The sequence below is a fragment of the Melanotaenia boesemani genome, chromosome 2, assembly GCF_017639745.1.
Source record: "Melanotaenia boesemani isolate fMelBoe1 chromosome 2, fMelBoe1.pri, whole genome shotgun sequence".
Classification (NCBI taxonomy): Eukaryota; Metazoa; Chordata; class Actinopteri; order Atheriniformes; family Melanotaeniidae; genus Melanotaenia; species Melanotaenia boesemani.
The window spans coordinates 31,938,986-32,225,082 of NC_055683.1; the positions used below are offsets into that span (position 1 = coordinate 31,938,986).

At 39.4% G+C, this 286,097-nt stretch overlaps 14 protein-coding genes, 1 long non-coding RNA gene and 3 other non-coding genes across 39 annotated transcripts; 11 read left to right on the forward strand and 7 right to left on the reverse strand.

The window, feature by feature from the left end:
* Positions 1-11,487: 11,487 nt before the first annotated feature.
* Positions 11,488-19,045, reverse strand: st8sia6 (ST8 alpha-N-acetyl-neuraminide alpha-2,8-sialyltransferase 6). Of its 2 annotated transcripts, none has more exons than XM_042011631.1 (8): positions 18,408-19,045; positions 17,359-17,442; positions 17,163-17,234; positions 16,546-16,690; positions 13,764-13,876; positions 13,588-13,680; positions 13,043-13,507; positions 11,488-12,538 (listed from the first exon to the last, which is right to left on the reverse strand). In XM_042011631.1, exons 1-8 carry the CDS (start codon positions 18,503-18,505, stop codon positions 12,469-12,471), a joined length of 1,140 nt encoding a protein of 379 aa, XP_041867565.1. In that variant the 5' UTR covers positions 18,506-19,045; the 3' UTR covers positions 11,488-12,468. The 2 variants fall into 2 exon arrangements, 1 of the variants encoding a protein (XP_041867565.1); XR_006013421.1 differs by having other exon boundaries at positions 12,455-12,538; positions 12,849-13,507.
* A 7,879-nt stretch (positions 19,046-26,924) lies between these two features.
* LOC121656580 (60S ribosomal protein L19) lies at positions 26,925-29,154 on the reverse strand. The gene is made up of 6 exons (XM_042011648.1): positions 29,024-29,154; positions 28,559-28,665; positions 27,932-28,054; positions 27,724-27,844; positions 27,417-27,527; positions 26,925-27,118 (listed from the first exon to the last, which is right to left on the reverse strand). Exons 1-6 carry the CDS (start codon positions 29,137-29,139, stop codon positions 26,995-26,997), a joined length of 702 nt encoding a protein of 233 aa, XP_041867582.1. The 5' UTR covers positions 29,140-29,154; the 3' UTR covers positions 26,925-26,994.
* A 5,858-nt stretch (positions 29,155-35,012) lies between these two features.
* Positions 35,013-69,591, forward strand: cacnb1 (calcium channel, voltage-dependent, beta 1 subunit). Of its 5 annotated transcripts, none has more exons than XM_041971713.1 (15): positions 35,013-35,289; positions 40,121-40,207; positions 55,689-55,808; positions 55,939-56,061; positions 56,691-56,827; positions 57,112-57,179; positions 58,327-58,487; positions 62,029-62,109; positions 62,186-62,244; positions 62,333-62,442; positions 63,382-63,390; positions 64,789-64,940; positions 65,103-65,198; positions 65,293-65,478; positions 66,807-69,591. In XM_041971713.1, the coding sequence occupies exons 1-15, from the start codon at positions 35,200-35,202 to the stop codon at positions 67,344-67,346; spliced, it is 2,019 nt and encodes a 672-aa protein (XP_041827647.1). In that variant the 5' UTR covers positions 35,013-35,199; the 3' UTR covers positions 67,347-69,591. The 5 variants fall into 5 exon arrangements, with proteins under 5 accessions (XP_041827647.1, XP_041827657.1, XP_041827665.1 ...); XM_041971731.1 differs by lacking the exon at positions 58,327-58,487 and adding an exon at positions 58,935-58,963 and having other exon boundaries at positions 35,015-35,289; XM_041971723.1 differs by lacking the exon at positions 63,382-63,390 and having other exon boundaries at positions 35,014-35,289.
* On the reverse strand, positions 39,499-39,570 carry trnac-gca. The gene has a single exon. It is a non-coding gene; the product is annotated as a tRNA-Cys (tRNA).
* A 390-nt stretch (positions 69,592-69,981) lies between the features above and the next one.
* Positions 69,982-88,730, forward strand: LOC121632018 (plexin domain-containing protein 1-like). 3 transcript variants are annotated; one of them, XM_041973178.1, is made up of 15 exons: positions 69,982-70,165; positions 77,190-77,222; positions 82,300-82,454; positions 82,717-82,860; positions 84,619-84,688; positions 84,801-84,923; positions 85,007-85,125; positions 85,226-85,325; positions 85,407-85,502; positions 85,622-85,703; positions 85,782-85,842; positions 85,939-86,050; positions 86,168-86,203; positions 87,681-87,838; positions 87,930-88,730. In XM_041973178.1, the coding sequence occupies exons 3-15, from the start codon at positions 82,440-82,442 to the stop codon at positions 88,041-88,043; spliced, it is 1,230 nt and encodes a 409-aa protein (XP_041829112.1). In that variant the 5' UTR covers positions 69,982-70,165; positions 77,190-77,222; positions 82,300-82,439; the 3' UTR covers positions 88,044-88,730. The 3 variants fall into 3 exon arrangements, with proteins under 3 accessions (XP_041829112.1, XP_041829094.1, XP_041829103.1); XM_041973160.1 differs by lacking the exon at positions 69,982-70,165 and having other exon boundaries at positions 77,102-77,222; XM_041973169.1 differs by lacking the exon at positions 69,982-70,165 and having other exon boundaries at positions 77,132-77,222; positions 82,720-82,860.
* On the forward strand, positions 70,888-73,648 carry arl5c (ADP-ribosylation factor-like 5C). The gene is made up of 6 exons (XM_041973186.1): positions 70,888-71,104; positions 71,484-71,544; positions 71,636-71,783; positions 72,126-72,209; positions 72,692-72,843; positions 72,983-73,648. The coding sequence occupies exons 1-6, from the start codon at positions 71,059-71,061 to the stop codon at positions 73,029-73,031; spliced, it is 540 nt and encodes a 179-aa protein (XP_041829120.1). The 5' UTR covers positions 70,888-71,058; the 3' UTR covers positions 73,032-73,648.
* trnac-gca lies at positions 74,745-74,816 on the reverse strand. The gene has a single exon. It is a non-coding gene; the product is annotated as a tRNA-Cys (tRNA).
* trnac-gca lies at positions 83,861-83,932 on the reverse strand. Its single transcript has one exon. It is a non-coding gene; the product is annotated as a tRNA-Cys (tRNA).
* A 775-nt stretch (positions 88,731-89,505) lies between the features above and the next one.
* On the forward strand, positions 89,506-118,245 carry lasp1 (LIM and SH3 protein 1). Its single transcript, XM_042011542.1, has 7 exons — positions 89,506-89,808; positions 99,219-99,313; positions 105,291-105,375; positions 109,608-109,715; positions 111,838-111,907; positions 114,482-114,579; positions 114,918-118,245. The coding sequence occupies exons 1-7, from the start codon at positions 89,740-89,742 to the stop codon at positions 115,089-115,091; spliced, it is 699 nt and encodes a 232-aa protein (XP_041867476.1). The 5' UTR covers positions 89,506-89,739; the 3' UTR covers positions 115,092-118,245.
* A 1,379-nt stretch (positions 118,246-119,624) lies between these two features.
* LOC121649291 lies at positions 119,625-121,254 on the forward strand. Its single transcript, XR_006012092.1, has 2 exons — positions 119,625-120,227; positions 120,434-121,254. It is a non-coding gene; the product is annotated as an uncharacterized LOC121649291 (long non-coding RNA).
* A 3,442-nt stretch (positions 121,255-124,696) lies between these two features.
* On the forward strand, positions 124,697-190,082 carry arhgap23a (Rho GTPase activating protein 23a). 10 transcript variants are annotated; one of them, XM_041999962.1, is made up of 24 exons: positions 124,697-125,117; positions 164,457-164,660; positions 166,946-166,970; positions 168,026-168,118; positions 168,983-169,061; positions 169,716-169,770; positions 171,306-172,938; positions 176,143-176,298; positions 177,092-177,200; positions 177,321-177,360; positions 178,067-178,204; positions 178,288-178,596; positions 178,716-178,777; positions 179,104-179,213; positions 179,441-179,559; positions 179,650-179,802; positions 179,932-180,010; positions 180,113-180,186; positions 180,305-180,394; positions 180,481-180,606; positions 180,694-180,735; positions 182,469-182,562; positions 186,206-186,237; positions 186,325-190,082. In XM_041999962.1, exons 1-24 carry the CDS (start codon positions 125,109-125,111, stop codon positions 187,720-187,722), a joined length of 5,229 nt encoding a protein of 1,742 aa, XP_041855896.1. In that variant the 5' UTR covers positions 124,697-125,108; the 3' UTR covers positions 187,723-190,082. The 10 variants fall into 10 exon arrangements, with proteins under 10 accessions (XP_041855896.1, XP_041855869.1, XP_041855888.1 ...); XM_041999935.1 differs by lacking the exon at positions 124,697-125,117 and adding an exon at positions 137,504-137,740; XM_041999954.1 differs by lacking the exon at positions 124,697-125,117 and adding an exon at positions 155,403-155,458.
* On the reverse strand, positions 189,234-192,547 carry hexim1 (HEXIM P-TEFb complex subunit 1). Its single transcript, XM_041999989.1, has one exon. It carries the CDS (start codon positions 192,203-192,205, stop codon positions 191,105-191,107), a length of 1,101 nt encoding a protein of 366 aa, XP_041855923.1. The 5' UTR covers positions 192,206-192,547; the 3' UTR covers positions 189,234-191,104.
* A 3,498-nt stretch (positions 192,548-196,045) lies between these two features.
* Positions 196,046-216,821, forward strand: LOC121656775 (1-phosphatidylinositol 4,5-bisphosphate phosphodiesterase delta-3-A-like). The gene is made up of 15 exons (XM_042011900.1): positions 196,046-196,401; positions 205,081-205,248; positions 209,996-210,224; positions 210,760-210,889; positions 211,413-211,638; positions 211,942-212,143; positions 212,244-212,388; positions 212,513-212,665; positions 212,768-212,920; positions 213,012-213,162; positions 213,318-213,434; positions 213,697-213,875; positions 214,924-215,059; positions 215,337-215,486; positions 215,582-216,821. Exons 1-15 carry the CDS (start codon positions 196,311-196,313, stop codon positions 215,722-215,724), a joined length of 2,373 nt encoding a protein of 790 aa, XP_041867834.1. The 5' UTR covers positions 196,046-196,310; the 3' UTR covers positions 215,725-216,821.
* Positions 216,822-217,772: 951 nt separating this feature from the next.
* LOC121656783 (glycylpeptide N-tetradecanoyltransferase 1-like) lies at positions 217,773-224,536 on the forward strand. Its single transcript, XM_042011913.1, has 12 exons — positions 217,773-217,906; positions 219,829-219,934; positions 220,196-220,340; positions 220,455-220,573; positions 220,992-221,083; positions 221,177-221,293; positions 221,439-221,609; positions 221,689-221,797; positions 221,892-222,062; positions 222,162-222,326; positions 222,456-222,593; positions 223,056-224,536. Exons 1-12 carry the CDS (start codon positions 217,803-217,805, stop codon positions 223,074-223,076), a joined length of 1,458 nt encoding a protein of 485 aa, XP_041867847.1. The 5' UTR covers positions 217,773-217,802; the 3' UTR covers positions 223,077-224,536.
* Positions 224,537-226,479: 1,943 nt separating this feature from the next.
* On the forward strand, positions 226,480-233,873 carry retsat.2 (retinol saturase, tandem duplicate 2). The gene is made up of 11 exons (XM_042011432.1): positions 226,480-226,670; positions 227,074-227,256; positions 227,402-227,643; positions 229,622-229,823; positions 229,911-230,108; positions 230,185-230,304; positions 230,713-230,851; positions 230,991-231,100; positions 231,176-231,345; positions 233,175-233,334; positions 233,412-233,873. The coding sequence occupies exons 1-11, from the start codon at positions 226,511-226,513 to the stop codon at positions 233,558-233,560; spliced, it is 1,833 nt and encodes a 610-aa protein (XP_041867366.1). The 5' UTR covers positions 226,480-226,510; the 3' UTR covers positions 233,561-233,873.
* A 147-nt stretch (positions 233,874-234,020) lies between these two features.
* Positions 234,021-239,619, forward strand: cdk21 (cyclin-dependent kinase 21). 2 transcript variants are annotated; one of them, XM_042011443.1, is made up of 8 exons: positions 234,021-234,355; positions 234,589-234,850; positions 236,227-236,359; positions 236,439-236,606; positions 236,704-236,813; positions 236,914-236,964; positions 237,197-237,329; positions 238,958-239,619. In XM_042011443.1, exons 2-8 carry the CDS (start codon positions 234,621-234,623, stop codon positions 239,033-239,035), a joined length of 903 nt encoding a protein of 300 aa, XP_041867377.1. In that variant the 5' UTR covers positions 234,021-234,355; positions 234,589-234,620; the 3' UTR covers positions 239,036-239,619. The 2 variants fall into 2 exon arrangements, with proteins under 2 accessions (XP_041867377.1, XP_041867370.1); XM_042011436.1 differs by having other exon boundaries at positions 234,594-234,850.
* A 1,777-nt stretch (positions 239,620-241,396) lies between these two features.
* Positions 241,397-269,756, forward strand: svilc (supervillin c). 5 transcript variants are annotated; one of them, XM_041969237.1, is made up of 33 exons: positions 241,397-241,565; positions 244,698-245,223; positions 247,984-248,139; positions 248,249-248,428; positions 248,948-248,982; positions 249,877-249,938; positions 250,831-250,976; positions 253,684-253,903; positions 254,052-254,611; positions 254,773-254,896; positions 255,750-255,797; positions 255,901-255,963; positions 256,421-256,495; positions 256,573-256,672; positions 256,750-256,833; positions 257,000-257,198; positions 261,847-262,013; positions 262,114-262,215; positions 262,298-262,434; positions 262,772-262,919; positions 263,085-263,230; positions 263,331-263,506; positions 265,604-265,748; positions 265,978-266,296; positions 266,371-266,522; positions 266,609-266,711; positions 266,791-266,998; positions 267,088-267,221; positions 267,311-267,466; positions 267,985-268,128; positions 268,221-268,333; positions 269,096-269,251; positions 269,428-269,756. In XM_041969237.1, exons 2-33 carry the CDS (start codon positions 244,943-244,945, stop codon positions 269,515-269,517), a joined length of 4,929 nt encoding a protein of 1,642 aa, XP_041825171.1. In that variant the 5' UTR covers positions 241,397-241,565; positions 244,698-244,942; the 3' UTR covers positions 269,518-269,756. The 5 variants fall into 5 exon arrangements, with proteins under 5 accessions (XP_041825171.1, XP_041825180.1, XP_041825188.1 ...); XM_041969246.1 differs by lacking the exon at positions 241,397-241,565 and having other exon boundaries at positions 244,617-245,223; positions 266,794-266,998; XM_041969254.1 differs by lacking the exon at positions 241,397-241,565 and having other exon boundaries at positions 244,618-245,223; positions 253,684-253,894.
* Positions 269,688-277,417, reverse strand: tmem98 (transmembrane protein 98). Its single transcript, XM_041969281.1, has 7 exons — positions 277,219-277,417; positions 275,502-275,742; positions 272,934-273,065; positions 272,802-272,835; positions 272,370-272,485; positions 272,223-272,282; positions 269,688-271,878 (listed from the first exon to the last, which is right to left on the reverse strand). The coding sequence occupies exons 2-7, from the start codon at positions 275,630-275,632 to the stop codon at positions 271,677-271,679; spliced, it is 675 nt and encodes a 224-aa protein (XP_041825215.1). The 5' UTR covers positions 275,633-275,742; positions 277,219-277,417; the 3' UTR covers positions 269,688-271,676.
* Positions 277,418-286,097: the final 8,680 nt, after the last annotated feature.

Below are 286,097 nucleotides of genomic sequence, written 5' to 3' on the forward strand. Positions count from 1 at the left end.
CCAGTTCCTCCCCCTCCTCCCACTGATCACGATCCATCCCTGGTGGGAGCTGCTGCCCCTGAACTGATACCGCCCAAGGCCGAACCACAGCCCGATCCGCAGGCCACAGAGGAAAAGAAAAAGTCCAAAGCCCCTCACAAAAGCAGCAGAACCTCCATTGTGACCCTGAGGAAAGATGGCCTGAACTCTGATTCCACCACTCACTCATGCCCCATGGTCGAAGTGGCTGGTCCGACTGGGACCCATTCTGGTCTTCCGAACATGGACGGAGACCGGGGTCATGAGAACGCGACCCAATTGCCCCTTTGACCTCTGGGCCAAAGTTTGCTGATGAGTTTCCTTTTTTCTGCTGCTGGAGCTGCTGAGGGGGGACAAAGAGCTGCACCTGGCTGCTATGACAATGTATAGCAATGTAATGATAGCATTTAGTATGTGTTCTTCTGGGGAGCGTTGGTAAGCATCCTCTAAGGATTTAATTCTAACTCTGAAACTCTGAAATTCTCAAAGTTTCCTTCTTTTTCTTGTGAGAAGAAAAGGAAATTATTTTCCCTCTCATTACTGCTTTTCCTGCTTCCCAAAGAACACACGCTGAAGTTTCTGGCAAGTCGTTATTTTCTAGATATAAGGACCATTCTCTTTTAAAGTAGCTGATAAACTCAGGATCTTTAAGTAATGACGTATTAAATCTCCAGTTTCTAGTTGCTTGTTTATTGCTCTTACTTCTCAGAGTGAATGATACTGGTGCGTGATCACTAATGCTAATAGTAAATAATCTAATCTAGAATAGGAATGGTGAACTGAAGAGAAGAAGGTGTATTCTCTTAGTGTGGGATGGTGAGAGCGCCAAGCATCACAAAGATCAAAATCCTTCATGTACTGTTTTACAGTTTCTGAGGATTTCCAGACTCGGTGAGCTCCTGTGGTACTATGTTTGTCCAGTATAATGTTAAAATCACCTCCTATAATTAGTGTGTTATCTGATTGATCATAGAGTGAGGCGAAGAGGGAGTGAAAGAAGGAGGGATCATCAACACTTGGACCATATGTTATATATATTTGCAATACATAACTTAGCATTTTTAATAGATAATGTAACTATTATAAATTTGCCTTCTGGATCTATGGTTGTATTATCTATGTCAAAATTTAACCTTCTATTAATGAGAGTTGCTACTCCTCTCAGCTTAGAATTATAAAAAGCTAAATACACGTGTGGAAACTGGGTTGTTGAGAGAAGATCTATTGTTGAATTTGATAAATGAGTCTCTTGGAGTAATATTATATCTGCTTTCATTTCTTGCAAACGGTTAAAAATTTTTAACCTCTTTTGCCTTGTGCCAGCTCCACGCACATTCCAAGTGACAAATGTGAATTCGTTCATGAACCAACCACAGAAATGAGGGCTATATGCATATTACTGAAGCCTGTGTGCGTGCATCCCACTGCTTCTCCACGTGCATGTGTATCTGCCAGCTGGTTGTGACAGGGATGTATGTGCGCTTGTGCTGTTCTGTGTGCATTTCTATGAATCATGAAAAGTGCTGATGTAAATATAATATATTGACAAGTGTTACCGTTAACCATTAAAGGGTTGGAGAGAAGAAGTGTAAAGAGTGAAAAGAGAGACAGTGCCAAAGGAAAAAAGTAATTTAAAAAACGCATCTGTGTTGAGAACAGTGTAGTGGAGACGGGCAGTGGATTTACTGTTAACTAAATGATCTTTTATGGCAGTTTTATGGATATAACATGATCTAGTGAGAAAACAGGAAAATTAAAGCACATACCAAGTCAGTAGAGCCACGGAGTGATGTCCGGGTCTAGGTACAGCTGTCCATTAATAAATAATTTATCCACTGCGATGACAGCTCGAGCGCTTTCAGCCATAGATTTCCTCCTGATGGGAAACAGGACTCTCCGTTACACTTTCAACATAATATTATATACCTTCACTTCTGTACATACATTACGTGTACATATTTTACAATTACTGTTTATGCACTTCTCATTAGATGCTATCTACATTTCATTTCCTTGTAACTATGACATGTACAATGACAAAGTTTGATCTAATCTGTAATGCAGCGATTCCCAATTGTCTTTCATGCAACTACTAAAAAGCTGTGTGTTCAAAAGTTTGCAGGTTCCTAAAACACTATTTCCATGTTTAAAGATTTTAAAAAAAACATATTTCAACTAGTTTTTGCATGGACATGGCCTTGATTTTAACTAGAATCACTTAGAGAGCACAGACCTCCACCAAGTCATTGAATTTGGCTTTTTTCCCCCCAATGATTGTGGGCATTATTTTTAAAAAGAAGCTCTAATAACAAAATTATCAAAATTCTAACCAGGGGGGATATCCTAGCAGACAGCAGTGGTTCCCAGTGGTACTTTCTGATTACTTTTTATAGACTTTTTGAATGTGTTCTCCAGTTGTGATAGTTGTTTTTCTTTTTATTCTACTTTATTAATCCCAACTGGGAAATTTTTTCTCTGCATTTAACCCATCCTAGTTGCTTGGAGCAGTGAGTTTCCAAATTCCAGTGCCTGGGGAGCAGTTTGGGGTTAAGGGCCTTGCTCAGGAGCCCTGCAAAGGCCTTTAAATGGTCCCTCAGTCTAGTTCTGTTGGCTACACAATCATGAGGAAGACTTCTGATCTGGCAATTGTCCAAAAGACGACCACTGACACCTTGTACAAGGAGGGCAAGACACAAACAGTCATTGCTAAAGAGGCTGGCTTTTCACAGAGCTCTGTGTCCAAGCACATTAACAGAGAGGGGAAGGGAAGGAAAAGATGTTGTAGAAAAAAGTGTACAAGCAGTAGGGGTAACCACACCCTGGAGAGGATTGTGAAATGAAACCCATTCAAAAATGTGGGGGAGATTCACAAAGAGTGGACTGCAGCTGGAGTTAATGCTTCAGGAACCACCACGCACAGACATATGCAAGACATGGGTTTCAGCTGGGGCATTCTTTGTGTTAAGCCACTCTTGAACAAGAGACAGCGTCAGAAGCATCTCGCCTGGACTAAAGACAAATAGGACTGAACTGCTGCTGAGTGGTCCAAGCTTAAGCTCTCTGATGAAAGTAAATTTTGCATGTCCTTTGGAAATCAAGGTCCCAGAGTCTGGAGGATAAGAGGAGAGGCACAGAATCCACGTTGCTTGAGGTCGAGTGTAAAGTTTCCACAGTCAGTGATGGTTTGGGGTGCCAGGTCATCTGCTGGTGTTGGTCCACTGTGTTTTCTTAGGTCCATGGTCAATGCAGCCGTCTACCAGGAAGTTTTAGAAAACTTCATGCTTCCTGCCTCTGACCAACTTTATGGAGAGGCAGATTTCATTTTCCAACAGGACTTGGCACCTGCACACAGTGCCAAAGCTACCTGTACCTGGTTTAAGGACCATGGTATCCCTGTTCTTAATTGGCCAGCAATCTCGCCTGATCCTGGATGGTGGGATCCTGCCCACAGCAGCTGTGAAAATTATAGATTCAGCTCAGTTATTAGTGTCATTTTTGTGGTCTGTGTGTTGTAATTTGGTTTTGCTGTCCTTTGGGTTTATTGTCTTGTTGGTTTCCTGTTTTATTTTGTAGGTTAATTTCCCTGGTGTCATATCCTTGTCATGTTTTCCTGTCCCTGAGTTTTTTGGTTCATTCACAATAAATTTTGTTCCTGCATCCATCTACCTCCTGTCTCCGAGTCCTGCTATTGGGTCCTCATCTCCGGCACACAGTGACAAACTAAATCATAACTACAGTCTCTGGGAAGTGCATCCAATGAAACACTATTACTATGTTGCAATATACATTTACATCATAGAAACCATGTTTACATTTACAAAACAAAAGTACAATGCCGAAACACTTTTACTAAGGGCTGAACAACTTTACATTTCAGGAAAAAAAAAATTCAAAACGTGAAACACATTTACCATTCTTGATGCAAACTACATGTGCAACTCCAGAACATTTTTACTATGTTCTGAATACATTGCTGAAACACTTTTACCATGAACAAAGCAAATTTACATTGACATGAAACACTTTTACAATCTTCAGGACGGTTTTACATCTTTAAGATTCAAGATTCGAGATATTTATTGTCATATACAAGGAAAGCGAAATTTTGAGCAGTCTCTCGGCTTAAGCACACATGACTCATGATGCATACTTGTCCCTATCACATAAATAAATTTTGATTTGATTTGAAGTACATCCTAGTGCAAGGACAGAGGTCTGTGTATGTTTGTGAATCTTCAATGTGTGTGTCTGTGGAGGGTTGGGTGCATGTGTGCGAGTACTGTTGGAGGGTAGAGGTATAAGTGTTGAACTACAGAGGTGCTATTGCTTTCACAGCTCTAGAGAAGAAGCTGTCTCTGATTGACTTGACTGACTTTGTGGATTTTCTGACCATCTCGCCTGCACTTCTAAGGACTATCTCCAGATTTATGACAGTGTTTAGTTCAGGGACCACTGAGGTTTGTGGGAAACCTTCGGCTTGAACTTTTGAGTTATTTCATTGTGGATTTTGTGTGTCTAGGTTCACTATACAGTTTCTTTTCAATTTTAAGCTGATACCAGAGGCGTCTTAAGAATTCAGTCTAACAAGATTTTGGTTTTGGTTTTATAATGATTTATCCTTTCTAAACTATAGGAACAAGCATATGATGTGATGACAAAGGGCTGTTATGTTTCTGTTGATATTTGTGTTAATCATATACAGTACGTTAAATGGTTTTGCTTCAATAAAAGTTAATAATCTGCTATAAAATGCAAATGTTTTTCCACAACTTTCTTTCCTGTATCTGGTTGCCTGTGGACTTGAGTATGAGGCATGTATGCATTCCCTTCATGATAACTAACATGAATTTAAGGTGAACATTGTGACCACTGCTTAAGGAAGAACCCATGCAACCACTGAATCTCTTCTTCTGATGTGTTCATCCTGTAGGATGTTAATTTTTCAATGATAAAATTATTTAAATAATGATTGATTTATATCAAATGAGTTTTATTTTGATTTAAAAGGGGAGTTGTGAAATAAATCTTTATTATTTATTAGTGTCTTTATTCCCATTTATCAATTATACATTTTCATATTCTTATATTCTTTCTGTGTACAAGTGTTAAAATGAAAATTTGACCTCTGGCCTGAAAACAATGTTTGGTGAAAGACATTGAGTTGCACAGAGACATGACACCTGCAAGATAAGAAGAGACTGTTTGAGATAAGAGTGGGGGGAGTGAACAATCTTATCTGTCCCCTACCAGACAGTGTAAGGGGTTCTGGTCATAGCAAAAGTAGTAAAAACATTCTTCTTTTGTCTTTGTTCTTCAGAGCCTCGGATTCCCTGAGGGTCTGTGTGCTGTTCTCGCTTGTACAAGTTACAGCCCAGCACTTGATAATCTTTTTCTCTACAACAAATCAACTACAAGCAATTGATGAACAATAAAATGAACAAATTTCAGTTCAAAAGCTGTGTTATGCATACTTTAATTTTAAAAGTACTGCTATATATATACATATATATATATATATATATATATATATACATATATATATATATATATATATATATATATATATATAAGTAATTATACTTGGTTTTAGGATATTTTGAGAGTTGAAACAATCAGTGATCATAGGTACTTAAATTAAAAGGTGTTCTGCAAGAATCAGTTTTCCCTCTACTTCTCTTTACACCAATAACCCTGTATCCTCTTTTAGTAAGTGATGCATTCACCTAATCTGCGCTCAGATTATACAAATTCTTACATTCTTACAACATTGCTGAATCTATCAGGAGAGCAATAAAAATGATTACAAGAATACTACTACTTGAATGCCAACAAAACTAAGTGATGATGAATGTTACCATTTTAACTTAAGGATTTTCTATTAGAGGTGCTGCAGAATTTACAAGACTTACTATCTCACGTTTGCATATCATGAGACAAAAACTGTTGAGCGTATAGAAAAATTGTCCACTTTTCTTTGTTTTGTGGGAAGAGAATTGTGTCAGTTTTTGATTAAGGTGCTGCCATCTTTAGGCTTGCTTCTGCCACCACTCTCAACCTCTCTCTTGGATTCTGTTCATCATTGTGTCCTCATTTTTATAACTGGACATGCCAAAAACACACATCGCTGACATTTTATGGAAATGTGAGTTAATTTTTGCTGGCTGACAAATACAATAAACATTCACAACTGTTCACCTATAAACACATAATAGTAAAACATAATGATAATATACATGATTTTTTTTTACATGGATTTTCCAGAAAGAGTTCAGAGCAAAAAATTACATCAAAATATAAATGTAGGCAATACAGACAACAGATCATGTTTTCTGCAGAAACAGGAAACTTATATGAACACTGACGGAAAGACAAAGGTGCTACTTTATATAGTTTACACTTGAAAAAAGGATCTTACCTAGACAGCAAAACTTGTAAAACAGGATCTTGAAAGAAAAACTCTCAACGGTCACAGAAATAATTTGAATCTGACAAAAGTAATAATAAATAAAAATTCTATGAAATTTAACCAATGAAAGTCAGACATTGCTTTTCAACCATGCTTCAACAGAATTATTTAAAAAAATAAAATTCTTGAAACAGGTCTGGACAAAAATGATGGTACCCCTAGAACAGACTGAAAATAATCCGGCCAAAGGGACATGTTAATTCAAGGTGTGTCCACTAATTAGCATCACAGGTGTCTACAAGCTTGTAATCAGTCAGTGGGCCTATATATAGGACTACAGGTAGTCACTGTGCTGTTTGGTAACATGGTGTGTACCACACTCAACATGGACCAGAGGAAGCAAAAGAAAGAGTTGTCTAAGGAGATTAGAAAGAAAATTATAGACAAGCATGTTAAAGGTACAGGCTATAAGACCATCTCCAAGCAGCTTGATGTTCCTGTGACTACAGTTGCACATATTATTCAGAAATTTAAGATCCATGGGACTGTAGCCAACCTCCCTGGACGTGGCCGCAGGAGGAAAATTGATGACAAATCAAATAGACGGATAATACGAACGGTAACAAAAGAGCCCAGAAAAACTTCTAAATAGGTGAAGGTGTGCTTGTTGAACTTAAGTTTTTCTGGTGTAATATACAGTTTCATTAGCCAATTGAAGTGCAGCATTTTTAGACACGTAATACCCATCTGTGTTTGGGCTTCCCAACAGGCTTCCCTCCATTGTTTCATAGCTATCACTTCTTGTAAATTACTTTTTCAATTAGGTTTAGAAACAGAGGATTCGGAAGAAAATGACATCAGAAAATCATACAATTTGGAAATTGTACATTTTCCATAGTAATTTTTTAGTAGACAAAGAGGAAATTTGTGTAAAATTGCTTTGAGACCTGATAAAATTCCTTAGTTGAAAATATTTGTAAAAATATTTATGGGGGATATTAAATTTAGAAACCCCTTGTTCAAATGTGAAGTCTTCCATCCCCTCTATAGACACCTCACAGGTCTCACTTCCCTGTCTGCCCCAATTTTAAAGCCCCATCATTTCTACCTGGAACAACGTTATTGCCCCCCTGTGTCCTTAAAAATGACAGTCATAAACTTTACCCCAAAACTCTTATGTTTTCGAATGCTTTCTTTTAAATGTATGACATAAAAAAAGTCTACCCAGGTGGACTTGTACAGCTCATATTCTATACAGTTATTATAAGCTGCACACATGGATAGATCTCTTCCCAGACCATCAACTTATTTAATGATGTTTTGTCTGTTTTGCCTCTACTCTGACTTAACAGATTTCAGCATGTGTGCATACCTATTTCACTAGACTTAGTACTACAGTGGTTCAGTGGTACAGTGGCAGTGGTTCTCAAACTGGGGGGCGTGGCAACATGGGAAAACACAGCAGACAAACTAATGTTTTGACAACTTGGGCTCTTGGAAACACTCTGGTCCACACTCCAGACCACTTAGTGGTAATAATGCAGTGGTAATTTGGTTTTGTCAACCATCAAAAAATATGAAGAAGAACTGCAGCCCAGAGATCAGGGTTCATTGAATGCATCGAAAAGAGAAAAGAAAGAGAGAGACAAGGAGAGACAGGTTACTGGGATGAAAGAGGGCAGATATCTTGCTCTTGGCTTAACAGGAAATGTGTTTCCTTTTACATCATTTTACATCCTTTTACATACACACACACACACACACACACACACACACACACACACACACACACACACACATACATATATATATATATATATATATATATATATATATATGAGAACCTAAGTTGTGTTTGTGTTCTGTAGATACAAAAGGATCTGACTTGTTGATGGATGTGATTCAGATGAGAGGTCAACAGGCTCCTTAGAATGAGCCTGCATTTTTGGGTGCTTGTCATAAAGAACATTGGTCTCCTAAGACTACTATTTATACTACTATTCTAGGTTTGAAGCCATTTTTGACATGGTGTGGTTTAGGTAGCAGGGTAAAGATGTGTGGAAAGTGTTCAGGGGACCCCATCAGGTGTTGTGGCTCTGACAATTGTGTTGTATGCTATTGAACTGGATCGTGTGTCTGTAGTGAATGATATCCTCCCAAGTTAGAAACCATATCAGATGTTAAAACTAAGACATTGTACAATTTTAATGGAAAAGATTAGCTGATCTTGAATTTGATTGCAGCAACACATTTTTAAAAAAAAGTTGGAACAGGGCTACAAAAGGCTGGGAAAGCAACTGACACAAATAAACAACTGGAGGACCATTTGACAATTAATTATGTTGAATGACAACAGGTCAGTAACATGACTTGGTATAAAAGGAGCATTTCAGATTGAAAGAGCCTCTCAGATGTAAAAAATTGGGAAGAGGTTCACCAGTCTACAAACTGTGTCGAAAAATTGTGGAGCAATTAAAAAAATGTTTCTGTTTCTGTGTTTTGACACTTAATTTTACACAAAAAGAAACATACAAATTCCAAAGTAAAAGTTCTGGGCCCATAAAAGAGGTCAACTAAACAGAGCTTCAGCATAAGGAACTGAAAACTAACTGACCTAACAAACTGACACACAAAGGAAACTATATACTGATCAGATCATTTTGACACAAGAGGGAAAAAACACAACATAACTATCTTCAACTAACTCAATAAACTTAACTAAGTCACAACAGAACTTAACCAATTTAGACTCTTAACTCATTAGGGAAACAGAAATCTAAATAATCCTAAATCTGCGTAAACAATAAACAAAGTAATACAAAACAATAGAAAATTTAAACCCCTCTTCCACTATCTTGTTGAGAGATGGATGAGTCCAATTAGGCTGGGAGATCCACCTCAGCTGGGACTCTCTTAGCAGGCTTGGGCCTCCCACACAGCAACTTCTCCAGGAACTGGTAACTCAAAGAAAATATATTTTAACTGAAAGTAAACCAAATTAACAAGGTGACAAAAATGAGTCAACTAAAAGTGTGCACCCAATTAGTTAACCGCCCCAGCCAAACCTGCTAATACAAATGTGAAATATAAAAGAAATGGTAAGTATTACAAATAAAGTGTGTATTGAATAAACTGAAATAAAGAAAAAAGGTTACCAGACCGGGCTCAATGTGTGTAGCTGCCTAGGCGGCCAACACAGTTTCTCAATGTAAAGCTGCAAAAACTCTCCATCTACTGTATAATATCTTTAAAAGATTCAGAGATTCTGGAGGAATCTTTGTGCACATGGGAAAAGGCCAAAGATAAAAACTGGATGTTTGTTAACTTTCATCGTGAAATCCACAAATGCAGGGTAAAGCTCTATTCTGCAAAGAAGAAGCAACATGTGGATATAATCCAGAAAAGCTGTCTTGTTACCTGAGCCAAAGTTAATGTAAAATGGTCTGAGACAAGGTGGAAAACAGTTCTGTCAGATTATTCAAAATTATAACTGGTGATACTGGGTTATAGTGTCTATGACTTGGAGAGTTTACTCATTTGTAAAGGTTCCATAAATGCTGAAAAGTACATAAAAGTTTTAGAGTGTTAGGGAAATTTACATTCTAAACATTTTCACATACACTTATATTCATATTAATACAATGTTACATATAAATGCTGAGGTTAGGTCTCATCTGAGGGTAGAGCCAGACAGATAGCACTCATTTTGTATGTTTATGAAGATTCTGCAGAACCCAAAGTCTGATTCCAGCGACAGTCTTATCGAGGTTAGTTAGTTTAGACTACTTTGAACTGTTTTCATGCTTGCACTGTCCACACACCCAACACCCGCTAGGATTGGCTGAGAGGAGTGTGGGCTGAGGCCTTGAGCAGTGTAATAATATTATTGGAGAAAGAATAAGTGGTAAACAACTTCTACAGACTCTTGTGCTCTGTAGAGCCTATTTTCCTGCAGCAGCATAATAAATTACATAAAAGATTATAACTAAAGCTGTATGAATTTATTTCTCACCAATGGCTTTATGAAGAATTTCTGTGCATATTTCAGTAAGACAATGTTAAAATACATACTGTCTGTATCAATAACAACAGCATGGCTTTACAGGAGAAGAGGCCAGGTGCTGAACTGTCCACCAACAGAAAACATTTAGAGAATGATGAAACAAAAATCCAGCAACTGAGGCTCAAGAGGGTTCAGCAGCTAAAATCCTGAACCAGACAAAAATGGGACAACATTCCTGTTCTAAATCTCCAGCAACTGATTTCCTCACTTCTTAGACATTTAAAATTGTTGTTAAAAGAGGAGAGGATGCTACACAATGGTAAACATCACTTTTTTAATTGTGTTGCTGCCATCTAATAAAAAAAGAAACTAACATTTTCCATGAGATGGTAAAAATGTCTGTTCCGACATCTGATTTGCTGCTTATGTTCTATTTGGAATAAAATCTGGGGTCATGCTATTCACAAATATTTGCACTCTATTTTAATGTATATTTTAAATACAACACCCCAACTTCATTGGAATTGAGGTAGTCAATAAAAAGAAGCAAATAAAACATATATGGAAAATATGTTTTTGTCATTTTTTTTTATTGGAACGGTTGGAGTGCTGCAGCTGGATGTACAGAGTTCACCGGGCTGTAAGTGCAGTGTGTGAGATGGCAGCTTGTGGAAATAGGATTTTATCTCTAAAAGTAGTAAAAAAAAAATCTTCTTGGCTTAACACACTGAACTAATAAAGATGGAATTTAAAAAAAAAAAACAGTACAAAGCCCACAACAAGGATGTGGGGTGGACTAAAAAGCTGTTCTTTTACTTTATGATTTTGTCTTACTGTGATTTCTCCAGATGTTTAGTTGGCTGGTCTGACTGTGAGATAGTTCACAGTAAGGCAAGTGGGAGAAGTGAAATAAAAAGGGCTTTGGGCCACTCATTTTCCAGCTTTAAGGGGTATAATCAAATATGTGGTCTGATAATGAACAGATAAATCACTACCAACTGTTACAATGTGTTACGGCTGGCTCAAGCACTGAACACAACAATGGACACCACACCAGGGATGAGATCGATAACAGTCGTGTTTATTGAAAACATAAAAGAAAATAAAAACAAAAAGAAACCAAAAAATTGTTTTACCAAGTGGTGGTGCTGCTGCTGGATGGAGAGAGAGATAGAAAGGTTAGTCAGGGGCCTTTATAGACTCAACCCACTTCTAACAGGTGCTTTTCATTCAGCTACTTGAATTGAAATTGGAGACAGGAAGTGCATTGATAAAACAGGAAGTAACAAAACAAGTGCAAACTGTTACACTAGCATGTACCTTGCTCCAGGTTATACAATTTCTATAAAAGGAGATAATTGAAAAATGTAAGCCTGTGAAAATATAAATAAATCATCATGTGATACTCCAGCACAAAAGAAACTTTGAGACCCCCCCCCTAAAAAAAACAAAAAAAAAAAAAAACTGTGGGACCAATCCTGGCAGGTTTTGTGGTATTTGAAAGCTCAGAAACACTAAATCAAGCAACTAAAGAAGTCTGGGAAATAGATTTAATATTTAATATTTATATTTACTTTAACTTCACTTTCCCTCTTAAACTGTGATGCTCAAAACATATTCACACGACTCTACAGCTGACTACCAAAGAGTTGTCAAGTTTGGTCATCTACTACATCTATGCTATTTTTCTTCATGGAAAAAAGAACATTAAGACTTTTGAAAATGTAAGGATTAAAGGCAATACTCATTCAACATTCAATGCTGGATGCAAAATATTTTAAGCAGCGCTTTCCACCTAAGCCGCATGCTTCATAATCACATTTTTACACAAGTAATTTTTACTTGTGTCCACATACCAATACGTGTGTGTCACCACTTTGTGGCAGTACTGTACTTTTACCAGATTGGTCACTGTGGTGGGCAGGGACTCCTTCTCTGTTATTTTGTCCTTGGCTCTAAGCCTCACTTTGGTTCCTCGGTTAAGCACACCCCAGGCAAATGTAATGGTTTGTATTTGAGGCAATGTTGTCTTTCCTTCAGATCATCCATAATGCAGAGATCTTCCACAACTATCACACTTTTGTGATTTTAGTGAGTACTGCACATTTACTCTAAACAAGACACATTTTTCAGTGGTTACACGTTATATGGTTTTGAACAAAAATGTCACAATATTTTTACATTCATTGTGCTGGTGTTCTCTTCAAAAACTTTTCAGCTAGACAAACGTTATGTAAAGGAGGTATCTGATTTCCTTTAAAATACATTCAATCTGATCTAAAGGCTATAATTAATAATTGATTAATATAAGGCACTATGTGTCTTCATAAGGCACACCAGGCAAATGAAAATAACTGTCCAGACTCCAGCTGGAACATTTGTGTTAATAAATAGACTTAGTGAGACAGTAAGGCTGCTTACAGACTTCTGATTGTTGCATTTTGATCTCAGTGCAAGTTTCCTGTCTGATGATCGGTTGGCCGAACAAAGGAATACTTGGTTATGCTCAGTCTATTCCATCAGGCAGCCCATTCATTTAAACGGATATTAAATGTCTAAGTGATTTGCTTAATCCTGAGGCTACAGAAAAGGCACTTTGTTTCTTGTACTTTCACCTGCTACAGTTTTCCAGATGAAGCCTGAGCACCCCCTGTGTGTGCAGCTCCAGCAAGAACTTGAATTCAGCTGGCATTGCGTGGAACTTCACTTTAGTCTGTCTGTTGTCATAATAGTGGTTTGTCAGGGCATGAAAGTCATCTGGATGGAAACTGAAAGGCCAGAAACCGTACAAATCCACGTTGGCACAAAGTTCAAGCGCCAGGCTAGCCATGATTATGCCAGTGCTGAGCCGCACTGACCTCAGGCCCTTCGAGCGCCAGAAGCGTTCTAGACTCTGAAGGTACTTTGGGTTGAAGAAGACAGGTTGGGTTGGACTTCCAAAGTCCTCAATGGTGTAGAAAGTTCGCAAAGACACAGGAGTGTTGTGGCCATAGGAGAAGGCAGGAATAAGCAGCAGGGAGTTACCATATTTACGCAGACTCTCCACAAATGAACGCCGGCGTCCCATTAGTGCCCCATACCTGTGAATAAACAGCAAATGTGAAGCATGATAGGTAAAGAAGTATCACATAAGATGACAAAGACTTGTTCCGTTTCTCACTTTTCTAAGAGGATGCTTGGGTTGGCTGTCACAAGATCAGTATGGTTGCCAACATGTTTCTCATATCCATCTGATAAAGGAGGTAGATTACACCTAAACAAGAGATTTTTTTTTATTTCAACAAGGACGAGTAGATTTTGTTCACTGATATTTTAAACAGTGGGCATTTTTCTCACCTGATAACAAACTGAGCGGCATCAATCATTTTTCCACAGCTGCTATTGGCCAGTATCCCACCATTCCCAACAACAGTGCAAGTTTGCAGCGTTTTATTTGAGAAGGGATGTCCCTGGAATAAACACAGTTAAATAATTACAATATCTACATATTATTCTAGCTCATTTGCAAGACTGGAATTAATTGATTCGGTGGTTGAGTTTCCTCAGGTTTTTGTCATGCACTGCGTTATCAGTGCAAAGTGTATTCTCATCCATGTATTTCATCAAATTTTAAACTCTGTCATGTAAAGTTTTATTTTAGTGACATTGTGTTTGTAAGAGTTATTGCAGGATTCAGGCAAAGAAAAGTAAAAAGGACTCAGAGGCTCGTGGCTACATTTGGCAAAGATTTTGAAAAAGAGCAGACATGAACAGTCTGTTCTGTTTCTTTCAAGAAATACAGACGTCAGCTGGAAGCTGTCATCTTGAGTTAGCACATGCCTAAAAATGAGATTTCTAAAATGAGATTTAGCCTTTTTACCTCATATGTCAGGCCATCTAAGAGTGGATTTGCCAGACCCACTGCAGGTCCTTGAAGACGGGCAAGAAAAACAAGAAATATGAAAGGCCAGTGTTTTTGCAAAGTGGGTGCATAGCTCAGTAGCAGAGCATTTAACTGTACATCAAGCGGTTCCCAGATGAAATCTGGGTGCACGTGGTCCAAAAAACAAGAAGAAAGATAGCAGCATTCACAATATGATTGTGGTATTGAGCAGATAGTGTAACTGCTTTGCTGCTAAACTATTCTGTACCAGTCCTGAACTTTTTCTTATTTTGTTTGTTTATTGTCTTTGTAGCAACTAAAGTGTCTAAACTTTTGCAAAAACTACCACCAAACATATTGAAATCCACCCAAAGTCTTAGGGTCAGTAGGATCTCAGTCAGACTTACCGCGAACTTGACTCCACACCTAAAAAAACAACTACATAAATGCAGTTTATCCCATGGGGAAGGCAATGAGCTCTACAGAATATTAAGGACACCAGTTCTTCTCCCTGCCACTGATTATATCAATTCATGTGGACACAACATTTTTAGTAGTAGAAATAATAATTGAGATTCAGCAAACACTGTGACCTATTTTGTTTTTCCATGAACACCAATTAAATGCCATTACAAAATCTGGCATGATGCTTATGTAACTGAGGTGAATGTTTGGGTTAAGAGCTCTTTCTATGCATCTGACCATTTAGGACTAGTATGGCCCAACTCACAGGAGGCCTGATAAGACTGACTTAAACAAACAAGACCCCTCCAAATGTCCTTTTAGGCATTAAACTCCAAGGCCTCAGTAGTGAAGTCATAATTTTATTTGTTGACGTTGACTCTATTCTTTGTTTATCGTGTTGCTGGAAAAATAAAGGGCTGTAACTGTGGAAGAGAACCTTTCTTAACTCTAATATTAAAACGAGACACATAAAAAAGTCACCTTTGAGCCTGTTGTAAAACAAATAATGATAATCATATTACAGAATCTGACCTCTAATGTTTACAGATGAAAAATTAGACAAATTGGTGCACACACAAAAAAAAAGAGACTGAGAAAGAAGATAAACTTATTCCTTTTTTGGCTCCATATAGCTGCTAATCACCATGAGAAATGTATGTCAGTTGCAGAAAAGAGGATGTGGTGAGAGGGGAGTTTCTTACCTAGATTCAATTACGGAACTCACTTCCTCCCGACCTCTGCATTATCAACTCAATTCCACTCTTCAGATCTAAACTTAAGACTCTTCAAACTCTGCTACTCTCTTTGATCCTCCCACGTCTCTTGATCCTGTTGTTAATTTTTAATGTTTTCTCTTTTTCTTTTAACTAACTTTTTGCATTTTATTTAATTTGATGTATCTTTGACTGTAAGGTGACCTTGAGTGTCATGAAAAGCGCTCAGAAATACAATTCATCATTATTATTATTATTATATTATTATTATTGGTGTACTCTTTATACATCTAAATAGTTTGTCCAAGTCAGGCACCACAGTACTGATTATTGAAAATTGTTTGGAAAATAGCAAGTTCACAAAAAAAAAAAAAATCTAAATTAAAAAACACTTTGCAAGTCAGAAATTAAACAACTACCATCAAATATAAATTAAAGAATGGATCCAAACGGTAAAATGAAACTGATATTGACGCCAATGAGGACTCTGGAATTATGCAATACTGTTTTCCGAAGTGAAATGCCTCTTTTGTTGGTCTTTGCTTTTTCTTTCAAACAGGAAACACTCTCCAGTTATGACATAACTGATTTTAAATTAGCATCAATCTAAATATTTTTCTGAGGAGCCTTTGTTGACACAAAACATGCCTGTAGATGTCAGTATAATATAGGTAAAGAACAACTGTGGAAGTTAAAATAGATCCCCATCCATCAAGCTAATACTCTTGGAGTCAGTACATTTCTCTAATTATTTCTAATGACGGGGAATGTAGCTTCATGGATGAGCCTCTGAGTGTCCATCAAGAGGTCCACAGGTCAAATAAGGGCACTCTCTATTTTTCATTTTTGCACACATAAAAAAAAGTACAAGCACTGGGTAACTCCAGAAAAGAAACCTCAGGGTGAAAACATAAACCACGCAGTGCAGTTTTGTTTGCTAAAGTATCAGCATGTGACTAAACACATGACTTCATTGTAAGCATGTAAGAACAGTTTAAATTACTGTAGTAACCATTTGATGAACAATCAAGCCACAATACCAGCTGATGATATAGCATCCCCCCATAAAAGTACATACTTTTGCAAAGGTGGAGAAAATCTCTGCGTTCACATGAAGGGTCCTTTTCTTTTCCCCATCATAAACAAGCTTTGTTCCCACTGGAGTGTTGGCCTGAGTAATGATGGCTTTGTCATATCCATGGCACTTGCTGCTTAGCAGAGACCTGGGGAACCACAAGTGTTTCAGGTGAAATCTCCAGACAAGAAGTTAAATAATTTTGTTTAGACCCTTAAAACAATGTTCCTCCACTATAATCCTTTTTTTCTATTTCAACCTCTCTTTCCCAGCCTGTGGTTGCTCTTTTTCCCTTCTGTAAAAAGCAAACTTAATAATTGTTCTGTGTTTTGTTTTGGACTGTGACACTCCTATGGTCACATTCATAATCACATATCATTCTCAGGGTAGCCCCAGAGTAAAACATCATGCAAAGAAAATGTTTATTCATTCAGTTTTATTACTGGGACTCGACCCCAGTGGCAATGTGAGACCCATGAGACTTTCGTGTTTTGTATGGAATGAACAAAAGGGGTTACTGAATGAGCAGTTTTAGGCACTGAAGATACACCAAGTCTCTGCATACATATAAAACTTATTCTTTAATCACATTTTTTCTAGAAAGAATAAAGCTTTGTTACCTATAGTGTTGGTAATTACCCTCCTGTTTCTTCCAGGGTTGAGAGTAAAGCTCCTTTAGTTTCTCGATCTCTCTACAGCACACATATACACACAAATCAAACAATCCAAATACACTAACAGGTCTTATATGCTCAATTTGATGATGAGAAAATGAAGTTGTCACCAAGTGAGAAGATGGGACATTTTTGTTCTTACTCTTGTTCTTTACAGTATTTACAGGAGTCAGAGGACTGAGGGGTGTCTTTCTTTGGAGGCTTCAGCCGGTGAAGTTCCTCATCACTGTGTTGCAAACAGAAAAAAATGGTAAGAAATCAGAAAAACGCAGATAAGAAAGATAATCGATGTGGCTCTTAGCAGGTCAGTTATGGATGTCATTTTTTTGTTATTGTTGTTTTTGTCAACATATGCAAAGAAATTGTCCATGAACCTAACACACTGTTATTTGAATCAGTACATACATTCATTACTTAAAATAATCTTAATTGCAGCTTATAAGGGAATCTTACCCCTAACCCTAACAGCTAACTGCTTCAACATGCAGGTTTTTAAGAATAAACAATAATGCAAAAAGTTGAACAGTGATTTATATGCAGGGAGATTCATTTAACAGAACTCATCAATCATAAATGAACAAGTGTGCAAAGTTGCATGAAGAGCCCTTTGCTATTTGCAGAACTTTTGCAGCACAACTTTCTGGTTCCTTCTTCTGTTTAAAAAGCATCACATTGTCTAATAATGTAAACCCAGTATTTTTCCACTTATGACAACTGATTACATTTCCAATTCTCTGCTAATATCTATTTGTGGCATTCTTCATATCAAAGCAGCAGTCAACTAGTTTGTCAATGATCTGAAAAATAATCAGCAACTGTTTTTAAAAGAAGTCAAGCAAAATCTGTTATTCTGTTTTTAATTGGAATAAAAACTGAAGATCTTGAGCTTTTATGATTGTGTCCTTAAAAAGTCAAAGTAAAATTTTAAGTACATCTCATAGACAAAATAATGACTAAACTGTCTGTTCTTTTTCCTTAAAACTAAGATTACATCTACAGCTTTTTTCTCATAGAAGATGACATAGAAGATACAAGGGCCCTCCCTCCGACTGGATCACCATCTTTCAGCACTGTTGTCAAACCCCATCAGCATTCCTCTGCCTATTTAGCTTTTCATGGACATTTTCAGTAACTAAAACAAACTATTCCCCAAGATGTGTTTGTGTTCCGGTTGGTGGAAAAAGAACTTACCTCTTGTCCAATATGTATGAGATGGTAAGGATCAGGAGGATCCCCAAAAAGAGGATGATCATCAAAAAGGAGAATGGTCTCGAGAGCTGTCCCCTCATACCTCTCTCCTCCTGCTAACCTCCCCCGTTAGCCCCCCTCACCTTCTGTCTCCCTCTTTCACAACCTTCGGTCTTTATCAGCTGTCTGTCACGTTGGCAATGATTTTAGTTTTTCTCCCCCTCTGCAGACCTCTCTCTCTCTTTCTCTCTCTCTGCGCACACACGTACACTCTCTCAAGAGTGTTAATCTTTTGCCTCTTTTTCCTTCTGTTTTCTTTGACCTTTCTTCCCGTTCTCACTCTCTTCCTGTCTGGTGTTACTCTCCCCCCTTGGAGGAGTGAGTAACAGTCTCAGTCATTTTTTCCTGCTTCTTGTTCAGGCAAGTCAGCCTCTCTGCACTTTTATTTTGTGCTTCCTGTCTTGCTACTCGAGTCCGGACCAGCTGAGTTGAAATGGCTTCCTTGTTGTTCCACATCGTGAATTAATCCTTGTCATGTCTCTTTAGCCCAGGCGCCTTCTTTCTTCTGTCTCTTTTTTCTCATGTGCTCACTCAGACAAACTCATAGCCCTACTTTCAGCCATAGCTAGAGCTCTTTCGGTTCTCCGCCCCCGTCCCAGAGCCCCAGCCTCCCTCCCCCAGCGGTCCCCCGCCCACATCTCCTAAACCCCTATCTGGTTTGCACAAAAAGGAGGCAGTAACATGAGTGCCCAGTACTGAATTAGCCCACAGTGTGTGCGCGTGTGTGTCAGAAAACATGTCGAAGCCAATGAGAAACTGAGGTTTTTTGTCAAGTAAGAAAGAGAGAAAGAAAGCGAGAGAGACTCTAAACACACCCCAATACAGCCTTTTTTAGACCAGCGTCTAACTGGTCTAAAAACTTTGCCAGCTGACTCCTGTAAAAATAATTGTGTCTTTGTGGAGGTGGGAGTTGACGGGGGGGGGGGGCTTTTTTACTGAGTGGATCAACTAACAAAACAGCTAACAGTAATGAGAAAAAAGTGCAAAGTCAGATTTGTTGCTGTTATTTGCTGTTATTTGAGGGTTCTGTACAACCAGCGCTCTGCTGGAAGTTGAAAAAAGTCTCAAAGGTCAAGCTGATGGAGGATTATGGGAAATTTCTACAGCATGTGGGTTGCATTTAACAATAAACTCCCACAAACTGACAGACGCTCCCACTCTGCCTCCATCCATCTCCACTGCCTTCAGCTTTAGGTGGAAAACTCCCTGCTGTGCTTTGTGCAATTAAGCAACAATGCCTAGTAACTACATGTTGAGTAAACTAAGTCCTAGCACAGCAACCTCAGCCCCCCATGCTTCCAAAACAACTTCCAAAACACAGGAGCCCATGGAAAGCTTTCTTGTGGGCAGACACTGGAGTGGTCCTGAAAAGTTATTGAGAATGTTTGAAACTGTGGCCAAATGGAGGAATGATCAATGAAAAGCAACCAATAAAATCAAGGTAGTGGTAACAAATAAATATTAGCGCTATTAGGCTACATTTAACCTGCTTTTTTTTTTTTTTTTTTTTTTTTTTACCTATCTTTTAACATTCACACAATGGCTCTTTTAAATAGGTTTGGTGATTCCAATGGATTTTTGTGAACGTTGTCAAAGCATTTCTTTTCCTATGGTTTATATTTTCATTTTTAAAATTTCGGTCTCTCCAAGACCCGAAAGAAGCTCATTCTGAGATGAAGACAAGGACAAATCCCTCAAGAGGTAATAAAATACCCCCGCCCTCCGACAGGAAGGCTTCTGGGAAAAATTACACTTTTGCGTTACCTTTCATGCATCATGAGACATCAGGAGGAATGTGGAAATAAACGGGGGAAAATTGTTTTTCTCCTGCGAAAGAAATTCCATGATAACAGCACAGTTGTGGGAAAAAGGAGCAAAATGATTCTTGTATCAAAGAAAAGGTGGAATAACAAACACCTTGCTTCTCTGACAGCTCTTTGACCAAATGTCCAGACCCAGCATCTGGATTCCCATCATTACAAGATGCACTGCTGCCTGCCACACACACACAGCAGGCATTAGCAGCTTGTTACACACAGTGCCATTTCCATCTGAAGACCCCATTAGCTATGTAACTACATTAAAGCCAAAGAAGTAATTTCTCAAGATGACATACATAATGTGGTACAACAGGAAACTTCTCAGAGAGCAGCTCTTGCGCCTGCAGAAAGCCTCTGTCTCTCAGCTTGAAGGAGACATTATCATGTGTGATAGATGGTTGTGTGATTAAGATTTCCGTAATTAATCTGTTATTGAAAAGATTCAGTGCAAAGTTAATAAAATGTCTATGTTTAGATAAGTTTAGCCTTCCCCCACCTCTTTGCTTTAACTCCTAAACGACTACTAGTTTGTTTGTGAAGCTGAGCTTTTAAGTTGGGTTTACATAAAGGAGCGTCAATGAGTGTTTTTACATGCACAATGGTGCACAGTTTTTGAGCTGTTTCCAGGATCTGGTTACATTCCAGTTTTATATGCCTCTGATATCCCGTTTACCAGTAAGTTTACCAGGAAAAATTTGAAACCCAGCTATAACTCTGATACTGCTGTGCATCGATACAAAGTCATGTAATGTCATCTGAAGCAATACAAATTGTCCATGTGTAAATGTGGGTGCTGCATGCAGCATGCTTCAGGGTGGCAGACAATAACAGGAGTGACTGGTTTTAGGCTGCTGTGGGAGAAAAGAATATCATCTAGAGAGCAACACTATGTGACATTAGAGGAACAAAAGTTTCCCTTTTTAAGTGATGAAAAAGCAGGTAATGATTTGCTTTCTTTTGTTATATACTATTATGTAATGGACATAAGATACAGGATATAAATCTGACTCATCTTCCCCGTGCACCTTAAAAAAACACGACAGTTGAAAGAGCAGCAAACTTCCTGTCAGGCTCGATTGTAATGGTTACATGCTGCAAATACCAACACAAATACACTGACACATCACTTCTGTGTATTTAACCATGTAATTAAAGCTGTGTAAACAGCATTTTCCTGCATGACCTTGCATGACACAGACAATCTATCACACACACACACACACACTATATATATATATATATATATATAGTATATGTTGTACCTTCTTTTAAACTGCTAGTTGTTTTAAATGTCCTTTAATTGATCTGTTAAACTGTTTCATCATTTTAGCTCTGTTATTAAAACACACACTTTTTAAAGTTGTTCTGAAACGCTACGCTACATTTTTAAATTCAGTTTCCCTCTTAAATCATACCCCCCTTCTCTTTCTGGAAACAAATCCTTTATTTAATTTGGCAGTGAATTATTTCTCGCTCTGAATATTACTTGTACTGTTTTAAAGTTAATCAAATCTGGACATTTTAGAGCTTGTATTTTTACAAATAGTTCAGCGTGTGAGCTCAATATCCTGCATAATTCATCAATGTAATGGCCATTTTTGTGCACTGTATTTATTGTTGGTATATTACTTTTGTATGTATTTCTCCAAATATGTAAGTAAATGGAAATATGGAAATATGGAAAAAGTAAATTAAATTAAATTCCTCTGTGGTATCTTGGGCTGCAAAATCTGTTGGAAACCACACATTTATCATGTTCGAAGCATTGCCGTTCTGGGGAAAACAAGGAAAATACTAAACCTAAAAGCTCTCTCAAACAACATAACACTAGTTCTATTTAAATTTAAAGATAATTTATTTATATCAAACCACTTTTTCAGTCTACATTTCCTCTGTGATCACCTCCAAAAGCTGCTGCAGTTCCGCACCTGAACAAAACACATTTGTGTCATCTACAACACCAGTTGGTATAGCTCTCACAGGGGCAACATAGTTTTTAATGATATTGAACTTGTCTCATAGCTTTAGTATGTAATGGACAAATAGATAAAATGGCTATGCTGAGACTACTCTCGCATTCAAGGCAAATGATGTGAACGTATCCTGGTGTTCATCCCCTCTTGAGGTAGGCTTTCAGCGGAAAAGGTCATCAGGATGACCCCCAGGGCCAAGTCCCAACATTACAGCTGGTACGTGACTGCACTTTCAAATGTATGACCTAAAAGCATATACCAAGCAAGCCATCTAAATATACCATAAAGATATGGGAAGTATGTGGTGCCAGGTTAAGCTATGTCTGGATTATTCAGGTTAAATACCAGGAAATGTATTAAGACGTTGATCTTGGAATATTGTGAAATTGTGAAGTGTCGTTTAGGCATAATTTCCTTTAGTACAAAATCCACCAGTTTACTTTTAACCAAGAACAGAACAGATGTTACTTTGTGTCACTGTAGAAACAATTAAATGTTTCAGTATGGTTCATGTTAACTTTGACCCAAAGTACAAACAGGATAATATGTTTAATCTGATTATCTCCTGTAGTAAAAAAAACTCACTCACATATACTAATAATAATCACATGTATATTCAGTTTTCTTTATTAATTTAATATTGTTAATCCATTCACTTTTACATTTTCATATTGTGTTCTCATTCTACAAAATACTGAAGTTACAGTTTTCATTGTGTATGCGTGTGTGAGGTCAGTTTGATCACTTTCTTCCCAGAGCTCTGAAATGGCAGAGTTGAGACTGGTTCTCGACCTGCTAGATAGCAATAGTTGTTTGGGATATCAGCTTGTTGTGGTATGTGGGCTTTGTCTGAAAACTGGAAGAAAGTGGCACCACTCAGTCTTCTATTCCTCATTTATTATTTTGCTGTTTGACCTTCAGCTGGGGACCAGCTGAATAAAAACAGTTTCTCTCTGATGAATCATCAGAGTCTCTGCCCGTCCATGCGAGTCGGGACAACAACTCTCTCTTACTTGCAAGTAATTCTTTTTTCAATACTCCTTCTGTAAATAAACCTTATATACCTTTACTCATTCCAGACTCTTGGTAATTTTTCTACAACAATGGGTTTCAATAGAATGTTTTTTTTTTACCAGGAACACAAAACAATGACACACAACATGATGACTAGAGCAACTAAAGGTGTCTGTATAATGAAATGTGCACATACACACAGTACTCCCATGTTTTTCTGATAAGCAGAAGTGACGTGTGGATGTATTTCAGAGTCAGATGAGGTGTACATACTTGGGATAGTGTTTGGTGAAATTTCACACACCAGGGTAAACATAACATCATTGAGAAATGTTATCAAATGATTGCACTTGTTCATATCTTCTTTAGTTTTGTCATTCTTGTCAATGGGAAGATATAACACTCACACTAAAATAGTGCTGCTTTATTTCTACAAGTGGATACCAGAATAGTTGCAGCAGCAAACACAACCACAAACCAGACATACTGGTTTTCATACTGTGTTTTGAATATTATAGCTACATCTGAAGAAGCCGACCTTGGTCCTAAACAAGACATGCAGCCATACAGAGTAAATGACGGGTTTTCACTTGGAGGTGGTCTAAAAATTATTATGCATATCCTTTTAATTGTGGTATTTTTGGTATGTATTATACAATGTTTTATGCTACATAACTGTAGCCAATCGGTGGGGGTTGTCTGGCTGTAAATTAGGATGTTACCAACAGGGTGTGCCCATCTCAAACTCAGAAAAGAAAGCAAAAGCACCCAGTGACTCAGTTGACTTTATCAGTGCAAAACCAGTAAGGAAATAACTTCATTGTCCTCTTGACACATAGTAAACTTTTATAGCTGGAGCCTCAAAAGCTTCCCATGTGCTCAGTTAATTAAAACATTATTATTAGAAGTATTATTATTATTATATTTATTAATAGGAATTACAAACATTATGCATTAAAATAAACCCATAAACAGCTAGTATGTAGTTATCAGCCTTAATATTTTGATATCAGATGCACTGATAAATAAAGCTGAGCAAGGATTCTGTGTGAAGAACTTTTTGTCAATTATGGCTATGACAGCATCTCTCACAAAGTTAAACGAAGGCAAGGCAAGTTTATTCATATAGCACATTTCATGCACAAGACAATTCAAAGTGCTTCACATAAAACATTAAAAGCATTACAGGTGGATCAAAGAAAGCATTAAAAAGGCAAGCAACAAGTAGCAAAAATCATAATAAAAACATTAGTTAAATTCAAATGATTAAAGGAAGATAAGTTAAAAGTTATCGTGCAGAAAGGAAGACTAGTTTGGTAAATGCTGATTCATTGAAGGGAAGTCCCAGAAAACTGGAAGTATTAAATGAGTAAGCCTCCAAAGCATAACAGCACTTCTTTAAAAAAAAATAAATAAATAAATACAAAAAAAAAATGATAAAACAATTACGTTTTGTACCTACAATTCAACTGCAGATATTTTTTCAGAATCTTGTGATAATGGAGGGATTTGCATGAAAATGACAAGAGTGGCTGATAAATCTCACTGAATCATCTGATTCTTCTAAAATGTATTTTCTTTGTGAAAATGTGTCCTCATTAAACCATATGGTAGTAATGTTCATTATGAGTTGGATGAGTTTTTGATTAACAGTACTGAACGTTACCTTCTTCAGTCCTCTAAAGCTGTGTTAGTGAGAACTAACAACAACTGACACGTGATGCTTTGAGGGACTTTGAACCAGCTGTATTTCTATCAGGCTGTATTTATTTGTCAAAATGAGCAGCTTGATCAATACGGGGGTCAAGCCGCAGCCTTATAAAGCTTTAAAGGTGCAACTTAACATTCAAATCTGTCAGTATGTTTTTTTTTCTCTCATTTGAGGAATCCAGTGGTGCAAAATCATGATCTCTAGAGCATCTGAATCAGTTTATAGAATAATTTTGTGATTTTCTCCAGCTGTGGGCTCATAAATTGTGAGGTCCCTCCACCTTGCTTATGACGACTGTGACGTGTGAACTGCTCCACAGAGGGATGTGATGAAGACAGGGGCCTAAGGGGGGCAGTAATGGGGTCATGTGGATGAGGAACAGCTGATCCCTGTGCATTCCACAGCTGCTTACCATGAGGCCTGGTACCCTCGTGCCTGTGTGAACTATTGCCATCCAGAATGTCTAAGAAGCACTCACAAGCACAAAATGGAACTGACAAAAGACTTTAGCAAACAAACACACACACACACGTTGTCCAAACCTGTAGCTCACACAGCATATATAGAACCCAAATAATCTTTTTAAAAGGGCTCATGAATTATTTATACTTCCTGCAATGGCAGTAATGGACACAAGGAAACATGTTAGAAGTTTGATAAGGCAAACAAAACAAACAAGTAGGACAATGTGCAAAAGCACCTCTTGCAGGCACACCTCACTAATTTCTTTTCTGAGATACCAAAGCTGAAACTAACACTGAGTTCTGCTGACCATGTGTCAAGAACAAACTGCGTCAGGAGTTGGATGAACTTTTAACATCATCTAAACAGCAGATGCTGCAGTTAAATTCTGTAAAAGAGGTCGATGTTTAGAAAAAGGTAAGGTAGATTTTTCACCAAAAGACCTTCAACTGACAGATTTGTCTCTTTTTTAAAATAGTTTTATCTTTTAACATTATCAGTTTTCCCAAACATCTTACAAATTGAATTTTTTTAAAGACTGATGAGTAACACAGACACTCAGGTCAGACTTCTCACAGCAGCTGCATCCACTAGATGGCAGAAAACATTTATAAGTTAAAACTTAGTCTAGCTTACAACATATCTAAATATATTTTTAAAATATTGACATTTCATTTACCGTTGGTTGTATGTTGTGCTTTGAGATGAGTTACTGGAGGAAACATTAGGGTCCTGATAAAAAGTTCACATGATTACCATTCCTCATTAGGCAGGAAATGGAATTATAGTTGGCATTTTAACAGGAGTCTGACAAATCACTGGTATGATGGAAAAAAGTTTGGTTAAAAAAAACAAAAAAAAAAAACTTGAACATTACTAGACTGTGGAAGCTGTGTTTAATTTAGTTTGCACTTATTTTAATCTGACAAACTACTAGAAAATCTTTTAATCAAATAAGATCATAAGCTATCTAAATAATTTTTAAGATGTCAAAATTCAATTTTATGCAAAGGTGTTTTTCTCATTGTATGAAAAACTGGAGAAATTTGGCCTGCAGTGTCTTTGAGTTGGGATTTGTTGGCAGTGTTATAAAATCAAACAAGTTAGCAGCCTTATAACGAAAGAGCTTTTAAAGTAAACTATTATTGGTTCATTGTGCAAACTTGACAACAGTTGGATCCAGTAGGTGTTAAAAGGAAGCATCTAGAAAGCTGCAGAACTGTGGCCCACAAGGACTGGAGTTAGAGATCCGTTTTAGCCACTTATATTTTCACTTTTTGCCTCTTACATGTTAAAAATATTCACAGCCCCCAGTATGCATGGTCCAAGATGTTAAGTCACCAATGCCTCTCATAAGCCAAGACTGTATACTAAAAAAAACAAAAAAGACACCATTACACAACAGTGATTAATTAATATTCTAATATAGAGTTTCTGCTAAAGTAGGTTCAACACAAATGAACATGAAGGAGACTTTCAGTGTGTTTATGTACACTTTTATTGTCAGCACTTGACAGGTGGCACAGTCAGTCAGGACACAAAGAGCCAAATTACTTCTTGGTCTCCTCCTCTTTGGACAAGTTCTTGATGACCTCCTCCTTCTTGGCCTGGAGACGCTCCTCTCTGCGCTTGCGGGCCTCCTTTGTCTTGGTGCGACGAGCCTCGGCCTGATCACTGGATGACAAGAAAAGAGAAGGTTGTGTACACACATCGTCAGAGAATCATGGATAACATGCCTGTTCCTGAAGTGTGAACATCCACATAAATATTAATACCAACTTTTTAAACAGCTCATCCAACACAACTATGCAGCTGAAACTTTGTAAATGTGACTGCTGCCAGACTGGAACCCTAAATGTTTCTACTGGCCAGCACAATTTATATTAAGAATACTGACATTATGTGATCTGAAAGAAGGTCCTATACGTCCAGACAAAAAATCTGATTCACAAACTTGGAGAGGAATACTTACGCCAGGAGCTTCTTGCGGGCCTTGTCAGCCTTCAGCTTGTGGATGTGCTCCATTAGGATGCGCTTATTCTTGAACACATTACCCTTGGCTCTCAGGTAGAGGCTGTGGTACCTGAAGAAGCAGAGAGGAAAATAAATTTAATAATAAAGTGATGTCTATTTAAAGGTACCAAGTCCATGGATGATAATGGAAGAATTTCACAGAGTTGAACTTCATTCCTATGTTATTTGTGCTTAGTTACAGAAAGAACTTGAACAAATAAACCCTGTGGTGAAATATTGAACTTTAAAGTTGATCAGTAACCTACATGTGCCTGTCAATCTTCTTGGACTCCCTGTAGCGACGCAGCAGCCGGCGCAGGATCCTCATGCGGCGCATCCAGGACAGTTTCTCTGGCATACGGGCATTGGCTGTACCCTTTCTCTTACCTAGATACACAGATCAGGTTAATTTTGTCATTCAACCTGTTTCTTGCGTATAACTCCCATCTTTCACAAGCTCGAGTCTCAGCATACCGACTCCCATGTGTCTTCCCTTGCGACGTGCAAGTGTGTTCTTGCGGCAGCGGGCCCTGGAGTGGACCGTAACAGGTTTGCGAATGATGAGACCATCCTTTACCAGTTTACGGATCTGCTGGCCTGAAAACATAAAAAGTGTTGAGTTATTAAACTAAGCATATTAAATACCACTGTTTGGTTCAATCAGCCAAAGAACGAAGACACCAAAGAATAGATAAGACAAACAACTAGTATGAATATGACAACAGAAAGAAAGTTCCTTCTACAGCATATCGAGGATTAAGTGTCAAATCAATGGTATACCAGTACACAAATCAAGATCTAGGCTTTTATGCAGGTTTGGTCCAGGACATCTCAGCCTAGGTTTTCAATGACAAATAACAGTGTGCTGCATTTCTGAATCCATCACTTATTGAAATTACAAGCAGAGCATAAAACGTATGCTCTGCTTGTATGCAGACGTTAGCAGTCCGCATATTGCTGGTCTTTAATCACATGCTTTTGGATGACAGTGATGAAGCCTTTACAGTTACACAAAGCCACCATATATATATATATATATATATATATATATATATATCATTGTGTTAAAAAGAATCAAGCAGAAGCTCGTGCAATGCTTACGGGAGTTGGCGTTCGCGATCTCATTGGTCTCGTTGGGGTCCAGCCAGACCTTTTTCTTTCCGCAGCGCAGGACGCTGGAGGCAAGCCTCTTCTGGAGCCTGAGCATGCTGCAGGACACAAGATAAACACCTTTTCCATAAATATGGCTGAAATTATGGACAGACAGCTGGTGAGGTTTTCTCAAAATGCTATTAACACTTTGACAACAGTTGTTTGGATGTTAGCCGCTTAGCTAATATCCAACTAACTGTCAGCCGGTGGACTGCCAACATGGCCTCCCTGTCGGCTACATCGTGTTACTCAAAATCACGCGAAAATGTAGCATTTGGGCTTCGGAGCAGTGAAGATATTGTAGAAAATAATCAAGAATGAATTTGGGCTTCCTAATAAATAATATAAAATCTTGGTGATTGTATTAAAACTGGTGAATTGTGACTTTTCTTGAGCCATCAACAGTCCTCCTACCTCATGGCTGCTACTTCAGTAGGGAAAAGGAAGGTTTGAGAGAAGGACTGGAACGTACCATTTTTCAGGAGAGTCCATCTGTGATCACGAAACAAGTCGGTAGTAAAACTTGCCATATTTAGTTTTTTTCTAGTACTTTTTGTTATCAGAAAATGTGCTGGATAAAAAGCGGGCTGAAAGAAAGCAAGTCTGAGCATGGTTTTAAAAGTTAATTTCGACAACCCCCCCTTAAAGAAATAATAGTAATAACCTATAACTTAACAATGCATTATGGGTAAAGTAGTGGCGCTATGTACTCTTCTGATTAACCACATGAAGGCAGTGTTGACCGCATAAATGTCAGACCACTGCCAAATAACACGATTATACGTGTTTTATGTTACATTCATGCTGTTGTAATACCAGTAAAATGACTGTACGATTTGTACAGTAATTTTTATTTGTATTTTTAGTTTGTTTCTATTTGTTTAATTAATTATAAGCCTTTAGTTTTAATTCTACCAGCTCTTGTGTAGAGCTTTTTGACCTGAAGCTTTCAAACTTACAAAGTAGCAGCTCTTAAAACATCCAATAAAACTGGCTCAACATGTTGTAAATTAGAGGATAAATGTGAATGAATAATAAATAATAAGGCACAGTGTTATATTAAAATGTTTAAACACTAACCATAATAATAAGATAAATTGATGTCTGTTTTCTTAAATCTGGTTAGAGTTGATAATAGTCTGTGTGATCTATAGTCTGCATTATTAGAAAAAAGTGCTTAATGAAAAATATCAAGCTAGACTATTCTCATTCAGTCTGGGCTTTAAGTGATGTAATGTGAAAAGTGATGTACCTTAAAAAGGTGTAAAGAACAAAATGTAGTAACTAATTATAATGCACAGTATCAAAACTAATGTCTAAAACATGCTTTTCTACAAGATAAAAAAGAAAACACTTTTCTGAACAGCTCAGAATATTTAAAGAGATCAGAAAACTCAGCATTTGCATCTTTGAGTGGCTACTAGTAAGAGAGAAAAAGTGGAAACAGTGTGTTGGTGTAGTGGGTGGATACGCATGAAGACTTATGTAAAAATAGCCAACTGGTATGTTACCATTTGACCAACTACTTGTTAGGGTTGGTGTTTTTGAACCCTTAACCCTCCAAAGCAGCAGTACATCACCATAGCAATATGGCGTGGGTGCATGAGGACCACTCGTGTGACTTCTTTGCGGCAGGAAATCAAGAATACCAAATGAAATCATCAAGACCTGGAAAAGCATTCAACAGCTTCAACTTTAGTCACTGCAGAAGAATACATTATCCATCAGGACAGGAGCACTGAATGGCTATAAAGAAGCTAAAATGTATGCAGACCTGTTGTCTTTTCCTGATGAATTTCTCATGATTCTGGAAATGCTTTTTGAAGCTCTTCCAAAATATGTAATATATTCCTATCACACCTCTGTGTTTTCAACAGCTGTCTAATACAAACTGATACAACACAAGCGAGAAAGTAAAGCATTACATGGAAAAGCAGCTAGAAAATGTATTTCAAGCTTTGACTGTGCAGCCAAAACAGAAATGTATTGCCTGAATGTCTTATTACTGCTGAGTCTACTTCTCGCTTGTTAAACTCATACCTGGCACACATGCTCTCATCTTCATTTTTATGCCGTATATTCTGACATTCTGAGTGTGATTCTTCTCCATTCAGTTTGTTTATAAATTGAATACAAGACCAAGAATGAATGCAAATATCAAAGTTGAGTCATGCCTTACCTATGATTAGATTTTCATCCATGTCTACCTGAAATATTTTTAGTGACTAGTGAACTAATTGATATATCAACCTAACCACCTTAGTAGAAGTGAAAAATTCCTTGTCCTTTCAAAAGATGTTTTCTGAATGTTCAAAAAATGATTGCAATGAAATGGCCTACATTATTTAATTGGTCAGAAGGCATTGCTCTTTCAATGTGAGTTTAATGGCTGAAAGCAGTGCCTTCTGAGTCTGAGGTTACTTCTTACCATCAGTTTCATGGAAGTATCAGTGAAGCCACTCAAAACTTCAAAGAAGACATAAATCAAATGGGTCAGAGGGTCTCTGTGGTTCTATTTTGCAGAGTGGTTTAATGCTGGAATTAACGTCTATCATGATAGGTCTGAAGTGATACCTAGCTATGCTATTTTCACTGTTCATGAAATATAAATAATTATTAACAACACCAATAAAGAAACAATACTAGTGTAAAAAACAGCCTTAAACTACATGAAGAAATAAAAAGGCACATTTACAGTATGGTGGGGATTTTATACTTATTCAGTGACTGCAGTTGTGAAGACAAGCATCAGTAAAAAACCAGGGTTATCATTGTACACTGAAGACAGACATCTCTGACTCATTACACTCACCTTGGGCAGAGAAATGAACAGTGAACAATCCTACTGAGAATAGCTGAAATGCTGTTCTCCTGCTACTGAGTATGTTGACCAGCTGCTGCTGCAGGAGAGTCGCATGGACTCACAGAAACACAACTACTATCAATACACACTATGACAATGAATCACTGCTTTACAAAAAATTAAATAAATAAATAAGAAGGGGAAAAACTTTTTATGATGCTTCCTCCCACTAGTTCACCGGAAGAATGAACTGCAGCAGCAGAGGAGGATCTTGTGGGTGCTCAGTCCAACGCCATCAACTCTGTTAGTGACGTCACACAGATTAGATGTCATTCTTTGTGATTTCTGTGAAGAGGTGGATGATTGTCCCTTTAGTTTAGGTATACATAATCCATATAATATCCCTGGTGCTGTGAGGGCTTTGTATTTATTTAGTTTTGTTTGCTGTTGTCATCAAAGAATTATGAACAATCGAGACCCTCTTTAATTATACTGTGGTTTTCTTGAGAATCAGACACTCAGATGTCTCAGTTTTCAGCCTGGCATGTGAACATGATAAATTCACATAACAGAAATAAAAAAAAATGTTTTTCATGTCACTCTGCACTTTTGCAAAATTATACACACTTTTCAGTGTTTTTCTACTTATTGGTTTGGCACCTCCTTTACATTACTGTTCTCATTGCTTTCTAAATCATCTTTTTCAGCCAGGTAGCACAAACTGATTTGACGAATCTCCAGATCTACAGTGATTTCTAAGTTGAGTTCTAAGCCTAAAATGTAGTTTTGGAGAAATATCTGGCTGGTGCACATTAATGCAACATCTTCAGTTAACTTAATTAGTGAGGTCACAACAAATTCCTGTCAAATGCACCAGCAAGCAAAGGAGATCAGCTGACCACAGCATGCAAATATTTAATCAAAACCAATGGAGCATTTCTGCCTGCATTAGACAATGATGTCTTGTAGTAGCTAACGGTGCAGCATAAATGCTGTCTAGTCCTTTCATTTAAAAAAACATTTTTCTAAATACAATATTTCAGTAATAAGGACTTGATCCCCCCCATCTATCTATTTATTTAGTTATTTTTATATATCAGTGGATGGGATGACTCACTCATGTCCACCAAAGTGGTCAATACCATCCTCGCCCATGCAGACATGTTAAAACAGCTTTTGAACAGGTGTTTGCTGCGACCACTATGCATGAAAGAGCTAGACAGACTTACATGTCGACATAGTCAGGTAAGATCTAAGTTTTTTGTTTTTTGACTGCATCCGTAAGATTTTTTTTTAAATAAACCTTTCTGTGATTGAGATGCAGAATTGTAAATTAAAGCAGTGAGTTTTAGTGTTTCTTTCATTTCATTGTTGCTTTTATCTAGAACGACATGCAAATGACAACAGCAGCAATGTAGATTCAGTGTCTTGTCCAAGCATACTTTGAAATGTGCACTCAGTAAGCTGGGGATCAAAACATCCTCCTTGGATTGATGGACAGCCACTCTATCTCCTGAATTGCCCTTGGGTATAACTCATTTATCTTTTGTCCAGTTATAATAAATCTTGGTAGATCTTGAAACAGATTTGAAACTCATAGCAGGGCACCACAAATCCTCAAACATAAAACACAGCCAAACTGGTTCATGTGATTTTGGTGGCAAATATTAACAATTATAAGGCCTGTTCGGTGCATGTGTGTATGATGTGTTCAACCTTGCCAACCATATGCTTCTTCTGGTTAGTTTACTGTGAGAGGAAATAACCAGGAAATATTCTATTTTGCAACATAGCTGGAAATGATGCAGAAATCCTTCAGAAACGACATTCCATTTTATCAAATGTCTGTACAAATAAAGAACTTCAGGTTAGCATTCTCCACAAAAATACAGAAATACTATAGGAAAAATGCAATAATGTAAATTACAGAAAGAATATGCAGTGTCTATTTTGCAACCATGATACATAAAAGGTTAATAAACTAGAAACACCCAGAGAGTACAGACCTCTGTACAGACCCAAGTTAATAAAGCAAAGAATCAAACCTAATTTGTGAGTTTTTACCATATTAACCCAGAATTTAATATTTGAGCTATACACACAAAAATTGTCCAGTGTCCAAAATATCTAACACCTTTTTAGACATCCTTTCTCCAACTTTTTAAGATTATTTTTTTCTTTTTTTGCCAATCTCCTGTTTCTATATACTGACATTTCTTCTTTTTATGAAGCTTGAAAGACAGAAGTACACATGTTGATGATCAAGGTCTTAATTTTGAGCAGAGGGGCTGGTTCTGTCTATTGAGCATACAATGAACCGGCAAACTGTTCTGGCAGCTATATCATTACATTTTGTTTTTAAACATCATACAACTTTTAATCTATCTTAATTGTTTCTCTACATACATTATGGCCACTGTTGGTACATTTAACTTTTATTCAGCATGATCATGACAGAAGTCTGGAAGCTGTGCAACAATCCACTCAGGGTCCTTTAAACTGTACATATTAATAATTTACAATATATTTCAGGACACCAGTAAAGCTCTGCCTCTGCTGGAACATTCAGTCAGCCCTTCTCCCATCCACAGTGGGGTCAGCCTTAGGTCAGTTGTGGACCTGGGTCCCTGGGGAGCTTCTGTGTTTTGCTCAAGGCGACATCAGCATAAGTCTCCTCTTCTTTAAATCACATTGGCTTTAGACACAGAATCTCCCTGCTGCTGCAAAAACCTAAAGATAAAACTGAGCTATTCTCACATCTCTGTCAACCCTGCAGGACCTTCAGGTTTTTTAATTTCGGTGTGGGGAGAGTAGTAGCTGAATGCCTCCAGCCTTCATCACTGGAGCTCTGCTGCTTCCAAATCACTCAATAAGCATAGGTGGGGTCTATTCAACGGGGCGTGGACCTCGGCTTCCAGCTGGAGTCTGTGGAGCGCACAGTGGAGACAGAAACGACGTCAAGACAGACAGAAATCTGCAGACACACACCGGAAGTCTAAAGACTGCTGCTTTCAGAATGAAATCACGCAAATTTCTCTTTCACGGGTGCTGCCCTCAAGAGCTTACTGGATCCGACAAGAAATCGATCTAGAAAAGAAAAGAGGAAAATAAAAATACGACTACTGTGCCTTTTTTCTTTTATTATTTATTTAAATAGTAGCTTTTTAATAGCTTGGTATGTAAATTTTGCTTTTTGCTGAATGTGTGTGGAGTGGGGATCGGGGTTTTATTGGACAACATAATAATTTTATTCCGGTTATTTTCTTCACTTCAGACTTTTTAATTGTTTTGTATTTTGTTTGTCTGTCTGTTGCACACTGTTCTGCCAAAGAAATCCATTTTGGATTGATCAAACACTTTCTCATTTAAACATACCGTACAGCTGAAAACTGTCTTGAGGTTAAAATAAATGAATACAATTATTATTTCATTTTATATTATCCTACAATTTGAATGTAAACATTAAACAATTGCCTTGTAAGTTGAAACTTAATCTGCAACTGGTGTAATTATGCTGGTTGTTAACTAGAAATAGTTACTTCCATGGCCGGATGCGTGTCCGCGTCATTCCGCTAACTTGACTGGTGGTAAAGCTCGGTGCGGTGTGTAAAGCTACAGGCAGGAGGGAGGCAGCTGTTGCCATTATTTTACCAGCCAGCTCAGATAGCTACATCAGCGGCTTCACCCTCCCTGGACAGAAGAAAAAAGAACATGAGACAGTCGGCACCATCATAAACACACAAGACTGACATAGATTTTTTTTCTCCAAAAAACAAAGTGAAATCAAATGGTACAGAAAAGTAGTATGTCCAGGACGCCTTCGACCTCAACCCAGGAGATCCAAATGGACATGTTCGACCATCATCCACACACGCAGGTAAGACCACTGACTATGCTTAAAAAAAAAGAAAGATATATTTTATGGGGAAATGAGAAATACTATATCTTTTATTTATGCAACAGATGGTTTTTAGGCTTTTTCACTTCTGGATTAACAGGTTGTTCGACTATCAAGTCGCCTAAAATGCTTGTGTACACTGATTATAACACTCATTTGGCCATATTAATTGTTTTAAAAGGAAGAAAATTTATATGTTGTAGTTTTCCTCTGATCAAATATAATTGCATCTCTGGTGTGTGTTGTCAGTACTTCTGTCGGTTTGGAGTCAGCGCTATGATGTAAGGATTGTGTTTATGCTGTCTGACCAACAGCTTCTTAGGAAAACCACACCTTTATTTAATTAAACTATGATTAAGCAGATAATCTGTTCTGAGCTGAACAGATCCAGAAGATTTAAGCTGCTTTCTGTTATCAATCACTGTTGGTTATGCTTTTTAAGCCTGTTAGGAAGAGTGATTGTAAAGTTGTTTATTTGAGGACATGAAATCTATTTTTCCAAATTGGGAACTAGAATGAAAATTTCTCTCGTGCCATTCCCACTTTTTCAAAAAGTTGACACAGTTATTCACAATTTAATTTCTCATCTCTTGATAGTGTCGGTCTTTTTATAGCCACGAGTAGGTTCTGGCTTTTTAGAAGTGACTTGGATGTTGCGGGCATGTTTAGTCATAAATCTGTAAATGGATGAAAAAAAAAAAAAGTAAGATGAGAAAATCTAGAACAAACACACCCACGCTGAGCTCAGTCATTGTCTCTCTGGAGAAAAAAATAAAAAAATAAAAAACATCTCATCACAGACAACCAGCGCTTCAAACCATGCCAAGTCCTGCTCTCTCCTCTTTACTCCCACTCTTCCCAGCTCCCTCTCATCTCTTTCTTCCCCCTCAGCTCTTATGATTCCTTCTCCATCCTTTTTGAGTTTGCCACTCTGTTCTTGCTGCTCTCACCATCTCACCTCGTCATATCTGTTTTTAGAAGTCAGATCTTCATCTGCTGAGAGGCTGCGGTGAGAAACAGATGGACAACCTCCTTGTGCCAGGCAGCAGGGGTTGTATGTGTGTGTTTTTATGTGTGTGCTTGCTTCAATCAAACAGAATGCTCATGTTGACATGCAGGAGGTCATGCTGTTGAATGCATTTGTAGAAAGAGCATCTGTAATATCCTGAAGGAGATGATCTGAGTTTTCTGCGTTCCCTCGGAAAAAGAAATGAACATTATTAGAGAACTCATCCTAATGCAGTGCTTGAAGGTATCTTAGATTAAAGAATCACAGTCAGATTGCAGATCAGTGTGGATTTCTGTGAGCAGAATAATGTTAGGAGGATCCCCATGAGCACCCTGTCACAACCACCCCTATTTTGAAGCCCCCCGTTCACTAACAACACCCTGTTTAATTATACTGTTAATCTGGGAGGATGTTTACCAACAGGAAGCCTCCCCGCCCTACTTCCCTTGGCATTTTTCTGCCCTTTCCCGACAGGAACCAGCACCATTCGGTTGCAGAGGGACCTCTAAACATGCACAGTTAGAGATCAACTGGTACCCAGATACCAAACTTCCAGCAGAGCATTAGTTTACTTCATCTTCTTTTTCCAGTGTCTTATTTGAGTTCCTTTGTTACGGTATCATTTTATTTGATCATTTTGTTTAACATCTCTGTTGGTGGCTTAAAACATCTCCAAAAACTGAATTACATTCATTATTGTTTTCACTTCCTTTTCGTTGCATATCACTTGAGCTATAAATTTGTTTACAAGCTATTTGACCATTTCTTTTAAAAAATTCACACCCTCAGATCTTAGAAAATGAAACGGTGAGTGAGCTGCAATTTTTTGCTGATAAAGGTGCAATTATTGTGATCAGAATAGAAGGATTTTGCACTAATGAGGAACAGCATTCGTGTTGGTTTGAGGAAAAAACACATAGCCTTAACAAAATGGCGTCAAAATGCCATCACCACCTAAAGCATGCTTTTATGTGTGTGTGATTTCTATGCTATTTAAGCTGTTTGAGTGTCAATCTTTGGATTCAAGGAAGAGTGTTTTTCTTGAATGTTTTTTCTTGAAACCAAAGATTTTTGGGAGCACAAACAGTACAAAATGTTGTGTTCTTATGTGGCAAGTTTCAGAGCAGCAAAGAATCGTTTATCATATAAGTGAGGAAGAGAAAAGGGAACCTTAATGTAGATGAGGGAAAAAATGCTGCTAAGGTTCAGGTAAAAGAATCGAAGACAGAAAAACAATCAACCTGATGAATTTAAAAGGAAAAAATACTCAAGGAACAGCGTGGAGACAAGCAGGAAGTGAGGCAGAAACTAGGGATGTAACAATACATAAATCTGCATTTATTCAATGATCAGCAAGCCAATAACTTTGATTGTAATTATAAATCTAATTAATAGCACTGATACAGTATTAAATGTAGTATTGATGAGAAAAATACTGACATCTGAAGGTGCGGTGAATAACTATAATATTTAAACTGTTCGACGTTGGTTATCATAATTATGATCTGAAAATATTTTGTTTAAGATTCTAGGAATAAGGTTTGCACTATATCCTGCTTTAATGTCTACAAATAAAACTGAATCTTTACATTTATGTGACAATCTGAAAGAAAAATATACAAAATAGTCTGTTTTTGTTAAAAGAACTGATTTTTTGTTCATTTAAATGTCTGATTGAGCTCAGAAATAAAACCTTATTTGATATATTTGTTGCTTTTTGTGATTTTATATGAATTGATTGTCTTAAATCAGCATGTGATGTCTCTGTTATCACAGGCAGAATTTGTGATATCAAACATTAAATTTTTATTTACTGACTCGATAAAACTTGTGATTTAAACCCCTAAAAATAACATGTAGGTGAACAGACAAAGTAGTACTTAAAGAAGAAGAAACAGGAGGATAAAAACACAAACTTAATTAAAAATAGAAAAATGGCAAGGATATAAAATGGCCCCAAGAAAGACTGGAATGCATATGAAAAAATTATTTATTTATCAGCTCCTCTGGTGAGCAATGATGGAAACATGAGACCATTTTCCCTTTTCTAGTTCTATAAACAAGAGCTACCACATAAGAAATCATCATCTTTGCCAAAGATTCAATTTGTATCCATAAAAGCAGAGATGCAACATTATTTAATCTGCACTGAGTGTGAAAAGAAAGGATAAAATAATTTAATCAGTGTAAAAGTTGTGAACTTTTCTCTGACACCATTGTCTCTCTAAATTTTGAACATACACAAACTGGGATGCATTTAATCTGTATGATGAAATGTTGCTGTCGATGCACAGCATTTTCAGAGATTTAACAGTGATGTCATGCTCTGCTGTTGCATCTGAACATAATCACTTTATATTCACTTCTCTTTGAAGTAGCTGTTGTTGGGTATATCACTGTTATTGTGCAGAAATGACATTATTGTGTTCATCTTTTCCTGTCAGAAAAACAGAAAAAGAAAATGTGCACAGCACACATGGAAAGGAGCTACAGGAGGTTTTGGACAAATTCAGTTGAATGAATGGACTTTGTTGTTGTCGAGCAGCAGTGTGTAACAGATGTGTTTCTCTTTTATCTGTTCTCACTGAAAACCTCTTGGCTGCAGTTTGTTTTTAACATTTGCAGCAGTTAGTGAAACAAGCAGTGTTTGTTTAAAGGCAGGCGCGATGGCCTCATCCATCTGAGGTCCTCACCGCGTTCCGTTCAACATTATGTGACAGTAATAACAAAAAATACTGAATAGAGAGCAATTATTATGGGTCGCTTGTTAATCTGTCACCGGATTTCTCCTGCAAGTCTGAAGAACCATAGATATAAGGGTATTTGAAATTTTTGAAGCAGTTTCTCATGCGTTTACCCATGTGTGCATGTGTGTGTAGGAGATTGTGGGTCTAACTAGTGTGTTATAAAAAGCATATGCGATCATTTGTGGACCAACTTAATTGCTTCTCATGGTGTGAGTGATAAACCAAATGCTGAACAGACTGTTGCTGTGAAGTGACTCATAAATACTTGAGGTCTTTCTCGTTTTTCAAGCGTAGCATAGATTTGTTTTAATCCACCAAATTCGATCATGAGTAACTTCAAGTGCCAGAGATGTGTGCAAACATGGTTTAGTGTGCTCTATTTTCAGACATGCGGCCAATAACCTGGCTCTGCTTGAAAACAAGCAATGTTCTAGGGGGCATCTGGATTTGAACCAGAGACCTCTTGATCTGCAGTCAAATGCTCTACCACTGAGCTATACCCCCCTTTTATCAATGGTTTCCAGGACTGTTAATATCTTGTGTTATTCAACACCTGCTTTCTTCTCATGGTTTAAACAGCCAGCCTTCTCATAGCCAGCAAAATGTGATTAGTTGGTATTGTGTATCCATGGCGATGTGGGCTGGATGGGCCCACATCGCCATGATGCAATGCATAGCCTCTGCCGAACCCAAACAGGCCATTTGCCTGTGCTCCAACGATCAGATTACAAGGTCCCAGTTTGCATCAGAACATGAAAAATGACAAGTAATGAACACTGTTCATGAACACAGTGGGTTCATTTTCTCTAGACGACTTCCTCTGTGGTCTGGGACTCTTGCCGCTTTATCTCTGGCTTGATCTGACTGCCTGATCATGTTCAGAAGCTTTTACAAATGCAATTGCAAATGTTAAGAGTGAGCAAGCTCCCTGGAAACAAGGTTTTTCTAAGAAATATGTCAGGTTAATTATTGGAAAACTACACAATTAAACAATTTCTTTTTTTTTCCTCTGTCTTTCCAACCCCCGTCTTTCTCCTGCTCTTTGACTTTTCAGGGAAAGTATGCCAAAAGGAAGAGCCGATTTAAGCGCTCAGATGGAAGCACCTCCTCTGACACCACCTCAAACAGCTTTGTTCGACAGGTAACATTTCACACTTAATCCTTCTGTTAGACTGCTAATCGGAGCACCAGACGTCAACTCTCCTCTCATCTCATTTAATGAAAAATAGTTTAATTCACTTTAATTAAAGTGGGGGCTTTCAGTGCCAGGTAGTCAGTGGTTTTCCATCACATCTGAATACTGTACATAACTTTTATGTCTTTGCATCTGTATGTTGAGAATGGTAACATCAGCTAAACTTTCTGGAAGGAAAACTTAGTATTTCTCACTAGGACATTTTCTGACCATTAAAAAGCTATAAAGAGGTAAACTCTACAGCTTTCAGTGTAAATTCACTTGACCTTTTTGTTTTTTTATGCTTTTAAAAATACACTTAAATCACATCATACCAAGCATATATTTCAGTAGTCATTGGTCAAGCAAAAATGCTGAATTTTTGAAAATCCTTGCTTTTCAGACATGACAACTTTCTGTTTTTCTCTGCTATGCATCATCGGAAGATTTGTACTATTGCTACAGACCAGGGCTACTCAATCCTGTCCTACGAGGGCTGCGGCACTGCAAGTTTTCATGTATCTCTCAAATTAATGAGCCATTGTGCAGAACTTCATAGATTTTGGGGTCTATTTAATTTGAGTCAGGTGTGTTGGAGCAGGGATACATTGAAAACCTGCAGGAATGCGGCCATCGTTGGACCCAATTGAGTAGCTCTGCAATAGACTAAAGATATGACCATTTCATGTATTAATCTAACAAAACAAGCAAATTGATGTCCATTTGAGTTTATATATATATATATATATATATATATATATATAGGTGATTAGCTAAAACTGTCATGATGTCCTTACAGTACAAGATGAGACAATAGAAGTAAATCTGATTCCTCATTGTGCTGCTGATGCTATTTGCAAGAATCTATCGTGCATTAATTAAAACCAGTTAGAGCCAAGAGGAGTGTCTAATTGATACTTTTACAGTTGCCATAGTTACAAGCTCTTGAGTGCAGAACAGCCTGCTCTATAGAGAGGGACTTTTGAGGAAGAGCTGAAGCACAGCAGAGAGGGAAAAAAGAGATCTGCAGATTTCTTCACACAGATTTTTTTTAGGTTTCTGCTTTAATGATTAAGATTCTGGGTTATTGTTGCAGTCATAATATCAAATATGTCAGAACATTTATTTATAAAAGGTGATGGATCCCTTTAGCACCCACACAGGTTTTCTCTTACAAGCTAAAAACCAAATTAGATGGTGATCATTTGTAGTAGCTTTGCCTGCAAAATTGCATTTGATTGATTAATTATTGAGTATTTCATAATACAGAATAGAACTAATCAGTCGAGGGCTCAAACATTTTAGTCACAGCAGAGTTAAACCAGCTTAGGGGTTAGTTTCTTACATTTGTTGTACTAGCAGCAAAATCTCAGAAACTCACAAGCTAGTCTTTAGGTGATAAACAGGCTCCGTCTCTGGCTACAAGATTCATATCTACAGAGGGATGAAAGGGTTTATTTAAGCTGCACTGGTGGCATCTTCTGTCCCCACTGTTATTTCTAAGTCACTTTTCATGCCAGATTGTCTATTTAGAGTGCCAAAAAAAAACTTTATTTTCTTGTCTTTAAACTAGAAGCATCTTTCTCTTTTCACCTGTTTGTGCAACAAGCAGCTCTGGGTCTATGGCTTTGATAACATCACTAATACAATAAGAGAATAATAACAATAAAATTAACAGTGAATCTCCTGCAGCTATGCAGCAGATTCAATTCAATATAGTTGTAACTGTACATCAGTAGAACTCCCCCCCCTACACACACACACACACACACACACACACACACAACTGGTGACAGAAACTATTCCTCAGGTTCCTCAGGTATTAGCCTCCCCCCATGTTGATCCCATCTGACCTCGACCTCTCTTGTGTGTGGATATATATTGGTTCTGTTGATCAATAAACCTGCAAATTGTCAAGCAGCAGAGATTAATTTTCCTGATAATCATGGACAAAAAGGAGGTTTGGTTCAGCCATTACACACACATGACCCAGGCAACAGTCCTTGTCTGGACATGACATTTCTCAAAGCCACACTGTGTTGCAGTTAAACGAGCTCCCCCTTTTCCGCCTGACCTCTTCATTTGCGAGAGGAAATGATGTGCCCCGTGCTGAATGACATTTACTTGTTCATTGCTGGTGTTGCTTTAGAAAAAAAATCCCATCACTGTTGGTGAACACAGAGACCTGAACTCTCCTGTGGTTTCTAAAGGTTAGCTGTATTCTCACCTGCATACATCCCCCTTCCCACTGCCTTGTGCTTTATTAACTCAGGGTGGAGAAGAACCCCATGCACTGGAGACTACAGGTTGGGAGGAGACATAATCTTTCCCACTGTGTGAGGGCCATGTTACTTGGTTGGAAGAATTAAATATGCTACAATGTCCAGTTTTATCATTTTACTCGTCTACGCTGGCAGTGAGACGGTCACTGCATGTAGGCTTTTTCCATGTGAACAGAAGCAATCCTGTAATGTAGGTTGTTGTACATATAGCTGATATTAGCGGAACAACAGAAAGCAGAGTCCTGTATAGGCTCTACAGTCTCACACACGCCTACGCAAGCGCACACTCATTCACCACACACACAAACACACGAGAGCCACAATCAACCAACGGTAGAGACGGCTGGTACACTCGGCCTGGTTTCCATAGCGACCAGGCTACTGAATCTCCCCGTGTGCAGGCACAGTGGGATGGAAAGACGAAGCAAAGGAGGTTTCTATGTGTGTGTGTGTGTGTGTGTGTGTGTGTGTGTGTGTGTGTGTGTATGTGTGTGTGTGTGAGAGAGAGAATGAGAGCATGTGTGGGTGCGGCCTACGTGTTTGTACCATGTTAGTTTGTGTCGAGTTCAATAAATACACACTCTGTCTCCAGGTGTGCAAAATCAGGCTGAATGCTGCTGGGTGAACTAGACAGCGGGTTTAGCAGGTGTCAACAGATCCTCTAAAAGATGAGGCACACAGAGATTCCCTCAGAAGACCTAAAAGCCAGACTCAGCTTGCTCCTCCTCTGAAAATCAGACCAAAAGAGAACACTGCTAATGAGTCGAAATCATTGATGATAAAACAATGGATAACGTTTGCAATATACATAAAAACATGGCGATCATCATCTATCCTAATTTTCTGTCATATCTCCAGTCTAATATTTTTCTAGTACAGGTTTCACTTCAGATATTGAATGAAAATGAAGAAATGTAATTTACATAGTGTAAAATGTTTACAGGCTAATGTAGAAAAACAAAATGTTTTGTATTAATAAAAAAAAAACATGTAGAAAAAACTAATTTTAGGACTTGGATGATGTTGTACAGTAAATAGATTGCTTCACATTAATATTATTATAGATAAGTCCCAGATGCCATATGAGATTTTAAGGGTTTATATTCTGAATTTATTCAGTCGCATTTGTTCCTTAATCCGGCAGGTTGAGGCACCAGCTGACTGATCTGTTAGCAGCTCTATTTTTTCACATTTAACAGCTGATTGTGTCGTCACCATCAACAAATACAAGAGAGGATGAGGTGGTTGGGGCCACTGTGTCAAATGTCGTCCTCTAGTGGTCACCCTCCCCCCGCCCCCATGGCCACATTACCTTTTCTACCACAGTTTTCTAGTTGTATACCACCCTCCTTTTTGTACTTTACGATTTCATTTAACACACTAATCTCCTAAGTACGTCTTACAATTAGTATTGAGGAAATCAAGTAATATACTAGAAATATTAGAGGTTCTGGAGAATAGATTTTGTGCTGCAGCATTTAACAGATACCTCAAAGACTCAAGCCGTCAAGCACCAGTTTCTTCAAAGTGTTCCACTCAGACTGTTGTGCTTCGTGTCCTCTGTTTACTACAGCAGTACAGAGCCACTGACCCCTCACTCCTGGTCTGATTCCCTTTTTCTAGTAAGTAGACAAAGAGACAGACAGATGTTAGGAAGAATGAGATTAGGACAGAGGCCAGGAAGAATGGCACAAAAAGAGTGTAGGTGGGTGGGTGTGTGTGTTGGGGGGGGGGAGTTCCCTGGGCACTGTCTAGTTCTCTCCCACATCAGCTGGGTCATCGAATGGCTGACGGCTGCATACCAAACCTCATTCTGGGTCTCACTGCGTTCACGTCCCTGTTTCTGCCCAGCAAGGGCTAAATATATTCCCCCAGTTTGCACATGTAGCACAAGTCCTGCAACCTGACCCCCAGCCAGCTCTAGCTCCTTTCCTCTCACAAGGTTCACGTTCCTCTGGGTGGTGGAGGTGGAGGGGGGTGGGCGTGTGTGTGTGTGAAGTGGTAGGAGGTTAAGAGAGCGGTCTCTTAGTTCCACACATACAGGGCTCTTTTCTGGATTGTTCCCTTATCATACACACCACACACACACATTCACAAACACAAACGCACTTGTTAAGCTGACAAGAAAATATTTCACACACATACATATACACACACGCGCGCAACACGGTAACTCTGTCCGTGGAGTCTGGCTTTGACCCCTTGGTTTGCCGTGGTGTGGCGAGTGTGGCAAACGAGGTATGGAGAGGACTGAGAGGATTCAAAGGCCCGTAATGGTAAGAAGACTCTGGATAAATCTACAAGCCGTGCATGTTTAGCTGCATGTGACTGAACTGGAAACATGTTATGAAACTATGTATATGGGTTTCTTGCCTGTGTGTATAAATTAGTTTAAAAGTTTGGTTAACACTTTTGCTTAGAAATATAACTGCCTGGTTGCGTTTTCCATCCCACTCTGCTACTGTCTGTACTTCCCCTCTTCCGAATGTACTGTGTGATTCCATTTTGGGCTGGACCACAGCTGCTGGAAAGGCGCTGTGTTTTTAATTAGACTTCCAGTCCCACTGGTTGGCTCTGCTGCTATGTGCACTGACAGTGGCCATTACAGGCGGCTTCTTTCTATGCTGCTGCCCCGTTTAGCCAGCTTATGCCCGGGTGATGGAGGAGACAAATTGATTGGGGGAGGGGTGTTTGTTTTTCCCTGACCAATCCCTAAAGACCCACGCATCCACCTGAATTGAACATAATCTTAATTTGATGAACATATGAAGCCTATTAGTGTATTCCTGTACTGTTACTTATCTTAAATCTTGCCTACTCCTTTACGAATAACTTGATATTGATACTAAATTTATTATTTAGCTGTAATTTGTTTTCTAAATATTTCTACTTTTATTACATTTTGTTCACAAAAAGTCATTTAGACTGATTGACCTGCCCCTGTTCTTGGATTCCCTCCTGTGCTATTGTGAAAATGGGGATCTCAACTCATGACTCATCTTTCTGGTTATTTCCACAATGTCCAGCTGGTTGCCATGACATTGCTGTGACAGAAAAAAGCAAATATGGCCATTTGCAGCCACCAGCCAAGAGCTTCAGACAGGAAACATGTCCTTTGAACATGTGGCTGTCCCGTGGGACAGATATTTCTTCCCCTTTTACTCCAGCTTCCCTTTTCTTAAGCTTGCTTGATGTGTGATGTGACAGCAGTGCTGAGGCTGGATTCCTTGTGCATCATAGTTTGTGCTCAGCAGCCGGAGATGTTGTGTTCCTCTTTTCTGAAGAGTGTGAAGACTGTGTGTCTGAGGAGACTTGAAGATAAACCCTCCAAAAAAATAATAATAATGTTCACACTTTTGCTTCTTTTTTTTCACATCATCTGATGTGATAAGTGTGAAGATATTTTTATCTGTTTTATTATCAGTGCAGAAGGTTGCAGTATGTGTTAGCGCTCTGATGGTAATCACTTCTTAGTCATACATTACAAAGTCTGACAACACCTCCAGTGATGTTCTTGCTGCTTGTGGCACTAACAGCTTCAAATCTTTCAACTTTGCCCTGTTACGTGGGACAAAGAAAGACACAATGGAAGTGATTTGCTGTACTTTCTAAATAATTGCAGTAGAGGAATGATTACAAAACTATCACAAGTCAATATTTTCATAGCCTTGTAAAAAAAATCTGCTTTACTTCATTCAGCTTTACTTTCATTACTGCATAAAAAAAACTGTTGAACTGGTTTCCTTGTTGAACGGTGACTCTTTTCAGCTCTCATTATTTAAAACATTTGTCTTTAGTTCAGTTCAGTTCCTTTATTGTCCATCAAGGGGAAATTTGGTTTGCAGTGCAGTACAACATACAAGGGACAATCAAGACAACCAAGACAATAAATCACAACCCCACCCCGCCCTCACTCCTTGTCCTATTACCCCACTCTGCTCACTTTTCCTGAATCCATTTATTCAGTATCAGTGTTAGAGGTGTAAATCTATCATGGTGGCAGCCTTTCTTCAGAAAATGGAGAAAAATCAGTTCATCACCTTTTATACTCTTTGCGTGTTTAAGCCTTTGTTTGACATTATATATATATAGTTTCGTGTTTGAAAATCAAACCAAATGCCATCATGTCTTAGATGGCAACCTACATGGCTTCACCTCTGTAGCTCTTTGTGAAGAAGTACCTCATTCATCCCCTGTTGGAAGGCTTTTATTCAGCTTCCCTGCTGTTTATGTTCTTTATTTTATATACTTTTAGTTTCTATATATTCTCTCCATCCCCTTCCTCATGCAGCTCATGCTGGGTCCCTGTAACAAGCTGCAGCAGTGGTTACTATGACACTGCTGGGGTCTCGTCTTTGGCCTGACCAATAGAAAAGCAGCTCTGCCATCAGGTGGCCTGGAGTTATTTTGAACAGGAGCTGTATGTGAGGTGAAGCAAGCAGCTAAATTAGAGACGCAACTTAATGACATCAGAGAATGAGAAGAGGACGACAAGGAGAGTTTCAGAAATGAAAATGTGGAGTTTGTTCTTGGATTAGTTCACTCTGTCGGCACATTCTTGTGGGTTTAAAGAAAGAAAGGAGCTGATGTTAATCAGTAGTTTCTATTCAATATTTACTCTCATTCTCTTCTTTCTGGTTGTGTGTGACGTGAATCAAATGGATGGGTGACTCAGAAGTATAACGATATATGCAATTGTTCATTCTTCCTACTCTATCTTGCTCTGTCTGCATCATCACCTGTGTTAGCAAGCGGGTTAGTTCAAGATTGTTTTTGATGTCATTTCATCGTTTTTTTTTTTTTTCTCGAAAAAAGCATTTCTGTGGGTTCCCCCATCAACCTTCTCTCAGTGCTCTGTGTAGGGATGTACCTGTATGGGTCACAACATGACTCAGTCACTAAGTGGGGGCTGCTGTTGTTGTCCTCATTAGATGCTACATGACACTCACAATATCAGTCCTCCTACTTGAGTGGGATGCTGGCCATAGCTTTAAGTGCTTGTGTAAATAAAACAGGAAGTGGGAATGGTTGTAAATGCTGGAGGATGCACCGAGTAGCCAGCCATCGTCTTGGTAACTGGGAGTGTCTACATTCAGTGCACCGTTGCCAAGTCACAGAGCGCCTTGATGCGACAGGTGGCAGAGCTAGAATCAACACTAGTGTTTGTCGTTTCATTTCGAATCATGCAGGGACACATGGATGGTAGTCAGAGGCATAGAAAAGGATTAATCTCATGTAAATGCATGTGCAAACACTCACACACACAAAGATGTTTCCACACATGACCAGTTTTTTCTCTGAATATATTTATACCCATGACTCAGTTTGAGTGTCTATTCTCTTTAAGATATATTTTTGACAAAGATTGGTTTATCCACTTTGGCATTTTGCTTTTATTTGAAAGTGTCAGTAGTAACACAAACAGAAAACACGGGAAGCCAGAGAAGATATATGGCCTGCAATAAAGACCTTCAGTTGAAATCAAACCCGGGGCACTGCTGTGACACAGTATGCGTCTTACCAAGAGGCCACCAGGACATCTTTAAAATAAGTCACAACAAAATTCATAGATCAGAGTAGGAATTAAATCACAGTGCTTGCAAGAACATTTATGCAATTTAAGCTCCTGTTTTAATATACTCAGAACATTTAGCGGAGGCTGCATTGTTGCCGATCTGAGGGGGAAAAAAACACAGTGAAAACATATATTCACAGAATACATCATTAACCGTGTGAGTGCAACAACAAAGCTCCAGACCTTTCCTGCTGTTCCTGGGAGTCATATTTTATTGGACCGTGCCCTGACTGTTTATAACTGAGCATCACATATTTCTGCTACTCAGAAGTATTGAAACCTAGTAAAACTTTACATGGAGCAGTATTGGTTTTTAGACATTACAGTAAATCCACAGCTCATGCATGTAGAAGAGGAAATAAAGTTGCTCTTTACTGGCTGAGAATGAAGAGAGTTACAGAGTTTGAAAGCTTCAGTTTGAGTATTTTTAGTCAGTAACAATGCAGTAACATTGACTTGCAGCATAAAAAAACTCATATTCTCGTATCATGTCTATTAGGGCTGGGCGATATGGCCTAAAAATAAAATCTCCGATTTTTTATAACCAAATCCGATTTCCGATTTTAATCGATTTTTTTTCCTTTTCTTTTACAAAACATAAATAAACTTATTAAAAAAATTCATTTGTTTATATAGATGAATGCTAGAAAAAATAAAGCATATAATGTCATAGCTCTTCCACCATATAAACGACTTCATATCTTACATTGAAATATGCGACACAATGCATCCGTGATCTCTTTCCATCTGGATCCTTATCATACAGGATCCACTGCAGAAATAATTCCCCTGATGAAGGTTGTCTCTTAACTAGGGTTTGTGGGTTAAGTTGATTTCTGCATCTCATAGAGAGCAGCATTTTCACTGCAGTTATACGCACAGCTAAATCCCAGGCGTGAGTGAAGGGTCACTTTAATGAAAATCTGTCAGACAAACACCGTTCTGGTGTGGAGGGAGGGCTAAGTCTGCTGCTAACTAACTATGGAAAAAAATCCCGATTTTCAAAAAGATTAATCTCCAGAAATGGAAAATTCGATTTATCGATTTTATCGATTAATCGCCCAGCCCTAATGTCTATTTTTATATAACTGAGCTCACTGAAATATTTGATAAATGATTTGCCAGTAAATGTGACTCAGGCAAATCTGAAACGTGAATGTTGGAGTTGTTGCAGAAAACTACTATGGATCGCTGAATTTAGTCACAATTTTATAGAGATATCAGTAGATCTAGAGATATAAAGATTTTTTCCTTAGCTATGATCCATGGAGAGAAGCATTTTAATGTCAGGAATGTTATATAAGAACTTGGATAGCTGTCCACTAATTAATCATACTATTATAAATATTATCTTCTGTTATAAAATAAACTCAAAAGGAGCCAACAGGGTGTAGGAAATGTACCTTTATTTTCTAAAGAAAATGGATTTATGTTTCCAGTTTTATCTGTCCATTTAAAACATGCATTTCTTTGTCACAACTGTGAGCTCATCTTGAGTATTTGTGGAGGTAAGTGTCTTGCTTAAAGATACTTAAACATGTAGACTAGAGAAGTGGATGATTAATACCAACCCTCCAGTTAGTACAAGACCCGCTCTGTTTCCTAAATCACAGCCACCTCTGTAACCAGAGAAAGTACATATCCAAAATAGTCCAAACACGTCACCAAGCAAGCCAATAAAATAAAACTGAAAAGGACAGCCGCCGTTTTTTCATTTTAAAAAACAAAAGAAAAAAAGTTTCTTAATGAGCTTTGACCAGGAAATACAGCTGTGCAACATTTCCTGGTAAGAAGAGAGTTTATTCCTCACCTATATTATTTTCCAGTTTCCAGCAAAAATAATTTTTTTGCATCTAAAAAAAAAAACAAAAAAAAAAGCCCTGGGTGCTGCCAAGCCAAGAGTAAATAGAGTTTAAAAGGTGGATTATGCTTTAGATTAGTTACAAAAGTAGCGACACTTCTGTGTCAACCTGTGGTGTCAAGTACTGGGGATAATTCTTTAAATCAGTGTCCAATGGGACACTGATCTCACACTGATGCATACAGTAGTAGCGGTTTAAAAGTTCCCCTGTTTCCATGATGGGTCCTTGACTGGTTCTTGACTGGTCCTTGACTGGTCCTTGACTGATCCTTGGCCGATCCTTCACAGGTCTGTGGGGGTAATGTAATCCCCCGCAATGACGTCGTCAGCGAGGCTCTGCCCCTAAGCAGCCCAAGTAAAAAAACAGCTGCAATCCCTCTTTTGTCCACGGGGAGGAGCAGTGATTTGATCTTGCTGCTCTCTAAACAGTTTATAATGAGCTGTGTCGCTCATTTGTTGCATTTTTGCCAACATTTAAAAAATGATTTGATTTGAAAATGGCGTCAAATAAATGTATCAAAAAAGCCGACATGTGTAGCTAATGGTGTTATGAGGCAAAGCACAACCTCCTCAAGTCGGCTAAGTGGTGAATGTCACTAGCAGCGAGCTTTCTAAACATCCCGAGGAGCGCTGCCAGCGGTCATTTGACTGCAACGTAAGTTATTCACAGTGGGGGTTGATACAGCTGCTGCATAACTGAATATTGACAAAATCATAACGTAATATCGGCAGGTAAAAATAACATAATACTGATAATGTGTAAAGCAGGGATCACAAAAGTCCGGACCCAGCCCAACCGATATTCTGAATTAGGCCTCAAAGTGCTATTATCCTAAGTAAATAAATGGTTTATACTGTGAAATGAAGTCTCCCTGGATTTTATTCATAGCGATCTAGTGATAAAACGGGATAAAACGTCATACAACTGTGTATCAGCGGTGGGACAGCTGCCTGCCCGCTGTCTGAAGCAGGCACATGCGCAAAGGCTGGTAGGAATGACAGGAACCAGCAGCCTATCATCACACAGGGTTTGTGATCTTACAGCCAATCAGAAGCAGAGTAGGGCGGCCATTTATTACAACTCCATAGCCGTGATATACGACAGTTTGGCTGAGAAAGAGTCTCCCTGAGCGGCTCTGTGGAAGTTTAGACGTGCTAAACTGCTCGTAAATATTGATGTGTTTACTTTTCCAAACAAGTAAGCAGGTAAAACTATAGACAACAACTATATAATAAAAGTCCTAAAATACCAGGTTCAGCCGTTTAGTTTTTAATACACTATAAGCATGGTAGCGTGACTGGCGGTCATCAAAAGACCGCTGGCGACGCTTCCAGTGTTTAACACTAGAAAACCCAGAGATTTCTTATCCCTCTACCATGCCCAGAGTACAACCAAAAGGCTGCCCGGTTTGAAATTAACAATTCAATGGCCAACAATTAGCACCTTTACATTTGTAAACACAGCCATTACCTGCCGTTAGCTGTTCAAGCATACTCCTTGGGGGGAGGAGTGTGCTTGAAAAGAGCTAGGGACTGTGCTGTATAGTTTCACTCACCACAAACGGTATTTGTGCTTTTGACCATTTCTCACATTTTCATGTACCCTTTGAGCATTGGTCATGTGAGTTTTCATCGTCATCACACTATTGTACGCCCAGCTTGCTTTCAAGTGAGAGATTATCACGTTTCTGTTTCCACAAAGGCAAGAAGGAAAGCATAATCAAGTATTTCAAATGAGAGATAATTACATTCCTTTTGACCTGGGAACAGAAAAGCAAAATCAATTTAATGTTCCTCACTTCCTAATATGGTGCAACAAGGTTCACAGTCCTCAATGTTTTTAGTAAAAAAAAAAAAAAATAAAAAACACCTTACTAACAGGGTGGAATGGAACATAACAGAGTGGAACAGAATATAACAGGGTGGAAAATATTTGTTCCCAATTCCAAATAAAAACGCTTCAATGGCCAGATGATCAGCAATGAATAAAGATATTTCTACAGTGATCCAGATTTTTTGTTTGTTGTTTTTTTTGTTTTACATTTTAGATTTTGTAAGAGATGGGTGTGTTTTAACAACAGCAGTTTTATCCGTGACTTTAATCGATAATTATTATCATTATCCAGTGTATGAAAATGTTGGTGTAAAAACGCCAAAGATAGATAAGCATGATGCTGAACTTCGTGGTCTTAGCTCCTGGTTTGGTGTGTCTTGTTCTGTTTATTATCATTCTGAAAGGTATACCAAGTTGTGGGCTGCATATATGCAGCCCACAACTTGAACAAAGGCTAAATTCCTCAACATTCGCACTTGCTCCATAAAATTACCATCTCCAAGGCTCCTCCACCACCACTTTGACTATGGATTGATAAGTAAATGAGCCGCAGTTTTGTAATTGTTGCATTGTCAAAACAGTTCTGTTAGTGTTGTCACACAAAATTCAGTAGACTAGTTGGTTCCTATAGTGAATTTACATGTTATTACAAAAATACACAATAATAAAATAGGCAAGTGGCAAGATTAGAATAATGTTATAAGTTCTGCGCAAAGACTCCTTTTTCATTTTCCAAAACAAAACTGACATAAACAATCTTGAAAAAAATGTGCACGTAGGCTATGAGGAAAGAATGAATGCAATGAAGTAGGGACTGGTTGAATAAACACGGTTTAACTGGACGCCTAAGCGAGCGCGTTGCAGGATGGCTCCAGATTTTATTGTCAAATGGTTCCAGGTCAACCAAGTCCGAACTGCTTAGAGCAGAGTCCTGCACGGTTCCGTTTTGCTACGCATACCTGCTCTAACCCGTTAGAATGACTCCCGAACCCGACTCGTCACCAATGTATTTATTCCATTTAAATCCGAACCAGACTGATGTTTAACCCGCGACCCGAGCCATTAACGCATCATTGCCATGCTGCACCGCTGCTCCTGCTTTCAAGTCTTCTTTTCCATTATAGCCTATTGTTGTTTTATCATTGTGTTAATCTAAAACACATAGATAGCCTATGAATGTTTATTTTAAGCTTGCTCAACATTTTTAAAACAGCTTTATATTCCTCTGACTGAACCATTTCAGAGTGAAGACTAAACCAGACCAGTGTGTTTTATTTTGCCACTGAGATTTATAATAGGCTACTCGGAGATTGCTGTGCTTTAACAAAATGTAATCCACCTTTCCTGGCAGCAGCTGTGTTCTCCGTTCCTGGACTACAAATCCGGCGGCAGAAAACTCTGCTGCGCAAATACCAGCGTAAAATAAACTTTCATATATTTTCTCTGTGTTGTTGTAGTATATTCAGATGATAAAACAACAATATAATAAAAAAGAAGACTTGGAAGGAGGAACAGCGGTGCAGTAGGCTATGGCACACGTTAACGTTAAAAAGCACACTGCTTGTTGTAAATACTTGGTTTATGCTTTAAGAGGTAAATATTTTGGTTAACATGTTGAAGAAATATCGTTGTTTCTTTTTTCATCTCTTGCTATGCTATTGAATTTGGCAACATTAACATGGAAATTCACTGCATTAGGACCGACTAGCCTACTGAATTTCTGGTAGCATGACAACACAAACTGGACTCGTTTGACCACTCTTACCCAATGTGCAACAATCACAAAACTGGGTCACTTGTTCAGCTGCCTCATTGCGGCTCATTTACGTATCAATCCACAGTCAAAGTGGTGGTGGAGGAGCCTAAGAGATGGTAATTTTCTGGAGCAAGTGCGAATGTTGAAGAAGGCGCATGTTCAAGTTGGGGGCTGCATACAGTACCTTTTGGAATGGTAATCAGAGCGTGTCGGGGAATAGCCCACCTGGAAGGGTGACGTAATCGGGATTCCCGGCGAGCAGGAAGTCGCAGCACAGCGAGTGTTGGATGTCCCCCCGCGATTAGACACATTGAAGTGGAAGAAATTATCTCCGATCCTGCGTGGGGCTTTTATCTGTCGCCCTGTCTTCTTATGGAGGTGAAATAAATAATATGAGAATAAAATAACCCTTCCTAGCTACCTCAAACAGATTCTGTGTTGCTTGATCCAAATCTGATTTGTCTATGTTAATAATGCTAATATTAAAAGATTAATCAGTATGATAAATACATCCTATTGAGAATAGAGCTAGGGGCTGTGATCCAGTATTTGAAAGGTTTTATTAACCTACTAGCATTCATTTCTGAATAAAACAATTGGCAGCGCACAAGCATGTTACAATTTCACATTCCACGTCAAACGATGATTATGTATTAAGTTTTATGCATTTTTATGAATTGTGACTGGCCATCAGAGGTGCTTTGAGTGGCGCCTCTGCCGGTCAGTGTAAATTCAGATAAAATCTGACAGACTACGGGCGATGAGAAGTCTGTGAGAGAAGCGCCATCTTCTGGGTCTACCCTATATTACAAGGAATGGGTGGAGTTTGATTAAAACATCGACACTCCCAGGAGAAGGAGGGGGCCTCTCTGGCGGCTGGAAGTTGGAAGGCAGCTGGCTGGAACTGGAATGGAACTGGGCTGGAAGCCGGCAGGTATTCGGCTGGCTTTCAGCTTGGATGGGAACTTTTAAACCGCTACTACTGTACATCTGTAGATAGAGATATTAAAGCTTGAGGGGTTGTTCTGTAATTCATAGAGATTTTTTCAATATCTTTGTCACCAAATTGATAAAAGTTTAGATTCTTGATTATATTTTTTCCCCAAGTTCCCCTGATAAACAATTTGAAAATGTATTAAACTTCAAATCATATTGAATTTTGGAACTTTTTCAACAGTGATGCGTTGAGCAAAACGGTCTTTAACATATTTCTGACACTGAATCGAAGTTCTGAAACAAACCTCCAAACAATGCGGGTCTGTTGTATTCACTGTGTGTGAGTTTTCAATCAACATTACCTATGGTTTATGTCATCGTCATGCATTCTCACCTCTATTTTAAAAACCTACACCTAATGACTCACTTCTGCCTAGCACATTCAGCTGTTCACATTCCTGTCAGTACCTCCTACAAAGTGCTGAACAGTCTGTCATTTAGAAGAAAAACAGCAACTGCAGAACAAGTGGGATTGTTATATAAATTGAACAGTCAAACTCTTCAGAAGCTGAACGGTACATTCAGCCAGCACTGCAAGCTCATAAGAAGTGCAGGGCTTTATTGTGGCATAGGAGTTTGGATCAGGGTCAGCAGAAGAGTGTCAAGTTACAGTGCATGGTGAGTGGTGGATGTGTTGGAAACTGTAGCCACTTCATGAGAAATTTATATCTTCACTGATATTATAAGCAGTCCTTAGACCATTTTTTTCCCTCTCTGTCCATGTTTCTGTACTTGACACACCCACACACTGAATCTATTGTCTCTTTGCATAAAGATTTAAGACCTGAACTACTCTGGTGCTGCAGTGAAAATGTTGGTCGGTTGTTATGCATCCTTTCCACCTCCGATTACACAGAGTCAGCTTGCATGCAATATGAAGGCCAGGGGCCCATTTTGTGTTTATGTAGGTTTCACTTGTTGAAGCAGCCTTGACAACCCAGGACCAGGGTGTGTGTGAGAATGTACGGTAAAGTGCAACCCAAGAGAACAGCAATCAAATAGGTAGAAAAGAACAATCCGGCCATCTGGTCAGACTTTCAGCACATATACAAAAAGAGTGGAGCTCCACATGTTGTTTAAGGCGATATACTCTTGTTCTTGTGTTCCTGTCTTAGCTACTCTTTTGATTCATTGTGTATTTCAGGGCTCTGCAGACTCCTACACTAGCAGGCCGTCGGACTCTGATGTGTCCCTGGAGGAGGATCCTGAAGCTCTGAGGAAGGAGGCTGACAGACAGGCTCTTGCCACCCTTGAGAAAGCAAAGGTCAGTGATCATCTGTGGCACATCGATCACATGCACTATCTGCTTATTGTTTATGTTAAAAACTTATACACTGCTGCATCTCTTCTGGACCCTGAATGCCACGTTTCTGTTTTTTCCATCATGGCTTCAGACCAAACCAGTGGCATTTGCTGTGCGCACAAATGTCGGTTACAACCCAGGCCCCAGTGATGATGTTCCTGTGCAGGGCATGGCTATTTCCTTTGAAGCCAAAGACTTCTTACACATTAAAGAGGTTTGAATATCCCACATAATCTTTTCAGCTCTTTTACCGTAATTTAAAAACAGAGCTCTCACTTCAGCACAGAATTTTATTAGATAGTAGTTTGTTTAGCTAAGAACTTAAATTTCGTCTGGAGCTAGCATATTGTCAGAAGACCCTGGATGGTGCAGGGTAGAGGATTTCAAGATCAGGGCTTCAGGTTTTTCTCCATTTAAACAACTGGCAGAGATAGTGGGTGGAAAGCCAATGAAGGTTCATGCTTCGCTGCATCTTACTGTACAGCCTCCTTCAGTATAAACTAGCCAGGCTATGAGTGGGTGTTGGCAGCAACACAAGCTGCAGTGCAGCGACAGATAGGTGATCCAAATCTGTGAAAAGAAGAAAAAAATTATATTTAACAGCTAAATAAAAGTAGTTCTAAATGTATGTTTCATATGCAAATGTTGAATTTCTATGGTATTGCTGGCTTTGAATAGAGCCTTGCAAGCAAGGATAGAGCTCAAATAGCAGCCCTGCTAGGGCTAGGGTTTACCTTTGTGCTGTCATAGAGTTAAGTTTTAGCGTAAAAGTGCCAGTGATAAATTCTACTGCATATGTGGTGCAGAAACTAATTTGTTTACTGCTAACTGGTTATTGTGCAGAAATACAACAATGACTGGTGGATTGGGCGTCTGGTGAAAGAGGGCTGTGAGGTGGGCTTCATTCCCAGCCCAGTCAAACTGGAGAACACCCGTCTGCTGCAGGAGCAACGGATGAGACAAAACCGGCTCAGCTCTAGGTAAACATGAAAGGTGCTCTTTATCTAATGTGTCAGCAGTGCAAACATGAGTCACTCCTCATCTACCTGGCAATGTAAATCATCCTGAAATAGACAAAAGTGCTGCGTGAGTCACTTTATTTCTCTGTGAAACTACAGTATAGTATATACATGAGTCTCTTTAGCCTCTGTATATACACATTCAGTCCAGAGGTGTCTGTATTTATTTTGATGATTTCAATAGTATTCAGTAGGACCTGTATGGATATGTTTAATCATATTTCTATCTGCTTTTATCATTGCAGTAAGTCAGGAGGAAGTTCTAGTCTTGATGTTGCTACAGGAACCCGCAGGCCCACCCCACCTGGCACAGGTGAGATCACATGGTCTCCCTTTCAAGTCTAATATTTTCTTTGCAGTTTTAACAGTGAAAATGGGGGAGACTAGACTGTCGCCGGATATTTAAATCAAAATATTAATTGGTTAGTTATTCAGGCATGATGATAAATCACAGCGCGTCTCAGTGGATTGCTGTGTGAGAGGTCTTAGGAGGTTCATCATTAGCACACAGGATGGGACTGAAATAGAAATGTGAATGGTCCACACTGATTAAACTTGTTAAGCATGTCTGGCTTGTGTGAGTTTGCATCACTGGGATGACATAGAGCTGCCTCTCGGAAGTTAATATAGAGAAAAATAAACATCTGGGATAGACTATAATGGTGTGAACTATTCAAATAGAACCACTGAGCTGAAGTTCATAGTTGTAAAACAGAAACAACATCTGTCTGGTACATCTTAAAATCCTGACCTGACTTTGAGAAGTTGAAGAGTTAAAATTATGCGAAACGTATTTAAGTTCTGTCCATTAGATATGAAGCTACCTTCGGAAGTTGGATTATTGTAGCTTTACAGGTACTAGTATGTACTGTAGATTTTGTCATGGTTTGAAGCTTGAAGAGTTTTCTACTGTAGTCTTTGTGATGATGCTGACAAATTATTGGACAAGCATGTCATAACAATGTCCTTACATCAAGTCCCTAAAAGAACATTTAAAAAACAAGACTCCTGTTATCCCTGCCCATCAACAACAACAAAACCCCAAATTCCTTCTAAGCTTAATTCCTTTCTTTCCATCATCTACCTTATCTCTGATTCATTTCAGCTCGTTTTCCACACTTTTTTTCACATCAACACTTCAAGTTTAATTGCTTTCACACTGAATTTACTTTCTTTGCTGTTCTTATTACACGCTACATCTGTGCTTGAATTCATGATTATCCAATGTGTTCTTTCTTTAAAATGTTTAAATAATTTTATATCACACTTTTCAATCGCTGTCTTGCCATCTCTTTCCTCCATATGGATTCCTCTCACATCCTTCCTTTTATTCATTCTTTCTCCTTTTGCTTTTCCTCTCTTATTTCCTCGTCGCCCTTTCCCTTCACCTCATGCTGCTCTCTCCTCTTCCTCGTTTTCTGCTGTCTCTGTTCAACAACCCCCCCACCCCCCATCATTAGCTCACGTGGACATATCCACGGTGGCCTTTGACGCTGACCCTCTCGACCTGGATGCTGAGGAGCCCCCTGAGTCCCAGGGTGACCCTCGCTCCTCCAAGGGCATGTCAGGCAGCGTAATATCCCCCCAGGCCAACGCCCACCGACTGCCCTTCTTTAAGAAGGTAACATTAGGGGCCCAGTGCTTACCTTGCCAGTCTATCTCCTCCTCCATCCTGCACTCGTGCTCTAAGATGTCGTCAGCTGAAATCTTTCCCTTCCCAGTTTCTCACTAACAGCTCACAACTTAACTGACCCTGCCACTACTTTAGCTCCCAAATCTAACCCTGTTCGGCCTCCTCAAGTTTCGGTTTCAATGGTTTTGCCAAAATTTGTATGGATGTGTGTTTCTGTGCTTGATCAGCTGGGAGAGGCATTAAACTAACAGATACTCTCTGAAATGGCTGTTGCTTGATATCAATCGGAGGCAGCTAGTGTGAACTCTAATAAATAAACAGCTGCTCTCCCAATCTCCCCCCTAATCCTAACCTGTCAATAAATAAATGTGCTCTTGTGTTTTGTGCTTTTTTTCTTTTGTCTCCTCTTGCTTTTTTTGTGGAATGATAATGTAGGTGGCCCAGCTAAACAGAAACAGAAGTCGGTGAGTGTGGTAACCTCTAACATTTAATCTTGTTGCTCTTCATCCTTCATTGTTTCGTCTTGTCCCTCTTGTGGTGGCTTGTGGTGGTTACTCAGCTTTTCATGCTTCCAAATTTACCAAAATATCCAAATCATTTGTAAGTCATGGTGACACTTCTCTCATGTCCGTTGAGATTATATCACAGCTGCTGTTGTGGAGATGCAGGTGCAGATCTGTCCTACACCCTTTGAGTCAGAGTGAGGTTGAAATGCATCCTGACACACTCAAGTTTTAATTTATAATGACTGCTTTGAGTGCTCCAACACACATTCTGTTGTTTTTTTTAATGAATAATTCATACACAGTGTTTTAAGTAAGAGATGTAGACAGTAATTTCCCTGCAGGAGTAATCACAGCATCAGCTCAATGCTGGAGGGCATATTATATTTTTGGGGTTTTAACCTTTGAGATTCTCAGCAACTTGCATTCAGTTCACTGTTTTTTCCTGTTAAGACAGACACTAGATGCTAAGGACCAAAAAATCTCTTACTAATTGAATTGAATTAAGATTCAGCAGCCTGAGCACTGTTGCGCCATTCTTCATTTGCTTTGTGGATGTTTCTGTTTAAATTTATTGTCATGGGGGAGTGACATAAATAAGAAAACATGCCATTTATCCCAATATACACCAAAATCCAGGATAAGTTCAAATTTTTCATTTAGCTTTTGGGTTTAACATGTGTTAAAGAATGAGCATCTGTCCTGCTATTTTCAACCAGTCAGAGCAGACCAGGATGCTTGCAAGTGGCTCCTTAAAGCATTACTCCAGTTTCCGACCTTAACACGCTATGCTTCTGATTTGTTTTGATGGCACGCTGATAGTTATTATGCACGTTCTTGGAGCCGAAGTTGCCCTGTAGTGTCCTGAGGCTGAGAAAAACCACACTTTGCAACTTTTTATTTCCAGCCCGGAGTTACCAAGTGACAGCTGTGTTTTGAATTGCGGTACCACATCACATGCCAACACTTGGATATCAATACACTGGCCATTTTGGACATGCACCATGGCTGATTCAGCAGAGAAAGAGAGAAAGAGAGAGAGCAAAAGACTGACATCGGACTGACTAACTGGATGGAGAGAGTTCAGAGAAGAGACAGGATGCAATAACGGATGCAGAATTAACCTTTGTTAGAGGGTTCCAAAGTAAAAAAAAATCTACCGAAGTTCAGTAGTGTTGCTTTAAAGACGGAATACAGATTTTCTTCTGTTGAAGGCTAATTCGGCATCCATCTTGCTTCCTTCCTGTACCGTGAGCTCCCTCCAGCCAGTAAAAGAAGTCTCATCTTATTTCTTATTCTGTTTCTTTCGCTCATTCTTTTTCTCTCTTCCTTCAATAATGTCTTCTTGTGTTTCTTTGCTTAATCAGCCATGGTGTGTGTTCAACTGGTGTGTTTATATCCATTTGCTAGAGTGTGATGTGGTGTGTAAAGCAAAACTTGGCTGCAGCATCTCGCGGCACCCCGGAAGAAAAAGCTGTGTAGTGCATTTACTCAGCCTTGGGAAGCTGCTGGGTAGTGACAGCTCCAGAAATGTACATAATAGATGTCACAGTGTTATTGAATGAATATGGAACACAGTGGAGTTTTTAGATTGGAAAGTTACCTATTGCGTCTTTAAATAGGCAGCATCCAAAATTAAATATTTCCTAGCAGAATCCTGCAGTATGACATGATTATTGTGTTTTGTTTTTTTGTTATTTTTAGAATAAATTATGTAAACCTCTTCTAGTATTTGCCTTATACAAAAAATAAATAAAAGGAAAGTTTTATTTGGTTTATTTTTATTTATGCAGTATTTATCTCCAATAAACATGGCAACTTCTGACTCAGTTTGATGTACACTATCATCCCTGCCACGCATCACTCTGAACTGTCCTCTTGCTATTCAAAACGAATGAGTAGCATAGCTTTGTTAAGTACTCTGGCTTTGGCCTCTTTATTGACAAGAGCAATTTTGAAGCTTTTAAATTGCATATTTTTAGCTCCTGTGAATACAAATTAGGTGAAATGAGCTTCCGTTGTTCAGCTTTATGTAATGTAATGTAGTGGAAGAGGTCACTCCAGTGCTTTCTGCTGCCTGAAGTGCTGTACAGTACACACAGAGGAGTGGGCATGCCTGGAATACAAATCTGAAAAGAAAAAAAAGAAGAAAAAAAAAAATACACGCCCAATTTCATTGTTATCAGACTATATAACACACGTGATTGTTCACCTGAAGCGGGCAGTGCATATGGATCTTCTATAAATGAGTCATTTCTTTCATGATTCATAATGTACAAATAAGCCTTAAATTCATGTCCAGTATGGACTGTTTGTGTGTGTGGGTGTTCAGGAAAAAGTCTCTCTGTGGGTTAGTCAATTTTTTATTGTAAAGGGATCTTTATATTAAGTTCTGTAAAATTCAGAAGTATATTTGTTTAATTTGATCATTAAGAACTAGGAAGCAGGAAACGGGTCATTCAAAAATCCAATTTGGTATTCTTTTTTTTATTCAGTCTTAATCTAACTGGTTTTCAGTATATATTTGTGCACTGATAACAGTTATGAATGAATTATGTTATTGTGTTTCAGTGTATTTTTATTGTAAAAACCATAATTGACAGTTCCTATCCAGTGTTGATGCATAGCAAGAAAGAAAAAAAAAACAAAGGAAAAAAAAATGCGAAGTGTTAAGTATGATGCGTTTAGTTAGGAGCTGCAGCACAGTCACGAGAGCTCTCCTGACACCCTGGCGTCTGGTTTAATTATGGACTCTTTAATTATGCGAGACTGCAGAATTAGAAATAGAGGCCACTGCTCTCAATTTAAAATTGATCCCTTACACCGAACACTCAGAGACACTCAATAAAACAAATGGTCTACAGCATCCGTCAATCTAACCTCTCACATGAGAGGAGGAGGAAGGATTTATGCATGAGTGCAACTCTGTCACTGCAGATCTGTGTGAGCTTTGTGAAAGTGTACATGCAAACTCGTCATGACAACATGACTCAAACAAATTCTGGTGATGTCCTGTCCTGGTTTAGATGGAGCATATCCCTCCGTATGATGTGGTTCCTTCTATGAGACCCATCATTCTCGTCGGACCTTCGCTCAAAGGCTATGAGGTGAGGAAGAAAACCTGTGTTTCATACCAGATGCCACTTCCATAGTTCATTTCTAATGTGTGATGTTGTGCTACAGGTGACAGACATGATGCAGAAAGCACTTTTTGACTTTCTGAAACACAAATTTGAGGGCAGGTGAGAATGAAAGCTCCTTACCATCTTATGACTTACAAATGGATGGATGTTTGTATGAACCCAGTAACATGCTGGCTCTTTGTTCCAGGATATCCATCACACGGGTGACGGCAGACATTTCTCTGGCCAAACGTTCAGTTCTTAACAACCCCAGCAAGCACACTATCATTGAGCGCTCCAGTACTCGCTCAAGCCTGGGTGAGACAAGCTACTTTCATTACTACTGGACAGAAAGCTGAGAAAATGGCATTTAGACAAGACTTTACTGAAGTTAGGATCTCATTAAACAGGTGTACGGTAAATTTTAGAGAGAATAAAAGGAAAGTAAAAGACTTTTCTGTTCATCATGTTGTGTTGCTGAACATCTTCCACTATCTGTGTTTCATATCTATATTTTTTTAAGTGCTTTCTTTTATTTAAACTGGTAGATAGACTCAGACCCACTGCTGAAATAATAATAAAAAGAGTTTAACTGAAGCAAGGAAAGACAGATTATTTGAAAATGTAGGTTTACAGCATCAACATATTAAATCTTACATACATTAGACTTTGCACACACAGATAAGCTTTAAATTGACAATAGACATAGATAATATCACCAGATTTATTGTTTTGTCTTTATAGAGGCAGTTTAATTTTCAGTTTACCATGTAGCTCATTTGCAGTTTAACAAGAAAGAAATACAACATTTAGAATACATCTATAACTCAGTGTATTCAGTCTAAATGAAGTTGGAAGTTTGAAATTTGGTGAGCAGTGTTATTTGATGCACCTGTTACAACACCCAACAACACACTGCACAGTGCTTGAATGCATCTTTCAATCACTCCAGCAAGGTGGGAATAAAAAACATTTCTTTTACAATTTGACATGACAATCTGAGGACATTCTGGACACCGGTGTAGTGTCCGGTGTGAAAGTGTACATGCAAACATGCCATGACAACATGACTCATCTAGACGATACAGACGGACAGAGCATGCACCCGAGGCAACTATGTATCTCATCAATCCTACTCTGATTGAGTCTGATATGGCCTCCTCTTTCTTTTCATCCTGTCTTTTCTGCCCTTCACCCATCTTCCTTCTTGCTCTCCCACCACCCATCCTCCTTCTCCTCCTCTGTCTTTTGATTCAGACGTACTGGGTATGTATGCTTTCCTTGCAACAAAACAATGAAGCCTCTCTCCCTCCCCCTTTTTTTCTTCTAACTGTATTCATCATCTGCTCATACATTGTTTGTCTGCCTGTCTGCTTGCCTGTCAGTTTCTCTGTTCCTCATGCATCCGTGTGACAGCCTGTAGTTTTTAACATAAAGGAAAAAATAGCAAAAAAAAAAAAAAACCCAAGCAGGAAGAGGTCCGTGGGAGGGCAGAAGAGCCGCTCTACAAATGTAAACTGGAATGAGCAGAGGGATCTTTCAAATGCTGCCATCACCATTATGATGTGACCCTTGATGCTATCCCTGCTCTGTATGTCTGCAGTCCTATCTCAGGGTTGCTTCTATGGCAGCTGGACCTCTCCTCATGAACTCAGTCTTGTCATGGTGGGAAAGAAAGTTTATATCTGCAGTTTAATTCAAATTCCCTGAGATTTTGTTGACGTTAATGGAAACTGTGCCTGCTATTTCCATATATGAGTTAAAGTTTACATTTCTTATAAATCTGCAGAGGCCCTGTTTCGCCTCCATCTTTCATTCCTCCACCCTCTGGAGGCTGCTGAAATGTGTGCAGGTGGTGTATCTGTGGAGATTGCCTTGTCCCTGTTATCTCTCTCTCTCTCTCTCTCTCTCTCTCTCTCCTGCTGCTGGGTTAGCAGCACACGCTCCATGGAGGCGATTATGTTTGACCATACAGACAATTCATATTCTGGTTTTCACTTCTTAATCTCTGTCCTCACATGTCCCTCGGCTGATAAGATGAGTAACTGTGTTTGAAATGCAAAGTGACAAGCTCTTATAGGCTGATTTTGAGGAACAATGAAAACAAAACGCCCAAGTCAGCAGTCTTGAGTTGCTCACCTGATGGAGTAATTACCGCTGTGCTTAGTAGTGCTAACAATAACTGACGTTCCGTGTTTTTTATGCTTGTTTGTTTGTATTTGTTGTTGTAGTTTCTGTTTTAAGTGAGAAATTGTGCCCTTATTGTAAGCTATTTCAAGTACCACAGGCAACTCATTTCTAAGTGCCTCCTTCCTTCACAATTTTGAATTAAAAGCAACCCGAAGCACTTAAGAAAATCTGAAATGTCTGGAGGTGGCAACTGAATGAGGATGCTGCAGTGCTCCATTTAGCTTTGCTTAAATGGAACTTAACATGTGGTCCAATCAAATTCATATGCTTGTAAGTTTTTTTTTTCCTTCTTCCTCTTTTTTTAAGCTCAGACATGCATGAGAAAATACTAACATGTCGGTTAAATATTTGTGCACAAAGCAAAAGGGGAATGGCTTATTATAGAAGCTGCATCTCCTCAAACAGAGAAGTTGTTCATATGCTGTTTCCTTTTTGTTCTGGTGTGTTTATGTGTTCTGTTTTCTGGGTCTCCAGCTGAGGTGCAGAGTGAGATAGAGCGCATCTTTGAGCTGGCCCGAACCCTCCAGCTTGTTGCTCTGGATGCGGACACCATCAACCATCCCTCTCAGCTGGCTAAGACCTCCTTAGCACCCATCATTGTCTATATCAAAATAGCCTCACCTAAGGTAGGACAATCAGTGACTTGATAGTAACAAACTTTTCACTTTCTTAAATCAAACACATTTTTTATGCATTTTGCCTTTTAGTTAGTCATCTTTCTGTAACACATTTTTCTTGAGATAGTGGTGACTGTTGCTTTAGTTGATAGTGCTGCTAATTCTCTGCAGGTTCTCCAGAGACTCATTAAATCCAGAGGAAAATCCCAGGCTAAACATCTAAACGTGCAGATGGTTGCAGCAGACAAGTTGGCTCAGTGCCCACCTGTGAGTTCTGCTGGTAGATCTGATGGCTCTTAGATAACAATTCCTACATTATGGCTCTGTAACAGAAACTAATAGTTACTACTTGGTGCTACAGGAACTGTTTGACATTATCCTGGATGAGAACCAGCTGGAGGATGCATGTGAACACCTGGCTGACTACCTGGAAGCCTATTGGAAGGCGACACACCCGCCGAGCAGTAACCCTCCCAACCCTCTGCTCAACCGCACGATGGCCACGGCGGCCCTGGCCGCCTCCCCTGAGCCTGTCTCCAATCTGCAGGTACAGGTGCTCACCTCCCTACGTAGAAATATGGATCTGTGGCCTGACATGGACGGCGCCATAGCCAGTGAGGCGAAAGTGGAAGAGCATGCTCTCTGAAGTCCAACAAAAAGGAGCAGGCGGGGGGACTCCGGCAACTTGATCCAAAGTCAGAAGCGTGCTCTCTTTAAATGAGAAGGAAGAGTGTAATAAAACCCTGTTTATGCTGTATATAAAAACAAAAGATGAAGATTCATACAACTATATCTATTTTGGAAGTGACACACAAATAAGGAGCCAATTCTCCATATATGAACTGTTAGTTAAAGAACACCTGCAAGTACACTTTTTAGTCTGTATATTAACTATCAGCACTTCCTTATGTGCAGTTTGAGTTGTGTTTTCAGTTTCAAAGCTCTGGATGTGGTACCTCTGCCCCCGAGGCCCCTTCCCTTTCACTGCAGTCGCAAGTAAAATAATATCTGCTGCCCCCACCCTGCCCTCGTTTGCTCTGTGGCCTCATTTCTCCAGCACTTTTTCTTCTCAGAGAGGCTGAATCCAATTTGCTGTCCTCCTCCATGTTGCCATGGTACCACCCCTGAAAACAGCAAGTCATGTCCGCCTCTTCAAAGATAGGCTTAGAGTTTGGTGGAGGCTGTTTTTCTAACACTCCGTCTTGTTTAATCAGTTTATCACAAAAGACTAATCAGTATAGTTTCTGCATCAGTCCTTACTGGCTACTCATTAACTATAATGAGATGCAGACTGTCAAATATATTTATGTCTGTGACAGCATGGCACCAAAAGGATATCAACTATTTTTACACAAGCAGTTATGAGAGAGCATCGGCATTAAATGCAAAACAGAACACGAGTTAGTTGTGTTTTAAATAAGTTTGTATTTCTTAATTTATGTTAAACAGTTTCAGTGTAAAGATCATTGACATATTCTTTTGATCATAACAGGAGAAATTGCTGCCTTGTTTTGCTATTAGCTCAATCAGCCAGCAGATGGCACTGTTGTAATGGCAAGTGTTCTGTTTAGCATGTTGGAGAAATTGGGTGTGCTTTTGTTTTGCATATAAGTGGCATAATTTTAACAAAAGCAGAACTAATCTGTTTTACTAACTGAGTATTTACTGGACATTTCTCTATCTGTACTTTGTGCATGCAAATGTATGTGTACACAGTGCAAATTTTCAATGTCCTGTAAGGACAAATGTGTATAGCTTTTTTATAGTCTTCTCTTTTCTCTGTTTGCTAACCCTGCTGACTAACTACTGACAGTTTGGTTTGCTGTTTGTGTCTTTGCATGGTATTTTTTGTGGCATGGGTGTGACTCGCTGCAGGGTCCTTACCTGGTGCACGGAGAGCAGAAGCGGGAAGGGGGTCTGTCAGAGTGTGGTGGGAGCAGCGCTCTGCATGACTATCAGGCAGACCTGGGAGGAAAGCCTCAGCAGCAGCACCAGCAGCAGACGTACCTTCGATCATCTCGTGGTCAGCTACGAGGAGGGAGTGGGCGAGGCCTCTCACGCCAGGACACCTTTGATTCCGAGACCCAGGGCAGCCGGGACTCCGCCTACACCGAAGCCGGTGACTCCTGCATGGACATTGAGACTGACCCTTATGAAGAGCCAGAGCCCTACCGAGGGGGTGGGGGCAGCCGCCTCCACCTGGCACAGCATCATGGCCGACAGGCCTCTTGGGAAGACGAAGGTGCTGAGCCGGACCAGGAAAACCTGAACCACCCTCCTATACCGAGCCACACACAGCCTCATGGACGTGCCAAGCTGAGGGAACGTTACTGCCAGGACCCTGCGGACACAGGGGCCAACATGGGCCGTAACAAGAACCAGGACGACTGGGGGAGGGACGTGTACATCCGCTGAGCACTCACCTTGCCACAGAGATGAGGAAGCTACAGACTGGGGACAGAGGAAGGGGGAGGGGAGGGGAGGGAGAGGAAAGGTTCTTGTTTTGGGGTATAAAAGGAACTGTGGGTTTGGGGCCATGCCTGTCAGGCTAACAAAAACCTGTTTACATCCCAGTACAATGTAAACATATACATCAGCTGCCAGATGCCATTTTCATCAAGTTCTTCTTAAAACATCAACTTATTTACTTTTCAAAGAAATTATATTATTCTGTTTTTGTTTCCTATGTTAATAGTGCATGAATATCATGGATTTCTATTCTGACAGCACAAGGGCAGTTATTATGATTGTGAACCTATATGACCCGATCTCTCCTTTAGGTGTAGAGTGTGAAGGCTGGTAGAGCTGTGGTCTGTCATGTCTGTCCTCTGCAGTCTTAAACAGGGTCTAAAGTCACCGTTCCCACTTATGTATAGTGTCAGGGTTTCTCTTTATTCCCTTTATTGCACTCACTACTTTTTTGGCTTTCAGGGTTTCTTCCCGTAAAGTGATCCAGAAGTTTTGAGTCTCTTGCCTCCACTCTATCACCCAGACCTTAAAAAGCTAGTGGAGAAGTTGCCATATTTTAACAAATTTTGATGTTGCTACACTCATTTCAGCTCAGTTGCAACAGTTACACTCCAAAGATGTTTACTTCTTCCCTGACCTGGATCAACCTCTGTACGTATCTGATCCAGTCCTCATATTTCTGTTTTCCTCTTCATGGGTGCTGAGGGCACCTGCAGTATTTGCCTGTGGTGCAGATTCAAAGCTGCATCCAGTGCAGCAGTTGTAGTTGTGTGAATGATGTGTTCTGCCTTAGTCTCTCCCAACATTAAAAAAGAAACAAAAAAAAAAAACAAAACAAAAGAAAAACAAACAAAAAAAAACACTGTTATTTCAAGAAAGCTCCAATCACAAGTGCCGGAATGTCTCACCAAGCCATGTCCACCACGGGGTGGGATGTCTTAACTCTTGTTACACTGCTTTTCACACCTTGTCTTTGTCTCTTAGGGTCTTGCAGCGACTCTGCAGTCTGGCCCTGTTGTTGTTCCAGCACGTTGCTCGTGTCGTTTTCTTTGCACCAGCTTCACCGTCTGTTTTTCAGGGCTAATGGTGATAGAAAAGTACTTGTGTGTGGTTAATCACTCCCAACTTCCACTTAAACTGCTAGCTTGTCTGATATTAAATACCACTCCCTTCTTACTCCTGATTTTTGACTGAATTAGTGTTGTTTTGTTTAGTTTTTTTCCTGTGGACATTTTGCAACTTTTTTAAACTCTTCAGTTCTTGTGAGGTAGTGAGAGGAGCATCATGCAGGGAAGGGGGGATCTGCTTTGGTCTTCACTTGGTTTATCTATAATGGAAAATCCATGAATGTCTTTGGTGGGCTGCTTCAGCTCACCCCTGTCTTCAGCTGAAAAAATAAATATTAAATAATGATCAGTAAATAATGTTATTGTTGCGTTATCGCAATTGTTAAAATGATGAAATAACATGTATCATTGGTGCCTGACTGTAGCTACATTTTGCTTTTTCTGCCTTTCATTTTTAATCTGTGGATAAATTCGTATTTTAATTAAAAATGTAATCAGAAGATGTCTTAGAGAGTTAATTGAAGTGGTGAGAGGGGAATTATCAAATACAGCTTTCTAGATGCAAAATCTACACATGTATGACTGCACACAAACAATGCAGATTGTGTGTCTCAAGACGTGTATATTTGTTTAAATCCAAAGGAAACATTGGAACACAATAGTGTAATGTATTCTGTTTTTATTTCAGTCTGCTGGTACAACCAATCTGTCCAGTTACTGTGCTTTGATGGGTGTAAACAAGAATAACAGGAAAACTTGTCTTCTAAAGAAAAACATGTCCTCACTTCTAAGTTAACATGTCTCTTTATTTTCTCTCATTTGTGTTCACAGGAAATAATTATTTCCAAAACTCTCCTTTTGTATTTAAATAGATATAAACCACTTATGTATTTCGCTGAGCAATGAAGCTTAAAGTTACTGAACTTAGAAGGAGCCGGATGTGGTTTGTACATCTTACTTGGTTTTTGTCACATCATCATTATCTGTGCCTGCACTGGTGGAAATTACACATTTGTGATTTCCATCTGAAGCTTAAATTTAGTCTTTGATCAGAGTGTTATTTAATAAGCAGTTTAGATGACTGTAATATCAAACAACATAGAACTGAAGTCACAGGACCAAAGAAGGACAAAAACAAATTCAATTATAACTGCTCAATTCTGTTACTTGGGAAAACATAATCCAACTAAGGTTATAGAGTACTTCACAAGGTAAAAAAAAAAAAAAAGAAAAAAGCTGATACTTTTGAACAAACAAATATAAACTAAAATTATGTACATGACTTAACTATTGAGTGTTAAGTAAAGTGGAAGACATCTCTCAATTTATTTAGATTATTTAAATTTAATTATCATATGGGATACATATTTAGATAAATCTATTACATGCAGAGAAGCCATATAATAATAACATTTACGGGAATTAGCTGAATAGTTAAGTTTCTAGGAATACCAGAAGTACACGGTGAAACCGCTCGGATTTCTGTTTCTTACAGCCTGCCGTGTTTTTTTGTTTATTTCCCATGACGGTTACACTTCCGTTACCATATATGGGCTGGAAACGTGCGTATGTCGCCAATAGCGTCATAAGTCAGTCGTGCCCGTGCCGTCGGTGTTACGGAGAGTTGTAAGCTGCCTTCAGGTACTCCTGGCTGAGCTCAGACGTAAAAGCTATTTCAACATCGGCGATTCTGTGAAGGTAATGGTTTCGACTTTGATATAAATATTTATTCTATGTTTAAAAACGCATGAGAAAGACCCGGCCGTGACAAAACAAAAAGGAAGAAACATATATGGAAATCAAATTACCAGTAGCAACAAAAAGTATTTATTAATACTATTTGTTATAAATTTCTTCACAGAACGATTAAAAAGGTAAATATAAATCAAAATAGCAAGTAAAATCAACAAAAATGATGGGCAGGCAAATAAGAAAATAAATAAATAAAGCAAACAAATTGAATCAATATAATCTGAAATCAAGAAAATTTAATGACATCAACTACAACCGAGAAATGCTCTACAACTCCTGTTATGTTGGTTTCTCATGAATAGCAATATTGCTCCTGTCAATTAGACCGAGGGAATTTTACTTCTCTAAAAGTATCCAAAACCCCAATCCCAATAAACTTTTTTATGTCTCATTATTTACTTCATTACTTACCATTTCAATCAACATCTAATGCAATGTAGAATAAACATAAACATAAAGTGAATCATTTCGGCTAACGTTAGCATACATTAGCCACACTTGCTGGGTGAAGCATTCTTTAAAGGACTGCTGTGTTACATATGCTTGTCAAAAGTAGATCTATGATGATTTCTCAAAACTGTTTGTGGTCTAAAACCTCCAGCTAACAGAATAATAACATTTCCTACAGCCCCCAAACGCATCCAATCTGTGAAGTACCTAGGAGTTTCTTTGTTAGAAGTACCTCCCATAAACGAGAGTGAGTTAGAGACTTATATTTGACGTCTTATCAGAAGTCGCCTGTCAGTCAGCTGTCGACAGACACTGAAGTTTGTTTTCCTCAGACCACTTTTCTGGATTTGTTTTGGTTTCGCCGCTCCGTTCTCACACAGTTGTTGCACATGGGGTTCCTACTAACCAAGATGATGGCCGTGTTCGGGGACGCAGGTACAGTAGGAGTGCTATTTTATTTTTAATGTTAATTTCAAAATTTATTCAAGATTTGTGGTTCTAAAATTAGATAAAATATGTGAAAACAGATTCCACTTAATTTCTTTCACTTTTCTAAAAGTGTTTTGGATCGATTCTCATAATTGAAATCAGTTTTATTAAAATGTCCAACTTTACAAGGGTGAAATGCTGCGTTTGCGTTCCTGCACTGTTGTGACATTACATTCTGCTTAGTACATTGCATTCATGTACCTGTCGTAATCTAATCTAAAGTTTGTGCTGTCTGGCTAAAAGGCACATCAGTTATGCAACTCGTCCAGTTTGTGACATTTTTAAGTGTGCTCATGTGAAATTGACATGTTTAACTTTCCTTCAGAGCACAAAGTCATCATTGTGGGTTTGGACAATGCTGGAAAGACAACCATCCTCTACCAATTGTAAGTACCTTAATTAATTTCTGAGGCAACTCTACTTTTTTTTAAATCTGTTCTTAGCGTGATCAGTGTGGTCAAATGTGTTTTCCCGCAGTCTGACAAAAGAAGCTGTCCACACATCACCCACCATTGGAAGCAACGTTGAGGAAATCACCGTTCGTAACACTCACTTCATGGTTTGGGATATTGGAGGGCAGGAGAATCTCAGAGCCAGCTGGTACTCGTACTACTGTAACACAGAGGTACAGCTTATCTAAATTTTACAGGTTCAAAATTCATAATCAAAGTCATACTGAAGGGGTTTGGTCTGCATATCAAAGTTTTGATGGAACTGGTAATTATCAAGTTATGAAACTGTAATACACAGTACAAGCAATTCACGAGTAAATAAAGAAACTGAAAGCTTAGTGCTGATTGAGTTTTTGCATGGTAACCCATATTGACTTTTTGTAACTGGTTAATAATTTACAGTATATTACACATGTCTGATGGGGATTACCAGGCGTCTTGTGCTCATGTGATATCATTTGTAGTCCCTGATAATATGTTTTAATGTAACATAAAATATACTATTGCCTTTCTAGATTGTCATTCTGGTTGTGGACAGCACAGATCGTGAAAGACTGACTGTAACCAAAGACGAGCTTCACCGAATGCTCGCATATGAGGTATTAACCCCACATCTTCTGCCTCTATTGAACACCTTATTTCAACCTCAGTATGCTGTATGACTCATAGTGTAACTTTAACTGTATGAACTACATTGTAATCCCTTTTTAAATGGGTGTAAATGGATTATATAAATTCATTGTGGTGCATTTCACCACTATTATGTGAATGCTACCTTTGACGTGAAACTCTTTTGTTATTCTACAAAGCGGTCCATACCCTGGTATTCATGATCTGATGTTTAAAACACTCCCATTTTCAGTGAATGACTAATTGTGGCTCAAAAGTAGAAACTACATGTTAACGCATGACATAGCGTGATAAGGAAGGAGTGTATGAGTCAGCGTCTTTTAAATGTTCTGCTGAGGTTGCTGTTTATCACTGTCAGTTGATTTTTTGAGGTTTCAAATTGAAATATTTCACATCTGTGAGTACATCACATCATCCTCTGTTTTTTTTTTTTTTGTTTTTTTTTACATAGGATCTACAGAATGCAGCCATTCTTGTTATGGCTAATAAACAGGACGTGAAGGGCTCCATGTCAGCAGCAGAGATCTCCCAATACTTAACTCTTGACTCCATCACTACACACCCATGGCATGTCCAAGCCTGCTGTGCCTTAACAGGAGAAGGGTAAGAACACACTTTGTATGATACCAGTTCTACATTGTCACTAAGACACTGTCCTTTTGTAACATGTGTGTGAAAGTACAGCCTTTGTATCACTTCTGGTTTCTCAAAATACTTCCTTCTTTCCTTTCTCTCCCTACAGTCTACCTGCTAGTCTAGACTGGATGAAATCACAGGTTGTGGAAAACTAAAAACACCCTCCAGTAGATCAAACTTCCTCAGACTGAGCCAACCTCTGCTCTGCAGAGGCCACATTGTCAGTATGATTTACAGTGTTTCAGGCCTGTGCGATAGCACCAGCGATGGAGCATGCTTGCCACACCTACAGTGCCTGTGTAGGAGTCTGCACACAGCTGCTTCACTTCTCTTTCAGCCTCAGGGTGGATGAACAACAGAGACACCTGGATGATTTAAGGTTTTTTTTGTTTTGTTTTGTTTTTCAGTTCTCTTGAACTTAGTGTTCCAGCGAAGACATCTCACTGTTCATTTTCACTCTAAAGACATGTACTGTGCACAAATAATAATAGAAAATATCTGACATGACCAGTAATATTACATTCCACTTGCATTCATAAGAGTTTGCTAATTTCACTACAATTGATGAGTCAAATACTTTTTTGTATTACTGAAATGATACATTGTGACTTAGGGCTGGGCAATATCTCGAGATTTTCAAAAATATCGCGACTTTATCAGACGCAATATAGAAGGAAGCAATATCGTTTATATCGAAATAGCTTGTTTTGAGTTAAAAGCATCTTTTCTTTTGCATTTTGCACAGCTGTGTTTTTGTTACAGTCATTGAAAAGTATTTTAAATTTATTTTGTTTTAGGAGCATTTAATTTAATATAAAGGTGCTGCAATTTCAGTCAGCTGTTTTAATGCACATGTGCTGCTGATCCTTAATAAAAGTATATTTGGCACCAAAGGCTGTAAATTAGAATTGTCTTTTTGGTTACTGACAAAAAAAAAAAAAAAATCTAGATATATATCATATACTGGATATGTATATATATATATTTTTTTTTACCTGTAAATATACAGGTAAAAAATATCGAGATAAAAGGTTTCGTTCATATCGCCCAGCCCTATTGTGACTCAAATACCCTTCACTCATTCAAAGTTTTACCACTGAAGTTAAAAACAAAACTTCAGTGACAAAGTATATTAGCTAGAGAGGAACTGTTATCACTAAAGCACATATTTCACCTTTAAAGAGTTGTAGTGTTGGTAGACTGATGGGAGATTTCAGTGGAACTTGTAACCTGGACCAGCATGATCTTATTTTGGCGTTAGACTGTTCATTCTTGTCGTTTTTTCTTAGTATACCTCAGCTACAAGTCTTGATCGATCATTTGTATTACCTTTCTTGTCTCAAAGTAACTTGATCAAAATTGTGTAGTATTACAGAAAAGCTTGTATGGAATACATTTGCACAATAACCAAGACAAAATTTTCTTGGCATGCACTGGGTCTCCTTCGCTTTCCCCCGATCTCTGCTGTGAAAAAAGCAAAAAAAATTTTACAGCACATGAGTAGGTGACATTTTATTCCAGATGTTTATAAAATAAGTTATGTTTAAGAAGACTAAATAAATTGAGTCAAACTCTGTATATTACAGAAATGGGCTAGCTGCTAGAATGTAAAATGTATATATGCTGTATTTTGTAAATATTAAATAAATCTAATTATTTCAAGTTGTGTAGTTTTTGGAAAATTTATGTGAAAACGCAAGGTAAACTACTCTGTAAATCATATGCTGTTGGTCCTTTAGTTTCTCTTTGTAATTTGATAACTGGACCCTAATTCTTGCTTGTAATTATGTCTTAAAAATGTAGTCTGATATAACTCCAATAATATCATGCCTAAGAATATTACAAAGGGCATAAAAGAACTCAAACCCAGGGGGCATCCGGATTTGAACCGGAGACCTCTTGATCTGCAGTCAAATGCTCTACCACTGAGCTATACCCCCACACATAAAAATGGCCGCAATAAATAAACATATTTACTAGAGAGAAGCGATCGCGCTTTTCTTCTTATTTGTTTTTCTCAAACACGATATATGATTTCTTCTTCTTCTTCTTCTTCTTCTTCTTCTTCTTCTTCTTCTTCTTCTTCTTCTTCTTCTTCTTCTTCTTCTTCTTCTTCTTCTTCTTCTTCTTCTTCTTCTTCTTCTTCTTCTTCTTCTTCTTCTTCTCATGACGGCTGTTGTATGTCTTTATTTTGACCACTAGGTGGTGCAATTCCTATGTATATTTCGAGCGATAGAAAGCATTTTGAGCAGAGGGCAAAAGTCCAAAAGGTCGAACAGCAATTAGAACGCAGTAAGAAACACAGTTTTGTGTACACTTGTATGTGATTTTTAAAAGGTTTTAACAAATATAAATAAATGCGCGGAGAAGAAATAAACTGCAATAGCAGAAGATATGTAAACGAAAGAGTATTGATTTTTTTTCAGAATATTTTCAATTGTAAAGCCGTTCGACGTGCTTTAAAAGTAATCTGTTAATTATTCTGTGTCCCATCAGTTTTGACATTCAGCGCAGTTGCGTTTTGACTGATTGCAGGAAAACTAAAAGAGCAATTCTGAGTATAACAGGACAATCCACCTACTATGAAAATGACAAGTAAATGTATCTAGCCATACAAAAGAAGTTATGAAATATCAAGTTTAAGAGAAGTTTAGGTTGCCCTTCTTCAGTGGAACATTTTTACAATTTGTTTCTTTTATCCGACACACCTGAGCCTTTCCTAATAACACGTGTCAGCATGTTTTTCAGCAGGCCTGCAGACTGTAGTGCTGAGAAAATCTGAAAATAACTGCAGTGACATCTTCGGGTTGAAATTATGAACAATGTAGAAACATGTTCTGCCTACTTAAAGGAATAAAAAAATCTAAATTCAAAATTGTAATCTTGAAAATAAAAATATTAACAGTGTTCTAATTTGCCCTGTAGATTAATCTGATTCACTGATAAAAGATCCACATTTTTAAGGTCCATCTTATCAACACAAGAGAAATATTGTCCTATAAAATGTTACTGTCCTGCTGCTGCAGTTTGGTGGTGAAACAGGAAATTACTGACATGACTGATTGCTCAAAAGTCACATTTGCTTCAAATGACCTTTAAAAGACAGTTAATGCATAAAACATGGGTTGTGGACTTCAAAATGATTTAAGATCAGCAGTCTCTTTGCAGCAAAAAGACTACAAAATTAATTGGCCTTCTAATGCACACATGGATATGTCAACATTGTCAGATCAGAATATTCTAAGCCAAATTCTGTTGAGCTGGAGATAATATACTTACTCTTTAGTAAGTTTTTTTTTTCCTTTTGTGATTTCTATAAAATTCCCCTGAAATGTTGGCTTCTTTTCCTACCTCAGAACTTAAGGTAGCCTTCGCCTTATTTGTTCTGAACAGTAAAATGTTCATTTCCAGCATAACCAGCAGATATGAAAGATGCGTGTCGCCTGTTTGGTCATCATTTCCTCCCTGTGTGAAAACTGACACCTCCTGCTGTGATACTGTGTCTAGTATTTACAGTCTGAATTATAAGACATGATTGCCTTTCCAGCTGTAAGTTCAACAAACCCTGAGCTGTCTTGTTCTCAGCCAAGGACTACATGTTTGCTCCCAAAGCAGATAGAAATGATGAAAGTGGTGGTTTTCAGAACAGCCACAGAACTTGTAAAGTTAGCTTTTTGTCAGTTTTACATGCCATAAAACACACGCTTTTTACATGCCCACTGGAAATTTAACTGCAACAGAGACTTTTCTGTTCCATGAAACCTACAAAGGGATGTTGCTGTTAGAAATGATGTTTTGAGGAGCTGTTAACTGGCTTGACATGAAATGTATATTTAAACTGGCATTACTTTAAAACCTGGTTTTGCTAGTGATAAGTCAATGATAACTTTCTTACAGTTCTCGCTGCTTGCTGGGACAGAGGGAGGTGCCATACTGCTGCTTGTCATGTGAACACATCATAACTCTATGATGCTGTGATCCCTGGCAGAGAAATATCTCAAAGTTTACAAAAATAGTAAGCGGGTGACTGTTTTTAGGCTGTTTATATGGCATTAAGATGACAGACATTCTCTTCTACCATCTAAAGTTGCACCAGCTGATCCTTTTGTCTTTGGGATCACTATGGTAACCACCGAGGAGGAGAGAAGGGGTGTAGTTAGAAGCAGGGTGGTGTGTTTCTAGAGCGGGACGGGTGGAAGTGGGAGAAAAGTTTTGTTTTTGGAAAGAGAAGACTAAGGAGAGGAAACCAGAGTGAATATTGTCTAACATGTGCTTCAGTTTGGTGATGCTTTTTCTCTGTCTCTTCCAAACAGAGCTGGTCAAAGTTTGGGCTCAACAGAGGACAGGTGAGCTGTGTGTATTTTCTATTTAGCATTGCTTCTGCTAGTTGCCTTTTCTCCGTTTTGTGCAAATAGATGCTAAATATTTCAGACGCTGTCAACCTTCCTTATAACTTATTCAACTTATTTATAGTTGATTTATTAATGCTTTAAAGCCTGTGTGTTAAAGTTTTCATAATCTTTTGTTATTTGCCTATTTGTTCTCAAATTAAATGCCTAGTTAACATCCTTATTAATTTTCATGCAGATGTGTGCCACTTTGTCTTCTATTTTAATGTGTTTTAAACCACAGGGCTTCTGTAGGAATCATTATGGAGCAGCAAATTGGCACGCCATGCCTTTTACATTTTACACACAAAAGGGAATGAACTAGTTTACAATAAAGTGCGCAATAAAAATCCCCTTTTCCACAAGCATGCAAGTGAGTTGAAACAACAACCACAAACAGCCTGTCTCAAGTTTAAAATTAGATTTGGACTCTTTTTTTTTTTTCTTGCCTCGCTGCTACAGTCTGGTACAAATTTTCAAGAGGCTGCAACAGACATAAAATTGATTTTTTTAGTTTTTTGTATACTGCGTTTCTTTATTTAAAGCCTTTCTTTAAAGGGAAGGTATAAAGAATTAAATAAAAGGGGTGCTGTTGGGATTCACTCTAAACTAAAACTTTATTTCATCTTCCCTTTCATCCAATAAGTAACTTCCAACCAGAAAAGCTGCCTGTGATGGAAAAAAAATGTTTACTTGAAAATTAGCCATTTTTAAATTTCATATTAATTTGTTAAGACATCGCCAACAATTATCTTCTGCATGGGGAAATGTGTTGCAGAATAAACTGAAAACTGTGCAGCAGGCGCTTACATCATAGGGGTTAGCTGTCAGCACTGACCCAGCACAATGCTTCCTCCCCATTCCCATTTTTCTTATCAGCTTTGGCACTCAACTGTACATTCAGTTCACTTGGTCCAACTTTGGTCCAACAAGAGTCATTGACACCATCTGTGCTAGATTGTAAAAACAAAAAGCCTCGAGCTGAGCAGGAATTGTGCACGCTGTGATGACCTTAGGAGTTTGCTAAACAAAAAGCCTGAAAGTGATCCAGACATGTTGAATTAAACCAAAAAAAACAAGAAAATGAGTTAAAACATATTGTTTTGTAAGATTAAACCACTGTTAGGATGTTATTGTCTGTGGATCCCAGATCGGCTCTCACTTGTAGAAGACATGTCCAATTTTATTTGTAATACAAAAACATGCATATGTTTTAGAAAAGTGGCAAGACCAAAAACAGCTCAACTTATTATTTAAACTGTGTAGAGCAACTTGGAACAGCACTAGTACTGGAAATAGTTTTGCACTGAAACATGCCTCATTAATTTATTTTACTTATCAGACAATGAAAAGCAAAAATAATCTGTCTCCTCCACCCAGAGTCGCTTTCTCTTGTAAAAGAAGTGACATAATCAGAGCACTTGTGTTTTCTTTGCAAAGCATGGCTAGAGCTGTCTTTATAATGGATGCTATGAATTGTACTTGGTTTCTTTTGTTTTTTTTTACTTTTTCTTCTTCTTCTAAATGTACCGGTGTTATTTTCAAAAGGGGGTTCCTCAAATATCATTAATCCACATAGTAATGGTTGTTGTAGTTTGCCAGCAGCTTGATTATTGGCCAAAATACACACTTTCAGTATATTATCTTAAGTATTTAATGGAAGACTGTGAGTTCAGTTAAATCTGTACTTTCTCAGATATAAAGCAGTCAACAGGTTGGAGCTAAAGCTATTGAGACATATTTCTTAATTTAAACTAAACCCATGTTGACGGAGTGTAACAAGGAAAAATGTAAATCTGCATTGCAGCTACACTCTTTGAAATAAACTATAGATGTTTATTGAGGGTGATGGGAGTCCATGCCAACTCCTCCAGCCTCTTCACAGGAAGGGTGTGTCCACTGTAACCAGGAAAAGCTGACCACTCACAGAAAAAGGCAGCTAAGTTGAGGTTTGGTAGCTCCTAAAAGAGCATGCAGACGTCCGTTTTTGGGCCAAAACATCTGGCCTTTTTGTGCCTGTGCATTCAGAAAATAATTCCTCTTCTACCTCATGTCTTTTCCACATGCTTATCTTGCCATGCCTCAACTTGTCCTTCCTTGTCCAAACTTCTATGTCCTTACATCTAGTTTGTTTCAGCCATGTCAGGTCACAACTGAACAGTCAGTAAGGCCATTATTCCTCTAACTGAGGCACAACCCTGTGCTTTTTCCTAAAGGAAGAACAGATGTAAAAATCACATTTTCACACTGATTCACCACATTGGTATTGTGTTGCAATACTGTCCCAGTTGCATGTGTGAGATTTCTTTTTTTTAATTCATACTGTCAAGTGGCAATTTTATGATGCAGGCAAACTGATATCTACACCAAGAAAAATATCTTTAAATACAAAAGCCTTTCAGTTTAAATAAGACTAAATTAATTCATTTAAGTCTGAAATGATTCAATTTTGAAACCTGCATTTTACAATTTGCATATTTGTACAGACATCTGCATTATTAATTTAAATATATTTAAAGTGAATGTTAAGGACTGATGATTCAGTCTTACAGAAAATTTAGTGCATACATTGTAAAATCAACAGTTTGTGATTTTCATGTGGAAAAATTACTTAAAATACTTACTTACATTGGAGTTTATAACATATCTGATCAGATTTTTTTTTCTTGAGCTTACAGAATTTAACATTTGACTGATTTAATTTTTTGCCCCTAAACTGTTTGAGGATGTGCTGACATGAAAAGGTATGTCACAACCTCATATACAGCATTTGCACACCTTCCAGTTCTCATAAGCCAGAATGTATCTGCTGCACAGACCTACACAACTGTGCAGGCATCTCCCCTCTTACCTCATGGATGACTTAGCAGGGTGGACCCGCTACTCAATCTAGGTTTACAATAACATATTAACTGCTAGAAATGCTTTGACAAAACATTTAATTAAAGGATGAAGAAAACCAAATACAACTGCTCTATTAGTTTAAGACATCTGGGTCTTCACTTCCATAACTTAAGAGATATGAGGACTGTGGAAAATATCTGTATTTTTAAACCATGTGCATGCAGAGTGATGTTCAAAACAGGATTTGCCAATGTCTCAGTCTGAATTCTGTGGGTTTGGCACAAGACACAAGACTGCGCTCTGCTCCCACATACAGGAAGAACTGCAGGCAAGATCAGCTAACAGTTTACTTGCAGAAGACCTTCAGTAGGTACTGGCACTTACAGGCATGGACAAATGCAAAATGTTCAATCTATTTATTTAAAAAATAATAATAAAAAAAAACATTATCCTCTTAACTAAATTGCCATGAACTTAGTCTTAATTGAGACACTATTTAATAATGAACATTTGTTACACTGCAGCTAATTTTACTTGAATTGTGTAATTTACATAGGCTAATAAGGAGGAATCGTGGGAGGCATGCGTGCAAAGAAGCCTTCGGTTGTCCTTAATCATGCGTACAGCAGTGGATAATTTAGCTAAAGTTAAAATATCCAAAGAGGGCGGTTCAGAAACCGCTAAAAAAATAGGTATGCTGACTTTTCATGCCCAGTTTAGGGAGGGAGAACAGTATACAGTTAGTTGTAAATCTTGCTGAATTAGTCCGAGACGTTTTGAACTTAGTTTGATGCTTCGTGTAACTTTTTTTTTTTTTTGCAGGGCGGGGGTGTAAAGTTAGCAGGTCACGCTAGCTACCATTAGCGTGACCTGCAAGACAAGATAAAACATGTACATTCATTAACAATGAATTACTTAAGCAAGTGTTTGAGCTTGGGTTTCCTAATCGGACCACTGGAGGTCCGACAGGGTCACCTTGCTCAGTTTTAATCTCCTCAGTTGATGAGACTTCCCACATAACACCGGAGCAACAGAGACAAACTCTTCGCGGCAGCCGAGCTGACCACGGCGGTAGTCCCGGTGTTTCAGGCAGGAAACTGAGTACGACGGGGTGATTTTCCTGGCTTTTTTTTTTTTTTTTTTTTATCTCTCCCGAAGACATCCGCAACGCAGCTTTCTCCTGTAGTATGCTGAAAGCCTGGAACAAAAAAACAGCACACGATAAGTACAGGAGAAGACCCTTATTTAGGGTTAGATGAAACACCCCGCGAAAAATCAGCGTTGCTTCCGCCTTATATAGTCTATCTGTGACGTTGCTACGGTGTCCCATATTGTCCAAAAGGCGCTACATGGCTTAATAACGTAATCTTATATTGTAAATTCGTTAAACGTAATTTAATGATTTTACAATATTGCTTTCTCATTTTAATTTACATTTTAAACGGGGTTGTGCTACTATATTTAGCTGAGATTGTATTTTTCTTAAACAACATATCCATTATGTATTATTTGATTATTTTCATTTAACACATGACAACATTTTAAGTTTATTTAAAATAAAAATTTAAAATTTAAAAAACAACTGATCAAAGCTCAGTCCTTCAGTCCTCATCTTTTTGTGCAGCTGCATCGAATTAGGTTGTGTAAGGACGAATATCTCCACAAGTCTAGATCAAATTGTCAGTATAAACATACCAGTAGACATTCCATTTACCACACTACATATAAATCACAGCATGGTAAAAAAAAAATAAACACATAACATAAACTAGGAAAATGTGGTTTGAAGGCATCAATTAAAACACCCAAATCTTTAAAACAAAGGCTACCTACCTCAGTTTGCTTACCAGATAGTTTTACTTTGCTTGTAGACTTTGACAGTTCCTTCTGAGCATCAATAAATAATCTTTGTTTTGTTTTTGCCTTCATTCAACAATGGCTGCGACTGAAAAGGATAAAGTAGACCTATTCCTAAGCAAATTGTAATTCCATCATTTCCAGACTGAGCACAAAACCACTGTAAATATCAGCAGCATATGAAACAGGCACCAAAATCTTTTACAAATATTTTGCTCTCAGTTTTTGGAATTATTGAAAAAAAATTATATTTTAGGATCAGATGTCATCCCTCATGTCAAAAACATACTATCTGGTGCAACAGTAAAAACCTGATATGCATTATTTACAACAGATGACTGGTACAGTGTGATCACACTGCAGCATGAAGAGTCATCTCCTGTTGATGGAGCCCAGAGATCACCTACGGGCCACACCAGGAGAAGCAGAGCAGTTCTGGGTGGAGGAGTGACAATCACCACACTTCCAGACAACATGACACACGTAGTGGTGAGAGCTGCACCACAGTGTTTCTTATGACGTTAATGGTTAAAGGCATTTATTATGACTGGCTTGAAACGTGATGTATTTGTTTTAGTTAGAGTTAAACATTGCCCTCTTTTGGAAAGAAACATTTACACTTCTCCACTGACTTGGATAAGCATTAAAGAGCATATGTAAAACATATTCACTGTGAGCGCTTGATGACATGCTCTCTGGACACATGTTCTGCCTTCACAACCTCTGAGTTTATGAAATTCCTGTTTGAAAGGAGGATTCTGGCAAATACTACACATGGCGAAGCTTTGGCCCTGAGGATCGGCGAACCAAGGAACTGTGGGTCGACATGAGTGATGTCCGGCACGGCCAAGTCAGAGTGCATGGGATTTTGTCCAATTCATACAAACAGGCCGTGGTGAGTTTCCCCATTAAAGACAATGCATTTAACAATTTTAATTAGAAAAAAAAGTTAATTTGTGAAATAATAATTCAATCAGTCATTGATAACTTGTATAAGGCCCGGCATACACACAGATTTTTAATGAAAAGGAGAGAATAAAAAATCCCCCATGTCACTGGCCATAACTAAACTTTCAGTAGAACAACTTTCAGCTCATCATCAGACTTGTAATTGAGTATTTTTGTAATAAGCGTTCCAGTAGATGCTGTCACATCTCTAGGGTTTGGGCTTTTGTTTACCTAATTTGGCAAAATTAAATGAATGACTACTAGGGTATACCCAGATTAAAACTGGGGACCTCTCGATCTGCAGTCAAATGCTCTACCACTGAGCTATACCCCCATTATTTAGTCATCCTAAACAAGAAATTATAAATCTGAAATATGATGTTTGAACCAGAGCATGACACAAAAGTCAACAACTTCCCCCCGGTGAGACATGTTTTCCTCTATGTTCCACCAAATTACAAAAATTACTCTCTGTTTCACCACTAGATATTTTATTAGATGCCAAGTTATTCCTTAGCCATGACATTTGGTTTCTAAAAGATAATCTAGCATTAGGATTCAAATCTTGCATTAAAATTTTACAGCTGTCAAATGGACCGGAATGAAGGACAGAGCACTGCTTAACTTGGGAGGAGCTCTTGAATATTACACCATCTTGTTTCTGTAATCATCCAAATCCCACCTCTAGAGAGGATTATCTGAAATTTCAATAATTCAGTCATTGAGGTCATGGCCGTCCTGAGCGGTTCAGTTAAAATCCAACATATGAATGGTTGTGAAACGACTTGGGGATGAAAGTCAAAACTGCATTGTAGTTGCTGGATTACACCTCCAAAGACCTTCACCATTGTTCAGAGAGGGTTTTTCAGTTTAATGTAGATAATTTGGTTTATACATCTTGCAAACTATCCATCTCATGCGGTAAGGTCAAACATAATTTATATTTTAGGGGGCACCCAGATTTGAACTGGGGACCTCTTGATCTGCAGTCAAATGCTCTACCACTGAGCTATACCCCCCTGGTTAAAACAGTTTTAGTTTGAGTGTGTCAACACATCATGATAATCTGTACATATAATGTTTCATAAAGAGAATGATTGATATAAATCAGGAGTGTTAAAGCAAGGAAGCATCTAAACCCTGCAGGACAGTGGACCTCAAGGACTGGAGTTAAAGTACCCTGCTCTATATATTGAAGGTCTTGCATCCAAGTGTGATGATAAATCTTTCCAACAACAAACCTTTTTTATTGCAGACATTTGGACAGCTTTTTATGGTTTAATCCATTTCAGCAGCTGTTTACTGCAGAGCATGAATAAAATAAGAAATTCCCCTAAGTTCAAATAGCAACACTTTAATATTAAACAGGACAACTCAACATTGAAGAAGCTGGGTAGTTAATCCACAGCATTGCCTGTTCTATGTGATCCTTCTAACCCAGAATTCTCCCTCAGATCTTTTTGCTCAGATATTGCACCTGTTTGGCCTAAATGTACACGGGGCACCCAGAGTTAAACTTGGGACCTCTTGATCTGTAATCAAATGTTCCACCACTGAGTGAACATCACACCATCAGCTGTAACTGTACAGCATATTATTCAACATAGTTTGTGCCTTTATTCTTCTCCTTAAATTACATATATAATGAGTCTTTGTTCAAACATCTCTCTTTCTCAGTGTCTGTTTGTATCATTTTCTTTTGCAGAGGGTTGTCCTGTCTTTTGGCTTTCCTTTTTACGGACATTACCTGAGGCAGATTATCATAGCAACAGGAGGTACAGTTTGGTTGCCTAACAGATGCTTGAGTCACCTTTTCCTCCATATGTTCAGAGTGCAGTGGTTTCTTTGAATCAAGGCTAACATCTTTTTCCATCTGGTCATTTTCAGGGTTTATCTTTACAGGGGATCTCACCCACCGTATGCTGACCACCACACAGTACATAGCCCCTCTAATGGCTAATTTTGACCCCAGCTACTCTAAAGAATCCACTGTGCAATACCTGGATAATGGTATGACACTGTCTGATATATTAAACTTTTTTAATGTCACTCACATATTCTGACTGTTTGGTTCTTGTTTGACTTGTTTTTAGGAGAAGTGTTTGTGGTCCAGTGGGAGCGGGTCATACTTCCAGGCAGGGAGTCAGAGGGTGCCTTTACATTTCAGGCTGCACTTTATAAAACAGGGGAAATCACTTTCAGCTACCGAGACGTGAGATCCATCTCTCCCAGTTGCTTTTTGTACCATCCTGAAATCTGATCGCATGAGTCTCCATCTTAATTAAAGCACGTGTCGTCTCACTGTTCACCAGATACCTTTGTCATTAGATGAGATCGCATCGGCTGAACATCCAGTGAAGGCCGGTTTGTCTGATGCCTTCATGGTCATGTCACCCTCTTCTCAATCAACAGGTTGTTAATAACAGTTATTTGTCCATTTGAGTACAGTCGTTCCCTCTTTCCATGTGTGTAAATCATTTATCTCTCATTCAGATACAGCTCGTAAAACAATCTACGAATACCATCGAGTCGAGCTAGACATAAAAAAGATTACCAGTTATTCTGCAGTTGAGTTTACACCATTGCCTAGTAAGTAAATGTCCAAATCTCTGAAGAATATATCAAAATTATTTGTACCGTTTAACATAAAAATATCTTTATTCAAGCATTCAAATATTTTTTAATTGAGCTTGTTTTCCTCCATTTAGCATGCCTTCAACATGACAGTTGTGAGATCTGCCTCTCATCCAACAAGACATCTGGCTGCAGTTGGTGTCATGTTCTCCAGAGGTAAGCAGATTCTTCTGCAACCCCAACATAGCTTCACAGTGTCGTTTCAACTCGTTTTATACGAATGTTATGTTTCAGGTGTTCAGATGGCATGGACAGACACAGACAAGAATGGCTGGATTTTAGCTGTTCAGAAGAGGTATAGTTAGAGAACTATTATTACATTATTAATTAATTCATTAATTTAGGTTTTTTTAAATATAAGCTCAAAGTTTATTTTGCTGTGTATGGGCAGAGCAAAGATGCAACCTGTGATGATTACTTCAGGAATGACAATTTCACTGGTTCACCAGAGATAGGTGATGCCACTTCTTTGACTCCTCTACAAAAAGACTGTAAAAATTACGGTGGGGATACATGCAGCACATGCTAGATATGACACAAAGTGCAATATTTAATTTTGTTGCTCTATAAAATGTATTGTGGACTGGAACTAAAGAGCTATAACCACTTCTTTCTTACAGATGATGCTGTACATCCCATATTCAAGACTGAAAATGGTGAGTTAGTGTGACACTTATAAAGAACTATTGCTAAAAAAAATAAAGGGACACATAATCATTAGCATGTAACTCAAATTCAGTCACAATTCTGGTATATCAATCTGTCCAGTTAGGAAGTAACACTGACTGTGAATCAATTTAACCTGCTGTAGTACAAATGGAACAGACAACAGGTAGAAATGAGAGACAATTAGTGAGACAACCCATATAAAGAAATGGTCCTGCAGGTGGTGGCCACAGGCTATTTTCCTATCTCTATCCTGTCTGGCTGATTTTTTTGGTCACATTTGCATTTTTCCAGTACCCTCACCAATAGAGGTAACATGAGGCGGGGTCTGCAACCCTCAAAGCAACACAAAGTGCTTTACATAATAAAACCAATTTATGCATATAAACATAAAACAAGCCATCACATAACAGAGCAATTAAAAACATTCTAGTCTCTTTCACACAGTCACACATGCATACACACACTCACAGCCCAAGTATCCCCCTCATCATTTCTCGATCACTCCCTATTCTACCCAAACAAGAACTCTAACCCATATTTTCTGTCTCTTGATTGAATGTAGGTATAAAATTACTAATAAAAATAAACATATGGCTTAATGCTGCTGTACAGAAACAATATTTTGGGGATCCATCCACACCAGGAGCAAGCCCACCCATGACCACACAGCACCACCACAGGAACCACCCCAATCACGACAGGCCAGTGTCCCCTACCACAGCCATATGGTTGCAGTGCAGGACCACCACCAACCCAGACATGGGTGATCGCTGTGACAACAGCACTGCAAACTCAGGAAGCAGACCCCCTGGTGTGGTGGGTTCCCAGGAGGAAAAAACCTGAGTTAAAAATGTACAAAAGTTCAAATAAAAATCAAATAAACCTAAAAACAATAACCACAGATAAAGGGAACAAAAATAAGTTTTAAAACTACATAAAAATAACAGTGATGATCTAGGAAAGCATATTCTCGGAGGGCTGAACAGACCCGCATGTGCTAGCCAGAGGTACCCTGACTGCCATTAGGTACTGGGATGAGATCCTCAGACCCATTGTCGGACCATATCCTGCTACAGTGGGACCTGGGTTGCTTCTGCTGCATGATAATGCTCAGTCTCATGTGGCTGGAATGTGTCAGCACTGCCTGCATGATGAAGGCATCAATGCTATGGACTGGCATGCCTGTTCACCAGACCTGAATCCAATCCAGTACATCTAAGACATCATGTCTTGTTTATTTCACTGCTGCCACGTTGCATGATTTTCATTTCCATTGATCATTTTTATGTTATTTAGTTATTTAACACATTCCACTCTGTAATGAATAAAGATTTTCAACTGGAATATTTAATTCATCAAGATCTAAGATGTGTTGTTTCAGTGTCTCTTCATTGTTTTGAGTAGTGTATTGTAATCAAGCCTTTGGACTGGATTGGTAATTGCATGTTTTCATCTTGGCTACAGATGTGAAAACAGATTCTTCAACCAAGAGAACTGGGATGTCTAACACAGGTGTGATAGTTGGTATAGCATCTACTCTGGTGCTCCTTTTGGCTCTGCTACTTGTTGCTCTTTGCATCAACTGCAATGCCACTGCTGGATCATCGCTTTACCTCATCCAGGTAAGCCCCAAAATACCGCCTGATCCTGAAGTCGATGCTTCAGTACAGTATGCCCACATCATAATGTTCATTCATTGTTCCTGCCTGACAGAGACGCAAGTGCTACTGGCCTTCCTTGAAGTTTCAAAAGCAGCAAACTGGATACACGGAAGTGGAGGGAGAAGGTCACGAAAAATACAGCATCGCTGAAGCTGGGCCATGCTAAAGTCACAAATAAAAAGTTAAATGGCTCAAGATGTCTGAAATTAAGCATATGTGTTTGAAATACCATTTAAAAAGGATTGCATAGTTTGAGTTTTGAATTCAGTGTTCATGCATGAGATTGAAAGGTTGCATTACTAAACACTTGAGCACAGCCATTAATTTTAAAATTTAACTGGGCCTTCATGTCATTGCTGACATTCTTCAAAAGATGTGTAAAGGGTGTAGTTTGTTTGTCCATCAGACATGTAAAAATATGGGTGTAGTGTAAGTCTGGTTCCTGCTATTTTGTTCTTTAAACATAAAACACAGTTCCTGGGTTCAGGACATTATGTACTAAGGTGCTTTACCTTAAACATTTTAAATTGTGTGTTATTTGATGTGTTTGGTGTTAACTGAATTGCAGTGAGAACACTAACTTTTTTTTTTTGCTTTTACTTTCTTAGCAGTGACCTGAAGGTGCAAAACATAACATTAGATTGTTGTGTTTTGCTATAGTGTTGCATTAGTTACTTTTTGCTATTTTTTATTATTATTTTTATGTTCTCTTTTTTGCTGTGTTACTAAAATCAAGTTCAAGTAATTTTATTGTCATTAATGGAAAATTTGATGTACAGACAGGTCCTCACAATGTCAAAACATAAAACAATAAAATCCACTCACACACATAAAACATGATTGTCCACTGAAATTACCAAAAAAAACAAACAAACAAAAAAAAACAGAGAAAATAAAACCACTAAAATGAAAATAAAAAGGAAACAATACATCAATGACCCTTAAATAATTAAAAATGCTCAAGATAAAACACTAAAAAGAAAGAATAAAAACACTACAAAAATGATCACTCAATAAAATCAATCATCTTGTGTTTTATAAGATGTTTGATCATTTTTATTAGAGTTCTGTTTTCAATGTTTTTATTATTATTATTATTATTATTATTATTATTATTATTATTATTGTTGTTGTTGTTGTTGTTATTATTATTGTTATTATTATTATATCTCCTTTTTAGTGTATTTCACTTTTATATTGTTTTTCGTCTTTAGGAGTTCCTGAGTTGAGGTACCTCTGAGCAGAACACCAGCAGGTGTCGCCCCAACCAAATATATAACGCAGAGCTCAAGTAGGCCATGCAGCGAACGTGGCAGATGTGTAAAAATTTGATTTGAGACCATTGGATTGGTAAAGCCCCAAAAACCTGCAAGATGATCACATGAGTTTGCTATGCAAGCACAGATGGAGCGAGGACAGATATACTGGAAGTGCACATGGCTCACAATTGACACAGAATTGAATTATGTTTCTCCTTCCTGCGTTAGTCTTCCCTAATTATATACAATATATAGACCTTTTACTTCTCCCATTCTAACTAATAATATCAACATTCAAAGGGGGGAAAAGATCCTCCTACACTTCATCTTCCTCTCTGTTCGGACGTGCGCGCAAGAGGGAGGGAGAGGAGGGCAGCGGGAGCGCGCTTTCCGTGTCTGGTTAGTGGACTGACAGCCAGCTGTGCGACTATATCAACAATCTCTTGGATTTGCTGCGTACAACCGTATTGTTGTTGGTTTGCTACTAATTCTAATCATACACTATAGCTGTTTATTTTTTTTATTGGGTACTCGACAGCACACAGCTAAAACCAGTTCATCGGCGGTTTCTGTGCTAACTAGCTAGAAGAGCAGTCCTCCAACATGAATCCGTTGTGTAGCAGATGTAATCTAGTCGTTTACCCCACGGAAAAAGTGAATTGTCTGGACAAGGTAAGAGCACAAAAACATTTTATCTTCTTTAATTGCTATAGGAAAACTGGTCAAACAAGCTTCGGTGTTTTGTACCAAAGCTGAACTTATTTCTGCATTCTTTAAATGGGACCTTTCACATATTTTTGTGAATGAATTGAACAACCCAAGAGAACAGGTATTTCGCTAGCTTGGCAAGCTAACAGCTAGCTAATGTCTGGAGAAGCGATGGCACAACACCTTGATGTAAAGCCGAAATCACGCAGTATGGTATAAATGATTACCAACTTTGAAATTGTGAATCACAACATGTGCTTTTTATTCTAATTTAAACTGAGTTAAGTCTTTAGTATTGATTTACCCTAAAGCGGCGCTTCACGTTGCTTCCGACAGCCTTGCCTGGTCTGGGCCTGGCTGACACCTCTGCTTCAAGAGGACTGATTTATAACATTTGTCATCTATGCGAGAGACGCGTGTTCTCACGTTAAACCATTTCCTTTCAAACAGTAAATAACACATAATCTAGAACCAGATTAATTCAACATTTTTTTCTTTATGTCCAAAACTGTTAACGACAACATGGGCTGATTTGGACGAGTCAGTGTCCAATTCACTGGCTAATCCAAGTCACGGATGATTAGCTGCACAAGGTGGTTTAGTTTTACCCAAAAGCACACGCCTAATCTCTGTCAAGGTGATAATCTCATCAATTTCACCCAGAGTGTTAGTGTGGAGTTGGGTAATTCACAGGGGAGAGAAACACCAAAGGTAGCACTCATGCTGTACACCTTGTTTTGGTTTTGATTCAAACTTTGAGAGGCAAACGTGACCATACATTTTTAAAAATTCATATACTGAAATTTGTTACATCAAGTGTAACTTTGTAACGAGATGAAGCATACATACAGCACACAACGCTACCTGGGTGGGGTCTCTTTGCTTTGCATAGGGAATAGAAATGGCTGTATCTCTTCATCTTTTTATTAAACCAAATCTGGACTAAGGGCAAGCAGATAATTTGTGTAATGGACATCTCAATGATTACTGAAAATCAATCTGAGTTGACAGAAAATGATGGTAGAGAAATAGCTCACAAAGCACTTAATCTAAAGTAACATCAGCACCTGACTGGATGCATTACTTCCTCTACTACATAGATGTAATTCGTACTTTCCTACTGTACTCTGAATTGCAATTGATTTAGCTCAGAACCCCTCTTCCTGCACAAGCCATGCAGTATAAAGAGGCACATTAAATTTGCTCATCAAAGTAATGTTGGTGTGTTCGATGGCCAGTATTGATAAAAAAAAATCAAATTGCCACAAGTGCAACCTGAGTTTGCTGTGGAATCTGCCCCGAAGCAGAGTGCATTCCAGCAGACAGACACTCCTATGAAATGTGCTCTGTCAGAGGCCTGCTGTGCCATTTCCCCCTTCTGAACCAAGCGAAACAAGGTAGCTTGCCGTGTGTCTTCGCTGCCATTCTGTATCAACGTTCACCCCTTCAGACACAGCAAAACACCCTCCCTTTTCCTTCCTTTGCTTTTCTCATTTGCTCAAAGCAGCCAAGGCTACTTTGGCTTAGCATTTTTTTTTTTTCATGTGCTGTGCTAGCTCAGATGAAAGCAGAGTATGAGGGTCTTACAACTGCTGCATTGGTATTCCCAGCAACATATGTCTATACCTGACAGTGTCCTGCAAAAGCTTGAGAGGCTTTACCACAGAGGCTTGTTTGTCTGTTTGCTGCATTCCAGTGTGTATAACAGGGCTGGGCCAAGCAAGAGGAATGGGTTAGCTGTACACATGTGAAGACAGGAAGTGAACTTTGGTTGAGGTTCTGGTTGCAGTTTTGCCTTCTCATTTGGTTTTCCTTGTGCACTTAAAATACCAACCACTGGTAAAGTTTTGAAAGGCGCATGTACCTCATTTATCTAGCTCATATCTATTATAGATTTTTATGGTTTCATATGAGGGCTAGCACTTGAAGCTTAAACAAAAAAAAAACTTGCAACAAGGAAGTGTTTTTTATGATTTCTGTATGTGTCACTTTAAGATTAATAGTCATTTTGAGCACTTCAGGAGGGCAAGTGTATATCAAGATAAATTGAGAGTCTGTAGAGTGTTCAGGTCTAGCTCATCTCTCGCTGAAATGCTTGTCTTGGCTGGAGTGTCTGTGTATCTGCTTCTGCTATGTGCTGTCTACATTTTGTATGGCCTGCAGGTGACGAGACTCCGTTCTACATCTTTTAGTAGCGTTATTCATATTATACTGTTGCACATGTGTCATCATGATGGAAAATCAGTAGGCGTTGTGCCCAGCTTCTAAGAGGATTATTAGCCACTATTTCAAACTTCTATTAATAATTTGTTGACATGTGTTTTTCTGGCTGCTCATCTTTAAATAAGAATGAAAAGAAAATGTTTCTTCTAGCTGTTAAATATGTTTGTTGGCTTGTGGATATGATGACAAACATCTGGAGTAGTGTTTCAGTACTGGCAAAAAAAAATTTTCTCAGACTGCTTTTTATGCAACACTTTGTCTCCTACTTGGCAACAAGTTTAATTGGCTAGTTGCAGCCACATGCTATTTACAAAATGGAAAACATTTTCAATTAAATTCACAAAATCAACTGCACAGAGCTATATAGCCATGTATTCCTTAGTTTTATATTAATCTTCTATTATCTTAAACTTGTAGTACTGCACTGTCTTTCATGTGTATGGCAAACTGATGCTCAGTGCATTTCCTAACAGTTTGGTTGCTCTGTTATGTGGCTGCTATGTAGGAGTTCTGTAAGACCAAGTTGTGTAGCCTGCCTTCAATCCCAAGCAATTATTGGAAAGACGGGTTAAAAGTCAGGTCATCTTCAAGTTATGCAGCACAGTGCAGTCTTTACAATATAAGACCTCATGTCATGCATCCCATGATTAAATCCAGTTATGCAAAATAAAGTTTTTATTAAAGATTAATATTTCTTACCTGAAAAATTAATCCGTCTAAAAAAAAATGTCTTACTGTTTTGTTTTTGCAAGTATAATAATTTTACATTAACTAAATGAGAATGACTTATCTTCGTCTTTGTACTTGGATATACCTGTGTGAACACTTCTCACCAGATCTCAGTTTTAGAGGAATTTGTCTAGTAAATGGTCTCTATATTTAGTCAGGTTATTTTGAGAGCTGAGTCATGTCCAAATGCAGAATGAGGTGAAGAATTTTTGAAGCCACAAGATGTCTCCTCCCATTTATGACTCAGTCTCAAACAAGCATCACAGTCAAAATCACTTGATATTGATTCAACAACTAGTGGCCAGGTACTTTATATTTAATAAAAAAAAAATAAAGGAAAAGTAAATATGTTGTGTTTACTCTCCTGATCCTTTACAGTTTTATTTAACATAGCTCTGTTATGGCTTTCATTTTTGCAACATTGTGCACTAAAATTCAAATAAAGGACAAAGAGAGCTATAACCTGCATAAGTCAAAATATGATAATTTAACATATTATATGAATATAATATATAACCTGACAAAGCAGAAGTGCCTGTTTGTTTCATCTGAACTTTGTTCCTCTTGTCTTTCTCGCTTGGCTATTTTTAATCATGTCACTGGAGAGAAAATGTGTAACTAAGTGCACAAAAATTTAGAGTTGTTTGAAAAGTTAATTCCAAACCGTGCTGTAGCATAACATATCTGTTTCCTGCCTGCAGTTAGCAATGAAGCCCTGGAGTCTGATTAAATTAATGGCATTAGGTAGGTTGATAATTAACCAGGATTCATTAATGAGTTGCTTTTCCCTTTTAGCACCAGCCAGATGTTGGTTTTATTTAGGCATACTTGCTTGCAAAATAATTATTTTTCACAGCCAGCTTGCTGTGGTCTGTTTATGGGTGTGTGAATGTTTGGTTTTATGTAGTCACCATCTGAGCCTTTGAATCATCACAGCACATTACACTGTTGGCTTAGCCTATTGAGATACTGAAAGCCTAGAAACAAAGTTGTTCTGAAATTGAATTGATCTAACCAAAAGACGTCCTTTTGTGTTATAAGGCACTGACTTTCTCGGATTCTTCAAGTATCAATCGCCAGAGGACAAAATCATGTAAATTAATTTTACTTGACTTAAAGATTGTGTGGGTAATTTGATATGAATTAGCATATTATCAGCAATGTTCAGTTAATGGATAAAAAAAAAAATACCAGCCTCATAAATGTAAATTTATCTTCTTGACATTATTAGTAGTCTTTATTTTATCTTTATTTATTTATTTGCTAAAAGTTAGGGCAACGTCTTAATAACTTGACATGTGTTAGATGTTAGGTGACATCTGATGTCAAAATGTGAACAGTATAATGAAGAAGACTGGTTACATACAAGCTGTCACCGAACCAGAACATTTACTGGTCGATTCATGGTCGAGACACTTCTTTTGTGTTTGATCCCCTTATTAAGAGAACAGTTATTTAATAAGTATGAAAACACTGAAGAGAAACATGCATTCCCAAAGTTCCCCTGAAAAAGTTATAGTTCATTTAAGGTGCATTCTGATGTACAAAAAGCCAAGTATCCCTACATTTTTATGAGTTGTGATGTACTAAAGTGGTAAAGTATACTTTGTTTTCATAATGGAACTTTTAAAATTCTTCTATTTTAATGGAAGATGGAAGTGTGTGTCAAAAGTTCACAAGTCAGAGAGGCGACAGTGGAGGAAGTGAGATCTGTACATGCAGCTTGTCTGTTCTTTTGCATTTAGTGCCAATAATATTGATAAACATGTTTATACAGTATAAGATTTTAAAACCCTATATCTGCAATTGTAGATTAGTTTCTCATTAACTGTCCTTTACTGTACAATGTTGGCATGTCAATTTTTTTTTAGCATCCTATGTAGTCACAGGGTTCTGTTCAGGATCACTTGTATTTCTTTCTCATTGAGTGTGAGGATCGAGGCTGACTGAGCATTTTTTCTACTGACTGAAGCCTTGGATCATCACTGACACACAAACATAATTCATAGAGACGTCTAACCTACATACAGGACTACACGCATGTACGAATGCACTGTAAATACTCACATACACATATAAGCATAAATACACATGTGCCCTTGAGCTAAGCTGATGCAGGGATATGGAGCTTTTTTTTTTTTAATCAGTGTTTTATTTCTAGGGCTCCATCTCTGCAGTGTCCTCATTTTCCAACTGACTGTCAATTCTGCCTTGGTACCCAAGAGTCAGGTTTTCCTGGAAATGGACAAGGCTAACAGCTGGATGGCCTCTGTAACAAGCATTTGTTTTGTGCCTCATTTCTGTTTGTTTCCTCTTTTCTGTAGATGTACTGTAAGTCTCTTAGTGATTATAGTAGATATGCTGCTGTATGTTCAGGATCCCTTGGCAAAGTTGAGATCTGTTACTGTTCATTTGCTGGAATTAAAATGCATCCTGAAACATGTCTCTGGGGGACCACGTGTGTTAATATTTTACTACTATGGGCATATTTGTGAAAATTTGTAAAATACCAACCACTGAATAATATTATAGAAAACTATTAGAAAACCACGTATATTGGTAGATGATGTGTGGTTTTCATGTACAAGTGGGTGAACTTTGCTACAGGTATGATCAATGTGTGTTATGACTCCCACTGACGTCATTGTGTTTGATTCAGTGGCATGTTATCTTTATTTCATAGAAACAGCACAAGGACTTCTACTAGTCCCAATAGCTTATCCACCTAGTACTTGAATAACACTATTGAAAGGAAAAAATATAACAACTTAGGTTGAGAATAACATTGCTTTATTTATATGAAAAAAATAAAACCTTGCCAAGTTTTTTGGCACCTCAGTGTTTCAAGGTTTTGAGTAGATGGTTATTTTATTAAGGTTCTTTACTGCTAATGGATAACCAATAGTCATTATCTCTGGCTGTTTCTTCCAGGATGAGCCACCAAATGAATGTAGTATGGAGATTGTTGCCATGCTGCATCTGCTTGCTTTAAATGGTCCAACCTTACAGCAAAGCACACCAGTTTTTTAAATGGGGACAAATGAGGTATTTAAACATAGTCATACTACAGTTGGTGTTGTGCACCATTCACTTTCTGAAGCAGATGTGGGTGTGTCTTTGAAGCATGGCGATGGCCTGAGATGACAGCAAAATGTATTTTATTCACCTAAAAAAAGACCTCAGCATAAAGCTAATCACGTTTAGTATTGAAAGATCAAATCACCCACTTTAGATTTAATGTATAAAGTATCTAAAAACATTCTTTAAATGATCACAGCTCAGCTCATTCTTTCATGAACTTCCTTTAGAATTAAAAAGCAAGTTAACATTTTATGTCAATTTGAGCATGTGACAGCATGCTCGATAAAAGTCTAATAAAAGTCAAACAGATGTTTATTTTCTCCTAATTTATATGTACAGTGATCAGCCAGAGAGGAAGTTAAGAGGTGTTATGTGCAGTTGTCATTGGTCAGTTACTGAACTTGTCTTGCAACTTTTTAGAATAGTTTCAATTGATCATAGTCTTCAGACCAAAGTGCAAATGTATACAGCTAATGGTTTCCTGAGTAAAAGTAGCAGGATTAAAAGTACCAGTTCATTTTGAGCCAGAAAATGGTAACTTTTGATTTTTATGCTGACTCAAAAATCAGCGTTGTCACTTCAGGACTCGGTGATGCTTGAGAATCTGAAGCTGTACCAGTCACAGCAGCAATAGAACTAAAAAAAAAGATGCCAACAGTGGCTAAATTCAAATCTCACCAGTCGATCTCTTTATACTGAACACACAGCCACCAAATATCCTCAAAATATTGTCTATGTATCAGCATGTCCTTAGTTTTTTTTAAGCACCTGTGTCCAAATTTGCCCACTTACGATTTGTTCATTCCAGGAGAACGTTTCAACATTTCATGCAGGACATCTGTTAGCTGTCAGCTGAGAGGGTCATGGTATAAATGTGAGTGTAGAGGGTGAAGAGGGATGCCCTGGTGGAATGTGGGTTAGCTGGTTTGTTGAGGCATGGTAGCAGTTTGCTAAAGAGATGAGTTCAGCAGTGTTTCCTTCAAGAATAGATCCGAGGTCAATATTTATTCTGGGAAAACACCGGGAATTTCAAAGCCCATGCTAGGGCTGGGCAATATATCGAGATTTTCAAATATATCGAGACTTTATCAGACGCAATATAGAAGGAAGCAATATCGTTTATATAGAGATAGCTTGTTTTGAGTTAAAAGCATCTTTTGTTTTGCATTTTGCACAGCTGTATTTTTATTATGGCCATTGAAAAGTATTTTTAATTTATTTTGTTTTAGGAGTATTTAATTTAATATCAAGTTACTTTATTTTTCAGTCAGCTGTTTTAATGCACATGTGCTGCTGATCCTTAATAAAAGTGTTTTTAGCACTGAAGACTGTAAATTAGAACTGTCTCTTTGGTTACTTGACAAAAAAAATATATATATCGAGATATATATCGTATATCGTGATTCAGATAAAAAATATCGAGATATAAGATTTGGTGCATATCGCCCAGCCCTAGCCCTTGCCAGGTTCATTGAGTTACCTGACCTTTAAGCATTTATATTAACGTTTCTCCGTTTGAATTTCATGGTGAAAGTTTTTTTTCTTTTTGCTGATTTAACTTTGGGAAAATTAAAAAAAATGGTCAGTAGTTTTGACAGATAATATATGATGCTATGCTGCTGTTTTTTGAGAAGAGGAAGTAGACAACATAAATGCAAAGATGGCACAGACCACAGCAGCTGCAACTCAGTTGAAACAAAAAGAAATATAATCTGTACTGTGCTGTTGTTTGAGAAGGGGATTGGCCTTTGCTGTTCTAACCAGAACAATAAGAGGGAGCAATAGAAAGAGTAACATGATGTGTCCATCTGAAACACCCTGAGGGCCCAACTGGGTTGTAGTGGGATAAGGAGTGTGCATTTTGAAGGCTTGGCCGAGTGTGTTTGGCTGTGGATCACAGCTCTTCTGATCAGAGCCAAGGCCTTGCTGCCACTGCGAGCCTTTTGTATGCCTCAGTACAATATTGCTTTCCTGCTGCTACAAACCCATGCATATGCTTGCTTGTTGTCAGTGCATACCATTCTGGGTGGTCCAAACTTTAAGATAGAGCAGACAAGGTTGTTCTTAAAACCAGCCTGATGTTTTAAAACTGTTTAGTATTGTCCAAAGAGAACTGCTCATTCGCTTTGCTCTGTTTGGTTTGCTATTCCATACGTAGCCATATCATAATTGTGTTTACAGCCATCTACAGTTTTTACAGACAATAAATCTCAACATCCTGATTATTTATTCCCAGTTGTTTACCAAGGCTGTTATACATGAAACATTATCAAGCCATATCACTGCATGCAAGGAAATGATGGAGTTTCCTGTCAGCGAGGCCTGCCTTTTTGTCTGACAAGAACTTGTTGAACTAAATTTGCATTGTGCATGTGAAACATTTACAAAGCGCTTTTGTACTTTTCACATTACTGCAGTTTGAACCTCTTTTTTGAGTCATCTTTCTGTGTCTATGTGTTTTGGAATTTTTTGTGTGCGGGCATTTTTAAATTCATGGAGTGGGAGAAAGAATGAGAGGGATGCAAAGCCCCTTTAGGCCATGTTAATAAGGACTCCTCTGTCCTTTTTGAAAACTTTTTTAAAAATCTCTTAATCTGCTTCTTTGCACTCCTCCCTCCCTTCTGAGCCAGATCATTGCTTCATTCTCTGGTGTGTACTTTTTCTTACTCACCCTATACAGGGTGGGTTATTGAGCTGACAGATCAGCTCAATGCCAGAAGAATGGAGGAAAGGGGTCAAGAAATTGGAAGAAATGAAGGAAGGGTCATGAAGGGTCATCATAAGAGCCCCAGCTCTATGATGATAATCGTAGAATCTGTAAACATGCAGATACAGTCAGAATGCCAAAAGATGGCCTTCAATATATTTCAGATGTCTTTGTTTGTTTGTGTTAAAGCAAAATAAATAGTGTGAAAACTCACGTCCACAGAATTAGACAATGGAAACAGATACATCAACAGTTGCAAATTGGGTTGGTTGGAGTCATGTCGCTTGCATGCCTGCAGCCAGCTCAGCCTAGATAGCAACTATACAATTCACTAGCTAAGGGGAAGTTAGTGTCTTTGTAACCATTCACTTCGAGCATACACAAGCTGCATTGCTTCACTTTTGCTTCACACAGCCCTAACTGTCAATACTTTTTACTATTTGCATCCAGATCCTGTCATTGTGAAACCTCCAGGAATAAAAAGTAGTTTTGGCTTTGCTCATTCAAACAGTTTTTTGTGCACACTGGAGTTTGTAGACTGATTCTCTCTTTGGAAATGTAAGGTAAAACAAATTGTTACAATCTCCCCTGTTTAACCTGCTGTCTTTTTTGTTTGTTTGTTTGTTTTTTACAGTACTGGCATAAAGGATGCTTCAGCTGCGAGGTCTGCAAAATGACTCTAAACATGAAGAATTACAAAGGCTTTGAGAAGAGACCATACTGCAATGCGTAAGTTGTCCCCTGTCCATTTTTCTATGTATGTCAGTGAGCTTTTCTTATGTTTTATATTCAAGGGCTTCAGCCAGAATCCCAAAGAAGCTGTCAGCAGTGTTTAATCTGTCCACGGCCTGAAATAGGACTCTAAATGTTTGTGCAAGTGTGTGTTGCAACCCAGCTATGGCCTCCCTCTCCCCCCTTTTCTGTTTATCTGTGACTATTCTAGCTCCCCCCTCAGTGAAAAAGCCTATGGGTGGTGTGGGAAAATGCATCCCTCCCTCCTCTTTTCAGTAGGGAAAGAGGGAGGGGGGTATCAACAAAGGAAATTCCTAAAGTTCCTCTACAGTTACAGAGGTGGACACTCTGAAACTAACATGTCCACTCATGCTTCAGTACATGGCCACACACTAAAGGCTCATCAAGAATCTGTGGAATCCACCTCCCCCATTACTAGCAATGATTCTCTCTTCCTTTGAGTGTGTTTGTCAGAGTTGGAGAGTGAGTGCATGTTCTGAGAGGGAATGCAGGAAGAAGGCCTTGCTTCATGTTCTGGCAAGCTCGTTTGCTGAACTGCCATCTTGACATGGAAATGAATCAAGAAGTCATGCTAGCGTTGTCAAATTTCAGCCTCTGGGAACTCCCTTTTACAGTGCTAACCTGCGGTTATCTGTTTGGTGTAGAAATTTGCTCTCTTCATGACTGAGATCAGGGACAAATGATACCTTTTCACATTAACCACGTGTCTGGCTCACTGCTAGCAGAGTAACTGAAATACTGGATCAGTCACTATTTCCGTAGAAGCTTATTGTTTAACTATTTTTGTTACAAGTAGGTGTAATCATTTTAAAGTAGGAAACTGTAAACCCTTCCTGATTTTTTTTTCCCCCTATGAATCAATTGCTTGTTTCCTGCCTTTCTATAGTTACTGAGCTGAATCACTTTTCTCAAGAAAATTGTGCTCTTTAGTTGTAAGAGCCCTACCAAGGGCTGCCATGCAACCTGAGAGGGCCAGATAAAAACTAAACAAATCTGACAAGCTAAAAAAGGAATAAATTCAAACTATTTTAAGGTTTAACAAATGTGTTTCTGTTTCTAGAAGTTACCCTTTTTTACAGTAGAGCACACTGATGTCCTCACATAAAAGCTTGAAAAGTTTCAAACATTTTTGCTGAAGACTATTTGACTTTATGAGGTGTTTTCACAATTTAACATGAACATACATGTGTAAGTATTGTACTTAGTATACCTAGCATAAGTATATCTGCATTTATAAGGACTGCGTATATATATATATATATATATATGCAGTCCTTATAAATATATATATATATAATGTGTGTATGTGTGTATTTGCTTTTTTCTATATTTATTTAAAAACTGAATGACAATTTAGTGCGACAACTACAAGGAAGAGAAAGTTATGACCCGTAAAGAAAGGCAGGAATAAAGAAGTAATTGATTAATTCTGCTCCTTTTTGGACTTGATACTGGTTGATATAGTTCATTTAAATTAATCTTTTGTTTTATCAATATTTTTGATCAAAGTAAATAAAAATAAAATGCACAAAAAACATATATGAATGCGCTTTGATTTTGGTCTTAGAACACACAATATAGAGACCTTAAAACTGAAGTACCTGAATTTAATCCGGCTATTGTCAATTTTTTTTTATCAAAAGTTTTTTTTTTATATTTATATATTTATTTTGCTTCTATAACACCCTCAATATGTGTGGTCTTGTAATTGTTACTGTAAACGAGACTAAGGCTATGTCCACATGGCACAGAAGCCGGTTCAGGTGTGAAAACGGTGGCGAAAACTAGTAGAAAGGCTTCAACATCCCCACGACACCGCTGTAGTACATACTACAGGCTGTGGGGGGATGCTAAAGAGTAACATTTCAAAGATAGAGCAAAACAACGCACTCGCAGATAAAGACTCACTGCGTGTTGCAGGAAGTTCACATCGGAAGCAGAGAAGAGAATATAGCTGAGGATTCACTGCGAAGCAAAGGAAAAACATTTATTTGGACTAATAAAGAAGTTGAGCATCTTCTTCAAAAAATGCTTGACTTTAAAGCATAAAAAACTCGAGGAAGGGTGGATTGGGAATCGGCACGTGTTCATCACATTGACGTCATATTCTCGAGTTGTGCAGCTTCGATGTTGGCACAGTACCGCAGACAGTAGTGGACTCAAACCTATCCACTTTGGTACCTGGCTTCAGACATGGTCGGTTTCATGAAGGCTAATCCCTGGCTTCATGGGGATGAAAGGGTGGTTTGCTAAAATACTTTTGCGGTTTTGCTGCAATCCAGCGTCGTGGGGACGGCCCCTAAGTTACATAGTATGTGCAGAATTTTCCATTAACATGATAATTAAAGCAGCACACTTATGTCATCTCACACATGTTGTGTCAGCTGTTATGGTTGAGCCTAAATGACACCTCTGACTTTCCAGTTGAATAACTCAAACTTGTTGGGTCAGCACGACAGCATCATGATTTGCTTTTAATTTGAGTTTTAGGTGACCACAACATAACTGTACAAGACTTCCGCCCAATAGATGTCTAATTAGCCTATTTTAAGACGCTAATATAAGGCTACATAAGTCAATATTAGTATTTAAGAATTACTATGAATTATTGAAAGTAAACTTTTTTTTTTTTAATAAAATACGCTTTCCTGATCTGGTTTTTGATTTAGGTAGTAACCTGAATCAGGTGTCATTCTACTATAAACATTGTTCACCTACCTATTTTCCATTTCCTGCTTCTAAAGTTCCCTTTGCATGGGAGCAAAGCCCTCCAGAACATGTTTATTTAGCCTTTTCTTATTTGTTTAAAACAACTCTTGATAGAGTAAACTTCATCAGTGGACAAACCTGCTGCCTCAGGGAAAGGAATGCAGGCTACATTCTCCATTATACTGTGGGATAGCTGCTTTATCATTACTCTATATTTGACCTTGATAATTAAAAGAGCATTGTTTGTTTTCACAGTGTTCCCACCCTCTTCCCTGAGAGTCTCAACCCTATTTAGATGATACAGTCTAAGGCTGTGGGAGACTGATGAGGGCAAATAGGCAGACAGGAAAATTCTAGCTGTACGCTTGAGACTGTGAGACCCATATTAATTTGGAAATCAATTTGGTGTAATGAAAACATGTTGCAAATGTCTTTAGTGGTGTCATTTATAGTGCTCTTTGGTATCCCTTCCATGTCACACCATGTGGAATTATAGTGTGTTAGTATGTTGGTAATTAACCAGTCATGAATAAAACCCCTCACAGTGTGGCGTGACTCCCTGTGCAGACTTTATTGGTCATTTCTTAACCTTATTTCAAACTGACCGCTAGAGAGCTCAAGTTAGTGTAATATATAGTGGACTCTGACCTGAGCTTTGTTTAACAACAGATTCTACCAGCCAAGCTCAGCAGTTCTCAGCTTAGCTAGTTCTGCTATTAGTTCTGCTTCTGTCACTTGTAACCAAATAGATTTTACAGCCTCCTGTTCCCCAGTCAGTTCTCAAACCTTTGTTGTGTAGAATGATGTGCTCATGTAAATGAGGTGTTGCTGCTGAATGATGTATTGCAACCTTTCTAGGTCTCACAGGGTCAAGCGGGCCGCAACATCTCTTGGTTTCGCTATGCAAACAGGCCTGTCCTCCTACACAGTAGGCAGCTTGTGTGTGTGTGTGTGTGTGTATGTGTGTGTCATTACATGAATAGCCTAGTATGCCCAAAGCTGTACCATCCCTTCATTTTGATCACCCCTTCTAAAGCCTTTGTGCATGTGTCACCCTCTCGGTATCTTTGCAGCTTGTCTCATTATACAATCTAACACTTGGACGAGCATTCTTGTGACTCACTTACACTGTCAGACATTTAAAACACAAGCTTGGTTGCACACATGGATGCACAATACAGATAAAAATTTGGTGATCTCTCTAGTTTGCTTACATGCAGCTTTGTTGTTTGCTTGTATAGCACTTTACTGACCCATGACTGCAATGCTGCCAAAATTGCCTGTTTTACAGTGTGGGTTTTTTTTCTCCTCCCCCCCAAAAGCATGTTAAAAATGAAATGAACACAGATGCTGATTGTGATCATGCATGCTCATAGTCCACACCCACTGTCTCAGGGGATTTTGGTTTTTGTGATATTTCACCACAAACCTGACACTCCCAACTCCAGAGAAACATTTACAAATTTCATTAATCTCCCCCACTTTGTTCAGAAAGACAAATAAATGAGTATATTACTGATTATATATGCATTGGGATTGTCTACATGTATTTATGAATTTATCAGATGCAGTTATCTTTTAAACCTGCCTTTCTCCTACAAGAAGGCATTTTTTAAATTTTTGTAAGGGTAGCACTCATTGATGTGTTTCATAAATGGAAATTGAAAGCATTACAGCAGACCTCTTGTGACAAAATTTACACTCAGCACAGACAAGGGTCACTTGTGTATGATGAACAAATTAGACTCTGATGTTGCCTTGTTGGAAAGCCTTATGCTTCTGTGCTACTGTGATTAGATATCTCACAACACTAAAAGTGCTCTTCAATTTGCATTGTTTGATTAGCCTGCCCAGCTGTACTGTTAACTTGGCAAAGCACTACTTCTAAACATTGCAGATAGCAGCTGTTTTAGTAAAATGAGTTGTAGCAGTTGTTAAAAAGGCCAGTGTGAGCAGAGACCTGAGCTTATTGATAGAGAAAGATCCGATGTTTGGGTTTTTTGGCATGTTAGATCTTGAAATGCTAACCTCAGCTCTTGCTCACATCTAAACTGATTTTCCATTTCCCATCTTGACTTTTTTTTTTTTTGTCTTAGGGTTTCCCTCAAAGTAGCTCTTACTTCTACAGTCCTTGATGTCAAATCCATCAACCACAGCTTTTTTTTTTTATGTTATATCCTGTAATCACGTCAGGAGAAATGCTTATGAAGTTCGTTTACCATGTTGTCTAGGAAACTGTAAACATATTGCCTAAATGGGTTACCAAGAGGCATAGATAGTGGTTGAAGATTTTTGAGGACATTTAGGACCCTGCGGCAGGCTGAGAACTACACTCCATATGAGCTGTCAGATAAGTAGTTAGGGCTTTTCTCCCACTGGAATTGTGGCATTTGTTTGTGGTGCCTTAAGGACCTCATTGAACTGGCAGGCATAATTATTTGTGGACCTGGGGCTGCTTTTGATTGGAAGTCTCCAGTGCATAATAAGACTGGCTTCTGTGTTGCATATACTAACCGCTGATAGAAGTTAAGGCAATCAATAAGCAGGTCTGCGAGGAATGATGCTTGGTGTGCTGCATGCCTGCATGGGAGCTGTTTGTTTATACTCACTCATGTATGTAAAAATTTGTTTTATTTGTTTCAGAGAATCCCCCCTGGTTTGAAGGAAGTTGGGGGATAAATGCATCTGAGACTGTCAAAAAATTTCCAGAATCCATTCAGAAAATGACTTGCATTCATGCTCAGCTAAAGGGGGCTGCCCATGACATCATCGCATTCGACTACTATCTGTGTGACCCCATTGCTGTGTCTGCTGCATGCTGTTCCTCTTCCTGTTATCCCGACAGGGCTGTGCCCACTAGTGGCAGAGTACTTGCCTGTGCTTTGTAAGTTCACAAAGCTTCTTTCCACACCTGCCAAACTCAGGAAACCCTGAAGCTCTCGTCCCCCTGCACAGCCCCTGCCCGCACCTCCCCTTTTTCAGGCTACCTTGGCTCTCACTGACATCCTTTTTGTCTACAGGGCCTCCTAACTCAACCTCAGGACCACCTTGAATAACAAATGCCTCCACAATGGGGCCACAGAGTGTGCACTGCTTGATTTATGCTGTTTTCTCTTAGAAGCCAGGCCTGAGCATCACAGTGGGAGTCTGAGTAAAAGCTGGCATGCCTGTGTGTGTGTGTGTGTGTGTGTGTGTGTGCGTTCAGCATTTGCCTTCACTGTTGTTGTCCTTGTTTATTTTATAGACACTACCCCAAGACAAACTTCACCTGTGTGGCTGACACTCCAGAGAACCTCCGCCTCAAACAGCAGAGCAAGATGCAGAGCCAGGTAACATGTTTTATTAGTCAACCAAACTTCAACATTTCGCCATAAAATGAAAACGTTTAGATAAACTAGCACAATAACACTTCCTCAGTTAGATTAAATATGATCCAAGGTTTTACTTAGCTTGTTTTGAAACAAACTCCATTGTCATTTTATCTGCTTTGGGGAAATGAACAGGCACTGCAGGATTAATGCCTTTAGCCATGAATATAAGCCCATTTACCTTAACTTGCTGAACACTGCAGAAAGCATGGGCTTCAGCTGATTATTGTAATTATGCTTAAGCCTGCATCTAAGCTCATCCTGAAAAGTAAGCATTGTATTCTGGGGAAAATTGTATATTTTCTGCTGAAACTCTGCTGCTTCTGTTTGTGGAAAAAGTTTTTCCCCTACCTGTGTGAGTGTTTTTAATCGGACCACAGTATGATTTAACAAAGTTGTGTGTGTTGACATTTTCCAGGATACAGAATAGTCTTCATCATTATTCTTTCTTCTTGGAGCATCTGTTTTATTTAACACTGCTGCTGCTTTTTAATGTGTAAAATTGCTGGATTATAGCCTGAAAAATGCAGCGCTTTTCATCTTGTACTATGTTGATGGTTTTGCTGTTTTGCCCACTACTGTTGCACAATTTCCATTTTTGAAGTTCCACCCAACTGTACTGATTGTATGATGTTAATTAAAACAAAAAGCACCTATTTTTCTCTGGATGATTTCTCACTAAAGCCATTTTTTACACAGAATTAGCATTTAGAAGTTACCCATTCACTTCTTTTTATGTCTTTCTGTATTGAAATAGCATGCATGTTATTTAGCTTATTTGTGCACTCATCATAAATGGTGTCTTGTCATTAGCTATAGACCTGACATTACTATTGATTGGCTACTGTATAACTTTAAACATGGCAGATTCATATAAGATTACGTTTACATACAACCTCTGTGATTGTGTTTTCATTTAAATGGGGTGGAAGTCTTGTTTATAAGCCCAAAGAACACCACTACAGCTTTTCCTGATAGAGCTTATGATAAGATCCAAATATATGCCAAGATTTTAAAGGAGGGGAAAAAGGAAACCTAAATAACCAAAATATCCATCTGAATTGGGTCATGTGTTATTGCCTTTGTAAAAATGTCCTTGATGGATGGAGAGTTTTACATTCACCTTTTAGACATTTTAACAATGTAGTTATATAGATTAGGAATTTTTAAAGCACGAGTGTGTATGAAATAATGTTAGTTATGTTGACAAACCTTTCAGGCACAACCTTAAAAACTGCTGTGAGGTTTCACTTCTCCTAATCGCATTATGTCTCAGCTGCGTTGTTGGTATTCAAGGAACCTGTTTGTGAAGTCAATCACATTAGTAACCACAGGAACACTGGATTTCACAAAGTGGTTACAAATGTAGTTTCATCATACTTTTAAGCAATTATGAGCCTCTTTAATGAAAAAATAAGGAGGCACCCTGATGTAAATCTATACTTTAAGAAGCAGGAAAACATCCACAGGCAAAAGCCATGTAGTCAAGAGGAGAAAGTGCTCAGACAGGAGGCTGGGCTTATCAGCATCTATTGTTCCACTCAAATTTTATTGTCAAACACTACAGATAAGATTCGGGGGAGTGGCGTGTGGAGTGGGCATAGTGGTCATATGGGGAGGGGAATGACAGTGATCAAGGGACAGATGGTGTTTTTCTACATGGTCTGAACATCTAAAACAGCCCCCCACTAACACTCAAATCATATGTGAAGAGATAGTTGTTTTTATACTGTGTTGCCATAAGAATCATATTAACACTGATATCTGAGGTGTGATCATAAATAAAGACTGCATCTGATTGTTATACTGCAGGGAAATAATGTAATAATAATTATTTTAAAATGACAGAACAATAGCTTTCAACATTTTGTAGATATTTCTAAAAATGTGTCATACAAAGTCCACTTCAGCCCATTTTTGTGGCAAAGCCTAATCAAAATGTGCTTCTGGTTATAATAATAAACATATAATAATAATGCACAATGAAAGTTAAGATTGCTTTAAAATCATTTTCTATTTAATATTTAGAAATTCAATATGTTTCCAGAGTTGTTTATTTAAATGATTTTTTCATTTTAAGTTAAATTTCCATTTAAAAAAAAAACAAAATAAAACAAGTGATCTGGGTTTCAAAAGGGCTTTTGAGTCATCGTCAGAAAGTTAATTGTGCTTACAGAAAACAGTGATCGTCACCACCATCACTGCCGTGTTGCTACGGGAACCCTATTGCTATGGTAGCAGGGTAGAGGTTTGTCACACCTCATTACAAGACTTTGCGGGGGGAGACAGAAACAAAACACAGAAAGACGGAAATAAAGAAACTGGAGAGAGCCAATTGGGGAGGAGGAGAGGGAAAGCAATGAGCTACACATGAACTTGGGGGTGAATGAGACAGGAAGGCACCATCACAGAAAAAGAGTGAGGAGTGCAGCGTGAGAGGGGAAGAGATAAAAGTGAAATCCCCAGAGAGGGAAGGCTAGAGGAATGCAAATGGAAATGGGGAGAAAGATTATAATATGGGAAAGCTTTAACTCCATGGGATGATTGTTGCTGTTAAAGCAGTGAAATATGAATGAATGAGAAAGGAGTTTTGAGCGTAAGGATTGTGGGTGGGGAAAGAAAACAGGATGATGATTGGTGGAGAGGTAGCTGTTGCATAAACTCTGAAAGACAAAGGAAATGGGCTCTAGAAATGGAAAAACGGGGAGAGGATGATATCTTGACTGAGTGGAATTATAATAAAGGGCTAAGAGGAGTCGAAGACGTAATCTTGATGACTTGTCTTTTGTTATTTAGAGCACTCATGACCTGTTTGTAATTTTACAGAGGATGTGGATCAGCTGTTTTATATCATTGAACGTCACACCAGGGTGATAATAGATATGGGCGTATCACAGTGCATCACACATGCTCATTCACATCAGCTGTGAATCAGAGCCATGTCATCTCATCACAGGACATCAGGAGATGAGAAGAGAATTGGTCAGCACTCTGTTAAGCAATGTCAGACATTATTTAGACGTCTGGATGGGGCAAAAGCCGGGTTGAGGCTTTGTTTCCTGTTAATGGCCTGTGCAATTGGGCCCCATTCTTGGAGCTGAGCAAAGAACTGGTGTAGTCACCATGGAGGCAGGAATGAGGATTTGGTGTGAGGAGGTGAAATTAAAACATCTTTGCAGGCATCAAGTGCATCAGATGGGAAGAGATGGTATGTGTTGCTGTCTCTGTAGTTAAAAAATAACACCTGTGAACATCTTCCTGTTTCAGGTTTGTAAAGTGGTTTTGAGTGCTCATGATGAGCCGCAGAGCAGCAGTGTGGTGGAGCTCCTTTCATTTTAGTTTTTATTCTTGTTGTTTGGGCTGGACACTTCCTCATTTGCTCTTGGGGTCAGACTGTGGTGGTATGGAAACACTCAAACACTGTTCTTTACTCGTTACCTCTCTTTTTGACCTTATATGGTTTCTAGCATGTCCTGTACATAAGGCCTTTGCTTCTAACCAAACAGGAAGTTAACGTCACAAAGCGATTATGTGTAGGACCCATCTCAGTTTGCTAGCACAAATTAAAAAAGAAAAAAAGCTTGCTTTAACCACACTTGATAATCAGGAAAACATCATTTCAGCAGCAGATCCTGCTTTACTTATCTGAACTAAACTTTTGCTTTACAAAGAAAATGAGTCAGATCCAGTACAAGAAAACTGTAGTAGCATGTGTCAGGTTTCACCAAATATGGAAAAGGTTTAATGGTATTTCCAGCTCTAGAAATGAAAAAGCATTTGCAGAGTGTTGATTTCAATAGAGGTGACATTTTAGTGTTTTCATTTTGGATCATTTATGGATGTCGAGCTGTAAAAGAAGCCACAGTAAAACCATTTTCCTGCTGCTATAAAAACATTTTATTACCTCAGTTAAACCCAGGGATGATATTTTGCCAAACCCAAGAGCAAGTGCTTATACATGAGAAGGGTTACATTATTTCTTTTAAAGATTCCTCTGTGTTCTGTATTGAATTCTTTATGTTGAAAGAATCTAGGTCAAAGCATCTATAAATAATAATTTGCTCTGCACTTGTTGGATTTTGCTTGTTGACTCACATTTACACACTGAAACTGTTCCTTCGAATGTGTAATTGATTTCAAATACTGCTGTATTATTGTTGCATGTTTCAACTTTCTCTCTGTATGTCCTGCAGGTTCTCTACAGGGAGGATTTTGAGAAGAATAAAGGCAAAGGTTTCAGCGTGGTTGCAGACACGCCAGAGTTGCAGAGAATTAAGAAAACACAAGACCAAATCAGCAATGTAAGTGTCAACAGCACAGTTAGAGAAATAGTTAGCACTTAAATAAAAAGCAGACCTCTTATTTGGAGCTCTTCTCGAGTTGTTTTCTTCCTCATGGGCTTGTTTGAAGCCAATCTGCCCTGAATTGATTAGTTTTTCTACACTACCATGATCTCTTTGCCAATATTGAGAGGATTTGTGTTGTGGAGGAGAATTGGTGCATGCATTGTATGCTGGGAAGTTCTCTATAATTCCTTAAGAATAACTGATTTCACAGTCTGAAGCTAACCCTTTGTCAGCTCATGCTTATTTGTTGATAATATTGTTTTAAAGACTTAATAAGAAATAAAACTGTCAGAACAAGGGGGCTTTATTTATTGAAGACTTGATATTTCTAATACTTCCTGGTTGCTTTCACCCAAAGCCTCTGCGCTTCAGCAGATTAAGATCTTAAGTTATTTTAGTGTATTTTATCTTCTGTCATCTTTAGTCACTGTTCCTCTGTTGTAATGAAATTCTCAAGTCTTTCTCCACAGAAGATAATTTCCTTTCACCTCCATGCCGCTCTCCTTTTGCTTCATCTGTCTGTAAATACAACGCAACCATGTAGAAGTGTTTACCTTGGTCTCTTTTCTTAAATTCAGCTGTGAAGGTCTTTATTTGCTTGTGGAACACCCTCATACACAAAAAACATGTGATTATACATAACCAGCTCTACACCGGCCTCACTAATGGCATAATTAGTGTGGAGGGTGATGGATAATTACTGCTTTAATGCAATGAAAGATCTTGCATGTCTGAGATCAAGGAAATGTGTAAGGCGGAGAACGAAAACACATATACATGTATTTATTTATGGATGCACACACACAAACCGCAGCACTGTAACAAGGTCACCATTGCAGCTTGAGCTTGTGCTGTCTGAATATTTTTTTTAGTTACGTCTGATAAAACAGCTGCTTGCAATCACTGCATCATTCTCAGCCAATCATAAGGAAAGCGCTCCAGATGAACGCTAATCTTTCTTTCATTTTATTCTCTTTCCTGGACTCCGAGAAATAAACAAGTCTGTGCTTTTCTCTTCTATATTTGTATTCTACTCTGTCTTGATTCCTGGTCCATTACCTTCCATTTTCTGTTACCATCGTCTCTTTTTTGAAGCAAAGATTCACTGAGGTTGGGGTCAGCAGCAGCCAGGACACTTCCTGTAAAATCCACTCACAAACACACCATCTGTTCAACTTGCTCCCTCAAAACAAACTAAAATAATCTCCTGCACACACACTCACTTAGCATATTGCACTTGAGAATAACCACTGTGTTCTTGCAGGCACTCGCTTCACTGTCCTTGCACAAACACTCTGTGATCCCATCCAGTCTGTGAATACACTCCCCACTAACACCGCCAACACAGTGGGCTCTTTGAGCCTGTGTGGAAGTGGGGACAGAATCAGGGTTGTAAATCTTGAACAAGGCACTGTGAGTCAGCCTGTTATCTGGGTGGTAATAAGAGGGGGGGTGGGGTTATTTAGTGCAGTCATAGACCAGTCAGTCAGTTTCATTAGTGTGACCAGTTTCATGTAAAACACTGTTTAGTCACGCTGTTTGCAAAGGTTTTAGGTTGATGACATCTACCTGTTATTGTAGTTCTGGAGACCTTTTGTGCAGTTACATGTGTACAACTAAGACATTTAATAAGCTCCCAGAAAAATACTTTGTTACATCTGATATTGTAGTTTGTGTAATGTCTGTTATATGTGGTTTGTTTACTCCTGTTCTCTTGGGTTTCCTGTTGAATCTTGCTGGCTCATTCTTGCCCTGAATATTGAGCTTCAGCTCAGTTCCTCTTTTTGTTTTTTTTTTTCTTTTCCTCACCTGTGTTTTTGTAATGTGTCAACGATGGTTGCTATGCAACTCGGAGCTAACAATACTTCCGACTGTTTAGATGTCTTTTCCTCTTAGCATCAAGCTGCTTCCTAACTTCTGGCCGCACGTAACCCGCCCCACCTATCAACAGAGAATGGAGAGCGTATGGGAGACGCCTGGTGGACAGAAAATGTGCTACATCCAGTCACTGCTTCCTGAAAATAAACTTCACGAGCGCTTTCTCGATGACCTTATACTGTTTATGTTTTTGTTTCAGATTAAGTACCATGAGGAGTTTGAGAAGAGGAAGATGGGAGGAGAGGGCCCACCAAGCAGCCCAAGCCCAGGTGTTTAATCTCCTCTATACTCAACCACATTCAGAACCTATTTGAAACCTGAAGTGCATCCAGTTTCCAGAATAAGCTGTATGATTCCTGGTCACACCTTTTAAAGGATTTCAGTTGTAACTTGTTCACCATCCTCCACCTCTGCTGCATGGAATCTATTTAGCCATAAATTCCTGCATTATTAGAGAAATGACTTCATTTCACAACTGTAGTTTCCCATAGTATAATTAAACTGTTTGGTCTCTTTTATTACTCAAGCCTAACTATCTTTACCCAAGCTGAAACTCAGCAACTTTGACGTTAACAGTAGTTACAAACGTGTAAATTTCACTTATAGCTAAATAAAAAAAAGTCCCAGCCAAGCATAATGAGTCAGCTTGTAGATATTTTACATGCTCAATTTGCAAATTTGCAAATCAAGCACAGAAGACAGAAGACACAGAGGGTCTTTGTTTCAGAGGTTGTGCAACAGGGAGTCCCACAGGCGTTTTATGCATGTCTTCGCTTGCCATATTTTTTAAATTCTTTATTCTTTGGAAGTACCAGTGCAAACATACAGACAGGAATATTACATGTATTAAAATGAATTTGTTTAGTGTATCGGAAATTAAAGTGTAGATAAAGTGGAAATGAAGTTCTAAGTTCAGTGTTAGTCACACACAAATATGTACTTAATCACTCAGTCAATCATGAATGATCAGCAGTGCTCTCTGCTCTCAAATGCTGGGTGTTTGCCTGCACTAGACCCTGATTGACAGATCTCAGGTCTGCTCTAATGAAAAACAGGACAAACAAAGCACAATTAACCTTAATAAAAAGCTAATTACTTAGATGTGAAATATCAAACACACTGTAGATATGACATTTTTCTTACTTTCCAGCTGCAGACTAAGGCTGGGCTTACACCAGAAGACTTTTAAAAGATTTGCACGAGACTCTGAAAGACTACCAGCTCACATCTAAAGACCAATGTTTAGAGTCTTAAGTCTCAGCCTAGTCTCAGACTGAGATTTGACAAAGATTGTGAATCTATAGGGTCACAAATTACAAGACTGCAACTAGATTCTTTTAGCATTTTTTGTGGCATGTTGGACAGTTGATGTGGAACAGGGCTGATCTGCACACAGTAAAGCAAGCAAGGGGAGAGTTTCCCTCCAGGAGGGAATTACACATCATCATTATTAAGTGTGGCTTTGCATCTCCACCAGGTGTTACACCGACTCATCAGAATCTGGAGGGATGAATGAGTTTTTATTCTCTTATTTGTTAGATCATTATACTGTAACACATAAATGATCCACAGCAGACATTTACTTCTAATCACCACCCGCTCCTCTTTCTGGACGGTCCACCGACTACGTTTCATCACCGCTTCTTGTTCCTCTTTTTTTTTTTTCCCCCGTCCTTTTTTGCCGGTGGTCTGAATGTCGGGATTCCTGTTTCTGCTTTTGTCAGAGCTCATCTATTGGTTGTTGATCGTGTTTCGTCACTGCGACTTGCGATAATATCTAACATGTTAGAAATTGTCGCAGATCCAAGACTGGAGAAAGATTGACGTTAAACAGGGCAGATTACCAGCTCACACATAACGACCGAGATGACGGGAGCGCGCTGTGACTCCAGCAAAACTCCTAAGATTTCCTAACGACTTCCGTTTTTAGTCTGCGACCGTGAAAATCGTTTGGTGTGTGCCCAGCGTAAGCTGCCAGCATGATCAAATAGCCCCACTTGCATTGTCATGGTGAGCATGTCCTGCATGAAGTCAGTCTGGCAGTGAATGCAGTATTTAGACACGTCTGTTAACCCTTTCTGTCTCCAATCAAAGCTTGTAAAAGTGCCAGGTGACTAATAAATCTGATTTTAGCAGTAATTCTGAACTCTATCACTGCAGCTCTGCACATATTTAACCCACAGTAGTTATTTGCAAAACCTGGTTCAATCAGAAGAGGAACAGTTCTCAGTTGGAGAATCATTCTGCCCTTGATGTGCTGCTGGAGTAAACCCAGGTCTGCAGCAGTGCTGCATTTCAGCTTCAGTCTTCACAAACGTATTAAAAATGTTCTTGTTTTCATAGTTCCGTTACAGTTTTGTAGACTGTAGTAGACTAGAATAGTTCTGCTAATTCTAGCATCCTGGAAAGACACATTACCATGATGAAGGGAGAACAGTTAGCTTGCTGGTTGCTAGTCAAAAGCTAATGCATCACAATGGGCTTGTTTTTAACGTTCCAGCGTGAGAGGTGGCTCTGCTTTTGTTTGCTTTATATATACAATCTCACTGCATCATGAATTTGTTACCTTCACACCTACTGATTGAAAACAGTCAAATAGTCTCACTCCATAATTCAGTAAAACAAAGTTCTCTGCCTTTTTACATGTTTTCAGCAGACACGTTTTTACACAGATAACTGGTTTCCATGACAATTCCCTGTACTCTGACCTTACTGAAGGCACGTTAATAGCTTGCCACTTCAGTAAATTCCTACATATTTCCCAGTGGGTTCCATGTCTTAGATCTGACTTTAAGGAAAATGTTTTTGTAGCTCATTAATTTGGCCTCCTTTTCACTTATCAGGAGCTTACCAGCAGTCTGCTGCATCTCAGAACTTCCACTATGAGCCTGCTCCTGAACCAGTGCGCCAGGCGGCTGCTGCCCCACCTCCCAGCGCTGGGGTAAGTCCTCCACTGTGCTCCAACTTAATGAGTTAAGAAGCAAAACAGAATTCAAAGACTGTTTTAACTATGGGGACAAAAAAAAAAAAAAACAACTTCTATCAGGCAATAATTTCTTAATCGACTATGAGCTCAATCATGAGTTGCAATCCTCCATAATAAGATGTCAAGAACTATGTATAGTCAAAGGCGGGTTAATATTCAGTGAGTGAGCTGTTCTAATGCATTTAATCTTTAAGTTGCTTGTAGAAAAGTGATACCGGTTGTAGCTGATTTTCTAGCAAATGGTAACCTTTTCTGTAACAAACTAAAGGCCTTTTGTTATTGCCTTTGAACAGAAACGATACAGGGCCGTGTACGACTATTCTGCAGCTGACGAGGATGAGGTGTCCTTTATGGACGGAGATGTGATCGTCGACGTCCAGCAGATCGACGAAGGCTGGATGTATGGGCGCGTGGAGCGCACCGGCCAGCAGGGAATGCTTCCTGCCAACTACGTGGAGGCCATTTGAGAAAAAAGGATAGAAAAAGAGGAAGAGAATGAGGAGGAAAAAGAAAGGGAGGGAAAGAAGGAAAGGAAAAGCCCAGTGCCATCTCATCTTAACACCGCTTTCTCTTAATTTTACTCTTGTTCCTTAATCTGTTCTGTGAGACCCTAAACCCCAGCTCCCCCCCTTCTGCATCCCTGCTCCGCTCCCACTGTTCGCCAACCTCGGTTTGTCTGTCCTTGTCCGTCTGTCGATCTGCTTCTCTATCTGTGCTGATGTCTGTCTGTTTCTTCTTTGTCCGTTTGCCATTTTGGCTTCACTCGTGTGCAAGTGGAAGCTGTAAGTCTTAAAAGATAAACTCGCAGTTCATAGCAGTATGTCAGGGGTCATATCATGTCACACAGCTCCATCCTAGCTGTAGCACTTAACAAACCTGATGCAAAAACAATGATTAATAAAAGGATTAAATAAATCCCCCACAAGTCCAACACTGCAAACCGATTTCTGTGGAGAAAATCAGCTTTTGTTTTTTTTTTTTTTGTTTGTTTTTTTCCTTTGCTGTCTTTAATTTTGCAGCTTGATCTTGGCCAGACTGGAAACTTTGTGTTGAATCTCAGTCTATCAGATGTAAGCTTGAATTTTACTTTGACTTGTGAACATTCCTTTAACCTCTAACTCTGTGTCTGTTGCACCGAATCAGCCACTTATCAGTCAGAACAGAGAGGTTTTTAATATATTTATAGATAAACACACATCTCACTATTGTCTGCACATGTAGGCACCGTCGTGTTCAGCACTGCATTGTGGGTATTGTGAAACTGGAATTGTAGCCTAACTGAAGAGCTCCTCCTGTCATTGCCTTTCTCTGGCGTCTTAAATACAGGAGGGATCAGGGACAAGTTAGGGGACATTATCAGTCTATCTCTTGCAGCCACACTGATTAAACCACCTCAGTGTGTTTTGTTCTGTGTAATACACTTTTATTCCTTTTTTTTGTTTGTTTTTTGGTTTTGTTTTTTTTTTTTTGCAGCCTAAATGCCTTCAAGTCCTGAGAGAATCACAAAGGTGTGGCAATTCTTAAATAATTTAGTAAAAAGGAGATTGGAAATGTGAATAAAATGCATTTATAAAAGAGAAGGCCAAGCACAAATTTCTATTATTTTAGATTCATTCCATTGTTTTTGTTTGAGAACATTTCAGTCTTCTTTTACCATTTAATGTGAGACAAATTGTTAAATCCTTTGCTGTGGTAAATGGTGTTTATCTCATGCTGTTCTTCCAACTGTTTTCTTTGCTTTTCTTATAAAATGCTCGGTTTTCAAAAAAAAAAAAAAGAAAGGAAAAAAACTTCCACTGTACTAATTACATAAAGCAGAGGGTCCATTTTGGGAACTAAGTAAACAGTTTATGTAGAGTGATGCAGTCACAGTATTGGATCTGTGGTTGGATTAGTCGTCTGGCAGTTTTACTTCTAGTTAAAACTGCTTGTTGATGATGCCTGTTTCTGATCATTCAATCACCATTCTTTGTTTTTTTTAGTTTTGCCACCTCCAAATAAAATTGTTACAGGACAGTGTTTAAAATACACATAAAAAGAAAGTTTCGTTGTATGGTTTGGTTTCTTTTTTGTTGTTCAGTATGGTCAGTAGCAATCAGCTGCCCAATAAATCTGAAGACAGTTGGCTTGTGTGTGGAAAAATAAATGATATACTGGAAAAAAAAACATATTTCTTCCACTGCAGATAGAGTAACTGAGGATCTTAAACTTTAAAAAAAAAAAAAAAAAAAATTAAATTCTCTTTTCTCTGTGGTGTAAACGTGACCACCATCCCACTGACCATACACTCTTCCCCTTTATTTTATGTCTCATTCTTCTGTGATGCACTGTGACCATCATTGGAGTGATCATGGCGGTGCGTTCTGAGTTGGGGCAGGTTGACATGGGGAGCCAAACATGTTCAGCTTTATTGAATGAAACAATGCTCTCATTATGTAGCTAGATTACATTGTATAATTGTATATGCATCACAAAGGTAAGTTAGGGAAAAGGTTTTTACAGGTCATGGTGCTTTGGAAAGGGGCTTGCCTGCAGGTGAAAGTGGTTCATATTTTTGTAAATGTGGGGAAATGATATGTTTGTTTTTTTTTAAGTTGACTCATGGAAAAGTACACTTAAGTGGAAGTTGTCTCTTGTTGTAAAACATCAAATTTAACACTTAAAAGGCACCTAATTCTAAAGTTTAGGTTATGAAACAACATGAATTAACACTCAGCAGGACAATGCACATGATGCTTTTTGAATCAATCGCTCTCTAATAGGAGTTTTAAAAAACAGATGCCAAGTAGTGAAAAGTGATTTAAAAACTGTTTCACTGTTGGTTTGTCTAATAATGAAATGTCTCCAAGTTTATTATAATGATCGTTAAGGTTTAAATTAAACATGCTCACATTGGTACCATCTATCCAATCCAACTATCTTTGACCTCAAAGTTATTGTTGTTGTGGGTTAAGATAAAATTTAAAAAGTGGCCAAAGACGGCCAGTGTTAAGTGTGGCTCAGGATGGGTTGGTAATGCATGTGATGATGTGTGTGGGGCTGCGGGCGACGGAGGGCAGATGCTCTCAGTCCCCCTGCCTGTGAGGCAGGGCAAGTTGTTTGTCTGACCTGGATATTAGTCAGGAGTTGACCTCTTTGCGCCAAATGCCGCTCCTCTGCTCTGGCATCACTACTGAACCATAACGTATCATAACCCACCCCCTCTCTCCCTCACTTCCAGGCTAGCATCCTGTCCCACTCTTCCCCCCCATGCAGTCCCTCTCTCCTTCAGCCTTCATCGTAGGCTTCATTTTGCGCTTCTGATGAATCATTCCCTGCTTCTATGATACTGGTTATATACTGTAGACTTTGCAGAGTGAATCGTATAATCCACAACTGCAGGTTAAGCATTCAGACCAGTTTTGTGCATTCCATCTTAATTGTTTTTGTTTTTTAATATAATTTTGTTATTTTTTAAATAAAAAGTAAAGATATCATATGCATATTGTCATACACATGTATTCAAAGCTCAGAATACATACTCAGATTAAGGACCTGATAACATTTCCTGTTGCCCTGTTACAGCACTTCAAATTGTACTTATGATTCTGCAGATTCAATAAAATGTCATTGTTTTTCTCAGACTGTTGTGTGTGTTGTATTTCTAGTTAATCAGGTGAACAGTACAAGTATTAAAGTACTTTGGACTATGGATTCATCTGAAAGACAGAATATGCTTCTTAGGCTCTCTGCAAGCTCCCATAAACCAGTAGGAGCACCTTTTTTCTTTTTAAAAGCCAATTCAATTGAGGCAATATTGCTGGTATTGAGTTGCAACTTGGAAAAAGGGTTTAGTTACAGATCTATAGTATGTTTTCAGAGGTGATGCAAGATCAGATTAACAAGAAAATGTTTATTTTCCTTAGCATGGATTAATTGCCTGAAGTCAGGAATCCATGAGTGTTTCTTGCAGTTGTCTTCAGTTGTGACGGTTCGGCGATTGACCCATTTATTTATTTTAAAATATTTTATTTCTTTACCTTTAAAAACTTGTGTTGCTGTTTTTGGATCAGTCTACCCTGGAAAGTGTTATACCCGGAATTCTTTCAGCTGATGCTGTTTTGTTGTTTTCATCATATCAAATAAAAGTAGTGACCTTAAGCCGGTGGAAGCCTTTTTGGTTTGTTGATTTAAGGGGTTTTATACATAATAATTAAAGCTTTTATCATCCTCTTTTTTTTCCCTGTTATTCTGGTACAGGTTGATATTAGTTTGTATCCAAAGAAATTTGATTTGCAGCTGATTTAACCTTTAAGGGATTTTTGGTTAAGTCTAATCTTGTCTGTCTGTGTTCCTCATTACTGTTGTGTTCTGCAGATGTTCTGACCTTTCTGTTTTCTTTGAATGCATTAAACCATTGATTTGCCCATTGCCCTGACCCGCCTGATAGTTCTCCTATGGATGGACACTGCTGTAGTTCCAATGACTTATATCAAAAGACAAGTTTCTAATAGAACCACTGGGAACAAAACATTTTTTAACAGATGCAACTTTTGTATGCAAACATTAGAAAAGTTAAGTTTGGGCTTTAAAATATATTTTTGTCAATGCTGTATTTGTGATCGGTAAGTCTAGAAAGGACAGCTGTCTCATGCAAACTTCAATTTTCATCTAAGGGCATTTAGCCTGCTACTGGTAGAGGAAACTGGGCTAAACTCAACTTTCACTATACTTATTTGATGACAGTAGAAAGAGGACTATGTGCCTTTTACTTTGCTGTTTATTTCAAAGGGGCTGCATAAACCCCAAAACCGTTTGCAGGGTACAGTGTCTCTGTCCTGCTCATCTTCGCCAATTAAATGAATGTCATGAATACAGTTGGGGAAGAAAAATGTGATTTTTTTTTTTTTTTTTTTTTTTGACAAAATCGTCCAGAGATATTACTATGGTGCAGTGGTGATAAATGTAAAATAAGTTTATACGTCAATTTTAATAACCAAAATTGTGTCCATATTTGTTCTTATTGTGTCCAGTATATTTAAGTAACATATAATAGGTCAAAATAGCAGGTGCTCCTTTGTATATTATACAAGTCAACAGTAACATGAAATCCCGGCCTGAAGCCTGCAGGATGGCGCTGCTCTGACACCGTAAGGGTGACTTAAGCCTCTTAGATCGCAGTTAAAGGCCTACTGTGCTATATTTTGACTAATCTTAGAGATTTACAAGAAAATTTCTCAGTTAAACGCAAAAAATTGCCGACCATCGCTCTCCAGTTATTTTATTCCCCTTCGTTCCTGTTTTGGACCAAGTGGGCGGGGACTCGCGCTCTAGCCTTCGTACTTGTCCGAGCTACTCCGGTATTGTCCGATCTCCCGCACAGGCGGTGGGGCTGCTGTTTGTACTTCTTGTCCTTTTTGCATCTTTACCTTCCATCTGTGACAGCGCTCCCATCATGGTCGACGTACTGGTGTTGATGTTTTTCGCCATCATGGGCCTCGTCTTCCTCTCCTACATCATCTACATGCTGTGATGAAGAGCCGTGTGGCGCAGCAGGGCAGCCAGTGCACGGGGAGATGTGTGTCCTGGCTCTCCTGCATCCCCCATTTCCATTATGGATACTGGTATGGCTTTTTTCTTATAATAAACCTGACATTTTGCATTTATTCCTAAGCGAAAAAAAATGCATAATGATATTGGGGTAATCCAAATACTGACACGTAACGCTATAGCTTTGGAATAGGTGCAGTATATAACACCTGAATTGATCTGGAAAGGATTTTTATTTATTTTTTTTAGCTACAAATTATTTATGCTTAATTTGTTTCAGAGTAAAGAGCATCGTCCAGGCTACCATGCGTTCTTTCAGGTGGGATGTGAAGAGCCCAGAGGAAAACAAATGGAGAAGAGGAAGACAACCTCTTTCTCACTCATCATCTCCCTCCCTTCTTCAATCAGGCCAGGATCCTCAACCAAATTCTCACTGCAGGAGCCACAATTTAATCATCTGCAGTCAGTCTAACTGGTGTATTTTCAATGCTGCTTGTGTTTCTTTTTAGAAGAGCTGTGTTACCTCTGCAAAAGTCCAGTAAATTCAATATTATGGATGCAGGATGTTTTTTAATTCTTGTGTAATACAGGTGTAGAATTTGCCTTTTTTAACATCACTGTGAGTTTATAATTTGATGTGCAATGTAAATTTAATACAATTACCAAAATGATTCTATTGGGCCTTTTGCACTCATGACACTTGAGTTTGACATGACACTGTTGTCTCACTCCTCACCTCAGTATTGAAATTCAGGAATCCCAACATGTTCACCCCAAATACAATCAGCATTGTCACCAGATCAGAGGGTATTAACGTCTGTGTCAGTATGTGAAGCATGTCATAGCTCCAAACGTCTGCTTTGTTCCTGTTTTTGTTTCACTTATTTGTCAGCAGATGACCTACATGAAGAAAGATTGTTTAGAAATTCATCGCAGCTTTAACACCAAACATCCTTTATATTATTTATTATATTTAAATTATGTTTTGTTTACAAAGGCCCTGACAATTTGCTGAATTATATTTCACATATATTGAATAAAGATGATTTCAGTATACCTAGTTATTGTGGTCAGTTGACTATTAAAGCAAAATTGAGAGATTATTTCCTCAGATTACTATGAATATGCAAAAGTTTGGGTTTTCACCTTTTTGCTTGTCGGCAAAATCTTAATCTCTTTAGCCTCACAGATCATTTTATGTAATGCCCTTAAGGTTTTACTTATGGTTTCCTTCCAATAAGTGTTTTAACATCATGTGACAGATTTGATGCTGCTTGTGGTCCTGCAGATGGTGCTGTTTAACTGCACAAGGCTGAACATTTAAACATGTGCATTAAACTCAGTGGATAAAGTCAACATGTAAGGAGGAAAAGATGTTATAAGAGTTATAAGTGGCAAAAGAGCTGCTTAATTAGATCTGAATTGGTTTGAGTTCATAAGGTAAAAAATCTAAAAAGCATATGTTTTTTAAATCATAGCCTTATATTACTTAGCAAAATCCTAATAAAAGCGTGTACACTTGAGCCAGGTGTACAGTTGGCTCACTCAGATTTACTCAACTTCCAAATACTTTTCAGTTAAAAAGCACTAAGATGTGTTCAAACACCAAGAATGAGATTAAGAGATAAATATCAGATGAACCATTAAGTAATATAAACTCTGCCTGTCTAAATAATTGCAGCCGATCATCAAACATAGTTTATATTGTTGCTACAGATCTCTAAAGGAAGCAATGTTTACTATGGAAACAAAAATGTCAGTGAATACATGTAAACCACATTGATTCAGAACAAAATGGCTTTAGAAAGAACTGAATCTTTTTAGATTTTTTTAATTCATACTTTTAAAAAATTAATTAATGATCACCAAACTGAAAGGTTAATTCAACTAATAGACTTCAGATCCTCAATTAAACTGAATTTCTAGTATTGTCCATTATTACAACTTCACTTAAGGTCATCTTCATATGTTGAAGTTGTGCCTTGACTTCACTCTGTAAGAACAGATTTATTTATAATTTGTTATTACGTGAATAAATTAGACTCTTGTGTTCTACATATTTTTGAGGGCTCCTGAGCTTGTCTATCTTTCTCCAAGCTCACAGACCAGATGCTTAGTTATTCTAGAAACTCTGGAGATACATAAAAGGATAGATAACTCATGTGTCTGTACTATAAATATAAAGCATACATCATGTTTGTTTAGGGAGGAAACAGGGTGCTAGCCTGGCTCTTATCTGACAGAAATAGTCTTGTATCGCATAACTCCAAATGTCAGGATTTTTCTCTTATAAGGACCGAACAAAGAGATGTAACTTGCTAATGAAGGTCTTTTCCCAAACTGTATTATTTGCAAAATCAGATGTTTTTTTTCCAACTTATCAATCTCTATGCTAAACTATGCTAACCAGTCAAGATTTAACAGAGTGATTTAAAAGCAATATCAAGTTTCTGATCTAACTCTTGGCAAAAAGAAAACTATGTAAGCAAATTTCCCAAAATGTCAAACTATCAATTTATTCACCCCCTCATCCAACCACTTAGCTGAAGTTTCTCCCACATGTGTGCAGACAACCACTCTGGGAAATAATTAGAATTCCTCTGCTGATAATATAATCTGCCACTTTCACCAATACAATACAACCACTGTTCCATTTAAGAGCAACACCCCCCCCCGACACACACACACACACACACACACACACACACACACACACTCATGGAAACAGCATTTCCCCCCCCATGCCAGATCAAATGACAATGCAGCAAGCTGATTCTACAGTAGGAGGTGTTCAGTTATAAGAAAGAGATTGATGCACTGAAGATGTTGGAAACAGGACAGCGTTCGGTTCATTGTTTTCAGCTCTGTGTGTAGCACGGACTGCTAATATAAGCCTGCATTCCTGAGTCTGCCACCTTCCTCCAACCTTCACCCTTGGCTCACTCCGACTTGTGCTCACCACAGATCAGATCATGTCACAGCTATGTTGTGTGTCCATTGAATCACAGCAAGACAGAGCAGGTGCACTTTTGTTTTTCAGCTGCACAGGCCTGTTTTCCCCTGGAGCCATATTTTTAGTTTGCGTTCACTGATACATGACATTTTTATGTGTTTATAATTACTTTAAAGGGAAAAAATCCACCCATATAGAAGTCTGGTTATTTTACAGCTGCTGGCAGCATTCCTTACATTTCTGAGAATATTAAATTGCCTTCGATATCCTGCTTAATTCTAGCTGGCAAAATGTACACAATGTGACAAAATTTTAAAGAATAATCAGTAACAATCAGGATTTTGTAAGTGCACAAAAATAAATAATAATAATATGGTATGTTTGAAATTAAAGGATGTGAATTTTGCTTTCTGTCTTCATCGGGAGATGAATGAATGTTTTTTCAGCTTTTTTTTTTTTTTTGCACAGCAGAATAAAATAATGAAAAGTCTTTCAATCACTGACAGAAAACTCAATGTAAAGTGGAAAAATAACAATCATTATTTAAAATATTGTTCTTGCACAATATCCCCTGGAATGCAATGAACAGAATGAATGATGCATTGTCCAGAAAGAGTATCCCAGTCCCAGTGTGTCTTTTTCTCTATAAATTGTGATCCACAATGGGATCCATGACATACAGCAAGTTTGTAATAACATCTCCCCTCTATAACACCTGTGACCTCCTGCAACCTTCCCTGGAATGCCAGTGAGATAGAGTTTATAGGGGGCTGGTGAGGGTAGAGCAGCACAGAATTAAGTGTAATGATACAATAGCTGGGAAAGGAGAGAAAGGAGGGGGGCACACAGGACAGAAACAGAGCAAATACAGAAAAATGAGACAATAAAAGAAAAGAGAAAAAAGGGGAGTGAGAGGGTTTAGCTGTGCTTAGCCATGGCCTTCAGCTGTGGAGTTCCTGTTGTGGGCTGGGAGTTTCCCTCTGTGCAGGCCTAGAGGGAAACAGCAGAGGATGTCTTTTTCCTGGCTGACCAAGAATGCCCGAGCCTCGAGTCTTTTCCTCCTATCATGTGTGTGTTTTAAAAAGTTTATGCCAGAGTCCTTGTATTAATGATATGGCTTTTGGCCAGAGTGACTCTGATGCATAAACATTTCTGCAGGGAAGTGCAAGCAGGGTGAAACATTCCTCACAGGGAAAAAGGGATGTCTGGCCTCCACACAGATTGGACTACACATCCCAACATGCACCCTACACAATAGGAGGCGGGCATCATAAATCCTGCCAGCCAATGGCTTTGTGTGGGGATCTGTGGTTGGTGGGTTGCACAGCAGCTGTTGTCAATGGCAACAGAGGTTTGCAGGGAAGCATGAGCTGGACAGCTGGTAGAGGGCCCCTCAGTACCCTGCCAGGGGTCACATGGCGTCCTGGCAGCCAATCTCAGCCCTCCGCCCTCCTCTCTGCCTCACTCCTTCTCTCTCATTTGCTCATTCTTGTTCTCTTCAGCTGCAGCAGGAGGGGGAGGGGAGCTGGAACGAGAGGAGGGAAGTGGTGACAGGGAGGGAGTGAGGGAGGGGAGGTGAGAGGCCAGCTTACGCAGGGAACGAGTGAAAGAGCTTGAGAACGAAAGCAGAGAGCAGGAGTCTCTTCCTTCTGCCTGGTTATCACGGAGATAGGTTAGGATCCCACACACACCCTGTTTCCTCTCCATCTGCCACCCAGAGCAGCGGAGGAAGAAGAGAAGACTGAAGAAAGGACAAGAGATGAGTGTCTAGTTGGATGTATCAGGCTGTCACAGTCAGAGGCAGAGGAAGAGGCAGAATCATGCCTCTGTGGAGAGGCGCAGCAGCGGCTGTTGGCTGTCAGGCTGCCTCGCCTGTGTGAGGAGAGCAGGACTGGATTTCTTTTGGGAATACTGAACAAGGACACAAAAAGAAAGAAGAGAGTCAGTCGGTGATCTTGTGCCATGACTGGGAGCAGGAGGAGGGAGGCATCTCACTAATATCATGGACCAGGTGAGGATGGAGAGAATGCAGGGAGAGAGGGAGGGAACTGAAGGGGAAGTGAAGGGGACCACCACCTTTTCCGTGCTTCGTATATCCACACCTTACTGACATGAAACACATAGGGCAGTAGCAGCTGGTCTATTCATAACATCAATCATCCCCCTTTCCATTTCCTCAAGGCAAAAACAAACAGCACAGCATGCTGCTCATCCTGCAATGTGTTTTACATTCCCCCCTCCGGCAAGCCGGTTTTTACTCAAGGGGGAGGAGGAGCATGGAGAGGAGGGCAGTAAAGGTGATGCCACTGGCAAGTGCAAGGCCTCTGGAGAAATGACACAGTTAAAAATCCGCACCAGTTTATCTCTGATGCTGGGTTTTAGCTCTAAAACTTGAAGGATGATGGAAAAAAAAAAGCATAAAACAGGGGTGTGGCTGTCACAAAGCAACTGGCATCCTCATCCAGAGTCAGTCAGGATGGAGGCAGGAGATAGGATGTCATGTGTCAGTGTTCGCTTTCAAAGATTGGAGTATGTATTTCATTCAGAGTGTTTACGGCATTGAGGCATTGTGTACACATGTCACATCCTTTGCAGAAAATCATCACCAGCTCCACTTGTTTACTTTATAAGCAGGACTGTGACAACAAGGATGCTTTCACTTGAACTTCCCTCTCATGCTCTTTAAATTGTTTATGTGTGTTTTCAAATATTTGGAGTGTTTTACAGCCTGTTTGCCAGGCTGTTTAAGTCTGTGCAAGCTGGAGGAAAGCAGCTGTGGCTGGTTGAGGTGATGGATGTTTCAGAAGAGGAGACGTGTCCCTCCTCCTCACGTCTTCCCTCCATTGCCCTCATCGCACTGCCAGCATGTGTCCTGCTCATTGATTACCTCATCCCCCCTTGTCACCCTCCCTCTGTCTCCTCTGTTGCTTTGCGTCCTCTCATCTCATGAGGTGGAAGTGGTGTGAGCATCAGGGTTGTGATAAAAGGGTGGAATAAGGGGGTGTATGGGGGACACACCCTGGCCCAGCCCTCATTTTGGGTGAATTATGTATTAGTCCACCTGATCAAGGTCTGGGTAAGCCTCCCATTATAGAGATGATGTCATCATTCTAGCAAGGCAGACTGTTTTTGGGTGTGTATGGGTAAAGACTAGTTTAGATACTGTTTGGTTTCATGTGCTTAATTTATCTCTTGACCGAATTTCCCAAAATTAGAAACTTGGCTCTTTGTGTTTGGAAATGGCACATGCTGTGTATGTGTTGTTACCTCAGTAGGACACATACACACAAAGTATTGGTTCATATTCTGGACCAAAAATAACAAGAATGGTGTAGCTTACCTCTCAGTATAGCCCACAGGAAACAAAAACCATTTATAAGACTGCGCAGTGCTGTGAAATGCTGACATGGCGTGGCCTTGGTGCAGAGCTCAGGCTGGGTCATTGTCATTTTTATAGATGGATCACAGTGTGACGTAATATGATTATAGTACTTCCTGTTCATCACGTGACTACGTATTATTGTCATTTGGCAATAAGGCTGTGAGGCTTTATCTCCTTTTGTGTTTCCTGCTTCAGGCCTGAGGAACATCCAAGGATCTACTGTCAGATGGAAGCCCAAACATGCACAAACACTGCTGCGCGAATATAAACACAGGCATGTGATGTTTACTACAGTCATGGAAAGTTTTAAGTTAACTGTCAGGGGGTATCTGAGGTCCTCTTTCTCTTTTTCTCTGTGTAAGAGCTACTCTTGCAAGTAACACATACATGCATTCACAATCCTAGCGATAAGGAGGGCAGTGGCTCAGAGAGGAGCAATAAAAGGCTTGTTATGTAAAGGGCGGCAGTGGGACACCGCTTATTCTTAGAGTCTGTCTGCGATTCATTCCTCTTTGTCAGAGTGATGCTGTCCTCCATCCTCTGCATACGCTGTAATTCATCCTCACTGGATGCATCTGGTTTTACAGGTTTTCACAGCAGAACACTTGCCTGAGGACGATTTAAGAGTCAAACCAGCATCATTAGAGCTTTGTGATCAATAGTCATTAAGGCAGACAAGGGTAGGGCTGTGGTGACTCCAGGGTTTGAACACGGAGCTGCATGACCACTTCCATTAGAGAGAAACATGTTGCATTCTCGGCTTTAAAAGCCTGTGATAATAAAAGGTACAAAAGATTCACTTTTACAGACACTGTTTGCTGCATACTTTTTTTCATTGTCCATGTGTACTGCAAGTTCAGCAGAGGGAATCCCTCATATCTACTGGAAAACCCACATTCATGTGAACACGGGCAACATTGTTGTGTTTATGCAGCTGTCTGGACAAAATTACCCCAGAGGCTTGGTTTGGTACAAGGCGACATATCTAACTTAAATATGTGCATGTTTGTGTTTGTGTGTCTGTGGTTCACAGCCAGAGTTATCTTGCAAACTGTTTTGTCTGTTTCCCATAGATGTGACTGAAATGGAATGCAGTCAGAATTAGCTCAGAGCGAAACAGCCATGCAGGGAGATATTTTACGAGAGTGAAAGTATGTGTGTGTGTGTGTGTGTGTGTGTATACGTGTGTGTGTGTGTGTGTGTGTGTGTGTGTGTGTGTGTGTGTGTTAGAGAAGAAAGGGTCTTATTAAGTTACAAACGAGATAGTGAGAGGGAATGTGGAAAGAGGCAAGTGGGTGAGAGGGACGGATAAAGGAAAAGAATGAGTGTGGAACAGGTGGTCTAATCTGAGGCCCCACCCAGGACACCCTGATCCCCCCTGCCTTCCAAACTTTGCACTCTTAAGAATTTCTTACTTTATAGTCCAGAGTGGTGGTCACTCTTAAATACTGCGTTATTTGCCACCAAATAAGCACATTTCTGCAGCCTCCTGACCTGATTGTTAGTTTTGCACAAGGAAGAATTACAATGAATCTTAGCTATACTAAGCTATAGTGGGCATGTGGGGTTGTTAAGCTGGTTTTGTGTGTGGTGAGAAAAAAACACTCAGAGGTCTCTAGGGATATAAGTGGGACATGGGGCTCTGGGACTGACCCTGGGCACCATCAAAATGTCTCTGCAATAGATTAAAGGCATGCATGCTGCTCTGCCATGCAAGAAAAACATCACTCAACACTATTCCATCAAGATAAAGCCATCAGGCTTAAATATTACATCTGCACCAGTGTGGTACTTTTAATGCATGACTGCAAAATCCCTCATCTGGTTTTTTTTATATGTGCTCGTTTCTGCAAAACTGTCTTTTTGCTTGAGCAGGAGGAATCTTGAGCAAGCATTGATGAGTGATTGCCAGCTCAGGTCATCATGTGAAATGTCATTTAAAGATGCATGTGAAGAATGTTAGCCCAGGGTTTGTTTTCTTATATCAGCCTCTATTGGATTTTGATGTGGGCAATACCAATTTGGCAGATGCCTGGAGCAAGACAATAGACAGATTGTTCTGTAAAGAAATTAGGACACCCATCTCCTAGAAGTAAACATCTATGCTTAGGACGACTGCTTTAGACCTTTGCCTCAATGCTCGGTGCAGATGGCAGCAGTGGAGAGGGTATTCTTTCAGGAGGGTCAGAGGTGAGCCAGCGTGGTTAAAGCTCTTCCTGTCAGCAGCACTTTGCATCAGTCAGAACCATGTCTGGGATATGTGGGATGATGACACAGGATGAAGTGGGATAAATAGAACAAAAAAGAGGGATGAGTTTTATCAATAGCATGAGGCAACCATCCAATTAGGAGCATGTTTGCTACTGAATCCAATTCACTTTAATGGGCTTGTTGGGAGTAGTTTTTTCTGTTTCCATTTCTTGAATTTACTTTTTAAACCTCCACTCCTCTAGTCTTTCAGCTGTCGACATCAGCGTCCAGGGTCTGTGTGAAGATGCCAAAGTGTGATGAACAGCTGTGTGACTGATGCCTCCGGTTTCATAACTTTGATCATTAAGCTGGCCTCAGATATGCCCTGCTGTTAATGTGCATCACAGCTGTGTGTCAGTAATGAAATGGGCTTCATGTGCTACTGACCTCTTGTCCTATTTTCCAAACTGGTGCCCTTGTTTTGAGCATCATCACATCATTTTGTCCCATCTTTCTCTGCCATTTAGTCTGACTGTGTTGACCCAGCTTTTATGCGGATGCCCCTACAGAAAATACTGTTCCTTTAGATTTTACATTTCAAATCCCACAGATTTGAGGAAAACAAAAGTTGCCCTCATATTATTCCTCACACCCTCTTTTGAACATTCTGAGCCCCCTTGTGGCATCCAGATGCAACTGTGGCTCAGTTTCTATCTATATCAGGAAGTTTGAGGATTAACTGTTTGGGGAAATCTGTGCAGCGTGCAGCATGGGAACAGATGGTCGTCGTTTCACAGAATTCATACTACAATAAGAGGATGTTTGCTTATATTGCTTTTAACCTTGATGACAATGCACATTTATAAATAATTCCACACAACATATATAATCCTCTCAGTAAGCAGTCACAGCCTTGTAGAAAACAGAACAATTTCCCTGAATGTAACTTGCTGTTTTCCTTCATTTGATATATATATATATATATATGTTAACATTTTATTTCTTTTTAAACCCTTTTTTATGAGTATTGACAATCCTTTGCAATGTAGTGTGTACACAGTCTGTATTTAAAGGTTTTAGAGATAAGCAATGCCAGTTCTTATCTCTGTCTGTAATTTCTTTTAAGGTATGAAGTTTTCAGTTTAATTATAATTTTTCATGTGACTGACTGCAACATTTAGGATGTGAGAACACAATGTGTGTGTTTTTTGTTTTGTTTTTTTTGCACTGTAGGAAACTTTGGAGGGTTCTTTTGGAGGGAATCTATCAAAGGATTCTTTCCTGCAGCCTTCTGTCCTCCAAAAGGAGAACACCCTGTTTTAAGGCCATGTCTAGACAAACTTATCTTTCAGTTTTAAGGATGGAGAAACCCTAGGATTAGAGTATGATCCCCTCGGGGGGAACAGGATTATTCAGTTTACTGTATATTCTGTCAGAGGTGTAGGTTAAAGCTTATGTTGCACCACACATGCTTAATGAACATAAGGTCCTGTATTAAGACCTTAAGATTTTTCTCATTACACGATGATGCACGAATATTAAAATGAGTTACATGCACTGGATGATTCAATGAAACACCCATAACTGCTGTGTATTTAAGAAATTTGATATTTTCTCATGTGAGTCCTGCACAAGAAAGCTGAAAGAAATCAGACATTAAAATCACTGTGTAGCCCCAAGTCAGAATAAACTGGGATGGAGATAAAATTATTATTATTAAAAGAAAAGACAAAGATGTATTTTTTTAGATGATATTTTAGGTTTTATTGTCTTGTTTTGTTTTGTTTTACAGACATAGAGTACTGAAAAATGTATGCAAGAAATTTAACCTGTTGGTACCAGGCATCCTGTGGGCGGGACATGACAAATCAATATGTGGTTTACTCAGACTTCCTTCCAGTACCTATACATGTTTCACAGCAATGGAAAGCGACGATTCTTGAGATTTGAATGATATTTACCATTGCAGGCTACAATATAACAGAAGATACAATAAACACTTTATTTCTGACCAGTTGAAAATGGAATTGAAGTCATCTTTGAAGTCAAACTGTTCTAGTAGCAGATGGTACTGCAACAAAAACAGCTCATGGTATCCAATTCTTTCAAAATCAGATCAGGAATATGGATTAATGTGACCACAATACATGTTTCCACTGTGTGATTGTCCATCCCTAATGCTTGTGGACATGATTAATTAATAAATACTAACGTAAATAACAATAATAAAGGTAATCATTGTATTGTTATTGCATTTACTGTGTCTTTACAACTTTATCTTAACCACCACATCAAAGAAATATAATAATGTACAAGTTACCATCCTGAAGTAACCATAAATAGTCAAATCTGAGGTGCTGTGATGACAGGTTAGAGGCATTTCCTAAAAGTATCACAAAAAAGTTATAACAATCTCTCAATTGTCTTGATTGTGTATGTGTGCATGTGTGTGTATTAAGGAAACATGCCTACCAATCTATTAATAGTCAGACTAATTTTTATCAGTTATTTAAGTTATTTGAAGATGCCCCTGTCTCATCAGTGACTACCCAAAAATTATTATGTAAACATTTTAGCTGATAACAGACAAACTGTTTCCCAAATGTGTCTTGAAAAGCTCTTTGGAGCTCATTTCCATTGTCTCGCCTCATCAGGAAGTGGAGCTGTGAAAGGTAAAGAGCCTGTACTGTGAAGTGGCGGTCAGCAGGAAGGAAACCCACTGAGCTGCTACTGGAACCATCAGACACTGTTTATTTTCTTTCCCTGTCTCTAAGAGGAGGTTGAGGGGAAAAGAAAAGGTGGACTGGGCCGCTGCCTGCAGGGGATGTCTTTTGAAGAATGTGTGCCAAGCATTTATAGTAATTTGGATATTTATAGAAACAGAGGAATTCCCTAGATATGATTCACTTGTTCTGTTTTCTGTGTTCGTCTGGAGCTTTGAGGAATAATTGATGCAGACAAACTGGAGACATTTAAGGGATGAATCAGTGGTCGTTGTGCACATTGTGACACCTGAACATCCATTACTGTACTTATTAGTCTTGGGATACTTCCTTCTCTTTGTTCCTTTATCTTAAATCCTCCCACATGGCGGATCTAATCAGCTTGCTCCATGTTAAGACCGGCTTCTGCGCCAGAAAGAAAACTGGATGGTGTGGAGGCTCAGGAGTTCATATTTGGGGAGGAGATAGTGCATCAGCTTGTACAGAAAGATAAGACTTAAACTGCTTTGAAACAGTTCAAATAAAAGGCTTTATGCAGTAAAATATTATCTTTTAACAGATGTTGATGCAAGTGGCTGTTATCAATTGTGGAAACTGAATCATGTACAGTAGGATGTGGTAAACTAGCTTTATCATTGACTGCTGGTAGGCTTTGGCACACACTTGTGTTTTGGCTGAAATTAGTCATTCTCTCCAGCATTGTGCACAGCCTAACGCCCTCACCAACTGCCGGAGCTGTAACCTGCCTATTTCTTTAAAGATTTGGAGTTCACTGGCTTGTTGATGGTTGCAATGAGTGAAGCAGCTTCTTGCTGACAGGAGATTACAGTGAAATGAAGCAGTGGCTTAAAAAAGGTTAATAAAGGGGTTGTAGAAGAGCAAAAGGTAAAGAAGAAAAACTATCCTGGCTCAAACTGTGCACAGCTAATATGATGAAAGGGTCTTCCTGAACATGTGCACAAAAACAATCAGCTGTAAATCTTCATTTTTAATTTCGGGATTTGAGAAATTTTGGGAATTATGCCCCTATTTAGAGTAAAACTGATGTTAAAGCAGGTATGCTTCAGGGGTCAGGTTGTGCTGTCGTCCATCAATCATTAGTGGTTCCAACCTGAGTTTATTCATTGGCTTAAATGTCCTTGGGTAGGACACTGAATCCCAATTTTCTCCAATCACAGCAGCTCTGTGACCATTTGTGTGAAAGTGTGTATGGGTGGATGAGACAAAACATTGTACTTGCTGTGGAAAATATCTTCATATAAATTAACTATTGACCAAATGTGTTGGTATACGGGTAGTTTTCACAAATTCAAATCAAATCAAATACACCACTCAGTTTTCAAAGCTGTGTCATCCTAGTAGATGGCCTAAAATGACACACAAAACTACAAAAATACAAACTGATAACACATCACATGAGTTGCTGTGCAATAGACTTTTTTATTTTAATTAGACTGTGCTGTTTAAGCCAATTATTTTTTGTTTGACTGGCCCTGTAAAAGGAAACCTTATATGAATGAATAAGTATGCTTTATGTAGTTTAGTCAAACTTGCATACACTTTGTAAATGAGATACTTTCTAACAGGATTACCACTAAGTGGTAATGGCACAATATGTTTCATATAGACTGGAATGGATCACACAAGTCAAGGAATTTAATCAGTTAATGTAATGACAGAAAAATGTATGCATGTTCCTAATCTAAAAGCAGAGGAGTATAGATGATTTGTTTTTAGCTGGGGCAGTAATTCAATTTCTAATCTAATGATCATCAAATTAATTTGTAAGACTTTAACATCACAGAAGTATCCTCTGGCATTAGTATAAGCAGGACTCAAGGTCAAGCAATTAGAAAAACTCTAACAAACATTTCAAACTTGTATCTAAAGAATTCATGTGGCAATCTAAACTTTTCACCCGGGATTGTGTTTGCCTGTAGAGTCCCGTTGTAATGCCTTTCTTCCCGTCTGTGCTGACTAGTCAGCTGCTTCCTCCTCTCGTGCCAGTTGTCCGGCCCAGACAAAGAGGGCTCCTCTGTCAGTGCAGGGGAGGGGGGGGATTTACAGCTCTGGCTGGAATCCACGCAAGACTGGGATTGCCGCTGTAACCCCCCCCCCCCCCCCCCCCCCCCCCCCCCCCAACCTTCCCACAACCCCCTTCAAAGGAGTGCCACAGAAGCCTCCATGTCAACAGGCAGCCAGAGACAAGCACTCAGCAGAATCTCCTCACATATCTTCAACTCTTTCACATAAATATCCAAGCTTTGACATCCACATCTCAATCTCACGAGTCATGTATGTGTTCATACATACTTAGCAATAAGCAGCTGAACAGTATTTACAAGCTTGAACATTTGCGCACGTGTAGTCACGTTTCTCCGGATTCTAACTGACTGACCACTCACATCTTTCACCGGACACATTTCACATTATGGGGCCCAGACTGTGTTAATCAGCTTCTTATTTCATTTGAGACCAAGACAGATACAAGTCTACAAGTCTGCTCATTATATTAGATTAGCGAGAGAGGAGTTGATACTATAGCTTGGCAGGATTTAAACACTATGTCCATTTTGCTCTTAGCTGTAAGAAAATCTCCCAAGCACCTTCATTAAACTCAGCCGTATCAAGCAGAGGGATAGTGTGGCCTAACGAACAGGGAGCTGAGTGTTACAGACTCTGCAGAGGCTTAAAGTGAATGATGTTGAAAAGTTGTGGCCTTAGACTGCAAGTATATCTGTGCAGAGGGGCTGGCAGACATTTACTGAAAGGACAGACTCAATAACTTGAGGGAAGTGAAGTGAAACAGAGGAGGTATGAAAGAATGAGGGAGCAGAAGCCTTGGAGGCGGGTTGACATGGAATAAATGGAGTGACCACAATTAATAGTAGCATACTAGGCTCTGTGAAGTGGCCTAGAATGGTATTAAGGATGCCCACCCACTGTTTCTTCCATCTCTGAAGCCTCAGTATCGCGACCCACCCAGGCTGGACCGCTAGTCTGAGCTAGGCCAGAAGAGCGAGGTGGGAATGTGAGGTGGAGGGACACGCAGTGGAGTGAGTAAATGGGATGATCATTGTTTATGGTTTGTCCTACAAGGCGCCAGGCCTCGTGTGTGATTATGTAATGACTGAAGGGAGACTGAATGCTTCCTGCTCATCCTTATCTGGCCCTCAAGGGAAGAAGATTGGAGCGAGTCACCTCACATCAACCTCAGATCGGAGGCTTAGCCAGTCAATCAAAGGGACATACCCAATGCTCGAGGCTGTGTGTCAGAGAGTAAGGCTGACCCAGAGACACGGCAAGAGCAAGACAGAATCCCTAAACAACACTGTGAGCTCTCAAGTGCAGTTTATGACATAGAAGAAAACAAAAAAAAAACCACATATTTCGACTGGATAAACCACCATTATGAAATATGCCCCCACCCACTCCCACCCCTCTGCTCAGATGTGACACATAAAATGCAGATATATCCCTTCCTCTGTCTACACCTCTCACTCTCAGCTGAGCACCAGCCATCAATAACAGAAGGCCCATTTTGCTTGTCTGACAGGCAAATTGATGCATAGCATGAGTCTGTATCTGCATGCAATTAAGGAGGTGCGGACAAACCCTCACGCAGGAGGAGAAATCACTGACACAAGATAATTCTTCCCACAGAAAAGTGCCAGGGCACAGACTGATTTATCCCTCCCTCTGCTTGAATAGAAAACACATTGGCTGCAGAAAAGCCAAAGAGTCTGCAGACTCAGATCCAGGTCAGAGAGGATATAAAATGTCCAGCTGTGACAGCCATCTCACTGAAGAAAGCGCTCAGAGTCCCACCGTTTGCATTGTTGTCCTTCTTATTTGTAGAGACCATCTGCCCTCCCCTCCTACTTTAAGACAAGAATACTCCTGCTAAGTCTCTCCAGGCTCTCCCTCTGCCACGGTGGATTTCCAGTGGATCTGGGATTCACAGATACTACTTTGGCCTCACTGTATGTGTAACCTGGAAGGGGATTTAGGCCACATATGGTAATTATCTGCGTCAAATGGGAGATAAGTGAGGGTCATACCTCGGACTTTCGAAGATGTCTCCCTGTAAGCCCTTGGCAGTGATTTTGTGTCTTTGAGTAGGCCAGAAGCAGAATTTGGAGGCCGTCATGAGACGGTGAGCAGACACAGCAGACAAGTTGAGATGAAGGCTAACTTGGCAGCTGCAGATCTTGGCGTGGGAAGACTACCGTAAGCTCCTTTTTCTCTCTATGACTCCAGACTGTTTCCCCATAGGCAGGCTTTTGAAGTGGCTCTGATACCTCTCAGGGTAATAGTAGCCACATGGGCCCCCAGCTTTGAGCCACCACAGCAGATAAAACCAGGACCATGTCTCCACATTTTTATCTTTTTCCTTTTCTTTAGGTTCAACCTCATATCCACACCCACTTCCCATGATGGCACAGTAGCCGTGGATAATATTTGTAGTATATAATGCAGAGTACCTTCTTGGCAGCAGTCTGAAGTTCCTTTCCTGTTAATGAGTAAGCTTCCCCTGACTGTGTGTCTATTGATATATAAATGGTCAGTATTTAGCCAGTGCAGCTAAAAATACAAATCTGTCATCACTTTTCCGAGAAGGTATGGTCTATTTTTTATTTTGTCTGTATGGAAAAAATTCAGGCATGTTACAATGAACTATGTTTTCAGCCATTGTTCATCCCTTCACTGTTGAGCTCATGTGTTTATCATGAGTCACACAGTTTATGGGTAACTATAGTTACCAAAGAATCTCATATATGAGATTCTTGGTTGACTTATAATTTATATATAATACACCAACTTTCTTTAGCAGTATGTCAAAAATGTAAAGTATTTCTTCTATGTGGCTTGCATAGGATGATTAGCTGGTCTAAATTCATAACTTATGGATTTTAGGATAAAAAACAGAACGTGATTGCTGTCTCATCTCATACACAAATGGTTGCTCTTTTAGCTAGTTTAAAGTTTTCCATTAAACACACTGACACATTTTTCAATTGTAAACAGTGGTCAAAAAAGAGAGGTTTTTTTTTCAAATTCTTTTGGCTTTGGAAAATTGTATGAATGATTATTAGTGCCATGTTAAATTTAATTTATGGCAGTAAAAAATAACCCGTCGTGTTTTCATGTCCGTTGAGTCTTCTGGAATCTGTTAAGGATTTTATATGGCCTTTTATGAATACACAATATGATATAATTCATTTGCTATTTGTACAACAATGAGAAATGTTTTTAAACTGTGCTTACACAGGTTTTCCCTGAGAGGTAAACCCTTACAAAAAAAAAAAAAAACAACAAAAAACAAAACAAAAAAAAACTGGGTTGTAGACGTAAGAATCCAAACATAAGCTGTATCATTGTGAAATAGCTTCATAGTGGTGATAAAGAAAAAGATCAAAGGCTTGCAAAGGGTTTGCTGGCAGCATACAAACGTTTTGGCGCAGCCAGAGGGAGCCCGCACGCTGCGGGTTTGCAGGGCGGATCGCACAGATTTATCTAGCGCACCCACATCCCAGCTTCACACTATCAAGTTTACCAATATATGTACCAGTTCCGGTTCATTACAGGGTCGTTACAAACATGAGGGAGTACAGAGATAATAAAAAGCATTTAAAATGGCTCATAATACTAACTCTCCACATAAACACTGATCCTGATCCAGTTTCCGCTGAACGTACAAATGCTGAAATAACCAACCTCATGGCCTATCGTTTCTGTACGTCTAAAAATAAGAATTTTAAGAAAAAAAATCTATAAGCAATGACTCACCCATTATTGTCTAACTGCGCTTGCCAGTGTTTTCAGTTATTTTTAATGTATTTATTTAAAACAGACACCATCCTCTTTTGGGTTTTACATTGAAGGCTGACTCCTCACTTCCTGCGTGGCCGCATGTTTTTACCCCGCTGCAGTCATTTTTCCAGGCAGGCCGAGCGCGCGCGCACGAACGCATACACACAAACACACACACGCAGGGATTTAGAAATGCACAACTGATGCGGTCTGGCGGAAGAAGAAGAAGAAGAAGAAGAAAAAGAAGAGGAGGAGGAGGGGGGCAGCGCACTGGACGTCCCGAAACAACGGGAACAGAGTTGGATTTTTTTTTTTCTTTTAAGCGGAAGGAAGCTGGAAAAGTGTTGAAGCTATAAACTCGTGTTTGACCGGAGCATTGTTACTCTCCGAGCTCACCGCCTGCCTCTGCTGCCGCTTGTGCAGCAACAAACCTGCGTCTCCTTGTTGCAGCCAAACAGTTTCTGCTATCCAATGAATGGAGTTGCTTTTTGCCTTGTTGGAATACCACCCTACTCTGAAAACCATGTAAGTACATGAAACTGGCCCAGTTAACTTTGCTTTTTAAAGGCTGTTTTGTCGCATTGATACCTGGACTTGCTGCCGTTTAGACAGTTGAAGCGCAGCGCCGTGGAGCTGGTCAGAGAGCGTGATTTCCTAAGAGGCTTAACTAACTCTAGTTTACACAGCCACCGAGTCCACACACACACACACACACACACACACACACACCGACATACTGTACAGAAACCATGTGGTTTGAACGTTTGTCCTGACAATGTGCTCACTGTTGTCGAGTGAATTCAGAAAACTGATCTAGAGTCCCATTTTACGCGCGGGTTGGGTCGGTCTTTTGTCAGCGTCTCGCTGTTGCAAGAGGAAGACGGGACGTCCCAAACAGGGATGGTACTCCCCAACTTCTCCACCGGTGTAGAGTTTTATCATAAATCACACATATGTAACTTAGTGATTCAGCTGTAATTTGAAAACCAAGACGTTTAGGACAGTCAGAGAATCCACCGCTCTGCCGCACATGAAGAAGGACAGTACATGAGAAGATTGGGAATGTGTGACCTCCAGATAATTCACCTCACAAGACTTCTCAGACTCCACACTTCTTTTTTGCACCTCATCTGCTCCTCCATACTGCATCACACTGCACGAGTTTAATACTTGTATGATTTATAAAAAAAAAAAATGCAGCCAGATCAGCTTCATCCTATTACTGAACAGCTAAAATAAAAATGTTTGCCAGAAGTGTTGATAAAGATAAGAAATGACAATGCCTTTTAAGTGTGACTTGAGAAGTGTTTATGGAAGCGTTTATTTATTCATGAGATAAAATATGTCAGTCTGGGCTTTGATCTTCTTGTTGTAGGAGACATATGGTTTGGTATCTTGGTCTGGTTCTGTTCAGATTTAACCTCTAATTGACTTTATCTTTGTTGTAAGTGAATGTGTGAGGCAGATGCAGAGATTGCTGATACTTCCTTTCCCCCTCTGCTATGTGTCTGTCTGACAGGGTTATGAGGTTATGTTTACCACTGACTTTGTGTGCTCATTCTTGCTGTAATTAGGAATCTGTCTGTTTTTGCTTTCCTTTTTCAGACACTGTCTCTTTATTTGTTGGTGCGAAGTTTATCCCCTCCAGCAAAGAATAACATTTCCTCTTCTGTGGTCACACTTTAATTGAAACCTCTGTGGTCGCTTGTTGCTGCCATAAAGCTGTGAATGTGCCTTCAAACATACTGGATTCACTTTCATCTGTTCAGTTTGGCCTCTTTTTCAGAGATGAAATGCTTTGTAGGAAACGGCTGCCATGTGTGTACCCACAAAACTGTCATTTTAGTCAACTGGAACTCATAAAACTCCTCTCCAAGTTTTTTAAATCCATCAGTTTTACTCTTTGTTTTAGCTGTTAGCGCGTGTCTTATCTCAGTCCGTGACCTGTTTCATACTTGAACTTTAACCCAAGCTGCGCTTCTCTCTGCTTGTCAACTCACTTTACTTCTACCAGAAAACAAATTCAATGTATTAATGTCTGTGTTATTTACAGCACTGCAAGTAAGCTACACAGATCCTTTTTCCACTTCTTTCTTGTGATTTAAAACCAATTCAGAATTACACAAGAATTCAATTAAATATTTAAACTGCCGAAATGAAGCGTAAAGCGCGACAGGTCTTGTATGTTGCTTCTGCATCCAAAGCTGGAGAGGAAGAGAGGAAGGTATCTGATGAGAGCAGTTGTGATGATGTCCAGTGGGACTGGTGTAATGTTGTTAGTGGTCCCGCTCCAATGTAGCAGTGCGGTGTTTGTGTGTGAGATCAATAAAGGCAGAGAGGAGCGCTTCTGATGTCCAGTGCTGCATCGTGCTATGTGATGCTGGAGTATATTGATGATGGGAAACATGAGAATGCTTTTATGAAAATCTTGTGCTGAGCCAGTCGATGCTAAAGCCCTTGTTTAGTCCCTCTGTGCCATGCGTTATCACTCAGCCTGTTTGTTCTGAGATGCTGTAAGCTAATGCAGCATCAACCTGCAGCCTGCCTCACTAATAGCTTCCCTGAGATTCACGTGTGGCTGTCAAAGGCCAGACTTCATAGATCCACCTTCCTGCTCCAAATGATTACAACACAGTCACCTCAGAAAGGATGCAGACCTCAAAACCACAGACCAGTCAGCAGGTCCAAGATCAGTTCCTGGTCAAGGCAACTTTAACTGGAAACAGCTGCAAGATGCTGCAGAGGAAAGCACTTTAGTGATTATTAGCAGATGGCTTCATCACGTAGTAGGCACATACTGTACTGTAGCAGGTACTGTGGTGCTGAGTGAGATCTAAAGAACTGTCGCTGTTTTTCTTTTCCTTCTAACCTCAAACTCTGTGTTCGGGTCTATTAGGTTTATAGCTGGTTTCTAACATTGTGTGGCCCTTCTGTATTAGAAGCATTTGCTTTTGTTTGGACAATATATTGAGATTACTTATAACCAATTTGTCACAGATTTAGGCAATGAAGTTTCAAGAATAGTCGGAAATTTGAGCTAATATATTGTCACAAATCCTGTTTCCAAACTGTCTGAACTAGACTTTTACATAGCCGGTTCACACTACCTGTTACATAGTAAATAAACTCAGCTATGTGTTGGTGAAGGGTGGTCATAAAAGATCCTTTCTCTTTCAGAGCCCTCAAAATAGCTTTTATCATGGCACTCAATAATTAATGCAACATTCATTAAAAAGTCTTTATTATCAACAATAAGCAGTTGTTTTATCAGTTAGTGGTACACATTCATTCCACACATAGAATAAATTTTAGTTTCATACCTCTTTCAAAGTCTAATCGTTCATTGAATCATGCAGCTGTTACATATCAATTTATTCAGTATTTTTTGCATATGTGTGGGTGTTTATATTCTGTTCTCTGTTTTGTCAAGACTGTTTTGTTGTGCTTATGCAAAAACTGTAAAAAGTTTTTGGATTTTTTTAAAATGTTATTATCCTAAACAACATTTCCGAATATACTTCTCAAGAACGGGGCCAAAGGGGTGGCCCAGGAGGGCACGGGTCACCCTAAAATCAGGTGCCACCCAAAAACTGGACAATTACATTTTTTAGCAAATATTTAGTGTAAACTAACCTTTGACATGGTAAACCTAAGTGCAAGCGATTGCAGCATTTAATGTACTTTTTTATGTTCTACATCAACACTAACATGTCCTTGATCCTAATGCAGCATTTATACATAATCATTTTGCCAGCTGCTTACATGAGTGATAATATTTGTCTGTTTAAACTTTTTGCATATAAAAACACCAGATGTAATGGTTGTGCAAAGCCAATAATGCTGGAAAAAAACACAGCTAAAGCTTTATCATTATCAATTAAGTGTTTGTGCAGCAGTAATCAGAACCGTACAACATAGGATCAGAAACAATTGTTGATTAAAAAAAATTGCTTTACTTTTTTACATTAGTTGACCACTTTACTTCTAATAATCAGCTAGTTATTCATGAAAATGTATTTATTTTTCATTTTTTCCTCTTCTTTTTTTAGTCTCATTAACATGTGGCACTCTTTTCCCAGTCTGCCTGGGCCCCCCCATCAAAAACTTTCTAGACCCAGCCCTGATATATTCATGTGTGAGGAGGACATAACTTGTTTATTATATTACTAAAGGTGTAATGTGCATTACTCCTATCTGATACAAAAAGTGCGCAAAACTTATCATCAAAAGTCTTTTTCCCCACATCTCCCCTTTTCAGTTGTGCATTTCATTGTTGGGCTCAACTCCAAATCTCCAGTCAAAGGAAGAATCACCTGAACACGATGGGCATGTGGACACACAGACACACAGTTTTACAGTGACAGTGCAGTAGACAGAGCAGGGCAGTGTGTTACAGTGCCGTGCCTCAGTCTATTATCACCATTAATACATTTCTCACGCCTCCACTCCTTCGTCCCTTCACTTCAACGCCATCACCCCTGCTGCATTCCTCTGCCACAGAGGCAACAGCTGCATGGCCGCTCAGACCTCGCACCCACAATCATTAACCTGGAGAGAGTCTGTGTTGACACACTTAAATCATGCATGCAAACACAGGTGCTCACAAATACTGGCACTCCAGCATGTTGACAATCACACTTAAAGGGTCAGAGGTGCTCGTGAAGCTCGTAACCTTGGTGCAGGTGCATGGAAAATGGACACACACACACACGCGCACACACACACACACACGGATACTTTCTGAGTTAAAATCAGCTCTGTGGAGAGTCTTAGTTTTTGGCCTTGTCTGCTTATGTTTACATGTCCCTGATGTTGTACAAACATATAGCCAGTATATAGGTGAGCAAAGGACATCTGTCACTACTGACCTTGTTGCTGTGGGAAAAGGGAAGTGGCTGCTGTCGTTTGCCTCTGCAAAACAGCCATGTTTCTGTTGCTAATGGCCTTTTATTGATCCGCCTTAAGTCGGTTAGTTTACCCGGAAAAAGCTTTACAGTAAAGTCAATTTTATGTTTTGCATATTAATTATCATATTCATATCCATGTATTTATTTTGATCAATTCTCTGCGTTCATCTACTTGTGTGTCCCAGCTGGCTATTTTGATGTGGCTTCTGAGAGGCAGTTGCTGGGAGGTTCGGTGTGAAACAAAGCCTCTCTCAGAAACCAATAAGAGCTAATTAGATTCAGCCTGTAGAGGGTCTGGCATGTGTCAGTGCCTCTTTGTATTTGCGCCTGCAGAGACTCTTCATGTGTCAGTCTGTGTGTGTTTGTCAGAGTGTTGTTTCTGCTGAGGAAAATATGAAGCTTATGTACAGTAGTGATGCCCTGCATATAGAAGGAATGGAGAGCAAGTCAGATCTTGTTCAGAAATGCAGACTTGACTCTGTATCTGTTTGGGGGGGATTAGCCTGAGGGCAGGTACGGCTGGCTGGAATAAAGGCCAAAGTTCAAGGGTTAGGTCCCCTGTCTCCCTACAATCCTCTCTTTTCTGTGTCTCAGACTTGGCCTCCTATAAAGAGGCTAAAGAGGCAGGAGGGGACTCCTGTCACTGTGGGCGGCAGAGGCCAAAGGGGTTAAACAGTGACTGCCGTTTGACCAATTTGCATTCAGATGATCTGATCCTAAATCTTGTTTTGTTTCGCTCACATCCCATAATTTATTTATCCCTAAATCAATGTAAATATCTGCAAGTGTGCAGATTGTTTATATTGACACATTAAGGACTGACAGTAAGTATGAGTGTGTTTGCAGATACCCGATGTCTTGCTCTTGCGCAGATTTTTTCATAAGCTGCAGGGATTACAAAGAAATGGGAAATCTTTGCACAGAAACAAGAGAAGAGGAGAAGGAGTCAGGATGAGGAAAGGATAAGAAAATAAAGAGAATTCAGATGAGTCATGAGGGGAGAATGATGCCACAGAGAAGCAATAAAAAGTGAGGACAAGCGAGAGGAAAGCTGGATCACCTGTATGACTTGCATTAAAACTGCAAAATCCTACTTCACAATCACAAAGTACTTCATCTGGTTACAAGTCACTGAGAAAAAAAATCATAGTTTATTATTATTATCATTATTATTATTATTACACATAGAGGAACTGGATAACTTAACATTTGGGGTCAGCAATAAGAGAAAAGTTGCACAATTTCAGTTTTACTGTGAAGCATTTTGAACTAAAGTGCACTATTTTTACATTGAAATGGCGTTTAAGGGATTTAGTGTTGTAGTTTAAAAAATTTTGCAAACTATGAAAGTCATATTTGAAAGAATAATTATAATCAGAGTTGTACAGACAAGCATCTTGCTTTTGCATCACTGTCTCAAGTGTTAATCTGTGGCATTAAGCCATTGTTCAATGGCAAAATTTAGTTAAGTTATGCCACATTTTCTTCTCTGCTTTGTTTTCCACTTCAGACAGTACCATCTGAATATCACCATAGCGCAATCTGAAGCTTTGATGACAAACACTCAATTCTTTTGTCAGTTGAATGTGAATGGTGACACAGTTTCATCATCAAACCACTGCTTTGTTGGAGCCCATTGCTCTATTTTATTAGTTTTCTTTAACTTTTCAAAAACCTGAGGTTCCCTAACCGGGGGACTTTGAGAGCACATGTTACCAAACTGTGCAAAAATGGCCATTTTGGAGACTTTGACTGAACTGTCTGTACTAAAACCTCTATAAATTTGTTCTGCTTCACTTTGTTAAAGTTATTTGTAGAGATGGTGTTCACATATTGTAGTATGATTTGATGGTTTAAAGCTACAGCTACACCATTTCAAAGGGATATTTGTACTCATTCTAAAAAATGTCTCTTTTCTTTAGACGAGTCTGACAATCTTTTTCATTATATTATGTGCCATCTTCATTTATTCTTCACCAGTAACACACACATCTTCTTTACAATGACTGTTAAAGTATTCAAATAGACCTTGTGGTTGCAGAGATATCCACGTTTCATTCTGGGCATGCAATTTTTCAGCAAAGGCCTTAAAAATAGGGTAATAGTTTGTGACAAAGTAAAGATTTACTCTTAATCTAGTTTAAAAACTGTGGTTATTGTATCCATCCCTATTCATGCATCATGGATACATAAAGGACTTCTTTAAGATATACATGGGTGTATCCTGCATTAAAACTCATCCCGGAAGCCTCCTGTTTCATTGCTTCTCTCTCCTCTGGTTGCACTTGAGGAAATGAGGCATGTTTCAAAATATTAAGGTAAGATAAGATACGATAAGATAAGCTTTATTCATCCCCTAAAAGGGGAAAGTTTTACCTGTGAAACATCTTCAGGACAATTGTATTGAGACATACTTGGCAGGAGGGGATGCTTTTAAGTGTTTTATATTTGCTCACTGTTTTGGTTGGGTTTAGGCATAAAAAACAAAACAAAAAACAAAATACTTGTTTAGGCTAAGGAAAACAATACAGCCTGTTTGCACGTAGACCCTAGTCTTTCAGTGTGTTTTCATTTACTCCATGCTTCACTCCATGAGTAAAGTCTTTGGAAATCTCTTGAAGGGACAGTTCCCTGTAAATTATTACACATACCACAACATGTCTTCTGCACTTGGTGCAGAAGCTAATGCATTATACTGTCTTTAAAAATGCCATTAACTAACCAGGCTGATTGGAAAACATAAAAGATGTTTGTTTTAGTTTGTCATGCATTTACTTCGAGCTCCTATTAAAGTAAGCTGTCACTTAACTTTGTGAACTTGTGAAATGTTTGAAGCAGCATCAGGAAAAGAGTGCTGTTCTCAGCGTTGACGTGATGGTTGCTTGCTGTACTATACACAACTTTCCTATCAGAGAGTGATGCACTGGGTCTGTTTATGCTGTAAATGGCAGCAAGCCAACTTTAAACCATCAAAGCTCTGCTGGGGAGTTGATGAACCATGAATACCAGGTCACACACGGTGAAGTTTCATCAGGGTTACAGCTCTGACTCACTGACCTCTATCTCTACATCACTGTGCTGCAGAGTTCATGAAAAACCATGAAAACACTCTGTCTTATTGTTTGTAAGTAGTCTCAGGGGCATGGGGGAAGTTGTTTTTACAGTTGGGCAGAAATCATGGGACAGAGATTATCAGGAGGCTAATGAGGAGCTGAGGATGCTGGGCAGAGATAGAGCACTGTGGTTTCCCATGACTGCTTTTTGAGCACAACACCGTCTCTGTGTACATGACCACTCAGATTCTCTCAGGGGAAAATTACTTTAGGCTGAAATCATCTCTTGGCAGTAGATCTTCTAGTTCAGGACTGCTTAATTCGGTCCTACAAGGGCCTCAATCCAGCAGGTTATTTCATGTATTCCTGCTCTGACACAGCTGACTCAAAAGCAAATACAGCACTATCAATGTGAAGGCAACAAAAAGTTTAAAATGTAAACTGCAGGACATGCCACAAGCATCAATATAATCGGGAATGACTGTATAGCAATGTCACAAATTGCTTGCACAATAACAAAGGTGTCAATCGTCAGAAACCCAAAAGCAAACTAAGACCTGCTGATCACCCTGTCCTGAATATGCTACAAAACAGACAGGCACCAAAGCAAGGACCAAAGTTTATCAAATGACCTCAAACTCAACACTTCAAAACTGACAAGTAGGGATGTTACAATATTAGATTTTCCTGGTACGAATATTATAAAAAATTATCCTGATTTTACAATTATCACAATTATTATGTGTAAAATCACATAAACAATCCTTATAGGTCTTTTAAGTTGTATTTACTTCTATCTTTTGATGCCAACATAACAAAATAATACAGAAACACAGTAAAGTAACCAAGATGTTTCATCCAGCTAAATCCCCTCTGCTTTGTAAAATTTAGCAACAGGAAAAAATAACATCTAGCTAGCTTTGACTTCCAGCTGTACTTTAGTAGATTAGCTGTCATTTGAGAATACTGGAACAGTATAAATAAAGAAACAAGGCATTGATCTCATGCCGAATCAGTTATGTTGAAACAGTAAATCTATAAGAATAACATAAGTCTATGTTGTAGTTTAAAGTTAAAGCTATTAAAATTGAGAAAGGTAAAAGTTTTATTTCACCTTTGATGGTGATTTCAAATTTCTTTGTTTGAAGGATAATTTAGCCTTGCTAAATACAAATAAAAGGTGAACATTCATTTATTATATAGTTTTTATTTAAAAAAATGTTACACTGGAGGAGTTTCATAGACGTGGCAAAATAATTTTTAGTTTTACAGGCAACTGTTGTGGGCATTTTTGGCAGTTTTTCTGAGGCTTTCATATTGTTTATCGATATTGGAATTATATCGTATCGACCGAAATTAAGAAATATATCGTGATACAAGTTTTGGCCATATCGTCCGGCCCTAAGTGAAACTATCATTCAAACAAAGATCCATTTCTGTCTTTCTTGAGTGTAATGTTAGTGTCACCTTGCGCTGTAAACTCAATTCAAGTCGTAATAATCACAAAAAAAAAAAATTTCATTCCAATGTTACATTAGGTAAACATGTCATTTAACCAAACTACGGAGCATGTACTTTTACTCCAGTGTAAAAAGCGGGTGATTATCCTGCAGGTGGTGAAACATGGTGGCATTTCCTCCTTTCTCTGCAGCTTTTTATGTCATGCTTTACAGGCTGATGAACTGTCCTCCAGAGTGACACTTGGTCTGTTTTCTACCAGCCCTCTAAGGCACGACTTTTCTGCAACACACACGAAACAAAAACAAAGCAACACAAGCGGCAACATGTGGAAGTGGTGCAACTTGATTTTAATTCTGTGCAGATTTTGTGCTGATCTGCCAAAATGGTTCAGGCATAATCGTTCATGCAAAGTAACGATATTGTGGGATTTTTTTCAATCAATTAATCGTGGCGTTTAATACTGCAATGAATTCGGAAATTAAGTAATCGAGAAATCCCTACTGACAAGTATGAAGTAAAATGGACTGGCAGTTTTAAAAACAGGCAAAATAAAGACAGAGATTCCTTTAATTAGAGGTGAGATAACACGGGGAGAAAGTTGTGTTAATTTGGAGGAAATTCTTCGAAAATGAATGTAGTTAATGTTATCACAGCTTCTTTGCTGTATAATAAAAAAAAATTGAAAAAGGTAGAATAAGCCTAATTCACTTGTTTTCATTCAATTTCCAAAGAAATAATTGTCGAATTGACCGCGATAAAGGTGTGTTTAGGATTCTTGCATCATTTAAAATATTTGCATGTAGACACTACAATTATATATCTGTGGATTCTGGCTTATTTACATCTTATGGCATGACTTTCCTCTGTTTTTTGCTTTTATCTTTTCTTGTTTATTTTATTGTTGCATGATTGTTGATGAGGTTGGTTGCTGAAGCTCAATAAACAGCAACTCTGTTTTGGTTTGCTTGGATTTAAAATGAGCACAAATATCACCTTAACAGGAAAACTATGCACATGCAAATCACTGCACACACTGAGCTCTGTACTCAATCATATTTCTTAGAGCTTTTTCCTTGTCTTTGCTTTTTGTTCTTTTTCATCTGTGTGTCACCTTTCTTGTAGCTCCAGTTTTCCAGTATTTCTTAACTCCCCATGACTTTGAACAATTGCCTTCTGCTTTGGTTCCCTTTCTGTTCCCTTTTTTGGTCATCTTCTTTCAGGATACTCCTCTGTTGTTGCTTTCATTTTTCCAGTTTTGTCTGAACATGCAGTCAGAACCTGCTGCTCTCTGAGCTAACTCTCCAATTGAAAGCAAGAGGTATCTAAATGTCCCATGAAAGGTTTGTTTCAGCAGGATTCTCCTACATTCACTTCTTTCCTCTTCCCCCTTTAGGTTATAGAAAAACTGCCCAGTATGCTTCTGTTACCTCTTCTCGTTGCTCTCAGCCAAGCCTGAATCACTTTCATCTGAATGACTGAGTGAAACCATATGCTAGTGTGTGACGCTTGTGTCACAGAGCTTTTGCGTCCCATTGGGTTGGCAAAGCAAGGAGACCCATCTTCCCTAGAGGCCATGAGCATGACCTTTTTTTTGGGGTGAAGCCAGACATGAAGCCACAGAGGTCAGTTTTTTTCTGCAGGGTGAACAAACTCAGCATCTGAGCCTGAACCGCTAATGCAGAGTGACAGAAGCTAAAGATGGAGGCGGGATCATCATCAGCCTGGCAAATGAATCTCATCATCATGTTAAACAAAGAAAGGGCACTGCTGCTGGGATCAGCTGGAAAACTATGAGGACACCAGCATCTTCTCTTCAGCTGGGTTTTACAGTCTGCAGTGTGTCAACAGGAAGGAGCAGATGAAACGATAGCATTGCACAAACCTCCTGTATTCAAAATACAGCAAGCGGTATCTGTACAGCATCTGTGTGACGTTGGGAAAGGGAAGAGGAAATGTGCAGGGGCCCTTTTGGGTTTAATCTTAAGATCAGAGGGTTAATTGGTACACACACAGTGTGAGAAAAGAAACCACAACTGCTGTTTTGCCCCTTTGCATGACACGAGATAGGCCTCGTTTTAGGCTTCATACTTGACCAGACCAGAGAGTAATTCAATTTTACAGAAGAGAACTACAATTTGTCTGCCCCAAAATTCAAAGTAATTGATTATCTTGTGTGAATATTTTCATCTGTGCTGCACTCAAATAGATCTGTGCAGCCTTGTGATTAGATAACTGCTGTAGGCCAGAGGTACAAAAACAACATGAGACTCAATACGAAACCGAGACCAAAAACATTTTAGAAACAAAGACAGTGAAAACACAACTACATTTAGGAAAACAAAATTAAGGGAGAATGGGATTACAACAGCACATAAAAAAACACACAAACAGAAAAATGCATTTGAAAAGAAAGGGAATAAACCCATAACACAAATTCATCTTGGAAAACATTAAACAAACAAAAGAAGATTTTGGAGAATCCATTCGAACATAAAACACAAGAATAAACCAGAACAACACTAAAGCAATTCAGAAAACATGAAATCAAAACAAAACAAACAAAAAAAAAAAACAGGTAAAATATTTAAGAAAACACAACAGCCTATTGTGCCTTTGTTTATTGTCTTTTTTTGGTTGTGTAGCTGTTTTCCACCTCAGTGTCTCTACAGAAACCTAATCTCTTACAGTGATCATCAGCTCTGGTTGTTGAGGGTTGGTGTCCTGCAGGTTTAGATGATTTTCAGTTGATTCAAATTAATATTTCATTAACAAACTTGTGCAGAACTTGACAACAAACTGTTGGAGATCCATTTCATTTGAATCAGTTGTGTTGTAGCAGGAAAACATCTAAAACCTGCAGGACGTTGGCCCCTCGAGGGCCAGAATTGCCTACTCTGAAAGGATGGTCAAAATAAATATTTTGATGAATCTTAAAACTTCTGAGAGGTCAGAATAGGACCATTTGATATTAGAACTTCATCTATAAACTAACACATTTTCAAATCCAGTTAAACATACTTTTATATCCCCAGATATTCAGACATAATCCATCTGGTTCCATCCATCAGGCCTAAATATAGAGTATTTTTTTTATTAAATTAAGCAGTTCCTCACTGCTCCAAAAGCTCCTTGAATGGTTATTCTGCACCCGTGTCTCTACTTTGAGGATTGCTGGACTGTACAATCCTGAGTGAACAGAGCGATGGAGGACTTCCTCAGCCTGGTGTGATCGGTGGTGCATGGCAGGAATGTAAAAACCAGATGACCTCAAATGGAAACTCCAGGGCTGATGGAGGCGGCGAGCAGGCCATCTCATTTGCTCTAATAAACACACAGACTTCCATCTGCAGTCCTTTTCTCTCTTTCTTTTCAACTCTTTGGCTCTTCTGGTTTCCAAACCTGACTGAGCATCGCCCCCACCACGCCCCAGATGCTGGCTTGCCGCCTGATTTTGGGCCTGAGATGCAAGCCGGGGTCCAGCTTCGCCCAAGGAGAACAGCAACGTCATCGTTGAGTCTCAAAGTTGTAATTTTCATTATAATTACACAGAAGCAGAAAGGGAGCTAAATATATACATATGGGCCTGTGGAGGGGGAGTTAAACCGAGAGGAAGAAGGGGCTTGGAGTGGCTGTTCCTCTCCCAAACTGAGGCAAAGGGGGTGGATAGAGGGCCAGGCTGCCTGCTGGAGCCCTGTGGTTTTTCTTCTGCTGGGGCCTGCTTTTGAAAACAACCAGGAAAGAAAGAGAAGAAAAGAGAAAAAGAAGAGGGGTGGGGGCTCTTCTTGCAGTTGAGCTCAGACGTGACGCTCTGATTGCTCCCAGCGGTTGTGGTCAGCACAGAGGAGGAGGAGGAGGGGGTACAGTGCAGGGAGATGAGGGTTAGCTCTTTGCCAGATGTCGTCATCGACCCTGATGTAGTTGAGGCGGTATACACGCATCAGTAGACAGATGTATCCACTCAACAGACAGTCCAGCTGAGGGTTTACCTGGCATCACTTTTCCGCTGCCTTACTGTAACTTAGAAACAGCAGGATATTCAAACTGTGAGGGCATGCTGCTCCAATGTGCATCACATAAATAGCTGCAACAGAAATGTTTGATTCAGGCATTCTTGGAATTCAGTCGCAACCATAAAGCATGACATAAAAAACTCACGCAAAGGTGGAACATTTTACATTGCCCACAGGTTTGTACACTTGCAGATTAAAGCTGTGACGGTCAGGCTTGGATCTTGAAGACAGCAGCTGCTTTGCAGTGTGAGATGTTTAAATCCTGAACTTTAGTATTTTAGGAGAAAAAACCTGTAATGTATACCAATTTGAATTATGTAATCAGCATACACATCTCAGCTAACAAGTTGTGACCCTATAGTTTTTCTCATGCTTGAAGGGTGTCATCTTGTTTCTTCTCATGTCAACTGTCAGCATAGGTGATGGATGTCAAGCCTGACAACTTGGAGACAGTGATTGAAAAGGATCTGTTTGCCTACTGGTATTCCTCTTTTCATATGAAAGCTATTATTTTTAGGACAAATATGTCACATTACTGCTTATTGAATGGGATTTTTTCTCCAATGCATGTCAGCCATTTGGTTAAATTTCCATTAAATGTTGAAAACCCGACACAAAATTCTTGATAAGTTCGGCAAAATAAGTATTTCTGTCTTCATTTCAGCTCTGATTGTTTCAAGGCAGACCTGAACATGAAGAATGTGCTCTGCTAGAGGAGCCCCTCCCTGCTAATAAGGTTAAAATGGAGCACCATCTCTCCACTTAGTATGCTAGAGGACATGATGTATGTGAGTCTACAGCTGTGTTTGGCAATATTTTTCCCTTAAACACATAGAAATTCAGTTCTCCCCTTTTTTAAACAAAGATTTTCTCCCACCACCATAAATGTGTACCTTGATTGTACTGGAGAATTGCTGAAAATCCTTGACAGGTATATTCTCTTTACTTCAGTCATGGATTCTGTATCTGTATCAGCATTTGTTGCTGTGAAGTTGCTTAAGAATCCATGCTGGAAATTAAGAAAAAGAGAGGAGGTGTCGAGGAGGTAATTGGTCTAGTTTTGAGTAAATATGTCACTGCTGTTGGAGCCCCTCTCCATTCTCCATCTGCCCTCTTCTGTTTCTTGTTTCTACATTACATCTCTCTCTGCTCTCATTTTTACTCTCAAATATTTCCCCCTTGTGCTCCAACATCTGTCGACATCCCCCACCTACTTGTTTCCTTCCCACTCTTATCTGGCAATTTTGTCTATGTTGAAACTTTACTGGCTGGATCATGTATTTTACATCGCCCCTGGGACAGATGGACATCTACAACTCTGACTTTTTTTGTGTGTAGAAAGAGCTCTCGCTCACACAGCACACACATTAGTAAGCACATGTAAAGAATGCATGCGTAATGCGTTAGCTTCACATAGAGGAGCACGTGGTAAGGTGGGCTGCTTTAATCCTCTGAAGAAGTAAGCCGTTGCTGCATCAGTCCTCTGGCCTGGTTAGTCTGTGATAGGAGGAAGGGGTCATGGACCACCCAACTCCCCTTCAGCTGTGGGTTGATGGAATATCAGACCCCTGAATAGTTTGTCTCCACCTGCTATTGCCCTCCAGATTTTGCTTGCAACACAAAGCCCACAACAGGTGTGACCTCTCTGATCTCTAACCACCATTTCCCAGCCCTGATCTTTTCCATTATTACTGACATACAACTGCAGGTCATAAGTTAATGTTTATGAGTTACCATCTTGCACCCACTCATCCTGCATGTTCACCTTTATACCACCTGTTTCAGTATAAATGTATGACTTTATTCTCTTTGCTTTGTCTCCTGTGCCACAGTGACCTCTGAGCTATCTCGACCATCAAGTGGCCAGACTTTGGGTTGTAGCTGCCCTCTAGTGACTGAGGCTGGTAACTACACCCTAAATGCTGTAAAAAGAAAAAGCCTATACGTTCAGTGACATGGAAGATTACAGAAGATTAAAGTTAAAATTAACCTGCTTTAAACAGCTACACCCTTTTTTCACTCAAGAGCTTGCTTTTGTAGAATCCACTTTGACAAATTACGCATACTGACTGTCTAGACAAGGAAATGTACCTCTTGTAATTGTACCATGATTTGTTATTGAGTCTCTTTTGCAGCTCTAAATTAAATGTGTCCGCAGACTAAAGTGTTGAAATCCCTGTTGTATTTGAAGTTTGGCTTATTAATTCCATCTGAAGGTAGATTTTCTTACCTTCACCCTGCACTGTAGTTAGACACAGTTTATCTCGCTTTAAAAGAAATGCATGAACAGTGATTTTTATTCTTTTGCATCCCCTCAGATTGATCTTGCAAACTGCTTTGGATTTTACCCACTGCTTTGCTTCACACTTCTATTTTCTGATGACAGAAAACTGGCATTGGTGCTGTTTCAACACCTCCTATGCCACATGTTAAAGCAGGAGTGTGTCAGGGAAGTGTTTCTCTTACCAGTAGGGGACAGGATTCATACTCTGAGCCAGTGGTACTTTTCCTCAACAGCTTCAGATTCCACTTCAAGTAAAGTCCTTTATCTGTGTGTGGCCTTTGTTATGTTGGTTTTTATTGTGAGCATCAAACCCACACTGTCCCTCAGTGACTCTTTCCTGAATTGTGGCAGCCTGTGATTAGGGAAAACACCCAATCGATGTGTCTACAGTTTAGTATATTTAAGACATGCCAACTCAGAGCTCATTCAACAGTATAAAACATTTGAGCCTTCTCTTTCCTGTGTGTACCCTATCAAGCTCCAGCTTTACTTCTCACAGCTGATTTAATGAGGATAAAGACTTTGTTTTGTCTTGTGAGGAAGCTGCTGTGGGGAAAAAAGTGCAAAGGCTGTTGTGTTAATCTCCTAGCTAATGGTCATGTTTAGGTCTGAAGGAGATTAAAATACACTAGCAGTCTAATCTGACCATTACACCAGCAAATGTGCTTGGCTTTATCCTGCGTTACCTCCCTCCCCACCCCTCTCACTTTCCACAGATGTGTTTGTTGACAGAGCAGCGGGATCCAGGCAGGAGGCACGAGGCAAGAGATTAGCAGCACATGTCGGCCTTTGATTTCCTGACTTCCAGCAGCTTTGTGTCGGCAGGTTATGATAAAAAGCAGCTAATATGAAGTCTGGCCGTCTTCAAGGTGCTGTGAGTCGGCTTGTTGCGGGTCAGATAAGGAAGGTATGCTTTGGTGATGCACTTTAGGCCCACGTACAGCTTATGGCTTGCTCTGGCATGTTTCACCCTAACAGTAGACAGTGGCTCACCAATGGGAGGTATGCTATTGTCACAGCTCTTCACCTGTGACTGTGTGTCCATTATGTAAACTGGAAGTCAATGCCTTTTTGTTCATTTTTCCTTTTTTTTTTTTACCCTTTTTGTCAAAACTAACTGTTCCTGTTAAAAAATGTGGTATGAAATCCCTCTTAAGAAATAACAAGTTGGTGTATTTTCATATATAAAACCCTTGTTTGGCTTTTAATCAGACTCAGTGATCCTTTTGCTGCCCAGTACATTGGCAGCCTCCTGTGATTTCACCACAGCCACATGGGTGTGGTCTTCTCTCTCACATTTCTCACCCCAAAACAAGAATTGGATGGTGATCCAGCAAGGGCTGTTTTGAACCCAGAACTCTGACCTGACCCCCATAATTACACAGCCTATACTCAGCTGGGACTCAGAGGGAAATGTGTTTGTGTGAATGTCCATGCACAGCATATGTTGCTTTTGTGTCACTGTGTAATGATGTGTGCATGTATGAGTGAAAGGGAAGAGATTGGAGAGATATATAAAAAAAAGGGGGGGGAAAGTAGATAGACCTTAATTTAATCACAGCAGTGCATGCAATATCTAATTAACAAACTGGTATAGAAAAGAAATTTGTTTTCCAACAAAACTGAACCCCTGTATTTGGTTAATTTAATAAAGTAGACTATAAGTAGTGAAAATAATAATAATAAGAAGAAGAAGAAGAAGAAGAATGAACCATGTATTTATTTTATGGAATCATGTCTATTTAATGAGTCACTACATGAACAATAAAATTGATAAAGATTAGAGATTATTAAAACTACTTAGATATTTTTTGACATTGTTTATGAGTATTGAAAATAGACTGAAATAATATTTTGGAGGCTGATCCTACAGTTTGAGTGTAGAAGTTGGACTTGAGCATCTACAAAAAGGAAGAATACAGTATATCGTCTAAACAAACCGACGTGTGGCGCCAACTTCACATTTTCCATACAAGATACCATCAGAGATCACATAACTCCACTAAGAACCTTTAAATTCTGATTTGTTGATTCTTTTCTTAGTATAATCTTGGTATAATCTCTTGTGAGTCAACTGTTATAGAAGTGAAGTACTGCAGGGCATGGCTTTATACACGTTTTACTGGTAATTTGTATTTTTATTTATTGTTTTGTGTCCTTTTCATGTTCTTTTTGTCTAGTTTAACAAACTGAAGTCACGAACCATTAGAAATGACTAATTAATCAAGTGATCACAATTCTTTTTATTCTCTCTGATTGTCTTTACTTCATTATTGTAGATAAAACATTTCAGACCTGCAGTGTGTTGTGTTGTTGGTGGGTTGCAGCATATCCAGAGGGTACAGTCTCTGTATGCATGACGGGCCTCTCCAGTCGAGTTGAAACTTGCCCCGCTGTGTGGCAGGTGAAACCCGTCTAACCTCACTGGTAACGGATGCACAGCTTATTGACAGTGATGAGCATTGGAGGAGAGCAACACGGTCACCTGTATGCCGGTCTCTCACATACCTTGGACTTCCAGCTGTTTGGTGAGAACTACATGGGCAGCTGGACAGGAGGGGGGTGAGCAGGGGCAGGTCACTTTCTCTGACTGATTTAGTGGCGAGAGTTTAGGTGTCACTGTGCCGTATGGGTGTATTATTTAAACAGTAATATGACAGAGGAGGAGTTGAGGTTTGATGGAGAGGTCATGCTGACATCCTGTAGTTTTTGTTTCAGAGCTTCTAAGGCTTGTTTCTCTTTTCTGTCTGCTCCAGCTTTTTCTATGTTCTCTAAATATCCACCTCTCTCCTCTATATTTCCCCTCTTAACTGAAAGGAGGGAGTGAAACACTGAATGTTGCAGCAAATGTTTTCTCTTTGTGCTGCAAATTGGCCTCTTTTTTTCTCTCTTTTCTTTCTCTGTTTTTTTTTTTTTTTTTTTTTGTCTCCCCACTGTTTGGAGGGGAAGCAGTAGAGGCAGGGCTGGCTTTTGTGAAGTTTAGCGCCGGGATCACAGCTTTGTCACTCTGTTTGTGCAACCTCACACACATGCAGCACATGTGCAGGCACTGGGTTTTTTTCTTCATGCAGCAGGAGAGGGATCTGCAAAGGATTTGGCCAAACCAACAGGAGATATCTTCAGCTGTGGACTTCCCCGACGCCTTACTTCAGTTATAGCTGAAGTTCCAGTTGTTTGCCTACAAAATGACAGTTGGACCGGTTTATGTGGAAGTGTTGAGTGATTGTTAGAATACAGATTAAAAAAGAAAAACAAAAGAAGAAAGAGATAACAAAAGAGAAAAGATACTTGTGAAGGATGGAGTAGTTCATACATGTTGTGGTGAAGGCACAAAACTTTGGGATTGGCATGAGAGCAAGATGCAGAGATTTGGTTGGAATTAGAGCTATAGAGGGAGGGTGAAAGAAGAGAGAAGGCAGTGGGAGGGAGGAGAGACAGAGGATCCAGCCCTATGGGACAGCAGTGTGTGTTTTGGGGGTGGACAGAGAGGCTTTGTATGCAGAACATCACCGGACACCAACGGGAGGGAGGCTGTCAGTTGTTCTGTGTGTGTGTCTGTAGTGCAACCAGACCTACCTCTGATCCCTGCGCCACACACACTCCTCCATCTGCTACCCAGGAGTCTGGCTTCTGCTTCCTCTGGACTGAACCCCTTCTGATAGTCTGTGAGAGTCTTGTAGATCTGATTCACAAGGGTCAGGAGGGTAAGGACAGGCTGTGATGTGGAAAATGTGGAATTAAACTTTCCGAAGTCACAGCAGTGACAGCAATGGATTGGAGCCAGGAGACAAAAAGTTCAGACTCTTGAGTGAATGACCGGAGGATCCCAGAGGAAAATTTGTGTCGATTTGTATTTCTGCGTCTGGACATTGTCCACGACTCTGTTAGTCCTTCAGTGTCTGCAGCCCATGGTGGAGGTGAGCGATGCGGATCTGACTGAAATTGGCACCCTAATGCCCGCTGCTATGCTCCCGTGCCCTGCGCCAGCCGGGTCTGACTGGAGTTTCCAGAACCCGGTGGGGGTGGACTGCAGCTCCCCAGAGCCTCGCTGCATTTGGCTGGCGGTTCTTCGTGGAACCTCGGGCCCACTGCCATCCCCTACACCACAGGCCATGCCTGCTGGGCACAGTCAGAGCTCTCACCAGCTCAGGGTAAGGGGAGGTCATCCATCGTCACCAGTGCAATGGTTAGACATGGATAATGGAAGCATCAGTCAGGGGCTGACGTTAAATTAATTTTTTTATGCTTATTCTTAATTAATATTCAGATTAATTAAAGAAAGCAAATATTTTAAATACGAGGACAAATTCCCCAAACTGTAATTTACCCGTAGCGTTTTTTTTCATCTTTTTTTTTATTTTTTTATTTGACTTCTGAAAGAAAAGTTTAACAGGGATTTACATCTGGTTGTATTTCACAAGTTAGCATGTGGTAAATACATTTTTTGTTGCAGATGGAAAGTTTTTTTTTGTGTTTTTTCAGATTTGGTATTGCAAATGATGGCTGATAGCTGAACTTTATCAGTAATGCATGTCATGTTACTGTAACTGTACACATTGTTTGTAGTCTGCTCACAACTTAGCTGTTGACAGATTCTTTAACCTTTCAGTAATTCTCAGCAGGTTGCCTTCAGGCGCTTCCTCCAGGCTCTGACTGGTTTTTGGGAACCTTCGTAGTTACTTTGCACGGATATACTAATCTAATCATATGTTTATGTAGCTGTTACCTGTCGTTAAAGCTCCAATTGGTTTGCAAAGAGCTGTTGCATACTGATTTAAGTTTGCTTAGAGTAAGTTTGTGACTTTTTATTATCTGATTATTTAGCAATTTTTCTTTAAACCTGTGTTATTTTCTCTGATGGGGGAGATTAGATGACATTCCTCAGTCTAAATCTGTTGGTGTCAGTCAGTCATATTGAGGCAAATAAAGGTGACAAAGCTGATTATCAAAAAAAAAAAAAAAAAACGAAATTCAATCAATTTCCATTTATGTGTTGCTTTCCTTATATTTTTACATACTCATGAATGCTGCAGTGTCAATCTAAAGGCAGTTTGGGGAGTTTTGGGAAGTTAAATGAATATATTGATACAGCTTGCCTCTTTGTTTAGTCCTTGTTCCTTATGATAGAAAAAAAGCGTAGGGTTGATTTTTTTTCTGCTAAAGAGGGTGATATAAAAATGCTAGCATCTTGTAACTACTGATGAAATGAAACTGGGCTGGATACTGATCTGCAACTTCCTTCTTGTTTTTTTGACTACTTACATATGTGTTATTGTAAATGTATGGCACGTTGACTCTTTTCTTCTTCTCAGGGTTTCCAGTTAGTGCTTAGAGAGAGATGAAGGAGAGTGTTAAGTGCCACTTTTACCAAGGTCTTATAGAAGCAGCAAGCTGTGGAGCTGTGTGATTTTTGCATCTCCATCCCCTGTATCCCCAGGGCATTTTTTTCCTCATATAATACAATTTTCACATGAGCATTTATGTGGAATATAACTTCCGTTTAACCCACCTTTTCCTATTTTTCACCAATCCCCCCTTTATGACTCATTGACATAGTTAAGAAATGCCACAATCAGGAATGTGAGTGTGGGGGAGGAGACGAAGAAGCTGTACTCACAGCTGTGACAAACAGACTGTACCCTATTTACACTTCAGGAGAGATGTGTCTCTTTTCCCTGGAAATGAGGAGGAAAAGCAGTTCCACTTAGTTGACACCATCTACTGCGGTTGATATTGAATTTGTGAGTTTCTGTATCACTTTGTCTGATTAGTCTTGAATTAAATTACCATGAAGTTGCCCTCACATATAGAAAAACATCATATCTGGTTGGTTTAACATCAGATAAGAATCCTATAATAATAGAGATGCCACAAAGATCAGTTTAATTCATATCAGATTGGGATAAAACATGAAATGAAATTTAGGTGAAAAGGACAGATAGTATTTTTTCCCTCATAATGTGCCTAAGCCTAGCTTTCCTGGTGTTGTGAAAAGTAGAGACAGTAAGGATAAAAAGTCCCTGGCCAGATTTAAATCCACGTCATACACTAACTGCATGCCTCTGCCCACTATGCCACCACCGAGTCATGCTGTAAAAGTTATTCTAAAACTGCAGCTCCTCCTGGAAACAATTCTGGGTCCAGGACTGAATGAAAACAGCCAGAAAGACCATCAACCCTGGCAGCGTGGTGTGGTTTCAGTTAGACTACAGGAAAGTACAATATGTTTTGCTGTTGAAGTAGAAAACCCAGTTTAACTGACATTACATCACCACCTGCAGGCCTGGTTGAACAGACTGTGGTGTTAGACTGGTTTTTGGGCACACATACTATATTCACATTGGCAGAACACACACGGTTGTACATGCTTGGCTCAAACAACATCTTGTTTAAATTGCAGAGCTGCCGTCAGTATTTGTGCAACTACCATGTTTTTTTATTTCAAGTCTTCTCGTTTTTTGGTTGGAATGTCAAATCTGCCGAAGGATTTTCAACCATGCATTTCCTTCTAAAGACGTAGGATGCATTTGGACCTGCAGAGGTGGTGGAGCGTTCCCTCTCTGTGGCCGGTGAGTCCAGGAATGATCAGGATGAGATGGTTTGGCTTTTCAGCATCCGTCTCTTGTTCCCTCTTGGCAGCCTGGTTCAGGGCTGTGGGTGCAGACAGCCACGGCTGTCAGGATTAAAGGCTCGTCAGCATTTGCACCAGCCGTAAAGCTCCACTTTTCAAACAGGTTGCAGCTCTCAGCTGTTTAAAAAAGCATTATTGTTCTGTCCTGCTGGGGTTTTAGCAGGAGCTGGGCTCCCTGACGACCATTGCATTCCTCTCTTCTGCTTTACCTCTGGATTGAGTGAGGAGTGTGTATGTGTCTGTGATAACCAACACGTACGCTGTTCTTGATTAATGTAAATGCAGCTTCACAACTTTGTCATGCACTAGAAAAGCCTCTTAGGAGCAGAAAATCCTTTATTACTGGATTTTAGGAATTATAATTGACTGCATATTTTTAGCTTTTCTGTTTTCAAATTAAAGCTGTTGTAACTTCGGATTTTGTCATATCAACTTAAAATTCCAGCAGAGATGCTGAGTAGATGTGGCATTATAAGAAAACCGAGATACTGGACAAGCTGTGTTACTTTCTCGTCCATTGAGTCATTTTTAGTGACTTAATTGAAATCAGGAGGGGAAATGACTGCAGGGAAGATCTTGCTGCTGCTGTTTCTGCTGTGTATGTGTGTGTCATCACCACTAAACACCCACTCAAAGCAGGAAGCTGTGGTGTGGCATCACAAGCTGCTATGCATATTCAGTTGTGAAGCTTTTGTGTGTGTGTTTTAATGACGTGATCGTCAGGTGTTAATGGGAGCCCCCAGGGATCTCTTTAAAGGACAATGAGGTGCTTTTTATCACAGTAATCGGCTCCAGGAGGCAGTAACTTTTCCACGTTTAAAGTAAAAAACTGTTGAACTGTTGAGATTCCCGAAACTCCTTTTCATAGGAAAACAAGGTTTCCCTCGTCTCTCTTAGCCTAAAAACCACAGAAAAAAAATTCCAAGCACCTTCTTGGTTAAACATAATGTCCTCTCCTAGAGTGGTCAGAACATGCCAACATGGATTTTTTTTCTTTTTTTTGGGATGAGATAGATAACACAGATTGTTAGAGGTGACGATCTGGCCTGAGGGGGGAAAGGTCAACTGTAGGTTCAGCAGAATAGCCGAGCAGAAACACAACCCACACAGTCCAAAACTGCCGAGTGGGATTCAGTCCTGGCTCAGAGACCCAGTCAGACCCTGTGTGTTTTGGGTAATCACAGGGTTTGGTGTTCCCAGCACCGGGAGGGGCCATGTGGTCGAAACCGGCGTGCTGGAGCCTGTCCCTCGCTGGGGCCTGATACTCCTCCCCCTTCTCCTTCTTCTCCTTCTCCGTCCTCCTCATCCTTTTTCTCTCTGTCACTCACCCCTCCTATGCCAGTGTGTGTTTCAACTTGTCCAAACCAAACCGCTCCCTCTGAGGAATTTACTCTAGTCTCTTCCTCCTTTCACCCAGTTGCTCTTTCATTTCCTCTTTTTCTTCTCGTTTGCCTTTTCTTTATCGTTCTAATTTGACACTGAATGCTCCTTCCATACGCACTCCTTTATGTGGCTCTCATGCCACATAATAAGTCTTGCTGCATGCATCTGAGAGAAAATAGCAGGGTTATTTTACATTGTTTAGACTGTCAGACTAAAGATCAGGCTTTTAGCATCACATGGATTTATGGATGTCAATCTGCAAAATACACTCTGGATGTGTTTAGAGCTCTCCAACATGTATCTGCAAAGTCAAGCAAACCTATTTCAGACCGAAGCACAGTACCCTTCCCTGGAATATAAAAGTAACAGGAAAAAAATGTGTGGTAAAAGTCAGCGCAGACGGATTTCCATTGCTTGATCCCATGTGGTGAGGGAGGAAGAGGAGGTGGAAGGGAGGAGGGAGGAAGGAAGGAGAAAGAGGAGTGAAGGAATGGGAAGTGGCTCCACGATGAAAAATATATATTTATAGGAACAGCTGGTTATCCCGCCCCGCAGTGTTAGCCAACTTCCTGCATCGAAGCTGCCACTTCCTGTTGTTGTGTGGCCGCTCAGAGACCTGCCAGGTCAAGTGTGTGTGTGTCTGTGCACGTGTGTAAGCATATGGTTTTGCAATGTACTGGTTTGTGTTTGTATGTAGAGGGATGACAGGAAGTGAAATGAGGGGGTATCGGGGGGTGTCTAGACATGTTCACCTCTACCCATCTCATATTAAAACACACACATTTTCACAGTGGAAACAAACCATGTTATAAAATATTATTTCAGAAACTTTTTAGTAATGAGACAGATAGGTGTATCCTTCTACAACACACATAGTGCTGATAATGACTGTTGTAAACTCTGCAGCATTGTCTTTTTTATTTGGCTGCATTCAGGAAAAAAAAAATGCATTTTACATCAAACCACACCTAGAATGAGATAATCTAGAGATAGATACCCTGTTTGCTGATTTGTTGCTCGTAGGAATTCAAACACTTAAAATTACAAGTTGTATCTTCTAGACATGGCAGCCTGCCTTTACCCCAAGAGATGATGGCAGATGGGGGACATGATTTCAGAGTCCATGTGACTCACTTTTACAGCTGCTGGTTTGTTTGTTGCTAGATGATGTGAACTTTAGATTTCTTCAGTGAAAGAAAACCAACTAAGGCTGTTAACATACATAAAGTTTTCATAATTTTAACTGCATGAAGGTATTTATTACTTCTAACAGGATGAAGCCAGATATGTACTTAATACAATTCAAATAAATTCAGTTTTATTTGTAAAGCAGTTTATTACAATCAAATTAGAATCTCATTAAAACAAATCCATTACATGATTAGTCCAATTTATAATAATTGTGTTCATATAAGCCAGTTCAGAAAAAATATTTGCCTAGCTAACGAATACGTGCTCCAACAAAACCAGGCTCAGGATCAGCCATCTGCTTCGACTGGTGGGGGGGTGGAGAGGACAGTACAGAGGGGTCAACAAGCATCATGACTATAAGCCAGGGAGACTGGTTGGTAAAGAAAGAGGTAATGGCAATATTAATGTAAAATATTTATAAATGGAGGGTAAAGAGAGAGAAATAAGAGAAGCATCGTGGAACATCACAGCATAACTAAAATAATGGGTAAGAGTCTTCTAAGTCAACCCGAACTATAAGCTTTATCGAAAAGGTAACTTTTAAGCATAATCTTAAAGGTAGAGAGGGTGTCTGCCTCCTGAACCCAAACTGGGAACTGGTTCTTTAAGAAAGGGGCCTAATGGCCAAAAGCTTTGCCCCACATTTTACTTTTAGAAATTCCATGAACCACAAGTAAACCTGCTGTCTGAGAACAAAGTTTGGGAAGATATAGAACTTTAAGATCTTTAAAATACAATGGAGCTTGTTTATGATGATAATATGTGAGGAGAAGAATTTAAAATTCAGCTCTGAATTTAACAGCAAGCCAATGAAGAGATGGCAAAGCTGGAGAAAATTAAGTTAAAGTTCAACACTTTCTCATTGGGACAACTCCTACTTCTACTGAGTTACCAACCACTGGCATGTGTCCCCAATGTGGCCTATACCTACACCCTCTAACAACATTAAAAGGCTTTGTTTATTCACATCAAACCAGTCTATAAAACATTGGGGTTTCCCTTTTCTTTTTTGCTGGGTTTCAAAATATTTTTACCGTTTTGCTTCACGAGAGTATGCAGTTGTTCCATTAGCTGTTTGGATGTTTCACCATTCATCATCCACCCTGCACTCTCTCAACAGGATTTAAAACATTTTAATTATGTTTGGCTTCTTGTGAGAAAAAAAAGAACTTGAAGAGATTGAATCATTAAGACTGAAAGATCTTTTATCCAGGAGCCAATACCCTATCTCAGCTGGCACTCACCTGAAGTTTGAGCACTCTCTGGATGGACTTCCGGTCCAACTCTCAACTCAGACAGAAACAGTTAACCTTTAAAGTTTTGGGAAATGCAAAGAATATCAGCAGTCTATTTCTTTTTCTATGAGTGCATGCTATGCTACAATTTTGCAGTTTAAGTTTCTGTGGAAGATGTAGACAGCTGTGGCTTTATATAGATAATATATAAAGTAGAAGTAATGGAAAGACAGCCCAGGGTGATGAATGAATCTTACTAATCTTTTTTCCAAAAGTCAGGTAAAGTTTTAAAGTTGCAACACAACAGACTCTACCTTTGACCACTGAAATGCTCAAGCTCCTGTCATCCTCCTCCTCCTCCTTCCTGATCCTGCCTGTTTGGTCAGGTGATTGTATTTGACTGACAGATGTGGGTCGTCGGGGCAGCATGGTGGTGATAGTTCTCACGTGTGTCTGTCAGCTGAGCTCGCTGGGCTTATTTACTCGGCAGCAGGAATGAGTTATTTAGAGAGCTCGTGGAAATCTGCCTTTACTCTCCACTATGAGCTCAGAGGAGTATGGACTTCTCTCCCTGTCATCAGACCACGGTCACTGTAGTCTAAAATGGGTGAAGCGCCACATTCCCTCCTTGGCCCTGTCTAGACACGCGCCCTTCCTCACAGCAGACCCCCGCAAGTGTGCTTATGGACTATTGTTTTAAGGCCTGTTGTGTTGCTACTGACCTGACTAAGCTACATTCAGGAGCTCATGAGGAAGCTGCTAATGATCTATCCAGCACTAGAGGGTTAATGTCACTGAGTGCACAGTCACCTTGTTTTGCATCTGGACAACTGCTATGTTTTTCCAGTGGTGGCGATAATAATGGCATAAACTTGCAATTTCCTCCTTTTGGACAAACATTTTTCCACTTTCTACATCTATAAATGTGATGATCTTAACTCAGTGTGTAGACTTGTACACTTGTCTGCAGATTTTACATCCCAAATCAGTCTTTTTTGCGATGTAAAGAAGTAGCACTTATCCTGTTGTGCATCATCCCATGGCTGTATTTTCTTTAGTTGAATCTCTCTATTTGTTTGTTTACAGGCTAAAGGGCGGAAAGATGGTCTCTCCTCAGCTGGTGAGAACCCTCGACCTCCGATGGCAACCCGGCCGGGTAGGGAAGGGCTTGGTGTGGGCTGGAAGGGTCCCCGAACGCTGGTTTTGCATAAGAACTCCCAGGGTTTTGGTTTCACGCTACGCCACTTCATTGTTTACCCTCCAGAGTCAGCCCTGCACACCAACCTCAAGGTGAGCATCTAAACTGAGTATCAAGGTGTTAAATTATGTTGAAATAGGCCTTTCTTTTTCATTTTGAAGAGTCATAAAGTTCTTTTTTCAACTAGCGTACTTATTTCCACGACTCACATGGCCACTGTAAAGAGTTTTCTGATGCTTTAACTAGCAGAGCCCAGGACAGAGCCAATTTTGAGATTTGAGATCAAACCAATCATACTGCACCTGAGGGTCAACAAGGTTTAACTGAGCAAAATGAACACGCCAAAGTGGGAAAACAGGCTTAAATGATTAGAGACAACAGACTGAACAAACTGAAGCTGTTAAAGTTGCTATTAAAAGAAAAGAAAAAGAAGACCTGCAGACAAAACATGTAAACAGGCTATACATGTAAGCCTGTTTACATGTTTATTACTGCACACATATATATATATATATATATATATATATATATATATATATATATATATATATATATATATATATATATATTCCCTCCATAACCCAACAGATCTGACTGAAAAAGTACTACTTTTGTTTATTTCTCAGGGAATTTTTCATCCTCTGTATTTTGTGGAGAGAGCCTCTGTTTGGGCCAGTGGTTATTTAGCTCTTTGAGGTGTGGGGGGCAAACGACTCCAGATGTGAAATTGAGGGATATGAAGGCAAGGGTGGGGTGAGCCAGCTGAAACAAGGCAGCCATTATTTTTCTACCACCCCACCATTCAACAGCTGCAGATATAGTAGCATGCATTGAATGAGATCTGTTGTCTTAGCCTGGTACCACTCACTGACAGTCAGGCTGTACCAGGCCAAACCCAGACAATAGGCCCACTGCTGGCTTTTGGCCCCGGTTCTGTCCTTGTGTCCTCTGCCTCAGAGGATACTAGGGTCACATGGTGTTTTTGGACAATCAAACTCACAAAGCTCCCTGTTTTCTTATCTGGAGAGCCCACGTGGAAGTCTCCCAAATTACTCACATACATCCCAATTACCCAAAGGTTTACCGGGTGACTCAGTCAGTCTGATTTCTTATTGTTTACAGATCCTGAAAATCTTAAAGAATCTTCATAACATCATAAAACAAAATTCTGACTTCTGCCTAACAGAATCAGGCAGAAAATATAATTTCTGTATCAGAATTGTAAGAAATCTACTTTTCTTTCCAGTTTAACCTAGGTGCAAGAAAGCAGGAATGTAAAACTGAGTTGCAGGTGTGAATGTGTCTCACTGCATCATAGCTATGTTATGCATCTGCAAAATGGAATGTAGCTTGTAAACACCATGTTGCTCATGTGAAAAGCCTGTCAGTTGTGTGGAGGCAGTCTTTCTAGTCTTACTATATTTAGATATAGTGGAAATTGCCATGATAGTTTGATTTCTGACTTAGCTAAAGGATATTTCAGATTTGTCTTTTACCTCTCAACAAGCAAAATTGGTATAAAATATGAAGAAATTGTTAAAATAAATTAAATCCAACTTATATTGCATCTAGAAGAGCTGTTTTCATATTTACAATGTCTTTATTATTGGATTACCAGTGTCAGGTGTCTGCAGTTATAAGGTAATAAGTAACTCTGTGGATGTCTGGACTTGCTACTGTCCTCTTGGTTCTGGATATACTGAGATTGGGACTGGGCTGTCAGTGTCCCCAGCTCCAAGTTCTGTTCTGGGGTCGGCAGCTTTCCTTTCTCTGTCTCTAAACCCCCCACCATTGTCTGCAGAGCCTGGAATGAGCCCACTCAGCGCAGCATAAAGCCAGGCAGCAGTCAGCCCACCGTTTTCCTAACTCCAAACTGCCCACTCAGCTCAGTATGCGTGTGTGTAGGTGATCAGACAAACTGCAGCTATCAAATATCACCTTCATGTGTATGCTGCAGTGGATGATGTCATGTGTACCTGCAGACTGTCTAATCTAAAAGTTAGTTTCACTGTAAGAGCTGTAACTGCACTGTAACATGAGTTTCTCTGGACGTCTTTTAAACAGAAATATGAAGAGGGTTCCGAATGTCTCAGATATCTCTGTCACATTTAACTCGTAACCTTGGCAGTTTGAATGTGTGATCTTTGGTTCATCTGAATAAACTCAGTTTAGGGGTTAAATATATTGCCTGCATGATGTAATCCTTGTATTTGTAATATCCGTCTGTGAGCGATAGACTTTGCTTAAATGTCAAATAATTAATGACCCCAAAAAAGATTTTTACACTGAGGCTTTCATTATTGACCTAAAAATCTGTTGTCAGTTTCCTTCTTTAACATGAATTGATTTGTATTCTGTCTCTTTCTGTCCTCTGTAGGATGAGGAGAACGGTAATGGAAAGGGTAAGTCATCTTTAGATTTCACCTTCTCTCTTCTCTCAGTTTAACCTACTACAGTGGGATCATGATGATGTAATGAGCGGAGACCTTATGCACACCCGCCTGTCACCTCTGCTCTGTAGATTTTCTGCTCCACCTACAGGATACTATGCAGCATTACATCTGAACTAGCCTAGTCCTGGTATTAGCATGAGCCTTGGATGATCACAGGTCCCAAGTACAGATGTGAAGCACCCAGGATGCTCTGAAATCAGATTTGTCCACTTTTTAAAATGAACAGTTCAAACAAGAATGTATCTGGGCCTTCATGCTTAATTTTGTGTCTCCACTTTATAGGAAAAATATTCTGTTATAAACAATAAGGCATAAAAAAAATCTGAACTAGTAGTTAATAGTTCAGTGAAACCCAGCAGCATATTTTGTTCATTTCAAAAACTACTGCAGCCTGCTGTATTTCCAGGGTGCTGCCTTCTCCTCCTTCTTCTGTTTGCTTATAACTGAGCCTGGCAATTTTTGGTACTCAAATGTGTAGTTGTCTGCAAGCAGAAGAATCTCTGACACTGAGTTCATCAGCATTACAATTCAGTCCTATGATGTAATTTGCATCTGTTTTAAAATATCCATCTAGTTCCCATGCCAGCTTAAAATGTAGTAATAATATTGTTCCAGTCACTGAGGCATATTTTAATGTCAGGTGTGAAATGCCCACTTATAACTAGATCACATTGTATTGCAGTTGTTTAGCAGATGCTTTATTCCAAAGCTGCTTGTGACAAATACATTTAGAGGCATTAGGGATCAAACCAGCAACTTCCTGATCAGAGGACAGCCAGTCTGCTTCCTGAACTACATCTGCCCCGATTCTTCTGATTTCCATGTTAATCCCAGGTGTAAATAGAGTATTTGTTGGACCAGATAGTAAACATAGATACCTAAAAGCTAAAAAAGGTCTCATTCATAAACAGCAGGAGTGTCCTACAGTAAAAACTCACAATATTTCAACTCAGTGTGTTCAAATCCAAATATTTGCTATATCTACTTTGTTTTTTGTCATGCAGGGAATCAGAAAGGTCGTCTGGAGCCGATGGACACCATATTTGTAAAGAATGTGAGGGAAAAGGGCCCGGCCCATCAGGCGGGCTTGTGCACAGGTAAGGAGCACCAACAGCATGATTTGCATAGGAAATCTGTTGAGGGTAGAACTGGTCATGTGATGAAGCAGATGCAGAATGTTATGTAAGATGCAAAGAGAAGGGTTATCCTAGAAAATAAACAAGATTTATGGATGAAAAAAAGATTATATAGATAGTTTATCTTCATTGTTGATGATTATTTTATTGGCAGTAGTTCAGAAACCAGTTGGACAGCACACCTCCTCAGGTGTATGTGAACGTGATAGAGCTGTTGAAGTGTTCCTGTTATGTTTTGCTGCCTCAGCAAGACAGTTCAGACAAACAAAACCTGTGCAATGCACCAGCATGAGCTGTCACATCCACAAAATCACATACTTGCCTGAACATATACAAACACACACACACTGAACAGCTAATATACGTTCCATATGCAATTTGAAGAAAGTCATGCATCAACTTTTCTGCAGCTTTACGTCATTACATAACTACTTTTTATGTTGTCAGACATACTTATTAGACAGCTGAAGGATATTTTAACTTTATGTGTTGATATTTCAATCCTTATGATAAACATTAACAGGCGCTGGTGGGGGCAGAGGTGTACAGTTTTTACCTTTGTATCCTTCTAAATACAGATCACAAGTTCAGTGTTTTGCCTGCATGATTTTGGTTTTGTTGAAATTAGACACAGAAATAGGGCTTCTTTTTTTTCCTCCTCTGTATTTCCTGTTTTGACGCCTGCCTTGATCTCTCAGGGAAAATAATCCCTGCTCAGTGTCTCTATTGCCTGTTTTCTTTCCTGCTGCTTTAAAGCTTAGATATCAAGATAACTTGTGCTGTCAAAGATGTTAGTTATAATATGATATGTCTTTTTTTCTTCAGGGGATCGTCTGGTGAAGGTGAATGGAGAGAGTGTTCTAGGAAAGACATACTCGCAGGTGATTGCCCTTATTCAGAACAGGTAAGACCTCCTCCCTGTCAACACTGTGAGAGAGCCTTTCCAGAGTTGATTCATTGAAGCACCTGTTTGTTTTACTCTTTGCCAGCTTTTCAGAGAGGTGAGAAGCACCTAATTATTTGTATAAGTTTGAACTGCTTTTAGAAAGAGTACCCTAAAGCAGTGTATACTGCACACTCACATGTTCTAACCAATCTGAAGCTTGAAAAATTATCATGGACTCATGTTTTGATCGTAGATTCCTGAGTGCAAGAGCAGAGTTTATTGTGGGATTGTCTCGCTAAAACAATTCCCAGACATACACATCAGTATGAACGAAGCTTAGTTAGCCCATCATGACCCAAGTTTAAAAACATTCAAAATTTAATTATCAGCATGAAATAAGAACAATCTAAAAAGCTAAATCATTGTAATAGTTTGTGTTTCTTAAAAAGCAAGCAAACATTGCAGCAGTTCATATTGGGTTAAACTTTTCCATAATATTGTCAACTTATTCAATCTGAATTATGATTAATATTTAAAAATAAGAGAAGGTACAGAGTGTGGCACAAAGTCATGGTATTTAGTCGGATTGGTGTATTTTTCTATTTCACACTGTGTAATGTGTTGTTTTTTTTTTCTTCCTCCCATCTTCCCTTGCCTGTTTGCATCCTGCAGTGAGAGTATGTTGGAGCTTTGTATTATGCCAAAAGATGAAGATGTGCTTCAGTTGGTAAGTGTGAGTATGACATTTTCCACACACGTTTTACTCCCTTAAAAACCTCCCACAAAACTAATCTCCATATATGAGGTGTTGTAGAAAAGTTACCAAGAGTCTGGAATGAGTAAAAGTATAAAAAAAGTTTATTACAGGAGATACATCTGTGTAATATTGTAGGATGCTGCAGAGCAGTGTGTATTCTGTGCACTTGTTTGCAGAGTCTGTTGTGGATTTACTCAGTCGTTGTCCAAGAATGTAGAGATTTTGTTAGAATGACTGGAGAGTGACTCACAGGCCCTCTGCTCTGTGTTTAAATGACAACATCCATTAAGAGTCTCTCGTGTCTTGACTGCAAGGTTTGGAAAAAAAAACAACAACCTCTGTCCTCATTTACACACACCCATGTGCTGTACAACACATTTTTGTCACTCCACAGGTTGCACCATGCTTGCGCGCATGATCCGACATGCATCACCTCGTCTCCCCTCCCATTACCTAGGAGCAACATTTCAACATGCAAATCTAGATTGAAGCGATTGCGCTCACATATGCGGAAACATTTTCAAAAGCCAAAAATGCCTTCTTCATTTGACATATTCTGCCTTTTCCTAATAATATAAACCCACTCCTCTGTTCTCATGCTCCTCCTCTTCGCTGCTGCGCCTCTATCTCCCTGAATTCCTGGTATGACATCACTGGGGCTGCGCCTCCCCACTACACTCCCACTGGGTGGAGTAAGTCAGAGAAGGAGAAAGAGAGGAAGGATCTCAGGAGAAAACAAGTCGATCAACAGAGAGAAATAAGTGAAAGAAAAGAAGCCAAAAGTTTTCTGGAGAAGGAAGGTGTAAAATATGGAGTACTGGAGGTTTTAACATCCTGTCGCGTCAGGAGTGTCGGTGAGGAGAAGTCTGTGCTTTCCTCTGCTCTTCCTTCGGAATTTGTGGTGCTGACAAGCTCAATGCACAAGCTGTGGAGATACTTTGACTTCTGTTTGGCTGCTTAATCGATTAGGTAAACCTTCAATAGAGCGTCTGTGTGATTTATTGTCACGAGAGTTAAAAAAAATCTGTAAACAAGATTGTTTTTGTTCTCCTGAAATTCTAAATGTGACTGCCGATTACTAGTGAAGCGGTGGAAGGAGCTTGTTGTTTACGTTGGATTCTCTAAAATCAGTGTGTATGTGTATCGACATGACATTGCCACAGACCTTCTTATTTGCAGCTGACTCTTGTGTAATGAATGTTGTGGCTTTTACTCCAGAGAGCTGATGCATTTTGTTTGCTGACATGTGTGTGTTGAGAGCTGAAGCCCTGGGGATCAAACTGTGGCAAAAGGGTTGAACTGAGAGATCCAGTCAGTAAAAATTTTAAGGAATGGAGTTATCTGTAATCACAGTCATTGCATGTTGTTGTCAAAATTGTTTAGGGTTAGAGCAAATTTCGAATTCAGTGTTCACAACTGCACACACACACCTGTTTGTTGGGGGTTTCTTTATCTTCCTGTCATGATTTTTTCTCACTTTTCCTCCATTTCCCTCCCTCCTCCAGGCGTACTCCCAGGATGCCTACCTGACAGGTAACGAACCCTACTCTGGGGGAGCTGAGAACCTTCCGCCACCACCTTCCATCTGTTACCCACGTACCAAGACCACGTCTCTATCTGGAGCCCCCTTGTCTTCCCCGATGGGCCAGAACCAGCTGGATAACTGGAGTCGCTGGCCTGGCTCTTCTAGCCCCTCATCACCCTTGGACAACCGCTCTACCGTGGGCAGTCCCGCCAGCTGGCAGGAGGGGCGGGCAGGTGAGCCAGGTGGCGTGGGTCATAGTAGTCCAGCTCACCGTACAGAGGAGATCCAGTACGGTATGACCAGCCAGCAGCCCCAGGGTCAGACCAGGGGACGCTCCTACTCGTCTTCTTCCTCATCAGGAGGTCCTCTGTCCAGCCCGCTGCAAGTCCACTACCCCAATCACCACAGTGCTAGTTCTTCTCAGGCTCAGCCCCGCAAGTCCAGCTCAGCTTGGACTAGTCCACCCTTGCCCCAGGTCAGCCACAGTCGTGGGGATCGCTGCCAGCAGGCCCTCTCTGACTGGTACTACAGCCAGCTGCCTGAGCGCTCAGGACGCAGCATGCAAACCCGCCACCGCAGCTACTCTCAAGACCGGCTCAGTGAAACAAGGAGGCAGCAGCAGCGGACTGGTGGCTGGCCTCACAGCGCCTCGCAGGACACCCTGTTCTTACTACAGCAGTCAGGGCCAGGACCCCATTGCGAGCCCTACTGGTCTTATGGAGACTGGGAGGCGGGCCCAGGTAGGGGCCAGCATGCCTCTAACTATACTCGAACACGCTCTGAAAACTTACTGGCCCAGTTTGATCGCCATGGCCGCTCGTTAGAGATGTTAGACCGAGCATCAGCAGGACTGGTCTCCCCTTGGCCTGAAAGGCCTTCGTGGTCCCAGCAGGCTCCCCAGCCATCCCCCAGGACTGACGCCTACACAAGGCAGGGGAACCATTTCAGTGCAGTGCAACCTTCTCAAATTCTCCGGCATCCGCAGTCACAATCTAAACAGCACCCCCAAACCCATAGCCAGGCCCACTCGCAACCTCAGCAGGCCGTCCCTCAGAGCAGGCGGCTTCCTACTGGGCAGAACATGGATGACCAGCCGGTTGGCTACCGTAGTTACAGTCCATCTTTTTACCGCAAGACTGGCCGCATTATGCAGCAGGCTCACTCTTTCAGGGACCCATCATACTCTGGCCCCCACTTGAACTGGAACCCAGCACCTAAAACCAGCCCTCCAGAGGGATCATCAGCTCCTCTCACTGTCTCTGCTGCATCACCCCTCGCCTCCGCATCTCCTGAATCCCAGGACAGAGCATACAGGCCAACAAACCACGAAAGGGAACAAAGGCCATCAGAGGGGCAGGCAGAGATTGTGGCTCAAACCCAGGAAGTGGTCCTGAGGCAGAAACCTCCCGCGGGACGGAGGAACATCCACGGCATGCGGCATCCCCACTATGCCCTACCAGTGGACGGGCTGGAACCCTCATTGTTTTCTCCTGAACCCAAAGACTTAACCACAACCTCTGGTTCCTCCGGTGATGCAGCCCCACGCAAACCAAATGGCAACCTCGCCCCTCTCCCCATTGAGGATGACTCTCTGGCCTCGATCCCTTTTATAGGTAAGCTCAGCACTGTGCCTTCTACTCCAAACTGACCTTTAGATTTCATTACTTTTCAGTCTAATTGAGTGTTTATTAAATGTTAGTGAAAGCTTAACAGAGAGGAAACCCAGACCTATAATTTAGATGAAATTGTGAGTTTGGGTGATACATGTGTTTCCTTAATTTCCTCCTAGTCTGTGTATTCAAGCTTCAGGCTCCATTCTCCATCTGAGTTGCTAGTGTGTGTGTTTGTCTGCGAATGTTTGCATTGGGTAATAGTGGGGCTTCCCACAATCTTGCAGACAGATTGAATCAGATGGGAGTTCACTGATCCTGTTGCCTGTCCTCGGACATTAAGGTCCTCTTACCATGCTGAGGAAATGAGGTGGAAGATTTGACTTCCTGATGAGTCCTTGTTTGAGTCCGGGCACTAGATTGCTTTTCATCATACACATAAATGAGTGTGTGAGAGTTTTTTTTATTTTGGTTGGTTGGTTTTAGCATTGAGTCACATTCTCCACTCCTTAAAAAAATTCAGAATACCCTAAACGTGGTGATAGTGTGTCACAGGTTTTTTTAAGGTCATTATTTTTGCATTTCTAAGTTTTGTGTAGCTATTGCTTACATATATTGCCGCCAGTGGGAGGTGTCTGTAATCGTGTCCTAACTTGTGTTTTGCTCTCGAGAGACTCAAAGTAAAGGAGCCCTGCAGCCTTCTGATTGGTTTCTATCACTTTATGTGAACAGGAGCCATTAAGTCAAACGGTCCACAAGACGAGCCTCACCTCACCTTGCCTTGCCTCTGTCACCATGTCACAGCCTGAAAAAAAACAGCATGACGCTGTTCATGCTAATGCAGAAAAGATTCAAATCAGCTGACTAGGAGCCATGTTGTAATGAGCATCCATTTTCAAACCTGGCTGCACTCTGCTCCATAAAATCATTTTCACGGAGCAAATCCAGTCGATCTCTCTGCCGCTCTCCATCCGTCTGTCAGAGCGCATTCTTGTCTCGTACCTTCACCTGAGTTAGACGAAACCAAGCAGTCAGATCTGCAGGCTGGGACATGTTTAATAGCCATAAACTGAAACTAGGCTAGTTTTTCCCCATAGAGAAAAGTTTTTATTTACTTATTTATTTATTTTTCTTTCTGTCTTCATCTCTTTATCTCTCTGACACAGATGTTGATATGATCTGGGACTGTTTGTGTGCGTGTTATTTCATAGTTGTCATTTTTTCTTGTTTGAAAAGCATGGATGTCTGTGAGATAGCAAGCACAAAGACAGGCCATGCCTGAGGGCAAATATGTTTTTATGACGTCTTGCACTGAGATACTAACACTTTGATAAAGTATTTTATGTTTTATGTTTTTGTAGCTCGTACAAAGTAACATTATAAATGGCATATTATGACTTGCTCCTGCATTGTGTCTTTTATCTTGAATTTAGGCTGTAAATTATTTGGAGGTTTTTGTCGTTGTCTTTGTAGGGAACAGAAGGGGCTCATACACTCCTATGTTCAATGCTGCCATTGTGCTGCTCTGGTAGATGAAAGGATGTGTGTATGAGGGGTTCGGTTTATGAATGTCTTTACTAAATTTAACCCTGGATACATCAGACCAGGAACCAGACTTTCTATCCTCTTTGTTGTCTCACAGGCATCAGCCCTTTTTTGTCCATCTGGCTTAAACACCGCGTTTATTTCTTAAATTTAAGTTGATGCAACATTTTTGTTGCTGTTATTTAGCCTTCAACCATTAGATAATCCATATTAAGTAAGTAAAATGTTCTTGGTAGTAATGGATATTCCTTTAGGTAATCCATTAAATTTTAAGGGAATTGTACAGGAATGAATCTTAAAGTAGGATGTAATCCTGTGTAAGCTTATCTTCATTCCCATCACTTTTCAGTCTTAATCTCTGAGTCCTTCCTTCCACAAGTTATGTGTTGAGAGGATAAAGTGTACAGCGGTGTGTTGCTCCCCTCTGCTGGTCCATCGCTGTCCCTCTGCTCCATGGCTGTTTGTTAATGACTGCCTTTGTTAAACCCACAGCCTGGCTATTTCTGGGCTGCGCTGTAAACAGGCAGATTCCTTATCCCAGAGTGGGAATGTTTTCTCGCCTTATGTTGTGCTCTAAAATGCACAGGAGTCCAGAAAAAAAAGGCAAAGGTGGGAGGATTTATAAAAGGGAAGTAATGATGGAGGATGACATCATGATGAGGCAGAGCTGGGAAAGATGAAAGAGGAATACTGAAACTGAAAATGAAATTGGAAAAGTTAGTGAATTTTAAATTAAAGTCTCAGGTGGTGGGTGGGTTTCTGAGGCTGTGCTGCCCTCTGCTGTTTCCATGGTGAGCTACTCACACTCAGCAGTTTAAAATGTCACCAGCCTCTACTGACTTTACACAAATATGAAGCTGGTATCTAATCCTTTCTATCAGTCAGGAAGTGTGAGTATGTGTGTGGGGGTATGCATGCATTTGCTACAGTTTCATATCCTTCTTCATCAGCTAAAGCACATAAACACTTGCTTCATGTGTGACTCATTAAACTGATTTATGCCTTAATCTTGTTGACCAAAGAAGTGTAAGTCAAGAATCAGAACATTGACATTTATTTACCCCATTTCATCTTTTTCTACTTTTTGAACCATAAAATTTTCTGTACATGGATTTGATTTCATACTAACAATGATTTCATAAAGAACTGAAACCTGCAGCCAGTAAGTCTCTTTTAAACCCCCCCCACTTGTTCAGTTTTCAGTAGCTCTTTCTATGGCAACAGACGACACAGGTACTGTTTTATCTATAAGATATTTGTATATTTTACCAAATGTCTGTGACTTTGTCTAATTTTTTTCAGGCTTCAGGTATATTTAATTTTTTCTGACGGAGTACAACAGGTTCTTTAAGGAACTTAAGCCTCTTCTGTGGATTTGTAAATGGCTGTGGATGTTTGTGTTCAAGCTGTTTCTCCCATGCCTTGCGTTCAAGCCTGATCTTTGTACCTATTCAAGCTGAAAGAAAATGAAACTGTGAAATTATTCTAACGATTAACCCTGCGGTTCCTTTTGACCCCTTAAAACCTCTCCTCTCCTTACCTTTGTCTTAACCTAACCCCTATTTCACTTTCTTCTTCCTCCCTTCTGACCTTTCTTTTCTCTAACACCTAACCCTGTCCCTTTGCCCTTCTCCCATCCTTTTAATTCCAACCCTTCCACAGACGAGCCGACCAGCCCCGGCGCTGACTTGCGCGCCCGCCACGTGCCCGCGTCCTCCGTGGTGTCCAGCGGCATGAGTTCAGCGCCCCCAGTGGGCACCAGCCCCGCCTCCCCCACCTTCACCTTCCCCCTCACTAGGCTCCTCTCACACGACTGCAGTGAGTGCCCCCTCCACCCCCACCCCGTTATCCTTCCGCTCCTTGCCATTGCATGCAGAAAATTAGATCTTTGCTCAGCATTTGGAATTCTTCCTTTTTTTTTCATAAATGGATTTGTGGAGCATGCATAAGATTTTAAAAGCCTGCATGACTGCTGCAACTGTTGCTTTACATTTTAAAAGTGGTTTAAGAGATTTTGGGCGTTTTTTTACTGCTATACTTTCCATCTTATTAAGCTTTTTTGTCTGTTATTCAGTCTCAAAACAAGTGCAGTTTCAACCTGTTTGGCAGTACTCTGCCTAACTTTAAGACTAATTAAGATATAAAAAAGACTTGATAAGAAGGAGTTTTCAGTGGTGCTATAAAATGTTTGCATGTATGATTTGTAAATTGTATGAATATTCAGAAAGGTTTAAGTCAAAAAACTAGCTGTGCATGGCATTAAAATTTTTTGTTTGTTATCTTAAATCCCAACCTGGTTGAAATAGACCAATCCAGATCTGCATGATCACCTGCATGCAAGTGGTGAGCAACTAGTCCAGAGAAACTTAAATCTAATCCACTGCTCTAGATCACGTCCCCACCGTCCATCACCACTACGTCACTCACTCACTCGTCACTGAAAACCCTGACCACCTTTGGCCCCCCCCACCCTCACTCACTGTCTCTGTCTCCTAATCCAACACCGTCCACTTGGGCATCAACATCAACATTCTGTCTTTCTCTCTGTTTTTTTTTTCTTTCTCTTTTTTTCATCTCTGTCTCTCCACTCATTCATCCTTCCACTGAGCAGGCAGTATTAAATCCACTCGCCGTTCCTCCTATCTTCTAGCCATCACCACAGAGCGCTCCAAGTCTTGTGATGAAGGACTCAACTCGTTCAGAGAGGAAGGACGAGGCTTGTGAGTACTGTGGAGTGGACACAAATGGACTCCTTTTCGATATATCCTTTAAAATCTATCTGCCTGCGGATGCGTTGACATTTAATCTCCTAATCATTAAATCTTGTTTTCCTTTAACAGAAGGCTACCAAAAAGAGTGAAGAGTTTCTTCACAGATGGGGTGAGTTCTGCACATTTCATGTATAAACTCTATGTATATATTACATGTATATAAAGTCAAACTTGCCTCTGTGTCTTCTTTGTGTTATTCTTCTGCATAATTAAAGTATAATAAAGCCATTGTGCAAACTGTTAATCACAGTATATCGTCTTGAAATTAAAGAGCATGAGAAAGACTGCATTGAATTAGCTTGCTTGTTGAAGCTGTTAATTTATTAAAACAATGATAAAACTTTAAAAGTTATATTTCATGACCTGATATTAATATAAAAGTTAATCGCAGTCCCAAAAGCATTCAAGCTGGGATCTGAGGATGATAAATCAGCTTCTTTTGTCAGTCATGCAAAGGCTGCAACAGGAAAACCACAGGGGTATATGATATCATGCATGTTTGCATTTTATTTCCTCTTATTTCTACCTTGTATTTGTTGCTGGAAAATGTACAGTTTCTTTTGTAATTTGTAAGGTAGTATTCAGAAACATAAAGAGGCCCAAAAAGGCGATAAAATAACTGTTTATGTGACACAGCTTCAGATGCAAAATGCTGCAACAGGGAAAGAGAATTACTTAATCCTACTTTTTAAAAGTTGTTTTCAGAAAAAAAAGTGACTTATTATGATTAATTTTGATTTACATTCAAATGAAATGAAACTGAATTTTAGTTCTACTTCAGACAAGTGTTCTGGATGTCTTTCTTTCTGTTTCAGTCTCTGGACAACATCGGGACTGCAGAGGAGGTCCGCTCCAAACGTCACTCCACCTCAGAGTTAGGAAACATCACCTACAGTGACGTACGGCGAGAGGGATGGCTGCACTTCAAACAAATCCTCACAGAGAAGGGCAAGGTGGGCACACCAGGCTTCATGAGAAGAGGATGAAGGGAAGGTATTTGCCGGACTTCGTGTCACATGCTCTCTTTGCTTCGCAGAAGGTGGGCAGCGGCATGCGTCCATGGAAGCGGGTCTTTTCGGTTCTTCGCTCCCATTCGCTGTTTCTCTACAAGGATAAGAGGGAGGCAGTGCTCCGCGGTGCCACTGTCGAGGGTTCTGCTGAGGACGAGCAGCCAATCAGCATCCGGGGCTGCCTGGTGGACATTGCATACAGTGAAACCAAGCGGAAGCATGCTCTGCGACTGACCACTCAGGACTTCTGTGAGTACCTGCTGCAGGCAGAGGACCGAGAAGACATGCTGGACTGGATAAAGGTCATCAGGGAAAGCAGCAAGACAGACAATGAGGTCAGAGAATATACCTTTGCCTTTCAGGTTTATGCTTATTCTGTACTGTCCTTGTTTCCACCAGAGCTGAAGCTGTCAGAATTAAAATGCAGATGTTTTTGTTTGTTTGCTTGCTGCAGGAACTTGGCTCCTCCAGACAAGCTCTCATCAATAAGAAGCTCAACGACTACAGGAAGCAAAGGTGAGTTACCTGAAACGAGTTTCTGCTCTGGGTGCAAACCTGCTAGTGAGATTTTTTTTTTCTTTCTTTTTGACCAGTTTAGCTCCAGTTTTGGGTAGAACTGTTGTAATTAAGCATAAAAAATTGCAAATTTTTCTTCCAATGTGTGTTTGACATGTGCATTGAAGCTTCTACTGTTTGCACTTAAATGAAAACTAAAAATGCAAGTTTTTAATTTTGGAGTCACAGCATGTTATTATTAAAACTCCCGACAAGTTCAGAATGACCCAATGTTCCAGGAATCCAAATAGCTGGACTTACACTTGACTTTCTGTCTCCCCCTGCAGTCCAACATCCAGCAAGCCAGACTCATCTCCCCGGTTGCCCCGCATGAAGCCTCCCTTCCTGCTGAACAAGACAGAGAACGCAGCCGGTGCGCCACGCTCTCCGAAACCAGGTCTGTGTCTCTACAAGAGAGTTTGTAAGCTGTATTTTAAGTATTAAATGTATTTTTAAATATTCAGAAAAACAATACCTTATACATTCAAATCTGCACATTTTACAATCTTTGTAGTTGTATCATTTCTTTTTGATTCTGTTGCATGTTATGTTAGGAACCTGTAGGAACAATCAGTAGATGAAAAGTCACAATGAAACCTATGTTATTGTCCTTTTTGTCCCCAGATGAGAGCAGCCCTCCGAAGTCTCCGTGGGGAATTAATATCATGAAGAAGACAAAGAAGGCCGGGCCCAAAGCTTTTGGTGTGAGGCTGGAGGAATGTCAGCCTGGTGCAAATAACAAGGTTAGCCTTAGCTACTTCTTCCTTTTTCTGAATGCAAGTTTTTCTTCTTAATGTTTCTCATAATTTGTCTGTGTCTGCCTTTCTTTCCAGTTCATCCCGATGATTGTTGAGATCTGCTGCGGCCTGGTAGAGGAGATGGGTCTGGAAAACACTGGAATCTACAGAGTTCCAGGGAATAACGCCATGGTGTCGCTGCTTCAGGACCAGCTCAACAAGGGCGTGGACATCAACCCTGCAGAGGAGGTGAGAATTTAAACAGACAAAAGAAAAGAGAAATAAAAGATTTAACTGGAAAAAAAAAAACTTCTTTTTAAACACAGGAGGTAAAATATTTCCAAATTTCTAAGCCTTCTTTGTGGGTTTGGTCAACAGAAATGGCAGGACCTCAACGTTGTCAGTAGTTTGCTCAAATCTTTCTTCAGGAAGCTTCCAGAGCCGCTTTTCACCAACGGTGAGTCCAAACGGGTTTCAACAAGCCAACACACATACTATGCAGGTAAATCATTTTAACCATCCTACCTCAGGAATTTTAATCTTTCTAATATCTCAACAGACAAGTATAATGATTTCATCGATGCAAATCGGATGGAAAATGCATCAGAGAGACTGAAGACCATGAAGAAACTGGTATCTGTTTGTTTGTATTCATAAATTAATTTGAACAGGACTGGTTACCTGCAGTATTTGGTTAAGGAGTGTGCAGAATCCTGCAGGCTCAATGGGCTTATTTGTATTTCTCTCACAGATTCGAGACCTCCCAGATCATTATTATCACACTCTGAAGTTCCTGGTTAGTCACCTAAAGACGATAGCTGACCACTCCGATAAAAACAAGGTTTGTAGATGTCATTTAAAAGTAATCAAATGTTACTGAATTCTGTCAGCATTCATGATATTTACCTTCTCCTGGATGGGGTTTAGATGGAGCCTCGTAACTTGGCTCTGGTGTTTGGGCCGACCCTGGTCCGGACATCCGAGGACAACATGAAAGACATGGTCACGCACATGCCTGACCGCTACAAGATAGTAGAGACGCTCATCCAACATGTGAGAGAAATTAAGCAAACACATAAAAATCAAAAGACACTCAATAAAATATTTTCCATGTTTAATATTTATTTCTCTGTGTTGCAGTGCACCTGGTTTTTCACAGAAGAGCTTGACAAGGATGAGAAGGTTTGTCTCCATACTGTTGCTGAAGTGAAAGGATATTAAAATGACTGCAAATATACGACAATGATTTGCAATAGCTTTGAAGAGTGCAAGTTAAAATTCAACAAAAAGGAGGTTTTATTCTCTGAAAATGTAAAATAACTCCTTTGTTATTTTGCAAGACTCTTGCAAGGAAGAGACCAACTACAGTCTGTAAGAGGGAGCATAATGTCATGTTTTCCAATAAAACTTAGTTTGTTTCATATGAGCAAGCCTTCAGATGTGTTAACACTGGTTTCTATGTGCAGCAGCAGTTAGATTCGGTATGATTAGGAATCAGTTTCTGTATCTGAATGTAATATGATTCATTTATGTTTCAATATGGAGAACAAAAAGTTACAAGAAAAAGTAGAACTCTCTGGAATTACCAGGACATGTGAATTAAAGTCTCATAAAATTGGTCTGGTTTTCATCAAACTGCTTTTTTTTTTTTTTCTTTATTGAGCGCTTTATGTAAAAACTCATCTGGCCCAAAAGAATTTGCAACAACTTGCATCAGATGTTTCCCATTGTGATGAGATTTGAACTAAAAACCTTTTAATGTTATGGATTTCTGTTTTTTTTTTTTTTTTTTTCTTATTCAGTAACTGTTGTGGATTTCCTTTTGGGTCAGTTATTTGTTAATCTGCTGTTCTGACATCCTCCTATAAAACCTTGAATTAATTGCTACCTCAGTGAATTTAGTTCATGCAGGCTCAAACAGAAATCTTTATTCTTTACTCTTAATTCACAGCTTTGGGTTTTTGTCCTGGTTTTAAGCAGCAATGTCAAACACTGTCCTGGTAGCACTGTGTAATGTCAAAGTAGTCTTTTGCAGTTTGGATACATCCTTTGCTTCCTCAAGTGCAGCAGACTGCCAGTAAACACTTTTACTGATAGGACCTGGCACATCTACACCACACACATCCAATCACATCTCCTTTCTTGAACACCTGACCCAGAGTAGCTTTTGGAGAAGTTGTAAGCACAAAAGTTCAGCAGCATTTTACAGCCTCATATCAATGATTACTCAGGATGTTCAATAAATACATAAAAAGCACAGGTGTGTGTGTTTTATTAGTTTAGAGTTACCACTGCAGAAATCCCTTCCTTGCAGCTAAAAATGGTTCAACCCCGTCTGAAAGCAGATGGCATCATCCACTTGGTTGTTTAATTTAATTGGTGTAAGAACTATACACATTAAGGAGTTGGGAAACTTAAAGAACAAAATTTGACTTTTCATTTCAGTTTAACCATGACTTCTTTTTTCATCATTTAGGGAAGTGGTTTCTGTTGGCAGTTTGGTTTAGACACTTAAAGTGAAATACAGTTATTTTGTAGTTCTATCTTTTGTACCTGTGAGAGGTACAAAGATCGGTCAGCTGGTGACTGAAATGGGCTCAGAAAGATACAATTTCTTTTATTAAACACATCATCTTTTCAGAAACTCAGGCAGCAACACACAGTCTCACACACGCCTGTCTTTGCTTTGGAAGTTTTTCATTGTGATATAAAATATCTAAACACTTCTGAATCAGCCATGAAAAATGACAAGTAGCTCAGATGTCCAAACATTTTGGACATCAGATTAAAATAATAATGAATATGTAAGTTCCCTCTGCAGTTTTTTTGCACATAGATACTAACAACATCCCAAAATGATACCAAAAGTGACATCACAGCTGCTAATGCTGTCTGCTTTCTGAATGTCCCTCTAGACGCCAGTGGACACAGAGGATGTGCAGCCTGCCCCCAACATCGACCACCTACTTTCCAACATTGGCAGGACCGCGCTGCTCGGGGAGGCTTCAGGTGAGCACACCCTTTACAGCTCTTTACTCTTTTTACTGACCGAGCTGACAAATAGCACTTCAATCTGAAACCAAATTTAATGCTGCCTTTCATTTTGAGCTGGAAGTTGGAAATCCCCTCTTTGTATGTCAGGTGGATTTTTTTTTTCTTTTAAAATAAAGTAATTACTCATTCATTACAAATGAATGCTTCATCAAGTCACTCTCGTAAGAAATTTTCAAAAATTTGTTGAGGGAAGTTTTGAGAAAATGTTACACATGAGGGGATTACTTTGAAGTCATTTAGTACTTAATTCTGAGTTTTCCTTGGAAGTTTACCCCAGCTACAGCCAGAATTCCCACTTTCCAGCAGAACTGGAACGCAGCATAAGAACAGAAGCCTTACATCTGTTAGCACTTGGTGTGTTTCTTTGTTTCATAGCGTGTCGATACTTCTCTCCTTTCTGCTGACCTCTTTTTTTCCCCTCCACGTTGCTCATCTTTCACTTTCTCTGTACGTTTCTGCATTTCCTTCTCTTAGCTGAGCCTGTGGAGCAGCCACTGCGGTAGGATGGGAACTCCCCTGGCAATATGCGTGTGTCTGTGTGTGTGTGCATCATGCTTTGCAATGAAATAATGGTTGTGTGAGTGAATGTGTTAGCGGTGGTGATGGCTTGTGTCTCCACGGTCTCCATTATCTTCCTGAAAGCCAGCGTCTTGCTGTCAGTGTCAGACTGAGGCGTCTTTAAAACCGTGTCACATCAGTGTTGCTCCAGTCTGACTAATAAGTTAATGGATGACTGGGTGGTTGTTAAAGCTGCTGTATCTGACACTGGGAGCGTAAATTGTCACTGAGAGACAACTCCGCCTGTCTGTTGAGCACTGCACTCCACTTATCGTGTGGGACATTTCGGTCGGTGCAGTCCAATCATTAGACTCCTAACCCCCACTTCTGGCTCTGAAGGGACTCTAGGTGGTGCCGTTTCTGACGTGCCATTTCAAAGCCTGAGTGATTTCAATTCTTCCAAGAAACATTATTTTCTGTGAAGCTTCCAGATGGCAGAAGTGGCCCAAACCTTCCCCCTTGCAGCTGAAGTGAGCTCAGAGGTAAAAGCAACTCTCTTTGGCTCACAAAGAAGTGGCCTGTGACATACCGTAGGTAATACTAACTACAATAATGGAGAGCACATGAGCAAGGCTTGTGCTCATGCATACCAGTATACACAATATTAAAGTGTCATTTAAAAAAAATATTTTGTTTTCTAAACAGAATTGTAAAGAAAATTAAACTAACAATTTCTTTGTTTAACCTCTCAAACCTTTATCTGTTTTATGTGTGATTCATGTTCCAATAACTCCAAATGTTAATTATAAATTACATAAAGTCCCCATGGAATCAAATTTGGTGTTTAATTATCTATTATGCACATTATGTCATATGCAAGCACGTATTTGACCTAATAATGACAAAAGTTGCTATTGTAGGTTGTCTTTATGGTCTTTTGAAATTTCCCAAAAGATTTTGAACTACTGACTAATTCTGCACTCATATATATTAAACACAGTGCAGCAATCAGTACTGTGCAAACAGTTTAAGCCACCCCTGATTTCTTTATATTTTCCTTTCAAAAGCCAGACATTGTTAAAAACTTTTAAACTGTATTTCTATTTATGTTTGCATGTCTTTATAAATTGCTTTATAGAGCAGAGTTTGTCTTTTTGGACAGGATTTGGCCTTCTAAGCTGCTTTCACAGGAAAATATAACATAAAATAGCCCTGCTGGACATGCCATGGGGACTTTATTATTCTTTTTTGGGTTATTTTGATTATTCCTGTTTGTTATATAACATAAACATTTTATTCAGGAAAAGGGCTGAGCTGTTTGCAGCCCTAGATATTTTATGTATACATGTTTTTCTCTTAAACGTTAACCTTTTAAAATGACCTCACTTAAGCAGTCTACTAAAAATCTCTAATTTTGTTCTGCCTCACTTTATCATAGCTGACCTTTGCAGAGATAATGTTCACATATTGTACTATGATTTGAAAGAGATTTACGGCTGCAGCTGTATTGTTCCAAAAGGATATTTATATTCATCCTGAAAATGTTTTTTTTTTTTTCTTTTAGTTTTTTTAGGTGAGCCTGAAACTTCTTTTCCCTATCTGTCCTAAATGCCAGCTTATTTATTCTTCACCAATTTAATGAGAGCAAGACCGAAGTCACTAGGAGCATTAGCAGGACTAACTGCATCAACCTTTCCTCTCTGGGCTCTAATTTATGATCACAATTTTGGTGTAAAATTGGACCTGAGTCTAAAACTTGACAGCCATGTCAATGCAGTTACTAGGTAAGCCGGTTTTATCCAAAAATAACCTTGAAGCAGAGATACATGGCTTTATAACCTCCTGACTTAACTATTGCAATACTCTTCTTTTGGAATCAGCCACTCCTCCAGTTCTCGCCTACAGCTGATACAAAATGCCACCGCCCAATTTTTAATTAGTACAAGCAGACAAGAGCACATTACTCTCATTTTGGTTTCCCTTCACTGGCTTCCAGTTTGTCTTAAATTTAATGTCAATTTTTTTAAATATGTTTTAAAGTCTCTTTATGAATCCATCCCCTCAATGGCCCATTTCATCTGTCTGAAATGCTGCACCTATATGTACCACCTCGCTGTCTCGCAGGTTAGCAGACCAGAGGCTAAACCATGATGCAAACTTAGTGTTGACACAGCATTCGTCACATGCCATCTTCATTTATTCTTCACCATTAATAATAAAATATTTACACATCTTAATAAATCTCAGAAGTGTTCCCTTTACTAGGACTCCAAAAGTATTCAAATATACTTTGTGGTTGCAGAGATAAACTCATTTCATTATGAGTATGCAATTTTTGAGCAGAAGCCTAGAAATTAGGCTCAAAGGGTTAAAGCACGTAAACCTCTCCTTCTGGAAATTATGAACCAGTAAATAAAAATAATATGGGCTCTTTAATAATGAAAATAATTTGTGCATCTAATGGAGTTTTCATTATGTAAAGGATGATATAAAAGATGGCAGCCATCATATCTAAGCTTGGCACAAAATAATCTGATGTCATTGGTACCGAAGAAACAGCTCCACCTACAACACCTGACCAACCCTCTCGACCCTCTGGGTTTCTCAGAAGATCCGGACGTTTAAAACGATGCGCGAAATATGACGCTTTCCTCCTGCATCTGTGTGTTTGTGTTTCTGAGGGAATGTGTTTGTTTTCTTGGTTATTTCTGTTTCTGTCACTTACTGATGTCATCGGTCTTCCTGTCGATGTCATCGGCGTGTGCTGTGGTTTCCCTAATGGAGTTTCTCCCTCAAAAACACCAGTCGCTGTTTCCCCAATCATTGTATTTCCCCCTCTACATAATCTGGTGTGTAAATGAGTGTGTTTGCTCTTGGGTGGGACATGGTGAGAGGGCACAGAGGAAGAATAGTTTCCAAAGAATATGCATCTTTTCTTGTTGAAGAGAAAACAGTGCAGGACCAAATTTCTGTGTTTTTTGGTGGATTTCTCATTGTTGTTTTTGTTAAACAACCTCTTTGTCCTCCACCATGACTTTTCTGTATTTTTTTTTTTTACTTTTGCTGCTCTGACCTACTGTCTTTATCTCCTTTTCTGCAGACTCAACCAACAGTGACTCAGCAAAATCAAAGGTAAGCTGTCCCAAACAAACCACATATATACACAGAAGTAGTTCAACACACTTGGTAGAGGTGGAGTGACATTTTCTCCTTTTTCAGGGGTCATGGGGCTCAAAGAAGGACCTCACAGCTAAGGACTTCCTGACTCTGTCCATCATGTCAGCCGTTACGGGCCGCAAACGCAGGAAGCGCCACAATGCCCGCCGCGTAGGCAGCAGCACCGATGACGACTCTGAGCACGAGCCAATCAAAGCTGGACATCAAGGGGCAGAGGAGGAAGAGGAGGCAGAGTCGCCAGTAGGAGACACTGCACCTCGAGCAGAAGGAGAGGAGGATGACGATGAAGAGGAAGAAGAAGATGATGATGATGAGGAGGAAGTTGTAGAAAGCGGAGTGAAAAAGGAGGTAGAAGAGGAAGTGGTGGCGGTTGTTCCCAGCCGGCCGTGCTGTAAAGAGGAAGAGGAGGCAGGAAGGCAGGCAGCTGTGTTGTTACAGGAGGAGGTGCAGGTGGAGGTGAAGGAGAAGCCATGGCGAGCTCCAGAGGACGCTCGCTCGATTGTCTCTGGTTACTCCACCCTCTCTACATTGGGGCGGAGCTTGGGCTCAGAGGGAAGGGGTGATGATGCTGATGATGAACACAGCGAGCTGGTGAGTGAGACGGACAACGAGAGCGGCTTCGCCTCACGCTCTCTGACGCAGGAGAGACCTGATAAACACCCGGCATCACCTGTGAACACGCAACCGCCGCCGCCCCCGCACAGCTTTCTGTACTCCCACAGCAAACCCCCCATCCTCTCATCCACAAACCTTTTCACCCAACCCAAACCCCTCACACACACACCTGACTCTGTGGAGAGGAGTGAAGGAAGGGCACGGTCCAACACGACCTCAACCTCCTCCTCCTCCACCACTCACAGACTGAACTCACGGCCTTCCTTCAACTCCCACAAGCTGATCCAGTGCGACACGCTGGCCAGAAAGAAGCTGAAGTCTGAGAAGACCAAGGCTCGCCCTCTGGACCTGCTGGAGTTTCAGGGCAAGGGGACGGGCTCTGGACCAGATTGTCCACCCAAATCGAAGAGGGAGACCTCCAGAACCAACCCTTCTTCAGGCAGCAGCCAGGAAAGCCTACGTGTGCCGCAGCCCAAAGCCAGCGAGGCCGCCTCCTTCACCCCGACCGGGCCAAGCAACAGGTCTCTGGCCGAGCAGGTCCGCGCTCGACTGCTGGGATCAGCAGACGATCTGCGCAGCGTGGGGCTGCGAAAACCACTGTCACCCGAGACTCGCAGGAAGAGACGAGCGTGGCGCAGGCACACTGTGGTGGCCTCCCCAACAGAGACATCAGAAAAGAGACCCCCACTCACTGTCGAGTTCCCCTTATCTTCAATGAATCAAAACCAGGTCAAAACACAAGGACTGCCACGGGGCGAAGACAGCCTCGACCAAGGAAATCTTGCACGTCAAGCCTCCACCTCTAGATTCCACCAGTTCCTGTGAGCCCCCGCTAGCAGCTGATTCTGAGGGAGTCCACCAAGCAACTGACCCCCTGCAGGTCAGTGAACCGGCAGCTGTGCCCTGGTGCACTGCCAGGTGCTTCATGGACAGGGCCAACACAACCCACCCTTTTCTTCTTGATAAGCTCCATTTGCATGGCATGGGGCATTCCAGTGTTGCCAAAGCTTTTTTTTTTTTCTTTTTCTCATGTGTGCTTTTAAAGAAAGGAAACAGAAACAGGTCAGAAACACAAACAGACCTCATCAAGATCTATGTTACAGCCAAGAATTAACATTTCAGTAACTCCTGTCTCCTCTTATCTTCCTGCATGGCTCACAGGGGATGATAATTAAAGGTTTGATTCCTTAAAAGTAACCAAATGCAGCCTTCGTCTGGTTCTAGAGAGAATGGTGCTTCTTGTCTAAAGGGGTTTCACTGCTACAAAAAATGTTTTAGCTGCTGTACTTGATCAGTAGAAACAGACACACGCAATTAGAATAACTCACGTCATTTTAAAAACAATTACAAGAGGGAATTAAACTGATTTTTTATATCAGTCCTCCTAAAATGTTCCTCCGCTGACCACAGACACTGTAAAACACCAATTTTACTCTCCACCAGGTAATGCATTCGGTTGCAATGTTTGTGTGTTTGCGCTACCATATTCGTGATCATGTCAGAGTGTGCAGGTGTTTGTGCTGAACAGTTTTGTAACATTTGTACAAAGCCTTGTTAAGTTAACCTTTTGTAAATATAAATATGTTTGTTTTTACTTTTTTTTGTTATTTTTTATGGTTTACAAATTGTGCATACAAGTGCACGGTCCTTTCTTTCAAGATGTTACTTGAAATGTTTCCTTTAATATATACTTTATGTTTATATTCTAAATATAGATATTATATATAAATATTTTGTATTAAAATTTTTAAAAAGTATCTTTATCTGATTTAACCTCTTGCGCGTACCTGTTCAAAGGAAATTAGATAAACATGACGAAACCTGCTCCTTATTTCTTCATAGATGGCCTTTCTCTCTGATTCACAGCACTGTGAATACCTTGTTCTGTTCAGATATTGTCGTATAATAAACATAATTCAGTGGTTGTAGCAGGTTAGCAAAGGTAATCTAATAGATTATATTGGGAGCATGTGCAGGCAGCTCACCACACTCATGGCTGAGTCACTTCTTCATGTATGGGATTACTGAGCATTGCATCCACAGATCTGCTCATATTTACCAAGCTCAAGACAAAAGTATGTATCCATTTGTCGCAGAGATGTTGAAAACGATGCCGCAGTACATAACTGCGACTTTATCGCCTCTGTCATTTGGGATCTTTGTGTTTTCAGAGCATCACCTTTGAGGTTTGGTCTGTTAACACATTTATTATCTTGGCAAGACATGCCAGGGAGTTTCCCAGGTTATAATAAATCCTCCCTGGCTGGGGGAAATGGTACAATGGAGGAACTAAACACAGAACGTCATCTAATATGAACTTATGTTTCTTTCTCCTATGCTCTGGAACCATTACAAGCCACAAACAGGAGATGCAACTTTTTTTTTTTTTATCTGACCAAATAACCTAGTGAAGAATGAGAATAATAAACAAGTTCTAGTCTTTTCTTACCTCAAGATTATTCTACAAGTGCCTGATTTCTGGAATGTGTTTTTGTTCTCCAGTGCCATGCACGGTTCTTATCTTTCCATTTCCTTGTTGTTTTTGGGTCTCTCCCTCCTCTACTCTGGCTGACGGTATAGCTAAGGCAACCGACCCAAAGATGTGTACATTACACTATAAACACACCCAGTGAGAGGCAGTAGAAAAGAAAAGCACACTTCAAGCCAAGGACACATCTATGCACTCTCTCTGCCTTGGACAGAGGCGTTAACAGCTGTTACTGATGCTGCTATGAGGGAAAAAGGCATAGTTATTCTCTCAGCTGCTTTTTCTTAACAAACTAAGGTCATCTCTCTTTGCCTAGTGATCCACAGTGTGAGAATATGGTACATCTAACAAGCCCTACCCTTGAACCGCATTTAGGCCATTCCAGATAACATCCAATTTCCTTAAGATGAGCAAACAGCCCACGACTTCATCAAATAGGAAACCTCATCAGTCTGTGTGTTGTCTGAAATGTGATTTTTGCCTAATGTCTTGGTGTATTTTTAACTAATTTTCTTTTTTGTATATACCATTGTAATATGTAACATATTGCATTGTGTACATTTGGAATTGCTTTTGAGTATAACTAATATGAAAATGACTGGACTAAAAAAGTTGTCCGCCTGAAATCATTTCCCTCATGCTGTTTGCTTTAAACTAAGGTTATATGATGTAAATAAACAGAACTGTTTAAAACTGACGTGTGCGTTTGCATTTGAGATTATTATTTTAACTCCCATTTCCAGGGAACTTGAAATAGAAGCTGAATGACGCCCTCTAGAGGCTGCAGATAGGGTCTCAGGTCTTCTGCTCAGATTATTTTTTTTTTTTTTTTTAAACATGAAGGAAACTTGAGGCTCTTTGCATTCTGTGAAAAATCTGCTGCGAGTTAAAAATTGCAATCTATAGAAGGAATTTTTTTGTAGATTATTTGGGCTTTTTATGGAAATAGTTGTACCCCAAAGAAAACAGGGGAGTTATTTTGCACTTGTATTAAGTCGTCATAGATTTATCCTTGATCATGTGCATATCCATATACCACCTTACCCCACTTTTAGGCTGCTGCTACAGTCCGCTTATTCTTCCTATTCAGAGCCAACTGGTGTCAACTTGCCCATTTTTTTTTTTTATTATTAAAGTTTTGTAATCTGACAAAAAGCCACGGAGAACAGTTCCTCGCTGCAGCTTTTATTGACAGCTTCCTGTGTTCTTTTGGGCGATTGTTTTCCCCCTTTACAACACATGACACCTTTAATCGGAACTTTAATCTTTTTTTTATTTTAACTAATGTTTACACACAACTGTTAAAATGTTCACTCTGTAATTTACTTCTGCAGAAAAAAAAAATAGTATTTCCAAGCTGGGCCAGTTCACTGTAATTTTTTTATTGATGCCTGGAGGAGAAAATGCGACATACAGTTTTTTTTTCCCCAATTAAACATGAAAAAGTTTGTCAATGGATATACCTACAAAGTTGACCAGGAAAAAACTCAATATTCTGGTATTAACGCCTCCGCTTTATAAAATGAATCTTAAATTTCCCCTTGAAGAAAAAATGAACAGCTTATAGTCCAGATAGAAAAGAAACGTCAAGTAGGCTATTGCATCGCAGTGCAATGACTTTTTTAGTCCAGATGAAAGATTGATTACAGAAAACTTGTGACACTTAAAAAAAATGCAGCAGTCCAATGTTTTTACCTTTTCCCTATAGAGTTGTGTCCTTTATTTTGTCGCGACATGGCCCCTGTCTCTGCTGAGCTGACCCTTTAGAAGCAGCTCAGAGTTCTCGGCTCTCAGTCTCTCCACTTCGAGCTCCATCTCTTTGAGCCGAACCTGGGAGCTCTCCGAGGCGGCTCCGGGCTCCACGGCGCGCCTCAGTCGGTTGTTCTCCTCCTCCAACCGGGACATGCACTTTTCCAGCTCCAGGTACTCCTGCACCAACTCCTGCTTGGTCATGTTTTGCAGGCTCTCGACGTGATACATCTCGTAGGTCTCGGAAAAGTCTCTCTGGAGAAACTCCCCACCTGCGTTCCCGGGCCTCCCGATCCCGTCGCTGCCTCCGCCGCTGCCGTCATCATCCTCGTCCTCCTCGTTGTCAAAAAGGTCCTCCTCGCTACCAGTGTCTTCCATGCGACCAACAACCGATAATGACCGCTTGACCCCCGTCTCAGTGTTGAGGTCGGGCTCCTCTCGGTCGTGCTCGTCCATCAGAAACTGGGTGGTATTATAGGGAGCGACCGGGAGCCCTTTGGCGAACATCTCTTCTCTCATCCGTGAAGCTCGAACAGTCTCCCTTTCTTCCAGGGCTTTTTTTTCCTCCCATGAAAGTTTGTTGTAAGGTTTCCAGTTGCGCTTCTTCTTGGAGGTCCTGCGCCTGTGCCTTTTCTTTCCCAGACGTGAATCTATGCCTGTGTCTGAGTCGATGAGCAAACTATCCACTTGTACCTGGTTCAAAGTCTCCTGCAGAGGTCTGTCTTCGTCGTTTTTCCCGCGTGGATTGCGATTACCATCACCCGCTTGAAGACCTTCGGGTTTCTGATGAAGCTGACTTGCATTGTGGCACTTCGAGAGCTCGTTTCCGGCTGCTAAGACAGGGCACACCTCCCTCTGTCCGCTTTTCATTTGCCATAACTTGCCTGTGTTGATATCCACACAGTTCTCCGCCCGCTGCTGCTGCTTCTGCTCTCTCTGTCGCCCCCTGTCGCCGCCCACTGGTCCATTCTGGTTGCTGTCCGGGAGATGCTCCAAAGCGTACCCACCGCTCCCACCTGATGGGCTGGCCAAAGTTTCCAGGTAATGGGTCTGCTCCGCTGACTCTGCCATTCTCGCGATCCCTTCTGATGGCTCCACTTTAGCGCATTTTAGAATATGATCATGTTATCAAAACAGTGCTTCAAAGTTCGTAAAAAAAACGGTAAACTAATTTTTTTTAAAAAACGTACCCCTGGACTAATTTAAACTACAAAAAGGAAGTTGAATTTTGATGTTTGAAAACAAAGTTCAACAGACTAAACGTAAACTTTCTAACAGTAAGCACTTGTTACGCCTCCAAGGGTTTTGTCTGAGCAACTGTAGCTAACTACCGTTAACTGTTTCAGTGCTGTCAAAACTCTCGTTTACCCGAAGACTACGCTTCACCGTCACGACAGTGTCCAGTGTGCTACAGCAGAAGAGGGAGCTCGTGTTTATATAGTAGCTCCGCCTCTGGTCGCGCGCATGCTACCACTCGTACCATCAAATGGATTGTGGGATATGTCGTTTTAATTTCCGCAAAGATTCAGTGTACGGACCAATACCAAACTACATAGTCCACAAGTCTAACAAAACTGATTAGCTTTTTGACCAATGAAATGGTATGATCTAGAGAGCAATAAAGCCCACCCACCACTGGGTTGATTGGACAAGAAGACAACTTTGCTGTTGCTAAGCTTAAATTATTTTCTGATTGGGCAATTTAATATTCAATCAGAAAACGTAATCCACACCAAAAAAAGCAGTCCCGGGCATTTATGTGGACGTTACTATTTAAAAAAGGAGGGGTTACAGCTACACACACTACGAAATAGAAGTTGAATTAAATAGTTTAGAAAATACAAAATATTCTATAAGTAACAGATAATGATTATTTATATTTAAAATGTTAATTTGATTGTTATTTTGTTAATGTAAAACCTAAGACAGATTCGATAATACAATATAAACCTCCTATGTTTCAGCCTAAATGAAGCGATCCTCTTATGGAATCTAGTCCGTTTTAAATGTTCGTTTTAGAAAATAGCTATATTGGCTCTTTCTTTATATCTTAACATGTTTCGTGCACGTGTGCATGCAAATCTACTGTTTATTTAGCATTTAGACAGTTATATGCTTCATTTTTGTTATTCTAGGTTATGCGGAGTAATACGTTGAGGGGCAGGGGCTTGTGCGAAATCTGGATTCAGCGTAAACAAACGACAGTTATTGTGAAGCTGCCGCTACGATCACATCTCCGAGTCCCTCGTTGTCCAAGGGTGGGTCAGGCGATCTCACACTTGCTCAATAATCCAGTTACAAGTGGACGAAGTGATGTAGATCAGTTTTGGGGTTATCTTTGCAACCCAATATACAATGCTTACATTGTTGTTTAATGTTATCAGCTAAGGATAAGTTAGCTAGCTGACGTTGACGTTGGTTGGCGAACGAGCGTTCCTTGGTGTTGTTTCTAAACTTAAAACACTCCATCAATCCATGTAACGTGAAGCCATATGCACTATAACAAAACCAATCTAAAGATTGGGCGCCATAATCTCTCACAGGAAATGGTTTCTGGCTGAGGCCTATTTTGACCAAAAGAAAAAAACGTCACACTATTCATAAAGCTAGGCTAGCTAACTCTAACTAGCTCGCGCTCTGTTGCTTGCCTAGTTACGATACAAATTAACGGAACGATATATTGAAGACGTTTTGATTTTTTTTTTCTTTCCTCATATGCCTCTAATTACGACTTAGGCGAAAAGAAGAACAGAAATAAAGTTTAAAACCATTTGCAAGATAAGTCAATTGTAAACGTTAGCCGTATGCTAACTAGGCCAACGCGTTCTCCGCGGATCCGTGTATTACCTGAATGTAACATTTCCATCGCAAGTTCCTTTTCAGAATTGTTACGATCACTTTCGTACAAACGACCCCGTTTGCCTGAAACCCGAAAAATATTACCCAGAACCAATAATATTACATGAGGTAATTGAAAACTGTAGACGTTTGTATTAAGTTGTAAGATATTTCCGATTTACAGTAATATTTTCAGGAGGTAGACAGAGCCTGATCAGAGGCAGCACTGAAGCTATTCTATAATTTACTGATGATTATCAAACCTTAGTTTAATGTTACTTGTAAAATTGAACATTGACTCATTTTTAAAGCTTTTATGGAGCCATTGTCTGATTTTCCTAAAACAATGCTACAAAATAAATCGATGGAATTAGTGCAACCTTGTGTGTTGTGTGTTACTATGATTTAATACATTGTTTTACATGCTCGTCATACATACAAACTAAATGTCCTACTATTAATTATACTGTAAAAGCTTAAAGTTTTTATCTTTAGCTGTGCATGCATGGGGTGCATGTTTTTTTTATACATACATACATATATATATATATATATATATATATATATATATATATGTGTGTGTGTGTGTGTGTGTGCACACACACACATATATGTGGATAAATGCATATTCATAGTTCCCTGACAGTTTTTATGAAGCATTTTGCTGTCATTAATGGAAGAAATGGGCTATTTAGTCTGTGACCTCTTCCTACGAGTGACTGGTCTCTTGAGCACTTGTAAACACCAGGAGTCCAATGGCTACAAACAACACAGACACACTGTTTCTACTAATAGAAACAGGCAGAGTTTCATGCACAGTAAAAAAGGATGCTGAACTTGGATTCCTTTGAGGAAAAGGTGATATGTTCCAGTTAATAAGAAACCAAATGGTAAGATTGTGAGATCATGGACAGGGCTTCCCACATTCTCAAATCAAGGAGCGGTGCAGCTACAGAACCAAAGCTACTCCTGCAATGATCACAGCCTGTGAGGATTAGCAGGTATGACTTAATCTCTCACTCTAACATGGTTGTTGCTGCTATTAAGAGCATGTAAACTGTTTTAGGCTAATATCAGCCAAAAGCAGGAGGGTTTCTTAAAGTATGCATCACCTTAACCTGCTTCTGCCCAACCTCCCAAACCTGCTTTTTTGTGTGTGTTCAGGTTGGACAGTTGTGGATCAAGGAAGATTACATTTCATGTTCTTGTTGGTAGGACCAGTTCTCCAGACCACCCAGCTGAACTCTGTCTTTGTGATAACCCCATCACTTGCATTTAATTAGGTTTCTAGCCAGTGTTAGGCCACTGTGAACAGGACTGTGGATTTTCTCTTTCATACACCACGCAATCCCCAAACTCCAAAAGGACATATGCATATACAGGCCGTAAAAGATGGATTTAGCATTAGCGAGCTGATTGTTTTTTGTTTTTTTTTTTGTTTTTTTTTGTCCTTTTTAGGCTAGCAGTTAATACAAATCACCAACAGGGGGCGCTGCCGCCTTATTCACCGGCATAGAGAAAATTATTACTTTTTCTTAAAGTGGTTTGTCATTGATAATTCTCTTGAAAATAAAAAAATAAATAAAAAGCCAAATATTTATTTACGATCATTTAATTCTCTAAGTATTTTTTGAAAAACATCATTGAAACAATAAAGACTTCCAAGTTCTTAGTTGTACTTCACCTTAATGAAAAGGTTGTCTGCTTTCGTTCTCTGATGACAGCCTGTTCAGAGATAACTATAATGTACTTGTAAATACACATACTGTAGTTTTAGAACTAAGATGCAAGTTGCTAATCTAAGTGGCTAAATTATTAAGTATGAGCCTCCAGCATGGCACAGTGTAATTTAGATGTATGGGTCAAATAATAATTAAACCCGTATGTAAACATATATCGAGGTAACATATATGTGTTTAATGCAAATATTTGTCTAGTATTTACAAGCTGATGAAAAAGGTCCAAAAACGTTTTTCATTTTAAAAGAAATCACTGTCTTTAAAAGGTCATGGTGTCTGAAGGGGGACTTGACCATCCCTCCCTTTTATTATCCGGGTTCCTCTGTTGGCTTAGGAGGAGAAGGTGGAGGAAGAGGAGAGCGTCAGTCTGAACCGTGCGCCTTTTTGGAGTCACGTTACGCCCCGACAGGGAGAGCAGCTCCGGGGAGGGACATTTTCACATGTGGAAAGGGAATAACTGTTGATCTTCGCTTTCTCTTTCTGCGGGGAGCTCAAGTACACCTGTCCCCATACACAGAGTTAAGGCGCAAGTCCCGAGCAGAAGCTGCCGCTTTTTTTTATTCATCTGTTTCTTTTTTAAGTTTCCAAAAGTTAGAAAAATGTTGGGCAGCGGTAAGTCACCGAAAGCAACTTCGAAGGAGCAGAGGAGTAAAGTGGCGGAGACGCCTACGAACCCAATAAAAAGGCTCGGTAAGCACATCAGCATAACAAAATCTCTTCTGCACGAGGTAAAACTAAAGTTAGGTTTGTCTTCTAAAAGTCTGCATGGAAACTTATTTGTGAGCTTACAGCGACTTTCTGATATTCCCTTACTATTTGTTTTATTTGTTACATCTCTTTGAAAAGATAATTTCCCAAATATTTCATTTAATTGCCTTCAGCTGTTTAACATGACCTAAAATTCAACAATCAAGCAGCGGACTTAATCTGATTTAAGTAAACTCTGCTGGCTCATAGGTGTTTACAGTTTACAAGCCGTCAGCAGATAATAGCAGGTCCATGACACGTCAAACAGAGCTGAAGCTTCAAATGTGTGGGTGTACTTAAATGATCATGTATTCATGGCCCACTGCTGTGATTCAGGCTCCTCTCCAGTTCCATCACAGCCTACTGCTGCCCCTCCAGACAGACCCTCTTAAGCAACAGTCACACCTCACCCCAGAATAGATACCTGCTGAGCAACCACAGAGCACCTGTCAGATTCTCTAACAAGACACTGAATGTCTGGAAATCTGGACCACAGTTGATGCTGCATGTGTCATTTGACCCACTTAGCCTATATAAAGTGATTTTTTTTCCTTTGGTTGAAATAGACCATGCAAAATACTCCCAAAAAAACAACTCATTCAAGTGAAATCCTGCTCTGAGGCACTAATTTGCTGCTGGATTTTAATGATTTTCCAGCATGCCGTTACACAGGGTTCCATACCTCTGCACTGATACTGCAGACCACGTCCTGACACTATGCAGACACTTATTGAAGCATTACTGATGTTTCAGCTATGAAACTGTATCTCTGTCTGAAAATATAATATGCAACAGCCAACGCTATATTTGAATCTCCTGCTAATACAAAATAATGAAGTGAGTGAGGCCACCCATCACCAACCCACCTGACTCTTTACCAGCATGTGTCATCGTAAATAAGGCAAGTGGCCTTCAACTCTGCCCTGATTTTAAATCCTTGCTCACATCAAAAGGAAAGCACCTCATAGTTTTGTCATCGGCAGATGAATCAAGTTAAAAGAATGAATGTCATGTGTTGTCACAGGATTGCTTCGACTTCCTTGTGGGAAACTTCTCACTTGCGGTAATCCTTTTCCCTGCAGGCAAAGCAATGGGTTTGACCTGTGAGGCAGAGATTTGTTAGTTTTTGAGATAATCCATGTTTCACACATGGATAAATATATTTGTTGCCACAAATGTCTCGGGGGTTGTTTTATTTCAGAGAATATGAGGCTGTGAGCAGTGTTGTGTCGTTAACTGGAACAGATCAGTTGGTTTCCTGTGAAAACAAACAGCCTGCATGAGCTCAGGATTTGCACAAACAACATCCATGACTTTGAAACAAATGTGCAAATTCATAAATGATCTGATAGTAGGCTGGTGGTACAGCACAGTCTTCAGAATCGAATCTTTATACCTCAAGATTGAGGTTTTAACCATTCAGAATAATTAATTTGGCTCTAATTACCCCCCATAAAAACACATAAACATGATTCTTAACTAATTAACCTTTTTAATAATTTTATAAAGAAAATATCAACACGTGTGTATTTTGCAGAGAATTGCAAACCTCAGGCAGTTGTGAGATGTTTCCGGCTTTTCTTGCACGTTCTACTTGTTTCAAATCCCCCTGGTGAGAACGGTGCTTTCACTCGGCCCATCCATAAACCACCATTTCTTCTTTTTGGGCCACTGCGCTGTGGATCTGATAGTATTTGAGTATCTGTGCTCTTCCTGTTTGACTTCATTTCACATTCTCGTCTTGAGCATGTTTGTACAGAAGAGAATTACTAGATGTCAACTAATTTGGGTTTTTCAATGGCTGATGGCTGATGTTGTTGGGCTATTTTAGCCTCACATGCTGGAGACTATTGTAACTCAGGAGAAAGAGTGGTTATTTGCCAGTCAAAAGGTTGATTGTCTGATCTTTGACTTCCCCAGACTTCCATCTTGGGTGAAACACTGAACCCTATAGTGCCTCAAATGTAATACTTTATAGCCCAAGAAATGGTGTATGGGTGTGTGTAGGAATGGGTGAACGAGGCTTATAGTTGACAAAAAGACTAGTCAAGTGCTATATAAATACAGTCCAATTACTATTTAGGCTGTTTAGAAAATGGACAACCAATAAAAATCTATCAACTTCTTATCAAAGAAAGAAACAAAGCACAAATAAAGCATTAAAATCAAAGAAATGCATGTCTGCATGCTCATGCCAGTGTTAATCTAAGCCTGATATAAAGGACAGATGTTACCACAGTATGCTGAAAGCTACGAAGCACCAAAAAGGCTGTGACTTTGGTTTGGACTCAAAGTTGGTAGACACATTTAATAAGTGAAGCAAAATGCACAAAGCCCATTTCACTCGGTAGTTTAACAAAAGTAAGCAAAATTTTAATAAATGTGGCACTTAACTCTTAACAAGACGCAATTTAACAATCAAATATACATACAGGTGAAGGCAAAGCCATCAAAGTAGGACAGACGTGCATTCTTTTCTGGGTTTCCAACAGCTGTTGTAATCCCAACTTTCCTTTGGGATCAATAAAGTATTTATCTTGAGACTATCAGCAGCTACTTGCACTGTCAGCTAAAGTCTAATTAACACAAAAAGAAAGCACACATTGATTTTTGCATGGCAGTTCGATTGTCACAAGAGGCAGCGTCACATGTTTCACAATTATTTTACTGTTTCCTCTGCAACAACACTAGGATGCTCACAGGTGTGCCGGCTGGTTAATCAACTTAGTGTGCTCAGGTGGGAGCTAATGACTTATCTAAAAACTTGGAAAATTGATTCGATCAATGGATGAATTCATGTCTGCAAGCTTCCAGTAGTAGACTGGGAAGCAAGCCAGGACCATAACATTTCCACCTCTATGAGGATCTCCTACAAAAACATCCTTTAGTGTGCAGCAAACATTTCTGCTGTTAATATGGCTAAAAAAAATCCAGACTTCATTTTTCCAAAATGTTCATCAGATGCTACGTTCAAGCAGTTCAAGCTTGTGTGACCTTCTGGTTGTAGATGCACGCACTTTGACACCAGTAATTCCTGCAGATCATTTGATGACATTATAGGTTTCTTTTCTGTTCTTGTGCTTAGTTTTCCTGGGATGGCCAGCCTCGAATAAATTGTATTTTACTTGAAATTAGGTGGAGACATCAATACCTTAAGAAAAATTATTACATTAATTAGCAAACACCAACAAGTCCTAAATGTCAGATTTGTGTACACAACAGGATCCAAACGTCACTCTTCAACAAAGTTTTAATGATTAACATCTGATCTGACACTCCCAATTTTAATTTAAGACTTTATGGATTTGAAGATGTAATAAACGAGTTAGCGTACCAACTTTTTCCATTTGACCAATCTTTTTTTTTTTTTCTGTTGTGCATATAAATTCTGATTAGACCTTCAAATCTTACTTGCATGTCATTTGTTTGTGTGTCACCTCTGATTTAATCTCTGTGGGATATAAATATATCAGGATATAAATCCTGATTAAAACCAAAAGTGACTCTTCTAAAATTACACAGGTGTGGTTTTTTTAATTAGGTTCTTATTTCTTAACTTCCAGATTAAGTGAAATCTAATTTAATTATAGATGATTTATGTGTTTACCAAATAATTAATAATCTGTTTGTGAGTAACAGAGTTTAAAATACAGTTTCTTTTAATGAAAATATCTTGATATTTAACTTGAAGCCAGATATTAAATTTGTGATCTGTTTACAGTGTGTCTGTGTATTTGCACACTTTAATGCCTCCCCCCATGTAGTCCTGTCTTACTTATTAATGAACAAATGAATGATGTTTCATTCATTATGGAAGACTAAGAGAATGTTTAACTAAAAGCTGGTTATTTTTTACTTTCTACAAAGAGGCTGCAAGGCTTTCCAAAAGAACATTGGCAGTAATTCTGCATGTGTTTCTAATCCTTCTTATGTTTTTGTGGAAACTTTTGACAGATCAAATATTCTTTAGATCATCAACATCATTATTTTTGTTTTACTGTCAAGTTTCAATCAGATCATCTTTTCTTGTTTTTGTTTAAAACCGGATCTTGCATTTCTAGATGCAGAATGCATGCCCTTGCTTGCCGCCTGATCTTCCTCCTGGGAGCAGCTGTAGGACAACACTAAGAAACTTTAATAGCCCCGCCATTGGTATCATATCCACAACGCCCTAACTTGTGTTTCTATATGCCAGTGTAGAATCTGTGCTAGCTAGCTCTTGTGACAGTTATGCTGAGAGAAATGTGAACCGCGTCCCAGGAGGAGCTGGTATGTGGCCATGAGTGAAGAGGACTCGGGCAGATATAAAATGACCAGCTGATATGGTTATTTGATTTTTATCCTCTTCTTGGATGAAGATTCCCCACTGCTGGAAAACAGTATACCTCAGAGGATTTGTGCAAGTGTTCCTGTACAGGACTTTTTCCCTGTTTGGGTTTTCACCCACTGTTCCCACATGGAACACCATTTTCAGCCATGACAGCAGCATACCAGTAGTTATACAGAAAATGTCCGTCTGCACATCACTTTGGTTCAGCTTTCAATATTTTAACAAGTACTGCATAAATTGCTAAAATACTTGTGTTCCCCAGAGAATGAATCTTACTGACTTTAGTGACACTCACACTCTATCTTTTGCACATCATTACCAAATGTAAAATTTTACAGTGCATAAAATATCCTAAAGAAACCATGTGTAACAATTACTGACATCTAGTAGGCAAGTTGGAGATAGTAGTAATCTCACATGCCATCTACCTACTATTTATAGCGCAGGAATCTTCAATCCTGGTCCTCGATGGCCAGTGTCTTGCAGGTTTTACAAGTTTCCCTGCTGCAACACACCTATTTCAGACTCAGACTTGTACAGAGTTAATGTCAAGCTCTTCACACGCCCCCAGTTTGGTAACTACTGACTTAAACAATGGCCAAAATGCAGATAAAACAGCTGTGTTGTATCATGTTTCTGAGCTAAATAGCAGACACATTTGGTTCTAACTGGAGCTAATTTTGGCATTTGTAGCAATTATGGCACTGGGAAGTGTTATGTTGACCCAAAGGTCATGAGCTAGCCAATACATGGTTACAGGGTTCTTTACCCCACACATGAAATGGTGATAGGATTTATACTGAGACACTCCACCATATTCTTCATCTGTGTCCACACTACTGCTGATAAAGAATGAGAGAATACTGCAACTGTCTCACCTGGTGCTGTTCCATAAATTCTTGCAACACTGGCACAAAATTAGTATAAATAAGTAGCCAGGCTAGCCTAATGAAACCGAGACAAACTTTAAAGCTCAAAATTAAAATGAGCTTGAAATATATTGTAATCTATCACATTTAACGGTTTCTCTGGGCAAACATATGTGTGGAAGAAAAGTACCAGCTAATTAACACTCAGGATTGCTTTTTCTGGCATGTAACTGTATAGCTTAGCACCATTTTGAGATGTAGCAGATATTGGCTTTTGATGGCGTAAAATCAAATCACAATATTTGTGACATTTTGTGAAACTTTATATTTATAAAAATAACACAGAGCATGTTAGCATGCTGATATTAGCATTTAGCTTAAACACTTCTTTTACAAAGTAACCGCTAATCATGCTAGCTGTCAATTCAACACTATTATTATGTTTTATTATCTTATTATCTTGTTCATTTTATCAATTTAGTTTAAAAATAAGGTTATTTCGAGGGGAAAAAAACAAACCTATTTTAAACTCAATAAAAACAAATTTTTCATTGAGGAGTCTTTATATTGTCCTCAACATTACAAAGCAATGTTTTCATTGTATTACTATTTTCTTAGTTCCTTAATTTGATATTTAATTTAGTTTACACCCATCATACCCTTTCCTGTTGCTTCATGGCTATGATTTTAAGCACAGAGCCGATTTTACAAGTTCCCATTAAGTGCTATAGTGGGAATGTGGCTTCTGTAGGATTTTGGGAGCCTACATTTAAAACTAGTTAATACAGGATGCAGGGAGCATAGGAATGACTCTGAAATGTTTTCATTAAAATAGATCAGCATGGTTGCTAACCAGTTGGCATGCAGAAATTTGACCACCAGATGAAGTGGCTGTCAACCAGATTTTCTGCTGGAGGCAATGAAAAGAAACACAATACAGCTCTGTGGTCTGAAGAATCTTGCACATCACTCTATTTGCACACTTATGAAGAGGCTTCCAGAGGCGTATTGTGTATTAAACATTAATGTGCCTAGCTGTAAATATAAACTAGGTTGAGCATTTGTATATATGCCAAAACTTGCAGACGTGTCCTTTCGTCTGTTTATGTTAAAATTATGCAGGTAAGAAAAAAAAGTGTGTTTACAGCAAGATAGACAATGACTAAGACTGAAGCAGTGTGTTGAGACAGAGCCAGTAAAGGCTGTTTGGGCAGCTTAGCGTGATCAATGACCTGCAGTTAATCAGGTCCTTGTGCTGCTTGTGGGAATGTGTTACATGTAGAAACAGCTTGGAAAAACAGGCTTGTTATGGATGGAGGTCTGGTAGGGGGACTCTTTGTGTTCGACCTCCATGGGGTGAACCCCGTGGTTGCAGGGAGGGGAGCTGAGCGTTTCTCTGTGCTGTTGTTTGGGGGCCTTGTGAGGAACTCTGTAATCCATTTGGCAATGACAGTATGAGGACTGTGATTTAAAGGGACAGAAAGAAAGGAATGCCAACTGTGTCTGGACAAATCTTTAGAGGTGAGAAGAGACTAAATCGTGACAAGTAATTTGATGAGTGAGAGCTTGTTTTAGCTGCTTCTTTGTACAGCAAAGAAAGAGAAATTTCTGTGAGTGCTCTTTCTTGATCCAAAAAAAAGCAATGAGGCATGATCGAAAGTCCATTAACACTTCTTTTGTAAAGCAATTGTTGATTTATTTATTTTTTTTATTTGAGTTTTTGTAAGTCATTTGCAGGAACAAAATCTGTGATTAAGCTTTCTAAAAGTAGTGCTGAATTTTGTATTAAAATATTTATACCTGGTTTAGAAATTGTACATTTAACAGAACCATCAATGCATTTAACGCCAGACCTGGCTTGCTGATTCCTCAACTTCTACCTCTGAATTTTTACTTCAGAGACTCTACCTCTTTATGGTGCTCATTTGCTGCCAGCCATATTGCGGACATGTTGTCAGTTAACATGTTGCAACATCTTCCTCCTGCTGCTTCATTTTCCAGCCTTTTGTTGCTCCTGTCTTACTTTCTTAAAATCATGTTTGTTTCAAGATGAGCTAATATCTTCCATGCAATTGTAAAATGTCTCACTTTCAACATGACATGTTTTCTTTGCTCTCTTGTGAATAAAATATTGTTCTAAGAAATCTGCAAATCATTTTGTTATGTTTTCATTTCATTCTACACAGTCTTCCAACTCTTGGAATTGTGGTTGTGCATGACTTTACATTTAAGTCATGCTAAAATGAGTACTGGAACTACATGATAGTACTGGAATGCCAAAGTCTTGGATTGCACTTTGAGCCCCCTGTGGATTTGTTGTATTTGAACCTTTGAAAAGAGATTAACAAGGCTCTGTTGTAAATACCAAAACATTGGACCAGACATCCTGCTATTGATTTAGTCAAGACTTTTTTTTACATTAATCACTTAAAAAGTGGGAACACTGCCCTTAATGTCATTTAAGGTCATTTATTTCACCCAAAGTTCACACTGGAAAAAAAAAACAAAACATATATACACACAATATATATAATTTTTTTTCTTTATCTGGTTATTTTTCTGCTCATTAACTAGTGTATTACTTGACCATTTGTTTGACCTCCACTTTTGGCATTACTTTATCATCATTTAATCCTCTCCAGATCATGTAGAATAATCCTTTAAATACAATAAGAACAACTACCTGATATGTGCTTTTAACAACCAAAGCTGATTTCTTGAATAAATGTGCATAGATAATATTTGAAAGCACTGGTTACAATATGAAAAAACAAGAAAAAAAAAACACTTTGCAACTTTAAGCAGCTATTTTCTCTGTGCTTGTTGGTCTGCTTCTGCCTCACAAAAAAAAAGAAAAGAAATTTACAAGCTATCATGACAGACTTATACCCCCATAAATTTCTTTTCAGTTTCTCTAACAGTTTTTAATTTTCCTGAAGACTTGACTGGAAAAAAGCTCAATGAAGTGTACTTTTTGAAAGCTTAAAGGGTACCTTTCAAGACTCACTTTCCTTCACAGGTTTATCTAAAGCTAAGGTTACTTCCTTCAAACTTTGTTTAGAAAACATAACCTGCAGGTTTAGGGTATAAGCAGAGAATTGGTGACTGCATTTGTCAGTTCAGTCCGACAAATGTGAGGTCTGTTTTGAGGAAACTGCTGCAGCTGAATCAGAGTTAGTCATTTTAAAAACTAACACCCACTCTTAAAAGAAAATAGCAATAATGATCAGAAAGTCATTCAAAAGTTGTAAAAACAGCAAAAAGACTCAGTAAAACTACATTTTAGAAAATAAATGATGTCCGTATGACAAGAGCAAACAGCATGAATTTATGGGCCTTAAACTCAGGCAAAACAAGTCAATGTCAAACTGAACCATTTGCACATTAACATTTGCAGTTTTTCATTACATGTGCTTTCTCCAGGACTTTTGGACAATGAAGATATCCGTGTTATGATGCAAGGCTCCAGTATGGTGAAAGTTCGCTCTTCCAGGTGGAAAAAGAGCAGAAGCCTGCGGTTGCTGGAGGATGGACTTACCGTCTGGTGCGAGTCCACCAAGAGCTCCCGCAAAGCCAAATCCCAGCAGACGTGTAAGTTTGACTAAAGCCTGGATTTATGGTTATTAGTTTTTAGAGTGTGTGTGTGGACTATAAGACAATGAGCCTAAAGGAAAAGGAAATTATAGGATGTGAGAAGGAAAAAAAGCTCTGAGATTGAGCATGCTCAGAAATGGGTATTTGTCTTTTGCACTTAAAGGGAAAGGAAACTCCACCAATATCAGATAAGCATAAAAGTGAATGAAAACTTAGATCCAAGGAAATAATGTCGCAGCCTTTCCACCAGCCCAGTGCAAACTGGAATGAGCTCTTTCAGCTTGCACATTGTTCAGAGTTGTTGAGCTGTTTTATCTCTGCTTCATCTTATGCCCATTCCTCTACTATGTTATCTCATGACATGCTTATTTCTCTACTGTGTAAGCTGTTTAATCATAGGTTTTGTAACATGGCTGTATACTTTCATCACATTCTATCATATTCAAAACTAAATAAACTAAATGGTTTGTCAGCTCCAGGTTAGGTGTAAAACTAATTTCTCCAGTATTTTGAATGAAAGGGTTGTAAATCTGACTGGGAGGCTCCTCACTGTGCGTCAGAGAAAACACATGACTGAAGTGGCTGTAATCGAGTTCTCCTTTTTTCCTGCCTCCAGCTGGGAAGAAATGAGGTAAACAATGCTAAGGTGCACAGAAGTGGGTTTAATTAGCTGTATCACCACAGGTTACTGAGACTAAAACCAAAAATTAATTGGAAACCAGTGCAACTCCCACCTGTTGTCAGCTGTTTGTCTCATCAGCATATAAACTCAAACGTTATTTCAATTTAAAATGAAAAATTTTAAGCTGTTTCGGTATTGTTTTGTGAAAGCTAATCTGATTTTTTTTTTTAATCTGGTTTGATTTTAAATGTCTTTGTTTGATCCTTTAATATGCTCCCTACCAGAATATTTAATATTTTGTTTGTAAAATAAATTAAATTGTGAATGCATAGTTATTCTCAGTATGCACTCACAGAAAATTTGTATGTGGTTTTGGAACATTTTCATGATAACGTGTGAAATCCATGTAATCACACTTGAAACCCATGTGATTATAAGGGTTTTCATGAAAATTATATGGGTTTCACATGTGAGTATGTGAGTTTCTAGTGTTATTATAGGGGTTTCACATGATTATATGGGATTTACAAGTTATTGTATAAGTTTCATTTGGGAATTTGGATGGGTATAATATCACGTGATTATATGGGTTCACATGATTATATAAGTTTCACATGAGAATTTACATGTGTTACACATGTTATATAAGTTTCACATGGGAATTTATATGCATGTCACTTGTGATTATTTGAGTTTAACATGTAGTTATATGAGTTTTACATGTTATATGGGTTTCACATGGCAACTTGCATAGGTTTCACATGTTGGGTTTTACATGGGAATGCGCATGGGTTTCCTTTGTAGTTATATGGATTTGACACTGTGAAAATCTTGCAAAACTACACATTTCCCATGTGCAAAATAGTCTTTTACATTTTCAAAACTACATGGGGTCACATGTGAAACTCTTCTCTGTAAAGGTGGTAATAGTGAAGGAAGAATTTTATACAATGGTATGTTGAGCTGCAGCAAGCAAAGGGAAAGTACTAACATCTTTGAAGGAGTTATTCAGGGAATCAGTTTGAGGATGTCAGTACAGTATGTAGGACACATCTTGTTAGGGCTCACTCTATCAAAGCGTCTCAGAGTCACAGCGATGGCCTAAATTACACAAACACAAAACGCTGGCAGAACGTTTGAAATAGGAAGACAAAGACTTTGCATCTGATTGTTTTGTGCAGCTCTGCAAAGAAAATGAAAAGAAAATCTCTTACTTTTTCAGCTAATTTTTTTTCTTGGAATGAAAATGTACAAGTGGAAAAGTGTCAGCTAGCATGAGTGAGAACAGCATCTCTCTCTTTTATTGCCCTCCTTGTTGCCTTCAACTCTCCCACCTCTGCTTTGTTTGTGTAGATGCTGGAATGCAGTTAAATGTTAACCTTCTGCTAGACTTTCAGAGTGGGGAGGTGAGCAGGTTTGTGGGTCAGCTGGTGGTGAAGGCCGTCTTTGATTGTGTTGCAGCCTGAATTAGACGCAGAGCGGATGAGTCGGAACACTCCTTGCAGCAATGACAACATAACAACTGTGTGAGTGCAGGCCAATCACTTCAGAGGACAGACACTGATAACGCCACACCAGCAGGATCAAATCTGTGTGTGAAGAAAGCTTGGCTTGGTTCCTCTTTTCCGAGCTCCAGGCGCTCCTCCATGTCTAGTTTGATCTGACGCCTGTCGTTGTGCAAAGTTGTCGCTTCTGCTTCAAAGCACTTGGCATACAATGCAGCACTTAAAACTTCTGTTCCACTGTACGCACAAACACACGCTTGCATGTCAGTTTTGCCACGTCTCTGGGATTACCACAAAGGAGGAACGTTGAGTAATTTCGAAGAAATGGAGAGCAGAGGCTTCTATTGCCTCCAGCAAAATAATGAGGCCATTGTTAAGATAGACAGTGGTTATTGCCCAATTGAGCAATCACCACAATATAGGCTTCTCAGAACAGAGTCATTTTAAACAGTTCTGCTTAAAATGACTCAGCAAGTCAACACTGTATCAAGCTGGTTTTCCTTGTGTCACCTAAGTCCTCCAAATATGAGATTTATAGCTAATCTCTTATCTTTTTAGACCTGTGTTCCCTTTGGACAAAATTATTAAAAACTGTTATTAGAAGGCAAACAAAAATGATCTTTATTATTATTTATTTATTTTTTATCATTTTCAAGGTCTAGATTTGTGGAAGAAGAGAGAGAGCTACCTAAAGAGATTAACACTTTATGTTATTGTGCGTAACTATTACCATACCAAACCATTTTATTTCTAAACTACTTTAAAAATAACGTAACAGCTGACCAAAATGCTGTACAATAAATGTAAAAACAAGAGAAAAAAGCATAAAAACAGCACAAATTATGAAAAAGGATTTAATGAATGCCATCGTCTGCTCTAAGATCAGCTGACCAGATGCTTTTAACTGTCCTGAAAACATGTTATAAATCCAGGGGAGAAAATATAGAATGAGCTCCCACTGTAAATTAGACAGGCTCCTTCTCTTGTTGTTTTTAAAACTTGTTCAAAAACACACCTTACTCCTTGGCTTTCGAGCAATTTTGAGTTGTCATCTGTCTTCATCTTTTACCCTTTGTATGTATTTGCGTTATTTTAAATTTCTTAAAGCTCCTATGTGGTAATTTATAGCTGTTTTATTGTTCTATTTGATAGATTATTGACATTTTAAACCTTTTTATTGTTCATAATTATTAGGGGGTTTTGTGTAAATGAAACATTAAAAGTGAGAAGTTAAAAATTGGAAAACAATTTTAAGATGCATTAAACACTGTTGAAATAGTACGGAGGAGTAAAGCACAAATATAAACAGGTAGGAATGAGAGGATAAAGTTATCAGGAACAAATTATCCATCTTGTCCTTTGAAATACCTGGAAGATTGAGAAATATCTTTGAAGAAGAAGCCCAAAAGATGAGAACAACTGAGTCTCAAGTTGAAACATCAACAGTAGATCAAAAAATAAAGACTGTATTTATTTTCCAAACCTTTTATGGCCTCCAAAGTTGAGGTGGCTGACAAATGTGCAAAATGTGGCCTTAAGATAGTCAGTGCTGTAAACCCTGTACCTTTTGGTGAAGACCAGTGGTGAGGGAAGCTCCAGATTGAAGGAGTCCTACCTGGCCTCTTGTCCTGAGGCAGCATGTTAAGTGCATGCAGGCCAAGCAGAATGCAGCTTCAGGCTCTGGATGCTATGGAACTGTATTGGTTGACACAGCTCTGCAACATCGCCTGGTCATCAGGGATAGTGCTTCTAGACTAGCAGACCGGAGTGGTTGTTCCAAGATTGCCTTATGGTCTTCTGAGATGAGCTGAAAGAAGTGGCCATGGAGAGGGAAGTCTGGGCTTCACTGCTTATACTGCTGCCCTGCAATCTGACCTCAGATAAGTGGTAGGAGATGGATGGATGGAATTTTTATGGACAAATGAAATTAGAGTTGACAATAGAGTTTGTAACTGGAGTGATAATGGACCCAGGGCAACATTTCCAGTTAGGCCCCAGAATGGTGGAGGAGGGGTGATGGTTTGGGCTGCTAACATAACAGGAGATGGTTGAACCTTTTGCTTTTGAAGAAACACGAAATTTAAACCAGCTGTTTGTTCTGAAACAAAGAAAGTAGTACAGGTAGGCTATTATCTTTTGCAGAACAATACTCCACTTCTAAGCTTGCCAGCAAAGACCTCAAAGGTGACCAAATAATGAGTCAGCCCTTTTCTTGGCTGACTTAAATTTCATAAAAGCATATGGTTTCCTCTCAAACATCAAATTTACAGTGATGGATGACACCACATAAAAGGCACTCAATAGACTGTTTTGCTGCCTCAGTGATAGATCAACAAACTAACCGACTCTGTTTACTTTAATATAAACCTATAATAAGGACAGAAACAACAAAGTGAATGTCCAGACTTTGATTTTTGTGTGTTAAAAGATCCCATGTAGAAGCATATCAAGGTGTTGGTTCATTATCAATTTACAGTCTCTTTGTTATGTCAGTGGGATTTATGATTTCCTAAAAACACCTCAGTCATGACCTCTAGCTGCTCCATGTGTTGTCCCGATCTCCAACTGCTGTTTACTCTTGATCACAACCTGAACCCTCCTTTCTTTTCTCCCCCAGTTGCGGTGACCGAGGTGGAGTGCGTGCGCGAGGGTTGCCAGTCGGAGGCACTCAGGCAGCTGTCCGGGTCGGTCCCAGAGAACCAATGCTTCACGGTGATCTTCAAAGGAGCCAGGAAGAGCCTGGACCTGCTATCCCCCTGTGCGGAAGAAGCCCAGCGCTGGGTGCGAGGACTCCGCTTACTGAAGGAGCGCGTTGGCAACATGACGCAGAAGGAAAAACTGGACCAATATCCTGTCATATAGCATTTCCTATATGCCAGAATAAATATAGCTGAGGCAGCATTGCTATGACGACTGGCTGTTATCACACCAAAGCTATGTTCCCACGTCCTGAACATAGCTTTGGTGAGCAGTGGTGATAAAATAAAAAAGCTCTGCCTAAATATAGTCCAACTATCACTGTTGAATTATAATCCCTCTTAAAGTATGATGTCAGTGTAGGTATCAGATGTATGATCACCCCTGCTGCTGTTTATTTAACTTATCTTTAATTTAATCATTTCCTAACATTTCCTAGTACATACAGGCCAAAACTGTAATAAGTCAGGCTTCAGTAATCTTTTAAACCAACACGAAAGGAAGAAAAAAAAGAAAGTAAATTGTAAGAGTTTGCTCATATGCAGTCAACTGAAAACTAATAGAATGAGAAATGTTACATCCATATCAAGACGCATAGCCCATTAAAGTAAGTGAATTCAAAGGCTGCCTTAGCTTTTTTGCTTCATATTTCAGTCATGTTTTGTTTTACTTAACTCCCTTCAATTGGATCCATGGCTATCTGAGGCGAGCAGATCACAACCAGGATGGCAAGATGAGCTACGACGAGGTCAAACGGCTGTTACAGATGATCAACATTAACCTGAATGAGCAGTACGCCCACTGTTTATTCAAGGTCAGGGTCATGTGAGACCTCAGGTATCCGTATCGTAATTAAAAGTAACTGGTTTTAGCAGATTTCTGTAAGAATGTATGAAAAGAGGGAGTATAGGGCTAGAGGTAGGGAACTGTTTATTATCTAGTTAGTGTGGTGTTTTATTTCTCTGACACCATGGAGTCCAGAATCTGTGTTCAATTACCAGCCCAGCGGCAATCCAACCAAGAGCTCCCTTCTACATCATCATCCCCTACCTCTTATCTTTCCCACAACATATGAAGAGCCATTTATGTCTTCATTGAGGGGGATTACTGCCTGCTAGTCCCCTCAGCGCTCTGTTACCCCCCATAAAATTTCTAACACTGACCCTCCATGTTTTTAATGTGTGCACAGCTGTGTTGTGTTATTATGATGTTTTTCCCACAGGGAATTTGAAGCACTCCCAAAACAAAACCACTCTGTTTAAAATTTGCCTGTTCCTCTCACCGTGTGTGTTTAGTTGCTTTTCTTTATCAATGCGTGCCTCTCCCTTGAATCCCAGCGGTGTGACCGATCTGGCGATGGACGTCTGGATCACACAGAGACTGAGGAATTCTGCAGGGAGCTGCTACGTCGGCCTGAACTGGATGCCGTGTTTAGACACCATTCGAGTAATGGGTGTGTGCTTTCTACTGCGGAGTTGCGTGACTTCCTGGGAGACCAAGGAGAGGATGCCTCATTTAATCATGCTAAGAGTCTGATACTCACCTACGAGCTCAATGACTGGGGTAGGTTCCCATGAGTCATTAAAGGAATTAAAGGTGGATTTCAGAGTGTTGTGAAAACACTTTGTGTTTATTTTCTAGACTGTCTGCTTATTATAAAACAATCCTGCTCCTGCACAAAAAGTGATCCACGTGGATTTTATGAGAAAAAATTGATTTAAGTTAGAAAAAGGTCAAAAAGGCCTCATCTGTTAGCTATTAATAGCTTGATATTTGATTCGTTAAAATAGATCTGTATTCTAACATAAATATTTTAACACGCACCATGACAGATAATCCAACTGAAAGGTAACATTTTCACTGCAGCTCAGAAGAACCTGTTCATGACTCAGAACGGCTTCACCATGTACATGCTGTCAGGGGAGAATGATGTCTTCAACCCTGACCACACTAGAGTCTACCAAGACATGAGCCGCCCTTTGGCCCATTACTTTATCTCCTCATCACACAACACCTACCTCACCAAGGACCAGGTTACCAGCGCCAGCAGCACTGAGCCATACATTAGGTATACACACATCTTTGAGTAGTTTGTTTTAAATGCAGTCCATCCCAAAATCTGCCCACAAGGATTTCTCTGTGGTTTAAAATGTCTTTATTATGGCCAGGGCTCTGAATCAGGGCTGCCGCTGTGTGGAGCTGGACTGCTGGGATGGAGATAAAGGTGAACCCGTCATCTACCACGGCCACACCCTCACCTCTAAAGTCCCCTTTAAGGAAGTCATAGAAACTATCGCCCAGTATGCGTTCAAGGTGACGTAAATTGTGGTTTTGACATGCCTAATTATTGCCATATTGGATTCTGCATTTTTTTTTATTTGGCCTGATTGCATTTTAATTACTTAGCATAAGACTTGGCCTGTGATATGCCCTGCAGGCGTCCCCATACCCTCTGATCCTGTCCTTGGAGAATCACTGTTCTGTGGAACAGCAGGCAGTCATGGCTAAACATCTCCGTACCATCCTTGGCATTAAACTGCTCACCAAGCCTCTGAGTGACCTGCCACTGAGTGAGCTGCCTTCTCCCGAGGTTCACACACGACACACAAACACACAGCTGGGCCCTCTTTCAAAGCTCTTTGGATGTCTGGTTTTCTAATTAAGTCATTTGTTCCAATGACCTTCCTTGCAGGAAGTTAGGGGGCGTATTCTGGTAAAGGGAAAGAATCACACTCCTCACTTGGGTCAGCTGAGCAAGAACGGAAGTTTTGCCAGCTTCTCCTCGAGCTCTGAAGATGAATTTGTAAGCACTAATAAGAGCACACCCAAAAAGGATCCTGCAAAGGTCAGTTCAAAAAGACTTGTTCAGTCCGAGATGCATTTAATGCAAGCACTTAAGTGAATCCAATAACATTGTTTAATGTTTCCTTTCCCAGGTCTGTTCTAAACTGAGCCTTGAGCTATCAGAGCTGGTGGTATATTGCAAGAGCGTTACTTTCCAAGGGTTTGAAAGTGCATCAAACAAACCTCCAAATGAAATGTCTTCCTTTTCTGAAAATGATGCCCTCAGGCTCATCAAAGATTCAGGTATGTTAGGAGAAATAATTGCATCTTGATATTTTATAAAGAAAGAAAGATGACTGCTGATTTCAAGTCTTTTATGAAGTTGGATTTGCAGAATGTATAATCAGCCTCCAGTGGATCATTACATGCTCTCTTCTTTTTTGTCTTTTCATTTGCAGGGAAGCTTTTTGTGAGACACAACAGCAGGCAGCTGAGCCGGATCTACCCCTCTGGCCAGCGCCTGCAATCATCCAACTACGATCCTAAAGAAATGTGGAACGTTGGCTGCCAGATGGGTTAGTACTTGAAAATAGAAGTTAAAAAGCAGTTCAAATGGAAGCAAATTAAGTCAATTTGTTTGAAAAGAAAAGTGGTTAGTAAGTGTTTACAAATTTTACACTGACTCTCATTTTTGCAAATTCCTGTTGGATAATTGTTTTTTTACTGACTCACTGACTGTAAGTGTGTGTGCCCTCATGGTGGGCTATTGTTTGTGGAGAAAATGTGCATTTAGATTTGGAAGTTTTACTGACTCTTCTCTTTTCCTTATTTGTTCAGTGGCCCTGAACTTCCAGACACCTGGGGAGCAGATGGACCTTAACCAGGGTCGTTTCCTTACCAATGGTCGCTGTGGATACATCCTCAAACCCAGCTTCTTATGCAGCACCACATCTAACTTTAATCCAGAGAACACTGGCGGAGGCCCTGGTCACACCCCTACCCAGCTAACTATACGAGTGAGTTGTTCCCTGTTGATTAACCATTAGGGAAAATGGTGATTCTTTTTCCTTATTTTTTAACTATAGTTTGTACTGTCATCTAGAGTTTTTAATAAAAGAAAACACATGCTGTGTCATTTTTAACTTGTTTAAAAGGCTTGACGTGAGAAAACCTTTTCTTTCTAAAAAGAACACAGCAAGTTTGCAAACCTGCATCCCAGACAAAACACAAGACTTTTGGAACAACGTCCTTTGGAAAAAATAAAAAGACATCAAAGTGGAGATGATTGGTCATGATGCACAGCACCATGTTTGTAGAAAAGTGTAGAAACACAAACAACTCAAAATGTCAAGCACAGCAGTGGAGGCCTGATGATTTGAGCTGTTTTTTTGCAGCCACAGAACCTGGAGACCTTACAGTCAACTTTGAATAAAGAGTAAAATGTGAGAACTTCTGTCTGACAGCAAAAACTTGTCTGAAACTGGATCGTGCATCAGGACAAGGGTCTTAAACATGAAAGGAAATCTACAACAGAATGGCTGAAAAAGAAATGAAAGTGTTGCAAAGCTTCAGTCAAACTCCAAACCTCAACCTGACTGAAATGCTGTAGTCAGACCATAACATAGATGTGTATGAGTGAATATCCGCAAACCTCAGTGTAGTGTATTGTAAAGAAAAGCAGGCCAAAATTTCTCTACAGTGATGTAAAAGACTGAAAACATACAGAAAATGATACCTTTAACTTAATGCTGCTAAAGGAGGTTCTACAACTGAATCATGGAGGTGAAGCAGTTGGCTTAGTTTTTGTTTTTCATCATTATTGTCATGCCATTACTATCATATCTTAAATCTTAAAACCTTTCTTTTTCACAACTGTACATACAGAAAGCTATATTATATTGTCCCGCTAGTGGTTTTTGATCCTTTTTATGTAAATAGAGATGCTATGTGCTTTCTAGATGGTAAAATATTGTCAGATTTTTACATTTTTGGCTTTTTCATAATATCATTTTGATACACTTCTGATCGTAATTCCAGCACAGACTGATTAGTTTTGTTTTTCAGATTTTATCTGCGCAGCAGCTGCCAAAAATCAACACAGAGAAAGCGAGCTCCATTGTGGATCCACAAGTGTGGGTGGAAATTCACGGAGTGGCTATTGATAACGCCAGAGACAAAACCCACCGCATTGACAACAATGGTACTGCAGAGATTTTATTAATCAGATTCAAGTAACAAGAATAAAGCAGATGAATGTTTAACATAAACATAGCTGCAACATGGTGGGTTTTTTTTTTTATGACGTCATGATGTAAATATGGAAGGTAACATATTATTTCAAAAGGATGTTCTGTCTGTCTGTGCGGCATAGAAATATCTTTGTAGGTGCCTTTCCTGTCCAGCGCCATGATCAGTTTGTTTGAAAGGTACACAAGGCACTGGTTGATGTATTTATAGCTCTTGTGCGCCCTCTGCAGGTTTCAACCCACGGTGGGACTGCACTCTGAGCTTCCAGCTGCAAGTCCCTGAACTGGCCCTGGTGCGCTTTGTAGTGGAGGACCACGATCACACTGCCAAAAATGACTTCGTAGGGCAGTTTACCTTGCCTTTCACAAGCCTCCGCACAGGTGCCCGTGGAGATTTTGCTTACATTCCTGCCATGTGTCAAGTCTGCTCTGTGTCATGCTGTTCATGATGTGTGTGATTCACTATTTCCTCCCAGGCTATCGACATGTTCACCTGTTGAAGGCAGATGGCTCCAGCCTGTCCCCAGCTACGCTTTTCATCCATGTAAAAGTGAACCGCAAAGGAGTTCCTGTCAAAAGTGTGTCAGAGCATATGGCCATGTGCAAAGGCAAAGCATGAAACAGATCTGAACTGGATGAAAAGAAATGTTTTTTTTTTTCTTATAAGAAGCAGTTTTGAAACAAGAAGCTCCTAATGTGAGGGGAGTGCTGCTGTTTCTGCCAGCCGCTCTCCCAGTCCAAACATCAAATGGTCTGATTTAATCTCAGCCGCTCTCTAAAAGCAGGAGGAAGATGTTTATCAGAGATGAAGAAGAACACTGGCTCTCAGATGCAGAGCTGTGGAGACAGGACATTGGATAGCGAGGCTCCCGAAACACATTTTTACAACAGAGTGTGGTTTTAGTTTGAACTCTTAAAAACTTCTAGAAGGAATAAATAGGTCTTTCACATTTTGTAATGTCCATTTGAGAAATCTTAAACTGTTTTTTATATTTGTATGTTTTTGCTTCTTAACTTAAAACTGAAGATAGTTTAACAAAAAATGAGTGACTTTAGTGAATTTAGGTGCTACCACAAAGAAAGTAAGCATAACTGGCTTTTAAATGTGACCTATATTTTTAGAGATGTATTATTTTAGCATTGGGATGTTAAAGAGATAATGAGCCAAAAGGTTGTACTAAGCATGAACTAATATCAGAGACTATTTGTTAAGTCCTGATACTTAAGATATGTTGGCACTTTTGATTTTTCTGTGGAAGACAAATGACTGTTTCTGATATGTACAAATGGACTAAATGTAGGTAATTTTTTTACTTATGCCTTATTTGGGTCATCATCATTTCATATGTTCAGATAACAAGAATCAGACTGTGCTTAATTTTTCATGTAGATAAACTTGATTTATCAGTTTATTTTTTTGCCAATTCTTTTTCACACACAGAAAATGGAACTTTATCACCAACTGCAGAAATCTTACACAGCCAGCAATCACTGCAGGCCACAACAAACACTTCACTGATGATTAAATGCTTCAGTAATGGAAGGTGACGCTCAGAGTTTGCTGTAATTACAGTTTATACACTGTAGGTGGTTTTCATAGATTTTAACATGGTGAGTGAAGTAAAACTTAGGTGTTACAGATTCAGCTTCTGTTTTATGAATGCAAGCTGTTACGTGAACAAGAGAAAATGCTGCTATTATAAAGCATTGATAACATCACAGTGTAAGACCTGTTTTTTTGTTTGTTTGTTTTCTTTACCATTTAATATAAAGATAAACACTGTGTGGATATGTTAAGCACAGATCAAGATGAAGTCATACATTTATGATTGTTTTGCATTTAATAGGTCTTTCATCTCTGGACAGCTAAAACCTGCAGAGGACCAATGAACTATAGCTTTTTAAATGAGGAATTAATGACAAAGAAACATGCTTTATAGATCATCACATTATAGTGTCACAAATTTCACTTTTTGTTATTCAGTGTATGAATATTTCTACTCATAATTAAGCTGAATTTTAAAAACTTATGCATTAATATTGCATGTCATAAAATAATGTTCATGGGTTATTTACTAATCCAATGATTCTGCTAGTATATAAATTAGTCATTGATAAATCTGGTGTGCTAGAAAGATTATGGTGACTATAAGCGTCTGATAAGCTTTTATAGATATGTGAGAATCTTTAAAAATTGGTCAAAATCGTAGCTTTAAAAGATCATTTCCGTTTACAGTTGCATGTGTTATCATGTGTGTTAAAATTATCTCATTGGGAATAAATAGGAATCATAGATCGACATTTATTGCGGCATGTGTTTAAAACCCGCACATGTTCTGCGTTAATCAGCAACTTTAGTTTTAAAAGATTTTATACATGCTTCCAGTCAGTCCCAGCGCATTTCAGTTTTCGTTGTGGCAGATCACATGGCTCTAATGTCCATGTTTTTGTGTGTGAAGGAAAACATTACACTACATGTTAATCAACTTTTTCAGGGGTCGCGGGACATCAAAAGCAAAGGTGTATATATTAACTTGTCACGACTCTTTCATTCGATTTAGTTTACTGTAAATATTTTGACACTATCACGAAAAAAATGTGTAGACGTTACGATCGCTTCCATCGCTGAGCCAATAGCATCAAAGCAGGTTTAAAGCAGTCGAGGGCACGCGGTGGCCACTCACTTCCTGGTTGAAGATGGCGGATGAGAATGAGACAGCACCGATGCCGGGGAAAGAAGATGTAGAGGACCATGGGCATTGTAGCGACTGTGAAAATGAAGAGCATCACTTTGATGATGGGTAAGAATGTAGTACGTGCTCGTACGGGAGTGTAAAATGAGCTAACCTGCTTTACGGTTTGCCAAAGCGAATGCTAACCAAAGCCTTGGCGAGCAGCTGAAGATAGACAGCCATCGTTGGGTTTTGTCCAGCCCATTTGCTTTCTTCCTATTAGCTAGAAACTCTGCGTTCTTGTCAGTTATATGATCTGATTGGCGGAGCTTGAGTTCAGTCTCGCACGTGGGAGGGATTTAATATCGAATCCTTTCAGCTATGTTAGCTAGGCGTAGCATGGGGGCAGAAGGGGAAAATCTAAATGCGACTGAAGGCAAATCTTTTCACAAAACACAACATTTTATTCTACTTGTGCATCTCATAGGAAAAATATAAGTCCGTGAAGCCGTTGACGTGATAAAATGTTCATTATGCTGCCGCAGACTGACTGTAACTGGTCGACTCCAGTTAACATTTAGCTCGTTAGCTTTTATGCTAACTTAGCTGTCAAACCCCCATTGTCTGTGTGTGGATGCTGTGCCAAATCAAAAGTGAAACAAGTAGAATATATATGTTGTCACAAATGCATATGTACCTTTGCTCTGGCCTTGTTAATCAAAGAGTGTTAGGGTCATTGATTTTGTTTTTAGTCACGGAAATATGTTCAATCTATGGATGAGAGCAATGCCGTCCTCATTTTTAGCATACTTTTACCCCCCATATATAATATGTGTGTGTGTATATATATATATATATATATATATATAAACAATGCCTTCTGAAAAATCACGAGGTGTAGGCATACCTTTGAATATATTACTTTACTATGTTTGCAGAGCAGAGTCATGGGACAATGAAAATATCTAGGATGTAATGGCACTATTACTGCTAAGGGAATATGATGACCCTGTTAATTGCAGTGAATCAGATCACTGGCTTCACTTGCTTCCCTAGCAGCACATGCAGTCCCCCTTCACCAAGCACAGTAACAAAGAGTGGTTCTGGCTGTTAGCTGCTCTTCTCCGTTGACATAGAAGCCTGGAGAACAAACTATTGAATGTTTTGTTGTCCATTGTCCCAGACACTCACTGACCTCTTGTACATGCATATGTACACACGCGTAGATCCGACATACTCTTCTTCCAGAGGTCATGTGATTCACCATCTGCGCTGGGGTTACAAATACAGGCCAGTGCTTGACCTCCTCTCTTGGACACTAATGAGATTATCCTCTGTAAGTACGCTGTCATTGTCAGGATGTATGGGAGGTGTTGTGTGGCTTCTCAGGTTTGAACTCATGAAATGGGGGGGGGGGGGGGGAAGAGAGAGAGGTTGTTGGACAGTATTTGAATTCATTCAGTTTTGTTTGCCTTAACATCTTGATACTACTTTTATGTAAAACTTTCATGTCCAAAAAAAAAAAATTTGACTACATGTTTTCTGAACACTGCATTTTATCTGTCTTCCCAGGATATGACTCGGTTTCTGTTTAGAAATTAGGCAAGTGCAGTTGTTTCTTCACCTGCCTGAGTGCCACAACTGGCACTCCCCATTTTAACAGATCATTGTTTGTTTTGTTTATGGTCTGCATAGTATGAAGGATTAATGTGAATGGAGCTCAAAGGATTAGACTGGAAACTAAACTGATTACTCATCATTTAAAAAAATTCTTTCAATTTTTTTTTTTTTACCTTTTAACTAAAACACGAACAAGATCTTTTTTTGTCGTATAGTGTACTTGGAAATATGTTTTTGCATCAGTGAACAATGGAGTTGCTTTTGCTTAGAGAGGGCATGATTTGAGTGTATTGTTTTGGTTGTTTATATCTTTGAATTGTGTTCACCTGTAATCAGCTTAGATACTGTAACTTGTTAAAAAAACAAATAATGATAATTTCACCAGAACATGGCTTTCTTACTGGGTGGTATATCTGTTTGTCTTCTTCCAGGGACCGGGGTCTGGGTGATGACACTGGCGCCAAGAAGAAGAAAAAGAAGCAGAAAAAGAAGAAGAAATCTGGTGCCACCGAAGCAGCTCAGGACCCACTTGCCAAGGCAAGTCAAATAGCAATTTAAAATGGGGGGTTCACCTAAAAAGCAAAAAGAAATAAAACCAGTGCAGTTTTTGTGTAATTTACCAAAGGTATAGTCAATGCCACTACAACAAAGCAAGACATTAGGATCGAAAGCATCATGCGTACTTTGTTCTTCACAAGTGAACCCTATAAAAGAGATCTTATTCTTTTGTATAGTACAACCTTTTTTATTAGTTGTATTTTTTAAAATAATTTCACTTCTTTAAAAATTTTCATATAGGTGAATTCATTGCCAGCTGATAAGCTACAGGAGATCCAAAAGGCCATTGAACTGTTTTCTGTTGGACAAGGTCCAGCAAAAACCATGGAGGAGGCGAGTCGGAGAAGTTACCAGTTTTGGGATACACAACCTGTTCCCAAGCTAGGTGTGACATGTGTCATGCTTTTAAGTTCTTCTTAATTAAAACTAAGGACTCATAAACAATGTTCTTTACTGCATGCATGTTCTTAGTCTCAAAGTGCGCTTTGTTTACCTTTAGGGGAGACTGTGACATCACATGGCTGCATTGAACCTGATAAAGACCAAATTAGGGAGGAGCCTTACAGCCTCCCCCAGGGCTTCAGTTGGGACACACTTGACCTGGGAAACTCTGCTGTGGTAAGAGAGGGTTAAATTATACTTAAATAAATCCTTCATGGGTGAGATCCTGAGCTGTGAGTGCTCTGTTACTTGATTTAGTCTTTCACATCATGCCAACTAGAATGTAACAGCCTTATCTTATATTTTTAAGGGATTAATTAATAATGATTACAAGAAAAAGTGTTAAATCCAGAGAAAATAATCTCCTAATCCATAGTAAAAAAATTGCACATGTGGATGTGCATGGATCTTAAAGTAGTAACAGAACAACTTGCCTGAAATGATGCTTAAATTATATATTAGATAGTGTGTATTACTGGTTAATTTGTACAGATTTTTATGTTATTGAATGGTTTTACAAGTTAAGCTTTTTATAACGTTGGTTACAAACTGTTTATACACTGTTTTTGAGTGAATTCTGTTTTTTTAACACCAGCTTAAGGAGCTGTACACTCTTCTGAATGAGAACTATGTGGAAGATGATGACAACATGTTCAGATTTGACTACTCTCCGGAGTTTCTGCTCTGGTAATATACAATAAAATTTTCAGTTTTATGTCTGGCGAGAATGTGCCTTTTAAGTATCACTCTAAATAACTGACTGGCTTGTCCCTGTCTCAGGGCTCTGCGGCCTCCAGGGTGGTTGCCTCAGTGGCATTGTGGAGTGAGGGTGAACTCCAACCAGAAGTTGGTTGGATTTATCAGTGCCATTCCAGCCACAATCCGAATCTATGAAATGTGAGTCAACGTAGTAATATGGAGTGGATTGTAGAGTGCCAAGTTCATTTAATGGCTGAAACATCTGGAAACATAAGCATCTGTATGTGATAATAAAAAATCATGATTTTCTTCATGATTTTTTTTTTTTTTTTTTTTTTTTTAGAGAAAAGAACATGGTTGAGATCAATTTCCTCTGCGTCCATAAGAAGCTCCGTGCCAAGCGAGTTGCTCCAGTGCTGATCAGAGAGATCACCAGACGGGTCAACCTGCAGGGCATCTTCCAAGCGGTGTACACTGCCGGTGTGGTGCTGCCCAAACCTGTGGGCACCTGCAGGTTTGTCCAACAAAGAGGTGATCTACCTTTTTCTTCTTTTACGGCCTTACATTTACAGGATTGTGCTTCACTCTTGCAGGTACTGGCATCGCTCTTTGAACCCACGGAAACTAATCGAAGTAAAGTTTTCCCACCTGAGCAGGAACATGACTATGCAGCGCACCATGAAGCTGTACCGCTTGCCTGAGGTTGGTGGAAAGCATAAATTTGCCATCATATAAAAAGATAACCTTGTCTTTCATCATGTTTTTAACTTCCTCCTCTTTGTCTTCTCTCCTTTAGGCCCCAAAGACTACTGGTCTTCGTCCAATGACCAAGAAGGACATACCGGTGGTGAATAACCTCCTCCGTGAGTACCTGAGCCAGTTCAACCTCGTGCCTGTCATGAACCAGGAGGAGGTGGCACACTGGTTGCTCCCTCAAGAGAACATTATCGACACTTACCTGGTGGAGGTAAAGGTTTCCCCGGACAAAATTTCAGCCCAGACTAAATACTTTGTTCAAACTATCCTTGCATAGATGGATTGAGATGGTGGTGTTGTTCTCTGACAGAACGATGGAAAAGTGACGGATTTCCTGAGTTTCTACACACTGCCCTCTACCATTATGAATCACCCCGTGCACCACAGTCTAAAAGCAGCATACTCCTTCTACAACGTGCACACTACCACCCCCCTGCTTGACCTGATGTCTGATGCCCTCATTCTGGCAAAATCGGTCTGTTTTCAACCTTTTTAAACACACGATTTCTGAAAGTGCTCATACACACACACACACACACACACACACACACACACACACACACACACAGGGAACTTATGTTTTTTTTCTTATTTGTCTCTACAGAAAGGCTTTGATGTCTTTAATGCACTGGATCTAATGGAAAACAAGACTTTCTTGGAAAAGCTGAAGTTTGGCATCGGTGATGGGAACCTACAGTATTATCTGTACAATTGGAAGTGTCCCAGCATGGGGTCAGAAAAGGTACATTTCTAGGATCACTTTTTTAAAAATATTTTCTCTTGCTTTTCAAAAGCAGTAAATATTAGTTATAAAAAGCTTCTGTGCCCATTTTTTCAGTTGCTATCAATGGGAACATGAGCTACTCCTACTTTTTTTAACTGAACTTTTTAATAACTGAATAATTATCTGCTACAAATGAGCAAAGATATATTTAAAAATTGGTTCATTTATAACAACAGTTATTGTGTACTTATAGAAAGTACATTGTAATAATTTGTAATAAAAAAAAAAATAAATAAATAAAAAAAAAGAAAGTACATTGTAATATATAGACAAAAAAAACCAGATTTATTTATCGTATAGATTTAAGCTCGGATGTTTCCACAAGTTGCCATCATGTTTTCATCCTTTTGAGCAGTAGAACGATGATTCCTGTTGGCTGACGTTTCCACATGTTTCCTCATGCTTCTGTTACTTCCTTAGGTTGGGTTGGTTCTTCAGTGACATCCCTCTTATGCCATAAGCACGCGTCACCAACGGGCCAGGAGACCGCACCGCGGAACGATGACTTCCTGCTTTTGGAAAGGAAACCCAACGTCCATTTTTTCCTTTCTGACCTTCTGAACTTTGACCTGCACTACCGCTGCCAGGCAGGGAGGCAGGGAAAGCGATCAGCTTCTCCCACTCCCTCAGTCACATGGACCTTAAGCCATTGTAGTTACCATCCCAAACAACTGTATTTCATCTGAAAGCTGTCTTGATTGTACCAAACCACACAAACACATGAGAATGGTTTGCACAGAGTACTGGCCACCAAAATGCTCACTCTTGGCTTGTCTACAGAATCTACAGTACATGTAAATAATCTCCAACATTACTGCAGTTTCTGCCCTAACACATGCAGACTAGAACTTACTGTTTTTATTTTACTTATAAATGTTGGAAGTGCTATTTGCAATTAAAATAAACCGGTCATTCTTACGTTTTAGAGAGAGGAAAATATCAAAATGAGCAAAAATATTTTAAAGAGAAAGAATTGAGGTAATAAATACCAAAAGTGGACACGAGATAAGGGCTTCTGTTCAGAGTTTCTTGTCATGGTTGTCTCTCTCTTTTTAAACTTCATCACACTTTTCCAGCAATCACAGAAGGTGTTTCAGCACTGCTACAAGTTGATGCCAGAGTCAGCATTCATCTTCTGGAGCTCCCGATCATCTATATTAACCTTCAGCCTCCCTTCTCCTTCCCAGCTTACAGCTCTAACAAAGGAAACCCTGCAACACAGACTTATAATGGATCAGCTCAGTTGGAGACGAAAATCAATCATTATTTATCAGGTTGGACTGCTATGTAGATGCTGAAGGCATTCTGACAGGGTTTGTTACATGCGTTTATCAGCAAGAATTAAATTTTTTATGAAATCTTTATTTAAATGTGTCCCAGTTGCAACATCCACTGTCTTGATCCCATATCTTCTCAAAAATAATGTGAGTGCTCAGCAAAATCAGAAACCATAAGTACAACAGGTTACTTTTGAAGAATTTCTGAGCTCATCATGCAGACTTCAATTTAAAAAAGTCTGAAAATCAGTATGAAATGTATTTAATTAATCCAGTAAACTATAAAAAATAGAAAGTAAATTGGTTTGCATAGACAGTAAATGCTGCACTGAGGTTTTTGCTGTATAGATATTTGACAAATAACACGCTTTTATCTAACGCAGGAAGTGAAAAATAAATGAAAATTAATATTTCACCTCATCCAGCATACTGATGGTGAACATTCTTTCAAAGTGGGAGAGGTTTTATGGTGGGTGTTGGACCTGGGTTTTACAAACAGCAGCCTGGACTTGTTAGAAGGGCAGAGTGGATGACTTGGGAAATGTCCCAAATCAAAGTGTTTCTTATGTAAAACGTTATGTTTGCAAACATGTTTAAAAACAAAAAAAAAGGATAAAACAGCCACAAAAAAAAAAGTAGTGTTTTGAGGCAAGCAGGGAATGTGAAGATGCAGGTGATATTTTTTTTTCTTTTTGAGCAAAACAATAAATTAATCAACTGAAAGATGCTGAGTTTTTTTTTATGTGCTTTTATAATATGGATGTCAACTGAATGAAAAAGAAATCACAACTGAAGTCATCTTGCTCCAGACCACAAACCTTCATTTAAATGAAACTAAAAAATGTTATGTTCATTTGTGGCCTTTTTAAAACTAGTTTCATGTGTGGTGATATTTTTTTTCCTTGACGATATGCTATGTTGCTAATAATCTACTGACAAGTTACTCATATAAAAATAAATAATGCACAGTGAAAATTAAATAAGGACCTATAAATCTTAAACTATTAACATTAAAAAGTATTCATATTTGTTAAAATTTTAGATATAAATAAACTGGAGCTTTTCATTGATAAACCAAAACTAAAATGTTTATTAGCGGTGTGGTGGTCAGCACCGCAGCCTCACAGCAAGAAGGTCGCTGGTTCAAGCCTCAGCTGGGGAGAGGTGTGAACCTGGGGCGGTGGCCTTTCTGTGTGGAGTTTGCATGTTATTCTAAATTCTCCCTAGGAGTGAGTGGGTGTGTGTGAATGGTTGCTTGTCCATATCTATGTTGGCCCTGCGACAGACTGGTGACCTGTCCATGGTGTACCCTGCCTCTCACCTGCTAAAATGCTGGGATAGGCTCCAGCTTACCCGCGACCTGTAATGGACTAAGTGGTTAAGATAATGAATGAATGAATAGCAAAACATAAAGGAAATTGTGGTTGGTGAATTATTTCTTTGTTGTTAGAATGCTTCTTAGAAATAAACCTTTCCTTTGAAAACCTGTTTTTTTCTCTCTCTCTTTCAAATGGTGCTACATATTTAAGGAAACGCTTCTGTGTGGTGAGCAGCAGAGTTGAGTATGTAGATCGCATCCATAAAAACTGGCCAAATCTCTGCCAATGTCAAACAGCTTAATCCACTAATGACTCTTGTCTTGATCTTCTGGTTCCCCATGAGACTGACGCCTAATTAGCAGCTTCTGTGAAGATGGACCCGGCTACAGTAGTCGGTGCCTGCTCCAAGTATGCCACATTTGACTGGTAGGACCCATGCTTATAGGGCAACTTCAAGCTGGTTTTCTGCAAACCAAGTTGGATGTGAAGGAATGTGGAGTGTGGAGAGGATGTGCCAATTGCTGCACTGATAGAGAAAAAGTTTTTGATGGTGTGAATGGTAAGATTCTGCAGTCAGTGTCAGTCCCATGTCTAAACTCTGTCCTCCAAGATGACAAGACTCATCCCAACAGAGAGTTTATCAGACTACCTCCTGAATTTGAGAGTGGAAGGCATTGAATGGCTTCCCTGCTGTCTGACCTGAACCCAACAGACAACTTAATGGGATCAGCTTGGGTTTGACATTCATGCCAGAGTGATCATTGGTTTACTTGTGGCAAATGCTGGCTGAAGAATGAGATGCCATCCCACAGCAGTGTGTGATTAAACTGGTGATCAGTATGAGAAGGAGGTGCCAGGCTGTGGTTGTGTGCTTTTTTCACATGCTACAAGACCCCTATTTAAGAGAATTATTGTTAAATTGCCACTATATCTTGTTTCTTCAGACAACCAAGAGTAAATTGCAGAATAAACTTTGGCAAACGTTGGTGTGGATTCGTGTCAAAAATAGTTTTTACGGTTCAGTTGATTATTGTAAAGTGTGTAAAGTAGTTACAGAGGTCAACTACGATTGTGTAATATGTTTGGAAACGAGATGTCGCTTCTGTCTCACGGCTCATCCAACCACATCAAACTTTACGCTAATTGGTCAGAACACCAGAAAGTCGCTACATTACCGTCTGTGATTGGACAGTTTCATTGCCAATCAGTTTGTGGGCGGATATAATATGAATCTTATAAGGAAGCGAACCCAACAGTAGTCGTGGACTTCACAGTCAAAATGTTGATCATTTGGCCTATTATTTGTGTTGCATTGATATTATTTATATTGAAATATGTCTTCGGAAGCTCCGGACCAAACCCCTTTGAGAAGGACACTCGAGAACCGTTAAAAAAGATGGTTCACGATAGGAAAGAGAAGAATAAAGTACTGAAGCAAGGTAAGTTTAACTATCAAAGTCGTTCATTTTCATAGGTGATAGTATGTGGCGCATGGGTAGTAGACAAAACCTAAGCTCTGCAGACTTGTTTTACAGTGGGTGCTTGTTTTCAGTATCTTTACAGTGGAAGAATTTGTGGAATTGTATTAGAGATGTAGAGTTGCAGATAATGTCGCAAAAATATCTGCTCAATTTTTTTTAAAACCTATTATATCATAAGTTAATTAGTTCAGAGATCCATCCTTTTCATTGTTTAGTGACAAGAAAGCAAGCAGATTTTGCATCCATCTGTGAAGCTGATATAAAGAATATGGAGTTTGATGCTTTGCTCTTGGAATAATTATTATATCATATTTCTTTGTTTTAAATGCACCCATGTTTTGTTTCTATGTCTTTTCTATAGGTTTCCTGGCCAGTAAGATACCAGAGAACCTGGATGCAATCGTCATCGGCAGTGGCGCTGGTGGGCTTGGGATTGCTGTGCTGTTGGCTAAAGTTGGAAAGAAAGTGCTGGTTTTGGAGCAGCATGACCGGGCTGGAGGATGCTGTCACACGTTCACAGAGAAGGGCTTTGAGTTTGATGTTGGTGAGACAAATGGCTTAAATATGTTATCCTCACGGGGGAAATTAGAAATCTAAAAGCTCTCTTAAATTTAGCATGATGACATGGACTTATCTGTTTACCTTCAGATATTTAAGTTTTGCTCATGTCTAATTCTTGTAAACCATAGGAATCCATTACATTGGTGAGCTGTTGGCGCACAAGCCATTTCGCTGCATGCTGGACCAGTTGACCAACGGACAGCTGCAATGGGAGCCTCTGGAGAACCCTTTTGACCATGTTGTCCTAGGACCTCCAGAAAATCGACGCTGCTACCCCATCTACAGTGGTCATACTCGCTTTCCAGAGGAGCTAAAGAAGTGTTTCCCTGGAGAGGAGAAGGCAATCGATGAGTACACGAGGCTGGTCAAGGTAGGATGCCATGATCAACATGTGCTTCAGTACAAAAACTTCCATAATACCTTAAACACTTTCAGTGTGAATATGAATTTTTCTCAGTGTGAACTTTGTAGCTGCACTTTGTACAGAAAAACCTCTCTGTCCTCATCAGCTGATGTTGTCTGATCAAATTCAAAGGTCGGAGTATCTGCCTAGGACTCTATAACTGCAACATTACACAATCTAATCTAATCATTTTCTATTTAAAGTGGCAGTGTGGTGCACCAAATATTTTTTCAGAATATTATTTGGTTAATGGCTCATTGCAGTTTACAAGAATGAGCAGCACAGCGCAGGTTTAAATTTGACTCTCCTGTGAAATATGAATCCTCACCTGGCCAGTTATCCTTTAACCCAAGAAATAATAAGTGTAGTAGCCATGAGCAACAATGATAAGATAACTTTTTTTTGCCTCAGTGATCACACAAATGTCTAAGTATAAAATGCTTGCCTATTAAGTAAAATTTAGTCACCAAAGGATTTAAATCTTGCATTTTCATATTTACAAAGATGTACAGTCTGCATCACTTGTAAAAGACACTGAGGTTTAATAGTTGTTAAATTTGCTAAACTGAAAAAGACTTAGTAAAATGACTTGGAAGTACGACAACCGCTTAAATTCTCTAAATGCTAAGAAAGGAGCTTCGATGCTTCTTTATTATTTTCCTAGAAAATACTGGACCGGTAGGTCACCGCATCATCTCATTTATTAAATGAAAAATATATTCATACCAAACTAGGAAAAAACAAAAAACAAAAAGATTGGAGTAAAAGAAAATACAATTAAATGTTAAATACATTAATAATCATTAATATATAAAGATAGGAGTGAGTAAAAGCAAATAGTCTTGCCAGAAATTGCAAGACCATGATGAAAATGAAGTTTAAAAGCAAAACAAAACAGAAAACCTTTTAAAACAAGAGATTTAGATGAATATAGACTAAATTTATAGGTTGGCAACTAAGGTAAAAACCACTGTGGGCCCCTGAGCAAGGCCCTTAACCCTCAACTGCTCCCCCGGGTGCTGGAATCTGGCAGCCCACTGCTCCTAGCAACTAGGATGAGTTAAAAGCAGAGAAAGAATTTCCCAGCTGGGATTAATGAATTAAATTAGAAAGTAGCTATGATTGTTACAGTGCCACCTATTGGTGGGAGTGGTAGGTGTTTGGGACCATGTCGTGAAGTTTTCATATTTCTGCACAAACACCTTCAAGAGGAAAAAAGGTTTAATTTAGAAATGTTTGAACACCTTCTATGAAACATGGAAGTACATGTCAAACTAAAACAATGTTTATTGTGCATAAAAGAAATAAGTATGTATGTAGGTGCCATATGCATAACCTGCTGTACGTACTTTATAGTAACTTCAGTTGATAATTGACCATGTTTGAATTTGATCCTGGTTTAATTTTTTGGTTACATTTAAAAAGAATAAATTCAGTGATTTTTCTTGCTGAGTTATTACTTGCACTATTATTGTAACTTTGGTATCTGATATTTGATCTGTGTTATATGATGTATGTGTATACGTGTTAACAGTAGAAGGACAAATAATGAGAGCCTGTACCTTTTTTAAGAAGGTTTACGGCAGACTGCATCAAGGCAGTGGGGAGTTTGGTTTTGGTTCCCTGGAGAACACAAGGGGTAGGAGAGCTCACAGTTTTTCTGACCGTGTTAATTTGTATCAGAGAAGAACCAAACAGGTTAAATTGGGAGTGGATCGACTGAAGTCTGTAAACGTTAATGTTTTTCTTAATAAACCAACGTAAAGACTGTTTATGTAGTAGGCACATTTTTTATGGAACATGTGTTGGCCATAAACTCCAGATTTGAATGGGTTTTAATGGAGAACCTACAAGGTACAAACATAAACAGAACTACATTGATGACACTTTAGTGTCCTTGTCATGCCACTCTGACCATCATCCTTGTTTCATGCATTGTCCTCAGAAAACTGGGAATGCCGTTTGGTTCCTTGCTGTGCTGAAGCTCTGCCCCCTCCCATTGGCTAAGTTCCTGATCTACACAGGCCTCATCAGACATCTGTCTTTCTTCTTTAAAATGGCCTCCCGCAGCCTAACAGACGTGGTCAATGAGCTGACAGAGAACAAGGACCTCAGAGCTGTCTTTACTTACATCTTTGGCACCTATGGTAGGTTGGGCTGCAACTCTGTTTGTGGGATCTGATTAACTGGTCAACATTATGCTCACAGTTTTTCGTTCCTTCTCCGGTCGGCAGGTAACATTCCAAAGGATGCCAGCTTTGGCATGCACAGCTTGCTGGTCGCTCACTTCCTCAATGGCGCCTGGTACCCTAAAGGAGGCGCCAGTGAAATTGCCTACCACATGATCCCCATCGTTGAGAAGGCAGGGGGTGCTGTTCTGGTTCGAGCCCCAGTCAACCGTGTCCTGTTCAACGATGCCAAAGAAGCTTACGGTAGGAGGGATTTTCCTCAGTTCATCACACCCAGCAGGGTGATAAAAATAAATTTACATTTGTTTTATGGTTTCAGGTGTGAGTGTGTTGAAAGGCCAGGAGGAAATTCATGTCCATGCCCCAGTGGTCATTTCTGACGCTGGCATCTACAACACCTATGAGAAGCTGCTGCCCAAAGAGCTCCAGGCCATGCCTGGTAAGACTGGAGCCAGTGCTGCCTCTTTTGGTTATTTTTGTTCAGCTGACAATTTGTCTAAAAAAATATGTTAGTATGATTAAAAACAACTTCACGGAAACTCAAAAATGTACTTTTCAGTAACATATAAAACAGCAAATATTCAAAATTGACAAGTCTGTAGGTTGAGTCACTTTTTTTACTTTAAAATGGCCTAAACTATTATAAGATTATCTGGTTTTATCATCTGCCTGGTGTTTTAGTGACTAATCATAACTGCACATGAGAACTTTGCAGCATAATTGCTGCAAAGTTCTACTTGTTCCTGTATTTTATTTTTCCTCAAATGAGTACAATGACTCATAGCTGTAACATTTGCTTTCATCCTGCTTCTTTTTTGTAACCTGTGCTGTGACTCTACTCTTGCAGCTATCCAGAAGCAGCTCAGTATGATGAAGCACGGTGATGGTGGCCTGAGTATCTTCATTGGTTTGAATGGAACCAAGGAGGAATTCGGCCTAAAAGCAGACAACTACTGGATCTTTCCTGAGAACAATTATGATGAACTGTATGTCACTTTTTCTTTCAATCTATAGCTCTTTTTAGTTTGTGAGGCCAGTATAAACTTCAGTATGCAAGTCTCCGCATGCTGCAAGAGATGCAGATTTTGGTCCAAGCTTTACAAGAATCACCTGTTTCTTTTAAAGGGTGGAGAAATACATGAATGGAGAGAGAGAGGAGTCTTCTAAGAAGATACCTCTGGTGTTTGTCGCGTCTCCATCAGCTAAAGATCCGACCTGGGAGGAGAGATCACCTGGTAAAGATGCATGAGATCACTACGTGACCAGTGAACACACTGCTTCAGATGCATCATTTCTTTTGTTCTTTCTAGGAAAGTCTACTTTGAGTCTGGTCAGTTTTGCCAACTATGCGTGGTTTGAGGAGTGGAAGGATGGAAAAGTTACGAGCAGAGGGCCAGACTACAAAAGTCTGAAACAAGCGTTCATTGACTCGGCTCTGGAGGTGGTCATGGATGTGTTCCCCAAGATCACCAGAGACAAGGTGAAGTCTTTGATTCTCTCTGCTGTCTTCTCACTTCTTGATGGCTGAGGACAGTATGACTGAGTCACCTTGAGTACTATGCTTTTGCACTTTTTCAGACGGGTTCCTCATGTTTTAACCTACCATAAATGCACCAAAAATATACTACAGCAAATCTTCCTGAAAGCAGGTCCAGCTCCTGCAGCCTTAAACCCTCCTTATATTAGTTTACAACTACAGAAGTACCATTTCGTTTGTTATTGTAGATAATTGTTGGGTGCATTTTATATTGCAAGAACATCTCTATTTTAACATCCAATGGTTTTCTACACATATTTGGTCATAAATTTCACTTTAAACAAACAAAAGACAGTTCATATGGAGATGCGTACAATATTTGACCTTTAAATTAGCTCCCTTAAAACCAACATTTCAAGGCAACGTGTTCTGTTGGTCAGACATTTGCCCATGATACATGCACTTAAATGCTTAAAAACAAGAATTCTGTTACTAATATGTGAAGCTATCACTGGAACTGTGATCACTAAGATATTAGACAAGCATTATTACACCTGACTGTAGGTAATTATGATTTTTCAGGACCAACAGAGGAAGAAATTAGAAACGTGTGTGGAGATTCTGACATACAAGAGACTTTCTGCCCTTCGTAATCACTGAAATGTTAAAGTTTAATTACCAATCTGTGGTGATTATGTTAGTATGTTGAAAAAAACTGTCATCTTTTAATTCTAAAATAATTTAGAGTGAAAGTTTTTGCCCCAAGATGACACATTTTTCAAGATTTTTTCATATTACCAGTTCCTGCAAATACCAATTTTTACATCATTTCATGCTATTTTTGTTCTCAGGTACCATATAGTTATTAGTAGTGTGTTGTTTGTCTTTTGAAAAAGCATTTCCTCAGATTTGTTGGAAAACAAACTCCTTAAACGCAGCAGTTACAGGGTTCTGAAATGTCCCCGAATCCAAACATGTAACTAGTTTAGATGAACAGAAGCTATTTTTTTGGTACTATGAGCAACATATTTAGATATTCTGGACTTCTCTACATGGCAGAAAGAAGCAGTAGACGGAGCAGTAAGACTAAAGGAGGAGGGATTGCAGTGCTTGGTATCAGATGGTACATGGAGCAATAAGACAACTAAAATGAAGGCTTTTGAACATTCAGCAGAGGTTATGTATTTGTAACATGTTATGTAATTTGCTGAGTCCAGCTACTGATTCAACTGATCAATGGCAGACGAGAAGGCAACCACTCATTTTAAATAATGCAGCTACTCTTTGGATCCTCTGCTGTATTGTCTGAACATTAGCATGGACAGGCTAGCAGCATGTGTGTGAAGATTAGCATGGAATTTAGCTGGATGTTAGCATGAAGATGCTAACGACTCATTCTTCTAGGGAGATTAGCTGGAAATTAGCATAGAGAGACTAACAACTAAGATACTTAGATACTCAAAGTGACTGGCCGTTAACATTTCTTGTTGTAAACCATCAATTTGAAGCAAACAACCTAATAAATTGGCTACTTGTTATTGTCATTGTGCAGTATGCTGCTACCACTCACTGTTGACTTGACTGTTACTGCAGTGTGCTACTAGATGTCTCTGACTATAAAACCTATCACCTAATTCAACTAACCTCTACCCAACAAACAAATATGAATAATAGAATAATCTGTTGCACTTTAAATAGTTTCTGCTTTTTAAAAGTCTGAAATCGCTAAATTTAGTGTTGGTCAGACTGGAGACATTTGGTTAAAATGAACGAAACTAGGCTAAAAGAATATATTTACAATTCTTTTTTTTTTTGTTTGTTTGTTTGAACAGATTGAATACATCGATGCAGGAACCCCACTCACAAACACACACTATATTGGAGCTCCCAAAGGTGAAATATACGGAGTAGATCATGGCCTTGCTCGATTCAGCCCTGAACTCAGTGCTACACTAAGGCCTCAAACGCCCCTGAAGAACCTCTTTCTGACAGGTGCATGCATCATTAAACAATCTACAGCATTTTAAACTCTTCTGAATTTACCTAACTTTCCGTTGCTTGTTTCACAGGCCAGGATGTGTTTTTGTGTGGTTTCGCCGGTGCCCTTGCTGGAGCTCTCACCTGCGGCTCAGTCATTCTCAACCGCAACCTCCATCTTGACACCATTGCTCTGCCAAAGAGGACAAAATCTATTAACAATAAATTGAAAGGGGAGTAACTGCTGATATACTGTAACTAAGTAGTGATGTGCTGCATCTTTACAGCTCAAAGCCTCACAGAAAGTTGTGTCTGTGCTTTGATCTTTTCACGCCTTCACTAATTTTATTGTATTGCCTCAGTTTGGTTAAACTGTAATATGAGACATGTTGCAGGTTTATTAATGAGGATGTTGAGCTTTTAGCCTCAGTCATTCAAACATAAGGAATATAACACTGTTTGAGTTAATTTATGTAAATTTATTGTTTAATTGTACTTCGGTATGTGCCTAATTATACCATTTATTTACAAACAATACATTTGTTATAATCTCAGTAATGTGTCCTGTTTATGAAATTGTAAAAATATTTTTTTTTTACTTTGAAAATAACAATTATCAACACAAGTAATAATTGAACACTTCTTTCACATCTTTCTTTTTTGGGTAAATGCCAAAACAAATAAAAAAAACAAACAAACTGTTTTAACAATAATTATTTTATTTGCCTGTTTGTTTTGAATGCACTGGACTATGAATTTCCCTACGTATACACCTGAACGCACCATACTTTTATATGGGTATGACAGTGGCTCGGGCACGTGTGCAACGAATGGGCTAAATAATTTTAAGCTTTCTTATTAGTTGGTGGGGTTTTTTTTATTAATATTTTTTTATATTTTAAGTTTTCTGATTAGTTGGCGAATAGAAGGGGGTGTGATTTTCCTCATAATTTCTTATACTGGCGAACGAAATTATTAGGTACTTTCTTGCCGCTAGTGGGGACGGAGACTTGTGGGCGCCGAGCAGCAGTCTGAGGTGAAGTTAAAACATGTTATGCAACCAACAGCAAAGTTAAACAACATTTAGCAGCTTCAAACCAACATTACAACAGATGGTTTATGAGATATATGTGACAGGTAGTTAATTACCGGCTAGTTAACCTATTAAATTAAGAGTCTCGATTGCTAGCTTACTGTGGATGCAGCTAAAATAAGAAAGCACGACTAATTTAACGATTGTCACCCTATATTGGCATTTTCTTCTTTAAGTTTAGGTTAACTGAAGCTGAATTTGGAGGGAAATGAACGTGTGCACTCGACATTTGAGTTACGAGCTCCTGACTGAGGTGGGAGAAGGCTCCTTCGGTAAAGTGTATAAAGCCAGGGAGGTCGGGGAGAAACAGCGCCTCCTGGCGGTGAAGAAGTTCCACTTAAGCTGTGACACGTCAGAGACTGGAATACCTCCCTTCATGATCCGAGAGGTGGCGCTGCTGCGTAAAATGGGGCATTTCAATCATCCCAACATAGTCAAGTAGGTTTATGTGTAATATATCTAATTCATACAGTAAAATCTCACAGCTGCGATGTGGTATTTGCTTAATTTTATACCCCACTCTTTGCAGAAAAGCTAATGCCTGATTTTTAACTGTTGTATTTACTTGTTTAAAAAAAATCGCATGCATCCAAAGGGATCTTTTTTTGCATATGCATATATGACATATTGCTGTGCATATTTTTTTTTAACAAAAAACTAAGTCAAATCATAAGTAGAAAACTAGGAAATACTAATTAGTAAGTTATTACATAATAAATCCAAACAAGTAGGAGACATTAAATAAAGTCAGTTAAAAATCAATGTCTGTATGAGTTCACATTCTAAAAGCACTGTCTTCTTTTCCTTTTTACACAAGTCTGTGGGAATCATTATTCCATATCAAATCAGTCCATCAAATCAGATCAAGGTATAATCTGAATCAAAGTTATTGTCGATGTCCCATGATGCACAGCGACTGCTCCTCATCCAGCTTCAGCTTCCTGCCACACAAATCCTCTTCTGTCTGAAAAGGTTTGAAGAACTCTTCCAAAAGCCGAAGAGCTACATGTTGCTGTATCATCCATAAATGCTGTATATCCAAAGTGAAAGGACGAGTCCTTCTGAAGCCTCCTGTTCTGATGCAAAACAAGCAGCTCAACAACTTCCCTGTTACTTGGCATGAGTTCTTTTTCCCTCAAGGGCAAACTGATCTGATAATGACCATCCAGATTTATATGGAATTCTGTTGATGTTTTAGGTGATATTTACATAGAAAGGATTCACAACCGCTACAAAACACTAGAGTGATAAATCATCTACTACTGTGTAGTACACATGTTTCGAATTATGGTGGAGTTAAGGGGAGCTCAGCTCCCCTGAAAGGCAAAGGAGCTCCCCTAAAGACATTCAGCTGATACTTTAAGGGTGAGCCCCAAAAAATAGTCCACTTTCAGGTTACATTAAATTTTTTAATAAGGTTCCAGATGTTTAAAAAAACGTACATTTTTCAGCTTTGTGTGTTTATTAATTTATTTAAGTGAATTAAATCTTTCAAATGCTTAGGTGATCTGGTCTGTTTCCTTCAGCATCATGGACAGCAGCATCGTTTGTTTTGTGCTGTAAGAGTCCATGCAGCAAATACTTCTTATGCTTCCTTTTGTGGTTAAAAGAACGTTTCATCCCCGTTTTAAACAAGCTGCATACAGTAACAGCAGAGTTCTTTTTGGAAGTGCTACGCGCACTAATATATATGTGTGTGCATGTGACTTGAGAAGTTGCGGTGCACGCCCGAAAATAGGGCTCCCCTGAAAGCCCTGGTGAAATTTACTTGCACAAGGATTTTTTTTCAACATTATCGCCTGCATGTTCTGCAGGCTTTTGGATGCATCTGTTGTACCAATGGGCTCAACTCTGGACCTCACGCTGGTCCTGGAATACATTGACCAGGACCTGTTCACCTACCTCTCTAAAGTTCCTGCCCCCGGACTGAGCCGCGAGTGCATAAAGGTGCAAAGTCATGGGCTGTTTTTACTTTAACATCACAGCTCTCGAGACAGAATACTAATTGCTGCCATGTTGCTTCCAGGATGTGATGCTGCAGCTGCTACAAGGGCTGGACTTCTTACACACCAACCTGGTGCTGCACCGAGACTTGAAACCAGATAACATCCTGATCAGTAGCCGTGGAGAAATTAAAATCACAGACTTTGGACTTGCACGGATGCATGCCTTCAACATAGCTCTTACTCCAGGTGTAAGTATTAATGCTATTATTTTTTCTGTATTATATGGTCTTTTTCCTCCCCGGTGGAGAGGATTTACGTCTCATATTTTTTCCTGATTCTGCACAGGTGGTGACGCTGTGGTACCGAGCTCCTGAGGTGCTGCTGAACTCGACGTACATGTCCTCTGTGGACATGTGGAGTGCTGGCTGCATCTTTGCTGAGCTCTTCCTCTTGAGGTGAGGAACTAAAAAAGAAGGGATGCTACTTTTTGTGCATTTGCTTAAACAGAGAGACTTTTCTTGATTCTTGATTTTCTTGATTCTTGTTATCCTCCAGACCGTTGTTCAAGGGATACACAGAGGTGCAGCAGCTGCAGAAAATCTTTGAGTGAGTGTTTTTGTTCTCTGTAAAAGTCTGTGATACCTTTGGAATGAAGTTTATTCTGTTGAGTACATAATTTTATTTTCATGCTTTTCCCAGTAAATTGAAATAAATAAATAAAAACAGTGTAAAATTAGAACAGTCACTTTTACCCAGAATGACTCTGTGTAACCTGTATCTGTGTGACCTCAGATGGATTACTGTTGATGTTCAGTGGTTCCTTGTCGTCTTTGCTCAGGGTGATTGGTTTGCCCCGCAAGGAGGACTGGCCTCAGGACAGCCCGATCTCATACTCAGAGAGCTGGGGACCCAAAGGTTCCTGCACAGAGCTGCTGCCCAACCTGGACCCAGATGAGAAAGACCTGCTATCTGTGAGCACATCTGTGTTTTTAGTATCACACTAGCTCTTCTGTCCTGCAAATACAAGCTATGATTACACTCATACAGTTGCACCAATTCTTACCCACTCATATGTCTCATAAGATTTAAACTAACAACAACAAACACAAGATATTTTGATGTTGAACTGGTGTGCCTAGTTGTAAAATGATGCTCTGGTCTGGAAAATGGTAACAAAATGCGAAAAATGAAGTCTGGAGCCTGCAGTTCTTTAAGTTAATGTGTTGAATGGGTTATTAGACGAATGCTGCAATATGAGAAATAAACTGTCTCACTATTTAAAAAAACTTAAAAACAGCTGAAGGGAGAATCGATCTTTATACAGAAGCATTAAAAATAACATTGTATGTCCAGCTTTATGGATGTTATTTACCTGCAAAAGTGAAGGCAACAGGATGCATGAAAGAAAGTGGGCTAATCAGCTTGTTAGCAGTTTGATATTCTGGGGAATGGCCTGCAGGGAAGTATGTGGTGTTCACATCTCCGAGATAGTGGTGCCTTCAAGATGGCTGTGGCACCCTTCAGCAGTGATAGATCCTGCCACACTGTAAAAATTTTCCAGGGATGATTTAACTAAATGTCAGTATTCAAGCTGTTGACTTTGCCTCTAAATTCCCAACTCTCAGTCCAGTTGATCATCTGTAGGATACCAAATGTACAAGAGCCCCACCTTCCAACTTTTAGGACAGAAAGGATCTGCTGCAAAGAAAACATCTTAAAAAATTAGAGCTGAGCAACTGTACATGAGGCAGATTTTTTTTAATGTGTGCAATTGGTTTGAGTTTATAGTAGATTCTTAGTAAACAAGATCTTATTTTTGACCCATTTAACAACAGATGCTGTTTTTGTTCAGAATATTTGTAAAAAATTGAGTGAATAAATCGGCTTAGCGGAAGTTATATCCTAATATATTGTTTCATGAGGACAGAGTAAACTAAAAATATGTAGTGGTGAGATATTAAATAAAATGGTAATTAGTTTACTAAATTAAATTAGTAATTTCTTACATGATGTAGCATGTACAGCCATGCTAGCAGTTTTGTTAGCTTATAATTAAACTCAGTGTTGCATGTTTAGCTTATGTTGCCATGGTGAGCATATTTACGGTGTAGTATTTACCCTGTGAACTGTCTTAATTTAGGTTGAGGCTGAGGGAAACGTTAGTAGCCTACAGGATAGATTCAAGCTCTGAGATACTGATGGATGCATAAATATTTGAACCAAACGTCATGCAAACCAATTCAACAGTTGAATATTTGTCAGTCAGGACAAAAGTGGTGGAACAACTGTGCAATGTCGCCGTCCCCAGAGCCATATGCCGCCAGCGCAGCTATAAATAGGAAACATTTGCAAGCTGCAGAGCTGCTTATTTTATGTTGCCATACAACTTATAGATACAAAAAGCCTGTTTTTTGTGTTTTGAATATCTGGTTTGATGAATCATATTAATCAAAATGTTAATATATAAGAATTTCTGATTCATTTAGATTGATTCAATACAAAAATCATCACTGCAACAGCTCTAAGACTTTGGTCTCAGGGCGAAGAGGCAATAATTGGCCTTTAAACTTAACAAGCTGTGACATCTTCTCACCCACAGCAATGTTTGCTATTCAGCCCGAGTGGTCGCATCTCAGCTGCCAAAGCCCTGGCTCATCCTTTCTTTGGGAAGCACTGAAGATTTGATTGAGTGAAGAGAAGGAGGAGGAGGATTTGAACTGCTGCTGCTCTGAGATTCTGGAAACAGGGAAATCGACTAATAGTTGTGCCATAAAATCCACCGTACACTTTGGCTGAAAGATTTTAAATGGTATCACCAGCATCATGAGAAAATATGGTGAGGGGAGAGGTTTCAACACTTCTTAGCTTGACTTGTAGCAGGATCTTATGGCACATCACCTTTGAGATAAATTTACCCTCCCTTCTTGTGGTTAAAGGAGCAGCATGTTCTTTGTTAAGTTTCAGACATATTTGAAAGTTTTCTCCCCAGTTGTGGAGCTACTTTGTTGTGTTTGAGTTGCTTTAATAAGAAGGAATTTTGGTTTACTAGATGCCACTGAGAGAATATTATGAACACCTTTAAGTTATGAGTTATTTATTTTGTACTTCAACTAAGTTTTTTAGTTCTTAAAAGCATCAAAGAAATGCAACTCTTTATTTCTTTATTCATTTATTTGTAACGGTATTTATGTTTGTATTAATAGATTGTACACGATATTTTTGTATGGGTTATACTGTTCATAAAAGAAGCATTTCCGTATATAACTGCCTTTCACCTCTTGTCTGTGCCTCTGAATGCATCACCATTGGTTCTGTGCATGTGTGAGAACTGTTGATGCAGGTCTGATAGGAATTTGCAGTTTGAAGTTGTGAAGGAAGGGGGAGCTGTCGGAGCATGTCTTATACTGAAAGGAGGTCATCCTTTGCAGAGGATCTTCAACTCAGTCCCCAGTTTCTGCAGCAATGTCTTTGAAAATGTTGGGGAGTTATCATTTTGATCATTAGTCATAATGTGTCCTTTTAGTATGGAGTCCCTGTGCAAACAACAAACAAAAAATGTGCAAAAACAGGAAATACAAAGAACAAATAAAAAAAAAAGTACATCAAAGAATCTGGAAACCAGAAGAGAAATAAGAAAACACTTGAGAAATAATTAATCAAATTATTATTATTATTATTATTATTTGTTGTTCATTGGTTCATTATGTGTTTATTTATACTAAAACACATTTATGTCTTTGCACGTAAATTACAGTTTAATATGTTGTCCAATTCAAAACTTTATTTCAAGATTCAAGTTCTTTATTGTCATGCAAGCACAACAGAATTTTGAGGAGTCTTTTAGCTTAAACACACAAATAAGAACATAGGAATAACAGGAACAGATCAGTTAAAAAAAGATATAATAACGCCTCTATTTACAGAATGTATTTGTCTGCATGGGGACAATTAACAGCACAAAGAGTAAATGGTAACATACATTTCAAGGTATAAGTAAAATTAATAGGATAAAGAAGAGAATATGTAAAGGAAAGGTTTCTGGGAGCATATCAGGGGTTCCTGTATGTTACACCACTCTGCCCGTAGAGTCTGCAGGTAGATTTATGAAGTGGAACCAGCAGGTTATTGAGAATGGGATGATACTCAATACATACATAAATAATTATAATAAAAGGTCCTCAGGATGTTTCAGTTGATTCCAAAGGTGTCAAGTTCACATCTTTCTTCAAGTCCATGACAGTACATCATACCTGGGAAGTAACTAATAGTTTCTAATAGTTAACCATAGATGATCAGCCCCAAGTTGACTGTAGTCATCTGCCAAGGATGAGTTGGGAATCCCAGCAATAGATTTGACAGGAGGAGGCTTGGTTCTTGAAGCCGAACCTCTTTACTTTTTTATTTGAAATTATTAAAAGCAGTTGGAGGATGGAAAATAGTAGAAATAATAAGTAAAATACAAATTATGTAAAAATAGGTATACAGGATATTCAGAAAAACCGCTTCCTGCAAAATATAAAATCATTATTTAAGCTCTTATAATTATTCTTAATCTTCACTTATTGACATATTTCCTTATTCTTTTATATCTAAGATCATTTCCATTTTAACTTTCTAATATTTGTTTTGTGGCACTAAAGGGTCACCCCCTTCCCCCTGTAATTACGACACATTCCTCTTTCCTCGCTGAAAAAAGTTGGTTTCATGTTTTGTAGTCATAGACTGATCCTTAACAAACGTAATGACATTAATTTGTGTACTTGCATTTATTTGAAATCGATCATTTTCATCATCGTGTGCATCATTGTTCCATTTGCCTATCCAAAGAACGTGCACGAGCACGGTTAAACAACATTTTAAAAGTTGACACAGTTGGGGCTTTAGTTTGAGGTTATCAGCTGTGTTTTTATTTTACTTTGTTTTATTTGTAGACAGCGAAGTTGCTGATAACATTAAGTTAACCCCTCAACCTTCAGGAGCCCCCTTCAAATGCAACAGCTCAGGGGTGAAGCGGACATATTCAAGGGTGGCTCCTGCACAGTGACTGGGCCGTCCCACTGCTTGACCGTCTATTTATACTCTTCCCCCCTTAATACGGAGAGCTGTCCACAGCTGCGCCTGTGTCTACATTTGGAGCGACTCACTGCAGTGAGGATCAGTGGGGAGGGACCGTTGGCCTGAGGAAGGCGCTCCACGCGGAGGGTAATGTAAGTACTCGTTCTGTACTTCTGTGTTTTGCGCCATTCTGCGTTTTTTTACTCTATTAAACAATTTACAGTTATAACCAGGCGGTAGCTCGGACAACATTTGAAATGTTTCATAGCCAACCACCTGTTGTGGTCACTCACCTGTTGTTCTGTATCACCTGTTGAAGTTCTCAGGTGTAACTCGAAGGCAGAGGCGATTTAATATTTTCGGGTAATAAAACGCATTTTACGCACAATTTACGCACGAAAGGCGCAGGCATTTCCATTTTATGCAATGCTAACTCAAGTATTTTCTAACTATATTAATGTGAAGCATAACGTTTTATTTGTATTTATAGTTTTTGTCATTAAATTTAAGTTGAGGCAAAATGACCCAATCAAGCACAGTGTCACCCTATTTACACATGCTACTCTCCATAATATGTAGAGAACTGTGACAGAATTTCATGCATCTCTTCAGTGTTAGTGGATAGATATTTCTTACATAAATCAATATACTTGTACAGTAGGTATATTGTAAAAGCAGACAGTTAATGTACAGCACCCTACAGGAAGCTGATGCGTGGATTAAGGTGAATGCATAGGGAAGGATGAGAGAAAATTCCTGGTCCTGTCCATTCTCCAACCATATGCCTGTGATATATTAGTGAAAGGCTCAACAGTTAATTTTATCCCTGCACAATGCAGTGCAAGGCTGTGTAAACCAATCCACATTAAAGATTTATTATGACAAACCCCTTCGCAGCATGCAAAGAAATTCTGGGAGAATTTGTCCTTGAATTACATAGATCTGCGAGGAGCTTTAGTGCAGGTAGCTCAGCTGGGTAGGTGTAATTGGTTGGAGGCATATTCTTGTTCAACCTTTTAATCTGGTTTACTCTGCTACTGCTGGACACTAGTCACGTTCTTTCTTAATTCTTATATTTTCTGCACCTGAACTTTGAAATGATATAATTTTAGTTGGAAACTAACCATTACCAGTCAGTAATGATGTGGTTTCTGGCTAGTTTAAAAGGCCAGAGAGGGAAAAATTGGAATTTATTTCCTCGATTCAGGGATTATTGACCTCTTTATGTAAATATTATTGAACTGTAAAAATTCCGATCCCAGACAGGAGCTAGAGGTGGTCCTCTCCCCTCATCCCTGGCTGTATTTCAAGCTTGTGTCAACTAGTGCTGCTGGATGAGAAGCCCATGATCCATGTTGAGCCTCAGTGGTATTTTCCCCCTTCAGTCGGCAATCCTGCAGGTTGTCACATGACTTTCGCTCTTTGCAAAAGTGTAACGCGGCTTGGCTCTTACCCGTATTTTGCCAGTAAAAACATTTATGACATTGAGTGAGACTTTGGATGTTTTGCTCTACCGGCGTTTCTATACAGAGGCGACCTCTTGTGTTTTTGTTAAAAGCACATGTACACGTGTTGCAGAGTGACAACAGGAATCCTTGAGCTGGCAGTCTCATGCAGGGATCACTGCATCCACAGCTTAGCTAATTGAAGTTCTCCGTGGCATGAATTATCTGGATTATCTGTTTCTTACAGCTCAAAGTCAGATCTCTTTGTTCAGGTGTATTCCTGTGTTGTCATCTCACTCTGCATTTTTATTTATTTATTTTCATTTTTGTGTGTGAAACAGTGAAGAAGGCAGTAAAACTGTTCAAGTAAACAGAAGTTACATCTTTCACTTTGTGAACTCTGCTGCCAACACTTCCATTCAGCCCGGCAGCAGATCCATCTGTTGCACTAAGTCTGTGGCTCGCGCCTCTTTGTTCTGGCTCCATTGTGCTTCCTGCAGCAGGAATGCTGACAACTACAGTTCAGGAAACACACACAGACACATATGCAAACACACATTTATGTTTGTACATATTTGTGAGCCGCTTAAGGACCCATTTGCAATAATGATGCTGTTGTTAAATGCAAATTGTGCCACTTTTGTGCTATTTATAAGTGGTTTACAGCATTGGGTTTTCTCTGTGTTGTTGGTAACCATGTACCAAGCAAGGACTTTTCTTGCCTGTATATGTGTACATGTTGCCTAGGAACATTGCACCTCAAATACGCCATCATATATTTGTTTAGACAAATTTAAAACCGTAGGCAATTAAATTTGCCCTTTGTTTTGGACAGATAGCACACTCTGTGCTGACATTACAACAGTGAAAAGGGTGATAGAGGGTGTTGGATAACATTTGAGGAAAAGTAACCTGCTGTTTTGTGGAAAAGACGAGCAGGTTATGTGCCATCGAGGCCTGGACCCAAAGTGGAGCTGAGCTGTGGTGTTGAGTTTCAGTGCAACGGGAGATTCCTGCATGGCACTGCAGGCTGGTGCAGGTCATCTTACATGGACCTGAGAACCAGGAAAAGAGATGGGCTCAGATAAAAGGATGTACATCTAGAAAAAAATGGCATAGCTGTAAATAATTATGATTGAGAAAGGTTATCTTGATCTCAAGATGTCCTAGAACAAGACTGTACAATTTTTCTTTTTGCTTTTGCTGTAAACTGATTCAATATATTTTTGTTGTGATTGCGGTAAAGGGGATAAATTTAACTAGATTCGAAAACTGGCAAAATCTCTTTTCTCACGTAATGTGATTGCAGTTAAAAAAGCTGAACATTTCTTTTTAAATCTTCACTTTTCTCACCAAATTCTTTAAGAATTTGTCTTCTATTTCCAACGCTCGTACCTTTTGTGCTAAAAGCCCCCTATTTAACAGGATTTTATAATCCTGTAATTTCCATATTTACCACACCAGAAACTTAAATGTCACATCAATGTGTGCAGAAAAGTCTTGTGGATCCCTGGTGGGAAAATCTGTCAATAAGGAACACCACTTCTCTCAAGATGGATGAATTTGAAACTAAATTTGAGTAAATTTTCTGTCAAATACAATTTAGTAGTTGCTATCACCATGGCAACCTCAACTGCCATTCAGACCTCACAGCTGATGAGCATAAATAATCAACAGCTTGTCTCACGGCTGTACTCTACACACATTTGCATACATGTAGCTTCAATGTTTTACCAGATAACAGGAAACAGTGGAGAGGTGGTGCCTCTAACCCCAGTGCAATTTCCCCTGAAAATGGATACCCTAATTTTATTTATTAATATTTTTTTTATCTTTCAGGAGAAACATCTCAGTCACTGATAAGCAGGACTGGTTTCTGACCCCTGACTGGTGACAACAATGAGTGAAGCAAAGTGAGAAGTCTCTAGGTCTGATGGAATCTGAATTCTGCTCCAACATAGCAGCCTGCACCTGTTTTTTGCCACATCTGAAAAGTAGAGGACCAACACCCCGTCTACTCTTCCTTCCTACATGCTCTGCAACAGTCTGAGACGCACATAATTATCTGAATCCTTCAGAGGGACATGGATGCCATTGACAACCCAGTTATGGAGCCCAGAGCGGAGCGGATTGCCCGCTACAAGGCCGAGAGAAGACGAGAATTGGCCGAACGCTTTGGCAGCATTGATGAGCTTCCCTCTAAGTGGGTGAAGAGGGATGGAAAAGAAGGGCAAGAACAAATGTGTCATCTCCAAGGAGGGATGAAAAACTCAGATGGGCTCAGTGAGAGAATGAACGGCAGAATGCAAGAGTTCACAAATGGAGTGGAAGCTGATGCTCCTGCAGACTCCAGTTACCTGAGAAGGTGAGTCATGTCTGAGGGAGGGACTGTGACCTGGAGCCAGTCATGGCTGCAATGATTAATTTAAAAACAACATTCAGGGATTTCTATGGTAACACATAAAATCAAATAGTAAAGCCTCATCAGTAACCTCTAGTATTTTATTACTGGAACCAACAGTAGCTTGTTTGTTTGTTTGTTTTTTGTTTTTTTTTAATAATCTGACCTGGATGGGATTTTTAAGGCTTGATATCAGACAAAAATGCAAGTCTGTGTATTTCTGTGTTGCAAGCAAACTTTTAGTTGAACCATGTCTAATCACACATATGTTGTAATTATGAAATAAACAATGCAAATTTATAACCACTAAACATATAGAAGGTATGGCATTATAGATATATAGAAATCCATTACCCCAACTTGCAATTTGATCATTTAGTGCTGATGAAGGTCACAGAAATGGACTCACAGTAGCTTAGCCTTTAAAATTATGCCCAAATTACACATCTGCTTTTATAGATTTGCATTTTGTTTAACTATAGCAAATTCACTTTTTTCAGGTGCTCTCAGTTTGGTTGTTTGGTTCAGTTCTGGGTGCGACTGAACCTCCACACCAGCTAAAATGGATCATACTAATGATAAAAATGGACCAGAACTGGTTTTAGTTGAACCTAAACAATTCAGGCAAGGAAGAATCCAACACTTGGAGTTTTTTTAAAGGCCCTTGTAAGTCAGTTACCCACATGATTTCAAACATCTTCTGTTCAGCATATTCCGCCATATGGAGCCCTACCACAGGGAGCAATAAACAAGCAACCATATGCTGTTTGAAAGTGGTTGCTAATTGGAACAGTGACAGGCTCATTGTCAACTTTCTGGACATGTATTTTACAAAACCACTTGCAACTTATTGTAATCATATGGTTTAACTTTAGTACATATCCTGCAGATGATGCTGAGGGCATCCTAAAAAAAAAAAAAAAAAAAAAGCAGCAGAAGACACTGCTGGAAAAAAAGAAATTCACCCTTAATTATCCAAAGCATTAAAGCACTGATGGAACAGATATTTTAAAAGACCATGTTAAGCTTTTGGAACCATTATATGTTTATAAAAGCCAACTTAGAGTTCAATTGACTGTTCTCAACCCCATGGGTTGTTTGTTCATTCGGGCAATAATTACTAATAATTACTCTCTAAAAGAAGTCATCATAACAGCAACTGAAATGTGAAGGGTAAAAACGATGTCCATTAAGGTGATGGTGGTCTGGTAGAATGTATTTTAGTCTAACCATGAAGTATTTCTTTAAGATTTAACCAAGTAGAGGTGGGTGGATAGGTAGGTGGGTGTGTGCTGCTGTTGAATGTTTTTTTTTGTTTGTTTTTTTAAAACCCAATCATATCATGCAATTAGCTAAACCTAAGAAGGAACTGACAGATGTGTTTTAGTGAAGTATTGTTATGTTATTGACTGAATATAACCTGGAAGTGGAAAAACTGCACCACCCACCCTGTGCCTTCCTCCTTAAGAAGACTTTATGGCTTGTTAAAGAATATGAAAAACGTTTGTTTTGATGTGGAAAACGCTGAGTCATATTTTCCCTCCTGCATAGGTGGTAGTCTAGAGGAAGACCCCATGAGTTGTATTTCAGGGTATAAACAAATGATCTGTTGCAGTGTTGATGGATGACATCAGAGATGAGTTAAAGCAGTTTAACAAAAGGAGAAGATAAATGCTGTAGTATTATTTACTCTGAGGAAAATATTGAGGCTAGCGAGCATTAAAGTGTGAACAAGCATCCTTGTACGCGCCAAAAAATAACAGGAAGAAACATGCAAACACTCAGAATAAAGTCATCAGATACTAGAAAATGTACAGGTTGTTAACAGAATATCTGAAAAGGGCCAAAATTGTCCAATATCTCTGGCCGATGACCTGTTTGCTGATGCTAAAGTGTTGATGGAGCTCAGTGTTGGTGTCTGTATATGTTCCTGCGTAGATTTGCTGAGGAGCAGGTGCTTTGAGCCCAATGTGTCCAAAGACCAATAAAACCACATTCCAGCTATGTAACCCTGATGACACTGGTCACCTGCTTTCAGCTTTTTCACCTTGACATTAGTACACAGTGTCAGTATAGACTTTAAATAGATGGATTGTTAGTATTTTGGCAGCATTGTAGCATCTTATTAATAATCATGACTCAGATAACAATGCAATGAGAAGAAAGGCAGAAAATAAATCATTTGCCATTGTTTCATGAATCAGCTTGTGTTGTAACAGTCTAAACATCCTTTATATACATATTTGTTTGTATTAAGTTAATGTATAATTTGGATATTAAATGGTGTGCACAGTTATATGTTGCAGTAGATCCTTTACAGGTGAATATTATGTGTAAATCAGCTCTTGCTACCTCCATTTGAACCAGGTTTTCTCGTTTCGGTGACTTCTTAGTAGCACAGGACCTTTTGATTTCCTCATTCACTCTGCAGTCTTTCTTGCTAATTAAAACTAAGAGGTATAAATGAGTGGATCACAGCAAGAAGGTTTAAAGCCACTCTGATTCTTGTCTTGCATCTGCTGTTCTGCCGTGACCCTTTACTCTATCTGAGAGCCAGTATTACTAAGAGGAGACTGGAAACACTTTTACTCTTAAAACAAAGTTTCTCCAGTGGAGCCACATTTGATGGAAAGCTTCAAGCAAATTTTTTTGTTTAAGAGTCCCCCTCCACCCCTCCTCACTCCTGCATCCTCACCTGCTTCCCTTCACTCCCGCCCCCTCCAGGCCGGGTTGCCAGGGCTCAGCCAGCACATTGAGTGGGGAGGGGCAACTTGTCCCTCCTGGACTCAACGCCCCACAGCTTCACACTCGGGTCTCAGTGGGCCAGCTGAGGAGCGCCCTGCTACAGCAGACGGAGAGTGGAGCACAGCTTGAGAAATCGTAGGGTCCCCTGCATGTGTGTGTGATCCAGACTGTGTACCTTTTTGTTAGTAATATTTGCCTTCATCTCAGCATCATCTTCTCTTTCCTGCTCTGTGTTTGTGGAAAGTGGCGGCGCTGATGCTGGGCTAGCCACGTCCTCTCTGGACCTAGCTGTGAAGCCAGGCCCCGAGGAGGGCCTGCGGCGCACCCGGCGCTACTTTCCTGGCCGGTCAAGCAGTGGTCGCAAGACCAATGAACGCTTTAGGACGCAGCCGATCACAGCCAATGAAATGGAGGAAAGCAGCGGGTATGAGGCTGTTTTCTCTGAGTGTGGTGGCCAAATGGACAGATGAGGTGTCTGGTGTGTTGAAAACTAAACAAAAAAAACTGTTTGCAGTGGTCTGTTTTGCAGTGTTTCTGGAAACTAAAATCAACTCTTTCTTGATGGTAAATTTCGCTTTACTGCAGTGTTTTTCTTTTTTGTCTTCAAAGGTAGTTTGCCCTTTTTTATATATTGTCCTCATTAATAAAAAATAACCTTCCAGCTAAGGTGTGAGGTGCAGCAGATTTCTATAAAAACCTAACAGCGACATGGTTTGCATGACTTCATTGCCATTGCCTCATGATGACGTGCATATGCAAATGTGATTCAGTATCTGTCGTCTGAGCTGCAGACTGAAGCATAAGGACCTTTGTTGTAAATTTAAAGCAGGATCTGAGAGAGAGCACACAGGAGTGGAAGATTAAAGTCCACATCATCTCCCTGTTCATATTTCACCCTGATGACTTCATCTTGTCCTTTTCTTTTCTTAAAACCCTGTTCTAGGCTCTTAGATGCAGAGGAAGAGGAGAATAAGAAAGGTAAAACTATCTGCTTGTTTCTCTTGATCTTTTACTCATGTGTTATGCTACTTGGACACAATGAATTAATCCCACTTAGAACTATTGCAGCAGGGACACAGTATAACCAGTAAAAGACCTAACATTGAGTTCAAATATTTACTTAAAAAACACCTGATCTTCAACTATTTAAAACATTGTTCTAGTTACACAATAACTCATGTAGCAGCTCAGGAAACTGAGGACTGAGATTTTAAACCACTTCTAAACAAACTGCTAAAACAAGTAGCTTTTATTGCAATTTTGGGCACTTTGAACATTTATTTCAGGCCATATGTTATTAACTAGTCAATTTTTTGCCTGGGGTTGAAGAACTCATTATGTATTGAGTAAAAGTAATTTTGCAAGAATTTGTACTTGGCCTTATAATTATACAAGTAATAGAAATAAAATATATCAAATGTTCTGCTAAACATGCCTCTTAAAGATCATATGAAACATACACGTCAGAAATAGTTAAAAGGCTAAATTATAATGACTGATTTTATTTTATTTTATGAGATAGGAAAAATGAATTTTTCATGGATATAAACACTGTGACATGTGAACTGTGATTAAAACTAAGTAGGCGCACTTATATAAAGAGAGAGTTCTACTAAATGTTTATCTAATCTTAATCATAGATTAGCTCGAGGTATGGATTTGATGAAGCATAAACAAGCATAAAATCACCATATTCGTAAAAAAGAAATCCCCTGAAGCTGCATCTTTTTTGTGTTTAGCATTAATTAAAACTGCTTTCTCAGTCTTTGCTGTTGTCTGAAGTGCGCAATGATGAATCAAGTTCCCTAATAGTGTCTTCACGCTTATTTTCCCCCCACATTTGCAACTTGTTGTACGTCTTTTCTCTCACAGCGGACGTGAAAACTGATGACAGAGCAAAAATGAGCGTGGCAGCCAAGATGTCTTTGTTTAAAGTAAGTCCCAGTGAGTTTCTGCTCAGACACAGGACCCTTATTTCTGTGGTTGATTTGCCTATTTTCTCAGGATGTCTGCATAAGTGTGTCCAACAATGCAGAACAAACACAATCACAACCAAGTACCCATTAAAATGTGTTGGTGATATGTTCAGAAATATATTAAACAGATGAAGAGAAAGCTCCGTCAGTCATCAACAGTCAGGTCAGCTGCTCACCTTACAGACGGAGACGCACGGTGAGCCAACGCTGATTACGCAGAACTGAACCTGATCATGTGGAGGGAATATGACTGGTCAAACAGGTGTTCTCACTGGATTCACTGCCTGCTTCAATGCTTCTGTTTGTTATTAGAAGAAAAGCTACTTCTGTAGTCTGACAAATGCACACTTGATAGCCGTGTTTTCTTTTTGTTTTTTGTTTTTTTTGTCTCATAAAAACTCTAGCTCCTGAACAGTTTTTGTCATGTGGCCTCAGGTGAAAATGTGCCATTAACAACCGGCAGCTGTGTTATAATTAGCCTGCTGCCCTGCAGAGGCAGGGGGGGAGGTAACTGAAGCCGGCGGGTCTCTGGTTACACTGTGACCTGTTGAGCTGGCATGGAGCAAGAAGCCAAGATGTTCCACCTTACAGCTTGCTGCTTTATCTGCCAGCCAGCAGACCCACTTCCCCTCCCTCCCCCCTGCAATCTGTCCTTAAAAATATAATAGCAGACATTGGGAGGGGAGTTTCACTGCCATTTTTTTTTTTTTTTTGTAGTCCCCCCCCATACTTATTCAGCAGGTGGAGGCTGTTTGACTGAAGCCTGAAACTTTGGGTCAACCTCTTACACAGTTTGTGTTCAGCTAGAGTTGATGTGTTGTTATTAATGCCTTCCCCGGTTCTTCTGCAGGAGCTGGAGAAGTCAGCTACCCCCGAGGCCTCGGTCCTCCTGAAACCTCGTTCAGCCAGCGTCTGCCATGAGCGCCGGATGCGCCGTGGCAACGACCACCGCTTTCTTACCCAGCCAATTACCTGTGAAGAAATGGTGGCAATCAGGTGGGGAGTGACTGCCCTGAATTATTTGTTGTTAGCACGGATCTTGTTCTTAGAAAAGGCCAAGTACACTTTTAATCTTAAATAGAATCGTATTATCACTTCGACAAGGATGTGATTAGTTTCAGAGCAGTTTTACGTACCTCAAAAGAACTTGTTTAATTCACTTAAACCAACACCAACATTGCTCGAAGCTTTTCATTTTGTTTACAATCCTGTAAAAAAAGAGAAAGTAAACTCTCAGACATAATGAAAGATCCTCAGGTCCTTGCAAATGCAGAAGAGTGTGCATGAAAAACAAAGTAAACCTCATGAAGAACTTTAACTTTTTTATTTGACAGTATTAAGATTTACAAGCATTTGTGTATGCACAGCTCTCAAGGTCTCTCCACATCATTTCAACTAGGATGATGTCTGGACTTTGACTTGACCTCTGCAACATCTTTTTTTTTTTGTTTTGTTTTTTTTTAGCTTTTCTTTTGTAGATTTCATTTAGTGTTTCTGTTGCACTAGTTTTGGCCAAGCTTAAGCTTCCAGAGGTCATGGTCAGCTCGATGATTGCAAGGTGTCAAGGTCCTGTAGCTGGAAAACGCTTGACAGTGGTATCAGGTGTTTGTACTAGAATGTTTAATTTTCTTCAGTCATGCTGCTGTTTATTATCACCAAACACCTCCACTTCTAAAGAAAAGAAGAATGGCCTACACAGTTACTCCATGCCACAGAAATTATTTGACAATATTTTGATCTGCTTTGAATCTCTCAGGTTTAAGGTTAACCTAAATTGCATTGAAATGTCAGTAAATGGCCTCTGCAACCTGAAACAAGTGTTCAGGTGTTCTGTTGATTTGCTTTAGGCCTGCACCTGTCATTTGGTGTTCATGTAATTACTTCCTCCTTGTATAAAACTCCTCAAAACAGGCCAAATTTGTTCAGTATTTTTATAATTGTTCTGTCATGAACCTTTACATTTAACATGCTAACAGAGGCCTGTAGAGTCTGCAATGTAGCTCCTGGGTTTTTGGACATTCTCTGAGCATCGCGCATCTAGCGGTGAACCTGATGGTATGTCCGCTCCTGGGAAGACTGGTAACAATCTTGAATGTGTTTCACTTGTGAATAATCGCTGTAAAGCTGTGGACTCCAAAAAAGTTAGGAAACAATATTATAATCCCTCCCAGACTGATGGGCAGCAATGACTGCTTTTCTAAGATCATTACTGATGTCTTTCCTCCTTGGCTTCTTGGATTCTGCAGACCAGGTGCAAACTGCTTAAATCTCTTTTTGGAAGCGTTCACACTTAATGATAAATAATTAATCAAGTCCATTTAATTGGATTAGCTGCACGTGGCTGCTCCTTGTCTTAACTCCTGCGGAAGCAGTGAGGGTGCCCTTTGTTTTTCACTCTGTTTCTGCTTTTTTGTGCTAGTTTGTTCAACAATATTGTAATATTTTTTTTGTTCACCTGAAGGATCAGATTATTTAATGTCCTGACACATAATATCTTAAAATTGAAGTGTAGTTTCTTTTTCACGAAAATGTAAACATAAATGGAATCTGATGTAAGGATGATGTATTTTATATTGAATGAATTGTAGCTTTCTACACTGAAAAAGGGGAGTGGGGAATAAAGCTCAGTAAAACAAAAATACTCCATTATGATTAAATAGATCCTTTTTGGGATGACATTTGAGCTGCAGATTAACAATAGAGGATATTTAACGTGGTGGGCTCCCATTGGTTTTACTTCTAGGAGATAAAGTCTCCAGAGGACTATAACATGAATCAGATGAACAAGATGATTAACAAAGTAAAAAAAAAAAGAAGAAAATACATCCTTGAACTCCCTTTTTTTCAGGACCAGGGGAAAAGGGAGTTACATGATCCTAGATAAAGTGTATAAAACCATTAAGTTATCTTGAGTTTTAAAAAGATGACTGAGAGCTAGGGTGACATCATGAAGAAAACAACCCAAATGTGGTGGATCTTAGGATATATGTGTAAACTATTTTATAGGTGTCCTTTTAAACTGAATTTTTTTAAAGATGATGTGCAGCTCAGCTGCAGCATCTGTCAATTGTTCATGCTATTCCTCATTCTTCGATGAGCTTCAACACTGTTCTGTTAGTGTAGCTCTAAGACCTGCTGTAGTTCAGTGGTGGCTGCTGAGTCCCAGATGTCATTTTAAGAACAAGAGGAGGGAGAACCTCAGAGCAGCTCACCACATATTAATAGATGTCCATATTCACTTAGACAGGGATAAATTTTGCTTTGCTGCACCCAATTAAAAGGTCAAATCACAAATGGATTTTTTTAAGCCATAAAGAGGTTGGAAAGTTAACGCGTGTGTGTGTGTGTGTGTGTGTGTGTGTGTGTGTGTGTGTGTGTGTGTGTGTATTTTAAGCACTGAGACAAAATAAACAGTGGATTTAATGGAGTATATTTTCACATGCACATTTGGTGCTCTACAATTGTGAACATTGCCAGCAGTAGGGTAGAGTGTGTCTGATTCACTAAAAATAAATTACAATGTGGGTGTGTTCTAGGGAGCAAAGGCACATGGTGTCCAGAGCAGCGATGTGGCTCGCTGGTGTCAGGGCTTAATACCTAATGGACATCAACATAAATCAATTACAAAGAGGGGAAAAATAAAAATCAGATTCTAGATGCACATTTGTACATGTTTGACTTTTTGGGTCATGTTTTCTTGCAGTGCTTCCACACCAGTGGAAGTCCACTCTGTGCAGACTGAATCAGTGGAAGATGGGGATGAAAGCTGTAAGATGAGCATGAGTGAGAAGCTGGCCCTCTTCAACAAGCTGTCCCTGCCTGTGAAGCAGGGGTCCAGTCCTGCTGATGCACCGACGGAGAGACGGAGGCAGAAGGGGGCGCGATATCGGACACAGCCGATCACTGTGGAGGAGGTCAGTCTGGTGAGTGGGAAGACATTACAGTCAAAATAAAGAGAGTGGGTACGCACAAAATGTATGTTTAAATCCTCCATGTTTAATTTATTTTTTTTTAATTCTGTTTTGTTTTGTTTGTTTGAAATATGTATGTGACCCTCTTATTTCTGTGTAGCTTCAGAAAGGTCCCATTCAGCTCCCTGCCTTCAGTTTGTCTCGTCATCTGTCCGACAGACAGCAGGCCTCGTCTGTCAACCTGAAACCAAGTGAGGTGCGTCTTTCACAGCCAAGACCTGATGCAGAGCTCGATTTAACCCAGCGGGACCCTCCTTGTTACAACCCTGAGCCGGTATTGAAAGGAATTCTGAAGAAGAGCCGCTCTGCAGGCCCAGAATGGAGCCGAACGGAGGGTGATCGGACGGATGCGTTGCATAGCCACGAACAGAATGGTGGAGAGGCAGAGATGGACAGGAGGATGCAGGGAACTGAGAGGCAGGACTTTTCTGCAGCACCACAGAGACGGAGGCGTGAAGCTTCAGGTGTGGAAGGAGGTTTGATGACTACTGCTCCCTGGAGGCAGAGAGCTCGAAACAGGAGGGAAACCATTGCCTGTACACCGCTAAAGGCCTTTTCAGAGCAGGATGCTCCTCAGGAGGAGAGACCCTGCCAGATCTCGCCACAGGAACAAAATATTTCCTTTGTGGGAAACAGTGTAGATGCAACAGGAAACATCCAGTGAGTAACATTATTTCAGTTCAATGGCCTAATATGAACTGTATGCTCTGAAGATGAAGTTTGTTAATCCCTTTTCAGAGGCTGTGTATATACCTAGCAAAAGTTTTTCATTGTGCTTTGATATGTTTTATGGTTCTTATTGCAACTGATCTGGCCAAAAGGCAAGAAGAAACACAAGGGAGTGTGAAGACAGTGGATGAAGAACACACAGGAACACATGACCAGATCGTCCCACCAGATTGCACATCTAAACTACTGGAAATAACCAATGCAAGCAAAAATGAGGTATAAAACTGAGACACATGGTCCTTGTGTTACTTTAAGCTTGAGATTATTATCTTCAGAATCTGCATCTGCTCTACCAGTAGTTGAAAGATTTATGGGGGCATTTTGTAAGGAAGCACAGCAGTGTTGCCTCTGTTTGTATTGATTTATAAGTAACAGAAGCTACTAATGGTGGGAAAGTCCTACTATTCAATGCTCTGTTGAGTCATTATTTTACTTTTTGATGTTTCTGATAAAGTGTGGACTAAATATTAACATTTAATCAGTGGGTTAAAACTAAAATTTCACTTTTGAGCCAATTCTGTGGCAAAGAAATGTTGGATTTTTTTCTGCTTTGTGGCCTTAATGGATGCTGTTCCAGATAATTCACTCAATTAAAAACCAGGAACATTGTTTAAGATTATTTTTTTTAATCAAATTCTCCTAGTCATGTTGGAGGTTAGTGGGTTCATTCTTCCTGCCAGATTTAAATGGAGATGGAGGAAAGGCCAGTGGTTAGATTTGGCTGTTTGAAATGCCATTGAAAACAGATATCTCGTCTCTTAACAGCAGCCCTTTGGATGTGGTATGTGCTTAATGCGTTGATATTAAACTCAAGTTACTGGGAAATAAATTAAGGCCAGTTAGTGTTTATGAGTGGGATGAGTTAGATTTTTTTTCATGATGTGAGGTGGAATGTAAACACACTGAAGATCTGATGTTTAAATGATGATCCCTTTATGACCTTACATCTAAGCTGCACCACATGAATGCATATTATTATTAATCCTCCTTTTTTCTTCAGTCTTATGTTTCTGTTAAGATTTATTTTTGATTTCCTCTCCTTTGTCTACCGTCACACTGTTCTCCGTAGGAAGAGTCACAAACCCCTCATCTCGACAGCGTCAGCCTTCAGTGCTGGGTAAGATCTAAATAATCAAAATGCACCGATCCTCCTTGATCCCTGTTATAAAAATAGACTGCTTTTGAACAGCTTTAGCCTCCCCCCCTCTCTTCTCTCCCAGGAGCCCGTCTTTGCCTCTGTCTATTCTATCAATACAGCCCAATATATCATGTGTTTCAATCAGGTAACTGTGTGAGCTGCTGCATGTCAGGCTACTTTGCTGCTTTTTTTTTTCATTTGGAGTGATTTGAATGCAGTGAAAAGTTTTTGTCATGTAGGTGGATGTGATTTTTTTTCAGCTGACATTTGAAGTTTCATTCATGCTAATGAGCAAAGTGTTTCCTAAGGAGTTACTATCGTGTCCAAACTGCTTCTTTACTTGACATGTTGCAGCTTTTTTCACACTTTGCTTAAACTTTTAAGGTTCTCTTACACTTTATTTTGGAAATAAAAAGGAAAGAAATGTCAGGCTTGCACAGGATTTTTAAAACATTTTTGGCAATGTAAATTTTGTACATGCTTGTTTAATGCCTCATTCTTTGATATCATCTGATCGTGCACATCGCCAAAGGAGTCTGCTGTCGTACAACAGAGAATTCACCTGTTATTATCTATGATTTTTGTTTTCACTTCATCTGCAGAACAACTTGTCCTTTGAGGCTCAAGAGGTCTCCTCCCCTACAAAAAGCCTGACACAGCCTCAGTGGAGACAGAAGGTGAGACAGATTTACTTTTTTCATTGTGTATTGGAGATCGTTTGCATTCTTACTGGTAGTTTTCTCTTGCTGTGCAGACTAGAGAGGCTGAACATGAACAGAAAGTGGATCAAACTGAAGAGAGGAAAACACAGCTGGAAAGCAAAGAGCAGGAAGCTGAACTATGTGGCAAGACGGGTGAGATTTCTTGCTCTGGTTTTCAATCTAACTCTGTTGGGTTTTGTCCTTAACTTTCTTTTTTTTGCAACCTTTAGGTCTTGGATCTCCAGAACCAGACAGCAATAATATCTGTTATAAGAAGAGAGACTCTTCTGAGGTTCCAACTTACACATATGAATGTAAGAGCAGCTTTAGCCCACATAATACACCCTCACTGCCAGTTTGTACCTCACTGTTTCTTTGCAGAAATGGTGTTTAAAAGCCAAATTAAAATAATTTGTAACCCGGAGGAGTGTTGCAGAGGCTTGTTGATGTAATTAATTTATCTGTGTCTCTCCGATGCAGCTTCACAGCCTACCTCATTCGCAGAGGATACCCAGGAGGTTAAGGAGGAGACACTTGTTCATGAGTCCCACGTATTAGATGGAGATTTTTGTCGTGATCAGTCACCATCTCCTGCCTGCGTCCCCACACCCTGCGGTGCTGTTACAGCTTCAGAAAGCGAACAGGACCTGGACATCCTCTGTCAGAACAACACACCCATGTGAGTACGGATGATCAGACTGTGATGCAGGTAGAAGAGAGCAGCAGGTGTTGGGTCTCATCTTCATTTCATGCTTTATATGACAGATCAAGGTTTTATGTGAATTCCAGGATGCAGAACTGTAAAAAGGTGCTGGTTATCCCACGTTTTTGTTTAAAATTAGCAAAAACTGAAGTTTAAAGTAAGAGAAAATATCTTAAATCAAGACATTATATGCCTGGGAAAAGCATTTTACCTTTTATCAAACATTTTGGTCCTTAAAGTTTTTGATGAGCTCTTAGAATTACAAAACTAAATTAAAGCTGCAAGCAGCGTTGGAGGCCCTCGCACCTCTGGCGCCGCTTCGGCCTATTGCACCGCCCCATCACCTAGCAGCCTCCCTCCAGCAGCGCGGCCGCTCTCGCCCACAGCCATATACCCATTCTTGCAGAGTTTATCTACATCAAGAGGTGATTTTCCTCATGGGAGGATCAACTTGCAACTCAGCCTGTCCAGTCATGACATCTGAAGCATTCATCACCTTGTTTCTTACAAACTGTGTTGAATTCCCACAAACTGGAGCATGATTTCAGGAAAATTCCACGTGGCCAGTAGGTGGTGGTAAAGTTGTTTTAATGTAGAACCATGTTCAGGTTGGAACTCTGTTGAGAACAGGAAAATATTAGCTCAATTGGTCAACTGACAGCAGGGTTAGTGCCACTTCCTGTATAATGGCGAATGATTTAAACCATCACAGGAAGCCATTTTAATCAAGCTGCTATAAGAAGTCAGTGATATTTTCAACCATGAGTTCATGAAGGATGATATTAATGAGTTAGAATTAGTTATACAGAGGATAAAGGGTTAAAATGGTGGGACTCCCTGTTCCCAGGGGGCGGGGCAATGGTGTTGAGAACATCAGGACATGAAGAAACTTTTTTGTTTGTCCTGGCATGTTACATAAATATGCCACATTTTATCATGTCGCTCAAAGCAGTGGTTGGCGCTGATAGATTAAATATTTATAGGGGGCGCTATAGAGCCACATAACCAGCATATGTGTACTTGAATCAGTTCCAGGGTCTGACCACTGTCCTCCCTGTCAAGTTTGGTGGAGATCAGGAGTACATTGGGTCAGTTACAAGTACTTCCTGTTTAATGGCGGTGGACGCCATTCGCCATGGTTTTGCTTGACAACGGAACTTGAGGTTTTTTTCTATAGTTCCATTAAAGGGTTTGACCTGATCTGAAGCACTGTAGAGTGTGTGAGGTTAATCCCTGAAGAGAGGGACCCTGCTGTCTGAAAATTGCACTTCCTGTTTCAAGTGGGCGGGGCTTAGGCCAAGACCAGAAGTAGTAACATGTATCTGTTCAGGAGCAGCCCCTGATTAATCAGTGTAAGTGTCATATTAATTGGATGAAAATTGAGGGATTTATACGATTAATGATGTCATGGCGTCTTATCCAAGTGTGTCATGGCGCCACGGTCTTGCCATGCAGCGTTGAGCAATGTCCAGATGACAACATCTGGACATGTAGATGTGGTTGGCATGGAACTGAAGTGAAACCTGTCCAGTTTGGTACAGAATGAGTGTTGTATTTCAGAAATAATGGATTCCGTGCTTGATGGCTCAACATGAAAACTTGATGACGAGCCGCCGCTGAACGCCACCTCCTATTAGAAATTTTTCAATAACTTTTGACCACACATGCCTCTGGAGTGTTCAGGCTGAGTTTGAGGTAAATACGATAAAATCTGTAGGAGGAGTTCGTTCAAATGCAAGGCAAAGAAACATGCAAAAATGACCCCCAAAATGACACTTTTTTCAAAATGGCCGACTTCCTGTTGAAGTTATCATATAGGTCCAAGAGGCTTTTTTGTACATCCTCCCAAGTTCTATCAATATACTGGATTTCAGCTATATTGTTCAATGTAGTGGGCAGATATAATCAATTTAATATTTGTAGGGGGCGCTATAGAGCCATATTGCACTTTTTCTAGCATATGTCAATGTGGCTGAGTTCCCAGCCTGACTGTGGTCCATCCTGCCAAGTTGGGTGGAGATCAGCAGTACAATGGGTTTGTCACAAGTACTTCCTGTTTGATGGCGTCGGACCACTATTCGCCATGGTTACGTTTGGCGAAGGAACTTGAGATTTTTATTGTGGTATCATGAAAGTGTTTGACCTGTTGTGAAGTACTTTCAAGTGTGTACGTTTTATTCCTGAGGAGATGGACCCCGGCGTCTGAAAAAAAGCACTTCCTGTTGGAAGTGGGCGGGGCTTAGGGCTAGACCGGAATTGGTGATATGAATCTGTTCAGGGATGGACCCTGATTAATTCCTGCAAGTCTGATGGGGATTGGATCAGAATTGAGGGATTTATAGTGATTTATGATGTCATGGCGTCTTATCAAAGTTCGCCATGGCGCCACGGTCTCGCCCTGCAGCATAGAGCAACAGTTTTCACTGGATATCATCACCAACTTGTTTTCTGCTGTCTGACCCAGTTTGGACCTGGTTGTGTTCAAAACGTCAGATAAGAGGGTCTCCAAGTAAAAACAGGGACTTCCTGTCGCCAGGGGGCGTGGCTAATTCATAACCCAAATATTGACATGTAGATGTGTTCAGGATGGGACTGGTATCATACATGGCCATTTTGGTTCAGATACATTGTTTTATGTGGAAGTTATATCACTTTCGTTCTTCACGGCGACACATCAAACTTTGAGGCCCCACCCCCTCCATGCCCTTTCTCCTATTAGAAAACTTTCAATAACTTTTAAAGACACATGCCTTCTGGACATCCTGAGCTATTTTGGTAGCGGTACGATAAAATCTCTAGGAGGAGATAGATTTTGAAAATGTCAGTAAAACGCCAAAATGGCGACTTTGACCCAAAATGGCCGACTTCCTGTTGGTTTTAGGCTGTTGCTCCAAGAGGATTTTTTGTTCAACCGAACATTTAGAATATTTGTAGCAATTTTCATAAAGATTGATGACGTGCAGTGGCGGGGCATCGTAAATAGGTGGCGCTCTCATTCAATTTTGCCCGAACAGTCCCAAGCACCCCAAAATATCAAATTTTTCACATTCCTTTGGGGGGGTACACAAAAATAGGCGCGTTTTCGTGCATGTTCAGGTCCCCAAAAATGCCTCCAATGTTTAAGAAGAAGAAGAAGAAGAAGAAGAAGAAGAAGAATAAGGAAGAAACGGAGCAATTACAACAGGCCTTCGCACCGCCTTCGGTGCTCGGGCCTAATGATTAAATATAGTTCATGTAACAAGATGAACACTTGTTTTAAGTCTGGTTAGTTACAAGAGGTATCTGTGGAGTATTTGAGTTTTAAAAGAGGTAAAATAAACTTTAGTCTCGTAAATAAGGAATTTACACAAAATACAGGAACAGTAACATATTAACAGCCTATAAAGCTGTCAAAGGTATTGAGTGAGACGTGAACGTCCTGGTAAACACGCGGCTGGAAGTCAACACAGAGACGGTGTGTGACGTCATGCTAAGGTTTTTTTTTAAACCCCACAACAAATCTGTATTTAAAGCGGAGACATTTGATATCAAGTTCTAAATAAAATCATATAAATTTCTTTACATATTTCATTGCTTTTTGTTGCTAAATTGTTTATTTAAAAAAACATTATTATAAAATAACATTTTTAATCAGTAAATTGAGAATAAGTTTACCAGTAATAGAGGTGCTTGCATCTTTTAAAGTACCAGTACAACACCATAAATGGACCTGTACTATTGCATAGACAAAATTATTTTCTGCGTGTAAAAGAATGAAAGTATTTTCAAAAATATCTTAAAGCATTACAAGTAAAAGTTTTTAATGCAGAAAAATGTATGTTATGCTATTTGATGGTCTCTCACTGATCATGATATTTATTCTCACCCAGAAACAGGAAATATTTTTTAGGAGTGGATCTTTCTGCCTTTCCCATCAAGCTGAAACTAACTCTCATATTTATGTGTTATAAAATAAAATCAGTGGTGAAAATATCTATATCTATTTTAATATTCACATAAAGAAAATATAAATGTTCCTTTTTATCTGTAATGATTGGCTTTCTCTTTATATAGTTAAAGAACTTCAGTGTGACAAATTTATTAAATTGATCCATGTTCAATGTAAATTATACCAGTTCTTTTAAACAATCAGAATTTTTGAAGAGACTGCAAACTTCCAGGACGTTCTTTTATCATATTTGTTCTTTTTTTTTAACTTATGGATGATGGTTGAAAGTGGGTTGTACTTTAGTTAATAGCGGCTGATGTGGGATCATAATGCAAAACAGTGTGGTAACAGTAAGTTGTGAACTTATGTATCTCATTTCCCAGAGTTCTTAGTTTCAGGCCCGGGAAAGTGCATAACCCAGCTTAAGGTACTTCAAAACAAGGCAGAAATGCCTTTACACATTTCTTTGTGTTGCTTTGAATATTTTGGTATTTGAGACTCTGAGATCAAATCTTAGCACCAAAGACATGTATGGGCTGCGTATTAATTCACTATTAATGCAAAAAAAAAAAAAAAAGAAAAGTACTCTAAACAAAATCAGGTATGATTTGCACAAGACTGTAATCTTTGGAATCTGTTTGAACTAGAAAGTTGTAACTTTAGTTTGTGTGTGTATGTTTGTGTATTTGTGTGCAGACTGACCTCAGCGGTTGCAGAGCACAGGCGAGCGGTGCGTCCATCCCGCCGGACTCAGGGCTCCAGGAACCCTCTGAGGGCTCTGGCAGCCAGAGAGGATGTCAGGCAGGATTACATGGGTGAAAGAGTCAATACAGCGGCTGAGGAGAGGGGCGAAGCACAGAAAAGTCAGTGTGTTTTTCTTAACTTTATTTTCTTCTCTTTGTCTCCCTCTGCTACCTTACCTTGTGTATTCCTGTCTTGCATGTAAAAACTCCTCGTCTACAGATTCACATCCTGCCACATCGGAGGACTCGATCTCTTCCTCAGATGCTGAAAACACCAAGTCTTATTCTCCATTCAGAAGCCTGATGCTTGTTCACATCAAAGGTTAGGAAAGATTTGGTTCCTTTTGTGTGTGATTATCAGTGAGTGTTCATGTTTTTATTTGAACAAAAGCCTGTGATGACAGGTAGGCAGCATGTCCAGGTCCGGTTGGTCGAGCCATCAGCGCAGTCACTGAACAGTGGAGACTGCTTCCTGCTGGTCACCCCGGAGCATTGCATCCTCTGGACTGGAGAGCTTGCCAATGAACAGGAGAGAGCTAAGGTACCAGTGAGGATGATGGCATGCTGTGAGGTCTGATCCACCTCCCATTTCTTGACATTTTGTTTCCAAGTAGCCAGATTATCATGTAATCTTTTAACTGAGTCTTGAAAAACAAATTTTTTTTCAGGCCTCCTTGATTTATTTTTTACTCCAGTCCTTGTCCCTGACCATTTTAGAAGAATGTGATATTTTATTTAACATTAACTTACGGAGCATTTCTTAAATAAAAAAAAAAACTAAACAAACAAGAAAACAAAACATTTTTCATATAAGCCCTCTTACAAAAATTAGTTCCTGTGTGCAGCTTTCATAATGGGAATACAACCTTGTCTTCCAGGCATCTGAGCTGGGATCCTTCATCCAGAGAAAGGGGGATCTTGGCTGTCAGGCCTCCCAGGTTGTCCATCTGGAGGAGGGGCTGAACTCTGACAACACTGTGGCTGCAGACTTCTGGACTCTTCTGGGAGGAAGAACACAGTACAGAGGTGAGATGTCAAAATGTGTGTAGTGCACAAGAGCCATGCTTATGAGTTTGTTTAATACAACAACATGGACATGTCATAGGTATAACGTAATAACACAAACATAAATCTGCCTATTCTGTGTAAATACAGACCGGATGATGCTTGTTTGTTTGCTTCTCCATTCAGGAGCAGGTACACCAGAGGAGGACGAGCTCTATGAGCAGGGAGTGGTGGAGTCCAACTGTGTGTACAGGCTGGTGGACAACAGACTGGTGCCTCATGAAGAGGCATGGGCCTCTACTCCCAGCACCTCCCTGCTTGGCTCAACTGAGGTCTCAGTTCACCTGTTGCCTGATCATTTCTTATGAACCGTGTGCTGCTTCTACAGTTTGTGTTGATAAAAAAATTTATGTCTCACATTTTTGTTTCCAGGCCCTGGTGTTTGATTTTGGCAGTGAGGTGTACCTATGGCATGGTCAGGATGTTTCCCTCAGGAGGAGGAATGTTGCTCTCCAGCTTACTCACCAACTGTGGGCCGGAGCTTATGACTACAGAAATTGTCAAATCAACCCACTGGATCCCACTCAGTGTAACCCCAGCATTCAGCTGTACGTCCACACCGCAGTATAATAATCTAGACTTCACAGTGAAAAGTAACACCAGACACTAAATCCCACCTAATACCAATAAGTAGCTGCTTCTCCTCACCACATACAGCTGTGTAAATACCTGGATGCAGCATGTATCAACACTATAATTCACTGTAGGTCTCTAGAGACTGATCAAACATCCTGTTATTCTACCCTGTGTATCAGAAACCCCAGCAGACAGCAGTGTTTTCACATGCTGTAAATCACTGCATGCACTGACATACTGCAGCTGGCAAAGACAGATGTTAAAAAAAGTCAACAGAAATGGCAAAGAGTAGTTACAAAGCATGAACTACCAAAAAGCTGAAAGTATGTGGGCAACCTAGTGTTTCAGAGATGGGATTCTCACTCATCTATTATCAAAACGGTTGCCATTCTTCTGCTTGTGTCGCGTCTAAGAGTCTATTAGATGTTTTAAACTTGCAGAGATTTTCTCTCCATTTATCCAAAAGAGCAAACTGTGAACATCTTGATCTGTCTCTGATTTTAAGCCATTACCTCAAAGATGACTGTACAGTATGGTCTAAAATATCAGTGTATATATTTATCACTATATTATTGTGCATGTTTAAAATGGCAAGTGTGTTAAAATTCATTTGCTGGCATATGATGAATCCCATATAGCCAAACACAGCTATCACATAACGACCCGGGCTGTGAAAAAATTTATGAAGTGTATTTTCTCTCCCTTGAAATGCTGCAGGGCAATGATGACTCCAGGAATGTACATAATGAATGTCAGTGTGCCATCCAAATGAGTCAGAAGCGCCAAGCTTTCAATCAGAAAGTTATGTAGTGTTGCTGTAAGAGCTTCATTAGAAAAATTGTCTAAAACAAAACAGAGCATTGGTTTTTATTAAGATGCAAGCTTCAAAGGTACATTTTTACCTCCTGTCTTTTTACAACAAGGGCTCCAAAATGTTGAAAAATTGCAGTGAATGAATAAAGTAATAGCAAGTATACAAGTATAAATTTGAAAAAATAATTCAAACCATTTTTTTGGGAAAAAAAAATTAATTTCATAGTGTCAACAATAATTTAAAAAAGTTGATATTGGCCATAAAAAACTGTTGAAAGGAGCAGTGTATTGACAATTACTGACATCTAGTGGGGCAGTTGGAGATTGCAGCCACCTGAAAAGTCCTATGTTGCTACAAATTGCATATATTGTATATTTTTGGCTAAATTACCTGTGAAGGAATCGAGCAAATCTGGTGTCGCACTGAATTGTTTGTTCTTCATCAGTGATTTACATCGAGGAGAAGCTACATAGATGTTTATTACATTTCATCCCAGATCAGTTTTACCTTTTCATGTTTGTATCTATTAGCAGGTCACTTAGGGTGCTGTTGCCTGTTGCTACATTACATAATAAGTATCATACTCTATTTCTCAGAAGTACATGTATATTAACAAATTCCTCTGCTTTCTTCTTCAGCTATTGGGCAGTAGTTCTTAATTATGTCTTGCATGATGGTAATTGATTTTTAGGACCTATTGTGCAATTAGATATAGATTCTGAGATAATAAAATATAATTCACTTTGCAAAGTAAGAGAAAAATCATCATTTTTTTCCATCAGTCTATTATTGTTGCACAGTAACCTATAATGGCAGCAGTCAGTGCCATTACTGGAATAGTGCATCAGGAAAATGAGTCTTTCAGAAGTGAAAATGATGAGCAGGAAAAGCCGTTTAAATTATTAAACAGTGTGAGAACGTCAGAGTTTCTCCATTTGCTGTCATTTACTCCACATAATATCACTGAAAGATTCAGAATATCAGGATTAATTTTGCGGCACTGCATTTAAAACCAACAGGACTTTGCCGTAGAAATCAGTACAGAAACTGATGCAGCAGGCTGCTTCTGCATTTAGAGTTAAAAGTTCATGCACAGAAAAAAAAAGAAGGAAAAACTAAACAAGGTCCTTGAGTCAGATGGAAACGTCAGACTCAAGGTTTATCTAAAGTCAGAAGTTTGTGTCGGACTATTTTCTGTTCTAGATACTGTTAGTTTCATAGTCGCACTCAGATTGGTTTCATATATCTTTCTCAGGAGGGGGGAAGGTCGTCCCAGCTGGGCTCTGCTCGCTATGGTCTCTCAGCACAATGAGACAACTCTGTTCAGGGAAAAGTTCCAGGACTGGGTGAGCGGAGCTGGAGACGCAGAGGAGGATGCTTCACTGAGGGATGAGACTCAGGTTAATCTCACAGTTCAATGGTTCAGAGCCGCAATGCTCCATACATGATATTCAAAGCTAAACCAATACCTGTACAGTTACTTCACTGAGGGAAAGTCTGGACTTGAGTTCATTCTCAAACATAAGAACATCAGAAAATTTGACAATTTCAGAAGGAAAATTCATCATGAAGAGCCAAAAACTTGACTAACATTTCTCCAAACTCAGACTATGCTGTCCCTCCTCACAGTCGATGCCTGTTCAGCTGCCCCAGCCTGAATCTCCACCGTCAGACCTCCTGAGTCCCTGTGACACCAAAGCTTTGGTGTTGGGTGAGTCGATGGAGGGGCACAGTTCTGTCCACACTGTGCTGGCAGGAGTCAATGTCCAGAGAGGGCATGGTGTCGTCATGCTGGACGGGGGTCATCAGATGGAGCTGAGAACCGTTGCTGTGGATACCTGGCATGTCCAGGAGTTTGACGACAGTGAAATCCCAGTGGAGAGCAGCGGACAGCTTCACGAAGGAGATTCCTACGTTATTCGCTGGACCTACAACATCAACACTGTTGGCAAGTGAATTTTTACTTCTGACATAAACACTATAAATGTTTGTTTTAATAATCTAATTAACACACTGTTTTAGATCACATCAACAGCTCAGATGAGTTTGGGATAACCTCTGGATCAAAGGAAAACACCGCCTTCTTCTTGTGGCGAGGCCGGCGGTCCAGCGTCAGTGGACGGGACACAGCAGTTTTCCTGTCCATCGGCATGAACAACCAAGAGGAATCACAGGTAAGGTTTTAATAGAAGACTGTCCTATGTGGTGACATTTCTGTAGAACTGTTGTTGTTTACAACCTTTGTGTTTTTTTTCTGTAGGTTGTTGTACCTCAGGGAAAGGAACCCCCATGTTTCCTTCAGCTTTTCCAGGGAGGCTTGGTCATTCACAAAGGAAAGCGAGAGGATGCTTCCACCAATGCAGGTGCAGTAAAATCAGGTTTAGGTCAGGTTTTCACGTTGCTGTTTTTCCTGTCTTAAGAGTTTTTTGTTTGTTTTTGCAGCAGAGTGGCGTCTGTTCTGTGTGCGAGGGGCGCTCCCAGAGGAAGGTTTGCTGCTAGAGGTAGATTGCTGCTGTGCAGGTCTGAGGTCGCGGGGCTCTGTTGTTCTGCTAAACAGCCAGCAGGGGGTGCTGTATCTCTGGACTGGTTGTAAAGCTCACAGCACCACCAGAGAAGTCGGCAAGAGGGCAGTGGAGCGTCTCTCTGAAGTGTAAGAAACACACATTCTGCATGCTATTCTCATGGAGTCCAGTTTAAGTTTGTAATTTTCTATTTTTATGCTATATGTGTGTTTGTCAGGTGTTCACCAGAACTGGGTCTCAGCAAAAGCAGCCCTGTGAAGGTACATTTAGTGGAGGAAGGTTCAGAGCCTGCAGATTTCTGGACAGCTTTGGGGCAGATGGACAGGAAGGCTTATGACTGCATGCTACAAGGTACAACATGACACACACACACGCTGTTGTTTTAAACCTCACTGCTGTTCAAAACTACAGTAAAGGGCAAAACTTTTATTTTCTGACAGACCCAGGAAAGTATAACTTTACACCTCGCCTCTTCCACCTGAGTGCCACATCCGGCACATTTCAGGCCGAGGAGCTCCAAAGTCCGACTCGACTGCCGGGGCTCGTGATGGCAATGCCCTTCATCCAGGAGAGCCTGTACTCTGTATCACAACCAGGTGAAAATACAAAGAAAAGTGTCTTCGTTTTCTCTTTTTATATTCAATTTCTAAAATCTCAAAATTGAAGTTTACCTTATGAAAAACTACAATTTAAACAATTTAAGTCTTTTCCTATAAATAATTTTCAAATTCCAAAAATCTGAGTATGAAATCGAACTATTCATCTTCAAAATGTCAGTTGGTAAAAGATCCATAATCTGGAAAATTTCCAGCCCTTGTACTTACATTTTCATGGCCTTCATTTGTCAGTTAGATTTGCTTTGCTGTCATGGAAATGCTTCAGCTACCATCTCATGAACAAGTATGATATTCTGAACTATGATTAAATATATAAAATGAAAATCATTTGAAGGCTTCTATGTCACAAAAGGACTTCACTTGGCAATCTAAAATTAATTTTCATTGCTGTATATTTCTTCCATAGTGGCCAAATCTTGAACATCCCACAGAGCATAAAAAAAACCTAGCTGAATCTAATTCAAATTTATTGTCCAATTTCTAACTTCTGTCATCAGCCTTATTTCTGCTTGACAACCGACTGGAGGTCTACCTGTGGCAGAGAGGTCAGCCTGAGCAGACAGAGAGCTCAGCTTCGGCCTGGAGCCGCTGGCATAATGAGAGAAAGTGCGCCATGCAGACAGCGTTGCAGTACTGCAAAGGTCAGGGCAAAGATTCATGCTCTGATTGCTCAAAAATTATGATATTGCAGCAGTTTGAGTTTTTAAAAAAGTTTTTTTTGTCTGTTTCTTAGAAATAAACCCAAGAAGGCCACCACAGGCCTACCTCATCTTTGAGGGGTTGGAACCTCTCACCTTCACTAATATCTTCCCCCGCTGGGAGAGGAGCCTCGGCCCTCACACACAGGTGCAAACACACACAGTTATATAATCAATTTTTCCATCCAAAAAGCAGGTTAGCTATTGTGTTGCATATATGTATGTGTGTGTGTGTGTGTGTGTGTGTGTGTGAGGGCTGCAGCACATGAAGAGCATTTTGTGACTCAGAGCTTCAGAGGAAATATTCTTCTGCTTGTTCGAGTTTTTATTTTTATCCCAACAATCATTAATTGGTACAACGAAGCTCCAAAGATCCAGACCAAAAGCATTCCTCAGACCATGGAAAAAAGAGTAAATTAGGCTTTGCATTATATAGTTGCATCTAATTTAATGAAACACTGTTATTATTTATCAAAGTGTTAACATACCACCTGGGGAGCAAAAAAAATGCCTTTAAGAAAACCGTTTGAATACTCTGGAGTGACCCAGAATACCTCTAGACCTAAACCCAGTAAAGCATATAGAAATAAACTAAAAATATCATCATGGATATCATATACCCCATCCAGCCTGGTCAAGTGTGAAGGTTTCTGCAAACAAGAATCAGGAAAACTTCTAAAGTAACCATGAGCCAAACTTTTCGGATTATTCTTAAAATCCTCCTGCCACTGCTGCTTTAATTTTGAGCATTATTACTAGTATTTTGTCATAATTGTGCACCTCTCCAGGCACAGTAGAAATCTCCAGTGTACACATCTGATATGAGTTGCCACCTGTCCATTTTTCTCTGCTGTCTATCACAAGCCATTTCCTCCTCTTACTGCATGTTCGGTGTTTGTGTGTGTGTCAGGGTGATCAAGGGCAAATGAAGCTGACCTTGGTGCAGGACGCCCTGGCCCAGCTCATGAAAACCCAGTACCCTCTGGAAGAACTGCTGCGGAGCCCTTTACCTGAAGGAGTGGATCCCCAACAACTGGAGATCTACCTGTCTGACCAGGACTTTCAGGTAAACTGATGGAAGGGCAGCAGACATGTAGTGGGGTCTTTCAACCAGCAGGCTGCAGTATTTACCAGAACTTACATCTCCCTGATGTTTTTAGAGTTTACTCAGATATCAATACTATCATTTTCCATATATAGTTTGGTTTCCTTCATAAATAAATCACTAAAATTCTGTTTCAGACTGTTTTGGAAATGAGGAGAGATGAGTACGCCTCCCTCCCAAGCTGGAAGCAAATTGATCTGAAGAAAAGCAAAGGGCTATTTTGTTAGACATCCAGATCAAGTGGAGGCTGACTGATTCTCCAGTACCTGGGGCTTCTTCCTTTGCTGAGAAAGGAAGATAATGCTGGAAAATTTGTGCCATGTTATTGCACAAAGGACTGCACACATCTAATAAAAAGAAAAAAAAAGGAAGAAAAACTCATTTATGTCAAAATTAGTATGAGTGTGTGAACTTTTTATTGGACATGGAATTCTCTTTGGAACATGGTTTAATGCAAATACACAAAGACATTTTCCTATGAGACATAATTGTGTCTGTACAAGTCAGTGAAAGAAAAAGATGTAAGTGAAAACATAACATTAACAAAACATTGTAAAAGAAAGAAAAATGGGTGCTTAAAGAGAACATCAGTGCTAATAAACGATGTAAACAAGACAAAAACAGAAGGCTAAGTTTTTAAATGATTTTCTCCTTGATTGACATCTTGTTTGTGCTCAGAGTTGCAAGTTTGCTAAGATCTGACCAACCAAACGGCTAATTTTCTTTCTTACTTCATGATTGTCATCAAAATGTCTATTTTACAATGTCGTGTCATCCATTGCACACATGTCAATTTGTCTGTCAGGCTTGTTTGCACTAAGCTTTGTGCCATGTGTACGGTAGTCGAGGCCAGTATGCAGTGTCTGTGGGTGTTGCCTTATTTGGACTCCTTAGGGATTCTCAATTAGCTATGCATGAATGAGCTGGTAGACATGCTCTAATAACATCCCAGCAACTCCAAAACAACACGCTAATTCTGCCTCACCTCAATCAACGCACTTCTCAAAACAACATAAAACATCAATAAACAGACAGGCTCAGAATACTGCATCAAAACTTAATAGGTAAAAGTAATACTCACTTATCCAATGAAGCTACAAGGTATTTCCTTATTTATGGTAAAGAGACAAAACAGCAGCTACAGCTTAATTTAATGACAATCTTCACAATTTTTCCTCATGTTTTTCAACCTGCTTTTCTAGTAATGACTGTTTTGAAATTTTACAGAAGAAACAAGAGCAGCCACACAAGACATATGCTAACATTAGCATGCTAACATTCCCACAATGTCCATACTAATATTTAGCAGGTCAAATATTTGCCAAATAGCACTAAATAGGAAACATAGTTCGTGTTTATTTCAATGGTTTATAAAGCAAGTAAATTACATATTGACAACATTGGTAATTAGTTAATTCATCAAAACTTTATAAACTTTTCATGTTTGTGTACTTTTGTAAATATGAACATTGGTACCAATTTCATGGAAGTCCAAGTTGTTGAGACCATTTTTGAACTTCATGGAGATGGTGAAAATTCTAAAGGTTATCAAATTGTTTAAGATTAATTGACTGGGAATTACAAATATTAGCCCAATTTTTTAAATTGTCAATCAATTAAATATGAAGATATGGGTGTTAAGCTTTTTACCAACAATGCCATGTCTAAAACATGCTGCTGGGTGGCTGAAACCTTCAAAAGAAAAACACCATGTTTTCTAAATGGCACTGCTCAATTGGTTAAAATGGTGGGGTGGGAGGGAATAAATAAAAAATCAAATGCTAATATGATCAAAAGTACCTTATTGTCTTCTAAAGATTTCTACCAATATGAGAGTATCAAAGGGATGTTTTCCCAGCATCCTGAGGTCACATTGACCTCGATTATTGTAAATAAGACATGCTAGTCTTGTATTGGTCCACTAAGTAGGAGCACCTTCTGGTTCACTGGCTAATGGATGTTATTTTCCTCAAAATGGATTAGCTGACTAAAGCCTCCTTGTGACTGTGCAGTGCTGGTTAGATTGGATTTAGGCCCACCACTAGGTAATGGCAGACTTGGGGAAATGTTTCTAAATACCTTTAGCTTATAAACTATCTGCATAAAACTACATACAAAAAACACTTTATGTAAATGTAAGACATCTATTTTACAAATATTACTACATAGCTGTAGTGTGCAAGGTAGTCGGCTGTACTTCTGGGTGCATATATAGCTTGCTGTCTTCTTAATGTGAGATGTGAAAATAAGAGACACTGTCAAGTCTTGGCTTCTGTCAGCAGAGCCTGTTCACTGCTCAGGAAGGTTATTATTGTAAACTGAATGTAAAACTTGAAAAGTTGCCTATAGAATTTTCAAATTCACTGCTGTAGCTGTCTGTTTTGCTTTAAATGGCCTGTTCTCTCTGACCATCAGCTCCAGGTATGCTTCGTTCTGGTTCAGAGGCCAGCGCCGCTTCGCGTAAAACCACCATGTGATCTTCTGCAGCATGGAGCGACTGGTCGATCCAGTCCATGCTGCCGGACATGTGACAGGCGTTGCGGGTTACCAGCACCAGGTGGCTGACTGAAAGGAGCAGAGCAGTGGCCCTGAAAAAGGAAAAAAGATAAATTGATTTAACTGCTTGATAAAAAAACACTTATTTATAAAAAGATAGCTTTTGAAAGTATGAATAGACAGATTTTGAAATGGTATATTGGGTTTAACAGATAGAGGTTGCACATGATTGCAAAGGATTGCACTGGATTGAATTCAACACCAATTTCTTTTCTTAAAGGCAACCATTTTTTCTTTGACACTGGAGCATTTCTGTTCCACTCTGTATCATCTGTGTATCTCCAGCGTCATGGGTAATTTAGATCATATGGTCACTGTTCTAATCCATGGAGTTTAAAAGTCTTTGCAAGGAGTGATCAAAGTCAGATGTGATTACCTGGCGTCCAGGAGGATTGGATCCAGAGGAGGGTACATGGATCTAACCACATCGTCCACCCTGTGAGACGGACAGTCAGGAAGCCGATCAGTCTTTCTCAGATGTGATGATGAGAAGTCTTGTTTAATTGCATGAATGCTGTGTTACCTCGGGCTGATGCGCTTGGCCACTGTGATGATGTCACTTAAGCTGGCCGGTGCTTTGACTTTTGCTCCTGAGCCCATCGTCATGGCAACCAGCTTTTCAGTCAAAGTATGGCAAATCTGTTTGTGAAAGTGGTTGTTGCAGTAATCAGTCAGTCAGGCCAGTAAATTCTCACCATGTATGGACACAAGCAGTATAATTGTTTTCTTACAAATAATAGATTCTTTATGAGATAAAGAACTTGTTGATGGTGGTTTAGCTCACTGATACCTGAGAGTGACTTACATAAATATATCTAATATACGCTTTTTTTTCCCACGCCATAGAAACAATATTCAGAAGGACCATAATAAGAAAATCAATCTGAAACAAACACGGATAAATTAACTATCCTTACAGTAAATTTCTCAAAAAGAGGGCGGTATAAACTGTTACCTTCAGGATAGAGATGCAGTGAGACACCAAACCACTGTTGGGGGGGACATTCAAAGTTAAAATTCACAACATACCACAACATAATCACACACGAATGAAAGATCTAATTCATTGTAAAGCAGATCAACATACGAGGCATCTTCTATCCAGTCCTCATTCTCCAGGATGGCTTCAATGTGAGGGTTAGTAATGACCACATCATCCAGCTCCAGCTCTGACTGTTCACTCTGGGTTTCCATGGCTCCAATCAGATCCACTGTGGGTCTGCACAACAGAAGAAGAGTAAGGGTGGCTGAATGAAGACCTAAAACCTCGACAGATATCTGGAACCTGGGAATGATGGGAAGTTATTTTAAAGATTGGTATTACTTCCAAATCTCCTCATATCGCCACTATGACAAAAAAACTTCATGGTAAAAACTCTCCTGGCTCAAACAAAAAGCCCCTTCTTTTTGCTGGACAGCATTCTGTGACAAACTATGACTAAAAGCTAAGCAAAGAGACAGCTTAAGTTACTTAAAATCTTATTTTATAAATGTTTGAGTGCTCCTTGCCTAAGCCCCTGTATTTAGGTAATATTTGTTATATATTAAAAAAACAAAACGTTTTTTATTTATTTATTTTTTTAAATTTACAACACATTAATGGAAGAGACCAGTTGACCTACTACTATTATTAAAATGGATGCAGCCTGTGACCTCAGCCATTTTTAGAGGATTAGCCGGGTAGTTTATGATTAGGTAAAAGGAAAATCTCACATTTGGTAAAGCTTTTCAGATCTCACTCTTGCCTGGTTAATAAAGTTCAGAGGCAATTCCAGGGTTCAGTTTGGCCTTACAGTTATGAAGCTAGATAGTTGTGTATTGTGGGTATTTTCACTTTTTTTAAGTCAGGGCTAGTACTCCTAAATGTCTTCAGATGTAAATCACATCTAGTGAAATTCTTCATGTCAAATTCTTTTTCTTTACATGTTGAAGGCGCAGCTCACCCATCTCTAGCCTCATTCCCTTCACTGGAAGAGTTAAGCATGAGGCATGATTTACTAATCACAGGAAGTACTAAAGCAATCTGTAGCTTACCTATTGGTTTCCCTCGAATCTTATTAAGAAAATTAAGAGTAGATTAAATGATGCAAAAGTTAAACAGAAACTCCAGGAGTCAGTTTTACAAAAGACATGGCTGGCCCATAAACTTGCAGGGTAGGAAAATAGTTGTGCAGGTGTTTTTCTTTTTAAACCCTCAAATATAAGGCAGAAAAGACACTACTCAATCTTTAGATTTTTGTTTAGTGTAATTCATGGATTCATATGGAGTTGTGATTAAGCCATTCAACCACAGAAATCTGGCAAGTTGAGCCAAGATACCTCATGGATTTATCCAAGCTACACTAAACATATAAATGGTCCATCATCAGGTATTTATTAGGTTCTGAGTTTTTAGGAAAACAGTCAAAAGTCTAATTGTTTAGTCTGAATCACACTTTAGTGATCTCTTCCCTTAAAGATACAGCACGTAAGATTTATGACATCTAGTGGTAAAATGAGTTACTAAAACAAGCAGAGTTATAGATGGATGGTGGTCGTCAGTGGCCAAAGTTCTTCCAGATTTAAATGTTTTCATCTCCAAGTGGATCCAGTGGCCTCAGGTGCAGCCACACTGTGCTACAGGTAACTACTTCAAAATTGTGTATATGCGTACTGTCTTCTTCTGTTTGCCTTTTAAGGTGTTACTTAACCCAATCAGTGCTCTAGTACCTATCAAACAAAGCTGGTGCAGCAGTTTTAAAGCTTAGCGGGTTCTCACGTCACACACAGTTATTTGTCCATACAGAGACACCATAGTAAAAATGGTGACACAAATATGGCAGCTGCCATCTATTTGGACCCACAGCAAGTAGACATACATGACTCATTCTGAGAATAAAAACACAACTGTTATTTTAGTAAAGACGTTAGATACCAATAGAAACACAGCTTTTAATGCTAGTTTTTTCTGTCAGTGACCTTTGATTTTGTTACACGCTGCACCTTTAAAGTTTGTGGACCTGCTGTTTCTGCAGCTAGTAGTAATTTAACAATAATAAAATAATATGGGTCAAATATTGAGGTTTGAAAAGTGGCCTTTCTGTGTACAGTTTCCATGATTCTCCCATGTATGTTTTGATTTGAGTAATAAGGGTACTCTGGGTTCCTCCCACCATCCAAAGGCATGCATGTTAATTGGTCTAAAGTCTTCCTAGAAATAACTGTGAGCATGAGTGGTTGTTTGTCTCTCTGCATTGGCCCTGTGATGGATTGGTGACTTTATCCCATGGTTATCTGATGCTACTTTCTTGATTATATAAAGACCCGGATGGATTCCTGATAGATTTTCACATTAATAATCTTTAGCTAACTTTAGGTGAGTGGTAAGGCACACCCTCACTAACACCCACAGCCAATTCCGAATCACCAGTTAACCGGTCATACATGTTATTTGACTTTGGCCGCACAAGAAGACCAAACTCCACCCAGAAGCCAAGTTTGACTCCAGAAGTTTTTCGCTGTGAAGGATAAGGAGAAACTTCGGAATTATCATACTGCCACAACATGCTACAGATGTGACTTTTAAACCCCTAAATTCTAACAGAAGTTCTGTGATTCTCCTGTAAGTCAGTCAGAAATTAAAAGGGATTTTGAGACTTTGCAATGATTCACTGACTTGGAGTCGAAGTGGTGCAGCAGGTCATGAGGGTGGCAGTAGCGGTGTCTACACACCATCACCAGGGCAATGAAGGAGGCCAGGAAAATGGTGGCCAACACCCCAATAGCCACGATCACCACCGTCTCCATGGTGATTCTGTCTCCCACAAGTGGCTGATGGCAGCAACTCCTCAGGAGGAAAAAGAGACCAATCAGGGGTCGACTGATTGTCCGAGCTCAAATTACAGATGGCTGTTCATCTGTTGAGGAGAGAGTAATTGCTAGTTTCAGTCTGATTGGCTGCAACTAGAAAAGAGTGACATTATCACCAGACTTTAAGGATGTTTCTGTCAGACATGTAATCTTTGTGGAGGCAAGATCAACACTGATTAGTCTGCTTAAAGAGCCCTTTCTCTTTTTTTTTACAGCATTTAACATAATGGGAACACTTCACTGCACAGATGTTTATAGTTACTTTGAATAAGAAAAAAACTATATAAGAACCATTCTTTCGACCACAAGAGCAAAACACATTCTGACCTCTTATTAACATCTGTTTTCATTTTATTTGGATTATCTACACCTTTAGCTTCTCTCTCAAAATGTAGACAATACCTGCCCTCTGCCCAGCAGTCTAGTCACTCATTAACTCCTTCTGGTCACTCTGTGTGTTCCTGCAAACTAACCAAAGCTGTCAATGCGTACAACTCTCTATGTAGAGCATTATTAATCTATAATTAGGCATGACACTTAAAAAGCAGCGATATGGTTTAAGAAGCTGTTATTAATGCAATTTAACCACAGGGTGGGTAAATTTCCCACATTACAACATGGTAAACCTGCATTATTGTCCGGATAATTATGTGAGATTCTGCCATGGAATGCTGTAATTCTTTAATCAGATTAATTTGTGTTACACTTGCCGTATCATACCGAGCTTTCTCCTGCCTGAGAGCTTTTCTGACTTTTTTTTCTGTGAAGCTTGCTACTGAGAGGAAAAAAATAATATATATATATAGAGAGTGACCAGAGCTATGTTAATGTAGAGAAAACTGATGTATAAGGATAAAGAAAACAAAAAAATTGGGCTCTAATTTCCTGTTTTTTGTTTGACTTGAGTACACATGAAAACAAATATGTGAACAGAAAAGAACAACATTAATATAAATAATCATTTAGATGTTAAACTGCACATTTTGCTTCATTATAATTGAGAATATACACAGGATTTGTACAAATAATGGATTATTGGTGCAACTTGCACTTAAATATTTGTGTTTAAACTATTTCAGAAGTGTGCTACAAATGAAATGTCAGTACCTTATACCTCATGTATATCAATAAAATCAATCCACAGGCATAAATATCCATCATGTGACCATATGTGGTTAAAAGACTAATTGAAACAAATAACAGACACTATAATAATTTAATAATAACACATAGAAGTTAATTAACATTGAATTTAGGGCTAAATAAATAAGCTGTTATTATGTCTCGATATGACATGACACACGATTTCATGAATTATTGCTTAACTACATTTTACAGCTTTTTCGGGTTATTATTTTTTGACCAAGAGAACAATGAAAACACGCGCATCAAAGCGCACGCACACACATAGACTATTTAAACTTTTCCAACTTTGTTAGCTCAGTAGAAAACTTACAAAACTACTTCCTAACACCACTTTTATACTTTATTCAAGCGAACAAACTTTGTTTTCAGAGACTCACCTAAACATTTTGTCCTTTTTGTCCACTCCAGCTTCAGAACGGGTTTCTTTCCGCCAGCGGGAGCGCGGAGACGGCACCGACATCTCCAGACCTGAGGCGTGGACGCGCACTGAAACAGCCCATCAACGGCTACGTGTAGGGCTGACCTGAAGCTGTTGGTATGTGTTTCCTGATGACCAGATTTTTTTTCTTTACTTTCCAGCGCGCGCGGGAGCCTAGTGCACGCGCATAGCTCTGACAGATTAGAGTACGCGAGGCGCGCTCTCGGCTTGCTGGTCTGTACAGCCAACGCTAGGTGGCGTACTGTACCTGTTGTATGTCGGTGTTCTCGTGACATGGCGAAGCCGTAGCGGGCCAAACTCTGAGTTTCTGAGGTGAGTTGGAATCAGAGCGCAGTATGGCTCTGAAGTAATTATTTTGTTTATGCCAAGTTATCTTGTGGCATTCATGATTCACAGCACAGCCAGCTTGCATTTCATTAAAATTATTTCACTTTTATTTTGAAATGTACTTGCAATGATGCACATTTTTACACGTTTTTATGCCAAATCCCACGTGCTTCTGGTAATATTCATTTATTCTTTATTTTTTGTTAAAGGAATACTTCTGCTACTTCCTATATCTGTACACGTAAATAGGCCTACAAATATTCTACAAAAAAATCGGTACAAATATTTTTCTAGTAAATCTAATTACTCATTTAAAAACGTGTCTCTATTTTTTAATGACCAAACTATACTTTTTTCCCTCTTCCAAAGCACGTAAGTGAATATTTTGTAAATGCATTTCAACTCTTGTACAGGAAGAACAGGTGAAACTAATAGCACTGATTAACATTGGCCCTATCCATTTGCAGGCAAACAAGCCACAGCATGTTTCTCCAGCGGGGGGGGGGGGGGGGGGGGGGGGGAGGTTTAACATGGTTATGGTCTCCTGTTGTATCTTAGCTCATTGTCAAAATTTTAAAAGCAGTGTGAAAGATTCAATCCCATTTGAAGTATTTTACAGAATTGCTGATTATGAAAAGAAATTTTACAGATGTGATAGGCTTAAAATGGGCTTTTATCATGCTTGTTTGTTGTCAGGCTGATGATAATGTATTTCTTATTTATAGAACTTTCAGCCCAAACATGTGGTAGCTGCTGGAGGGTGTTTCCCATCATAAACATCTAGAAGAGCGAACAGCATGAGGAGGTACTTTAATTTTTCCCCTTTCTGAATACAGTGTGAACTCTTATCTTTAATCCTGTCCATTTGGAAAAGTTGGAACATCTTGTTCAACTGTTGTTGTCAAGGATGATTAATTTCTGCTGTGTTGAAGCTTGGTGCCATCTCTTGTCCATTAATGTCCTGCATCCACTGTTTTACTCCAATTGAATCCAACATAAAAGCAGCATACCTCAATTCAGAGCAGCTGGTTCATGTTACAGCCATGCTGTCAATCACAGCGATGCATCATTAGGTGTGTCTGTGCTGTATTCTGGTTGAGGTGCACACTTTGAAGTTTCTTCCAGCAAGAGAATGGATCACTGACAAGCCAACTGTTCAGGCTCTCAGCTAAAGTAAATTTGTTTTGAACTGAAAATATAGATTCTCTAAGTTTATCTGAAGTACATTTTCAGCTCAAAGTCATAACCATGATAGAAAGTAACGGCTATATTTACAGGTCATAAAAGATAAACATTCATTATGTTTTTAGCTTTAATCTTTTGTTAAATACAGTACTCCAACAACACCATCTTTATAATTCTCTGTTTGCATACGCAGCTATTATTTTTCCATCTGAGAAAAGATGGAACTTGTAAGTTAACATTTATTTGCAAATGAGGGAGAAGTGTTTTTTTTTATCCTCCTCCTAGCAAACCCAGACCATTTTCTGTGTGTACACCTTTTGAATCTTTGATGTTTCCCAATCAAGTATACCTGCTTTTCTTTCCTGAACCTTTAACAAACAGGCTTATGAGGGAGTTTTTCCTGCAGGCAACTGTTTCCCTTTCACTTACTTTTACATTTATACTGCATTTTATTAGTATATGCACATGTTTTTCTTTCAATTTGTTTTCAGAATATAAATTGGAGGTTCATCACTGGTTCTTTATTCCATGTTTGATCAGTGTTGAAGAGGAATTATCTGTGGCCTTAAAGTCACCTTAACTCTTCAGATAGCACCAGGAGGGTGCGGCAGTCAGCATGTAGATGTTGGAAAGGGGTGTTTATTCCATAAAAAAGATGGCTGAGAGTAGCCTTACAGAAGCTGCAGATCTAGAGCACCATTCTGGTGATTCATTTCTTGCCATCCTTAATCTGTAACAGTAGGAAACATTTTTCACCATCACTGTTTGACAGGGGTGCCTGTGTGTGTGTAGGTTGGTGTTGACAGAGTTGCAGGCTATACAAAGGTTTCCCTCTGCCTCTCTGGCAGGTGTGGTTGTTTAAACGGAAAATCAATCACCTTTTGTCGTGTTCTTTCATATTTCAGTCTAATTAAATTCAGTGCCCTCATAAACAGCTAAATATTTAATCTGCTTTCATCCTTCCGATTTAATCATGTTTCCCTCTTTTTAATCTTGACTACGTTATCTCCCTTCTATTTCTAACAAGTTAAACCTTCACTTCATCACATCTGATAGTGGAGAATGAAGATGTTTTCTATGTAGAGGAAATGTTGTAAACTCATCCACAAGTACAAAAGAATATTACTGCACAGTCTGCAGGAGGGCATGTTTTTGAAGCCCTTAGCCCCTCTTGTATTATTCATGCTCATCTTATGGTATGTTTTGTGGGGGTGGTAATGGTGCCCAGATTAAAAAGGAGATTTTTTGTTTTCTCTGTTTTATTGGCACTCAGAAGCTGGAGGCAGACCATGACAATACTGTATCAGAAATACTGAATCATTAAACATGATATATGCTGTTAAGAAGCTTTCAATAGTTTGGACTAAGATAAACACAAATAATACATATATATCCTGTTATATTTAGTGCATATGTTGGGTTTTGAACAAATCACTTAGCGAGACAACATCTGGTTGAACTCTGTTATAAACGTAGAGAAGATGAATCTGTACATACTCGGGTGTTTCACTCATACCAGAGATGAAAACGGCTCCAAAGCAAGTTGGGTTTCAGGATGAGAGACCTGCACATGCAAAAGCACAGCTTCCCAACCAATAATAATAATAATAATATAATAATAATAATATATATATATAAACCTGGTCAAAGAAATTTTAACAGAATAAAATTTGTCACTTAAAATAGAAACTAATTACTTTCAGAATTTTTACTTGCTGATTTTAGACTTTTTAATTTGTTAATTAATTAACCAGAAAATTCACAAAATTCATGATAGTAAAAAATAAAAAAGCACATAATGTTATGACACACCATCACTTATGTGGAGATTATTATTAAGCAGTTGTTTTTAATCCATCTGTTCTTTTAATTTTTGACCTTATACAATTATAAATTATACAGTTACATAGGGCATCTTTAATGCTACTCAATAAATGAGGAGAAAAATGCTTTCAAATTCAGTCCCTTAACTTTAACAACACAAGACTTTAATATTTTAGGGACTGAAAACTAACTGCATTGTCTTATTTAACCATAATGGATGTAATCTGAAGAATGATGGATGGGAAGGTGGGTAACTAAGTCCGTTGTATTCCTCTACTTCAGTGCAGTTTATCAGCTTTTCCAGTAAACTACCAGCACATTTGGGATCCATAAAACTTCTTTCTCCTGCGAGTAGACGAGAGACTCTCTTGTCTTTAATTTTTTCCATGATTTTACGCTGCAATAATGACACTCATTTTCGCCACTACAACAGGCCAGCTACAGTGGTGTGGAAAAGTTTTTGCCCCCTTCCTGATTTCTTTTTCTTTTTTTTCATGTTTGTCACAGTTAAATGTTTCAGATCAAACTCATTTAAATATTAGTCAGAGACGACACACGTAAATGCAAAATGCAGTTTTTAAATAAAGGTTTTTGTTATTCTTGGAGAAAAAAAAAATCCAAACCTACGTGGCCCCGTGTGAAAAAGTGATTGCCCCCTAAACCTAATAACTGGTTGGGCCACCGTTAGCAGCAACAACTGCAATCAAGCTAATTTTGGCCCATTCATCTTTGCAAAATTGTTGTAATTCAGCCACATTGGAGGGTTTTTGAGCATGAACCACCACCATCTTAATAAGCTTCAGGTCAGGACTTTGACTAGCTCACTCCAAAGTCCTCATTTTGTTTTTCTTGGGTCATTTAGAAGTGGACTGGCTGGTGTGTTTTGGATCATTGTCCTGCTGCAGAACAAAAGTTCGTTTCTGGTTGAGGTCACGAACAGATGGCTAGACATTCTCCTTCTGGATTGTTTGGTAGACAGAGTTATGCAGAAAACCCTTCATCCATCCAGATTTTGAAATGCAAGCTCAAGAGATCTAAATTTTGTGGGCTGTTCTGTAGCATTGTTTAATGTTTTTTTTTTCATTAAATATGTCTCATTTATAACTCGTTCCGCTCTTTTAAAGATGACAACTGTTGTACCATTTGTTGTACCATATCCTTGAAGTTGAGAATGTATTAAACACAGGTGAAAGTGTCCACTGAGTCCAAACATGTAGTTTACAGTCAGTGTCTCAGATCAGCAATACAGCTTTCTGCTGGCATGCTTCATGGATGTTTGAGATTTATCTAACTTTGTTTCTCCAAATAGCATTACATTGCATTGCAGTTCTGTTTGTTCTAGTGTAGTCCTTTTCTTCTCTTTTCTTTCTTCATTTATATCGCATGGAGGAGAGAAGAAGCATTTAGTCAACTTTGTAGTCGGACACAATGAAAATGACCAACTCAAGCTGTCTGGCTCTTGATTAGCTAAATGTATCACATTATTTGCAATTTATAGCATTTATCGTTCTTTTTTTTTTTACTTTTGTTTCTGTCTTTTTTGTTTTTGTTTTCAATTTTTCAGGGGTATACAGCCAGAACTTCTACCTGCTGTTGTTGTCTATATCACTCAGTTGCAGGATATATGGTCTGTCCTGAGAGCCAATGACTAAAGTCTGAAGTTGCTGAAAAATATCTTTCCCTTCCTCTTCTCATTTCTCAGTTGTGCCATCAGTTTCTTTCCACTTACCTGAGTCACAAGGCTTGCTCATGTGGGAACAATGCAGTCAAGTGTTTGTGTAATGATAGATTATGGGGCTCCTAAATGTGAGTTTGTGATGTAAACAATGAGTTGGTAGTTCTGAATCACCGGTAGATTTAATAAATGGATAAATAGATCCTAAGGTGCACTGCGCTTTCAACTTCTTAAAAAGCCAATTTTCTGTGGAGCTGCATTAAAACATCTCTTCTTTTGGAACAGGGCTGAGAAAAATGTCCAAAAGAAAAACTGTAGAGTTTTTGTGAATGTTCCCTGTTTTTCCCTGGGGATCTCTGATCCCTGCAGCTCTAGAGGCTTACATGGCTTTCTGTTTTATAAGCAGATGGAATTGTGGGAAGCTCTCTGAGACTGAGTACGACACAATGGGGCTGGGTTGGGTGGACTTAGATAAAGGGTGCTGGGCTCTGTGGAGGATAGGACGCAGAAATGTCCTTGAGAATCAAAGAAAGCAGCCGGCTCTGCCTCTTTATTTTACCCTCTTAGTCTCTTTGGTGCCAAAATCCTTTTCTTGGCAGGCAAACACAACAAATCTCTCTGTTGTTGGTTTTGTTGCAGATTATTACATAGTGTTCTCTACAACTTTCTAGCATGTGAAGATTATGAACATAATTCAAATCATAATGCAGTTGACTGAGTAAATGTGATGTTCCCCTACATCCACCGGCTGTTTACTGTCAGCCATAAGAAATGATAACGTGGAAAATTTGCATAAAGAACAGGGAGAATTTACCTTTTAGCAGATCATGATGAGCTAAGGGCTAGGACTAGGTTTTTTTTTTCCTAATCTTTTTCAATGAGTACTGAGCAGCATGTGACCTGAAGTACTAACCTGCTGCTTGACCCAGTAAACCCAAAAGAATCAAACACTGATGCTCCATTGTGAAGCACAAGACTGGGTTGTAATGGTTAATTTGGAAAGGGGATGTCATGCTTCAAAGCAGCTACAAACTCAAATACAGCCAAGAGTCAGAGAAACCAAATATGTTCAATCTCTGGGTTCTTTAGCCAAAATAGGCTGACATTACTCTAATTTCTATGCATAGAATATTTAAACACACACTTTGGGGAGTCCCTCCAAATGGGTGTGAAAATGAAAGAAAAGAAAAATCTTTTGTGGGAGCCATGAGACTTGTAGCATAGTGTTTAAGGCACAAATATGGGGATAAAAAATAAATAAATAAAAAACCTTTTAAAAAATGGCAGTCGCTTATAGATCCTAGAGTATTTGCTGAGAATCATCGGTTGTATTTACCCAAGTTTGCTATAAACCTAAAATGTGACCATGAGCACAGACATTTTCCCAAAAAGCACATTTTGTTGTCAGCAAACAGTCTTAGGTTTAATAATAATAAAAAATGCTATTAAATGTTAAATGTATTAAAATGATCTTTGTTTCATTGTTTATTCCCCTTTGAGGTACAATTTAATTTTGGAAATTACTTTCACACAATCAATATAATCTTTCAATTTACAGCTGAATAAACATATCTAAACATAGTGGATAAATAAATAGCATTGTTGTCACATACTGATGGTGTGGATGCATATCATCTAATTATAATCTGCTTACACTCAGATTCACTGGTATCTGTCCATCCTGATCTCTCGCCTTGCCAACATCCCACGTGCTGTGTAATCTGGACGACTTTCATGGTCTCTTCACTTGGCACCATCTCTTGCAGTCTGCAGCCAAAATCCTCTTCTATAGTGTTTATAATACATTTCAGAATTTGTAAGTTTATTCAGACAGCTGTATGATTTGTGTGCATCTATATCTGCTGAAAACACATAATTTCTTATGCATGCATATACAGAAAAAACATTGTTAAGAACAATAATTAAAAGACCTCATGGATCTCATTTAGAAATATTTATAGATTATTTAGGGATTTCTATAGTGGCTGACAGGTGCAAATGCGCTGCAAATACAGAAACGTGCTGCATAAACGAAAACACCTGCAAGAAGGAAACGCTGTAATTTCACTGACACAACGGAGGTGCTCCGGGTTTCTAGGCCCGCGGTGCGTTTTCCCCCAAGAGACAGACAACGGTGAGAAGAACAGAACTGGTGGGCAGATTGAGCAGAGCGCAGGGAGAGAAACTACATTACCAAATGTTTCTACTATGCTTACGTCAATAACTTCACTCAAGTGTGAACTAACTATCACCTGTTATTAGTTTGTTATTGTCTCTTTAGAACATAATTTACTCAGCTTTCGTTGTTCACTGACAGATGATTGTGTTTGCCAGTCGTCCAGGTTCCTATTTGTCTGCTCTGCCATAAAGTTGAAATTAATTTCTGAAGTCTTCTCATCATCTTGTATATGGACAAGGCTACAAGTTTATTTTGGAGTTAAGGAGTACAACAGTTTGTTTTTTCAACAATGAATAATGGGGCCATTATAGGTTTCTCTGGCCATCACTAATTGGTCCTAACAGGCTTGATGCACATTCTCTATGAAACAAAGCTGCAAAGTTTTGCCTCAAATACATTGTTACGGCCCCTTCTTGTCCAGGGGTGTGAAGGGACGAGCGATCACACCTCCCCCATCCGCTTGTTGTGTAGACGGGCAGGTCCAGTAGCGAATCCATAACGGCGAGAGCCGTAACATACATTCAACGGCTAGACTGATAGTCACTTGTTTCTCTCAAGTAGCAAATAAACATGTCTGAGGATAAAATCTCCATAGCAGCTAATGATCTATAAATTCATCTAAACATTTTTATGTGCATGCCCATTCAAAAAAAATCTTGTTGGTTCTGTTTCAGCCTGGCTAACAGTTCTCCTGGACTTAAACCAGTCATTTCTCATGGTGTTAACTGATAATGCTGTCCTGTTATGATTGGCATCCACACTCATTCAGGCTTCATGATCTGCTCATTCATCTGAGACGAAGCCTGCTGTGTCACCACAAAACCAGCAGGAAATTCTCCTCACAGTTTTTCAGCATAAATCACTTGTCAGAATATGTTTCTCTGAATTAACAACCGATCTTCAGCTTTGTGGGATTCTGATGGATCCCGTTAATGTGATATTTGGGGGAAAATTTTCTGTGAGCCAGTGGCAAAACTGTCAATAGTTTGAGTTTTAACTTCTACATATTTTACTTTATTAGAGGCAGAAAAATGGGAGTGAAGTCACCCTAGAAATGAACCCTTGTTCAGCGTCATGCACAGCCTCTGGCTCTTGAACTGTCCATGTGCTCCACCTCTATCCTTTGTTCCTTCTGACTTCACATGGACTATTTTGCTTGTAGGCAAAAAATGTAATATTAGCAGCCAAATAAGACATCTGTTTCCCGTTTTTACCAGTTAGTGAATCATTTTTGTGAATTGTGGGCACAGCTACTAAAGAAGTTCCCACATTTAATATTTCATAACACAGTATAGCTTACCTGAAAACTCACACTTAATTTTCTTCATAATGTTCTAATTTCCTTTGTTTTCTAACTGGATTTCACTGTCCACTTATGATGTAGTCTCTATTTTGTATTCCTCCCAATACTTCGAAGGAAATCTAATTGAGTCAAATGTGATTTAAGTGATTACCCCATTTCGATGCCTTATCACTACACCAAGCAGCTGAGAAATGACTTTTTCCCTGGATTCTGCTCTCAATCTGTAAGCAATTTCTTGCCTCCCTAAAGTGAAAGGGAGATAAATTGGGAAAAGGCCACAGCCTTATATCCTTGTGCCAGGTAAATTCACAGAGCTGCTGTATC

What these genes read in the sequence shown, in the direction of transcription:
- st8sia6 (XM_042011631.1), bottom strand. Translation starts at nt 18,505, where the DNA reads ATGAGGGGACAGCTCTCGAGACCATTCTCCTTTTTGATGATCATCCTC. An exon ending in GGTAATTACCAACACTATAG is followed by an intron (nt 16,691 to 17,162) that starts GTAACAAAGCTT and finishes GTGGTTCCCCAG; the next exon opens with GTCTCTGCTAAGCAGCAAGT. An exon ending in CCAAGCATCCTCTTAGAAAA is followed by an intron (nt 13,508 to 13,587) that starts GTGAGAAACGGA and finishes GTTTATTCACAG; the next exon opens with GTATGGGGCACTAATGGGAC.
- LOC121656580 (XM_042011648.1), bottom strand. Translation starts at nt 29,139, where the DNA reads ATGGCAAGTTTTACTACCGACTTGTTTCGTGATCACAGATGGACTCTC. An exon ending in AAGAAGATTGACAGGCACAT is followed by an intron (nt 27,528 to 27,723) that starts GTAGGTTACTGA and finishes CTGCTTCTTCAG; the next exon opens with GTACCACAGCCTCTACCTGA. An exon ending in GCCCGCAAGAAGCTCCTGGC is followed by an intron (nt 27,119 to 27,416) that starts GTAAGTATTCCT and finishes CTTGTCATCCAG; the next exon opens with TGATCAGGCCGAGGCTCGTC.
- cacnb1 (XM_041971713.1), top strand. Translation starts at nt 35,200, where the DNA reads ATGGTACAGAAAAGTAGTATGTCCAGGACGCCTTCGACCTCAACCCAG. An exon ending in CAAACAGCTTTGTTCGACAG is followed by an intron (nt 40,208 to 55,688) that starts GTAACATTTCAC and finishes TGTGTATTTCAG; the next exon opens with GGCTCTGCAGACTCCTACAC. An exon ending in CCACCCTTGAGAAAGCAAAG is followed by an intron (nt 55,809 to 55,938) that starts GTCAGTGATCAT and finishes TCATGGCTTCAG; the next exon opens with ACCAAACCAGTGGCATTTGC.
- arl5c (XM_041973186.1), top strand. Translation starts at nt 71,059, where the DNA reads ATGGGGTTCCTACTAACCAAGATGATGGCCGTGTTCGGGGACGCAG. An exon ending in ACAACCATCCTCTACCAATT is followed by an intron (nt 71,545 to 71,635) that starts GTAAGTACCTTA and finishes GTTTTCCCGCAG; the next exon opens with TCTGACAAAAGAAGCTGTCC. An exon ending in TGTGCCTTAACAGGAGAAGG is followed by an intron (nt 72,844 to 72,982) that starts GTAAGAACACAC and finishes CTCTCCCTACAG; the next exon opens with TCTACCTGCTAGTCTAGACT.
- LOC121632018 (XM_041973160.1), top strand. Translation starts at nt 77,144, where the DNA reads ATGTGCTTCAGTTTGGTGATGCTTTTTCTCTGTCTCTTCCAAACAGAG. An exon ending in GATTATCATAGCAACAGGAG is followed by an intron (nt 84,689 to 84,800) that starts GTACAGTTTGGT and finishes GGTCATTTTCAG; the next exon opens with GGTTTATCTTTACAGGGGAT. An exon ending in TGAGTTTACACCATTGCCTA is followed by an intron (nt 85,503 to 85,621) that starts GTAAGTAAATGT and finishes TCCTCCATTTAG; the next exon opens with CATGCCTTCAACATGACAGT.
- lasp1 (XM_042011542.1), top strand. Translation starts at nt 89,740, where the DNA reads ATGAATCCGTTGTGTAGCAGATGTAATCTAGTCGTTTACCCCACGGAA. An exon ending in AAGAGACCATACTGCAATGC is followed by an intron (nt 99,314 to 105,290) that starts GTAAGTTGTCCC and finishes TTTATTTTATAG; the next exon opens with ACACTACCCCAAGACAAACT. An exon ending in CCCCACCTCCCAGCGCTGGG is followed by an intron (nt 114,580 to 114,917) that starts GTAAGTCCTCCA and finishes GCCTTTGAACAG; the next exon opens with AAACGATACAGGGCCGTGTA.
- arhgap23a (XM_041999902.1), top strand. Translation starts at nt 156,743, where the DNA reads ATGACCGGAGGATCCCAGAGGAAAATTTGTGTCGATTTGTATTTCTGC. An exon ending in AGAGTTTCTTCACAGATGGG is followed by an intron (nt 177,361 to 178,066) that starts GTGAGTTCTGCA and finishes TTTCTGTTTCAG; the next exon opens with TCTCTGGACAACATCGGGAC. An exon ending in TCCTCACAGAGAAGGGCAAG is followed by an intron (nt 178,205 to 178,287) that starts GTGGGCACACCA and finishes TTTGCTTCGCAG; the next exon opens with AAGGTGGGCAGCGGCATGCG.
- hexim1 (XM_041999989.1), bottom strand. Translation starts at nt 192,205, where the DNA reads ATGGCAGAGTCAGCGGAGCAGACCCATTACCTGGAAACTTTGGCCAGC.
- LOC121656775 (XM_042011900.1), top strand. Translation starts at nt 196,311, where the DNA reads ATGTTGGGCAGCGGTAAGTCACCGAAAGCAACTTCGAAGGAGCAGAGG. An exon ending in AGCACTGAGCCATACATTAG is followed by an intron (nt 212,144 to 212,243) that starts GTATACACACAT and finishes TATTATGGCCAG; the next exon opens with GGCTCTGAATCAGGGCTGCC. An exon ending in CAGGCTCATCAAAGATTCAG is followed by an intron (nt 213,163 to 213,317) that starts GTATGTTAGGAG and finishes TTTCATTTGCAG; the next exon opens with GGAAGCTTTTTGTGAGACAC.
- LOC121656783 (XM_042011913.1), top strand. Translation starts at nt 217,803, where the DNA reads ATGGCGGATGAGAATGAGACAGCACCGATGCCGGGGAAAGAAGATGTA. An exon ending in TCTCCGGAGTTTCTGCTCTG is followed by an intron (nt 221,084 to 221,176) that starts GTAATATACAAT and finishes TCCCTGTCTCAG; the next exon opens with GGCTCTGCGGCCTCCAGGGT. An exon ending in CCCTCATTCTGGCAAAATCG is followed by an intron (nt 222,327 to 222,455) that starts GTCTGTTTTCAA and finishes TTGTCTCTACAG; the next exon opens with AAAGGCTTTGATGTCTTTAA.
- retsat.2 (XM_042011432.1), top strand. Translation starts at nt 226,511, where the DNA reads ATGTTGATCATTTGGCCTATTATTTGTGTTGCATTGATATTATTTATA. An exon ending in GAATAAAGTACTGAAGCAAG is followed by an intron (nt 226,671 to 227,073) that starts GTAAGTTTAACT and finishes TCTTTTCTATAG; the next exon opens with GTTTCCTGGCCAGTAAGATA. An exon ending in TTACATCTTTGGCACCTATG is followed by an intron (nt 229,824 to 229,910) that starts GTAGGTTGGGCT and finishes TCCGGTCGGCAG; the next exon opens with GTAACATTCCAAAGGATGCC.
- cdk21 (XM_042011443.1), top strand. Translation starts at nt 234,621, where the DNA reads ATGAACGTGTGCACTCGACATTTGAGTTACGAGCTCCTGACTGAGGTG. An exon ending in AATCATCCCAACATAGTCAA is followed by an intron (nt 234,851 to 236,226) that starts GTAGGTTTATGT and finishes CATGTTCTGCAG; the next exon opens with GCTTTTGGATGCATCTGTTG. An exon ending in ATGAGAAAGACCTGCTATCT is followed by an intron (nt 237,330 to 238,957) that starts GTGAGCACATCT and finishes TCTCACCCACAG; the next exon opens with CAATGTTTGCTATTCAGCCC.
- svilc (XM_041969237.1), top strand. Translation starts at nt 244,943, where the DNA reads ATGGATGCCATTGACAACCCAGTTATGGAGCCCAGAGCGGAGCGGATT. An exon ending in CTACAACATCAACACTGTTG is followed by an intron (nt 266,297 to 266,370) that starts GCAAGTGAATTT and finishes ACACTGTTTTAG; the next exon opens with ATCACATCAACAGCTCAGAT. An exon ending in TGTCTGACCAGGACTTTCAG is followed by an intron (nt 269,252 to 269,427) that starts GTAAACTGATGG and finishes ATTCTGTTTCAG; the next exon opens with ACTGTTTTGGAAATGAGGAG.
- tmem98 (XM_041969281.1), bottom strand. Translation starts at nt 275,632, where the DNA reads ATGGAGACGGTGGTGATCGTGGCTATTGGGGTGTTGGCCACCATTTTC. An exon ending in CTGCACCACTTCGACTCCAA is followed by an intron (nt 273,066 to 275,501) that starts GTCAGTGAATCA and finishes TCTGTTGTGCAG; the next exon opens with ACCCACAGTGGATCTGATTG. An exon ending in GACTGGATAGAAGATGCCTC is followed by an intron (nt 272,836 to 272,933) that starts GTATGTTGATCT and finishes CCCCCCCAACAG; the next exon opens with TGGTTTGGTGTCTCACTGCA.